At 36.4% G+C, this 254,796-nt stretch overlaps 1 protein-coding gene across 2 annotated transcripts; it reads right to left on the reverse strand.

The window, feature by feature from the left end:
• Positions 1 to 112,760: 112,760 nt before the first annotated feature.
• On the reverse strand, positions 112,761 to 243,410 carry LOC128644189 (protein Wnt-3a). 2 transcript variants are annotated; one of them, XM_053696891.1, is made up of 5 exons: positions 243,188 to 243,410; positions 198,637 to 198,732; positions 143,449 to 143,690; positions 118,615 to 118,880; positions 112,761 to 116,993 (listed from the first exon to the last, which is right to left on the reverse strand). In XM_053696891.1, exons 1-5 carry the CDS (start codon positions 243,256 to 243,258, stop codon positions 116,514 to 116,516), a joined length of 1,155 nt encoding a protein of 384 aa, XP_053552866.1. In that variant the 5' UTR covers positions 243,259 to 243,410; the 3' UTR covers positions 112,761 to 116,513. The 2 variants fall into 2 exon arrangements, with proteins under 2 accessions (XP_053552866.1, XP_053552867.1); XM_053696892.1 differs by lacking the exon at positions 198,637 to 198,732.
• Between the last annotated feature and the right edge of the window lie 11,386 nt (positions 243,411 to 254,796).

Below are 254,796 nucleotides of genomic sequence, written 5' to 3' on the forward strand. Positions count from 1 at the left end.
ATCAACATTAACAACTTGGATCAACTTGGGTCAGCATTTTCTCATGGTGTTATTTCTCTAAAGGTATACAGTAACCGCTGTTCCTTGAACTTTAAACTTGGGAACCATGGTTCCATCTCATATGTTTAAATCCTTATAACTTTTGTGTGCAATATTTTTTTTGGAATCATTTTTATTTGATGGTGTTATTATGAGTGTAAGTGTACTTTGCAGTGTATTTTTGATGTGTTTTGTACAACTTTTTTGTTTTGTGAAACAGTACAAGCAGAGCTCTGAGGACACGGTAATCATTCTAGCGTAAATTGCAATTGTGCTCAAGCGATAGCGTTTACTTTGAACCTGAAATACCAGTGGTAAACCTGACGAACCCCTGCCATAAACTCCTTATCACTTGCGGGAAACTGTTAGCGCTCCACTCATATTATGGCCCTATATAGGTAAATGTGTGTCTCATCTTAATGACAATAATCTATGAATTAACTTTTTACAATAAGGGCCAGATTACAAGTGGAGCAACAACATTTTTTGGATGAGTGATAAGGGGTTTATCGTGGGTGTTTGCGCTCGTCGGGCTTATTGCTTGTGCGCATTTGCGATTTACGCTAGAATGATTACCCCCCTCCTCAGAGCTCTACTTAACTGTTTCGCAAAACAAAAAAGTGTCACACACATCAAAAATACATTACAAAGTATAGTTACACTCATAATAACACCATCTAATAAAACATTTTTAAAAAAATATATTGCAGAAAAATGTTATGAGGGCTCAGGTGGTAGAAAAAGAAGCAGGCAAAGGGCTTGGTGTTTGGATCAGCAATTTCATTTTGATCTATCAAATAACTGAAGGACACAGTAATATTTCAGTAGTGAAATGAGGTTTATTGGATTAACAGAAAATGCGCAATATGCATCCAAACGAAATTAGACAGGTGCATACATTTGGGCACCCCAACAGAAATATCCCAATAATATTTAGTAGAGCTTCCTTTAGCAGAAATAACAGCCTCTAGACACTTCCTATAGCCTGTAATAAGTGTCTGGATTCTGGATGAAGGTATTTTGGACCATTCCTCCTTGCAAAACATCTTCAGTTCAGTTAGGTTTGATGGTTGCCGAGCATTGACAGCCCGCTTCAAATCAATCCACAGATTTTCAATGATATTCAGGTCTGGGATTGCCATTCCAGAACATTGTACTTGTTCCGCTGCATAAATGCCAGAGTAAATTTTGAGCAGTGTTTTGGGTCGTTGTCTTGTTGAAATATCCAACTTCAACTTTGTGACTGATTCCTCAACATTATTCTCAAGTATCTGCTGATATTGAGTGAAATCTATGCGACCCTCAACTTTAACAAGATTCCCAGTACCGGCACTGGCCACACAGCCCCACAGCATGATGAACATCCACCAAATTTTACTGGGGCGAGCAAGTGTTTGTCTTGGAATGCTGTGTTCTTTTGCCGCCATTCATAACTCCCCTTGTTATGACCAAATGACTCAATCTTTGTTTCATCAGCCCACAGCGCCTTCTTCCAAAATGAAACTGGCATGTCCAAATGTGTGTTTGCATACCTCAAGCAACTCTGTTTGTGGCGTGTGTGTGGTCTGTGGGCTGTTTTTGACCATTCTCACCATCCTTTGCCTTTGCCTTTGCCTCTCCTATATTTTACTTCTGACCTTAACAAGAACTGTGCCTGTGGTCTTCCATTTCCTCACTATGTTCCTAACAGTGGTTACTGACAGCTTAAATCTCTGTGATAGCTTTTTGTAGCCTTCCCCTAAACCATAATGTTCAACAATCTTTGTTTTCAGGTCATTTGAGAGTTGTTTTGAGGCCCCCATGTTGCCACTCTTCAGAGGAGAGTCAAAGTGAACACCAACTTGCAATTGGCCACCTTAAATACCTTTTCTCATGATTGGATGTGCATAACATTGGGATGTTAAATATATTTATATTTTCATGACAGGTTTGCGCGAGAGAAAGGTTTTGCTCCCCCCCCCCCACACTTTTTTTCTCAATTGACTTATATGGGGGAAATCATGAATGTGCAAGCGATATTGTAAGTTCGGCTTTTTGTCCTCGTCGAGTTAGCACAAGAGAGAAAACAGTTGTTTACTTTTATCTCATAATATGAGGGCAACCTGATGAGCGTAAAAAGCTTACTTTTAGCGCAGTTAACATTTGAATTGGAGCATTAGTTAGTGCTCTGCTTGTAATCAGGCCCTATATGAGTAAAGAACATATTGAATTCCTATACAGGCCAATGTATTATATGATAGGTTCTTAGAAAAAGGTTATCCTGAGTCCATCATTAATAGAGACTGATATATGGCGCGTAATAAGGATAGAGCTAATTATTTGAGGCCGAAGGGAGTCCAGCGGGAGCTGTTCCAGAACAATGGTCCCCCACTTTTTATTAAGGATTTAACAATAACTATCGAGCTATTAAAATGATTCTTAACAAACATTGGTCTATCTTATGTAATAACCCGGTTTTAAAACCTTTATCAGACCTAAACTATGAGTGGTATTCAGAAGAGCACTGACTTTGCACCAAATGCCAAATGAGCACCGAGCAAAGTAGTAATGAAGAAATATAAAATGAATACTAGAGTGGGTAAATCCATTAAAGGCGTATTTATATATAATAAGAAACAGTGTGGCATGTGCAAGATCATCGCACATGGCGCTAACAGTTTCAAATTTTACAGGAATTCAATATAAAAATAATAGCTGTCTAACTTGTGAAACTACTTTTGTAATTGATATGTTGCCGCGTGTTTGTGGAGTCCAGTACTTGGGACGTACGTGCCGCAAGGTTAAGAAAAGACGGAGAACATTTTTGCTTAATAAAGAAAAAATTAACATCACATAGCGCTCACACAAATGAGTCATTAATTATTCATTTGTTTTCTTTCAATTTTTCGTTCAGTTATATGTTTTGTGAAACAAGGTGAATATTCATGTTTCGTTAATGAATGAGCATTCATAACAAAACGAATGCACATGTCTAGCGTATATTGCAAAGTTGTTTACTATGCATAATTAACCATTTTGTTTTACAATCTGAAAGTGTTTGATGTCCTTTTAAAGAAGCCCACATATAACAGTCATAGTGAGATACCATAAACCTAACGCCTCATTCTCTCCTCTTTAAATAAAAACAAAACTGAATAACAATAACATTTTAGTTGCTTAAAGGGATACTAAACCCAAGTTTGTTCATTAATGATTCAGATAGAGCATGCAATTTTAATCAATATTCTAATTTACTCATATTATCAGTTTTTCTTCATTCTCATGCTATCTTTATTTAAAAAGCAGGAATGTAAAGCGTAGGAGTCGGCACATTTTTGGTTCAGAACCTGGGTTATACTTGCTTATTGGTGGCTAAATGTAGCCACCAATAAGCAAGCTCTATCCAGAGTGCTGAACCTAAAATGGTCAGGATCCTAAGCTTTATATTCTTGCTTTTTAAATAAAGATAGCACAAGAACGAAGAAAAACTGATAATATGAGTAAATTAGAATGTTGCTTAAAGGGACACTGAACCCAAATTTTTTCTTTCGTGATTCGGATAGAGCATGACATTTTAAGCAACTTTCTAATTTACTCCTATTATCAAATTTACTTCATTCTCTTGGTATCTTTATTTGAAAAGCAAGAATGTAAGTTTAGATGCCGGCCCATTTTTGGTGAACAACCTGGGTTGTTCTTGCTGATTGGTGGATACATTTATCCACCATTAAAAAAGTGCTGTCCAGAGTACTGAACCCCAAAAAAAGCTGTAAGTTTAGATGCCGGCCCATTTTTGGTGAACAACCTGGGTTGTTCTTGCTGATTGGTGGATAAATTCATCCACCAATAAAAAAGTGCTGTCCAGAGTTCTGAACCCCAAAAAAAAGCTTAGATGCCTTCTTTTTCAAATAAAGATAGCAAGTTAACGAAGAAAAATTGATAATAGTAGTAAATTAGAAAGTTGCTTAAAATTGCATGCTCTATCTGAATCACGAAAGAAAAAATTTGGCTTCAGTGTCCCTTTAAAATTGCATGCTCGATCTGCCGAATGGAGTAGAAGCATTTTGCAGAGGCTCTGTGAACAAGAGACAATTTTGCAGAGTGTAGCTGGCAGAATTTTATTAAAAAGTAGTTTAAACAGACTGGTGAGCTGAGAGAGGCAAAGAAGCAAAGAACTGAATCAGCTTTGGTGCTGTAAAGAACGCTGCCGGTCGATTTTGAGGGGGACAGAGGAGCTGCGGTGGTGAGCCGCATATCATACCCCTGTTATAGGGACCGGACCTGCTCTTTATCTACTACGAGTCCTCAGACTCCAACCCTCACAGCCTTCAGACAACTGGCAGCTGGATTGCGACTCCGGAGGGTCGGGGCTCCGCTCCGGAGCCGCCATTGCAACACTGTGAGGCTCTGCGGATATATGCAGCAGGGTAATCCTCTCCCCCAACAACATACGGCAGCCGGACTGAAACATCCTAAAGAGGTGAGCGATCAGTGGGGACAATAGGGAGCTAGAACCCCTGTTTTATTGCCGTGACTTAACAGCATAGAGGAATATTTGGGCTGTGGAAAGACTTAGCAATCTCAAGAGAGCGGGAGGAAAGTCAGTGGCGCGAAAAGACACCATTTTAAAAGCAACCCCACGCAGTGTCAGAATAAGATAAGCCTGTTTCAAGTAACTTTCATAGGGGAAAAAGGGAGAAAACAGCTTATACCGGAAGGCTCCTTACACCTTGTATGTAGCTCACACTCCACTTTTTCTTTACAATAAAATGCAGAGCAGAGAGTTGAGCTGAAAAGGAGTTATTTGATTTCTATAATCCCCTTCAACTTTTTATGTGATATACACAGAACAGGTTGCCTGTCAGCTTTACAGAACGCAGGCAGTACTAAGGAACAACTACATAATACACATTCAGACAGAGCTGCGATAAAAGGGATTTAAGGAACTGAACTGTGCACATTAACTGCAGCTTACATAATGATTGGTTGACTACACATAACTCTCACTGCGTGAGCTCAAAGTCTGTTCACGGAGATCCTAAACACTACTGAGTTTTTAACGGATTCATTCCTGATAAGGGACAGATATATATATCCAAGCTGGTCTCCTTTCCCTCCATTTCCTGCTGAACGCAGTGTCAGCAGGTCATATCCCAATATCCCTTCCCGTCTTCGTCCAGTGAGGACAATTGCCCTGGGAATAGAGACCAGTGAAGTCACACAGTCCCCAAGCTGCACGGCAGCTGGACACATGGGGACCCCCATGCACAGGAAAAAGCCATTGAGATGTAAATTGAGTTAAGGATGTAAAGATGTATTTTTGAGTGGTCCAACAACCCCACATAGATCAAGATCCATAAGCACGCATGTATATTGTATAGTGCCTTTTTGCCTCACACTATCTCCTTCTCACGACAACACCTATGTATGCCTATTGAACGTGCTCTTAAAAAAGAGGTACAAAAGATCATGGAATAACAACCTTAATGATATGGAGGGGGGGAGTTTTGGAGAGCGGATCCAGAGCTACAACCCTCAATAAATCAGAGAAAGTTCAGGAGACTCTGACGTTTGCTCTCTCCCGACCAGAACAGAATTAGAGAGTCAGGTGTATCTGAATTCCTGCAAGACTAACTAAGCCACCTAACTGACCCAAAGAGGGAAGCACTTCACAGAGATATTCACAATGTCGACCAGAAAGGGTGCCAAAGCTGATAAAGGGATGAAGCCCGCATCCATGGAGGCGTTTTTCAAAACATCCAGAATGCATAAAGTTAAAGATCTACTTTCAAATGAAGCTGAGGAAGATCTGGAATCTGAAAATGAAGTAGATCTTGAAGATATGACTCCTGTGACCAGGGCGGACCTACACACCCTAGTATCCAAGCAGGATATTGCGTCCAATTTTGATAAACTATGGGAGAAGATGGATAGCTTCCAAGAAAAAATCACTAGCAGTCTCACTGATATCAAAACTGAGATCTCAGAATTGGGGACCCGAGTGGATTCACTAGAAAATGCGACTGATGAAATGAGTGAAGAAGTGGCGGAAGTATCCCAAACACTAACAACCCAACAACAAATAATAATGGAGCTGGAAGAGAAGATTGAGGACATTGAAAATAGAAGTAGAAGATCCAACATTCGACTGAAAGGGGTCCCTGAGGCAATCGGAGCTGAAGACCTATATGACTACCTCCAACAACTATTCCGAGCAATCTTAGGAACACCAGGCGATTATGAAGTTCCAATAGAGAGAGCCCATAGGGCCCTAAGAGCAAAGCCTAAACCAGACCAACCCCCGAGAGATGTGATTCTTAAACTTCTGAGATTTCCTGATAGAGAAAAAATACTGGCAGCTGCCAGACAAAACCCCACTTTTAAATTCAAGGGTAACGTTATCCAGTTTTTCCAGGATCTCTGCATTAAGACCCTGCAAAGAAGATATGCACTCCGTCCGCTCACTCTCCTCCTCAGAAAACACCACATTCCATACAGATGGGGCTTCCCCTTTGCCCTACATGTTGTGAGAAATGGCAGAACAACCACGATCAAGTCCACAACGGAAATACCTGTTATTTGCAAACTTCTTGAGTTGGATCCACCTGAAATTATGGAGGGGGAAACGACAGCAGGCTCTTCGGAGCCTTCCCACTCCCAAGCAAAGCCTCAAAGACCAAAATGGAAGAAGATTACCAAAAAGAAAGCTAAAACTTGAGACTTAGACACATAGGGGACAATATTCCATTTGCAGGTTTCTCCTATCTGGTTGTGAAAAGTTGAGACTTAAGTAAAAGTTATTAACCTCATGAAGAAGAAAGAGGTTATAGAGGTACTAGGTCTAAAGGACTACTGTATGTTTATTAATTCTTATATGATGTTTGTTTTTGTGGTTGTTGTTGTGACTACATATAGAATACATAAAGTGTTGGTATTGACACATGTTTGCCAGCACACTGTTTTATTATAATATGTTAATAGTTATGTTAATGCTTATATTTTTGTTGTTTGGAGCCACGGGACACCTCAAGCGCACGCAATGCTCATCAATCATAGGAGGATTGGCGCAATGCTGGAAGCGGTTTTACCAGATGTTGAATAAGGTAATCTTTAAACACTTAGCTATTTGTAAGAAGTGAGTAGAGTATGGCCATATTCTCTAAGAATGTTATTACCTAGAATTACATTGCTCTCGCACAACGCGAGAGGCCTTAATACCGACATAAAACGAAGGACAGCAATGACCAACTATAGGCGACTGAGGGCTACTGTAATTTTCCTACAGGAAACACATTTTCTCCATTCCACCATTCCAAAGTACTGGGCAAGGGATTTTTCACAACAGTTCCATTCCACGCTAGAGTCTAAAAAGAGGGGAGTCTCCATCCTTATCCACTCCTCCATCCCCTTCACACATAAAGAAACTATAGCTGACAGAGAGGGCAGGTACATCTTGGTGTCGGGTAAGATAGGAGGGGTAGACATACTCTTTTGTAATGTGTATGCTCCTAATGAGCAACAGGACAAATTCTTTCAAAATATATCCAACCTGCTGACTGACTGGTCCAGGATGCGCATAGTTCTGGCAGGAGACTTCAACGTAGACATACAATCCTTAACAAGCTACACAGCCACTCCGCAATCTAAAAAGAAGCAAAGACAGGGAGGGGTAGCTAAGAACATATCGGAGATGCTTAAGCAACATACGTTGCAGGACACCTGGCAGGTAATGCATGGAAGTGCTAGGGACACTACATTTTATTCTGCAGCACATAACACCTACACGAAGATAGACTATATATATACAAGCCAGATATTGCAACCAATAATACAACAGATAGACATTCTACCCTGTGTTTGGTCGGACCACTCTATCACTAAACTCACCCTAGGGGACTTGTTAGACCTGAAAAGAATAAAATCTTGGACATATGACCCAACCTGTATTAAAAATCCGCTTATTAAAGATAAACTACTCAAAGACCTAGAGGAATACTGGCAGATTAATATAGACACCACTGACAACCCTATAATACCATGGGCGGCGCATAAGGCAGTGATCAGGGGAGTACTGATCAAAGAAAAGGCAGCAGCTAGGAAACAGAATGACCTTACTCTGAAGCAGTTATACTCAGAGATTACATCGTTAGAGAGGGCACATAAAATAACTAAATCACACATTACGCTGACAAGCCTGACAAACAAGAGGAATAGGTTGCAATCCATACTAAATGAGCAATCCATAAAGGCGGCACACAGATTGAAAACGAACTACTTTATTTTTTCGAATAAGCCAGATAAATACCTAGCGAAAAAAATTAGAGATAATTATCAGGCACTATCTATACCATGCATACAGAACTCAAAGGGCCACATAACGTCCCACCCACAGGAAATTGTAGATACATTTGCTCAGTTTTATAGTGAACTGTATGACGGGAATAAAGTACACCATTGTCCCCTGACGGACAAAATATTTGATTCTTTTCTACACAAAGCAAACCTGAAACCAATCACTGAGGAAGATAGGGAAAATCTTAATGCTAAAATTACACAGGAAGAGGTACGAGCTGCTATCAAAGATCTTAAACCAAGTAAAGCCCCAGGCCCAGACGGATTCCCAGGGGAGTACTATAAGGCTTTTAGAGATATCTTAACGCCTCACCTGGTGGTGTTTGCCAACCACATTATGGAAGGGGGAGAAATACCTATAGAACTGCTTCAGGCTAGGATAGTGGTGATACCAAAACAGGGGAGGGATCCTCACCTTTGTGCTAATTACAGACCGATCTCCCTTATCAATCAGGATCTCAAGATCGTTACAAAAATATTAGCTAACAGATTGAAACATATCTTACCCTCAGTTATACACCCTGACCAAGTCGGATTTATTAAAGATAGGGAAGCCCCAGACAATATCCGTAGAATGGTGTCAGTTATTGATTTTCTTCGGGACAGGGGGGTGCCTTCTCTAATCCTATCTTTGGATGCGGAGAAGGCATTCGACTGGGGCCAATGGAAATATATGATGAGATTGCTGTCAGAAATGGGTTTCGAAGGACGATTTATGAAAGCTATTGCGGGACTATACTCGACACCCACAGCCCAAGTCAGAGCAATTGGACATCAGTCTAGGGTTATGTGCATTCTTAATGGTACGAGGCAGGGATGTCCCCTATCACCCTTAATTTTCGCGCTATGCATAGAACCCCTAGCTGCATATATACGTAAATGCCCTGACATTTGGGGATTAGAGGTAGGGGCGACACATCATAAAATTACCCTGTTTGCCGATGATGTCTTACTCACCATTTCGAAACCCTTGATATCGCTGCTGCATATATATCACGCTATACAACTATTTTCCCAAATATCGGGTTATAAAATTAATGTAGAAAAATGTGAAGCACTTCCCTTGTCAATACCTAAACACACCATCAAGGCGATTGAGACAAATTTTGACTTCAAGTGGGTTTCAGGTGGACTAAAATATCTAGGGATAAAACTGACTACTTATTCCTCCAAATTATACGCAGCGAACTACACTCCCCTATACAAAGCAATTAGATCAGACTTGGAAAAATGGAGGAAAATGGGATTCTCCTGGTATGGGAGACTATCTGCGGTTAAGATGACGATCTTGCCCAGAATTCTTTATCTGTTTAGGGTTCTCCCAATTAAAATCAATAATTTAGATCTAGATAACTTGCAACGAGACTTACACAGATTTTTAAGGGACAATAAACACCCGAGGATCCCACATCAAATTCTGACGAGACATAGACAGTTGGGGGGGGTGGGTGCTCCCAACTTACAGGATTACTACATAGCAGCAAGACTAGCGCAGAACTCAATACTTGGTAGACGACAGAGAGACGTTCTCTGGCCCGCCTTGGAGGCAACCATGGGGGGGATGGAGGAACCTGACGATATTCTATGGGGTACGGTACAGTCCAAAGATTCGAAAGCCTATCAAAATAAAATTACACAACTGACTAAGAAACAATGGGCTAAGGCCCAGCAGACAGGGAAGCTAATTCCTAAACAACCCCTCATAATGCCACTAAAATATTTAATAAACGAGGAGTTTAGATACCATATAAAGAAATGGGAAAATAAAGGCTTATACAGGGTGGCGGATTTGCAGGCACAAGGTAAATTGCTGTCCTTCACGCAAGTTAGACAAAAACTAGAGCCTATTCAGATACACTGGTTCCTCTACCTACAGGTCATATCAGCTATACAAACATACATTACTAGAGCCATGTCACATAGGCAAAGGACGACTCTCGAAAATGTATGTACAGCGGTTAACAGACCCAAGAAAGCAATCTCTAGATTATACATATCACTACAGGAAAATAAATACTCAACTAAAAGTACACTACTACTAAATTGGGAGGGGGATATTGCAAAGGAGTACACAATCGACGAATGGAAGGATATCTTCCACTACGCTAGCAGGGGCCTTATCAGTGCAGACCTCAGAGAGAACGTACTGAAGACAACCTTTAGATGGTACCTAACACCAGTGAAAACAATTCATATGACACCAGGAGGCACTAGCCACTGTTATAGAGGGTGTAGGGTTAGGGGATCATATCTTCATATGTGGTGGGACTGCCCTAAGGTCCAGAACATATGGAGGGAATTATCTGCACTGTTGAGCACATTATTAGACGAACAGATCTCGCTTACACCGGCCCAGGCACTGTTGCACGAGACGGTTCCTAGACTAAATCCACATATCAACACTTTCATTAGAATCCTCTGTACCACCACAAGAATAGCTATAGCTAAATACTGGAAAAATGAGATACCGATGTGGACAGAGGTTTTAACTAGAATACAGATGGTCTATTCGATGTATGAGACAGCAGCATTTATACAGGACACAGGGCCTACGTTCCAGAAGATCTGGTTTTACTGGATAGTTAAAGGTAATACAAGAATAAGGTAGAAGGAAAGGTAGAGAAGTTCTAGAGGATGATAGTCGCCGATCAGACAAGAGAGGCTACTCAATATGGGGAAAATTGATGAGGAAGCTACTAATAGCTATATAGACAGGCACTAGGGCGGTGGGTACCCGTGGCTCCATTAGTTTAACATGTTGTGTTTTGAGATTTGTTGAGTTTTGTTCATTGGTTCTATTTAGATTAATAATATTGCTAAAGCTACAAGAATACCATCCCCCAAGATTAAGTGTCTCCAATATAGACTGTTGTATCCATTGACACATAAAAGGAGCAACCAAGGGGAAAAGTATGAAAATGAGAGAAACCTCCACATAATTTTGAGAGGGACCGCAGCAAATATAGCAGCTTAGATATGGACTATAATTGTGAGTAAGGTACTACATGTTTTGCTGCCTGAAGTTTTTCTTTTTTTTTTTCTTTCTCATTGTAAGTTACATGTCATCTGTCTGATGTATAAGGAGGAGGTCTGTGGTTAATAAAAAATATTTTATCTAAAATTGCATGCTCTATCTGAATCATTAACCCCTTAATGACCACAGCACTTTTCCATTTTCTGTCCGTTTGGGACCAAGGCTATTTTTACATTTCTGCTGTGTTTGTGTTTAGCTGTAATTTTCCCCTTACTCATTTAATGTACCCACACATATTATATACCGTTTTTCTCGCCATTAAATGGACTTTCAAAATACACCATTATTTTCATCATATCAAATTATAAAATATGAGGAAAAAATGGAAAAAAACACACTTTTTCTAACTTTGACCCCCAAAATCTGTTATACATCTACAACCACCAAACAAAAACCATGCTAAATAGTTTCTAAATTTTGTCCTGAGTTTAGAAACACCCAATGTTTACATGTTCTTTGCTTTTTTTTTCAAGTTATAGGGCCATAAATACAAGTAGCACTTTGCTATTTCCAAACCACTTTTTTTCAAAATTAGCGCTAGTTACGTTGGGACACTGATATCTTTCAGGAATCCCTGAATATCCATTGACATGTATATATTTATTTTTAGAAGACATCCCAAAGTATTGATCTAGGCCCATTTTGGTATATTTCATGCCACCATTTCACCGCCAAATGCGATCAAATAAAAAAAATTGTTCACTTTTTCACAATTTTTTTCACAAACTTTAGGTTTCTCACTGAAATTATTTACAAAAAACTTATGCAATTATAGCATACATGGTTGTAAATGCTTCTTTGGGATCCCCTTTGTTCATAAATAGCAGACATATATGGCTTTGGTTTTGCTTTTTACTAATTAGAAGGCTGCTAAATGAGACTGCGCACCACACGTGTATTATGCCCAGCAGTGAAGGGGTTAATTAGGGAGCATGTAGGGAGCTTCTAGGGTTAATTTTAGCTTCAGTGTAGTGTAGTAGACAACCCCAAGTATGGATCTAGGCCCATTTTGGTATATTTCATGCCACCATTTCACCGCCAAATACAATCAAATTAAAAAAAAAACGCTAAATTTTTCACAATTTTAGGTTTCTCACTGAAATTATTTACAAACAGCATGTGCAATTATGGCACAAATAGTTGTAAATGCTTCTCTGGGATCCCCTTTGTTCAGAAATAGCAGACATATATGACTTTGGCGTTGCTTTTTGGTAATTAGAAGGCCGCTAAGTGCTGCTGCGCATCACACATGTATTATGGCTAGCAGTTAAGGGGTTAATTAGGTAGTTTGTAGGGAGCTTGCGGGGTTAATTTTAGCTTTAGTGTAGAGATCAGCCTCCCACCTGACACATCAGACCCCCTGATATCTCCCAAACAGCTCCCTTCCCTCCCCCACCCCACAATTGTCCCCGCCATCTTAAGTACTGGCAGAAAGTCTGCCAGTACTAAAATGAAAGTTTTTTTTTTTTTATTTAAAAATACATCTTTAGCATATTTACATATGCTACTTTGTAGGATCCCCCTTATCATCATTACTGTAGTGTAAGCGGTTCCCACCCGCTCCCTCCCGTGCACGCGCCCGCCCGCCGATCCCCCGTGCACGCGCGCGTGTCTGTGCACGCCCCTGACTCTCCCGCCCCCGATCCCGTCCCCCTCTGTGACTCTGAATCCATCGATGGCCGCCCACCCGCCTCCCACTGCAGCTCCCACCCACCAACGATTGCGGCCATCGATGTCCGGTGTAGAGAGGGCCACAGAGTGGCTCTCTCTGCACCGGAGGGGTACAGATTGTTATTGCAGGATGCCTCGATATTGAGGCATCCTGCAATAACCGGAAAGCAGCTGGAAGCGATGAGGATCGCTTCCAGCTGCTTTCCAAACCGAGGACGTACGCCATACGTCCTCAGGCGTTAACTGCCTTTTTTCTGAGGACGTATGGCGTACGTCCTCGGTCATTAAGGGGTTAAAGAACAAACTTGGGTTTAGTATCCCTTTAAGCAACTAAAACGTTATTGTTATTCATTTTTGTTTTTATTTAAAAAGGAGAGAATGAGGCGTAGCAAGAGATCGAAGAAAAATCAGAGGCTTAATCTGAATCATGAAATAAAAAATTTGGGTTTAGTATCCCTTTAAAAAACAAGAGTCCTTATTATGTTAAATGGACATTGAACCCATTTTTTTTCTTTCATAAATCAAATAGAGACTACAATTTTAAACAACATCACAATTTACATCTATCAATTTGCTTCATTCTTCAAATATTCTTTGTTGAAGAAATAGCAATGCACATGTGTGAGCCAGTCACACAAGGCATCTATGTGCAGCCACCAATCAGCGGCTACAGAGCCTATCTAGACATGTTTTTCAACAAAAGATTTCAAGAGAATGTTCAGTGCAAAAATTGCATGATTTTTCAATATATTTGCAATATACACATCGGCCACAAGGTTGACAGCCTTTCACTGCTTGGGATTTAGTTAACCAATTTGTAGGAGTTGCCTTCTGTAATTCACTGTGCACCAACCTGTCTTTTTTACTTGGGCCCCTTTTGGCAGTCATTAATGGATATTCAGATATGTATCTAGCCACAGAGCTGTCACTGGACAATATATGCCAGTGTTTGTTAAGTATATCCCGTATTTTGTTCCAGTGGGAATTATATCTTGTGATTAATCAAATTTGATTCTTTTGAGTCTGTACTTCGCTATTTCTATACAGAAGCTGACTTCTTGGTGTATGTCTGGCCCTTGTCCAGCCTTTACGTATCTGCCTCCTTGAGTATCCCCTTTGTAAAAACCTTTTGGCCATTTCTGCTGCCTGTTCTTCAAAGTCTGCCTCAGTGGAGAAACATGTTTTTTAATCTTAAAAACTGTCCCACTGGTATCCCATTTTTAAGAGCTTCTGGATGATGACTAGATGCGTGCACCGAAGCGTGTTTATCACACTAAGAGCCCAGATTATCAAATGGACTGTTTGCTGGCCAGTTTCTATATAGATGCTAGCATTTGGAGATGTGGTTGATATCTATGTAACTGTGACGTGCTATTATCTGGTTCACATTTTATCTGGTATTTAACATTGTGAATATTGTGAAGGCAGAACTGGTGTCTTTACTACCTCTTTAATAAAAGTTTGGTTTAAAATGTGTTAGCCTGTGCAACCTTGTCTTGCTTTGGTTCATATTATTCTATATAGAACAGATAATGAAGCAGATAATAGTGTTAAATACCTATATAGGTCACCTAATTCATAAATTAATTGGAGAAATACCTATAGAACTGCTTCAGGCTAGGATAGTGGTGATACCAAAACAGGGGAGGGATCCTCACCTTTGTGCTAATTACAGACCGATCTCCCTTATCAATCAGGATCTCAAGATCGTTACAAAAATATTAGCTAACAGATTGAAACATATCTTACCCTCAGTTATACACCCTGACCAAGTCGGATTTATTAAAGATAGGGAAGCCCCAGACAATATCCGTAGAATGGTGTCAGTTATTGATTTTCTTCGGGACAGGGGGGTGCCTTCTCTAATCCTATCTTTGGATGCGGAGAAGGCATTCGACCGGGTCGACTGGAAATATATGATGAGATTGCTGTCAGAAATGGGTTTCGAAGGACGATTTATGAAAGCTATTGCGGGACTATACTCGACACCCACAGCCCAAGTCAGAGCAATTGGACATCAGTCTAGGGTTATGTGCATTCTTAATGGTACGAGGCAGGGATGTCCCCTATCACCCTTAATTTTCGCGCTATGCATAGAACCCCTAGCTGCATATATACGTAAATGCCCTGACATTTGGGGATTAGAGGTAGGGGCGACACATCATAAAATTACCCTGTTTGCCGATGATGTCTTACTCACCATTTCGAAACCCTTGATATCGCTGCTGCATATATATCACGCTATACAACTATTTTCCCAAATATCGGGTTATAAAATTAATGTAGAAAAATGTGAAGCACTTCCCTTGTCAATACCTAAACACACCATCAAGGCGATTGAGACAAATTTTGACTTCAAGTGGGTTTCAGGTGGACTAAAATATCTAGGGATAAAACTGACTACTTATTCCTCCAAAGTATACGCAGCGAACTACACTCCCCTATACAAAGCAATTAGATCAGACTTGGAAAAATGGAGGAAAATGGGATTCTCCTGGTATGGGAGACTATCTGCGGTTAAGATGACGATCTTGCCCAGAATTCTTTATCTGTTTAGGGTTCTCCCAATTAAAATCAATAATTTAGATCTAGATAACTTGCAACGAGACTTACACAGATTTTTAAGGGACAATAAACACCCGAGGATCCCACATCAAATTCTGACGAGACATAGACAGTTGGGGGGGGTGGGTGCTCCCAACTTACAGGATTACTACATAGCAGCAAGACTAGTGCAGAACTCAATACTTGGTAGACGACAGAGAGACGTTCTCTGGCCCGCCTTGGAGGCAACCATGGGGGGGATGGAGGAACCTGACGATATTCTATGGGGTACGGTACAGTCCAAAGATTCGAAAGCCTATCAAAATAAAATTACACAACTGACTAAGAAACAATGGGCTAAGGCCCAGCAGACAGGGAAACTAATTCCTAAACAACCCCTCATAATGCCACTAAAATATTTAATAAACGAGGAGTTTAGATACCATATAAAGAAATGGGAAAATAAAGGCTTATACAGGGTGGCGGATTTGCAGGCACAAGGTAAATTGCTGTCCTTCACGCAAGTTAGACAAAAACTAGAGCCTATTCAGATACACTGGTTCCTCTACCTACAGGTCATATCAGCTATACAAACATACATTACTAGAGCCATGTCACATAGGCAAAGGACGACTCTCGAAAATGTATGTACAGCGGTTAACAGACCCAAGAAAGCAATCTCTAGATTATACATATCACTACAGGAAAATAAATACTCAACTAAAAGTACACTACTACTAAATTGGGAGGGGGATATTGCAAAGGAGTACACAATCGACGAATGGAAGGATATCTTCCACTACGCTAGCAGGGGCCTTATCAGTGCAGACCTCAGAGAGAACGTACTGAAGACAACCTTTAGATGGTACCTAACACCAGTGAAAACAATTCATATGACACCAGGAGGCACTAGCCACTGTTATAGAGGGTGTAGGGTTAGGGGATCATATCTTCATATGTGGTGGGACTGCCCTAAGGTCCAGAACATATGGAGGGAATTATCTGCACTGTTGAGCACATTATTAGACGAACAGATCTCGCTTACACCGGCCCAGGCACTGTTGCACGAGACGGTTCCTAGACTAAATCCACATATCAACACTTTCATTAGAATCCTCTGTACCACCACAAGAATAGCTATAGCTAAATACTGGAAAAATGAGATACCGATGTGGACAGAGGTTTTAACTAGAATACAGATGGTCTATTCGATGTATGAGACAGCAGCATTTATACAGGACACAGGGCCTACGTTCCAGAAGATCTGGTTTTACTGGATAGTTAAAGGTAATACAAGAATAAGGTAGAAGGAAAGGTAGAGAAGTTCTAGAGGATGATAGTCGCCGATCAGACAAGAGAGGCTACTCAATATGGGGAAAATTGATGAGGAAGCTACTAATAGCTATATAGACAGGCACTAGGGCGGTGGGTACCCGTGGCTCCATTAGTTTAACATGTTGTGTTTTGAGATTTGTTGAGTTTTGTTCATTGGTTCTATTTAGATTAATAATATTGCTAAAGCTACAAGAATACCATCCCCTAAGATTAAGTGTCTCCAATATAGACTGTTGTATCCATTGACACATAAAAGGAGCAACCAAGGGGAAAAGTATGAAAATGAGAGAAACCTCCACATAATTTTGAGAGGGACCGCAGCAAATATAGCAGCTTAGATATGGACTATAATTGTGAGTAAGGTACTACATGTTTTGCTGCCTGAAGTTTTTCTTTTTTTTTTTCTTTCTCATTGTAAGTTACATGTCATCTGTCTGATGTATAAGGAGGAGGTCTGTGGTTAATAAAAAATATTTTATCTAAAATTGCATGCTCTATCTGAATCATTAACCCCTTAATGACCACAGCACTTTTCCATTTTCTGTCCGTTTGGGACCAAGGCTATTTTTACATTTCTGCTGTGTTTGTGTTTAGCTGTAATTTTCCCCTTACTCATTTAATGTACCCACACATATTATATACCGTTTTTCTCGCCATTAAATGGACTTTCAAAATACACCATTATTTTCATCATATCAAATTATAAAATATGAGGAAAAAATGGAAAAAAACACACTTTTTCTAACTTTGACCCCCAAAATCTGTTATACATCTACAACCACCAAACAAAAACCATGCTAAATAGTTTCTAAATTTTGTCCTGAGTTTAGAAACACCCAATGTTTACATGTTCTTTGCTTTTTTTTTCAAGTTATAGGGCCATAAATACAAGTAGCACTTTGCTATTTCCAAACCACTTTTTTTCAAAATTAGCGCTAGTTACGTTGGGACACTGATATCTTTCAGGAATCCCTGAATATCCATTGACATGTATATATTTATTTTTAGAAGACATCCCAAAGTATTGATCTAGGCCCATTTTGGTATATTTCATGCCACCATTTCACCGCCAAATGCGATCAAATAAAAAAAATTGTTCACTTTTTCACAATTTTTTTCACAAACTTTAGGTTTCTCACTGAAATTATTTACAAAAAACTTATGCAATTATAGCATACATGGTTGTAAATGCTTCTTTGGGATCCCCTTTGTTCATAAATAGCAGACATATATGGCTTTGGTTTTGCTTTTTACTAATTAGAAGGCTGCTAAATGAGACTGCGCACCACACGTGTATTATGCCCAGCAGTGAAGGGGTTAATTAGGGAGCATGTAGGGAGCTTCTAGGGTTAATTATAGCTTCAGTGTAGTGTAGTAGACAACCCCAAGTATGGATCTAGGCCCATTTTGGTATATTTCATGCCACCATTTCACCGCCAAATACAATCAAATTAAAAAAAAACGCTAAATTTTTCACAATTTTAGGTTTCTCACTGAAATTATTTACAAACAGCATGTGCAATTATGGCACAAATAGTTGTAAATGCTTCTCTGGGATCCCCTTTGTTCAGAAATAGCAGACATATATGACTTTGGCGTTGCTTTTTGGTAATTAGAAGGCCGCTAAGTGCTGCTGCGCATCACACATGTATTATGGCTAGCAGTTAAGGGGTTAATTAGGTAGTTTGTAGGGAGCTTGCGGGGTTAATTTTAGCTTTAGTGTAGAGATCAGCCTCCCACCTGACACATCAGACCCCCTGATATCTCCCAAACAGCTCCCTTCCCTCCCCCACCCCACAATTGTCCCCGCCATCTTAAGTACTGGCAGAAAGTCTGCCAGTACTAAAATAAAAGTTTTTTTTTTTTATTTAAAAATACATCTTTAGCATATTTACATATGCTACTTTGTAGGATCCCCCTTATCATCATTACTGTAGTGTAAGCGGTTCCCACCCGCTCCCTCCCGTGCACGCGCCCGCCCGCCGATCCCCCGTGCACGCGCGCGTGTCTGTGCACGCCCCTGACTCTCCCGCCCCCGATCCCGTCTCCCTCTGTGACTCTGAATCCATCGATGGCCGCCCACCCGCCTCCCACTGCAGCTCCCACCCACCAACGATTGCGGCCATCGATGTCCGGTGTAGAGAGGGCCACAGAGTGGCTCTCTCTGCACCGGAGGGGTACAGATTGTTATTGCAGGATGCCTCGATATTGAGGCATCCTGCAATAACCGGAAAGCAGCTGGAAGCGATGAGGATCGCTTCCAGCTGCTTTCCAAACCGAGGACGTACGCCATACGTCCTCAGGCGTTAACTGCCTTTTTTCTGAGGACGTATGGCGTACGTCCTCGGTCATTAAGGGGTTAAAGAACAAACTTGGGTTTAGTATCCCTTTAAGCAACTAAAACGTTATTGTTATTCATTTTTGTTTTTATTTAAAAAGGAGAGAATGAGGCGTAGCAAGAGATCGAAGAAAAATCAGAGGCTTAATCTGAATCATGAAATAAAAAATTTGGGTTTAGTATCCCTTTAAAAAACAAGAGTCCTTATTATGTTAAATGGACATTGAACCCATTTTTTTTCTTTCATAAATCAAATAGAGACTACAATTTTAAACAACATCACAATTTACATCTATCAATTTGCTTCATTCTTCAAATATTCTTTGTTGAAGAAATAGCAATGCACATGTGTGAGCCAGTCACACAAGGCATCTATGTGCAGCCACCAATCAGCGGCTACAGAGCCTATCTAGACATGTTTTTCAACAAAAGATTTCAAGAGAATGTTCAGTGCAAAAATTGCATGATTTTTCAATATATTTGCAATATACACATCGGCCACAAGGTTGACAGCCTTTCACTGCTTGGGATTTAGTTAACCAATTTGTAGGAGTTGCCTTCTGTAATTCACTGTGCACCAACCTGTCTTTTTTACTTGGGCCCCTTTTGGCAGTCATTAATGGATATTCAGATATGTATCTAGCCACAGAGCTGTCACTGGACAATATATGCCAGTGTTTGTTAAGTATATCCCGTATTTTGTTCCAGTGGGAATTATATCTTGTGATTAATCAAATTTGATTCTTTTGAGTCTGTACTTCGCTATTTCTATACAGAAGCTGACTTCTTGGTGTATGTCTGGCCCTTGTCCAGCCTTTACGTATCTGCCTCCTTGAGTATCCCCTTTGTAAAAACCTTTTGGCCATTTCTGCTGCCTGTTCTTCAAAGTCTGCCTCAGTGGAGAAACATGTTTTTTAATCTTAAAAACTGTCCCACTGGTATCCCATTTTTAAGAGCTTCTGGATGATGACTAGATGTGTGCACCGAAGCGTGTTTATCACACTAAGAGCCCAGATTATCAAATGGACTGTTTGCTGGCCAGTTTCTATATAGATGCTAGCATTTGGAGATGTGGTTGATATCTATGTAACTGTGACGTGCTATTATCTGGTTCACATTTTATCTGGTATTTAACATTGTGAATATTGTGAAGGCAGAACTGGTGTCTTTACTACCTCTTTAATAAAAGTTTGGTTTAAAATGTGTTAGCCTGTGCAACCTTGTCTTGCTTTGGTTCATATTATTCTATATAGAACAGATAATGAAGCAGATAATAGTGTTAAATACCTATATAGGTCACCTAATTCATAAATTAATTGGAGAATATTTAACCCCTTAACGAACGAGGACATGCCAGGTACTTCCTCCAAAAAACTACCCTTAATGACCAAGGATGTGCCTGATACATCCTCTGGGGTTTGAAGCTCTGGAAGCAATCCTGATCGCTTCCAGCAGCTTTTAAGGTATTGCCGTGATGCCTCGATATTGGGGCATCACTGCAATACCTTTTTTAGCACACCGATGCAGAGAGAGAGACACTTTGTGGCCCTCTCTGCATCGGCCAGCGATGGTGCCGATTATTGGTGGGTGGGAGCAGCTGTAGGGAGACGGGTGGGCGGCCCATAACTGGCAAACTTCCGTACGGCAGTCAGAAACGATTGTCGGGTGCACATGGGAGGTGGAGGGCATGTGCGCGCGCCCGTCCGCGATCTAGTTAGTTTAAAAATTTGAAGTGGTGGGTAGTGGTGGTGGGTGGGAGAGGAGGGGGGAATCATTTTTTAAAATAGATCTGGGTGGGGGAGGGGGTTGGATATGGAGGGGGACAGCTACACTACAAAAAAAACTGTGGTTTATTTTAAAAAAAAGCCACATTTAAATGCAAAGTGGGTACTGGCAGACAGCTGCCAGTACCCTAAATGGTGGAAAATAGTTAGTGGGGGGAGGGTTATAGAGCTCTTTAGGGGGGGATTAATGAGGTTGGGGGCTAAGGGGGGATCCTACACACCAGAATATATATATTTAAAAAAAAAATGAAAAAAAGCCTTTTATTTTAGTACTGGCAGACTTTCGGCCAGTACTTAAGATGGCGGGGACAATTGTGGGGTGGGGGAAAGATGAGAGTTGTTTGGAGGGATCAGGGGGTGGGATGTCAGGTGGTAGGCTGATCTCTACACTAAAGCTAAAATTAACCCTTCAAGCTCCCTACAAGCTACCTAATTAACCCCGTCACTGCTGGGCATAATACAAGTGTGGTGCGCAGCAGCATTTATCAGCCTTCTAATTACCAAAAAGCATTTCCAAAGCCATATATGTCTGCTTTTTCTGAACAAAGGGGATCCCAGAGAAACATTTACAACCATTTGTGCCATAATTGCACAAGCTGTTTGTAAATAATTTCAGTGAGAAACCCAAAGTTAGTTAAAAAGTTAACAATTTTTTTTATTTGATCGAATTTGGCAGTGAAATGGTGGCATAAAATATATCAAAATGGGCCTAGTTCAGTACTTTGGGTTGTCTACTACACTACACTAAAGCTAAAATGAACCCTACAACCTTTTTACAAGCTACCTAATTAATCCCTTCACTGGTGGGCCTATTACAAGTGTGGTGTGCAGCGGCATTTAGCGACCTTCTAAAAGTAATGCCACAGCCATAAATGTCTACTATTTCTGAACAAAGGGAATATCAGAGAAGCACAAGTTGTTTGTAAATAATTTCAGTGAGAAAACTTAGGCCTAGATTTAGAGTTTGGCGTTAGCCGTGAAAACCAGCGTTAGAGGCTCCTAACGCTGGTTTTAGGCTAACTCTGGTATTTGGAGTCACTCAAAAAAGGGTCTAACGCTCACTTTTCAGCCGCGACTTTTCCATACCGCAGATCCCCTTACGTAAATTGCGTATCCTATCTTTTCAATGGGATTTTTCTAACTCCGGTATTTAAAGTCGTGGCTGAAGTGAGCGTTAGAACTCTAACGACAAAACTCCAGCCGCAGGAAAAAAGTCAGTAGTTAAGAGCTTTCTGGGCTAACGCCGGTTCAAAAAGCTCTTAACTACTGTACTCTAAAGTACACTAACACCCATAAACTACCTATGTACCCCTAAACCGAGGTCCCCCCACATCGCCGCCACTCGATTAAATTTTTTTAACCCCTAATCTGCCGACCGCCAACTACGTTATCCTTATGTACCCCTAATCTGCTGCCCCTAACACCGCCAACCCCTATATTATATTTAGTAACCCCTAACCTGCCCCCCACAACATCGCCGCCACCTACCTACACTTATTAACCCCTAATCTGCCGACCGCAAAGCGCCGCCACCTACGTTATCCTTATGTACCCCTAATCTGCTGCCCCTAACACCGCCGACCCCTATATTATATTTATTAACCCCTAATCTGCCCCCCACAACGTCGCCTCCACCTGCCTACACTTATTAACCCCTAATCTGCCGAGCGGCCCGGAGCGCTACTATAATAAAGTTATTAACCCCTAATCCGCCTCACTAACCCTATAATAAATAGTATTAACCCCTAATCTGCCCTCCCTAACATCGCCGACACCTAACTTCAATTATTAACCCCTAATCTGCCGACCGGAGCTCACCACTATTCTAATAAATGTATTAACCCCTAAAGCTAAGTCTAACCCTAACACTAACACCCCCCTAAATTAAATATAATTTCAATCTAACGAAATTAATTAACTCTTATTAAATAAATTATTCCTATTTAAAGCTAAATACTTACCTGTAAAATAAATCCTAATATAGCTACAATATAAATTATAATTACATTGTAGCTATTTTAGGATTAATATTTATTTTACAGGCAACTTTGTAATTATTTTAACCAGGTACAATAGCTATTAAATAGTTAAGAACTATTTAATAGTTACCTAGTTAAAATAATTACAAAATTACCTGTAAAATAAATCCTAACCTAAGTTACAATTAAACCTAACACTACACTATCATTAAATTAATTAAATAAAATACCTACAATTACCTACAATTAAACCTAACACTACACTATCAATACATTAATTAAATACAATATCTACAAATAACTACAATGAAATAAAGTACAAAAAATAAAAAAGAACTAAGTTACAAAAAATAAAAAAATATCTACAAACATAAGAAAAATATTACAACAATTTTAAACTAATTACACCTACTCTAAGCCCCCTAATAAAACAACACAGCCCCCCAAAATAAAAATGCCCTACCCTATTCTAAATTACTAAAGTTAAAAGCTCTTTTACCTTACCAGCCCTGAACAGGGCCCTTTGCGGGGCATGCCCCAAGAAGTTCAGCTCTTTTGCCTGTAAAAAAAACATACAATAACCCCCCCCAACATTGCAACCCACCACCCACATACCCCTAATCTAACCCAAACCCCCCTTAAATAAACCTAACACTAAGCCCCTGAAGATCTTCCTACCTTGTCTTCACCATACCAGGTTCACCGATTGGTCCAGAAGAGCTCCTCCGATGTCCTGATCCAAGCCCAAGCGGGGGGCTGAAGATGTCCATGATCCGGTAGAAGTCTTCATCTAAGCGGGGCAGAAGAGGTCTTCCATCTGATTGAAGTCTTCATCCAGGCGGCATCTTCTATCGACATCCATCTGGAGCGGAGCGGCAGCATCATGAAGACCTCCGACGCGGAACATCCATCCTGGCCGACGACTGAACGACGAATGACGGTTCCTTTAAATGACGTCATCCAAGATGGCGTCCCTCGAATTCCGATTGGCTGATAGGATTCTATCAGCCAATCGGAATTAAGGTAGGAATATTCTGATTTGCTGATGGAATCAGCCAATCAGATTTAGCTCGCATTCTATTGGCTGATTGGAACAGCCAATAGAATGCAAGCTCAATCTGATTGGCTGATTGGATCAGCCAATCTGATTGAACTTGATTCTGATTGGCTGATTCCATCAGCCAATCAGAATATTCCTACCTTAATTCCGATTGGCTGATAGAATCCTATCAGCCAATCGGAATTCGAGGGACGCCATCTTGGATGCCGCTCCGTTCCAGATGGATGTCGATAGAAGATGCCGCCTGGATGAAGACTTCAATCGGATGGAAGACCTCTTCTGCCCCGCTTGGATGAAGACTTCAATCGATGGAAGACCTCTTCTGCCCCGCTTGGATGAAGACTTCTACCGGATCATGGACATCTTCAGCCCCCCGCTTGGGCTTGTATCAGGACATCGGAGGAGCTCTTCAGGACCGATCGGTGAACCTGGTATGGTGAAGACAAGGTAGGAAGATCTTCAGGGGCTTAGTGTTAGGTTTATTTAAGGGGGGTTTGGGTTAGATTAGGGGTATGTGGGTGGTGGGTTGTAATGTTGGGGGGGTATTGTATGTTTTTTTTACAGGCAAAAGAGCTGAACTTCTTGGGGCATGCCCCGCAAAGGGCCCTGTTCAGGGCTGGTAAGGTAAAAGAGCTTTTAACTTTAGTAATTTAGAATAGGGTAGGGCATTTTTTATTTTGGGGGGCTTTGTTGTTTTATTAGGGGGCTTAGAGTAGGTGTAATTAGTTTAAAATTGTTGTAATATTTTTCATATGTTTGTAGATATGTTTTTATTTTTTGTAACTTAGTTCTTTTTTATTTTTTGTACTTTAGTTAGTTTATTTCATTGTAGTTATTTGTAGGTATTGTATTTAATTAATGTATTGATAGTGTAGTGTTAGGTTTAATTGTAGGTAATTGTAGGTATTTTATTTAATTAATTTAATGATAGTATAGTGTTAGGTTTAATTGTAACTTAGGTTAGGATTTATTTTACTGGTAATTTTGTAATTATTTTAACTAGGTAACTATTAAATAGTTCTTAACTATTTAATAGCTATTGTACCTGGTTAAAATAATTACAAAGTTGCCTGTAAAATAAATATTAATCCTAAAATAGCTACAATGTAATTATAATTTATATTGTAGCTATATTAGGATTTATTTTACAGGTAAGTATTTAGCTTTAAATAGGAATAATTTATTTAATAAGAGTTAATTAATTTCGTTAGATTAAAATTATATTTAATTAAGGGGGGTGTTAGTGTTAGGGTTAGACTTAGCTTTAGGGGTTAATACATTTATTAGAATAGCGGTGAGCTCTGGTCGGCAGATTAGGGGTTAATAATTGAAGTTAGGTGTCGGCGACGTTAGGGAGGGCAGATTAGGGGTTAATACTATTTATTATAGGGTTAGTGAGGCGGATTAGGGGTTAATAACTTTATTATAGTAGCGCTCAGGTCCGCTCGGCAGATTAGGGGTTAATAAGTGTAGGCAGGTGGAGGCGACGTTGTGGGGGGCAGATTAGGGGTTAATAAATATAATATAGGGGTCGGCGATGTTAGGGCAGCAGATTAGGGGTACATAGGGATAATGTAAGTAGCGACGGTGTCCGGAGCGGTAGATTAGGGGTTAATAATAATATGCAGGGGTCAGCGATAGCGGGGGCGGCAGATTAGGGGTTAATAAGTGTAAGGTTAGGGGTGTTTAGACTCGGGGTACATGTTAGAGTGTTAGCTGCAGACGTAGGAAGTGTTTACGCATAGCAAACAATGGGGCTGCGTTAAGAGCTGAACGCGGCTTTTTTGCAGGTGTTAGGTTTTTTTTTCAGCTCAAACAGCCCCATTGTTTCCTATGGGGGAATCGTGCACAAGCACGTTTTTGAGGCTAGCCGCTTGCGTAAGCAACTCTGGTATCGAGAGTTGAAGCTGCGTTAAAAATGCTCTACGCTCCTTTTTTGGAGCCTAACGCAGCCTTTATGTGGACTCTCAATACCAGAGTTATTTTTATGGTGCGGCCAGAAAAAAGCCGGCGTTAGCTACGCGGGTCCTTACCGACAAAACTCTAAATCTAGCCGTAAGTTTGTGAAAAGGTTTGTGAAAAAGTAAATGATTTTTTTTATTTGATCGCATTTGGCAGAGAAATGGTGGCATGAAATATACCAAAATGGGCCTAGATGAATACTTTGGGTTGTCTACTAAAAAATATATATGCATGTCAAGGAATATTCAGGGATTCCTGACAGATATCAGTGTAACTAATATCCAATGTAACTATCGCTAATTTTGAAAACAAATGGTTTGGAAATAGCAAAGTGCTACTTGTACTTATTGCCCTATAACTTCAAAAAAAGCAAAGAACATGTAAACATTGGGTATTTCTAAACTCAGGAAAAAATTTAGAAACTATTTAACATGGGTGTTTCTTGGTGGTTGTAGATGTGTAACAGATTTTTTGGGGTCAAAGTTAGAAAAAGTGTTTTTTTTTTTCATTTTTCACCATATTTTATTAAAAAAAAAATTATAGTAAATTATAAGATATGATGAAAATAATGGTATATTTTTATAAAGGCAATTTAATGGCGAGAAAAATTGTATATAATATGTGTGAGTACAGTTGTGTATATCTCTGAAATGATCATAAACACCATGAGAAACATCTCCAGAGGATATATTGTTAATATGTTCATTAATTGTCCTCTTTAGGGTTCGCTTAGTTCTCCCCAAATATTGTTTTCCACAGTTGAACTCCAAGAGGTACACAACAAATTTAGATTGACAATTTAAAAAAGATTTAATTAGAAAACATTTATTGTTGGTATTTGATCTTATTTCTTTATTGTTAGGATCTGCAAAATGCATACACTACAATTCTTCCTATTGCATCTATAGAAACCTTTATGGTTGTCTGTTAACCAGGTGTTATTTGTTACTCTTGATACCCTCTTTATGTGGTATATGTGTGTATAGTGAAGTCACGTCTAGCGTTAGCCACACATAATCTTCACTCCATTCTACATCTTCCATAATATTCCATAATATTTAGAATATTATTGTCCCTAATATAGTAGTCTAAAGTTAAGACCATAGGTTTTAAGAAAAAATCTACAAATTCTGACAAATTGCAGGTCAAGGAATTAATCCCCGAAATAATAGGCCTCCCCGGTTGGTTCTCTTGGTCCTTGTGTATTTTGGGTATCCTGCAATTCTCATTATACAAATAATTTCTCTCCACAGTGGTAATTGCTCCCAAAGACTTGGTTCTATTTAATAGTTCAAACAAGGTTTTAATAAATTTGTGTGTCGGATCCCTAGGTAGTTTATTATGTTTCTTTGTCATTTAAAATATGCAAAGCTTCTTTTAAATAGTCAGTTCTATTTTGGACCACTATACTTCCCCCTTTATCCGCATCTCTTATGACTATACTATTGTCCTTAGACAGATTTTTTAAAGCTTCTAATTCAAATTTGTTTAAATTATGTTTATAATAATTATGTTTAGTATTTTTGTTATTATTTTTTTCACATAATACTGCCAATTCCTTTTCTACCAATTTTTGGAATACTGGGATATGGTTTCCTTGGGAATGAAGCGGGTAAAACACAGATTTAGGTTTAAAATTGTTTTGTATCCCATGTGTACCTTCAAATTCCAAAGTCTCTAATAAGGATAAAGTGTACTGGTCTAAACCTGTTTCCCAACTACTCTCTCCCTCTTTATTTGATTCTAATGATATTAGGTTGGTAAGGGTCTGCCAGTCATCAGGATTTAAATTCATATTCTCTTTACTTTTGAATTTAGTTTTCTCAAAATGTCTTGTTAAAGTCAGTTTTAGTTCCATATAGTTCAAAAATAATTTGGATTTTCAGAGGGGGGAAAAGAAAGACCCTTTATAAGTAGACTAAGTTTTGCTGGAGTTAGTTTTTTGCTTGAAAGATTAAATATTTTTGTACTCTCTCTATTTAGAATTACCTTCTCCTCCAATTAAATCTTTTTTTAAATTGTCAATCTAAAATTGTTGCGTACCTCTTGGAGTGCAACTGTGGGAAACAATATTTGGGGAGAACTAAGTGAAACCTAAAGAGGAGAATTAATGAACATATTAACAATATATCATCTGGAGATGTTTCTCACTGTGTTTATGATAATTTCAGAGATGTACACAAGCGGAGCATAGAGTGTCTTAAATTTAAAGCCATTCTATATGATTAATTATAAATTAGGTGACCTTTGTTGGCTCTTTGAATATATTTGCTTGTTTACATTTGATTTTATTATGCATAGAATGTATCTTCCTGTATTTTAATTATTCTCCAATGAATTTATGAATTAGGTGACCTATATAGGTATGTTAATGGATCTACTAGTTTTTATTATATATTATATTTATTACTGATTTTATTTATGGAATTATTCTTATATAAAATGTATTGTGTGTTTATATATACTTTTTGATATCACCTATTATATGAAGGTTTTTACATTTTTATAGGTTGTATAATAACCTATGTGTGCTTTTAAAATGAATTTTGGACTATACAGATTTGAATTATTAAGTTGTGTATTGTTCATTATTATGTTTTTTTTAACACATTGAATATATGAATTTCTAATTTTTTTCTTTCATTTTTAAATGTTTATACACCTTAATGATACGCCAGATACTAAATAAGCTGTTTTGACATCTAGCTGTTGAATACTTGCAATCATTTCTGACGTGTAAGTGGGCGGTCCTCATCAAATAAGATTGCATTTAAGGAAATACTCCAGTGGGCGTGGATATTCCTCTGATGAAGTGGTGACGCACCGTGAAATGAGTAAGCCCATGCCCACCTTGCGTCAGCGATCAGCTCTGTCTGTTTGTTTGCTCCGTGTGAGCTATCTCAAGAAACTTTTTTCTACAGTTAGTGCAAACTTTCATTGAAAGTAGCCCTTTTGACTCTTTGGGACAACAGCGTTACCAAGCCACAGCGGTGAACCGGATGACCGGTAAAATACCTCACCATTCTCACAAGAAGGGAACGTGACTGTTGCATTGGTTACAGTGGACTATCATGACTGCTTTAATCCTTATGTGCCTTTACATATCTCACATTGTTTGAGGTCCCATTCTGTGAGTAGACACCCTATGTTTTTTTTTTATAACACTTGTGTTTTGTGTTTGTTCAAAATAAATTGATTTGCACTATGTAGGTGCTCTTGAGCGCTTCCTATCTCCCTTGTTTATAGATTTCTTCCCTACTCCATGAGATAACGGAGTATTTCAGGACTCAGCTGCCGAGACCTACTTGTAAACCTCACCACTGCGTGGGAGCTTGACTTATCCTTTTTCTACCATTATTGTTGTGTTGAAATTGCCTTTTGTGACACAGTTTAATCACTGTCTGTATTGGCTTATATTTGTCAACTACTAGTTTATGTGGATTATTACTGATACAAACAGTTCACATTTGCATACTAACTACATTTTAGTTTATTTTTAAGCTATAAAGTGCGCAGTTCTGTGTTTTGAATACTTGCTGTATTTCAAAATATATATCTTCAGTATAAAGAATATCATTTACATGTTACTTGGAGACCTATCCTTGTGGAATGTCCTACATTGGAAAAACTACAGAGATTTTTCTACAAGTAGGTTACAATCAAACATTCTAGCTCCTGAAACTGGAAAAAAATGTTTCTTTCAATAAAACAGTAGGTCAATAATTCCTCAAAATGGACCTCACACATTACAATTTTTTGAGTTTTTAAGTAATGGACCAAACCAAACCTCGACATGAGATAGAGACAATATATTCTTATACTTTGGTGAGGAGTACAAGATTTTAAAATAGACTTTAAAATAAATTTAAGCTGTATCTTAATGTATGATACATTCTTACTGGAAATAAGAATTGTAGCATTAAATTGATTTCATGATTCACAATTAACTTAATATTGTTAACAACAGCTGAACAGTTATGAGATATTTTACTATGAAATTTAGTTAATAGTAAACAAACATATTACCAGAAAGTAAATAGAAACATACTGAATACATTAAAAAATACATGAAATGTAAATTGTTTTTGTCATTCTCTCTCTCTCTCCCTCTTTCTTTCTAATTTTTTTATCAGTTGGGTTAATTCATCTCAGGCGGTCCAACATAGGTTGCTTGACCATTTTTAATTTTCGATAATTATGAGAGAATTCCGGATATAAGAATATTTGACCATTTTCAGGAGGTATCAGAGAGTATTATCAGGTACTTCATTACATCTGCAGCACAAGAGTTTGAAGAACAGGCAGTGATAAAATCTGTCCCCCTGATCCTACAGAAAAATGGCTGTGTTGCTTGTGTCTATGATGACCAGTGGTGGTTAGGCTTAACTGATGACATCAGAGAGGAAAATTGTGATGTTTTTATAAAATTCTATCCACCTGGACCAAGAACATCTTTCAAGATATCTGCTGAGGACATGAATTCCCATGAACAATGTTCTCAGAAAACTGACAGTTGCCGAGTTGACTACTGCTACCAGATGTTCCCACAATATTTGTGAGTGAGGAAATCTCTTAGCTCCTAATCAAATATGTAGCTTGAACTTGTAGTGTGTCAAACATAAACATAATTTCATTAAAATGCTGTTCATTTTTTTAATTTGTTATGCTTATATTACATCTGTTCATTTCTCAAAATGTATTAATAAAGTAAACTTTTCCCCAGATTTCAAACTCAATTTTTTTACAGCAGAATGCTACTATAGAGGACTAATAATAAAGACCAAACGTTAAAAAGCACGAACATTCCAAAATTAAACTCCCTCCAGAATACTGCATCATAAAGACCAACATCTGGGACTACAGTTCACAAAATCCCTTGCTGCTGAATTACTATTAATCAATCATATCTTTTTAATCACATATTTTATTTATCTATTTGTCTTTATAAATCATGATTAAAATATATAAAATAAAGCAATTTTAAAACTTCACATCTCAGCAGTCAATGCTCACTTAGACCCCAATGATAAAAGGATCCATGAAAAATTGCTTTTTTTTTGTCTTGCGGATATTTTATAAAAAAGTGGGCTCTGTCCCGACGAGAGGTGATGTGCCTTCCATAAAAAAAACAATAGGGATCTCTCTCTGAGCAAAAATCCACCCAAATTGCCAGTGAATTTTGATCTCAGCAGTGAGGAAGGGCTGTGTATTCAAAGCATGTCTATCTATTTATCTCTCTATCACTCTGCCCATGTGTTTACTTGTGTCTTTGTCTGTCTGTCTGCCATATTTTTGTTTCTGAACTCTATCCTCTATCCTCTATCTAACTGTATGTTTTTCAGTCTAGATTTACGTCTATCAGTCTATCTAGAATTCTGTCTATTGTCTTCCTGTCTATCAATCAGTCTTTCCTTGTTTAAGTCTATACTCTTTTTTTTTGAGAAGGCAATGGAATCAATTATGAATTTATTACATACACGTTATCTGGCTTCACATTATTATATTGGTTAATAAAATGTATTAAAGAATGGGCATGCACAGTTGTATATATACAGTAAAAAATGTAGGGATGCAAATATACAGTATATATTTATCTTATATAATTATTATATATACACAAATTGCTCTTCACATTTTGTCTGTATGTTTCAGTCATTTCACATTCTGCACCATCTCTCCAGGTATTTCAGCATGAGAAAATTAGTCCTATTAAACTGGAACAATGTCCTTTACTTACAGAATATCCTAATAGCACATTTCCCATGCACTTCCTCATAATATGTGCAAAGCCCTTTTTAATGAATACTTCACCAAATAAAGAATGAACACCGACTTATCTCTGTGGTGTACCAAACGTAAACACAATGGCTACCTCTTTGATACAGGACTGGTATTAAGCCTGTCAGTGCTAACCATCAAAATAAATGCATTATACAATCTCATATATTTTTTCTTATTGCTTGGTTCTGTAAAATGAATATAGGCAAATACTATGTAGGATCCAATTAGAGTTAACCCCTTAGCTGCCAAAGAAATAATGAATTATATCATAAAGTAAATTACTGTGTTGTAAAATATTTTGAGTATTAGTCCTCTTTCGTACTAGCAGGGTAATATTCTGTTGTTGGTAAAAAATTGAATGAAAATAAATCTGTTGCAATTATATGTGGAAAGGCCCTGTAAATGCCAATATCCTGCATGCAAACCATTGTTACTCATGAGCGACTTTAAGGGACAGTAAACACGTTTAAGATTATAATATAACATGTGTCATTATACATAGTAAAACAACTTTGCAATATACTTTGATTATTTGTTTTACCCCCTTTTCTGTAATTTAAGTCTGACATTTTTGGATTTTCCTGTCCTGAAAATTGTAAAGCACGTGGAAAACTTCACAATCATAACACTATTTACCCCAATCAATGACAAAGTCCCACCCCTGCCATCTCCAAACACAAATCCAGATTGGTTCCTCAAAATAGGAAAATCTGTGGGTGGAGTTTGACCATTCAAAAGCAATTGCAGAAAACAAAGTGTTAATCTGTTCTAATAATGGTCTGCTGATGTGTTTATTTTTTAGCAAAAAAAAAATGAATTACAGGTTTTTTTGTCCCTTTACGTTTAGGTGCAAAAAGTCCCCAAATCCCCTAAAGTTGTAACACCAGTTCTAAGTAGTAAACTCAATGGGCAGTGCAGGTTTTAAGGAGTTTGAGGGTGAACAGTTGTGGTTCTACATGAGTCCAAACCGCCTAGTTATTTAGTTTACTTCCGTTTCATGTTGAGAAGGAGGGAGAACATAGCAGTGCCTGTTTTACATGTTCAAGAAGAGAAGTAAATAAGGAAGTTTATAGGAATATACAGTAGAGGATGAGGCCATTATTCTGTACCCTGTTTCTCTTTGTCACAGTTTGGTAGCCCTTTTTACTTGACCTCTTTATAAAAGTCCTGTTTTCTTGAGGGCTGCCCAGTAAAGTCTGATGAATGCCTTGCTCTGCCTAACCACTACAGCCAATACCTTACCAATTCTGCCCCCAATGTGTCATCCACACATACATCTTGTTAAGGTTTTTAGGGCAGTATGCAGCAGTGAATCCTCAGAATGTTTCGAGATAACAAATCATGATTGTTATGAGCTTTCAGATATGTATTGGCTGATTCTGCTTTGTTGCCCATGAGGAATAGCTGTATCTGCAAAAGAGTACGCAATTGCATAATGACCTGTGTGCACAATTATAAGTGTCACAGCTAATATCTTTTAAAATATGTGAATGTGTATGTGCTACAAACCTGCCTGGTATGCAAAGTGCACATGTCCTAGTCTCTGAGCAGGTTTTTTGCTAATAAAGCACACTATACAGTAATTAGCTTTAAATCGTATTTAGAATTGTTGAGGTAACAAGGCAGACTGGCCTATGGCAGATGTATAAAGAGTATTGTGTTGTGACGTGAGTGATGCCTCTAGTTTTTCTCTACAGTATGTGCTTACAAGATGGAGGGAGAGGCTGTGTCCTGTCACAGGTGTTCTTTGACTGCATAGATACTTCTGGTATAACTGGAAAATATAATAATACTAGTCCTAAAGCCCGTTCACACGGGCCGTGTGTTTTTTTTTTTTTTTTTCGTTTTTTTGTTGTTGTTGTTGTTTTTTTTTCTCTCTCTCTCTCTCTCTCTCTCTCTCTCTCTCTCGCCTTTTTTATGTCTTCCTTATAGGTTCTTTTATCATCTTGGAGCAGGTGGCGCACTTTAAAAATGTAATGCTACCACCAATATAAATCAAATTACACTGCTTTTTTCTGCATATTTATGTGTGAACGGTTCAATTATTAGTTTTGTAAGCTTTTTAAAATATGAATTTTATGGTGCACTTTTGTACTGTATGCATCTCCTCCCCATACTAAAATGCAGTATACGCCCCTTAGCGAGACACCCTGTTTTCAGGGTAAAAAGTGGCTTTAGATCATTCCACTAAGGAAATAGAAGTACTGGCGATCATTCTTTAGTAATCTCGCCAGCCCAGAGACCTTTAGATCATTCCACTAAGGAAATAGAAGTACTGGCGATCATTCTTTAGTAATCTCGCCAGCCCAGAGACCTTTAGATCATCTGGCCCTTTGTCCCTATTGAAGCTCCAGTAATTTACCATACAGGTAGTGGACATTAGTATGCACAGATAATGGTTCTACTGGAACTTTTCTACTGGTTTATATGTCATCTTCATATAGTTTTGCACATGTTACTGCTCAAAAGCTGATGCTTATTGTTTCATAGATTAGACCAAGAATTACCAACTGGTGGCCCAAGGGAAAGGAGACAACTTTTGCTTTATGTTTTGTGTCCCTGCACTTTACTTCTGCTAATGTAAGACAGGAACATGTTTTCTTCTTTGCTGTGTGCAGTATACTAGTACCACTACAGCTAGTGTGTTTGGCTGCTAGCTATAGGGCTCTGTATATACTACAGCTGGTTAGCATAGCAAAATAGTGAGTTGAGTGGGGAAGTAAAGCTCATCCTCAATATAATAACTTTAGATGCAACAATGCTAATTTATAATTTAATGGGACACTAAAGTCAAAATTAAACTTTAACGAGGCTTAGTACAAGTGGCACACTAATAGCACAATAGGGAAATATCGTGCCTGCGCTAACTTGAACTTGAATTACAAGTTGAAAGTAAACGTGAGGTGACCACATGAGTGCAAACTTAATTTGCACTCTTTGGGTTAGCACAACTGAAGTCCTTGCGTAAAGGGTTAGGGCTAAATAAAAAGTTGCAGCAAACACAACATAAAAACATTGAAATAAATGGTTACACTCATATATATGCTATCTAATAAAAAAAAATCATAGAATTATTAAAAACAAAAAGTTATAAGGGTTAAAAGGTATATAGTGTATGACAAGGTATTTGAATGGAAGGGCTAGAATGTATATATACATACATATACATGTCTAAATATGTGTATATGCATATTTACATATGTATATAACCTTTGGTGCCCTTTCCCCTAAAATACATTTAAACATAACTTTTTTTTTATTATTATTTAATGTTAATATTTAATAATTAGCTAGATTACGAGTATATAATCTATAATCTATAATAAACCTATTAACCACTAAACCGCAAGCCCCCCACAACGAAATATACTAAAATAAATGATTAACCCCTAAACCTCTGACCTCCCACATCACTAACTCTACATAACTATATTAACCCCTAATCCTAACTCTAACGTAACCATAAATCTAACCCTAACGTAACCCTAAGCCTAACATCCCCTAACTTAAATATAACTAAAATAAATCTAAATAAACCTTACAATTATTAACTAAATAATTCCTGTTTAAAACTAAATACAAACTTACCTGTAAAAAAAAAAACCTACGCTAGCTACAATATAACTAATAGTTATATTATAGCTATCTTAGGTTGTATTTTTATTTCACAGGCAAGTTTGTATTTATTTTAACTAGTATGTATTCACTAGCTACCTAGTTAAAATAAATACAAAGTTACCTGTAAAATAAAACCTAAGCTACCTTACACTAAAATAAAATAAAATAAAATATTAAAATACAATTTTCTAACTTACAAAAAAATAAACACTAAATTAAAAAATAAAAAATTAAATTATCAAAAATAAAAACAAATTACTCCTAATCTAATAGCCCTATCAAAATAAAAAGCCCCCCAAAATAAAAAAACCCTAGCCTACACTAAACTGCCAATGGCCCTTAAAGGGGCCTTTTGTGGGGCATTGCCCCAAAGAAGTCAGCTCTTTTACCTGTAATAAAAATACAAACACCCCCCAACAAGATCATGTCGGACAGACATATGATAAATTGGCCCCAATGCATTAAAAAGATTTTAATAATTCCTATTTAAAACTAAGTACAAACTTACCTGTGAAAAAAAACCTAAGCTAGCTACAATATACCTAATAGTTATATTATAGCTATCTTAGGTTTTATTTTTATTTCACAGGTAAATTTGTATTTATTTTAACTAGGTAGACTAGTTAGTAAATAGTTATTAACTATTTACTAGCTATCTAGTTAAAATAAATACAAAGGTACCTGTAAAATAAAACCTAAGCTACCTTACACTAAAAACTAACATTACAATAAAATAAAATAAATTATTAAAATACAATTTTCTAACTTACAAAAAAATAAACACTAAATTACAAAAAATAAAAAAATAAATTATCAAAAATAAAAACAAATTTACTCCTGATCTAATAGCCCTATCAAAATAAAAAGCCCCCCCAAATAAAAAAATACCTAGCTTACACAAAATTGCCAATGGCCCTTAAAGGGGCCTTTTGTGGGGCATTGCCCCAAAGAAATCAGCTCTTTTACCTGTAATAAAAAATACAAACAGCCCCCCAACAGTAAAACCCACCACCCACCAAAACAAACCCCTCAAATAAATCCTTTCTAAATAAACCTAAGCAAAACATTGCCCTGAAAAGGGCATTTAGCTCTTTTACATTGCCCAAAACCCTAACCTAAAAAAACCCACCCAAAAAACCCTTTAAAAACCTAACACTAACCCCCGACGATCCACTTACAGTTATCAAAGTAAGGACATCCATCCTCATCCAACCAGCGAAGTCCTCATCCAAGCGGCAAAAAGTCCAGAAGGCATCTTCTATCTTCATCCATCCGGCATTCTCTTCTTACGGTCGTCGCTGTAAACTGAAGGTTCCCTTTAAGTAACGTCATCCAAGATGGCATCCCTTATTTTCCTATTGGCTGAAAGATTTCTATTAGTCAATAGGAATTAAAGGGGAAAAAATCCAATTGGCTGTTGCAATCAGACAATAGGATTGAGCTTTCATCCTATTGGCTGATCCAATCAGGTTGATTGACAGCAGGGGGTGGAATTGCACAAGCAGGGGGTGGAATTGCACAAGCGGATCAAGTCGGACAGACATATGATAAATTGGGAAAATATACAGGTAATAAGGGAGGCGCTAAGACAAGCCAAAGGTATCAAGCACTTAAAATTTAATAAAAACACATAAGCATACAATAACATATGTATAGGGGACGTCTCCCCAAAAACGAAATACTAATAAATAAAAACTAAAATACTAAAAGATGCAATTGATAAAACTTCCACAGATTTAAAACCATACAATTTGTATAGGGCAGTCCCAATCAGTTCGTTTTAGTAGGGTCAGATAGAAATGTCTTTACTCCATATAGAATGTAACTGAGTCTGTGGTCAGCGTCTCACTAGTCAAATACCACCAAGCTGCCAAATTGATAGAGCAATAGCTGCCAAACAGTGTAAGTGGATAATAATATACATGCAATTCCAAAGTTCTCTTACTGTGTAAGATATCACTTTAGCAGAACATTCAGCCGTGTACTTTACCAGATCCTTATCCGTGAAGTAGATGTCTTTTCCCCTCGCCCGGTATTCACCTCGAGCGGGGCCGACTGAAACTTTCCGGCGTCTGACGTCACTGAAAGATGTTCCGGTTAGGAGAAGAAGCCGATTCCTGCGCTTACTTCTATGACCTGTAGTCACGGTCCTCTCAGATGAGCCCTGCACTTGCGTGCTATAAGCACTAAGTGCAGGGCTCATCTGAGAGGACCGTGACTACAGGTCATAGAAGTAAGCGCAGGAATCGGCTTCTTCTCCTAACCGGAACATCTTTCAGTGACGTCAGACGCCGGAAAGTTTCAGTCGGCCCCGCTCGAGGTGAATACCGGGCGAGGGGAAAAGACATCTACTTCACGGATAAGGATCTGGTAAAGTACACGGCTGAATGTTCTGCTAAAGTGATATCTTACACAGTAAGAGAACTTTGGAATTGCATGTATATTATTATCCACTTACACTGTTTGGCAGCTATTGCTCTATCAATTTGGCAGCTTGGTGGTATTTGACTAGTGAGACGCTGACCACAGACTCAGTTACATTCTATATGGAGTAAAGACATTTCTATCTGACCCTACTAAAACGAACTGATTGGGACTGCCCTATACAAATTGTATGGTTTTAAATCTGTGGAAGTTTTATCAATTGCATCTTTTAGTATTTTAGTTTTTATTTATTAGTATTTCGTTTTTGGGGAGACGTCCCCTATACATATGTTATTGTATGCTTATGTGTTTTTATTAAATTTTAAGTGCTTGATACCTTTGGCTTGTCTTAGCGCCTCCCTTATTACCTGTATATTTTCTCTCTTATTTTAGACAACTGTAGGGATATTTGTCTTTTTAAGGGGGTGTTTGGTTATCGATTTGGCCTAGCGCACCTTTCTCTCCCCTTTATTTTACATATGATAAATTGGCCCCAGTACATTAAAAAGATTTTAAATTAGGGGAGCGGAGCCGGCCAAGGAAAGAAATGGCCGCACAAAAGTAGAGCTCCATAAGGCTGACTCCTGACACTTATAGATTTCCAGATGCAGGAGATCAGAAATTAAGCAAACAGCACACCAAGACATCAGCGATCACATAGGCAGAAGGAACATAAAAAAATAAATAAACAGCGGGACACACGAAAACAGAAACAGGCGTCAATGAAGTGCTGATACTACAGCCCGCAGGGCACGGGGGGGCCAAACTGATTAGCGGAGCAGACACACGCCGCATCCAACATCTAATGGAGACACAGGTATGATCACAGGCGCCCCGCACACCCACCCGCCAGAAAGAAAAGCATAGCGGCGGCCACATCAAATTGAGACACCGGAGAGGGAGGAGGTGAAGGGCCAAAGGCTGCAGATGAAAGATCATGCGGTAAGCAAACCAACCATCACTATATATTACATGCCTCGCAGATTAACAGAGGCCATAGGAAACAAAGGGAAACTACCATAAACATTGGAGAGTTATTGACATCAGACTGGGCCCTAGGGGAGATTTGATACGCAACCCAGGGGTATTCAAAAACGAGTCTCATAATGAAGTAAACTGAACATCACTTAAAAACAAATCATCTGCATATCAATGTGGCCTTCTCACATAAGAAGCACCACTAACACACAGTGATGCTAAACAGCAGTTAAAACCCCAATAGGGATGATAATGAATACAAAGAGAGCCCTTAGTTCATACTGAAATTCTAGTTGCATAGACCCAACCACGTGGCCAGACAAAATATCAGGCTAGAAAAGTAACACAAATAAAGGGCCAAGCAGTGGCCTCATCACTAGGGGACACATTTTAGGCCTAAGAACTGTTATAACTCTCTGAAAAGAACACAATTTGAATCACAAGCTAGCAAAAACCACAGGCTACCACACGCAACATCTTTTACTCTGCAACATTTACTCAAAATATGGCCTCCAGAAGACAGCAAAAAACAGATAAAATTCAAAAACCATTGACCACACCACAAGCCAAGATGAACTCTTTCTTTAAGGCAGTAGGCCCCTCCGCAATATCCTCTCCCAGCTCCCCTCAGCCAGAGATGGGGGGAGAAGAGGAACATTTCAGAGAACAACAAATGGAGGAAGAATGCCCGCTGACTAGCGCAGACCTAAAAATCTTACCCTCCAAAGAGGACTTTTCAGCTTTCATGGCACAAGTTAGCCAGCTTATCAAGGATGGGTTGGCAGATGCCAAAAAAGACATCAAAGAGCTTGGAAACAGAGTGGTCCAGTTAGAAAACCATGCTGAAGAAATATCAGACTCTACAAATATAGCGAACCTACAAATACAACAACAAACTAATGAAATAATCCAGTTACAAAACCAGATAGAAGATTTGGATAATAGAGGCCGCCGACAAAATCTGAGGATTAGGGGAATCCCGGACACACGGACCTCCAGCAATAAGTCCAAAGCTTATTCAGCTCCCTAACAAACTTCGAATCGGATACAGAAATATTGTTGGACAGAGCTCACAGAGCTCTACGACCGAAGCCTTAATCCTCCGCACCACCCAGAGATGTCATAATGAGATGTCACTACTTTCAGGATAAAGAGAACATATTGGCAGCTGCAAGAAAGAAGTCACCAATTCAGTTTCAGGGAGCTACACTTCAAATCTTTGCAGATCCTAGCCCTTTAACTTTGACAAAACGCAGAGAAGTTGGATTCTTAACAACGCATCTGAGAGGGTTAGGCATCCCATACCGATGGAGGTTTCCCTTATCCCTGAGAGCAATTTAGAACAATAAAATGTTACACTCAGCTGAACATCCCCACACCAAGGCTTCCTGAAGAAGCAGGGTCGGAGCAAGACACAATTCCACCAAGATCTCACCCACCTAAGGCACAAAGGCAAAAATGGATGATGGTATCGAAGAAAACCAAATCATCAGCTTCTGGGAGACCCCAAAAGGAACCCAGTAACAAAGCTCTACCTTGAGCGATTCATATGCTGATCTAAAGTAACTTTTTTTTTTTTTTTTCCAATGACAGTCTAGTCTTTATCTGAAAACATGGTGCAGTTGGTACCACTAGAACACACTCACAATATTAGCCAATGACTCACAACAGCAGCTATAATGAGAACATCCACAGAGGAGAAGACTCTCTCATGATACCAGCAGCAGAGAGCTGGCGGACATTAGTTGTTTTTCCTGGTAAACAATATACAATCATTCAGGAGCAGCAGCAGTCAGACTGTTGCTATCCCCTACTCTTAATTTAAATATATGGTCCGGAAAGGGCCTAATAGAGTTATTAAGTTTAGTTTATTCAATGTTAGTTTTATATTGTTTATTGTTATAATGTTAATAACTTTATATTTGCTCATTCTAGCTCTTCCACAAGCTCAGTCCTCCAGTAATGGTTACTTTTTATCACTACCTTCATGTGTTGTCTGTGGTCCTGGGTGTCTGGGGTAAGGGGGGGAGAACCTCTGAAACCATGTCTCTATGCCAAGGTAAGCCTTCAAATGCACTACACTACATGACTAATCATAATGCATAGACACCTACAAGTAATTACACAGAACACTAAGGGCCAAACTTCCCCATCCAAACGATCCATAGCCTTTTGTTGGTTCGCTTGATAGAAAGGATCAATTATATTTGTACAAGAAACAAATTTCCCTAAAGCAGCAGAACCCAGATTTTCCTTGAGAGACTTCCCTACGGGAATCTTTAACTCCAATGAAAAAAAAAGAAACGGGGTGGGCATACTGATGCATCGCAATGTTCCCTTCCAGTTAATTAAATCCATAACAGATAAACAGGGCAGAGTACTTATAGTGGTAGGCATTCTATTCAATAGACCAGTGACAATGATAAACATTTATGCACCCAATTCAAACAGGTCACCTTTTTTCAAACGACTATTGGCCCTAGTGCTGGAAAATAGGAAAGGCACTTTAATATTGGGCGGGGACTTCAATGTCACTATGGACCCTATATTAGACACCTCCTCAATAAACACTGCAGCTCCACACAAACCTCCAGACTTGGTATATAAATGCTGTAGACAGTTGGGTTTGGTGGATGTATGTAGAATACAGCACCCCCAACAGAGGAATTACACATTCTATTTGCACCCTTGGGCTATGTATTCACGGATAGACTATTTGTACATAGATCAGTCCAGCCTATCTCTAATTATCTACTCAGACATCACTCCGACGACCTGGACTGACCACTCAATGATTTCTATTGAATTGACGTGGCCTGAAGCACCAGTTAATCCTTTTATATGGAGATTGGATAACTACCTACTCCATAACCCTCTGACCCTTAACTCCTTAACGAAATAAGGATACTTTATACATAACACCACCCCGGACGTAACACCCCTCACATGATGGGAAGCCCACAAGGCAGTGATAATGGTAGACTGTATTAAACATAAAGCGCACCTTAAAAAGACATAAAACCTTGCAGTAGATGCCCTGACTACTCAACTACATGGACTTGAGATAGAGCATAAGAAATTTCCTAAAGATATTACTCTTCTATCCCTAATCACCAAAACAAGGAAAAAACTCAATGACATTCTAATGAAAGAAGCACAGAGCAAAGCCTTTATCCTACGGAAAACTTTTTTTTACGAGGGGAATAGAGTGGGACTCATGTTAGCGAGAGCTTTAAAAATGAAATCCAGCCTGACTCATATACATAAACTCAAAAAAACAGACGTACATGACAGCAAAGGCATAGCGAATGGATTTAGAGATTTTTATACACAACTATATAACTTAAAGTCCCCCAATTCTCGGGCACACATCAAGGAAATGCATAAGTACGTCAGAGCGGTGGGCTTAAATACATTAGCAAAATCCCACATAGAGGAGCTAGAAGGACCAATATCTATGAAAGAAATCTTGATTGTAATCTCACATCTCCCCACAGGCAAAAGCTCTGGCCCAGAGGGGTTTAGGAATGTTTATTACAAGACATTTAAACATCTTTTAGCACCCCACCTACTGGCCCTGTTCCAGGCCATCGATGACACCACAACATTCTCCCCAGGAATGCTGTCTGCACACATTTCACTAATCCTGAAACCTGAGAAATCATCAGAACAACCCGGGAATTACAGGCCAATCTCGTTATTAAATTCAGATATAAAAATATTCGGCAAAATTCTCAGAAACCGTATCAACGTAGTTCTAAATGAACTCATACACACAGATCAGGTGGGTTTTACCCCAGGCCGGAAGGCGTGAGATAACACAATTAGAGTGCTAACCCTCACGACATACGCAAAATCCCAAAATATAAAAGCGATCGTCATGACAACCGATGCCGAAAAAGCGTTCGATAGAACAAACTGGCAATTCTTAAGATGTACACTAGAAACATTCGGATTCGGTTGTAACATGATAATATGAATATGTAGCCTATATTCCCAACCGAGCGCAAGAGTCAGTGCAAATTGTATGCTGTCAGATCCTTTCCCAATCCAAAATGGGACAGGACAGGGATGCCCCCTGTCACCCATACTATTCATCCTAACATTGGAAGTTTTTGCCTCTTACATTCGTGCGAACACAGACATAAAAGGTATCAAAATAGGCCCTAACGACTTTAAAATCGCAATGTATGCGGATGACATACTCTTCTCTATATCATCTCCTTCACACACTACCCCAGCCATAATGTCAGAGATTGATAGATTCGGCAGCTTTTCCAGTTTTCTAGTGAACAAGACTAAATCTGAAATTCTCAACATATCCCTTAATAAAACCGAGTTTCGCAACCTTTCCTTGGCGTGTCCCCTACGCCAACAGAATGAAACAAATACCTGGGTATCCATATCTCCCCATGGTACTCTGTCCTCTTTTAAAAAAATTACGAAACACTTTTACACACAATACTCAACGATCTTAGCAAATGGGCGGCTAATCCCCTATCATGGTGGGGCAGGGTCCAATCTATAAAAATGACAATTCTCCCCAGGATTCTTTACATTCTGCAGGCCTTTCCGATACACCTCCCTAATAGGTTCCTGACACGTATACAAAGCCTAATCAACTCCTACATATGAGGCAAATGTAAACCTAGGGTAAACCGAAACACCCTCTACAGACCTACGATAATGAGAGGCATGGGGCTTCCAAAAATAGAGGAATACTACCATGCGGTGACTCTCCAGAGAATATTGGATTGGCATGGTTCGGGTGCACAAAAAGCGTAGGTATCTATTGACTCCCATATCCTACAAGCCCCTTATGTGCAGGCGCTATGTTGGGTGCCTCCTGAGCTGCGGCCAAAACAGTGTGAATACTTGGACATACATAAACACCTATTCAAAAACTGGGAGAGCATTAAGAAACTCTACCCACACATCTCATCAGACAGGTCGCCACTATTCCCAATAGTACTTAACATGGAGATGGTGGGGGGCATTGATAAGGGTTATAGGAGACTCTCAGAATGGGGCTACACAATCCCTTTATGCAGGTTCACAGAGGGGGGCAAACTGAAAGATAGGAACAGATTAGAAGACATAGCAGACTGAAAGTATACGAATTGGCTCAAATACATGCAACTCCAACATTTTATACAGACATCCCAATATAGGAAAGACTTTTTGCGCCCCTTGACACCTTTTGAAAATGATGTGACAAAGGTATGGCAGTTAAGGGCCCTCTATCTATCTCTCATCAACTTTTAATAGAATATCAAAAAACCCATGTGCCCGCATATACAGCTAGATGGGAGAGAGACCTCCACACTAACATAGAACAAAAAGAATGGCATAACATATTTCAAAGAACAAAACAATCCTCTACGTCCCCCCAGATCCTTGAGTTGAACTATAAAATGCTTTCCTGTTGGTACCTGACCCCAACGAGATTGAACACTATTTACCCTGATTCCTCCCAAGCATGTTGGAGAGGCTACGGGGAACCAGGCAGCTTACTTCATATGTGGTGGGACCCAGAGACATGAACTAGCCTTTACACATTATCCTGGAGCATTCAAGCCCCTTTAAGGCCTTACCCTGGGAAAAAAAGCATTATCCCAAGTAGAAGGGATAACCAACCGAGTGTTATATAGGTATAAAATTAGGGAAGGTCGGGCAGGGGTATTACACACCTCAGGAGGACTATACAGAACTATGGAACATGATTCATATATGGTATGAGCAAAACTATGGACTATCAAGTTTGTTAATTTGTTTAAGTTAAGTAATGTCGTTATTGATGACGATGTAATGAGATGCGCATTGTAAAATGGAAAAAAATAAAAAAATAAAAAATAAAAAGATTTTAAATTATGCATTATGGTCTAGATTACAAGTGGAGTACTATAGTGTGTTAACATTGATTGTATGCAATCCAAATTGCTTCCATTTTAACACTCATGTTAAGTCCATAGTTTATTTTTTATCACTAAAATGATTGCCTTGTGCACGCTAACATCTTCATGTTGTCAGGATATCTGTGAGTGTTATTAAATAATATATAAATATATGTATAGGCACTAAGTGTGTTTAACCAGACACTGAATGTGTTGCTTGTATGTGGACATTGCTAACCTCTGTGTCTATCTATCTTTGAAAATTGGGACATATGACTTTGCATCGTGTAAGGTCTGTGAACTTGCGGTATCCCTAAAGGCTGGTGGGAAATGTCTTCCGAGTATCCAGGAGTCATCTGAGAGATGGGATCGGATTTACCCCACCAAGGCAAGTTCATTCTGAACTGAGTGCGCTGCCTAAAGTTGAGTTGGTCATACTCTGCTCTCAGTTTGCTGTTCTACCTATGTGCTATCACTATCACAGTCTCTGTTGCAGCTTGTGAGCCAGGACGGGCTCTACTGTGATTTGTGCTGAAGGATTGTGATTCCACCAATTGAAGGAGAGGAGTGCTCAGTTGCAGACACACCTTTGCTGTGATGTCACCGCTATGAGTTATGGAAGCTCCGAGGAGAGGAGCATGATGGTGGTTTGTTTGCTTGCATAGCTATATGGCATTAAACGGCTACTTTTTCACTGAGTGTTTGTCAGCTTTGAATACACAGCCCTTTCTGGAGATGCAAAAGGTTGACAGTGCTTGGGAGGTACCCCCATGTTAGGTTTATTTACGGTGTACAGCCGGCCGGCCAAATTAGCAGATTTTGTTTGCTCTTATATCTGTATGTATTTATACCGTAATAAGCTTATCGTACTTGCGAGTTAGTATCCTCCTGCATTTGCCCCAATTTTTGAATGTCTTTTATATTGTGTGCTAATATGTTTTTAACTTTTATTATTTGTATCCGTGCAAATGAAATCCAATCCTAACACCTGCAATTTGCAGTTAAATACATAAGAGGGAATCTTTTTTCTCTCTAAACATTCTTTTGTGTGCAAAATTCCCTTTCTTTTAAGTGATAGTATTGTATGTCAATTTATATCTTTCTCTATTTTCAGTGTGCATATGTATATTTATCTACACATAGATATATGATAAGACCAAGAATCCATTTTATTTGTGAAACTGTTTGTGAGGCAGCCCCCTCTTGTTCTGAAGCACAGATTTGTAGAACAAATGAAATAGACACTTGTAAAACTCAAGATGTCACTTTAAAAGAGGATCCCTCATCTATGTAATAAAAGTTATCAGGAAATGACCCCATGTGGAGATATACAGACATACTGTCTATAATAAACTTTTGAAGCCTGCGCATATGCAGAGAAAAACCAGTCTTACAGGGGAAGTGACCATTCACACTTCAATGCAAATTGGTACTTGCTGTGTTTCAATACACATAAAGAATCTGAACTCAAGTTACCTACAGACAAATGGGAATGCTGTGACTTGATATTCATATGGGATTATATTAACAATATATATATATATATATATATATATATATATATATGTGTGTGTGTATATATATATGTGTATATGTATTGATCTGAAACATACTATATTGGATAAATGTGTGCTGTATTGAATGGCTGCATTAGTGAATTTGAAATGTGTTCCTTGAAAGCATAGAAGTCTTAAAGATTTGAAGTTTGGACAAATTATCTATACAATTTTCAAACATTTAATATATGCCTCCGACTGTCCAAATAAATCGTATAAACGTATATTTGTGGATCTGAGAGAAAATGCCTAGCAGTGGCATGTTAGATAAGTATTTGCTGAATTTAGTAAGTAGCTATTCAGTCAATTTAAAATATCCAATTTATTTCAAAATAATAACATTCTATTTTTTTCCAGGCATCTGACAAGTGCATGTGTAGTTGGTGCTGTACATTGTGTATTTGTATTAATATGGGATACCAATCAAATGCAACTTTAAAGGCATCTTCTAAATTATTATGAGAAATATATCATATTTAGTTTTGAAATACCCAGGGTAAAAAGTATGACATAATCCAATACACATGGAACATGTTGTTTGTTAATACTGGAAATTAAAGTATATTTAATAAACATTTTAAGGTGAGATATTTAAACTGCAGCAATATTTGATGGTAAAACTGCATTTCTGGTTGTCTGCTGCCACCTATAGTTCAAGAATGGTATTACAACCAAAAGACATTTGGCTACTCAAGGAGGTGTGTCCCAAATAACCAATGATATGTTCAGATCCGAGGGCAAATCAGAGACAAGCATCGGTAAGGGCCTATCCAATTCTTGTGGGAATGATTAAAGAAAAGAAGGAGGGGTTATATCTTTAAATAAGAGCCCACACACACATTAGACAAAACAGACTTAAAGAAGCATAATGTTTGGAGAGAAAAATACACAGGTTTTGTGCCAAATAGATTCTCTGCCATTTTGGGACACTTTCTTAGACAAAGGAAGATAACAATTTTGAGGCCTGTATCCTTACAATAGTGGACTAAATTCTTCTTAGATGACCCACAAGAAATTCTGGAAGCTGAACACTCATTAATCAATGCAAAAATCTCAAAAAACGGGATGAACTAATACTCAAATCCTGGCCCCTTGTAAAATGCATTATTGACGAAATGTCCACATACTTTATAGAAAAGGAATTGCAAATACAGGGGCTAGAAGATGATATTCACTCATCATGCAAGTGCGAAGAGAGTTTAGAAATAGCCGAAAATTAAATTGTTACATTTAAGCAACACATGGCCACCTTAGATAAGCATAACCTAAATTTACTAGCTAAAATAGAACAGTTAAATAAACAACTCGCAGAAAGCCTTAAAGAGTTTAGTGAACTGAAAAGGCTGTATAGCAATAATACGCCCCTCTATTAGCATTGAGGATAATGCATGTATTTTAGAAACCCTAAAAAGACTTATGAGAAGTGAATTACAGAACTTTAGGGAAGAATTTAAACACAGGTCACTGATTGGCTCAGAGATAAACTTCCCACATAGACAGTCACCTCATGTTTTAAATTCAGGGAACAGCTACACTTCAGAGGGGGAGGACAGTGATCATAGTGAGTCAGAGGGCTGAGCCAGCTACCCTAATAGCCCCCATAATGCTAATATGCATAAGGATTCTCCCCCCCAGTAGAAGGGCAGATAGGGAACGCTTCAACCCTAACAAGAAGGTCCCTAGGAAGAAGACCCAAGATGCATCTAATAAGGTTTATGACACCCCTAAAATAGTTACTTTCTTAAATGGTGCAGTACCTACATTTTCAAAAAGGGAACCACTTCTATAATTGACCACTTAGAAACTTATGAAAATGCTTTATCCATAATGAATGTTAATAGTGAGCAATCAAAAATTATTTCAGTGCTAAAAAACAAAGAGATATAATCTTGCTTAATAAATCACAGGAAGAGCTTAAAAATTATCCGCTAAATATTATAGGTGGGGTAATAGATCAGGCAGAATGCTGGCTAATATCCTTAAAGAGGATAAGTCAAAAAACTATATTTATGCAATAAAAGACCAAAGTAATATTTACCAAAATACTGATAATATTATTAGATGTTTCAAGCAAAATATTATCAAAAGCTGTATGAATCCCAGGGAACTAACATTGAAAACTATCAAGCATTATGGAATCAAATCGATTTACCACAAATTAATGAGGAACAGGCGGAAATACTCAATAATAGAATAAAAACAGAAGAGATACAACAGGTTATACAAAAATTACCTCTATCTAAAGCATCTGGTCCAGATGGATTACCAGCAGAGTACTATAAGACAATGTTACCGAAAATTATAGACTCTCTAAATAAGGTATTTCAGGTAATATATTAAGGGAAAGAGGAGATATCACCTGCATATAAGATAGTGAATATGGTAGTTATACCGAAACCAGGAAAAGATCAATTGATACCACAATCATATAGACCAATATCTTTGACTAATGTCGATTATAAAATATTAATGAAAATCCTAGCAAATAAGCTCAATAAGATTACCACACATCATTTCTGAAGAACAGGTGGGATTTATGACGGGAAGAACATCAGTCAAACATATTAGAAATATCCTACATGTGGTCCAAAAATATTGGGGGAGAGGTGACCAGGATCTCCTGTCAGAGGCCATCTTATTATCCCTTGATACTGAGAAGCCTTCGACAGGATTGAATGGAATCATCTATTTTATACTTTGAAGAGACTAAATATTGGAGGTAGATTTCTTGAATATAATAGAGCAGTTTATACTCCAACAGATGCATATCTCTATATTAATGGTCACACATCCACCTCAATCCAACTAAATAGAGGGACAAGACAGGGGTGCCCCCTTTCCCCAATTCTTTTTAATTTAGCATTAGAGCCACTTATACATCTGATAAAAAAAATACACCTGGTATTCAATTAGGGGACTCGTATATAAAGATGGCATTATTTGCAGATGATTTATTACTTTTTGTATCTGAACCAGAACTATATGTAGAAAAGATTATAGAAAATATTTCTTTATTTGGGAAGATTTCAGGATACAAGATTAATATGAATAAATCGCAGATACTATGGCTCTGTAAAAAAATTAAAAGAAAAAAAAAAATTTTTTTTGAAGAAGTAGAGGAAAGTCTGACCTATTTGGGGATAAAAATATCTAACAATCCCAATAAAATATATCTTTTGAACTTTATACCCCTAATTAAAAAGATAGTTAAAGACCTAAGAATATGGCAACAACTAAATCTGAACCTGACAGGTAGAATCCATGTAATTAAAATGTCTATCCTCCCTAGACTGCTATATCCTATCCATATGTTGCCATTTAGAATTCATAACAAAGATCTTAAAATTTTAAATAATGCAATTAGAAACTTTATATGGAAGGGTCATAAATCAAGGATTAATATTTCTAAATTGCAAATGTCAGTTAATAAATTGGTATGGAGTATGCCAAATATAAAATTCTATAATTGGGTGGCATTGACAAGATTTAATATTGAATGGGTTACAGGTAAAGAAAAATACACTAATATGAAAGTGGAAAAAAATTGATTTTACCCCTTTCAATATCCTATCTATGCCATGCAGAGTCACATGAAATTCCTAAAAATATTAAGACACATATAGTATATCGCGATTGTTCAGCAAAATGGAAGATTATTAATAGATATTTTGGAGAGAACCATAAATACTCAAAATATATACCAATTACCGGGAATCCGAAATTTCCAATGTGCAATAACTATCCATTTTGTAATTGGAACATTTTTGGCATCCATAAATTAGGAGATTTATATAGTGGGAATAGCAAAGATATATACTCTAATCAGGATTTGTTTGACAAATATCAAATTAAAATTAAAAATTATTTACATTACATTCAGATTAAATCTTACCTTAAAACAGTAAATAGGGCTCTACCAATTGTGAATAAGGAAAATATTATCACAGAAATCTGTGAAAAATATATAAAAGTGAATTTTAAAATCACCAATATATACAAAAAATGTATTGATCAAATTGAAGAGGGCAATATTTTAAAAATTATAGATAAATGGAAACAGGTAACGGACTTAGTAACTACTAAACAATTATATCATAGTATTAATACTGTTAAACAAAATACTCTGGCAAGTGAATTAAGAGAATCACATCAGAGAATCTTACATAATGATTATGTTACAATAACAAAGAGGAGCAAATGGACATATAGCTCTCCCAACTTGTCCTATTATTTTTGAGAATGTCCCAAAATATATCAATATTGGTCACAGTTATCATTCTGGATATCAAAGATACTTAAAACCAAGATCCATCTAGATAAAGATGCAGTCCTTCTATTACAACTACCTAAAAGAAAAATCTTTAAATATAAATCTTTTATCATAATTGCTATACTGATAGCGAGAAAGGCTGTTACTAAACTTTGGATAGATAAAAAGAAACCCTCTATTTCTATTTAAAAAAGCGATTTGGAATCAATTATTAGTAGAGAAATATGATGTACTAAATGATATTAATAGAAGAAAGAAAACTTTTATGAATAAATGGGAAATATACATTAAATCACTGAGGGTAGAAACCTAGAATATAGGGCCCGATCCGATATGCAGCGTCGCCCGCAAAAGCCGGCGATGCTGAAATTTGCGCTGGTTTGGTATCCTATATACGGCGTAACCTAGAAGTTACGCCCGTATATTTCTGCCGTCGCCCGTAGTTTTTTGGGCCATAGGCAGGTATACCAAACCAGCGCAGTTTGGTATCCAATATACAGAGTAAGGACTTACGTGGCAAAAATGGAGAAATCTTACTCCATTTTAACCTCGCCACAAAAAGCAGCCGTAAGAAGCCTTACGCTGACTATTGGAGCCCTGTAACTACCTAAACTACCTGCAAAATAAAACCTAACACCTAACGCATGCGCAATGTCTATCTACCTGTCAACCGTGATCCCCCGCCGCAATCCCTAATAAAGTATTTAACCCCTAAACCGCCGCTCCCGGACCCCGCCACCATCTACATAAACTAACCCCCTACTGTGAGCCCCTAAAACCGTCACCATCTACCTGATCTATCCCCTAATCTGACCCCTTACACCACCGCCATCTACCTTATCTATCCCCTAATCTGACCCCTTACACCGCCGCCACCTATATAAAAATTATTAACCCCTAATCTAATCCCCCTATACCGCCGCCAGCTATATTAATATTATTAACCCCTAATCTAATATCCCTAAAGTAATAAGCTCTATTACCAGCCCTTAAAAGGGCCTTTTGCGGGGCTTTGCCCCAAAGTAAACAGCTCTTTTGCCCTATAACCTGCCCTCTTTACACCGCCGCCACCTATATTAATAGTATTAACCCCTAATGTAAGCCCCTTACACCGCCGCCATCTATATTAAAATGATTAACCCCTAATTTAATCTAACTACCCCGCCGCCAGCTATATTATCTATATTAACCCTAATTATATTATAGTTAATATAGTTATTACATTATATATATTAACTATATTAACCCTAATTATATTAGGGTTAATATAGTTAATATTGTTACTATACTATTTATATTAACTATATTAACTCTATCTAACCCTAACACCCCTAACTAAATTCTTATTAAATAAATCTAATTCATATTATAAACTAAAATATTCCTATTTAAATCTAAATACTTACCTATAAAATAAACCCTAAGATAGCTACAATATAATTAATAATGACATTGTAGCTATGTTAGGGTTTATATTTATTTTACAGGTAAATTGTTATTTATTTTAACTAGGTATAATAGCTATTAAATAGTTATTAACTATTTAATAGCTACCTAGTTAAAATAATTACCCAATTACCTGTAAAATAAATCCTAACCTAAGTTACAAATACACCTACACTATCAATAAATTAAATAAAATACAAATATCTATCTAAAAATACAATTAAATAAACTAAACTAAATTACAAAAACAAACACTAAATTACAAAAAATAAAAAAAAGATTACAAGATTTTTAAACGAATTACACCTATTCTAAGCCCCCTAATAAAATAATAAAGCCCACCAAAATAAAAAAAATTCCCTGCCCTATTATAAATTAAAAAAGTTAGCTCTTTTACCTTACCAGCCCTTAAAAGGGCCTTTTGCGGGGCATGCCCCAAAGAAAACTGCTCTTTTGCCTGAAAAAAAAAAACACAATTCCACCCCCCAACATTACAACCCACCACCCATACCCCTAAAAGAGCTAACTTTTTTAATTTAGAATAGGGCAAGGAATTTTTTTTTATTTTGGGGGGGGCTTTATTATTTTATTAGGGGGCTTAGAATAGGTGTAATTAGCTTAAAAATCTTGTAATCTTTTTTTTATTTTTTGTAATTTAGTGTTTGTTTTTTTTTTGTAATTTAGTTTAGTTTATTTAATTGTATTTTAGTTAGATATTTGTAGTTTATTTAATTTATTGATAGTGTAGGTGTATTTGTAATTTAGGTTAGGATTTATTTTACAGGTACATTGGTAATTATTTTAACTAGGTAGCTATTAAATAGTTATTAATAGCTATTGTACCTAGTTAAAATAAATACCAAGTTACCTGTAAAATAAATATAAACCCTAAAATAGCTACAATGTAATTATTAATTACATTGTAGCTATCTTAGGGTTTATTTTATAGGTAAGTATTTAGATTTAAATAGGAATAGTTTAATTAATAATATTAATTAGATTTATTTTAATAAGAATTTAGTTAGGGATGTTAGAGTTAGATAGGGTTATTATACTTAATATATATATAATATAATAACGATATTAACTATATTAACCCTAATATAATTAGGGTTAATATAGTTAATATAGGTGGTGGCGGTGTAGGGGGATTAGATTAGGGGTTAATTAATTTAAAATAGGTGGCGGCGGTATAGGGGGATTAGATTAGGGGTTAATTAATTTAAAATAGGTGGCAGCGGTATAGGGGGATTAGATTAGGGGTTAATGTGTTTAATATAGGCGGTGGCGGTGTAGGGGGATTAAATTAGGGGTTAATATTTTTAAAATAGATGGCAGCGGGGTAGGGGCTCACATTAGGGGGTTATTGATTTAATATAGCTGGCGGCGGGGTCTGGGAGTGGTGTTTTAGGGGTTAATAACTTTATTAGGTGGCGGCGGGGTCCGGGAGCGGCGGTTTAGGGGTTAATAACTTTATTAGGTGGCGACGGGGTCTGGGAGTGGCGGTTTAGGGGTTAATAACTTTATTAGGTGGCGACGGGGTCCGGGAGTGTCGGTTTAGGGGTTAATAACTTTATAAGGTGGCGACGGGGTCTGGGAGCGGCGGTTTAGGGGTTAATAAATTTATTGTTAGGATAGTGAGGGGGGATAGCGGATAGAGGGTTAGACGTGTCGGGCTATGTTAGGGAGGCGTGTTAGACAGTGCGGGTGATTTAATAACTTAGTCAGGTTTTGTAGGCGCCGGCAGTTTCTAAAGTGCCGTAAGTCACTGGCGACTCCAGAAATTTGTACTTACACAGATTTCTGGACATCGCTGGTTTGTGAGACTTACGGCACTTTAGCATCTGACGGCGCCATATATGTGATAGCTCGAGTTGCGAGCTGAAACTGCGGGCGGCGGGGGTTACCTCGCTTGCGCCGCAAACTACGATCTTTATCGAATCGCGCCCATAATCTATAGGGGGATATTGTAGGAAAATAATGTAATTAAATAAGAAGTTCTAATTGCCTATTTATAAATACAATGTTATTAAGTGATAAGTATAGGACATAAAAGTAGGATGTATATGTATAAATGTATGACATATTTGTAAACTGACAATATGAATTGGTTGTTTTAACATGTATATTTTGTGATATTTAATAAAGATAATAAGAAAAAAATAATAATAAAAAAAAAAAAAGTGCATACAGTATGGCCGAAGATTACCCCAAATTTGAGAACTCAGAATTTGTGAATTTATTTTTTGAAGCACTGCCCTCACACATCAAAATGAATCTGGCTAGAAATTTTGATGAGAACTGCTCATTAGACTGGCTAATCAAAGACAGTACAAAGTTATACTCCATTCAGCAGTCCGGTGAACAGGGGGTTAAAATGGAACCAAGGCCCAGCCCTAAAATTGTGGCAGAAACTAGGGTGTCACCTAGCCCCCTAAATTTAGAGTCTAAAAAGAAAACTTATGTGGAAGTGACCCGAGAAAACTGGCCTTCCCCACAAAGTTTTAACTCTGCCCCTCCCCCATCAAGGGCCGAGGCGCAGAGAGAATATACTCAAAATGGGCGGCATACCCAGATAAATAATTATCCCCAAAGAGATGAAAACCCACAAGGTAATTGGTACCCCTGTAAAAATAAATACCAAAAGTGGTGAAAATACTCTCAGGGTAACCAGACACCCCAAGTAAATAATGCTCCCCAAGACATTAACAAGTTGAACCCCAAAGACAACCACGTCAAAATAGAAACAATAGCTATGACTCTGAGGGATCCCAAGGGTCCAGGAATCAATACCCTGGGATATCAAAAAATTGGTCCATGGGTAAAAATAGCTTGTCCAATCAAGTGGGCCAACTCAGTACACAAGTAAGTCAATTATGTACACTATTTACTAATATGAGTCAAGCTTTAACGGCTCTGCACCCTAATAATCCTTTTTTAGGGGTACAGCCAGTGGCCAGCAGTGGGCCACAGGCACAGTCAAAAATACTCTGGAATTACCTGAGAGAGAGGGGAGAGATATACCAAACAAAATGATAAATGTCAATAATGATACTAATCATGTTTTCTCCCTACAGACCAGAAACAGACGATTTAGCTGTGATGACGAGCAACCTCAGCCTGGAAGCTCTAACTGTACAAACCTCTTCCTTTGCAGTTTTCTCCTAACCTTATTCCCACAGATGCAGTACAGACTGATAAGAATGAAAATTCTTCTGCAACAGGTAACGTGGCGGATTCAGGTAACTTGTGGCGAAGCCCACAGATGTGTAATCATGCAAATTTTATTTGTGAAATGGTAGAAACTGCAGGGAGATATTATGTATTAGCTGAGCTCCAGGATTCAGTTGCTAACCCTATTATGGGATTAATTGATACTGGATCTCAGGCAACTATTTTATCCCACAGGTACTACACACAGCTAAATGAGCTTACACCCCACAAACCTAAGATAAAAGAATTTGATGGTTAACTAATAGGTGTTGGGGGTCTCAAAGTCTATGGTACGGCATGGTTAAAACTAAGGCTGGGGAACAGGGTAATAAGACACCCTGCCATTATAGGGGATCTGCCAACTGATCGTTTAATTATTGGTAGTGATCTCCTGAAGCGATTAAGCACCATAATTGATTGCATAAATAATGTAATTTGGTCACAAGTAAAAAGGCCTATTAATTATGAGCGGTCCGGTATATCTCGCACCAGACATAACTGTCACGTGGTGGAAGAGAAGTCAGATGCTGTGGAGATTCATTTCAGGAATGACTATGTACCTGAAATCACTATCCTACAAATAGATGATCAGACTCCCTTAAGCGGCTCTGATGGTAATACTTTTAAAATTTTGCCTGAAAAGAAATCAAATACTTCCTTAGATGGTGATATATTAACCATATCTCTCCACAAGGGGATCATAAATTCCCTAAAGAGGGAGGCCACACTCAATACCTCGCAGAAACTGAGAGAGTTAAGGATGATCTATTTATCCCTATGCAAGTGCATGACCTTGGTAAAACCAAGTATGCTAAATTGAACTTAAAACATGAAGCTAGCTATATAAGCAAAGAGGGAGGCCACACTCAATACCTCGCAGAAACTGAGAGAGTTAAGGATGATCTATTTATCCCTATGCAAGTGCATGACCTTGGTAAAACCAAGTATGCTAAATTGAACTTAAAACATGAAGCTAGCTATATAAGCAAAGGCTTATTAGCGCATATGGCTGAATCTAAAGTAATGAAATATCTTTCTCCCCAAGATCACTGCCTCCATGACCTAGATGATAACTCTAAAAGCTTTAAAATGACACCTAAATGCTTATTATCTATCTCCATAGGTAATAACTCAGCGAAGCACCTGTTTTTAGTTTTAAATAATCCCCATAATCAAATTATATTAGCAATGATCTCTTACATAGATATGCCATACAAATAGATTTGATTAACCTTTGCCTCTGGAGCAGGTTAAAGGGGGACCCTGAAGTATTTCAGGATGAAAATGCAGCCCTGAAATAAAACCAGCAAATGCCATATGCTGTGAATATGCAGGTATCTAACAATGTGGTAATCCCTGATGGGGCTGATAAATTCCTCTTATCCTTACAGGTAAAAAGGTTAGAAATTACAAACTTCTGAAACACTAATATGCCTCTCCCATAGAATGAAAAATCTGGGTATAACAATGACCCATACTCCCATGGTAAATATTAGAAATATTCTGATACATGTCATCATACATAACATGACCCCACAGGATATCACCTTATCCAAGAAAACTACCATAGGGTATGCTCTAGAATCCAGTTACTACTACACTTTTGGATTCCAGAATAGTATAATTGGGCTAATACCTGAAGGATACTTAACTGAAGAACAGTTAATAGAACAATCCTTTGCATCTATGCCAGAGGGATTGTTTACAATTCAGTCTATTTATCCTTCAGCTCAGAGGAAGGCATCTGTAAAATTGAAGAAGCCTCCCTAGTATTTTATCAGCTGATCAAAGAACAAGAATAACCCAATACCCCGAATCATGGGGGCAATATAAATTATAATCAAGGTGATCTCACCTCTAGGTTGGAAGAAGCCTATGAGATAGGACAGCCTAAAACCTTTTTAGGATTTCAGCAAATAGTCGAAGAGCAAATCTCCTTAGCTAATGGCTGTTCCAGTGATGATGAACGCCAACAGCTACGAGAACTCCTGATGGAATACAAGGATATTTTTGCTAGGGATTCTTATGACTGTGAGACTACAGACCTACACATTGCAAGAATCCAAACAGATTCCAATGCACCACCTGTCTTTGTTAAACAATACAGACTTCATTTAGCCTCATATGATTCTCTTGCAGAAAACATAAGGAACCTGGAAGAACGGGTATCATCAGAGTGTACATGTCTGGCTGGCATGTGCCATATATTGACCAGTGCCTAGAGCAGATGCAGGGACTTAAAATATTCACTGCCATTGATTGTTCACAGGGATATTGGACCATAAAGGTACATGAGGAGGACCAGTATAAGCTCGCATTCTCGTTCCAAAAGGTTCAGTATGCATTCCAAAGGCTCCCGTTTGGATGCATAAATTCAGGACATGAATTTGCTGTATTCATGCATAAGGCTATGCCTGATGCACTGGAAAGGGATACCTTATCTTATTTTGATGATGTTTTAATCAAAATCACAGACTTTGAAAAACACATCACTGAACTTAAACACGTCCTCAGCCAACTTAAAAGGGCAGGTGTCAAATTATCCCTACAAAAAGCTCAATGGTGCCACACTCGTGTAAACTTCTTGGGACATGAAGTTACTTCTGAAGGGTTAAATCCTCAGGAGAAAAATGTGGAAGCTATAATAAATTCTAAGAACCCAACTAAGTTAAAGGAATTGAGATCATTACTGGGTATGACAAATTATTCTCGCAAATTTATTGACAATTATGCAGAATTAGCTAAACCACTGCTACTTCTTCTAATGAAGGATGTGAAATGGCACTGGAGTGAGACAGCCATCAAGAGAAAACATGACAATGTGAGATAGTGTGTTAAAACTAGACGTGATTCACATACCCTGCTAGCGGCCGATTGGCCGCAAATCTGCTGGGGGCAACATTGCACCAGCAGTTCACAAGAACTGCTGGTGCAATCATAAATGCAGAGAGTGTATGCTGTCTGCATTTATCAATGTGCAGCAGACATGATCCGCAATATCGAATCATGTCCGCTCGCACCTTCTTAAATATACCCCTAAATATAACTTAAATCCTTTATTTCTATAGCATTTTCATGTGTTTTGGTGCACAAACAAGCAAGTGATAATCATTTTCTCCAGGTCTTAAAGAGCGATACATTTTTAAAGAGGTATTTTGCATTGTGATGGAGATTAAATTAAAGTGATGGTAAATCCCATTTTTTTGAAAAAAATAAAAATTAAATGTGATTCCTGTTATGAAGTAAAAAAATGCAAACAGAAAGTACCTTTATTTGGCCGTGGGCGGCCGTAAGCGCACAGTTTAGGCAGAGGCATTTTTTATACTTCATGACAGAAAGTCACCTTTATTTATAGCGCTGCACTGGTAAATCCTAGCATTTTTTTAAACGCTAGGATTTACCATCAATTTAACTCACCACTTGTAATATGATCACAGTGAGCGTGCTAATAACGCTCACTGCACTAATCTTTAAAAGTATAGTGCTTTGATTAAAATCTATAACCATCCATTTGTAATAAGAGATTTGCATTATTCTTTGTGCAAGCCCAAGTATAAGATAAAGCAACCTATGCTATCGATTTCGGTGCACTTGCAATCAAATCCTTTACAGACAATGACATCTTGAGTTTAAAGGGACACTGAACCCAAATTTTTTCTTGTGTGATTCAGATAGCGCATGCAATTTTAAGCAACTTTCTAATTTACTCCTATTATCAAATTTTCTTTATTCTCTTGCTATCTTTATTTGAAAAAGAAGGCATCTAAGCATTTTTTTTGTTCAGACCCTGGACAGCAATTGTTTATTGGTCGGTTAAATTAATCCACCAATCAGCAAGAACAACCCAGATTGTTCACCAAAAATGGGCCGGCATCTAAACTTACATTCTTGCTTTTCAAATAAAGATACCAAGAGAATGAAGAAAATTTAATAACAAGAGTAATTTAGAACGTTGCTTAAAATTGCCTGCTGTATCTGAATCACGAAAGAAAAAATTTGGGTTCAGTGTCCCTTTAAGCATATGAATGTTAGGTTATGCTCATTTTTGACACATTCATTCATGTTTATTCTGAATGATATAAAGTGTACATTTAATACTAATACAAGGAGATACAAACAGAGCAAAATTTGGAATAGAAATAGTTTAAAAATCTACAATAGAGAAATCCTTCAAACAATAAATAATTTACATCTCTGCCATTATAAAATGATTTTTGGTAAAGTGTCCAAAAGACTGCACGCATAAAACGTCATTATTATACATGTTTATGTGTATAATCTCATTATTTGACTAAATCCAAAATTGAAAGTGATAACATTTACAATAATTGTGCGGTTTATCAACATATTTTAGTTTAAAGCGACCCTAAACACTAACGGCTAGATTTAGAGTTTTGTCGGTAACGACCCACGTAGCTAACCCTGGCTTTTTTCTGGCCGCACCTTTTAAATAACTCTGGTATTGAGAGTCCACAGAATGGCTGCGTTAGGCTCCAAAAAAGGAGCATAGAGCATATTTAACGCCACTGCAACTCTCGATACCAGAGTTGCTTACGGACGCGGCCAGCTTCAAAAACGTGCTCGTGCACGATTCCCCCATAGAAAACAATGGGGCTGTTTGAGCGGAAAAAAAAACTAACACCTGCAAAAAAGCGGCATTCAGCTCCTAACGCAGCCCTATTGTTTGCTATGGGGAAACACTTCCTACGTCTGCATCTAACACTCTAACAAGAACCCTGAGTCTAAAGACCCCTAACCTTACACTTATTAACCCCTAATCTGTCGCCCCCGCTATCGCTGACCCCTGCATATTATTATTAACCCCTAATCTGCCGCTCCGTAAACCGCCGCTACTTACATTATCGATATGTACCCCTAATCTGCTGTCCCTAACACCGCCGACCCCTATATTATATTTATTAACCCCTAATCTGCCCCCCACAATGTCGCCTCCACCTGCCTACACTTATTAACCCCTAATCTGCCGAGCGGGCCGCACCGCTATTATAATAAAGTTATTAACCCCTAATCCGCCTCACTAACCCTATAATAAATAGTATTAACCCCTAATCTGCCCTCCCTAACATCGCCGACACCTAACTTCAAACATTAACCCCTAATCTGCCGACTGGAGCTCACCGCTATTCTAATAAATTTATTAACCCCTAAAGCTAAGTCTAACCCTAACACTAACAACCCCCTAAGTTAAATATAATTTAAATATAACAAAATAAATTAACTCTTATTAAATAAATTATTCCTATTTAAAGCTAAATACTTACCTGTAAAATAAATCCTAATTAAGCTACAATATAAATTATATTTATATTATAGCTATTTTAGGATTTATATTTATTTTACAGGTAACTTTGTATTTATTTTAACCAGGTACAATAGCTAAAATAGTTAAAATAATTACAAAATTACCTGTAAAATAAATCCTAACCTAAGTTACAATTAAACCTAACACTACACTATCAATAAATTAATTAAATAAAATACCTACAATTACCTACAATTAAACCTAACACTACACTATCAATACATTAATTAAATACAATATCTACAAATAAATACAATGAAATAAACTAACTAAAGTACAAAAAATAAAAAAGAACTAAGTTACAAAAAATAAAAAAATATTTACAAACATCAGAAAAATATTACAACAATTTTAAACTAATTACACCTACTCTAAGCCCCCTAATAAAATAACAAAGACCCCCAAAATAAAAAAAATGCCCTACCCTATTCTAAATTACTAAAGTTCAAAGCTCTTTTATCTTACCAGCCCTGAACAGGACCCTTTGCGGGGCATGCCCCATAGAATTCAGCTCTTTTGCCTGTAAAAAAAACACATACAATACCCCCCCACCATTACAACCCACCACCCACATACCCCTAATCTAACCCAAACCCCCCTTAAATAAACCTAACACTAAGCCCCTGAAGATCTTCCTACCTTATCTTCACCATACCAGGTTCACCGATCGATCCAGAAGAGCTCCTCCGATGTCCTGATCCAAGCCCAAGCAGGGGGCTGAAGATGTCCATGATCCGCTGAAGTCATCATCCAAGCGGGAGCTGAAGAGGTCCATGATCCGGCTGATGTCATCATCCAAGCGGGAGCTGAAGAGGTCCATGATCCGGCTGAAGTCATCATCCAAGCGGGAGCTGAAGAGGTCCATGATCCGGCTGAAGTCTTCTATCAACGGCATCTTCAATCTTCTTTCTTCCGGATCCATCTTGCAGACCTCCGACGCGGAACATCCTGCTGGCCCGACGGACTACCGACGAATGAAGGCTCCTTTAAGGGACGTCATCCAAGATGTATTCACAGGATTGTATTTCCAATGTGGAAATGGCTGATCCAATCAGATTGAGCTCGCATTCTATTGGCTGTTCCGATCAGCCAATAGAATGCGAGCTCAATCTGATTGGCTGATCGGATCGGCCAATCGGATTGAACTTGATTCTGATTGGCTGATTCCATCAGCCAATCAGAATTTTCCTACCTTAATTCCGATTGGCTGATAGAATCCTATCAGCCAATCGGAATTCGAGGGACGCCATCTTGGATGACGTCCCTTAAAGGAGCCTTCATTCGTCGGTAGTCCGTCGGGCCAGCAGGATGTTCCGCGTCGGAGGTCTGCAAGATGGATCCGGAAGAAAGAAGATTGTAGATGCCGTTGATAGAAGACTTCAGCCGGATCATGGACCTCTTCAGCTCCCGCTTGGATGATGACTTCAGCCGGATCATGGACCTCTTCAGCTCCCGCTTGGATGATGACTTCAGCCAGATCATGGACATCTTCAGCCCCCTGCTTGGGCTTGGATCAGGACATCGGAGGAGCTCTTCTGGATCGATCGGTGAACCTAGTATGGTGAAGATAAGGTAGGAAGATCTTCAGGGGCTTAGTGTTAGGTTTATTTAAGGGGGGTTTGGGTTAGATTAGGGGTATGTGGGTGGTGGGTTGTAATGTTGGGGGGGGGGTATTGTATGTGTTTTTTTTACAGGCAAAAGAGCTGAATTCTTTGGGGCATGCCCCGCAAAGGGCCCTGTTCAGGGCTGGTAAGGTAAAAGAGCTTTGAACTTTAGTAATTTAGAATAGGGTAGGGCATTTTTTTTATTTTGGGGGTCTTTGTTATTTTATTAGGGGGCTTAGAGTAGGTGTAATTAGTTTAAAATTGTTGTAATATTTTTCTGATGTTTGTAAATATTTTTTTATTTTTTGTAACTTAGTTCTTTTTTATTTTTTGTACTTTAGTTAGTTTATTTCATTGTATTTATTTGTAGATATTGTATTTAATTAATGTATTGATAGTGTAGTGTTAGGTTTAATTGTAGGTAATTGTAGGTATTTTATTTAATTAATTTATTGATAGTGTAGTGTTAGGTTTAATTGTAACTTAGGTTAGGATTTATTTTACAGGTAATTTTGTAATTATTTTAACTATTTTAGCTATTAAATAGTTCTTAACTATTTAATAGCTATTGTACCTGGTTAAAATAAATACAAAGTTACCTGTAAAATAAATATAAATCCTAAAATAGCTATAATATAATTATAATTTATATTGTAGCTATATTAGGATTTATTTTACAGGTAAGTATTTAGCTTTAAATAGGAATAATTTATTTAATACGAGTTAATTAATTTCGTTAGATTTAAATTATATTTAACTTAGGGGGGTGTTAGTGTTAGGGTTAGACTTAGCTTTAGGGGTTAATAAATTTATTAGAATAGCGGTGAGCTCCAGACGGCAGATTAGGGGTTAATGTTTGAAGTTAGGTGTCGGTGATGTTAGGGAGGGCAGATTAGGGGTTAATACTATTTATTATAGGGTTAGTGAGGCGGATTAGGGGTTAATAACTTTATTATAGTAGCGGTTAATAAGTGTAGGCAGGTGGAGGGGACGTTGAGGGGGGCAGATTAGGGGTTAATAAAAATAATATAGGGGTTGGCGGTGTTAGGGGCAGCAGATTAGGGGTACATAAGTATAACGTAGGTGGCGGTCGGCAGATTAGGGGTTAAAAAATTTTAATCGAGTGGCGGCGATGTGGGGGGACCTCGGTTTAGGGGTACATAGGTAGTTTATGGGTGTTAGTGTACTTTAGAGCACAGTAGCTAAGAGCTTTATAAATCGGCGTTAGCCCATAAAGCTCTTAACTACTGACTTTTTTCTGCGGCTGGAGTTTTGTCGTTAGAATTCTAACGCTCACTTCAGACACGACTCTAAATACCGGAGTTAGATAGATCCCATTGAAAAGATAGGATACACAAATGACGTAAGGGGATCTGCGGTATGGAAAAGTCACGGCTGGAAAGTGAACGTTAGACCCTTTCCTGACTGACTCCAAATACCGGCGGTAGCCTAAAACCAGCGTTAGGAGCCTCTAACGCTGGTTTTCACGGCTACCGCCAAACTCCAAATCTAGGCCTAAATCAATTTCACGCAACTCCCTGTAATCACGGGTTCTGACATTTTAGGAACCTAAGTTACGCTAAAGGAGAGTTGCTGCAAACACATTAGCACTGGAATGTAGCAAAAGACAGATTTCAAAATGGAGGCAGGGAATAACCTCAATGCTATTCTTATGAAATGTATTTAGTTTTTAATTTCCCTTTAATAAAATATAAAGAGAACAATCACAAATTCATTTAATACAATATAAAGAAAACATACAAGTAGGGATGGGCGAATGTTTCGCAACATTCGAAAAACGGCACGAATTTTAACACATTCGTTCGTTCGAATCGAATTTCGAATGTTTACATAACATTCTAACATTCGATTTCGAATGTTCGGTTTTCGAATTTTACGATTACATTCGAAAATATTCTAATTCGAAAAATTTGAATTTAGATTGTAATAGTATTTCTAATGCTTTTTCTTTAAATGTAATATTCGAATTATGCAATTTTCGAATTCGAAAAATTCGAATTTAGATTGTAATAGTATTTCTAATGCTTTTTCTTTAAATGTAATATTCGAATTATGCAATATGTGTATTCGAATTCGAAAAATTTGAATTTAAATTGTAATAGTATTTCTAATGCTTTTTCTTTAAATGTAATATTCGAATTATGCAATATTCGAATTCGAAAAATTCGAATTTAGATTGTAATAGTATTTCTAATGCTTTTTCTTTAAATGTAATATTCGAATTATGCAATATTCGAATTCGAAAAATTCGAATTTAGATTGTAATAGTATTTTTAATGCTTTTTCTTTAAATGTAATATTCAAATTATGCAATACGTGTATTCGAATTCGAAAAATTTGAATTTAGATTGTAATAGTATTTCTAATGCTTTTAAATGTAATATTCGAATTTGCAATATTCGAATTCGAAAAATTCAAATTTATATTCGAATTCGAAAAATTCGAATTTATGTTTGTAATAGTATTTGTAATGTTTTCTTTAAATGTAATATTCAAATTATGCAATATTCTATATGGAAACATTCGAAATGATATATTTGTATCTATTATGTATCAATTTACTAAATTCCCACCCTACCACATGAACTATTGAACGTCTGAATAGTATTTGTTAAATAGAATGTTAAATTCGAAATTTCGAATGTGGACATTCGATATAATTATAAACATTCGAATTCGAAAGTGACATTCGAAAACTGTAAATAACATTCGATTTTCGAATTTTTAAGAATATTTGTTCTTATCGACATTCGAATTTAGAATTTGAATTTCGGTAATAACATTCGTTCTACATTCGAAATTCGAAAATTTACACATTCGCCCATCCCTACATACAAGCTTTTTAATGTTCTTGTATATGCTTGCAACTTTTTAATAATACTTGAATACTGTAACTGTAAATGTGTGTGTGTGTGTATATATATGTGTGTGTGTTTGGGGGGGAACTATACAGGGAGTGCAGAATTATTAGGCAAGTTGTATTTTTGAGGATTAATTTTATTATTGAACAACAACCATGTTCTCAATGAACACAAAAAACTAATTAATATCAAAGCTGAATAGTTTTGGAAGTAGTTTTTAGTTTGTTTTTAGTTATAGCTATTTTAGGGGGATATCTGTGTGTGCAGGTGACTATTACTGTGCATAATTATTAGGCAACTTAACAAAAAACAAATATATACCCATTTCAATTATTTATTTTTACCAGTGAAACCAATATAACATCTCAACATTCACAAATATACATTTCTGACATTCAAAAACAAAACAAAAACAAATCAGTGACCAATATAGCCACCTTTCTTTGCAAGGACACTCAAAAGCCTGCCATCCATGGATTCTGTCAGTGTTTTGATCTGTTCACCATCAACATTGCGTGCAGCAGCAACCACAGCCTCCCAGACACTGTTCAGAGAGGTGTACTGTTTTCCCTCCTTGTAAATCTCACATTTGATGATGGACCACAGGTTCTCAATGGGGTTCAGATCAGGTGAACAAGGAGGCCATTTCATTAGATTTTCTTCTTTTATACCCTTTCTTGCCAGCCACGCTGTGGAGTACTTGGACGCGTGTGATGGAGCATTGTCCTGCATGAAAATCATGTTTTTCTTGAAGGATGCAGACTTCTTCCTGTACCACTGCTTGAAGAATGTGTCTTCCAGAAACTGGCAGTAGGACTGGGAGTTGAGCTTGACTCCATCCTCAACCCGAAAAGGCCCCACAAGCTCATCTTTGATGATACCAGCCCAAACCAGTACTCCACCTCCACCTTGCTGGCGTCTGAGTCGGACTGGAGCTCTCTGCCCTTTACCAATCCAGCCATGGGCCCATCCATCTGGCCCATCAAGACTCACTCTCATTTCATCAGTCCATAAAACCTTAGAAAAATCAGTCTTGAGATATTTGTTGGCCCAGTCTTGACGTTTCAGCTTGTGTGTCTTGTTCAGTGGTGGTCATCTTTCAGCCTTTCTTACCTTGGCCATGTCTCTGAGTATTGCACACCTTGTGCTTTTGGGCACTCCAATGATGTTGCAGCTCTGAAATATGGCCAAACTGGTGGCAAGTGGCATCTTGGCAGCTGCACGCTTGACTTTTCTCAGTTCATGGGCAGTTATTTTGCGCCTTGGTTTTTCCACACGCTTCTTGCGACCCTGTTGACTATTTTGAATGAAACGCTTGATTGTTCGATGATCACGCTTCAGAAGCTTTGCAATTTTAAGAGTGCTGCATCCCTCTGCAAGATATCTCACTATTTTTTACTTTTCTGAGCCTGTCAAGTCCTTCTTTTGACCCATTTTGCCAAAGGAAAGGAAGTTGCCTAATAATTATGCACACCTGATATAGGGTGTTGATGTCATTAGACCACACCCCTTCTCGTTACAGAGATGCACATCACCTAATATGCTTAATTGGTAGTAGGCTTTCGAGCCTATACAGCTTGGAGTAAGACAACATGCATAAAGAGGGTGATGTGGTCAAAATACTCATTTGCCTAATAATTCTGCACTCCCTGTATATATATATATATATATATATACTGTATATATATTTTATATATATATATATATATATATATATATATGTGTGTGCGTGTGTGGCTGGGGAAACTATTATATTTCAATATCAATTAAAATGTAAAATGCTTAATGTGAAATGAAACGCTGTTATATATATATACTGTATATATATATAGAGAGATAGATAGATAGATAGATAGATAGATAGATAGATATTTATGATGAAAATTATTGCCTGATCTTAGCACTATGCACAAATTAGGATCATTCTTTAACTTTCTTTTTTTTCTCACTCATTTTAATGAATAATGAATTGGGTCACTTCAGTGAATGCTGTTAATTTCCTATGGTCCAACAGCTTTCGTCCGCAGATTTTCTTGAGTGACACAAACAGACTTGCTGTCTTTATTTCCAGCCAGCAGTCCCACTGCCTAACAAGGAGAATTAACGTTGATTATATTCTGCAGAATAAATGGAAGGTTCCTTCAGTCCATAGCTGGAGACTGAGTGCGGCGTCTGCCAATTGGCTCACTGACAGAAGCAGCTTATTATTGTCGTAAGTTTCCCTCTAAGTCAAATGAGGAAATCTGTAGTGAATTAAGTGGCTCAGCTAATTATTTCACCAGAACATAGTGACAGATTATTTGTAGAACAACACAGAGATGGTCTTTTCTCTTTGAGTAACCACAATAAAGGGCCGAGATCTTCGGTCTTCTGTTAACCCTACAACTGCTTTGTTCTTGCCTTTCACAGCTTATTCATTAAAACATCACCATTAATATTTCTCTTTAAGCATGTAATATATATTGTCCTTTATTCGCTCTTACTCTACTTGCGTGTTTTGTGTTGTGTGGCTTATAGTTTTCATACTTTCCATAAAGGGATTAGAACCTATTTAGACACATCAGCTGGGAAGAAGTCAAATTCAACTGGAATACTGGGCTCTCGTTCGAAAAGAAAATTTGAAGCCCTTAAAATATTCCAGAAGTCTGAATCATGTAAATTCCTTTCAGGTCAGTCAATGACCTACACATGCTTAATACACCTACTCATCATGAATTTTGCTATGCAGTTTGTTTCTTGCTCTGAATCTCTGTATCATTATGTGAGCATGAGAATCTTAAAATGTGGTGGAAATTATCCTTACCCTCAATACATAATAAAATACTTATTCACTTTGAAATGCGTTATAAAACCATGATTTTCCGCCATTAGATAACATTTTTTTATATTTTCTTGTCCTTTCTTAAAGTTTGGTGAAATCCAATAACAATTGGTTTTTAAATAGTAAATATTTTTTGTTTAAAAGGGACATTACATACTTTAAGATGGTAATATAAAATGCTAAACTGTATAAATAAAAAAACTCTGCTGTATAGTTTTATTATTTATTTTGTCCTCTTTTCCTGTAAGTCCATACTGGAATTGTGAGCTTTTAAGTTTCTTTCAGAAATGGAAGTGCAGAACATTTTTATATTCCACACAGCCATTGGTTGCACACTCTAGTGACCTATTTATAACCGTCCCTAATTGGGCCACAGCAGAGAAAGAAACCTAAGTTGCAACATGGCAGAGTCCATTGCTCTATAAACACTAAGGGCTAGATTACGAGTGGAACGCGAACAGCTGCGCGCAAGCAAAAAGGGTCTCATTGCATCTGTTTGCACGAGTCAGACTTTTACTCGTATTACAAGTTGAATGCACGCTTGAGTGCAATTTAAGATAACGTGCGTCGGGTAAGCACAACTTCAGAGCCCTGGTTAACTGTTTTGCGAAACAAAAAAGTCTAACAAAACACATCAAAACACACTACAAAGTACAGTTACACTCATAATAACACTAATAAAAATTATTCAAAAAAATTCATAAAGACTCAAAGATATGAGGTTTCAGGTGTTAGAAAAAAAAAACAGTTCACAGGCTTTTAGCTAGAGATACATACATATACGTCTAAAGATGGATATGTATGTGTATATGTATATATGTCTCAAAAACCGTCATGAGTCTGTAATGGATATCCTGACATGGGATCGGAAAAACTTTGGTAAACCTTTGTCAGGCAACACCATTCGCCGCTGCATCCACAGATGCAAGTTAAAGGGACAGTCAACACTAAAATTGTTATTGTTTAAAAACATAGATAAAGCCTTTACTACCCACCCCCCAGCTTTGCAAAACCAACATTGTTATATTAATATACTTTATAACATTGAAAACTCTAAATGTCTGCCTGTTTCTAATCCATTAAAGACAGCCTCTTATCACATGATTTTTATTTGCTTTTCACAACAGGAGACTGCTAGTTCATATGGGCCATATAGATAACATTGTGATCACGCCCGTGGCTTGTGGCAGACACTGCACTAATTGACTAAAATGCAAGTCAATAGATAATAACTAAAAGTCATGTGATCAGGAGGCTGTCAGAAGAGGCTTTAGATACAAGGTAATCACAGAGGTAAAAAGTATATTAATATAACTGTGTTGGTTATGCAAAACTGGGTATTGGGTAATAAAGGAATCAAACAATAAAACTTCTGGTGTAGACTGTCCCTTTAAGTATTTACTTTGCAAAGCAGAAGCCATACATTAACACTGTCCAGAGGTGCCCCCAACTTCTCTGGGCTCGGTCTCATCTGAGATGGACAGTATCACAGTGGAATGGTGTTTTGTGGTCCTACGAGTCAACATTTCAAATAGTTTTTGGAAAAAAACAGCCGTTGTGTTCTCCAGGCCAAAGAGGAAAAGGACCATACAAGCTGTTATCAGCATCAGGTCCAAAAGCCAGCATCTGTCATTGTATGGGGGTGTGCCAGTGCCAGTGCCCATAGCATTGGTAACTTGCACATCTGTGAGGGCACCATTAATGCAGAAAGATATGTAAACATTTTGAAACAACATATGCTGCCATCCAGACGTCGTCTTTACCAGGGACGTTCCGGCATTTTTCAGCAGGACAATGCCAAACCACATTCTGCCAGGATTACAAGCACATGGTTGTGAAAGCAGAGAGTGGGGATGATAGCATGGCCTGCCTGCAGTCCTGACCTGTTTCTGATTGAGAATGAGTGGCACATTATGAAGTGCAGAATAAGGCAACAAAGGCCCCGTACAGTTTGCGTAGCTGAATGGGGGAATATTCTGCTTGCTAAAATTAACCAACTAGTGTCTTCAGTGCCCAAATGCTTAATAAGTGTTATTAAAAGAAAAGGTGATGTTACACAGTGGTAAACAGTCAACTGTCCCAGCTGTGTTGCAGTCATCAGATTTGAAATGATTGTATATTTTCAAAATACATTAAATTCACAAAGTAAAACATCATATAATGTGTTAAAGGGACACTCAAGTCAAAATAACCTTTTATGATTCAGACAGAGCCTGGAGTTTTGTGACACTTTCTAATTTACTTCCATTATCAAATTTTGCACAGTCTTTTTATAGTCACACTTTCTGGGGAGAAAGATTCTACTGAGCATGTGCAGAAGCTCACAGGGTATACGTATACAAGTCTGTAATTGGCTGATGTCTGTCCCATGATACAGGGGCCCGGAAAATGGGAGAAAAAATGAATTTGTCAGAAAAAAAAATCTACTTCTTATTTGAAATTCAGAGTAGGGGGCCCATTTATCAAGCTCCGTATGCTCTGAGGAGGCGGACAGACATCACTGCATTTCAACACGATCGAATACGATTGGGTTGATTGACACCCCCTTGCTAGCGGCCGATTGCTTGCAAATCTGCAGGGGGCGGCGTTGCACCAGCAGCTCTCCGTATTCAGCAATGTATGTCGGACATGATTCGCTGATCGGATCATGTCGGACAGACACATAATAAAGAGGCCCCTAGGTGTTATTGCAATGTTTTTTTATTATGTACTTGTTTATTATGTAATTCTACTGCATTGAGTGGTCATTTAATATTTCAATATAGTACAGGGCGAACTGAATTTTCAAATGACTCTTTTTGTTAGTACAGTATATTGTGCCACAAATATTTAGCTTTTTAGTAATGAAATATTAGCTTCATTTGTTTCTCACAAATGCACAACTGCAGCAGACGTGTGGATAATAAGATTTAAGATAATATTTAGCAAGTTACTGAGTAGTAGATGGAAATGATAAAATTGTTTTCATCTGGCAGAGCTAACAAACTCTATTGTAGATGTCTGTATTCTTTGGCTTCGGTTTTTGACCATGTAAACAACGATTACAGAGCTATTATTAGCACCACATGTGTCACAGTAACAACTTGCCGCTGTCATTGTTGTAGGAATTCCATTAAAAAAAAAAGAACAGTGCATTTGAGAAGGTTATAAATGTCACAATATTGTCTTAAATGTTATTTATTTAATCATTTCCCATGGTAAAGCTATTTGGTTTTGACACATTCTGCATTTCATTTAAATGAAAGAAGTAAAAACTATACATACTGCCCTAGATTCAATAACTTTAGAGAAGTTATCAAAATATAGTCGCCAAGTGTGCATTTTGAAAGTATTTTTTTTTGATCATATAAAAACTAAATTGAACTTTTGAAATATTGTATCAAATATGTGAAAAAGCAGCAATTATGTACGATAAATAAAGGGTTAAAGCCACCCATTAGAGTAATGGCCAAACCATTAACTTACCATGAACCCAATCAAATAAAGACACAGAGCTGGGGTAAAGACCATATATGGTAATGTTATTAACAAATAACCATTATAGTCACAAAAACTCTAAACTCTTATGAAGAGATATCAGGGAGGCAGCACAAGAGAGACTAACTTAAAAACCCAAGCATTAGGAGGTCAGAGCCCAAAACATTGTATATACCCTAAAGCCCCTGCTAGCTCTGCCCTCCAAACATTTAGCAGACCAGACACCCTCTGAAGTCTTTAGCCAGCAGGGACACAGGGAGGGACAACCCACGCTCTGACTTAAGGTCCATTAGCTCTGCTTTACTCCTTCAAAACTCCAGTCAAAACCTTACCCTGACACCACCTGATAGGATGTTAGAATACCCTTCAATTCCTCTTCTAGCCATACCACGTAAGATTAACTAGTGAAGAAAAACTAAAAATGTAGACTTATAATGAGCTAGAATGATGAAACATTGTAAATAAAAAGAACAACAGAAGGGAGACAGAAGGGAAATCAGAACAAGATAAGTAGGAAACGAATAATAATAATTCCTTACCTTAGATACTTAAGGCATTCCAGTTAAAGGCCTTACACTTACATTTCATATTGAACCAATGATTGTTCTGGCTTATGAGGTAAACTCCTGCAATTCTATTGATGGACAGGAACATTAATCCTATAACAAAATATTGTTTTCATCATCACAGAAACACCTAGGGTATGCTTGTGTGTATGTAAGAAAATGTGGTCATGGGATATGTTCCAAGTCTAGTCTGAGAGTGCAGTCCCCTTCCCTGTTTTGTATATGTCTAGGGTGATTACATAAGCCTGTGCACCCTTCACTTGTTCCCATTTTGTTGGATTGAGAGCTTGCATTGTGTGGCTGTTTTAGGGTCCCAGGTTTTGGAAGGGACCTTGACATGGTACCTGGACTTGTCCCTTTTGGCCAAATGCGATAACTAACTCTTCCAGTTTTGCTTTTAATCTTAGCTGAGGTGCTTGTAAGTGAGTGCTGGACTTTCTCTGTGTGTTGTGTGTATATATATTGTATGTATATATATATATATACTGTATATATATCATACAATCACTCTATAAACCCATACCAAATACACTGCATATATAATTTGAGGAAAATATGCTAATAAAATAGTTTTTTTACCATTTGCCAATAAAAAAAAATGTCCCCGGATTTCATTTTAAAAATCTGGTCACCTTAACCTAGGGCTAAATTACAAGTGGTGCACAATCAATAGAGCAGGGTACATTATCTTTTGACAAAACTCACACAAAGAATAACACACTCTCCTATGTGTGAATGGTTAAATATTTTTAGGGCACCCTAAAACTTAAATGGATAGAGCAGGGAGTGTTATTAGTGTACTCATTGCGCTCTGATTAAAAGTGCTGAGTTAAGTGCTATACTCAAGCTCAATCCAAAATATCACTGTAAAATCATTAAGCTGTTGTGAGAAAAAAAAAAGGAAAGTTGGCAACTTTTCTTAACATTCTGGAAACCGTATTCTTGTAAGGAAGAGTATGTTTTATTGCTGTGTCTGAGCACACTACAATTCCTGTAAGTATCACTGATGCAGTACAGTTCTCTTTTCTGCAAAACCTCAATTTATGCTAACACCCGAATATGGGCTAGATTACAAGTGGAGCACTAATTTATCACGCACTGTAAACCTATAACAAGTGGCTGGTTATTGCTACCTTTCTGCAAAACCTTCATTTATGCAAACACCCGAATATGGGCTAGATTACAAGTGGAGCACTAATTTATCGTGCACCATAAACGTATAACAAGTGGCTAGTTATTGCCATTACTTCGCCCAGAAAACTGTTGCAATTGCAAATGTTTAGGCATTCTCATGTTTATTTTGTTTGTATTGGTATGACACAAAAAAGTGGAGAAAAAAAAGCCAAATCTGACATATTTCATGCAAAAATAAAATAATGAACTGAACAGCATTATTGGCACCTTCTCCAAATTTTAAGAATTAATTGTATTCCAAGTTTGTGATGCTCCTGTACTTTGTAATTAAACTCAATTAACAGGTGCTGACCATATAGAAATCACGGGTACGATTACATATACAGCGCAGGCTTCGGCACAAGTGTTGAAACCCACGCTGCCCGTAATTTCCTCTCCCACATCGGGGTATTACATATACTGCACCGTTAGATGCTAGACTGGCATAAGTAGGACAAACTTGCGATCTTCTGAAATGTGCGCAAATACACATTTTAGTAGTTGTAAGTAACTTACTCCAGTCTTGTATCCACGGAAAGTGTCAATAAAGAGTAGTTTTATGCAAATTAGGTCAACAAGCGTAAAAACAAACCCGGAATTCAAATAAAAATGCGACACGTAATTATGATATTCAAATTCAAATATAAACCCATGCGCAGCCGCCATTTTCTTCAGTGTGTTTAGATTGTTTGTTGAGCTACAACACACTACACTGGAGTGGAGGATTAGTGAGAGTAGAGAGAGAAGTGCAAACAGAGGAGTTAGTTAGGTCGCATTGTTGTTGAGTAAGCTTGTACACTTACACATATTCTTACATATTGCACACATTACATACATACATACATATACAAATACACCACACTTATTTTTCTAACACCTCACACATATTTTATTTTAGTTTTACAGTGTGATAGGCTGAGTGTTTGGTTGTGATTGTGTGTGATTGAACTTGGAGTGTGAGTGTGTGATTTAGTGTGAGGATGGCAGGGAGAGGTAGGGAGGAGGGGAGGAGGGGAGATGAATGGCAGGGAGAGGAGTATTGGAGAGGACAGGAGGAGCAGTGGGGATAATGGGAGGGAAGATGCCCGAGAGCCCCAGAGAGCAGGCACATCCAGGAGAGGGACAGAGGGTGTACATGGGGACAGAAGGGGGGAGGAGGGAGAGGATAGGGAGGAACCCACACCAGGGACATCACAGGGAGGAAGCCAAGTGGCCATGGAGGATGAGAGGCTGAGATGTCCCAACTTCTCATTTGCGGAAAATGTTGCCCTTGTCCAGGCCATAATGGACAATTACAGTGCCCTCTTCGGGCAGGAGAAGGGCAAAGGCATTGCCAAAAAGTGAAAAATGGCATGGTTGGCAGTAGAGGATGCCGTCAACAGTGTGGCCCCGCAGAGGAGGACTGTTGAGGGCCTGAAAAAGCACTGGAATGACTGAAAGAGGCGGGTCAAGGAAAAGATAGGGCAGGAAGCTATGCACCAGAAGGGAACAGGTGGTGGTCCATCCCTGGATATAGAGTATAATACCTGTAGGAGATGATACGCAGGTCCCTGGGTATCACAGCAGTCCGTGGACTTCCAGGGGCTTGTGACTCAGGGGCTGCAACCACAGCACAGCATGCTGGTGAGTAACATCCCACACAACAGTATTATATGTATTTGAGATATAACATCCTTTAATATCACACATTAATGTATACGATGAGGAGCATGGTATTTGGCATACTAACAAAAACATCTACAATTATATTGACATTACTGCTACTTAACACAATGCAATTCATGATATGAGGTGGAATAGTGCAATACTAACATGTCTCAGAGTAACACAGGCCACAAGCCACATGTAATTGTATGCCCACATGGACATATATCTAACTGTACTAATCACTCACATCCTTTGACTCCTCCACAGAACCTCCTGTGACGAGGATGCAAACATCAATGCCACCACCACCACCACCAGTCTTCAGTCAACCGGAAGAACAGTATGCTGCCAGGCATGAGCATGGCTTCAGTTGAGGACCCAGGAGTGATGCCACCCCCATTGGCATATGACCCCTGGCAAGATTCCTGGCCAGAGGAATATACTTCCTTTGAATTTGAGGGGGAGCCAAGACAGCCACAAAGGGTCCATGTATTTACCACCCCCCACAACACAATCTCATGTCAGTCATGGATTTTACCCACAGACTATGTCACAAGAAGTGCCAATTGGAGAGGCTGAGTGGTCACACACTGGTCATCAGTGGGACTATCAATCAACCATGAGAGCACCCCCATCCTCATCCATGGGACGACCTCTCCCATCCTCATCCATGGGATGACCTCCCCATCCTCATCCATTGGACAAGCTCCACCATCTGCAGGTGGAAATATATCCAAAACTACAGCTGCACCTCAAGCACCATCAGATGCAGCTGAACCTGCCCCATGAGCAACAGTAGCTGCAGGTGAACATGCCCCACAAGCACAAGTAGCTGCAGGTGAACATGCCCCACAAGCACCAATAGCTGCAGGTGAACATGCCCCACAAGTACCAGTAGCTAAAGGCGAACATGCCCCACAAGCACCAGTAGCTGCAGGTGAACATGCCCCACAAGCACCAGTAGCTGCAGGTGAACATGCCCCACAAGTACCAGTAGATGCAGGTTAACATGCCCCACAAGCACCAGTAGATTCAGGTGAACATGCCCAACAAGCACCAGTAGATGCAGGTGAACATGCCCAACAAGCACCAGTAGATGCAGGTGAACATGCCCCACATGTACCAGTAGATGCAGGTTAACATGCCCCACAAGCACCAATAGATGCAGGTGAACATGCCCAACAAGCACCAGTAGATGCAGGTGAACATGCCCAACAAGCACCAGTAGATGCAGGTGAACATGCCCCACAAGCAGATGCAGGTGAACATGCCTAACAAGCAACTAGAAGCCCTGTTGGATGCATTGTATTCTCCCCTTGGTGAGGAATACATTGCAATCCAGAGGAGGCTCATAACAAGCACTGAGAGCATACAAAGAGGCCAAGAGAGGTTCTTCAGGAGGCAAGAGAGGATACAACAACGTAGCATAGAGCTGCAGAGGGACATGGCAGCATCATTAAGTGCAAGTGTTCAGAACCAATCACAGATGATGCAAATTCTGTCTGATATGCAGATGCAGATGGACAATAGATGGAGAGAACAAAATCAACTCTTGGGTGTGTTGGTTGAGCACTTTACACACCAGCAGGACACTGCCTCCAGTCTATCATCTGTGGCCAGCACACCAGCAGAAACACCAGAATCTTCTAAAACCAGGAAAACAAGGAAATACACTACAGGCACCTCCGCTCCCTCATCCAAGAAGCCAAAAAAAAAAAAAAAATATTATTAAAGTTCACCATAAACATTGTCCTCTGTTATTTACTATGTCATTGTCATACACATTCATGTAAGGTGTGTTTTATTACACTAATATTGTTAAAACATATAATATGACCTGTGTGGAAATGGCAATAACAACAGGTAATATTATCATGTTTATGACATATTCTTGTACTTTAACTCACATCCACAATAGTTGTTTATGAAGGGTACATATAGTAATATTCACTTCTAAGATGTAAATCAATGTATCTCACATCCAATATAAATTGACACATGGGTATATATAATACTGATGTTACTGATAGTTGTGCATTATCAGTTGTTTTAAGGCTGCAGGTGAGAGGTTGTGTTGTTTGTGATTTGTTTGACACAATTGCAAAGAGGCGGCCTTCAAGGTCTTAGAAATTATCATATGAGCCATTCTAGGTCTTTCAACTAAGAATACCAAGAGAACAAAGCAAAATTGGTGTTAGAATTAAATTGGAAAGTTGTTTGAAATGACATGTCCTATTTGAAACAAGAAGGTTTTCTTTGGACTTGACTGTCCCATTATATATTGTAGCATCAATGCCAAGCTGTGTTAACAGTAGAATAAATTACACTCCCAATGGGTTCTAAAGAGATAAAGGTAATACAATTGTGATTTTCCACTGTTCTCTCCAAGTATTGGTGACTGTTTTAAGAAGAAATATAAAGTAAATAAGCAAGTATATGTACACAATGTGATAAAGTAATGAGATATGATTATACCTACAAGCTCCATGCATTTGATTAGGTTGTGGCTTCAAAATACAAAATCAGCTATTTCAAATACACAAATAAAGCTTAAAAAAACAAATCTCATGGTATACTGTCCCTTTAATTATTTGAGATGCTGCTTAAATGTATGTGTTTGTTAAGGCTTCCAGGGAGTTAGGTTGTTTTTTTAGTCAGTGCAAGGGTTGCTGCACCTGCAATGTGTGGCGAGATGAGAATGGAATAGATTTTCTGAATTCTGCATGCGTACGTCCTTACGCTGTATATTGGATATCAAATTGCGCGGCTGTTCTATGTTAATCTATGGCAGAAAAAAATACGGCAGACGGGTGAAATATACGCGCATATGTAATGGAGCCCCACACAGGCAACCAGTTAAAATGGTGAAAAATTGACTCAACCTTTCTGTTGTGTGTCTTTGTGTGCCACACTGAGCATGGAGAAGCAAAAGAGCAGCAAATAATTGTCTGAGGATTTGAGAACAAAAATTGTGGAAAAGCATGGACAATCTCAAGGTTACAAGTCCATCTCCAGAGATCTTAATGTTCCTGTGTCCACGGTGTGCAACATTGTCAAAACGTTTATTGCCCATGGCACTGTAGCTAATCGACATGGACAAAAGAGAAAAATTGATTAAGGATTGCAACAAAGGATTGTTCAAATGGTGGATATAGAACCTCGATCAACTTCCAGACAAATTCAAGCTGACCTTCAGGTACAGGCTACAAATGTGTCAGCTCGTACTATACATCACCATCTGAATGAAAAGGGACGCTATGGTAAGAGATCCAGGATGACCCCACTGCTGACACAGAAACATAAAAAAGCCAGATTGGAGTTTGCCAAAACTTACCTGAGGAAGCCAAAATACTTTTGGGAGAATGTGCTGTGGATAGACGAAACAAAATTACAGCTTTTTGGTAAAGCCCATCATTCTACTGTTTTCAGAAAAAGAAATGAGGCCTTTAATGAAAAGAATACAGACACTACAGTCAAACATGGTGAAGGTTCACTGATTTTTTTGGGATTGCTTTGCTGCTATAGGCACTGTATGTCTTGACTGTGTGCATGGCATTATGAAATCTGAAGATTACCAAAGAATTCTGCAATGTAGGGCCCAGTGTAAAAAAGTTGGGTCTCCATCAGAGGTCATGGGTCTTACAGCAGGACAATGACCCAACGCACATGTCAAAAATCACCCAGAAATGGTTTAAGACAAAGAGCTGGAGAGTACTGAACTGGCCAGCAATGAGTCCAGTTCTCAATCCCATAGAGCACATGTGAAGAGATCTCAAAACAGCAGTTGGGAAAAGGAACCCTTCCAATCTGAGAGACCTGGAGCAGTTGATAAAAGAAGAGTGGTCCAAAATTCCAGTAGAGAGATGTAAGAAACTCATTGATGGTTACAGGAAGCAATTAATTTCAGTTATTTTTTCTAAGGGGTGTGCCACCAAATATTAAATTGAGGGTGCCAATAATTTTATCCAGTCCATTTTTGGAGTTTTGCGTGGAATGTGTCAGATTTGGCTTTTTCTCTCCACTTTTTTGTGTCATACCAATACAAACAAAAGAAATATAAATGAGAATGCCTAAACATTTGTAATTGCATCAATTTTCTGGGCAAAAAGGGTGCATTATCTGACAGAAATGCAGGGGTTCCAATATTTTTGACCATGACTGTATGTTTATATATGTATAAATATGTATTTGTATGTTAATATGTGTATATACTGTATGTCTGTTAATACTTATATGCATATATACAGTATATATATATATATATATATATATATATACATGTAGACACATAAAAGCATTTATATATATATATATATATATATATATATACAGGTAGCCCTCAGTTTACGCCGGGGTTAGGTTCCAGAAGGAATGGTTGTAAATTGAAGCCCAGTTTATAATGTAAGTCAATGGGAAGTGAGGGAGTTAGGTTCCAGGCCCCTCTCAAAATTGTCATAAGTAACACCTAATACATTATTTTTAAAGCTTTGAAATGAAGACTTTAAATGATAAACAGCATTATAAACCTAAAAATATACTGTAGATTGTATCATCATCAAACTAAGTTTAATAAACAAAAACATTTGCTAAACCTCACCTAATGAAATTATCACACAAACACAGACTGTATCATCATCAATCTAAGTTTAATGAACAAAAACAAAATCACACAACAGACTGTATCATCATCAAACTAAGTTTAATGTAGAAAAACGTTTTTTTACTTGCATTTTTCTGCAGCTAAGGGAAGTGGCTGCTAGATCTTGTTCCTTTAAAAACGGCTCCATTGCTCAGGTCTGGTTATACACTTATTAGCCTGCCTGTGTTTAATCACACAACAGACTGCATCATCATCAAACTAAGTTTAATGAACAAAAACGTTTTTTACTTGCCTTTTCCTGCAAACAGTTCTCTGCATTGAGTCTGCAGCTAAGGGAAGTGGCTGCTAGATCTTGTTCCTTTGAAAGCTGATCCTTTGATCATGTCTGGCTTGCTTTTCTTTGCATGTGTTTGCTGCAACACAAGCGGACAGCTCCATCTACTGGCTATTTTAATGTATGCATGTGCTAATGCTTTTAATAGCAGTCAATGCTTTTCAATAGCAAAAAAAAGGGCGTTATTCTGAAACGGCGCAAATTGAACCGTCGTAAACCGAGGGCCACCTGTATATATATATATATATATATATATATATATATATATATATATATAAATATCTATTGATGTATATATACATATATATTTATATTTAGACGTGTATTTATGTATCTCTATTTTACAACCCTTTGCAGCCTTTTTTCTAGCACCTCAGACCTTATATCTTAGAACCCTTTTAACTTTGGATTGCAGTTTAAATTTTTTTTATTTGTTATTAGATGGTGTTCTTATGAGTGTAACTGTACTTGTACATGTATGTTTGATGTGTTTTATACAACTTTTTATTCAAGCGTAACAATTAACCAGAGCTTTGAAGTTGTGCTAACCCTATGCGCGTTAAATTCAATTGTGCTTAAGAGAACGCATTTACTTTCAAACTTGTATTATGCACAAAACCTATGACGCGCACAAACACCCGTGATAAACCCAATAAGCTTGTGCGCAACACTTAGTGCGACACTTGTAATTTGCCCCTAAGAGAACTAAATAACTTAAGAGCAATGCCCTATAAAAGGGCATTTGTTGGTGTAGGTTTTAGTGTTAGCATAGGGTTTTTAATTTTAGGGTGGGCTTTTTTTAAGGGCTCTTTAGTTTTAGGATAGCTGGTGTTTTTTTTTTAATTTTGGTAATGCTTTGTTTTTTGTTTTTTAATGTGTTTTTTTTTTTTATCTGTACTTTTAGTGTTAGGTGTCTGGGGTGGGATTAGTTGTTAGGTAGTTAAAGGGATAGTAAAGTCCAAATTAAACTTTCATGATTCAGATAGGGCATGCAATTTTAAACAACTTCCTTATTTACTTTTATCATCAAATCTGCTTTGTTCTCTTGTTATTTTTAGTTGAAAGCTAAACCTAGGTAGGCTCATATGCTAATTTCTAAGCCCTTTAAGGCCGCCTCTCATCTAAAAGCATTTAACAGTTTTTCACAGCTAGATGGCATCTGTTCATGTGTGTTGTATAGATAACATTGTGCTCATGCACATGGAGTTATTTAAGAGTCAGCACTAATTTCCTGACATTCAAGTCTGTCAAAAGATCTGAGATAAGGAGGCAGTCAGCAGAAGCTTAGATACAAGGTAATTACAGAGGTAAAAAGTATATTTCTATAACAGTGTTGGTTATGGATAACTGGGGGATGTTAAATAAAGGAATTATCTATCTTTTTAAACAATAACATACTTGGGGGCATATGTATCAAGCTCCGAAAGGAGCTTGATGCCCCGTGTTTCTGGAGAGTCATCAGACTCGCCAGAAACAGCAGTTATGAAGCAGCGGTCACAAAGACCGCTGCTCCATAACCTGTCCGCCAGCTCTGAGCAGGCAGACAGACATCGCCGCAAATCAACCCGATCGTGTACGATCGGGTTGATTGACACCTCCCTGCTGGCGGCCGATTGGCCGCGAGTCAGCAGGGCGCGGCGTTGCACCAGCAGCTCTTGTGAGTTGGGTTGGGATGGTTTTTAGGTTAATAGAATGGGGAGTTTCTTGAGGGGGGGGGTTTGAGGCGGTATAGCTGTTAAGTGATGTAGAGGTATAAAATCATGGGCTAGCGGCGGTTTAGGGGTTAACAGGTTAGGAAGTTTATTACGGTGGACTATTATAGTAAGATTGGGGAACAAAAAAGGGGGTTTGTGACATTTAAGTCAAGTGTAGAATTATACACTGAATTAATCAAATAGCAAATGGAATTAAATTACACTTTATTAACAAATATGCTTTAAACAGACGTTACTAATAGGAGATGCTGATAAGGATATCAAGTCCTGGGTCTAATAACCTCTGGATTGTAATTCCGGTAAACAAAACCAGCATTCACCCACTGGTAATAACACAAGTAAAAAATGGGTAGTATACTGGGCTAATAGAAAATGGGAAAAGTCACTTCCATATTTCTGTAATTTGCAGCCTCTGTTCTATAGCACCCAATAATTAAAAAATGTAATAAAGAAAGGGCTAGTGGACTCGGTTTGCGTGTCTGGTCTCTAAGCTTGAATTAAATCAATTGTAAGGGATTAGGCTAGTTTGCAGGAACTATGCCCTGACGAGGTCACGTTCTGTGATGGAAACGCATTGGTGGGCGTGGCCTCGGTGCAACAGCGTGTTTAACCTAAACTGGTCTATACACATACAATACCTTAAAGTTGTGATAGCGGTCTTCACGCTTAATACCGCCATAGAGTTTACAGTATATGTGGGAATGTTGATACAATGTTTTGTCCTTATTAAGTTTATATGCTATTACGCTATATCTTAAGTTACTAAGTAGCGCTATACTTTGAGTCCTAAGGACAATTTGTATCTAATATAGTCAATATATTTAGCTGACAGCTAAATTCTACCACTAGCCACTATATATACTTGCAATTATCTCTGAATGGAAGGTACTGTATGTGTGAAAAGTTCTGAACGATAGGGACTACAGCTAGAAATCGGCTGACTCTGTTAAATCAGAGCAGTACGCAGGTAGGAGGACGCCCTTGAGCGCATAGCTAGCCTTAAGCAGTGTGTGAATACGTGAGTTTAACAATAGTTATTCCTATAATTCCTGCAAACTAGCCTAATCCCTTACAATTGATTTAATTCAAGCTTAGAGACCAGACACGCAAACCGAGTCCACTAGCCCTTTCTTTATTACGTTTTTTAATTATTGGGTGCTATAGAACAAAGGCTGCAAATTACAGAAATATGGAAGTGACTTTTCCCATTTTCTATTAGCCCAGTATACTACCCATTTTTTACTTGTGTTATTACCAGTGGGTGAATGCTGGTTTTGTTAGGATTACTGGAATTACAATCCAGAGGTTATTAGACCCAGGACTTGATATCCTTATCAGCATCTCCTATTAGTACCGTCTGTTTAAAGCATATTTGTTAATAAAGTGTAATTTAATTCCATTTGCTATTTGATTACGGTGGACTATTGGCGGGAAGGGGTTAATAGGTTAGGAAGTTTATAGTGGTGGACAATTGGCGGTATAGGAGTTAATAAGTTAGGAAGTTTATTGAGGCTGGCTATTGGCGGTTTTGGGGTTAATTGGTGTAGGGTTAGTTTGTGGTGGTAGGTTATGTCTGTTTAGAGGTGGATTGGTATATTTATTAGGCTTACAGTAATGTTGGCACTTTTGGATATTTCGCCGACTTTCTCAACATTACGTTAGACCTCTTTTGAATATATTGTCTCCTCGCAGCACTTTCCATCATCAGGGCCTTAGTCTCTCAGAAATATTGTGGAAGCATCCGGCGGCAGAAGTCAACTCGGCAGGTGTCAGTTTTCTGAGAATATTGTTAATTGGAACCCATGCTTTGTGAAATTTTCTTATACCTGGAATTCTCTCACACTTATCAAACTTGTCCTTGAGTTTCAGTTCATAGATATCAGTTACTTCCTGCTTCTTTTGTTTTTGTTTTGTAGCATGTAGGACACAGTGACCTATCAGGGACAAGTTTTAGAGGATAGTTATTTTCATTTGATATGTGCTCTAGTAACATTTCTTGTAGTCCCTTTGTCAGAGTTTTTTATATATATATATTCAAAGGGATTACAACAACTGTCACCAAATAGGTGATGCTATTTCAATTGAAATTAGTTTTCATGGTACTTAAAAACATATGTAACATTACATACTGTCCTTGAACACTGTAACTCATTTTCTTCTGAGCTTTAGTCACCTACTGCTTTCATCACAGGATAAACAACATCATAGCTATGTTTATGACACTGTACATTTGTAGAAAAAACAATTGAACATTGTATTTCTGTATTTGGATAAAATCTATTTACGCATCACTTGAAACTGACACACTTTGGCTCCTAGAATGTAACTCATATGAATGCTGACAACACGACAAGCTTGGTCCACAAACTTCTAGGTTTGAGCATGCCCAAACATGTAGAGGCGAGTCTTACTGCCCTAATGTCATGTTTGTGCCTGTACCAACATGATAGATCACACTTCACTGTTGCCAATATAAAATGTAGTAACATTTTAGAGCTCATTGACAATCATAAACATAATTACTATAAAATACTTTTCATTTTTATTAGAAAAACATGCAGTGATTAAATATGTCCCCCCTGATCTTACGGAATAATGGCTCTGTGGCTTGTGTCTATGATGACCAGTAGTGATAAAACTTGATTGTTGATATGTTTTTTCTTCCACCGACCTGGACCAAGAACATAAATCAAGATATCTGCTGAGGACAAATCATGGGTTCTCATGAACAATGTTCTCACAAAATTGACACCTGCCAAGTGGACTACGACCACCTGATACTCCCACAACATTTACGAGAGACTAATCAAGCATGCAGTTTGAACTTTTGGTGTGTAAATAATAAACATAATTACTATAAAATACTTTTCATTTTTATTATTTGTTATGCATATCTTAAATTTCTAAAAATGCATGAGTAAAGTAGGCTTTTCCCCAGATTTATACTAGACCAAGTTCTGTAACCAGTGGCATCTCAAACTCAAGTTTACAGCAGAATGCTACCATAGTGGAATCTGTAAAAAGTTCACCAGAGAGACAATCAACACTATGCTGCCGATTTATGAAAGTGCAAGCGGACATCAATAAATGCAGACAGCGTACGTGGTCGGCATTTATCATTGCACAAGCAGTCTTGTGAACAGCTTATGCAATGCCGCCCCCTGCAGATTGGCCTCTAGCAGGGGGTGTCAATCAGCCCAATCGTATAGGATCGGGCGGATTGATGTCTGCAGCCTCAGAGCAGGCGGACAACTTATGGAGCAGAGGTCTTGTAATGTGCTAAAGACATCAGTTTTTGATCCAAGGAGCTAGGACCACACTGAGATGAGATATTGAGGTCTCTGTATAACCAAAATTTGCCTGCACCATGACACAAAGATGGACGACGTGGTTAAGCCAAGTCAAATAAAATTTAAAATTTGGTGGTTTTGCAATACCAATACGATCACTCAAAAAAATTAGGAAAATAAAAATTGGTCAAGAAACCAGATTGATAATTATTGGACCACTTGAGATGGATTGACCCTACAAAAATCTTTACACTTAAATTACTATTTTTTTTAACTGGGCTAAAGCTATGCATGAATATTTTACTAACATGACTCCAGAAAGAAGTGACACTGCATACATGGAGGCAATGTGTTAATTCTTTGTGGAGACTGGCATATTTGTAAATGAGTGACATTACAACAGGATGTACATTAATGAAGAAAGCAGAAAAGAGTAAGTAATGCTAACTGCAGAAGACCACTTCTCTATATCTTATGGGCACTAAAGGGGATGAAAATGTATTTATGAAGCATTGGTAAAAAAATAATAAATATCTGCTTCTACAGGTATAGGAAGATGAAATTACTGATCCGTCAATTACAAACACAGAGAGGGTTTTCTAGCACACAGAGGGTTAAAGGCATTAGTTTAAGAAAAACCAAGTATGCCAAATGCCACCTTTCCCAGGTCCCATTGGTCATCCAATAAAATTCCAGCTCCATGAGTTCAGCTTTCAAAATCTGACCACAACACACAATGTCAAATGTAGTTAGAAGGGATTTCTTTTATATAACCAAATATGTTGGTGCTCTACAAATAAATGATTATGATGATGATGCTGATGATAATAATAATTTTCCAAAGAGCTAGTTGATGTGGAGATGACATGTAATAGATAATTTTGAGAATGTCATGTTTCCAGCATTTACCCCTTCTTGAAAAATGTTTAACTGTTCCAGAGTCCTGAAACTTTTCACTTACTGTCCTGACTGATATTTTAAAACAAATATATATGTATGTTTTATATCAATTACATGACCTATGTTGGTCAAAAACCAACTGTCTTCTTTCAGTTGAAAGCTCTTTGGTTTTAACCATGATGAGGGATAAAAAGGAAATCTGCAAGTGTGTATATAATTTCCCAGTAAATCGCTACAAATGTTAATCCCTCAGGGAAATATATTATTAATAATATCCCAGTCTATTTAATATACCCACTTGCTCCATCTATGAATATAAATCAATTTCTCCCCGTGGAGTAACAATATATACAAAAAGCTAATACTGGAAAGAAAAAAAGGAAAGATATTTGAAAAGACCAAAACCTAGGATACCACAACATAGAAATGAACTTTTAATAATACCAATAAAATTAAGTAAGGATTAAAAAATGTTTAAAAAACAAAACAAAAAAAAGATTTCTTTCTTTCAGCTGTGTGTGGAGCATAGAAGTCTCATTAACATAGCCCAACCATCCTTATCTAAACTTTTTACTGTACAACCATCCAGCTGGTGAGACATTCTCTATGTCATGGGACCAGTCCAGGGCTCATCACATTACTAGGGGGTCCTCAGATCTGATAGCAGGTGTCCTCCCGGCCTTCCCGCATCCCTGACATTTTCTGGTGCACGCTGGTGCAAACGCACCTCAGCACCAATGATGTGCCACAATCTCACCCAAAAGACCAGTCCACCTCACATCACAATAGCTCTTGGCTCAACCCTGATGTGCGTTTCACCGATTAGAGTTTTCTTAAAGGCCTTTAAAGAAAGGAACGGATCTGCTAAAAGTTCAATTTATTTAAAAAAATCATTTGAAAATAACATGGCTCACATGGAATAAAGACAATAAAAACAAGCATGGACATGCCAGGTACGTCTTACGCGTTTCGGATTTAATCATAGACTGAGAAGCCATTATCACATGTGCGATATTTAAACACACACCTTCTTCTCTATTGGTTGATCAAATGTCCATGCTATGGGGCCTATCTATCAAGCTCCGTACAGAGCTTAAGGGCCCGTGTTTCTGGAGAGCCTCCAGGCTCGCCAGAAAAACCAGTTATAAAGCAGCGGTCTAAAGACCGCTGCTCCATAACCCTGTCCGCCTGCCCTGCAATTCAACCCGATCGAGTACGATCGGGTTGATTGACACCCCCTGCTGGCGAACGATTGGCCGCGAGTCTGTAGGGGGCAGCGTTGCACCAGCAGCTCTTGTGAGCTGCTGGTGCAATGCTGAATACGGAGAGCGTATTGCTCTCCACATTCAGCAATGTCTGTCGGACCTGATCCGCACTGTTGGATCAGGTCCGACAGACATTTGTTAAATAGGCCTCAATATGTCAATGCTTGAAAGCTTAAAGTGACCTACACACTAAATAACACTTATAGATTGTGTATCTTGTATTGGTTAAATATCACCATATTTGTAGCATGCATATCTCAAACGCACAATTACATCACATTGCTACATTATAAATCCCAAATCCATTGGCATCATGTTTATTGTATGAGTCCTAGTAACAGACTATTCAATATAACTGTGCTAAATTGATGATCATACAAATATCGCACAGCTTCTTCCGGTCACCAAACCGAACCGTACAGTAAAGTACAATAATCATAAATCTGTGGTCAATTTATGCACCTTCGGTAAGTGATGAAAAATCGGTGTCACTGGGTCACTTACATATAGATATTGAAGGTCACCTCATCAATAACACCTAATTCCACTCCATCATCTAGCAGACTTTTTAGTTCTCTCTGAAACTGTCAAGTGGGGTTACTAGACAGGGTTAAATAGACTTTCCGATCTGTGAGTTGTCTAAGGGCCATGCTAACATTGTCCTTGTCCATCACCACTATAGAGCCACCCTTGTCTGACTGTTTTATAATAATGTTGTCTCTATCGTTGAGCTTCTGAAGTCCTGCCTTCTCACTAGTTGTTAGGTTGCCCCTATTGTATTGCTTATTTTTACTTAGTTCCGGTAAATCCTCTTCCACTCTTTTGTGGAATGTTTCCAAAACTGATCCCCTTACATAAGTAGAGTAACAAAGAGACTTAGGTTTGAAACCATTATGGGACCCAAATTCTGAGGTGCCCTGCATGCTCTCACATTCTAGCTGATATAGATCTAGAAAACTAGATGCATCTTTAAAGTCGTCTATCCAAGAACTCTATTTCGTCCATGGAATCCAACATCTTTTCTGGCCCCCTCTTGGTTCCATCATGGAAGAAGATGTTCTTGAGAGTTAGTGTATGAATAAACAAATTCAAATCCACAATAGTATCAAAGACATTGAAATCCCTGGACAGGACAACATTAAGACCCAATTGTTGGACTCTAATCTCCTCTTTACTAAGGATAACAGAAGATAAATTAATAACTTTCAAATATTGTATTTGTTCTGCCTGGCCCTCCTCTGGGGCCTTTCGTCTTTCTGCCTTTGCAGCTGGCACCCCCCTGCCCCTCTCCCTCCTCCTCCTCCTTCTCCTGCAACTCCTTCCTAAAAAACCTGGTTACTAGGTACTTGGCCCACAATGAAGCTCTCAGATTCTAACAATCTGTTATATCTATTCCTCAGACCAGATCTAGTCGGAGGCTTTAATATGCTAAGTGCAGCCTATGGCTGGGAAGTGGATAGATTGGGGTCCCCATTAATCATACTCGGGGCAAACTCTGTATTTATAAAGCCCTCCTCCTCTGCGGAGGGGCCACTTGACATAAGTTCAAAAAAGTTCTGGACTTCACCCTTATCATTTGAGTCTGGATCAGTATCTGGAAAGGTGACTTGTTTCCTGCTGGATTGTTCCAAATGATCATCACGTTTGTTGTGGTTTCCCCTCTTGTTCTTCTTCTTGCTTCTATTCTTCCTGTTAGTTGATGCATTCCATAGATAAACTCTATTTTTTGCATAATCCTCAGTCCACAAATCTGCAAGGGGTGGTATTCCACAAGCAGTTCTGGTGAACTGCTTGTGCAATGATAAATGCCAACAGCATAAGCTCTCGGAATTTATCGATGTGCAGCGGACATGATACGCCACATTGTATCATGTCCGCTCACACTTTGATAAATATGCCCCTATCTATCATCTATCTATCTATCTATCTATCTATCTATCTATCTATCTATCTATCTATCTGTCTGTCTGTCTGTCTGTCTGTCTGTCTATCTATATCATTTGTCTATCATCTATCTAATCTGTCTGACTGCCTATCTGTCTGTCTATCATCTATTTATCTATCATCTATCTATCTATCTATCTATCTATCTATCTATCTATTTGTCTGTCTGTCTGTGACTCTTCCTGCCTGTCTGTCTGTCTGTCTGTCTGTCTATCTATCTAACTAACTATCTATCTATATCTATCTATCTATCTATCTATCTATCTATCTATCTATCTATCTATCAATCTATCTATCTATCATAATAATAATAATATATATATTGACAACTAAATTGCTTAGAATGTAATTTCAGTTGACTGCTTAGATATTATCACCAAATTTCAATGAATCTCTGCTAAGTTTGCCCTTAACTTTTTCTTTACTGCATCAATGACGTCTTAACAGGAATCTAAACATTATGAGTCACATTAGTTGTCTATGACATACCGGTGTATGTCAATGCTTGAAAGCTTAAAGTGACCTAAACACTAAATAACACTTATAGATTGTGTATCTTGTATTGGTTAAATACCACCATATTTTTAGCATGCATATCTCATAGGCACAATTACATCACATTGCTACATTATAAATCCCAAATCCATTGGCATAATGTTTATTGTATGAGTCCTAATAACAGACTATTCAATATAACTGTGCTAAATTGATGATCATACAAATATCGCACAGCTTCTTCCGGTCACCAAACCAAACCGTACAGTAAAGTGCAATAATCATAAATCTGTGGTCAATTTATGCACCTTCGGTAAGTGATGAAAAATCGATGTCACTGGGTCACTTACATATAGATATTGAAGGTCACCTCATAAATAACACCTAATTCCACTCCATCATCTAGCAGACTTTTTAGTTCTCTCTGAAACTGTCAAGTGGGGTTACTAGACAGGGTTAAATAGACTTCCTGATCTGTGAGTTGTCTAAGGGCCATGCTAACATTGTCCTTGTCCATCACCACTATAGAGCCACCCTTGTCTGACTATTTTATAATAATGTTGTCTCTATCGTTGAGCTTCTGAAGTCCTGCCTTCTCACTAGTTGTTAGGTTGCCCCTATTGTATTGCTTATTTTTACTTAGTTCCGGTAAATCCTCTTCCACTCTTTTGTGGAATGTTTCCAAAACTGATCCCCTTACATAAGTAGAGTAAAAAATATACTTAGGTTTGAAACCATTATGGGACCCAAATTCTGAGGTGCCCTGCATGCTCTCACATTCTAGCTGATATAGATCTAGAAAACTAGATGCATCTCTAAAGTCGTCTATCCAAGAACTCTATTTCGTCCATGGAATCCAACATCTTTTCTGGCCCCCTCTTGGTTCCATCATGGAAGAAGATGTTCTTGAGAGTTAGTGTATGAATAAACAAATTCAAATCCACAATAGTATCAAAGACATTGAAATCCCTGGACAGGACAAAATTAAGACCCAATTGTTGGACTCTAATCTCCTCTTTACTAAGGATAACAGAAGATAAATTAATAACTTTCAAATATTGTATTTGTTCTGCCTGGCCCTCCTCTGGGGCCTTTCAATCTTTCTGCCTTTGCAGCTGGCATCCCCCTGCCCCTCTCCCTCCTCCTCCTCCTTCTCCTGCAACTCCTTCCTAAAAAAACCTGGTTACTAGGTACTTGGCCCACAATGAAACTCTCAGATTCTAACAATCTGTTATATCTATTCCTCAGACCAGATCTAGTCGTAGGCTTTAATATGCTAAGTGCAGCCTATGGCTGGGAAGTGGATAGATTGGGGTCCCCATTAATCATACTCGGGGCAAACTCTGTATTTATAAGGCCCTCCTCCTCTGCGGAGGGGCCATTTGACATAAGTTCAACAAAGTTCTGGACTTCACCCTTATCATTTGAGTCTGGATCAGTATCTGGAAAGGTGACTTGTTTCCTGCTGGATTGTTCCAAATGATCATCATGTTTGTTGTGGTTTCCCCTCTTGTTCTTCTTCTTGCTTCTATTCTTCCTGTTAGTTGATGCATTCCATAGATAAACTCTATTTTTTGCCTAATCCTCAATCCACAAATCTGCAGGGGGCGGTATTGCACAAGCAGTTCTGGTGAACTGCTTGTGCAATGATAAATGCCAACAGCATAAGCTCTCGGAATTTATCGATGTGCAGCGGACATGATACGCCACATTGTATCATGTCCGCTCACACTTTGATAAATATGCCCCTATCTATCATCTATCTATCTATCTATCTATCTATCTATCTATCTATCTATCTGTCTGTCTGTCTGTCTGTCTATCTATTTCATTTGTCTATCATCTATCTAATCTGTCTGACTGCCTGTCTGTCTATCATCTATTTATCTATCTATCATCTATCTATCTATCTATCTATCTATCTGTCTGTCTGTCTGTCTGTGACTCTTCCTGCCTGTCTGTCTGTCTATCTATCTATCTATCTATCTATCAATCTATCTATCATAATAATAATAATAATATATATATATTGACAACTAAATTGCTTAGAATGTAATTTCAGTTGACTGCTTAGATATTATCACCAAGTTTCAATGAATCTCTGCTAAGTTGGCCCTTAACCTTTTCTTAACTGCATCAATGACGTCTTAACAGGAATCTAAACATTATGAGTCACATTAGTTGTCTATGACATACCGGTGGTAGGAGATGTGTGTCACTTTCTTGCCTCTCAACCACCTACACAAAAGCTGCCAGTTTCTTGTTTACAAAAAAAAAGAAGAAAACCTTACTGCTCTTTATCAGAAAAACTGGGTGAACCTGCTCAGTGTATCTAGGAGTAGACTCTCACTGATACTTGGTTCCCAACTGTTTTGTGCGTAAGCAGTAAATATTTCTACTTCTGGAAAACACTCAAAATACCACAAAAAGAAGAAAATGGCAAATCAATATGATATTTTCACGAACTTCACTGGCGTCATGCAATTGGTGTCTGCCTCCACTGTGACATGTCAATGTTTGGCCTCAGTTAAAATGATTAACTTATATTCCTGTAATTCTCTAAAAATAAATCTGCAAATAATATAAAAAAAAAACATTTACAGACAATTACTTATTTTTTAAAATTGCCCTATTCCTACACTCCCTAGGCAGGTCAAAAAGTAATGATTTAATCACCTAATACATCTTTCTTATTGCTTATAATAATGGGCTAATCTTTTTAACAACTAGGTCTAATACAATAAGATAAATAAGTAGTTGTTTTTTTTGTTTGTTTGTTTGTTTGTTTTTTAATATAAAAAGGTTTAAATTATTTTGAGCAAATGTATTTTGTATGTAATTAATTTACAATGATGTACATAATGGCTGAATTAATCATATGCACTTATAAAAAATAACTTTAATGTCCCAAGACAAGTTTTCTAGGGATTTGACAAATATTTTGGTGCAATCTAAATAGAGGTTTGTTTTTTTTACTTTAAATATCCAGATTCATTTTTTTTTATTTTGATTTGTTAAGATTTCCTATGTAGAGTGTTTATATTTAAATGTTAATTATGTAAAAGCAAATTTTTTAAATTTAGTTTAGATTTTTTTTCTTTACATGATTCAAAAAGAGCATACTATTTTAAACAACTTTTATATTTACTTCTTTTATCAATTATGCTTCATTCTTGTGTTGTCTTTTATTGAAGGAGCAGCAATGCACTACTGGGAGATAGCTGAACATATCAGTAAGTCAATGACAGAAGGCATATATGTGCAACTTCTAATCAGCAGCTAGCTAGGATAACAAGTGAACAAAATAAATTAGATACTAGGGGGTCAATTTATTAATGTGCAAGTGGACATGATACGATGTAGCGTACCATGTCCGACGCACATCGATAAATGCCGACAGCATACGCTGTCGGCATTTATTATTACACAAGCAGTTCTTGTGAACTGCTTGTGTAATACCACCCCCTGCAGATTCGCGGCCAATCGGCCGCTAGCAGGGGGTGTCAATCAACCCGATCGTATAGGATCAGGTGGATTGATGTCCGCAGCCTCAGAGCAGGCGGACAAGTTATGGAGTAACGGTCATTAGACCGCTGCTTCATAACTTCTGTCTAAGGCCACTAGAAGTAAAATGGAAGGTTGTTTAAAATTGTATTTTCTATCTGAATCATGAAAGACAAATGGTGGGTTTCATATCCCTTTAAGTCTATAGAAATCAACATTCCAATGATAGATACAAATCACTGTCCGGCTGGATAAATTATATGTCCGCAAAGATGGCGGCAAGGAAGCAGAATAAACAGCCACAAGGTGGAAAAGCACCTACATCTAGCATTTTCTTTAAATCCTCCAAGGATGATAGATCTGTGGATACTCAGAATACCTTGCAAGATGATAATATTGACTCTGACACTCACTCCATTTCATTACAAGACGACCTTACTCCTGTCACAAATGCAAATCTTAAGAAGTTAGTTTCGAAGCAAGATATATCAGATAACTTTGATAAATTATGGGAGAAAATGGATACAATGCAGCAAACCGAGACTAACAGCTTTGCAGATATTAAACAAGATATCCAGGAGCTAGGCACACGTTTTACCTCCTTGGAGGATAACGAAGATTCTATCAGGGAGGAGGTTAATACAGTATCTCAGCAGGTTCTCTCACACCAACAAGAGATAGAACTTATTCAAGATAAAATGGGGGATCTAGAAAACCGGATCCGCCGGTGTAACATCAGGCTAAAGGGTATACCTGAAGATATCACTGTGACTAATTTGGAGACCTATCTGACACAACTATTCCAAGCTATGACAGGAGTAGCTGAGGAGAACATGTTTCAGATGGAGAGGGCACATAGAACCCTAAGAGCGAGACCCAAAGTAGATGCCCCCCAAGGGATGTTATAGTTCATATGTTCAGATTTCGGGAAAAGGAAGCTGTTCTCTCGGCCTCCAGGAAGAACCCTACCTTCAAATTCCAGGGGACAATAATTCAATTTTACCAAGATCTTTGCTCCAGAACCTTACAGAAGAGAGGTACATTGAGGCCAGATGGGGTTTTCCTTTTGCACTGCATATACTTCACAGTGGTACAACGTACACTTTAAGAGAAGCAAAGGATATCCCAGAAATATGTGATCATCTAGGCTTGGAGGTACCCCAACCTGGAGGGAGGGAGGAGGGCCCTACCAAATCCCGTAGTACTTCACAAAGACAGAAGTGGACGAGGATCTCCAAGAAAAAGCAGAAGACTTGCGCCTCCAACTGAACTTTCATCAAGATGGAGGTCACCTGACAGATCCATGTCCAGAGACGCAGAACTTCAGATAAGTGTAACTGCTCTATGTTTACCCATATGGTGAAAAAGACTGGCTTTCAGGCCTTCGGTAACTGACTTCTTTCTGACCTTTTTTAAAAATAAAAAAACCCGCTAGGTTAAGCTGTAGCTATAACCATTGATGGGTCAAATGGTTTGATGCATACCTTTTTATATATAGCTGTAACTCGCAGCTATATTTAGAGACAGACTTATTAATGCTCCTTGGGACTGCCAATTGATTGAGATGAGAGTTTAGGAGCTTAACGTTGCTAGTGAAGTTAATGTAATTTTCTATGATCCATATACCGCCTATGCTATATTTAATGTATCAATATAAGATCACTCACTGCACAAAAGTTTTTCCACTTGTTTTGTTAAAAAGTTTTTTCTAGGATGTTTTTACAAAATGGAAGGGCGCCTGACTCATATTTTACATTTTTTCTTTGTAATCTCATGTTAAGTTTGTTTTTTATTGTTTTATGTTATAAGTTAGTGTGTACTTGTGGTATGTGGTTCTACATTGGAAGTGTGGGGGTGGTCTAAAAGATTTAGATAGTCTGGAGGGACACATATTATGGCTCAATCTATTAGGATCATCTCACATAATGTGAGAGGACTCAATACTGATGTTAAACGCAGGACAGCAATAACACAATACACTAAGGCGATAGCAGATGTTGTTATGCTACAGGAAACCCACTTTACTAATGAGGTTCTACCCAAATATTGGTCTAGACACTTTAATCTTGCATCCCATTCGACTACAGACTCAAAAAAAAGAGGGGTTCCTATCCTTCTACGCCAGTCTCTACAATTTAATACTGAAGAGGTGATAACGGACCCCATGGGTAGATATCTTATAGTTAGAGGTCGCATCCAAGATACACAAGTCACTCTCTGTAACGTATATGCCCCTAATGAAAAGCAAGATATATTTTTTCCACCATATAACACAACTATTAACACAATGGTCACAATCCCGAATTATATTAGCAGGGGATTTTAATGTATCACTGGCCCCGTATACGACTAAAACCACCAGTAAACTTTCCTACAAACAACATAGACACAACAATTTGGTAAAAATAATAAAAGATTACTTATCAATGCATAATATAATAGACTCCTGGGAAGCCAAGTATGGAATCACTATGGACTATACATTTTACTCAAATGCAAGTAAGACATATTCCAGACTGGATTATATTTTTGTAAACCAAACATTGACACCTAATATCATTTCATCATCAATAAAACCTTGCGTGTGGTCAGACCACTCCATTGTCCAATTAGAGATGACAGGCATACTAAACATTCATAGACAGCGTTCATGGATGTTTGACCCGACCATACTAAAATTTAAACCCACACAGTTAAAAATAGTCAGAGCTCTCAAAGAATACTGGCGACTGAACATGGGTACAACTAATAACACGATCAACATGTGGGCAGCTCACAAACCCTAACTTCGGGGATTACTAATTAAGGAGAAATCAATAGCTAATAAAAAGAGTAGAGTTACAACAGATAAGCTCCAAAGCGAAATAAACAAACTAGAGAAACAGCACCAACATTCTTTATCTGCCACAACATTTCAGTTTCTCCAAGCTAAAAGGAAAACCCTTGCTAAAATGTTGGAAGAAATGTCAATTAATGCTATCCAAATGCTTAAAGCCCACTACTACTTATATTCAAACAAACCAGACAAATATCTTGCTCATAAACTTATGGAGAGAACTAAGAACATTTCTATCCCGGTTTTACAAAAATCAGACGGCACACACACTTCACATCCACAAGAAATAGCAGATACTTTTGCAGACTATTACACATCCCTGTATGATGGTCGTAAAATGGAGTGGTCCCCATACACACAGGAACTGCTTCAGCGGTTCCTGAACAGAGCCAAACTAAATAAAGTGGGTCAGCAGGAGAGGGAAGGATTAAATGCTGAAATTACTGAGCAGGAAATATTGTTGGCAATAAAAGATTTGAAACCAGATAAAGCAGCGGGACCAGATGGTTATCCCGGGGAGTACTATAAATTGTTTAAGGCAGAATTAATCCCCCATCTGCAAAAATTTTGTAATGATGTCATGCAGGGTAAGGAGATACCAACAGACCTATTAAGGGCCAAAATAGTGGTAATTCCTAAAGCGGGTAAGAATCTTGAGAGGTGCCAAAGTTATAGACCGATCTCACTGATCAATCAGGACATTAAAATTTTAACCAAGGTCCTGGCCAACAGAATGAAGACAATCGTCCCGCAGCTAGTCCACCCCGACCAGGTGGGTTTTGTGACAGAAATGGAGGCTCCAGACAATGTGAGGAGAATTTTAGCTTTGGTGGATTATCTGGTGGGTACTGGGAAGCCTTCTCTGCTCCTTTCCCTGGATGCAGAGAAGGCGTTTAACAGGGTGGACAGGACATATATGGAGGCCATCTTAACTGAAATGGGTTTTAGTGGGGATTTCATGAGAGCTCTGAAGGGAATCTACTCCACCCCAACGGCCATCATCAGGGAGGCAGGCTTCCAATCGAGAACCATTAAAATCCTTAACGGTACGCGGCAGGGCTGCCCTCTTTCACCAATTTTATTTGCTCTTTGCATTGAACCACTTGCGGCAAGCATTAGGAACACCCCAGAAATAACAGGAGTTAAACTGAAAAACTTAGAACATAAACTCTCGCTCTTTGCTGATGATGTTTTATTAACTTTGACTAAGCCTTTGCTGTCCCTCCCAAATTTATACCAAATTCTGCATGATTTTTCCTTGATTTTGGGTTTTAAGATCAATTTAGATAAATGCAAAGCCTTACCCTTAGCATTGCCACAACATACCAGGAAATTAATTGAAACTAACTTTGATTTGACTAAAAAGCCATTACCTATCTTGGGGTTAAAATAGCTGACACCTATATGAACCTATATGACCTCAACTATGTCCCTTTGATTAAAGCAATTGATAAGCAAAGGATCTGAAAAAATGGAGAACATATAGATTTTCTTGGTATGGGAGGCTGTCAGCCTTTAAAATGAATGTTCTTCCCCGGATTCTATATCTTTTCAGACTTAGCCAGTTGCAGTCTCTAAGTCAGAGCTGTTTAAGATGCAATCAATCATAAATATTTATTTGAGAGGAGCTAGAAAGGTGCAAATCGCTTCGCAAACTTTAACACTGCATAAGCAGATGGGAGGGGTGTGTTTCCCAAACCTGAATGACTACTACCGAGCAGCGAGAATATCACAGGCATCCTTATTAAGTAAAAATAATAAAAACATCCTCTGGACTAGAATAGAGGCTGACTCGGGGGGGGATATGAAAACCCAGCAGATATATTATGGGACACTACACAAAAACAAGACAAACAATATTATAGTTCAATTCTCACTACTGAAACAGTGAGGTTATGGAAAGCCCTAACGGGATCTCTGGCATTACTTCACTCGAGATCACATACTATTCCTCTGAAGTTCCTCTTGCACCCAGATTCACATCAACAATTGTGGAAATGGTTCAATAAGGGGCTATATAGGGTGGCAGATTTTTTGGACGGTGGAAGGATCCAATCTTACACTCAGATACAAGACAGAATTCAACCATTGAAATTGCAATGTTTTTTTTATCTCCAGATATCCTCAGCTTTATATAAATATTATTCCCCGTGGCCATTACAAACATATACCACACTAGAACGCATATGTACTACTCCCACGAGACAAAAAAAGATGATCTCCATTATATATTTAACCTTACAGACAGCAAAGTCCATTGATAACTCATCACTTATACATAAATGGATAAGAGATACTGGATTAGTCCCTGAATGTGTCTCAAGCTCTTCTGAACCATGAGCTTATTCCTTTTGGTGTGGCAATTAACACATTTATCAAAACTCTTTGTACAGCAACTAGAATTTGTATTGCCAGACATTGGAAGGAGGGCGCTCCAGAGTGGTGGGAAGTTTTAGACAAAATTAAATATATATATAGTATGTCAGAACTATCAGCTACCATCAAGGGGACTAGAGAGCAATTTACTAAGATATGGTTCTATTGGATTATGTAGCAGGGGGAGAGAAATACACATTAGAAGGGGAATTACATCACAGTACATTTCGGACAAGACTTATAAATTTTGGTTTTGGGAACTTTGAGATAGGATACGTTATACCCCAACCACACCTAGTAAAGGAGATATTTAGCTTTAATTCGACTGCAATGTAGAATACCACAGAATAAAGACCACACCGTTGTTATAAATAGTTTTATTTGTTTTAAAAGTTATTTTTTTCTGTTACATTAAAATCACAGAAGTAAACTACAACTATAGGAGGGGATGGAGGATGAAAGTGACTTTTGATGGTTGGTATCTGTGCTGGGGGAACCCCATCCCCGAAGATGGTGACTATTCAAAGGGAGAGAGGAGAAGTGGTAAATTTGCTTCCACCTGAAATGGAGAAGGAGAATTAAGCACCAAAAAAAAAGGTTGCAAAGAGCTTTAACATAGAGATACAGTACATACATACACATAAATATACAGTATCTCACAAAAGTGAGTACACCCCTCACATTTTTGTAAATATTTTATTATATCTTTTCATGTGACAACACTGAAGAAATGATACTTTGCTACAATGTAAAGTAGTAAGTGTACAGCCTGCATAACAGTGTAAATTTGATGTCCCCTCAAAATAACTCAAAACACAGCCATTAATGTCTAAACAGTTGGCAACAAAAGTGAGTACACCCCAAGTGGAAATGTCCAAATTAGGCCCAATTGGCCATTTTCCCTCCCCAGTGTCATGTGACTCATTAGTGTTATAAGGTCTCAGGTGTGAATAGGGAGCAGGTGTTGGTGTTATCGCTCTCACACTCTCTCATACTGGTAACTGGAAGCTCAACATGACACCTCATGGCAAAGAACTCTCTGAAGATCTGAAAAAAAAAGAATTGTTGCTCTACATAAAGATGGCCTAGGCTATAAGAAGATTGCCAAGACCCTGAAACTGAGCTGCAGCATGGTGGGCAAGACCATACAGCGGTTTCACAGGACAGGTTCCACTCAGAAAAGGCCTTGCCATGGTCGACCAAAGAAGTTGAGTGCACATGCTAAGCGTCATATCCAGAGGTTGTATTTGGGAAATAGATGCATGAGTGCTGCCAGCATTGCTGTAGAGGTTGAAGGGGTGGGGGGTCAGCCTGTCAGTGCTCAGACCATACGCCGAACTCTGCATCAAATTGTTCTGCATTGCTGTTGTCCCAGAAGGAAGCCTCTTCTAAAGATGATGCCCAAGAAAGCCCGCAAACAGTTTGCTGAAGACAAGCAGACTAAGGACATGGATTACTGGAACCATGTCCTGTGGTCCGATGAGACCAAGATAAACTTATTTGATTCAGATGGTGTCAAGCGTGTGTGACAGCAACCAGGTGAGGAGTACAAAGACAAGTGTGTCTTGCCTACAGTCAAGCATGGTGTTTGGAGTGTCATGATCTGGGTCTGCATGAGTGCTGCCAGCACTGGGAAGCTACAGTTCATTGAGGGAACCATGAATGCCAACATGCACTGTGACATACTGAAGCAGAGCATGATCCCCTCCCTTCGGAGACTGGGCCGCAGGGCTGTATTCCAACATGATAACAACCCCAAACACACCTCCAAGATCACCACTGCCTTGCTAAAAAAGCTGAGGGTAAAGGTGATAGACTGGCCAAGCATGTCTCCAGACCTAAACCCTATTCAGCATCTGTGGGACATCCTCAAATGGAAGGTGGGGGAGCGCAAGGTCTCTAACATCTACCAGCTCCGTTATGTCATCATGGAGGAGTGGAAGAGGACTCCAGTGGCAACCTGTGAAGCTCTGGTGAACTTCATGCCCAAGAGGGTTAAGGCAGTGCTGGAAAATAATGGTGGCCACACAAAATATTGACACTTTGGCCCAATTTGGACATTTCCTACTACAGGGGTGTACTCACTTTTGTTGCCAACAGTTACATTAATGGCTGTGTGTTGAGTTATTTTGAGGGGACAGCAAATTTACACAGTTATACAGGCTGTGCACTCACTACTTTACATTGTAGCAAAGTGTAATTTCTTCAGTGTTGTCACATGAAAAGATATAATAAAATATTTACAAAAATGTGAGGGGTGTACTCACTTTTGTGAGATACTGTATGTATACATGTACATGTAAAATCATATTTATGTAATATTCGTATTTTATAAAGTGTTTAACTATGTAGTTACTGTAAATATTTCTCATTCCAATCTTCTTCACATAAGAGAATATGTTCTAAGTATTTTGAATAGATATTCATATATATATATATATATATATATATACCTTATATATATATATATATATATATATATATATATATATATATATATATATTTATATATATAGGTATAAATATTTATTTAAAGGGACAGACTAGTATAAATTAAACTTTCATTATTCAGATAGAATTTTAATCAACTTTTCAATTTACTTTTATCATTAAATTTGCTTTTTTTCTCTTGGTATTCTTAGTTTAAACTAAACATAGGTAGGCTCATATGCTAATTTCTAAGCCTTTGAGGGCTGCCTCTTATCACAGGCTTTTTAAATCTCTTTTCAACACAAAGAGACAGAAAGTACACATGGGCAATATAGATAACACTGTGTTCAGGCACAGGGGGTTATCTAAGATTTAGCACAAACCAATGCTAAATTTAAGACAATAGATAATAAACAGTCACAGTCATGTGATCAGGGGGCTGGAAGAAGGTAATCAGAGAGGTAAAAAGTATATTAATATAACTGTGTTGTTTATGCAAAACTGGGGAATGGGTAATAAAGGGATTATCTTATCTTCTATATAGAGAGAGAGAGAGAGAGAGAGAGAGAGAGAGAGAGAGAGGGAGAGAGAGATTTAAGTTATAAGTGAAGAACATTGAAATGTGAAATATTTATATTTCATGTTGGGTAAGCCCTCTTGAGTAAACGTGGCCGGGTTACAATGTGAATATGGGTGTTTTCTTTCAGTTTTCATGCTCCAATGAAGTCTATAGGGGAATACGCTAACGTGTTTGTGATATTCTAAGTTCAACTTTTTGCACTCGTCAAGTTAGTGCTCATGCACATACTTTTTACTTTTAACTCATAATACGAGAGCGACCCAACCCGTACAAAAAGCTTCCCTTTAGTGAAGTTAACGCACAAGAGCGGTAGCGGTAAATAGCGTGCCACCCATAAATGACCCGTCTATATTATATTTTGAGTTTAACATCCCTTTAAATGCACCGACTGTAAACTATAACTGCATGAAATAAATTATTTTATCTTTCATTTATTTTTTCTCAGTATGCATACACTTGAGAAGAATTTTAAAACTTTGCAGATATGACAGGCATATTATAAAAAAAGTTCAAACCTTGACATTAAAATTGAATCTTAACATTCAAGACAAACTTTCTTTTTATCTACAAATGTATTTTATGTTTTTTTTAGCGTTCACAGCTTACACGTTTTTCACTATATATCAACAACAAGTTGAACACATCAAATTTAACAGCAGAAGGTTGTTGGTAAAGTTAAAAAATGAAATGACATGTTTGTGAGTATAATTTGGAATGATTATTTTACCTTGTGCTTGTGCAATTCACTCTCAAATGACCACAGACACAATTTTAAATGTATATATGTATATATGGTAGACATGGGCAAATGAGTGGTAAGTCCTCTTTTACATCATTAAAAACAACCAAACCAAACAATTTAACTCCTCCCCCATTGCTGCACCTTTTTGGCTCCAAACTGTATGAAGAAATGAACAAATCGATTTTGTCAAACGATCATTAATTTTTCATCTAATAAAGTATTTGGCTGTTCGTATATCAAACAACTCAACAAATCAGCAAAATGCAAATTCATTTGTATTCGTCCAAAGCCCAAATGCACATCTCTAATGTATGGTCTAGATTCATTAAACTTTGGTTTCACATTTTACAGTATGAGAACTCTAATTATATTATTATTATTATCAATTATTTGTAGAGCACCAACAGATTCTGCTGCGCTATAAATAAAGGCATAATATGGAGGTAACATTTATAGGGAACAGGTAGGTAGAGGGCCCTGCCAAGAGTTGCATTGTTGTAGTCAACTATCATGAAGGTGATCAACAAACAGCTGGGCTCATAGGCTTATATGCTAGGGGATTTCAAGGGGATAACAAAGTAGGAGAGGAACTGAGGTTAGAAAAGTTAGAAAATTAAGTGTATGTTGTATGCATCCCTGAACAGTAGAGTATTTAAGGAGTTCTTGAAACTTTCAAAAATAGGGAATAGTCTTGTAGAGCAAGGCAGAGAGTTCCACAAAGTAGGGGACTCGAGAAGTTCTGTCAATGTGAGGAAGTAACAAGAGAGGAGAGGAAGAGGTTGTGAGCAGAGCAAAATGAACAGGAGCGAGAGTATCTAGAGACAAGGAAAAATATATAGGGGGGAGCAGTGCTATTGAGGGCCTTGTATGTCGGAGTCAGAATTTTGTGTTAAATTCTGGAGGGTAGAGAAAGCCAGTGAAGGGATTGGAAGAGAGTTGCAGCAGATAATGAACAACGTGAAAGAAAGATGAGCCTGGTTGAAGCATTCGTTATGGATTGTTATGGAGCTAGATGGCAGCTAGGGAGACCAGAGAGGATGGAGTTGCAATAGTCAAGGTGGGAAAGGATAAAAGAGTGGATTAAAATATAAGTTGTTTTTTGTTGTAGGAAATATTAAATTTTGGAGATGTTTTTAAGGTGGAAGCGGCAGGAATTTGCCAAAGACTGAATGTGAGGAGTGAAAGAAAGATCTTAGTCAAGTGTAACCCTAACATTTTTGCAGGGTTGGGGTAATGACAGAACTATCAACAGTTATAGAAAAATGGGGGGTGGAGATTTTGGAAGGGGGAACATAAGGAGCTCAGTTTTGGAGAGATTTATCTTTAGGTAGTGAGAGTACATCCAAGATGAGAAGTGAGAAAGACAGATAGTGACATGAGTAAGCAAGGAAGGGGATAGGTCTGGGTTAGAGAGGTAGATTTAGGTGCCATCTGCAAACAAATAATATTGAAACCTGTGGGAACTTATTAAGTAACCTAATGATGACCTATAGATTAAAAAGAGAAGGGGACCAAGGGCAGAGCCTTGTGGTACCCCAACAGAAAGTGGTAAAGGGGCATAGGATGCACCAGAGAAGGCTACACTAAAATATAGTTAGACAGGTAGGAAGAGAACCACCAGAGGGCTGTCACAAATGCTGAAGGATTGGAGGGTTTGGAGAAAATGAGGGTGGTTAACAGTAGCAAAGGCTGCAGACAAATCAAGGAGGATTAGCAGAGAAAAGTGGCCTTTCAATTTGCTGTAAGTAGGTTGTTGGTAAACTCATCAGTTGCTGTCTTTGTGGAATGTTGGGGTGAAATACAAATTGCAGTGGGATAAAGAGGGTGTTAAATAGACATATATATATATATATTGTCAGGATTTCCTAACTTACTTCAGTTCTGCTGTCCCTTTAACTGCAGACCTAACCTCACCAGAGGTTATTTAAACTTGCCACACCCCTATCTCCTTGCTTCAGAATTGTTTGGTGCAGGGATTGTATGCAGCAATCCTGTCCTATTGATCTATTTTTGGATTATAACCGCTACCAGCTTCATCCTAAAACTATTTTTTGCCTGCAAAGTTGTGAACTCTCTCTGTACAAGGGGCAAGCTAGCCAAAAGGGAATATTTGAAGTCTGGACAGATTCCTTTGACAACTAAGAGCTGCAGCAACAGAGTGGAACCGCCCTGACAGGCTCCCTGCTTGTTCAGCAGAGTTCAACCTGTGAATTACACTGAGCTGCCAGGGTATTCGCAGCACGCTCAGTGTAAAACACTCTCCTAACTGAACATTGCCACGTGAGTTCCACAGGAGTGATTATTAATATTCCTGACAGCCAATGCTTCCATCCACTCTGCAACATATCTCAGAGCACTCCAGTCATTGCAGCAACGGTAACTCTGACAGGCTGTTTCCTTACTCAGCATAGATATACTGAATCAGTCCTGTGAATTCTTCCTAAGCCTGTGTGGTACTACCCTATCTGACTGGATAACAAACTATCTTATTAAGCTGCCTTTACTAACGTTACTATTGCCAGCTCCATAATAACCATTGTACTTAAAGGCATACAAATCAAAATTATTCTAGGGCTGCAGTTGTGATCCACAACATTACAGGACTAATGGAACATTGCATAATTATGAAGCCAATAAATGGATCCAGCAGACCTACCCCAAATTGTGTATTCACTCTCCCAAAGAGTCGATCAGTTATCTCAAGCCTTCAGGGAATTAAAGGTACAGAATGATAACCTCACAGGTATCATAAAAGACACTATGACTACCAAATTAACCCTTACTGATCCTATACCTGAACCACAGGTTGGTCTACCAGACAAGTTTTCCGGTGACAGGTCACAATTCACACAATTTTAAAATGCTTGCAACCTTCTCTTCACTCTCAAAAGGAAGACTTACTGTACAGAACGCATAAAAAGTGTTAACAGTTATTTCATTCCTTAAAGGAGAACCCCGTAAATTGGCTGATTCTTTCTTTGAAGAAGATCATCCTATACTCTCTTCCCTAGAAGATTTCTTTAAGGAAATGGGTGTTCTTTACAAAGACACTAACAAGCAGCTCACTGCTTAATTAAAAATTGAGAGCTCTTAAGCAAGGTAAGAGACCTGTAGGGGAGTATCTCACAGAATTTAAACAGTATGCTAAGGATACTGAATGGAGTGACATTGCTCTCAGAAACCAGTATCGTTTAGGGTTGTCAGAATCTGTGAAGGATGAGCTTGCCCGATCAGAGCTCCCTAAATACCTTGAAGGGTTGATAGCTCTGAGTATACAAATAGATAGATGCCTCCGGGAACACAGTGTTGAGAGACATGGCTTAGATCCATCCTCAAAAGAATTACCCACATACCGCAGAGATCCCACTGCTCAACCTGCTGAACCAATGGATATTGGTTTTGCCAAAGGCCCACTTCAACCAGAAGAACATAACCGACGCAGACTAAACAATCTCTGCATGTACTGCGCCTCCAGCCAGCATGCTGTGAAGGATTGCCCATACTTCAAAGGCAGAAGAATCGTAAGTCCCACCTTATATCTACCTACCTAACTGCAAATGTTAACAATGTGGCTTATTGTTCTCTATCCCTTTCATTGCAGTGAGACCACCACCTTCTTCACAATGAGGCCATCATCGACTCCGGGGTGTCTATACAAGTTTCATAGACTCAGCTGTAGTGTATAAAAATAAAATACCTGTTGTTTTGAAAGCAAAACCAGTCTCCATCCGAGTTATTGATGGGTCCCTGATCAACACAGGACCCATTACACACCAGACCATACCTCTTAAGGTCACAGTCCAAACTGCTCATGTAGAATTTATTTCATTCAACATCATCCCCTCACCTCTATTTCCTGTAGTGTTAGGCCTTCAATTGCTACAAACGCATCAACCTACCATACTCTGGGATCGGCTAGAAGTCCAATTCTCATCAGATTATTGTAAGGATACTTGTCATCCACATCCTACTATCTGCCATGTGAGTGAAATTTCCATACCTCCAGAGTACCTTGATTTCAAAGATGTTTTCTCCAAAAAGGAGGCTGAAAATCTACCACCTCATCAAGACTATGATTGTCCTATAGAACTCATACCCGGATCCACCATTCCCTACGGACATATATATCCGCTTTCTCAACCAGAATTGGACCATCTGAAAATATACATCTCGGAAAACTTAAGGAAGGGTTTCATTCAAGCATCTACATCCCCTGCAGGCACGGGAATATTTTTTGTAAAAAATAAGGACCAAACGCTCAGACCCATAATAGATTATCAGGAATTAAATAAATGGACTGTAAAAAATCGTTACCCCTTACCCCTGATTCACGAACTTATCGAATGCCTAAGCACAGCTCGAATTTACACCAAATTGGACCTCAGAGGTGCGTATAACCTTGTTTGCATTAGAAAAGGGGACGAATGGCTCACGGCTTTCAGTACCCGTTATGGGTTATACGAATACACCGTGATGCCATTTGGCCTCTGCAACACGTCTGCAACCTTCCAACATCTTATTAATGATGTTTTTAGGGATTTGTTGGATATTTGTGTCGTGGTGTACCTGGACGATATCCTAGTTTATTCAAACAATTTGGAGGATCATCGAAAACATGTGAGATGGGTGTTAACACGACTAAGACAACATCAGCTGTATGCCAAACCCGAGAAATGCCATTTCCATACTACTGAAATAACTTTTTTAGGATACCACATTACCCCAAACGGTATAGAGATGGATAAAGCAAAGGTTGAAGCGATTAGGACTTGGCCAGTGCCCAGCTCAAAAAAGGAATTGCAAAGGTTATTGGGATTCGCAAACTACTATAGCAAATTCATCAAGAATTACTCAACTTTAGCGAAACCTCTGACTGGTCTCACCAGTGTCAAAATTCCTTTCCAATGGTCGGCCACAAAACAGAACATATTCAAATCCCTAAAAGAGAAATTCTGTCAAGCACCTATTTTACGGTTCCCAGATCCAAATCTTCCATACATTCTAGAAGTAGATGCCACTGACTATGCCCTAGGTTCCAACCTCTCACAACAAGAATCACCAGACAAACCAATGCATCCAGTTGCCTTCTTCTCCAGGGTGATGAGCTCTGCTGAATGCAACTACCCAGTCGGTGAGAAGGAACTACTATTAATAAAGGCATCCCTCGAACATTGGAGACACCTTCTAGAAGGAACAAAGTATCCTATCCTCATATATACAGACCATAAGAATTTGGAATACCTGCAAACTAACAGAACCCTATCTGCTCGGCAACTCAGATGGAGTCTTTTCCTTTTCAGATTTAATTTCCATATCACGTATAGGCCTGGAAGCAAGAATGGTAAGGCAGATGCCCTCTCAAGGAAGAACATGAAACCTGAATAATTTAACCAACCTGCTACTGTTATTCCATCTGACCAGATTATTGCACTGACACCAACCTTCATTGAAGAATTGAGACAGAGACAATCTGAAGATACCTCTGTTACTAAAGTTCCTCTTGATTTACATGCAGATGGTTTCCTATACCACATCAACAAACTATATATACCATCTGCCTTACGAACTGCCATACTTAAAGAACATCACGACTCCCCTATGGCTGGACCTCCAGGCATTACAAAGACCATAGAATTGATAAAAAGGTCTTATTGGTGGCCTTCCCTACATTTATCTGTAAAGGAATACGTTGAAACTTGTCCGATTTGCACCATTTGTAAAACTGATAGGAGACGTCCATTTGGCTTACTCATGTCCCTACAGATCCCAGGAAGACCATGGAAATGCATAGGAATGGATTTTATAGTGGACCTCCCAACTTCCGATAACCATAACACCATCCTAGTCGTCATAGACCTTCTCACCAAAATGGCACACTTCCTACCCTATCACAAGTTGCCCATATCTTCAGAAACCACCAGCCTATTCCTTAACATCATTGTGAAATTACATGGTTTACCACAGACCATCATCTCCGACAGGGGAACACAATTTACATCCCAGTTCTGGAAACAGCTATGTAAGAATATGCAAGTAGAACATCACTACAGCACTTCGTTTCATCCACAGACTAATGGCCAGACCGAGAGGGTGAACCAATGGATAGAGCAGTACCTTAGGTGTTACTGCTCAAACCAACAAAACCAATGGTTCCAAAGCCTCCCATTGGCAGAATTTGCCTACAATAATTCAGAAAATGCCACAACTAGTAAAACACCTTTTTTCTCGAACTATGGATTCCATCCTTCATTCCAACTAGTCCCACAAAATGACACTACCTGTCCCCAAGTGGATGATACCACCAATTCTTTCCTGGAACTTTTCCAACACTTAAGAGAGAACATAGCCGAAGCCCAAAAGACCCAGAAGCGATACTATGATATGAAAAGACGACCACCTCCCCTATATAGGGTGGGGGATAAGGTTTGGTTATCCACGAAACATATCAAGCTCAAGACACCTAGCAAGAAACTTAGCGTAAACTTCATTGGACCCTATCGGATAACCAAGATAGTGAATAAGAACGCTGTTACTTTGGACCTGCCAGCCACTTATCGCCTACACCCCACTTTTCATGTCTCATTACTTAAGCCTTATCGGACATTATGGCAAACAGAGATCAACTCAGCATCAGAGTTACAGTTTGACTCAGAAGTGGACTATGAGGTGGATTCCATCCGGGACTCAAGGGTCAGAAATGGGCAACTCCAATATTTAATACATTGGAAGGGTTACGGACCTGACGAGGACTCATGGGAACCCTCCACGAATGTCCAAGCTCCTCGTCTGGTTTCAATATTCCATAGACGACATCCAGAACATCCTAGATTTGGAGCTGGTGCGCAGCTGCGCTGAGGGAGGGGGTATGTCAGGATTTCCTAACTTACATCAGTTATGCTGTCCCTTTAACTGTAGACCTAACCTCACTAGAGGTTATTTAAACTTGCCACGCCCCTATCTCCTTGCTTCAGAATTGTTTGGTGCAGGGATTGTATGCAGCAATCCTGTCCTATTCATCTATTTTTGGATTATAACCGCTACCAGCTTCATCCTAAAACTGTTTTTTGCCAGCAAAGTTGTGAACTCTCTCTGTACAAGGAACAAGCTAGCCAAAAGGGAATATTTGAAGTCTGGACAGATTCCTTTGACAACTAAGAGCTGCAGCAACAGAGTGGAACCGCCCTGACAGGCTCCCTGCTTGTTCAGCAGAGTTCAACCTGTGAATTACACTGAGCTGCCAGGGTATTCGCAGCACGCTCAGTGTAAAACACTCTCCTAACTGAACATTGCCACGTGAGTTCCACGGGAGTGATTATTAATATTCCTGACAGCTAATGCTTCCATCCACTCTGCAACATATCTCAGAGCACTCCAGTCATTGCAGCAACGGTAACTCTGACAGGCTGTTTCCTTACTCAGCATAGATATACTGAATCAGTCCTGTGAATTCTTCCTAAGCCTGTGTGGTACTACCCTATCTGACTGGATAACAAACTATCTTATTAAGCTGCCTTTACTAACGTTACTATTGCCAGCTCCATAGTAACCATTGTACTTAAAGGCATACAAACCAAAATTATTCTAGGGCTGCAGTTGTGATCCTCAACGTTACAGGACTAACGGAACATTACATATATATATATATATATATATATATATATATATACAGTATATATATATATATATATTAGCTTTTCTAGAAGTTTTGAGGCAAGGGGGAGTAGGGAAATAGGGCAGTGGTTGGATGGGGAGGTTGGATCTTTTTTTGAGCATATGTGTGACCATTGCATGTTTAAGAGATGAGGGAAATATATACCGGTAGAGGTTGAAAATGTGTTTGAGTATAGGAGTAAGGGTAGAAGAGAGGGAGGGAAGAAGCTGTGAGGGGATGGAATCAAGGGGACAGGTAGTGAGGTTAGAGGACAGTATAAGGGCAGAAAGGTATTCCTCAATAATAGGGTCAAAAGAGCTGAATTTATGGCTTTGCACGCTTTTGAGGGAGTTGGCGACTGTTACTATGTTGAGAGAGGATTTTGTTTCTGATTAAATCAATTTTGTTGTTGAAGAGTCTGGGAAAATCTTGAACCGAGAGAGAAGTTGAAATCGGAGGTGGGGTGGGTGGAGAAGAATATTGAAAGTGTAGAACAGACATTTTGGGCTTGAAGAAAAAGTAGAGATAAGAGTAGATAAATAGTCATGTTAAAGAGGTTAAGGGCAGAATATTAGGAGTGCAATATAAACTTGTAGTGAAAAAAATTAGCTGAACACCAAAATATTCTCAAGTGTCGCTCAGCAGTGTGAAAACATTTGCATAGGTAGTGTGTCAGAGGGGTATGCCAGGGCTGAGGATGAGTGCATGACTTCTGAGCTATGGTAGGAGGAGCCAAATTGTCAAGGACTGATGTAAGGGTGGAATTGTAGTGGTAGATAGATTGGTCAGGGAAGGAAAAGCAGGAGAGGGAAGAGAGCAAAGGTTTGAGAGACTTTGATGATCTAAGTTGCAGACACTTTGTTCTTTTAGAAATTATATTTACTGCACTGTTTTTTTGTTTTAGATTAAATTCTTGACGAAACAAAAAATGAGGTTTTATAAAGACCGCTGCTCCATAACTTTTCCGCCTGCTCTGAGGCCGCGGACAGAAATCAACCCGATCGAATGCGATCGGATTGACTGACACCCCCTGCTAGCGGCGATTGGCCGCAAATCTGTAGGGGGCGGTATTGCAAAAGCAGTTCACAAGAACTTCTGGTGCAATGATAAATGCCGACAGCGTATGCTGTCGGCATTTATTGATGTGCGGTGGACATGATACGCTACTCTGTGTCATGTCCACTCGCACATTGATAAATATGACCCTATAAGTGGAGTGCAAAATATCACGCTCCACTTAGTAATACCAGCACACACAAATGTGCTCTGGTATTACAAGTTAGGTGCAATGCGAACGTGACGACACGAGAGCACGCTTACATAGGCTCCAATGGGAGACTCGTTCTCATGCCGTGAGACATGCCATGAGAACTAGTTCAGCGAATGGGATAAGTCACGCAGCAGTTTGTAAATATATATGCATATGAATATATACATATATATTTATTGTTTATATGTGTATATACTCATAGTAACATAAATATATATGTATTTAAGCATATACAAATGTAATTACAGGGAACACACATTTCACATAGAGTGCTATGTAAAGCAGTCAGTGCCACACCCACACCCGCCACATTTAACCTCTTATTGATTTTTGCAGTTTATATAAATATATATACAGTATATATATATAACAAGAATATTCTTTATTTTGGGAGCAATTTGGGGTTATTTTGAAAATTAAGCAGAGGTCTGATCTCTGGTTAATTTTCTGACCGCTTATTGCTACTGCAAACTTGTAATTTGTAATGGCTAGTTATTTATAGTGCAACGGTTAACAACGAATTTGCCTGTTTACGGGCGCATGATAAATTAGCGGTCCATGTGTAATCCAGCCCTATACCTTTAATATGCCGGGTCTTGTGATTGTGAACAAAAGGCAACTGGAGAGAAAAAAAATTACTTTTGTAGTTTATATCCTAACTAAGCTAAGATAACACATACCCATACGTAAATGTATATAATGATCAATTTAGTAAATGTTTACTAAAATAAAAATGTTGGAAATGTCCCCTTTTTTTCTGTATTTGCTCATCTTCCTAAGAAAAAGATATAGAAGTAAAGACAACTCTGAAGCTATAAGGAAGCTAAATGAATGGTGACACAGCTATAATAAAGCCATAAAACATCATTTGCAACTCCCACTGAGAGTAACAGCCTTCAGAATTAGCTGCAGATATTCTAATTGCTACCAGTATTTTACTAACTTTTAAGGCATCATTGTATGAAACAAATGATGTTGGAATTTAACAAAAGGATTGAATTTGATACCTGTTTAGTTGTTTGACGCAGGGGTATCCAACTTCATTTGCATTTTCACAAGATTTGTAACCACAATCATGAAGCTGGAATGTCGTGGAGTGAGCACTCACTATAATGAGATCTAACATATTGGGCCATATTACAAGTTGAGTGCAAAATATTGCTTCTCTGAAAGCCATATTTGCTCTAAAATGTGCGCTGGTATTACAAATGAGGTGCAATGCGAACGCGACCTTGCATTCGCATTGCACGGAATAATTGTGCTGACTAGAGTGCGCTTCCATAGGTTCCAATGGAAGCCTTGTTCCCATGCAGCAATGGGCAGCAGATCTTAAATATATATGTATATGAATATCTATATATAAGTCCAATGGTTGCATTCTGGGTTTAACACAGCAAACTTTAATGTGAATGTTTTCGGAGCATTCACTCCTTCCTCCGAAAACTTTAACATTAAAGTTTGCTGTGTTAAACCCAGAGAGTGCAACCATTGGACTTTGTTATTTGGAATTTGTTGCACCCTGGTCTTTATTTTGTAAGCGAGTGGGAGTGCGCTGTTCATCTTCAACTGATTTATATAAGCATATACATATATAATTACTGGGAACACACAGTCCCCATAGGCCGCAATGTTAAGGCACTTTTCAGTGGCGTTTTTTTTTTTTCAAACACCCCCAACTTTCAGCACTCATAACTGTTTCTTGCAGTTATTTTATTAGAAAATATAAATGCTACAATTTTTATTTTTTAATTAACTACACACCACTGTATGTTGAGGGCAATTGGGGCACATTTATAAAATTAACCAGAGATTTGATTTCTGGCTAATTTTATGAGTGCTAATTGATAACGCAAGCTCGCAGTAGCAATAACCCGACACTTGTAATGGCTGGTTATTTATTGCGCCCCCGCTGCCGGGCGAATTTGCCTGTTTGCGGGCGTGCAATAAATTAGCGCTCCATTTTTAATCTAGCCATTATGTGAATGTGTGTGAATGTCAAGGTGGACATATATAAATAAATGGTGGACATATATAAATAACACTACAAAATATAATATTCATTAGACACCAGTCAGAAATAAAATTAATACATATTTTAATTATCATTATAGCATTAACACAGCTAGCATCTTACAGGTACGAAACAGTTATAAACATATAGCCATAACTAATGTGCTGTCAATAGAAACCAGAGTAAGACTTGTGGTCTCGACAACAGTAGCAGATCAACAAAAACACTGTCCCATCAAGTTATTTCTGAAAATATATACTCTCACTAATATATACATTTATTCATAAAATAAATAATCATAAAAAAATCATTGAACGTAAGAAATACAAAAAAAAAGGTGACATCCTACTTTATACATAGCTTTGGAATTTAATATTATACATTACGTGCATTTTGTACGAGGGACGACAGGGAAAGTTAGGTTACAAGAATTGGTCTTGAGAGATAATTGAAAGTAGAAATAAACAGCAATGAGAACTATAATAGGATTTGTTGACAGGTTTCCATATACAAACCTATGTGAAGGTCTCCAGTGGTCACATAGTCCATGGCATACTCATCTCAATAAGGGTCCAATGATCTAAAGCTCTCCACTGTGGCGAGATCGTCTAAGTAATCTCGTCATTAAAGGGACACTGAACCCAAATTTTTTCTTTTGTGATTCAGATAGAGCTTGCAATTCTAAGCAACTTTCTAATTTACTCCTATTATTAAATTGTATTCATTCTCTTGGTATCTTTATTTGAAAAGCAGAAATTTAAGTTTAGAAGCCGGCCCATTTTTGGTGAACAACCAGGGTTGTTCTTGCTGATTGGTGGATAAATTCAGCTTAGATGCCTTCTTTTTCAAATAAAGATAGCAAGAGAATGAAGAAAAATTGATAATAGGAGTAAATTAGAAAGTTGCTTAAAATTGCATGCTCTATCTGAATCATGAAAGAAACAATTTGAGAAGGTCCCTCAAATAATTTTTGAAATGTAAATTTTAGCTTGAGAACTATTTATCTCACTATAAATGGTTCTTGAAGTAAATTAGAGACCCCTACATTATAATAAAAGGTCTAAAAATGTTTCATGTGATTTCTCTTCTTGCCGGTGAGTTTTTGATCATCAGTCCATTATTTATTTTATTTATTTATTAGTTGCAATGGGTGAATGTCTATGTTTTTATATTTGAATAATAGAATGAATGTTCCCTTTTGAATGTTTCGTTAGTACAATATTTATTATTCGAACATTCATGTGACAACCGAATAATAGAATAATACATTTGAACATTATATTTGAATAATGATTCCCATAGCTTTACTTTGAATTGTATGAGAATGAAAGTTTCAAATTAAACATTTTTTTGGCAAAATCAGCAAACAGTCATCATTAATTTAGTACAAACAAAAACTGCCAACATTAGTGCCAAAACATTTGCCCGTTTCTAATTGACTGTTTTGCTTACTCAGCTGATACTAGAGCACCAACTGCTAGAAAGTTTAAAGGGACAGTCTACACCTTGGTCATCTTAACGTCTTTATTTAGATTAAGCTGCAAATATTCTCCTGCACCCTTTCTATATCATGCAGCAGTAACAGTAAAAAAATTATTTTAAAATGACTATTGTTTCTGGCTACTTTGAAATGGCTGCCAAACTCCGCCCACTGATGACATCACAATCTTGGCTGCATCTATGCCCTCTGCTGAATAGCATTGACAGTCTGTTGAATCCAATTAGTGAGTCTTTTTTAACTAGTGAGCCTTTAATGCAGCCCAGATTGTGATATCATCAGTGGGTGGAGCTTGGCAGCCATTTCATAGAGACAAAAAAAATATTCATTTTAAAATGACTTTTTTACTTGTACTGCTGCATGATATAGAAAGGCTGCCGGAGGCTATTTGCAGTGTAATCTAAGGTAAAACATTAGGATGACTAAAGTGTACACTCTCCCTTTAATAATCGACTTTCTGTTAAAAAGTATAATAAACTGTTTGAATCACATTGGTTGAAAAAGTCTCTGCAGCTTGTGAATTTAGTTCTTGGCACAAGATTTTTTTATGCCAATTATAATTTTCCCTGTTGTTTTCAAATTGACAGTAATAATTAAACAGTGCTGGTGATGACATGGTCTTGGGAATGAAGACCTATAATTGTGTGGATTATGACCAATGGACCACGTTTACTGTTTGTATTTCAATAAATTTTACTTTATTCATCTTGCGTTCCAAAGAGTTTTGTTTCTGTAGAGCTTTTTATTGCTTATTTTAAAACCAATACACTCCCTGTTTACCAATATATTTTAAGACCTGCATATGGACTGTAAGTAAATATCAGAAGATGAATTAGTATAAAACTTCACATCATATTTTTCTTAAAAATCTAGCATCTAAACAATTTCTTTCATAGAAAGAAAACAATTATATTTGTAGAGTTAAAAGTTGGATAGCAGCATATAAAAAGTATGTAGAATCCATTTTGAGTAGTGCTTTCTGCATTCAGATCCAGTGTAACCTCCATATAATTTAAGCATGTGTCACAATGTTAAAGGGACTGTCAAGTCAAAATTAAATTTTCATGATTCAGATTTGATAATAGAAATGAATGTGTTGTTTAAAATGACATGTTCTATCTGAATTATGAAAGTTTAATATTTACTTTACTGTCTCTTTAAGCATATGATATACCAAGGAATTTGGGGATAATATGCAGATTGCCAATGTTGAGTGATGATACAAAAAAAGTCTCACAGAGCCTTGTCCTACATGAAATAACACAACATGTAGTTATGGTTGATGCTCTCAAAATAGATTCTATTGAGAATAGCCAAACATAAGTATAAAACACACATGAAAATTCATATTGGCTGCAAAATTTTGTAACACAACCTCCAGTGTACTAATATGCATTACGTTTTATTTTATGGTCTGTCCCATCACAAATGTCTTTCTTATTTAACAAGGAGTGGGTGATTAAGTGCAGATTCCAACTTAAATCCTTTCAAACACTATATGACTTGTGCCTATCCAAGCTATTGGATTTTACTATGGTTGTTGACAATCATTCTTTTTTTTATATCCTGGGGATTAGCAGGAGTCTTCAATGCAGATGATGGGCATTTGCGGGCGATTTTCCTTGTTTTTAATGAAATTTGTCATTTATAGAAAATGCCAATACTGGTCCATGAATCAGTCGTCTAGTCATTTTTACTATCGGTTTTCATTGACTGGAACATATTATTAAAAGTCCTACTGTTTTATGAAATCTGACAATGAATACCAAAATGGCAGTTTTTTTGGAAGAGTTTGAGCTTTTTTATTCTGTCTTCTGACTGCTGGGATTAATTTCCAGGAATACACAAAGATCATACATTTTTTTGTTGTTGTTTTGCTGCACAGCTCAGTTATATTTGAATGTACCAGCCGTGATTTTGGAAGCTCTATAAATTGTTCAGTTATGTCATGCTTTCCTTTATATTTGGAATGTAACCAAGATGTGTATGTTATTCTTTAAATATTTTTCCGCCACTTATTGGTATTACGTAATGCGGTAGTGATTGCTGAACTTTGGGATTCCTGTATTCCCTTTACACCGTCACACACTTATAACTATTGCAAGAAAAATTATTCTAATGTGTAGATCAGGGTGCAATCTTTTTACATTTTTATTCCAATTAAGTAGTGATACTTTCCTTGGACATCTTGCTGTTTCCAAGAAGCTATTAGATCTATGCTATTGAATGAGTCACAGTCTTGTTATGTCAAAGACTTTTTGAGCCTGGGCCACCAAACATAAATCTGTGGCTTGGATAAGAGTCTGGCATAGAAATAGATAGTTATTTGCATGTATGTACATCATATACCCTTATGCATTCCTGACAGCTGACATAACAACACCAGTGGAAAATGCAGTGACATTTTTCTTTTCTTTTTTCAGTCCTTGTATTATGTCCTCTTCCACAGCATAAAAGATCACACCCATCTATTCCGTGAGATGTTACATTGCATATCCTATCACGGGTTCCAAACGATCCTGTTTCAGGATTTGGCTCACAAAAGTTGGGTGAACTATCATAATAAACCAGATCTCTTTCAGTAGGCGGCTTAAAGAATGTGTATTTGGGTCTCAGGGTTTCAACCCACCCACGAGATTCTTTGTGCTTCTCTACGACCATCTCAGAAGCACTATCATATTTATCCTTGAGGTAATCACCGATCACCCTGAAGTCTGGTTGTGACCACCAGCATGTTTTGACTTCACAGCTACCAGACAGTCCATGACATTTGCACTTCAGATGTAAGTGATCGAGGACAGACTAAAGGAAAAAAAAAACAGAAAAAAAAAGATCAAGGTCAAATTCATTATACCTAATCCCTCAAAACAAAAACAATTAGCACAAAATAGAGTGTACAGATACTTGCACATATGATTCTTGTGAACTATCTGCTAGTGGCAAAAACATTTTTTGGGGGTTTTGATATTTGTTATTAATCTAGAGTGTTAATGAGTATACATAGATTTTGGAGAAAGCAAATAACCTAGGATTGGTTAAGGCCGCAATGATGTAAGAGTCGGAAAATATTGAAATCTTTAACACCCAGAATAGTTATGCATGTTATGATTCTAATGACCAGAAGTAGATTTTTAACCAGACTCCATAGAAAAACACACCAAAATATCAAGTCAAAATTGAATTTGAAAGAGATATGGAAGTCAACATTTAGTTCTCAATATTCTGAGTATGCAGTGTTTGCAACATAGTTTGTAACAGTGTTATACATTGTTGCAAACACCACTGCCATATCCAGCTCAGTAAATAACACATTTACCACTATTTGTTATTTCCAAGTTTGCAAACTCCCCCTGGAGACTTCAATCTTTTCATGATTTAGACTTTTCAAATTCAAGACTTGGCTTTTCTGAAACCTATTTTGGCCTCTTTATTCAATGTATATCTTGGGTTTTAATAAGGCTTTTTTAATTTTTAAGTTGACATTCTCATATAGCACAAATTAGACAGATTCATTCTGCAATTAATTTTTTTGTGATAGAGCAACACACAAAGATCTGTGCAAATCACAAAAAGAAATCCGGCTCCAAAAAAAGACGAATACTGATACCAGCTGCCATATTGTCGAATGCACATGCCTAGCGCATAACTTGTCAATCGATGAACATAACTTAAATACCAAAATAAGAATATTGATTTATGATTGCAGTATAGTGAAAGTTAAAAAAAATACACAAAATTATATGATATTGATGTCATGAATCGATATTATAGTGAAAAAACAAACTTCAAACACGTTAAGCAGCTGACATCAATTAGTCCATTTTAATCAATTATTACATGTAGGTGTGAATAAACCTTCATGAAAACCCAACTGAAAAGCCTGAGAAAGGCTGTTTCTTTTAGTTGTACATTATCCAAAATGGATGTTTTCTGAAGACCAGATTTTTCTGTTTAATTGTATACCAAAATTCAAGTGGCTTAACTAATTAAAGTACCATGCTTTTAATGGATTACAAAATAAAATAGGAAACCATAAAACTTCTGAGTTTAATAAAAAAATAAAACTTTTAATTCTCCCTTGCATATAAATGTAGAATATGTTTTTAAACTACAAATAAAGTTGCATTGTTTTGTATAAACAACAGCTACAGGGCCAAAGGCTTAAATACAATTCAAAACTTCTTCCATAATTTCTGCTTTTCAATGAACAGCCTTTATAAAGTGTCCAGAATTAGTTTGGAAAAAAAATCTCCCAAAAAGTATGGGGGAAAAGTTATTGGGTATTTTGGTTTTGCTAATGAAGGATCTGCTTGCAGATCTGTTGGGTAATTTGCCATTTGTCTTTATTTTATGCAAAGGATGAGAATCAGCAGCCTTTCTGACTATTATATGTCTACTAAAATAAGTAGTGAAATAATCTTACTGTTCTCCCGGCCTCATTGTTGTGCCTGTTCATCGCTGATCGAGCATCTGGTCTGTTCTCCCGGGCGTCTGCAAATTCTCGAGATACCATACTACCAAACTCTACATCTTCACTGCAGCCTCCCCATTTCCAGCCTTCTCCTGGGGGTCCTTTGTGACGATTGTCACAGCCGCAGATGGTGGCAGATCCCTCAGCACATGCTCTGGTCACGGCAAATGCTACTCCAGCTGAGGCTACAGCGTGGACAAAGGCTGACTCTCTTGTAGCTGTGAATGAAGAAATTAAATTAATTATCTGGTGTAAAAAAATTACATTTTCAACATTCACCACAAATCCTCTGTAAAAAGAAAAATGTTTTATTGAATAATCTAAATAATTCACTGATTAAACCCTTTGCTGTCAGAGAGCACCTGGTAGCCCCATTTGGCAGAAGGGGTTAAAACTACAAACATATTACATATGTTATATAACATTTGTATTATAATAGTATGTTGTTGAGGCAGTGTAATTATAACTTTTGTCCAAAGTTATAAAAAATCCATAATGCATGACTGCTTCTGAAACTTATTTGCCTGCCAGTTACCCTACAATGTGCATTCTTCATAAAGTATGCTCAACCAACAAAAGCTTATAAAAAGATAAATATATATATATATATCATAGCAGTCCATAAATATCAAATTATTCTGTTTGCCTTTTCTGCTTCTCTGCTTCTCTCACTTGTTGTCAGAAGACCAATAATAAAGCAGAGTACAATAACTTGATATATATATATATATATAACATGATATAATTTGAATTTGATATTTTTTTATACATATGCTCATCATATCAAAGACATTATTTATATATGTTAATACAAGTTACAAACTCAACTCTGTGAAGCAGTATTCAATTGTTTTAAATTTGACAAAGAATATATTTAATGTAACATTCTATTAGCCGTTTATGACATACCACCCACACTAGGTATACAAGCAGTTTGAATGAATGTGCCCAATGCGTGTGCATGGTCTCAGTGCATAGATATCAATAATGTTGTAGCATACCTAATGTGCTATTTCCCGTGCCCAATTAGTTTCACCATGGGACATAGAAAATGCTGTGAGCTTATGAGTAAAGGGGAAGCCATACCTAAATTTCGGAAATATAACTCCTTTAGAATAAAATATATTTTAAATTTGAAATAATACTCTAGAAGTTGATGAATTCAGTTCCCTCTGACAATCATAATTCAGCTTCTTGTGATGAATTAATTAATTAGCCTGTTAAACTTTTTCTCCAAATTTTACACTCTTGTTAGACTTGTTTATCTTGGGTTTTTGTTATTTTGCTAATCTCTTTCACCTCTCTTTGAAGCTCATACCAGGGATGGTTGCAAAAAGTTGACCCTAAAACTATCAAGTGCAGGGGGGTACATGTTGGGTGGGGAGCTTGTTTTCTCCCTCCAATTTCATTTTTTTTAAATCCTCCTTCCCCAGGGGCAGTTATACAGAGGTGCAAAACCACTCTAATCTTTCAACCTGCCCCATATCTTTCAGCCTAGCCATACCCCTAATCACCTAGCTACACCCATAACCCTTAGTAACGTCAAAAGCCTCACCTGCAACTCCATTCAAATTCCAAGATTGCCTGCTCTTAATTGGCAGCTAAAACAACCAATGCCCTTCTTACTTTCCTTGCTCTGTGCTCTCTGGACAAATAAGAATATAACTACCTTGGATACTCAGGGCGGTTGTGGCCCTGAGGTTTGGGGGTGCAAAGAACCCCCTTGTACCCTTGTGGAACCAACATTTCTGCAAACCCTTTCTTGCAGACACATGATTAAACTATATTTTCTAGTATCTACTCTAATATGAAAAAATCAAATTACAAAAATCTTTACCTTCATGGATAATAAATTCAGTTTTAAGAAGGAGCAATAATTAGACATTAAACTCATATGCTCTTGAATGAAAATGTTAATACATTTATAAAATGTATTTATGCTTATAAAAAACAAATTGTGATACACTTTTATCTACTTGTTTTATTTTACCTGATTTTAAAATTTTAATTGAAATATTATATTTTTTCCACTGCCCAAGAAAGGCTGGAGTGTATATAGCAGGATTCTGAACTCAGAAACCTGCACAGTGATTGTTTATTGGGTCCAAGAGCTCATTCATATATGTTTATATTTTGCTGCAGAAAAGAAGATAAGATAAACCTATCTAAGAGACTTGTCAGGGCATTTGTACTGGAATGCATAAAAAAATGCAAAAATTATATCTTCTATGCTTTTAATGCATATTTTTTTATGCAGACAATTTGTAATACGTGCACATATAATATACTTTAAGATCTCTAGTATAAAGTTATTTAAATTGACATTGACACTAAAAGGAAGTGTGGGTTTGTGCACAATTCATCACAACAAATCAATTACTTACAGGCAATTAGAGACAGCTTCCACAGATGTGTTGATGAACAAAGAAAATATTCTTTAACCACAGAAGTATTTTTTAAAAATACATTTTAAAATCTCTTTTTTTTCCCTTCAGATGTAACCAAGAATAAAAAAAAACTTTAATGTCCTTTTAATGGAACATAAAAGCGTAAACACATCACATCAGCTCCAGACGGGCAACACATTACTGAAACAAAACTGCTGCGTGTTTGTGTAGCCAGCAACCCAAAACAGTGCATTTGTGCTGAGGAGATGACTTTATAAGGGTTAAACACAGAATTATGTAATAATTCAGATAGGGCATGCAATTTTAAACAACTTTCCAATTTACTTTTATCATCAAATGTTCTTTGTTCTCTTTTTATTCTTTGTTGAAAGCTAATCCTAGGTAGACTCATATGCTAAATTCTAAGACCTTGAATGCCGCCTCTTTTCTCAGGGCATTTTGGCAGTTTTTAACAGCTAGAGGGTGTTAGTTCATGTGTGCCATATAGATAACATTGTGCTCACGCACATGGAGTTACCTAGGAGTCAGCACTGATTGGCTAAAATGCAAGTCTGTCAACAGAACTAAAATAAGGGGGCAGTCTTAGATACAAGGTAATTACAGAGGTAAAAAGAGTATTAATATAACCGTGTTGGTTATGCAAAACTAGAGAATGGGTAATAAAGGGCTTATCTATCCTTTTAAACAATAAAAATCCTGGAGTAGACTTTCCCTTTAAAGCACATTATTATTCATTCTTTACTTCCCTTTAACTGCTTATGACATGCCACCCACACTAGGTATAAACCAGTTTAATAAATGAATTCTAATTCTAATAATTACTGATTGCGTCACAATCATACCATTTATCTATTGCTTAGAGTATTACTAGCCTGAAATGAACCTAAAATGTTTCCGGCTCATCAGTATCACCGACAAATCTGAAGTCTTTAACAAAGTTATCAAGCTGATGCCAGAGAATTCATGCACTCGGAAAAGCAAATACAATTATGACAGCAAATATCTTTAAATGAAATGAGAGCGTTAGCTAGAACAAATTACAACATGCTCTCAAGAGAGAGGTTATCAGATCTCTACTTGTGTGTTGGTTGGGTGAATCACAGCTACTCTTAAAAAATAAAAAAAAATAAAAAAAAATATTCAACAGACGTGAGCACCAGCAGCACTGAAAGAGTGAACAGAGATCTGAATTGAAGCCAAATAGCTAATCTCTGTAATGCACTTAAATTTCTGGGCATATCTCCATCGATGACAAGTGTTGGAAAAAAACTCTCACTAAAGAACATCCTTCTTGAGTGTGGTGATGGATTATTCTACTGAAAATTAGTGAAGGCTAACTGTATAACATGAATCTCTAGATTCTAAAATTGTAGACATGACAGGGAATCATCTAAAAATAAACTGGAAAAAAATACATAAGTTTCAAAATTTCCAACAAATATTTCTGAATAGAAGCGTTTGTTATTGTAGGTCTGTATTTCCTCATAATATATCAATAGATTTGCATATCAATAATATATCATAATATATCAACAGATTTGCATATCAATAATATATCATAATATATCAACAGATTTGCATATCAATCCAGAAGGGTTTTATACATATAACATTTAGAAAATAAAATTCTCAAAATGCAGGTGGTTTTGGTATAGATTATAGTTTAGTGCAATCATTCTAGGGCTCTAGGTTTTACTTTGTAATTATAAACCTCATAGCATTGCAAAATAGAATATGCAGTCTATCAGTCTCGATGTCTTTGTAGCTAGTATATCTACCCAATATCAATATAATATACATAAATCTTTTTATCTATATGTTTATTTTCTGTCTGTCTCTCTGTATATCTAATTAGAACTCCCCTTCTGTTATCTGCCTTGGGAATCACAGTATATAATACAATATGGCTTTTACTAGCACTGAATAGTGTGTGATGTAGCAATATTTTTTACTGAACACTAATTTTCATACGTTCTTAGAAAACAGACTTTTAAATAATAAATTATCTTATGAACTCTGATATCTGGATGTTATTAAACATTAGAGTCATTTAGTGGCTGTCCTGGGATGCATGTGAGTCACCAGTAGATATTTTGGGCCCTCCTAGCTCACAAAGATCTATCTATTATCTATCTATCTGTCTGTCCTTCTATCAATCCACCCATCCATCATCTATCCCTCTGTCTGTTTATCTGTCTGTCTTTCCTTATATCCATTCATGATCTATGTTTCTATCTATCTATCTATCTATCTATATATCTATCTATCTATCTGCCTGTCTGTATATTTTGGATAGAATATATAAATTTAAATTAATATAGTAACAGATCTCATCTCCTGAAAGTTAAGTACTAGGTACATTAGAAGGGTTTGCCTGTTACCATGATTCAGGGACTATAAAATGCTTTAATGAGAATGGTTTAAGATGCAATTTAGTTGTAAAATAAAATATATAATTAAATTATGAATGTATAATTATGATTTATGTTAATGGAAAACTGGAAGTGAAATCTAAAATAAAAAAAAGAATATTCTAGCTACCTAGTGTTAATTAGAATGCAAAAACTAAACAAAACATTATGGATTGCAACAGTCTGAACGAGAGAGGTTATGGAGCTAAATCACAGAAGATCGAGTGTGTAAGCATTGGGAAGGAAAGGATGGATTTTGAGCCTGGGTTCTGTAGGAACTGTAAATGTAGCCAAAAAACTATCAGGAACTTGGCATGGATTGAAAGTGTGGATAAATACATCATCATATCACACATATCACAATCATTTTGTGTAATAATTCTACTTTAGCCAATTATTGGAAGCACCACATTAAAGGGATAGTCAACTCAATTTATTTTTTATTTTGTTTTAAAAGATAGATAATCCCTTTATTACTCATTCCAACAGTTTTGCACAGAAAACATGATTATATTAATACACTTTTTACCTCTGTGATTACCTTGTTTCTAAGCATCTTCTGACGGCCCCCTGATCACATGACTTTATCTATTGACTTGCATTTAAGTCAATTAGTGCTGTGTTGTTAGAATCCACGGGCGTCAGCACAATGTTATCTATATGGCTACCATGAACTAGCTTCCCCTGATGTGAAAAGCAAATACAAAAAGCATGTGATCATGGGGCTGTCCTCTTTAGGGACTTAGAAACAGGCAGAAATTTAGAGGTTAAATGTTTAAGTATATTACTATAACCATGCTGGTTGTGCAAAGCTGAGGAATGGGTAGTAAAGGCGTTATCTATCTTTTTAAACAATAACATTTTTTTTGTTGACTGTCCCTTTAATTGTATCAGCCTTGTTTTGCTTCACACTAGAATAATGTGCTTGTGTTGACACAATACACAAATATGTGGCCAATATAACCATTAAAATGCAAAACCCTAATTAACAGCCATATTGGTACAAAAAAAGAACTAAAAACAAAGTCGGCTCACAATAAATGCATCATGCAGAATATTTGGAAATGTTGCATTTAAAATTGACTTTTTTGAAAGATGGATAATACAGGGACAGTAAACACATTGAGATTTCAATATATAATACTTTATTATACAAAGCAAAACAACTTTGCATTATACTTTCATTATTTATTTTGTCCCCTTTGGCAGTAATTTAAGTCTCTAAATTGTGGATTTTTTCCAGTCCTGACAACTGAAAGAGCACCTATATGTCCTGAATTTGCAGTTCGTTATCTTAACATTTCAGCTAAAGCCATAAAATGGAGATTTTGTTAACATAATGAAAATGGTGAGCTCTATCTTCTCTTGACACAAGTCCACATTGGCTTTTCCAAATAAGCATAGTGGTAGGTGCAGTTTGAACACTGAAAAACTATTGCAGCAAACAAGTTGTTAATCTGTTCTAACATAGCTAAGATTCTGCCAATAAATTAATCTACTGGAAGATTGCAGAAAAAAAAATGTAATTACAATTTGTTCACTGTCCCTTTAAGCACAGAATTTCAAAGGGTTTGCAAACAAAATAAGTTTTAAAAGTATTTAAAAAACTGGCTAGCTGGCTTCTTGTGCTGTGATCTGTGTCAATATAGGTACCTATGAACAATTTTGTAGCATTATCCTAAATTCAGTTATGCTTTTTCACTGCCCTTTAAGGGGCATTTTACTAAAAAAAATTATTTTATACACGTGATACAGCAGCAGCAGCAGCAGCATTTAAACAAGTAAAAAATAATTTTACTTTGCCTGAAAATATATAAAAGCAAACAATGTTTAAAGGGCTAGTAAACCTAGGAAATAATGTTATATAATTCTGCACATAGTGCAGAATTATATAACATTAGTTTAGCTCCAGATTTCTAAAGTGAATAGTTAAATAGATATCACGCAAAGAAAACAGAACGCCGCTCCTGGCTCTACTGAGCGGGTCTGTTTTCTTCTGCTAAGCGCATCACGGGCACGCTGTCTATTCACAGCGCGCCCGATCGTGCTATTGAAATCAATGCTCTGGTCTGGTAGCAGGAGCGAGCTACATTGATGTTAATAGCGCGATTGGGCCGGCTGTGATTAGACAGCATGCCCAGATGCGCTTAGCAGAAGAAAACAGACCCGCTCAGTAGAGCCAGGAGCAGTGTTCTGTTTTCTTTGCGTGATATCTTTTTAACTATTCACTTTTTGAATTCTGGAGCTAATAACATTATTTCCTAGGTTTACTGGCCCTTTAAATTGGCATAATACAGTAGAATAAGTTGTGTTGGTAAGGACATATCTCACAGCATTGTTTGTGGAGAGATGCAGCACATCAGCAAGCTCCAGCTGCCCACCACAAAAATACTAGATGACCTGTAGGTGACTGTGCGCTAGTAGTAGGTGGGGTCAGACAATGACCCCTCCCCAAAGCACTACCTTAGGTGCCACCCTTGACCACGACACACATATATTTTTACAATGGAGAATTGATTTTAACCCCCTGGCTGCCAGGAATACACAAAGAGCATTGGTTTGACTGTTAGCAGCAGAACACTAAGAAGGGTTTTTACACCCCCGAGGTTCCCACTTCAGTAAAAACACAGAACATAATTTTACCCCAGTAGCCACACATAACACAAACAGAGCAGTGTTTTTATACCTTAGACATTCCCACTTCAGTAGAACATTATTTTACCCCACACATAACACAAACAGAGCAGTGTTTTTATACCTTAGACATTCCCACTTCAGTAGAACATTATTTTACCCCACACATAACACAAACAGAGCAGTGTTTTTATACCTTAGACGTTCCCACTTCAGTAGAACATTATTTTACCCCACACATAACACAAACAGAGCAGTGTTTTTATACCTTAGACGTTCCCACTTCAGTAGAACATTATTTTACCCCACACATAACACAAACAGAGCAGTGTTTTTATACCTTAGACGTTCCCACTTCAGTAGAACATTATTTTACCCCACACATAACACAAACAGAGCAGTGTTTTTATACCTTAGACGTTCCCACTTCAGTAGAACATTATTTTACCCCACACATAACACAAACAGAGCAGTGTTTTTATACCTTAGACATTCCCACTTCAGTAGAACATTATTTTACCCCACACATAACACAAACAGAGCCGTGTTTTTATACCTTAGACGTTCCCACTTCAGTAGAACATTATTTTACCCCACACATAACACAAACAGAGCAGTGTTTTTATACCTTAGACATTCCCACTTCAGTAGAACATTATTTTACCCCACACATAACACAAACAGAGCCGTGTTTTTATACCTTAGACGTTCCCACTTCAGTAGAACATTATTTTACCCCACACATAACACAAACAGAGCCGTGTTTTTATACCTTAGACGTTCCCACTTCAGTAGAACATTATTTTACCCCACACATAACACAAACAGAGCCGTGTTTTTATACCTTAGACGTTCCCACTTCAGTAGAACATTATTTTACCCCACACATAACACAAACAGAGCCGTGTTTTTATACCTTAGACGTTCCCACTTCAGTAGAACATTATTTTACCCCACACATAACACAAACAGAGCAGTGTTTTAACACCCCCCGAGTCTGCAACTAACACATAAGACAGAGATTATTTTTTATAATCCTTGGCTTCTAGTAACATGTGTAGTGCTGCTACTTACAAGGCCATATTTATAGTGCATAGAGACATGTGAGACATTACAATTTTAGCTGACACTCAGGGGACTTTGAGGTCCAGTATTTTTTTTCGATAGAATTTACTGGACAGCCCGCTAAAATACTGCACTTTCTGGTTGAAAACAGGACACATATCAACTCTATCTGCAAGCGAGACAAAAAAACAAAAAAAAAACAAAAGAACGGGTTTATATGTGGAAAAAAAACAAATGATGAAAAGATGAAACAATGTCCCTTTAATTAAAGGTTTTATAGGGGATTAAAAGGGATATGAAACCCAAATTTTTTCTTTCATGATTCAGCTAGAGCATGCGATTTTAAACAAATTTCGAATTTTCTTCTATTATCACTTGTTCTTTGTACTATTGGGGGCATATTTATGTAAGTGCGAGCGGCCATGATACGATGTAGCGTATCATGTCCAATGCACATCGATAAATGCAGACAGCATACGCTGTCGGCATTTATTATTGCACCAGCAGTTCACCAGAACTGCTTGTGCAATACCGCCCCCTGCAGATTTGTGGCCAATCGGCAGCTAGCAGGGGGTGTCAATCAAACTGATCTTATTCATAACTTCTGTTTCCGGCGAGCCTAGAGGCTCGCCGGAAACATGGGGCATCAAGCTCCATTCGGCCCCTTGATATCTCTTGTTGAAAAGCAAGGCTGTATACTTAGGAGCCAGTCTATTTCGGGAGCACTATATGGCAGCAGTTTTGCAAGAACATTTTCCAATTGCAAGAGCACTAGATCATATTAATATTTCCTGCTATGTAGTGCTCTAGATGTCTACCTAGGTATCTCTTCAACACAGAATATGTTGGGAAAGAAGCAAATTTGAAAATAGAAGTAAATTTTAAACTTTCTATAAAATGGTTTGTTCTGACTAAATCATATCCCTTTAAATTGGTGTTTAATAGGGATGGGCGAATGTTTCTAAATATTCGAAATTTAAAACTAATTTTGATACATTTGTTTGTTAGAATCGAATTTCGAATGTTTATATAACATTCTAACATTCTATTTTCGAATTTTCGTTTTCTCATTTTTCAATAAAATTCGAAAATTCAATTTCGAAATGTAATATTCAAATTCGAAATAGTATTTCTAGTCTACAACTGTTTTTAATAAATGTAATATTCGAATTTGAATGCTACATTTGAATGTCACATTCGAATTTGAAATAGTATTTCTAGTCTAATACTGTGTTTTTTTAATGTAATATTCGAATTCGAATGTGATATTCAATTCGAATGTGACATTCAAATTCGAAATAGTGTTTCTAGTCTAAAATTGTGTTTTATAAATATAATATTCAAATTCAAATGTGACATTTGAAAACTGTAAATAACATTTGAAAATCGAATTTTTAAGAATATTCGTTCTTTTCAACATTCTATTATGTAAATCGAATTTCTACAATAACATTCGCTCTAACATTCGAATTTGAATATAAACACATTCGCCCATCCCTAGTGTTTAATGTCTCTTAACTAGAATAAAAGTTTGAAACTGCACTGTTTGAAACTTTGGTTAAATCTCATGCTTATCATTAATCCCCAAGACTTTTTTTAATTGAAGATGTTTTATTTTCACTGTGTCTTCTATTATTTATTCTAAAATCTTAGCTTTTGGATGCAAAACTAATTGCTGACAGAAACTTTCAGCAAAGTAATGTCACTTCCCCTTTATGTGAACTGCTATGTTAAGTCTTGGTGCCTAAATATATTTAGTCTTTTAAGCCAACATTTATCTACCTGACTAGTGCATAAGAAATCTACACCAGAGTTTTAATTCTCACCCATAAAAGTATTGTTTTAAGAAGCTGAAATATTTTTCTTTTTCTTTCTTGCAGGTACACAAAGGAAATGAGATTTAGGATTATTGTGCTGTCCTTGTAGGCTCTAGTTAGACTCTGGGTTTTATCTGAATGAAACTTGGATTGACAGTTTTTTTTTACTAGAGGAAAAAAAATCCCTTTTTTATATATGTACATTTTGAACCAGAATAATTTGAGATATTACTAGTTAAATTTTCAATGTAAAAGTGCAAATATATCTATATTGTCTTAAAAGGATAGAAAGGTCAAAAATGAAATGTACATTGGCGCATTTCAATTTTAAATCAGGGGTCAAGAAATCTGTTTAAAATTTAGAACCCAGTAGGAAAATTTAGGAGCCAGACACACATTTAGGAGGCAGACAGTGGCATTTGTATATAGATATATGGAGAATAACCCAAAATGTTAGGAGCCAGTGGGTAAATTCCAGGGGCCAGTGGCTCCCAGGTCTCCAGGGTATGTAAAGCTTTTTTTTTGCAATAAACTTCCATTAGCAAAATGACTTCTAGTACAAGTTATTACTATTTTTCAGAGGCATACACACATATGCTGTGAGAGCACTATTATTGCATTATTGTTTGCCCATACCTATGTGTGTAGTCCTCCCCACAGGTTAAACATATTCCTCTTCTCCTGTAACAATCTGAGTATATCAGCACTAAGGAAATTAAAAATTGTATCAAACTCCAATAAAAGAGGCTTAACTGTGAAAAACTCTGATATTTAGGTTAGGATCAATAGGATATTTGTTACTGAGTATTTTGTGATTGGGTGAAAACTTCCTGGACAATAGGATTGCCCTGAGCCCACCTGAGAATGGAATGTGAGCCAGCATCTAAGTGGGCTGGTCACGTGACAGGACCCTTCACCCTGCCTGGTTGGTATGGCAAATCGTCCTTATTACCTGCTGGGTGAATGAATCTCCCTTTGTGCTAGCACTGTCACGCTGCATTAAACCCACAATAGCCCAAGATATTTTATATGAAATTCACCCTCACCAGTGATTAGCAAGAACAAACTAAGTCATAGCAACCCAGAACTATGCAATGGAAGGGCCCTGTTGTCGGCCAAAAGGGAAATCCCTATTCAAATGGTTTAATAAAACAATCTAAAGGGCGTGTGAATCGTGAAAAGCATTTTCACTTCTCTCTTTAGCTTAATCTTATGGTCTCTGAGATATTGTGTTCTGAGAAGACCTCAGTGGGGTGCGGGCTAGGGTCTCCCGTCAAGTCCTTTTACAGCCCCTTTTTCTGTGAGTTAATGATATACTGGTGTGATTGCCTCCCGCAGCAAAGAGAAACACGTATTTTATCAAAAGGATGGACCTCCTAACACATCCTAAATGGTAACTATTTCTCATTCATAGGTCACAGGTCGTAACCTAGTTTCTTGGACACCACCCAGGCTATTCAACGGCCGAGCCAAATATGAGCAGTGCTGGACTTTAAAGCATGTACCTTCAGGGAATTTTCTACGTACATTGTCATTATATCTCTCTGGTTGACTGGTTAAATAATGACTTTGCTACTTTAGTTGCAGTAAGCAGATGCTACAAATGAAGAGACCACCATTGTTTTATGAGCAGGGGTGTTCCTAGGTATTGAGAAATGAAGAATATCTGGTGTCTCATATGCGTTAAGGTGGAATGATTTTCTTCAGGGGGAATAATAAAATATGGGTACTAGAAAACAATGCATACAGGCAACTGGCCAAAACCTATTAAGCTAAATAAACAAGATTTTTTAGACAATATTTCTAAATTTTAATGGACTCAATGAAGATTTTTTTTATTTTAATTTATTTAAACCATTTTACAATTGCATGACTTTTGTGAGATTCTTTCTCTTATATTCTTCAGCATGCAGAGAAATATGTTGCCCATCGCATTGAGTGGCCCTCAAAACTAAGAATAAAGTTTGAACCTGAAAGTCCAAGCGAGTTGTGAGCTACCTCTCATAGAAAGTAATGACGCTTTGTAACGGAGAATAATGCAGTGCCAGGGAGCAAATACAAATCAATCAAAATACAGTCATTTCAGCATATTTTAACCTGTATTCATGTCTTGTTTTGCATACATATATTTTTATCACTGCAATAAGTGCAATAACGTGAATACTATGAGACCTGTGACAAAACCTCACACATTCCCAGGAACACCCAGGTTTAGCCCACTTGCCAAGGCTGCAACAATGATTTTACTATAGAAAAATAAAGTATGTTTTGAATTCTGTATGTTTTAGAAAGATATTGGTTTACAAGAACATCCCCCACTGCTCTACAGGGACACATCTCTGCAATCCTAATGAGAAAATATTAGTGTATTCAAGATGAAAACAAACAATGAAACAAACAGATAAATACATTTTAGAATTTCTTGTGTGAACCAAATAAAAATGGCTAAAAGGTCCCTTTAAGAATTCTATTATAGGTCAGTATACACAGAATGGTATATATTTTAGTTACATTATGGTTCTAGAAGCTGTTTGGTTTCTGTGACTCTAATGAAGAACAAGTTGAAACATCTGACACTCATTAAATGATAGGAAATGAATTCACACTAATACCATAACTACCTTTCCAGCAACAGCATGGCACAATCTAAAATATGTATCTAATGTTATGACTTGCAGTACTTATATGAGCAGCCTTGTGTTATTAAGCATTGGCACAAATGTCTAAACAGAGCAGATGCATGGGTAATCCAGTCTGCTCCATATTTTATTATTTTCTTTCTTGCGTTAAACACTTCTTGCTTTTGTGTAAACATTGTGCTTTTCTCACTCTCCCTAGAGACAATAAGCAAAATCAGTAACCTTCCAATGCTTTAAATCACATTATTGTTTTAGGCAATTTGCAGCATTCTGAAAACCTAGATTACAGAATTTGCTTTTTGGCCTATCTAGGGAGTGTGGCACAAAGCACAACTTTAAAAAAAAAAAAAAAAAAAAAAAAAAAAACAGTAAAAGGTGTATAATGTTGCTTTAAGGGACATAAATAGTGAGCAACTGGTGGTCTAGTGTTGTGTGGTCCCTATTGGCTACTGGTGTGGTCCCTATACTTTCCACTGGAGGACCTTTCCATTATGTTATTACACGTAACACGCAAACTAACTTTATATCAATCTCTTCTATATTCAATTACAGCTAGAGTTACCAGCTGTCCTCCATAAAAATACTGGTAACCCGTTGGTGACTGGGAATGATAGTAAGTGTGGTCATAAAATGCCCCTTTGGCTGTCAGTAACATACAGATAAATCATTTTATCTCTTTGGCTGCCAACAGCACATATAAACATAAGTGAACTGACCCCTTTGATTGCCCCTTACTCCTTTCTACTCCATATTTGTAATGTTTTTAAGCATAGAAGTCCTTTTGCTTTTAGCAAACACTTAGGGACTTAAATAAAACTTTCACAATTCAGATAGAGCACACAACAGCAAACATTTTTCCAATCACTTAGGCCATGTTTCCATTGAGGTGGTAAAGTTTGGAAACTAATGCTAGAAACATTTATCTCTATTAAAGTTTATGAAGATTTTTTATGTTACTATCAGTTTCAAAACTTTACCACCTCAATGGAAACTAGGCCATAATTATATGTAGATGACACAATAACTTTCACATGTATATAATTGTTTAAACTTCTTTATTATGGCCATGACAAAGCAGTTTCCCTGTATCTGATATGCAACTAACTTTATTTATACTGAACAAAAGTTGATGCAGTCCTGTACAAGTTTACAAATCATAAAAAAGATGTTGCTTGTGTTTCTGCATAGACGTTTTGCCTTAGATATTTTAGATGAGCACAGTAGCTCATAAGCTAATAATAAAAATGTGAACAAAACATTATTAATTGATCTCTTATATAAAAGAATATGGTAAGCATTCCTGAATATATATTTTTTTTGTTAAAATGGGTACAGTCACTAATATGTAAATTATTTTATGTAACTGTTTAATGCCTCTCTCTGGACAGCAATCCTTAACTATCCATCCTTTGGACTATCTTGTCAGACACCCTTGAGGGTACTGTACATACATGTTAGCTAACAATATACTGCTGTGGCGTTCATATTTCAAAAGGAACCAGCTATACGCAGAAGCCCTTCCTCCTAAAAAAGAGCATCCTAGCATGTAGGTTTGTCTAAGTGCAAAGATCTCTCCAATTTCCTATGTTACTACAATTCATTTTAAGTGCTGACTTTGATATTTATTAAGCCGACCAAATCAAGAATATAACAGGAAAATCTAGTTTTTGTATGTCTACATTAGTTAAATATGCCAGAGAATATAAGAAACAGGTTTACATTTTCATAATTATATCATAAATAAAGTCCAAAAATGTAATTAAGATCATTAATAAACATTCAGGTGAAAATATTTTGTTATATACGAGTTTCATAGTTTAAAAAAGTGTAATTTGAGCTTAATTTTATACAATTGTATTTATTATCTGAATCAAGAATAAGCAATAACATTTAGATTGGGGGGGGGGGGGGGAATCTGGTAAACCACTAAAATATGTTGTGGAAAAGAGGACAAATTTTAGTTTTCAAGATGCCAAGCCTGATATAGGAAAGACTAAAACTTGTGAATGATGTTTTCAAAAGCACTGGAATATTGCTGTCAAATTTTCTCAGTGCATTCTACCTAAAAATACATAATAATCAGGTTTCCTAATATATGGGTTGACCACGATAATTTAGAAACATTTATCTAATGATTTATCTGCAAAACTCCTCATAGACTTTACTGGTGGTTTTCTGTTCAAATGAAAACCATTTCATATGTTTTTCTAAAGAATCGTGACAGCCCTTATTCAAAATAAATTGTAAAATTCTCAAATCTGACACAACGATCAGATTCTATTGGATTTGAACATTCTCAAATTGGAAAACCCACACAAATTGATTTACTAATTTTCTCTAATTGACTGAAATAGACCTCAAAAGTTTGGATTTTCTGTATAAGTTCTAAACATATTAATTTATGTTCTAGTTTAATAATGTTTTAAATTTTCTTGTTAATAATAAAAATCAGACACACAAATTCTATATAACTTCTGGGGTACTAAATGACTATAATGAGAAAATCATAGTGGAAGCACCAATTGTAATTATCTAAATCTTTACTTTTTCTGTATTATAGAGGTTCAGCTTAACTTGAATTAAAGCTTGGAAGATCAGAAAACAATAAGATCTCTATGTATTTTATTTTTTTTATTAAACATATAGGAACATTTTAACCCAATATGTGAATGTGCCTTCTCGTGTGACAAAAGTATTTTATAGGGATAACTCAATGGTTTAAAAAAAGAAAATTGTAAGTACATTGTCTACTCCTCATCTCTTTTTCACTTTATGTGGGTGGGTGTATGTGTGTGTGGGTGTCTTTTTTGTTGTCGTATCCTGAGAGATCATTGGAGATAATGAATCCAACTGAACAATGAGATGCTAATTAGCTCCCCCTACTGTTAGCTTTTGTTTGGAGAATAGCTCCCACGGTAGGGTTTGGCATCACTCCTTACTTGTTTTAGGAATAAGAGATAAACACAGACTAACCACACAATTCGTCACTCATTACATTTGTTATAGGTCGTCTGCATTGTGTTACCGTGTGTCACATAGAGAACATTTAACACCAGGACAGTTTGGAGCATCATTTTTTAATTAACTGCGGTTAATGAAACTGAAGACAATACGCAGAAACAAAATGTCATTGATTTGACACTCTGTCCTAATTAAGTGTCACTAATTTTTTTTTACATAAAATGACGGAATTGTAATGTTATATAATAGTTTAAGGAAATTGTGTAATTAATGTTTTGTTTGTCATTTTAATTTTATAAAAAAGTATAGTGATTTGGTACATAGGTAAAATGTGTCCTGCTGATATGTATTGCTATACTTTTCATTGTGCTGTTTGTCTTTTTGTAAGTTGTATGGTACATATATATCTATCTATCATCTATCAATCTATCTATATATCTTTCTATCTATCATATATCTATCTATCTACCTATCCGTCTGTCTTTCTATCTATCATCTACAATGGAATGTGAAATATTCATATTTTCATGTCGGGTTAGCGCACTTGAGAATATGCGATTGGGTTAGCGCGAGAGTGAGGTGTTAGGTGTTTTTTCCCCCTCTTTTTTCTCCATTGACTTCTTTGGGGAAATAGGTTATTGCATGCGTGAAATTCTATACGGCTTTTTGCATGCATCGGGTTACTTTCAACTTGTTATACGGGGTCTACCCGATTTACGCAAAAAGATTACTTCTAGTGCAGTTATCACGTGAGCGAAAGCGCTAAATAGCGCACCACTCGTAATCTGGCCCTTTTTATTTACAATCTCATATTGTTTAATATCCATTTAACCAACCAGGAAAAGCAATCAAATACTAATAATACTGACACCGTTTACTCCAAGTTTTTCCAGGGCTCACAAAAGTGACAAATTTCAAAGAAATTTGAATTGCCAACCAAACTTGCAAGACTCTGAATAAATATGATTTAATATTTTAATATATCTATAAAAACATGAACTAATATATACTGAGAACACAAAGCATAAAGCAGATTATTATTATTATTATTTTATGTATAGATTCTCTATCATCTATCTATCTATCTATCTATCTATCTATCTATCTATCTATCTATCTATCATCATCATCTATATATCTATAATCTATCTATTTATCTATCATCTATTTATCTATGCTTGAATCCTCTCTGATAAAGAGAATTAATCCTGAAATATTATAGTTATGAAGATCTGATTTTGAGATATGTAAATGCAGGCAGACACAACTAGACACAATACAGTCCCTATAGCTTTCTTTATATACAGAGCATTACAGTTGCTTGAAATTCTGAAGAATTGTCCACCTTCTCTACCATATAATTCCAAAAAACAGCTGATCATTTGACTTAACAGCAATGTTCATTACTCTGCAAACCTAAATATTTAGTAAGGTCTGTGCTGAAAATATACTTTGCATTTTTCAGCATATTGTGTATGAAACTATAATAATCTTATACAAAAAGTTATCACAGGGTGAGTAATGAAGACTATACATGCCAATGACATACCACATCAATGAGAAAGTCTATGTGCAAATAATTAGGGTGACATACAAAGACAATTGTAATAGAATTGAGGGTTCTTGTTGAAAATTACTCCCTTTTTAATAAAGTAGATAAAATGCTATACATTCATTTATTAATAAAAGGGCTATTGTAAATTTTGAGTTGGTGTTGAGAATATGACGATTCTCTCGAAGAGGTTTAGGCAATTTATGGTCTGGATTCCCAATGTCCAATTTGACCCTCTGATTGATTTGTTGAGATCAGCAGAGGAGGTAAATAATGAGAGATATGGAGTGTGGATTTTCTTGTTGAGAAGTTCTTGAAAATGACAGCCCCTTGGCACAGGAAATTTTGTCAAGCTCAAAATGTGACAAAAGCATTGCTTCATGTGCCATATCAGCTATTCAGTTGTTTATCCATAAACCCAGCCAGGCCCTAACACCAAAAGTAACCCTAACATCAACAGTAATCTTATCCATAATCCCTGTTACAGGAGTCCCAACTCTAAAAGTAATACTAAATCAAACCATATCTGTAATCCCTAACCCTAAGAGTAACCCTAACTCCAATTTTAACTCCAATTACTAAATCTAACAGTAACACCAACAGTTACCCTAATCTCAAATCTAACCCAATCACTAACAACAACTCTAATACTAACAAATGTAATGCTGAGATCAAGATATTACAACATATTTTGCATCATGGCCTTAAAATTGTAATCATGTCTCAGAACAGTGATAGAGAAATGTGGACAAGTGAAAACATGGAAGGGAAAATAATGGTAAAGAGAGTTAGAAAACAAAGAACTACAAAACAAATTGTAGCAATTTGTAAAAATCAAAGATACAATTTACAAACATATAATTTGACAGCAGATAAGAATCAGAAGGTCCATCAAGTCTGCCCACGTTTTCTTCTGAAGTGTAAGCTTTAGCATGTCTGAGCCATTCTTGAATTCACTAAGTATTTGTACTCACTACTTCTGATGGAGGACAATCCATGACTCGTCCATTCTTTCTATAAATAAATGCTTAAAGGACCAGTAAATAGAGTAGATTTGCATAATCGACACATATATGATAAAAAGATAATGAGATAGCACTTAAGTCTGAAGTTCAAATGAGTAGAAGATTTTGTTCTGACAAATGTCAAAGTTACGTCTATTTTTACTCTCCCTGTATCATGTAACAGCCATCAGCCAATCACAAATGCATATACGTATATTCTGTGAATTCTTGTACATTCTCAGTAGGAGCAGGTGACACAAAAAGTGTAAATATAAAAAGATTGTGCACATTTTGTTAAAGGAAGTAAATTGGAAAGTTGTTTAAAATTGCATGCTCTATCTGAATCATGAAAGTCTAATTTTGACTGGAGTGTCCCTTTAAATAATAAGCTACTACTCTCCATCTTTTTTTTCTGCTATTGCTATCGTTCTGCAAAATATTTTCATTCTCAGCTTTTTTAAGTTTCCTAATATTAAGAAGAAGCAAGAATAAAGGGGCCAATAGAGGAATATAATTTGGGAGAGGATGAGAAATAGACAACTATTATTCAATACACCAAGGAAAAATAATTTTAACCATCCATCTCAAAATTTAGCAAGCTGACATTTATATTATGTGTTTAATTTTTTTTCGGCTGCTTTTTCTCTGGCACCATTACTTTTTTTCTGAGAGTCATTGCTCCAAAGTGTTAGAATATATGATTTTTATTTTCCAGTTTGCTCTTTTTCTCTTTATATATTACATTCTAAGACATGTACAAAACAAACAAAATGTTTATTTAAAACTATACAAGCACAGAAAAGGGAAATTAATGAATGTATCTGCAAGGGGCTGACTCCTTTTCAAAATGTATCATTAACAAAATAATATGGAATCAGCTTATCTTTAAAAACCTTAGCCCTTGATAAAGAAAGCAAATCCTATATTGTGTGCTAGGGATGATGGTATTGCTCAAGATATATCCTATTGCTTTAGACACTTGATAATCCTCAAAAATAAAAGACACTATTCCACTCCAAGTTTTCATGAATGCTAAATGCTAATAAACAAGATCACTTCTTCAGAGCTTTTAACAAAGCAGTTAATCCAGTTAGCTTGACCTTTGACATTATTAGGGTTGCAGTGACCCTAATCCAATCAAATTGATTAACTAAAGTTGAGCATCCATAAGACAGTCCTATACCCCCCTTCTACTCCTATTTAGGGCTACCAGATCAGTGGGGAAGACCTGTTGTATTAACAGCACAATGAAAGGGCATTGAGAACCTGATTCATTCAACAGAGACCTTAACTTCATCAAATGTATTATTCTTCAATAGTTCATTAAAAGCTACTCCCTCACAATAAGCACTGGTCATTTCTCAGTCCAGCTGTCAGGGTGAGGGCTTGTTCCAGTCCCAAGAGAAAAGAATGGGGGTTGAGAATGAGTAAACTCTAACAATACTTTATTTTTACTAAACAAGTGTTTACAGGTCCCTGATAACTGGCAACAAAGCTTTTTTTTTTTAACCGAAAGGTCACACAATACAACTATGTCTCAGCCGTTAAACACTAATAAGTGTAGGTTAACAACCCAAGAGGCGAACAAGAACATATATGTATTTACATTTTTTTTTATAAGTATTACTGAAAATCAAGGGGAAAATCGCTAGACATTTAATCCATGTATTCAGTAAATTAACTTTTGTTACACACATATATAAATATATACTGTATATATAATAGTATGTGCTTGGGATGTAGGACTAGGAAGATTATGTGGATATATGGGGAAAGTATATCCCCTGAGAAATATACAACATTTTGGGCCTCTGGGTTAAAGACAAAAGGTTTTGACCAAACCCAGATTTAAATCTCTGAGGTCCCTAAAAAAAGATAAATGTTGCCTTGAGTCAGTCATTACAGTTCATTTCACCTGTGGCTATATCACAGCACCCTGCCTACCCACAAGTGGGTAATAGGACACTGCATTTGTATAAGACAGAATGTAAGATATGTTACTACTGATAACTGTATTTGTTAATAACGACCCATCATAATACTGTTTTCTATACAAATCATTAGCATTCTTTTTGGAAGTCTGTTGTGTTTCATGTTTTTTTTTATATTCTACGTAATCACAAATCAGATAAAATACGAATGATAAATCCTTCATCTTACCCTTTTCAAACCAGTTTGTGCCATACAAATGCCCCTTATACCTTGTATAGGACATCATGATACAGCTATTTGAATTTTCTTAAAAATTCTACACATTGGATCTGTTGAAAATCCATTGTTGCCTATGTTGAATGTGCACAGTTTCTTTCACTGTTTAAGTTCTTGTGCTTGTTTAGTGCAAATGTTAAAGAGACACAAGAAAATGCCAAAAGAAAGTACTGCAATGTGTTAGAGCATTTTATTGTTGAGCTATTGATTGCATAGAATTATGTGTTTAATCCTTGCAAGGGGATTAAACACCTACTTAAAGCCATCTCCAGAACAGCAATTCATTACTGAGAGTTAGCTGGTGATTGTTAATAACACACATATGCCTTTTGTCATTGGCTCACCAAATATATTTAGCTAACTTCTAGAAGTGTATTACTGTTCTGGAGCTAATTTTAACTATTTGTTTAATCCCTTTGCAATGGTTAAACACATAATTATATATAATTACAGTATTTTATTTTTGCAATTTTATGTCCTGCTAATACCCAACACTTTTTTTTTTTTAAAAGTGAAAAATATAGCTCAAAATCACTTTTAACCCCTTAACGACCACAATGAACAATGTTTGTTAAGTTTTTGTGTGTGGTTATAATAAAGCAGGTCCCGCCGCCAGCGGCAGGTCCCGCCGCCAGCGGCAGGTCCGTGCTATTATACACTTCCTCCCTCCTGCTGGCCTCTGGAAATTGTGCAGCCTTGTGGCTTAAGGCAAGACTGCGCTATTAAAAATGCAAGCCCCACACAGGGTACATCGCTGGTCATCAAGGGGTTAAACTGTGCAACTTGTACTCAAATTAAATATGATTGTCTGTTTGGAGATTTAAATATGTTAATAATAAATTATTCAAAATACTGTACAATAATTATTTGCACACAGATCATGAAATTATATTAATGATTAAGTGAAATTAAATACTTAAAAACACTTAATACGCTCATACAGTAGTTTTGTGTGCGCAGATTTAAATTGATTGGATCAGGAACCTCTAAGACATCTGATTCAATTAAAAATCACAGTAAACATTAAGATTGTAATATAAAATGTTTAATATGCATAATAAAAAGCATTGCCATACACTTTGTTTTATTTTGTCCCTTCAAAGTTTAAAAATGGTGGTTTTCCAGTTATGAGAATTAGATGTACACATGTAAAGTTTCACAAGCCTAACACTGCTACAAATCTGGCCATAGTTGGCCTCAGCTGGGTTGTTGTGATAAGGAACAGCAAAATAATGGGGATTTTGCTAACAAAATTACAGTTGCTAGCTCTATCTATACCAGCAACAAGTCGTAGGTAAGTGGTGAATGACATTTGGTTATTGAAAAACAAATGCAGCAAACAAGGTGTTAAATATTTAAAATATTTTTTATAATGTATATATTTATTGTAAGACTACACAATAATCGTACAAGTACAAGGTGTTTACTGTCCCTTTAAGAGACAAAAAATATGATTATTTTTCTTTGTTGCTTATAAAAGAGGCCTTTGTGGGGGATAAGCACAGTATACAGTTTATTGTGTATTACAGTAAAAAAATAAAAACACACGAAAATCCTGAGTAAAAGTATGATTCTTATAGTTTTCCATGTTCAGCTGATCAACGTGCAAGAAAACTAGATTCTTTTATTACATAAAAAATATGTAATTCAAGCATTTTAGTAATATCAGAAACAATTTATGGTAACAAAAAAAAGCCACTGTTTATATTACTTTATAATGGTTAATGTTTCATATATTCTATAGCATAATATATTTACTGCTATTTATTTGTTCCAATACCTTTTGACTATAAAGTTTATTTAAAAAAAAAAAGGGAGGGGTTTGATTTAACTAGAAAGTTTTTTTAACATTATTTTTATGGTGTAACTACACTGGTGTTAGACATTGTTGAAAATAAACTTTCATTAAACTAATGCCACTGTTCTAAGGGGAACAGAAATACAACAAGCAAAACAAATTTACAAAAAGAAAATCAAACCCTGCTACATATCTTAACTTTTCACTGGCTTTAAATAATGAGAATGATAAAACAATGTGCTTTATACTAACATAATAGTGAGGGGATTTTGGCTATAGAAAAACAATTGCAAAAAACAACACAAAAAACAACACAATAATTTATTTTAAAAATGTGTAGACAATGTTATTCAAATTACTTTCCTTTTAAGCATCCTCTTAAAATCAAAATGAAGTATTATATATAGATAGAAAAATGCATAAGAAAACAAAGTACCACTTGTGGGATCAGATACAGCACAAACAACAATACCACAGGCTTCATGACAGAGGCGGAGACAGAGGCAGTGCTAATGCTAATAGATTGATAAATGGCTGATTTGTTACTGACAATAAATGTAATCTTATGTTGTCGCTCTCTTTTTTGTATATGAGCATATCATCAATTAAAGGGATAGTCTAATGCAAATATGATATGTTCTAATTCCTTACAGCAGGTCATTATTTAATTACTGACTCAAGCTTTTAATGTGCTTAAACCCATAGATAAAGTCCTGTTTGGTCAGCCAATAAGGAGTGGCAGCCACATATAGCTGCCAATCAGCTGAGGTGAAAAAGAAAGCATTTACCTATGTGTGTAATGCACAATTATTCAGATAGAACATGCAATCTTAAACAACTTTCCAATTTAAAAGTCATTAAAGGTACACTGAACCCAATTTTTTTCTTTCATGATTAGCAATTTGCTTAAAATTGCATGCTCTATCTGAATCACAAAATAAAAAAATGGGTTCAGTGTCCCTTTAAATAAGCATGTAAAGAAACTTTTTGACAAAATGATGTAAATATTTCACAATTTACAAGTGATTGTCAGGTTTAATAATCATGGTACTGAGGCCTAGGGAAAAACAAGTCAAAATTTAACTTTCATAATTCCGACAGAGCATACGGTTTTAAGAGACTATTCAGTTTACTTACTTTATGAAACTGTGCACAACTGTGCAACTAAACACACTAACAGATGTACCAGCTACTACTGAGTATGTGCAAAAGTTCAGTGTATACGCATAAGTCTGTCATTGGCTGATGGCTCTCACAGGATACAGGTGGCAGGGAAATTTAAGTAAATTTAGAAATTTGTCAGAAAAAAATCCACTGCTAATTTAAATTTCAGAGTAAATGCTATTGTATTGTATTTTTATTATGAACCCATTTATTATGCAATTATACTGTATTTAATGGTCATTTAACCATTTCTCTTGGCATCCTTTGTTGAAATTTAGCTCCTTTCCATGAGAGCATACTGTGGTAAGCACAGGAGCGTGCACGTGTATTGAGTAATATATATTTAACATTTTTGCAAACACTATGCCACGTACCATTTATTAAATGTTAGCATTTGTTAACATTTAAATATTACATATGACTAAAGAGAAACTAAACACTTTAAAGGGATATAAAACCCCATTTTTTTCTATTACAAGAAAACAAAGAAAATTTGATAATAGACGTAAAATGGAAAGTTGTTAAAGAAAATGGTATGCTCTATCTCAATCATTAAATATATTTTTTGGGTATTATGTCCCTTTAATATATTTCAAATGACTTGTTATGCCATCTGCAGAACCTTAAATATATGGCTAATTGCTTCTTTAAGATTTTTTTGTATCTGAAATAACCATTTTTAATCATTGAAACCACAACTTTAAACAGGCTGAGCTTGCAGAAAGAGCAGATATCCTTAGCTATTTCTCTACACACAAATGTCTCCTTATCTTATCTCAATACTTAGATATAGCAATTGAGCATTTTATTAACTATCTCTGCCAGCTGCTGCTACCTCTTGTTTGCATAACTTTTCTATAGAAATGACTGCAGTATTCATATTTTCAGTATAGGTGGTGACTTCAACAGAAAAAAGCCGATATTTCAAATGAAAAAAAGGTACAGGGCTAGTTGTAAACAATTTAATATTTTTCAGCTGGTAAAATAGATCATTGGGGGAACATTAAAGGGGAAAAAATTAAAGTACACTGCCCCTTTAAGTCTCTAACCTTAACCAAGATATAAAGCAATAACAGCCTGACTTTAATTACATAAAAAAATAACAAAAATGAAAGGATAAAATACCTTTGTCTAACACGGGTCCAAAAATAGCCAGGTTGTCATTGACAGTGGTGCAATTCCACCGTCTTCCTCGGAATTGGTGCTGGCACTCTTGAATTCCAATTTTGACTCCCTCAGCCACACTAGGCATGATTTCCAGGTAATTCCTACAGAAACGTAGCTGCTTTATCACCAGACCCGGAATGCTGCCACATAGGTTTGGCTGTGTTCCCAAAGAAGAATATTGATGACTAATTGCTAATGACCTAAAGAAAAAAAAAAATATATATATCAAAACAGCACTTAGCATATGCCGGTAGTACTCACCCTGCCTATAATAGAGAGGTTTGATACAGGAGCCATTAGAAAACTGTTTAAAGCATATACATATATTTTTTTTACAGGAAACAGTTCCCATAGACTGCAATGTAAAGGCACTTTACGTTGCTTTGTGCAGTTATTTTATTAAAAAAATAAAGATGCTACTCTTTTTATTTTTTAATAAACTGGAGTTTGGGAACTTTAAAAAAAAGATCTGACCTCTGGTTAATATTTTTGAGCGCTGATTGCTACCGCAAGCTTGCGGTAGCAATAACCAGCCACCCGTAACGGCTGGTTATTTATCACGCACCCATAATAATAATAATAATTTGCCCATTTGCGGGCGCATGATAAATTAGTGTTCCACTTGTAATCTGCCCCATAATATGATATATAAAGATGTCCAAACGTTGGTTAAATTTATGGGCTGACTTCTAGATTCTAAACAAATTTGTCAAGCTCTGGTGTATTAATTGCTTCCATAAAGGTCAACACCCATACAAAAAATACCCATTATAAATATGAGAAAAACAAATACCAGATACTAAATATGCAAGTAACTTCAAAGTTTTCGTACAACAAACCCAAAGAGGATATTTATATAGGTCATATTGTAAAGATTTGGTTGAGTATACTATATAAGCTACACACTAAAGATAGTCGGCTAGATTACGAGTTGTGCGTTAGGCTTAAAAAGCAGCGTTGGCCGGTCCCAACGCTGCTTTTTAACGCCCGCTGGTATTACGAGTCTTGAAATGACAGGGTCACCGCTCACTTTTTTGGCCAGACTCGGAAATACCGCAAATCCACTTACGTCAATTGCGTATCCTATATTTGCAATGGGACATGCATAGTGCCGGTATTACGAGTCTGACCAAAAGTGAGCGGTAGACCCGCCCCTGTCAAGCCTGGTACCGCATTTTAAAGTCAGTAGTTAAGAGTTTTACACTACAAAGCCGTAGCATAAAACTCTTAACTAAAGTGCTAAAAAGTACACTAACACCCATAAACTACCTATTAACCCCTAAACTGAGCCCCCCCCCCCACATCGCAAACACTAAAATAAATATTTTAACCCCTAATCTGCCGAACCGGACATCGCCGCCACTATAATAAATATATTAACCCTTAAACCGTCGCAAACACTAGTTAAATATTATTAACCCCTAATCTGCCGTCCCTAACATCGCCGCAACCTACCTACATTTATTAACCCCTAATCTGCCTCCCCCAATGTTGCCGCCACTATATTAAATGTATTAAGCTCTAAACCTAAGTCTAACCCTAACCTTAACCCCCCCTAACTTAAATATAATTTAAATAAATCTAAATAAAATTACTACAATTACCTATATAATTCCTATTTAAAACTAAATACTTACCTATAAAATAAACCCTAAGATAGCTACAATATAACTAATAGTTACATTGTAGCTATCTTAGGGTTTATTTTTATTTTACAGGCAACGTTGTATTTATTTTAACTAGGTACAATAGTTATTAAATAGTTATTAACTATTTAATAACTACCTAGTTAAAATAAAGACAAATTTACCTGTAAAATAAAACCTAACCTAAGTTACACTAACACCTAACACTACACTATAATTACATTAATTAACTAAATTAAATACAATTAATTACAATTAAATATAATTATCTAAAGTACGAAAAAAAACACTAAATTAAAGAAAATAATAAAATAATTACAACATTTTTAAACTAATTATACCTACTCTAATCCCCCTAACAAAATAAAAAAGCCCCCCCAAAATAAAAAAAGCCCTACCCTACACTAAATTACAAATAGCCCTTAAAAGGGCTTTTTGCGGGGCATTACCCCAAAGTAATCAGCTCTTTTACCTGTAAAAAAAATTACAAATACCCCCCAACATTAAAACCCACCACCCACACAACCAACCCTACTCTAAAACCCACCCAACACCCCCTTAAAAAAACCTAACACTAACCCCCTGAAGATCACACTACCGTGAGACGTCTTCACCCAACCGGGCCGAAGTCCTCAACGAAGCCGAGAGAAGTCTTCATCCAACCAGGCAGAAGTGGTCCTCCAGACGGGCAGAAGTCTTCATCCAGACGGCATCTTCTATCTTCATCCATCCGGCGCGGAGTGGGTCCATCTTCAAGACATCCGACGCGGAGCATCCTCTTCTGTCCACGGCCAACGACTGAATGAAGGTTCCTTTAAATGACATCATCCAAGATGGCGTCCCTTCAATTCAGATTGGCTAATAAAATTCTATCAGCCAATCGGAATTAAGGTAGAAAAAAATCCTATTGGCTGATGCAATCAGTCAATAGGATTGAAGTTCAATCATATTGGCTGATCCAATCAGCCAATAGGATTGAGCTGGCATTCTATTGGCTGTTCCAATCAGCCAATAGAATGCCAGTTCAATCCTATTGGCTGATTGCATCAGCCAATAGGATTTTTCTACCTTAATTCCAATTGGCTGATAGAATTCTATCAGCTAATCGGAATTGAAGGGACGCCATCTTGGATGACGTCATTTAAAGGAACCTTCATTCAGTCATCGTCCGTGGACAGGAGAGGATGCTCCGCATTGGATGTCTTGAAGATGGACCCGCTCCGTGCTGGATGGCTGAAGATAGAAGATGCCGTCTGGATGACCACTTCTGCCCGGTTGAATGAAGACTTCTCCCGGCTTCATTGAGGACTTCGGCCCGGTTGGGTGAAGACGTCTCACGGTAGGGTGATCTTCAGGGGGTTAGTGTTAGGTTTTTTTAAGGGGGGATTGGGTGGGTTTTAGAGTAGGGTTGGTTGTGTGGGTGGTGGGCTTTAATGTTGAGGGGGTATTTGTACTTTTTTTTTTACAGGTAAAAGAGCTGATTACTTTGGGGCAATGCCCCACAAAAGGCCCTTTTAAGGGCTATTTGTAATTTAGTGTAGGGTAGGGCTTTTGTTATTTTGGGGGGGCTTTTCTATTTTGTATGGGGGATTAGAGTAGGTGTAATTAGTTTAAAAATCTTGTAATTATTTTATTATTGTCTGTAATTTAGTGTTTTTTTTTTTCATGCTTTAGATAATTTTATTTAATTGTATTTAATTTAGGGAATTCATTTAATTATAGTGTAGTGTTAGGTGTTAGTGTAACTTAGGTTAGGTTTTATTTTACAGGTAAATTTGTCTTTATTTTAACTAGGTAGTTATTAAATAGTTAATAACTATTTAATAACTATTGTACCTAGTTAAAATAAATACAAAGTTGCCTGTAAAATAAAAATAAACCCTAAGATAGCTACAATGTAACTATTAGTTATATTGTAGCTATCTTAGGGTTTATTTTATAGGTAAGTATTTAGTTTTAAATAGGAATTATTTAGTTAATTGTAGTAATTTTATTTAGATTTATTGTAATTATATCTAAGTTAGGGGGGTTAGGGTTAGACTTAGGTTTAGGGGTTAATAACTTTATTATAGTGGTGGCGACATTGTGGGCGGCAGATTAGGGGTTAATAAATGTAGTTAGGTTGCAGCGACATTGGGGGCGGCAGATTAGGGGTTAATAAATATAATGTAGGTGTCGGCGATGTTGGGGGCAGCAGATTAGGGGTTCATAACTATAATGTAGGTGGCAGCAGTGTCCGGAGCGGCAGATTAGGGGTTAATAACATAATGCAGGTGTCAGCGCTGTCGGGGGCAGCAGATTAGGGGTTAATAAGTGTAAAATTAGGGGTGTTTAGACTCGGGGTTCATGTTAGGGTGTTAGGTGTAGACATAACATTTATTTCCCCATAGGAATCAATGGGGCTGCGTTAGGAGTTGAACGCTGCTTTTTTGCAGGTATTAGGTTTTTTTCAGCTGGCTCTCCCCCATTGATTCCTATTGGGAAATCGTGCACGAGCATGTTTTACCAGCTCACCGCTAACGTAAGCAGCGCTGGTATTCAGGTGAGATGTGGAGCAAAATTTTGCTCTTCGCTCACTTTTTTGTGGTTAACGCCGGGTTTGTAAAAACCCGTAATACCAGCGCTGTCTGTAAGTGAGCGGTGAGCATAAACTGGTCGTTAGCACTGCACCCCTGTTAACGCAAAACTCGTAATCTAGGTGATAGATTTTGGAAACTGATACCCTATTAAAACGCTACAACTATAATACTGTACCAGAATCCAGCTGTTAGATGCTATAGAAAATTATGTTGATTATAGTTAGACAAGGTTTGATCACCTTACTCCCAGACATTGATACGATGCACATAGTTACACTTTACCCATGTTTAACACATCCTAAACACAGCACTGTTTCAGTTCATTTACTTAGGTATGTGGCATTCAGGCTCAATAATCAATCATGATTTCTGCAAACATGCACATTTATGTGTACAATAAATATATATTGTTTTAATTATATTCAGTTTTAACAGCAATCTAGTTCTGTAATGATTCTGGTTGTACTAATGTCATCTAAAATTGTGGTCCATGATGTTAAAGGGACAGCAAAGTCAAAATTAAACTTTAATGATTCAGATAGAGCATGCAGTTTTAAATAACTTTCTATTTTACTTCTGTTATCAAATTTGCTGTGTTCTTTTGGTATCTTTTATTGAAAAGTAAAACTAGGTAGGCTCATAAGAGCTCAGAAGTGTGCACATGTCTTTAGTACTCTATGGCAGCAGTGTTTACAACATTATTTGTAGCTTTGTTATACAATGTAGCAAAACACTGCTGAGAGTACTAAAGACACGTGCACACTCCTGAGCTCTTATGAGCCTACCTCGTTTTACTCTTCAATAAAAGATACCAAGAGAACAAAGCAAATTTGACAACAGAAGTAAGGTCGAAAGTTGTTTAAAATTGCATACTCTATCCAAATCATGAAAAATGAAATTTGACCTTACTGTCCCTTTAATAAGAAGTGTGTGAAGATATCAGCAACATATGCAGTTCAATTATAATAAACAGTAATTATATAATTATCCAATATGGGGGCAGCTTTTCAAATCATTTAGCTACTTCAATTGTGCATTTTTAAGATAAATCATTTAACATTTCTAAACAACTGTGTTTGACCATGTGGTTTTAAAGAAGCATCAGCCAACATAACTGATACAGCAACTGAAGTTTTCGTCAAACATATTAATTTTAGTGGCTTGCTGCTGGTGCACGTTTGCACAGATATGTAGGTATTGCTGCATCAGTAAGTAATGTGATGCCCCCACCCCTGTAACTCAAATTCTAAATTATATGCACTATATTTAGTCCTCTACTTGCCTGAGATGCTTGAAATACAATCTCACACAATGCCTGCAGCAGCCAAGGGATTACTGAACACTTGCTCCCTGAAAGCGCTTTTAATATTGTACTGTATATATAAAAAAACAGGTTGCGGAAAATCAATTGATTAACAAAGGATCCAGCATATTGTTCAAAGAAATTTGTAGTCTTTGAAATTGTGCTACTACCAAACACTAAATAAATACTAGATAGAATGATGCATTCAAATAAAAGATTAGTCTGTGAATAACATGCAGATGTCTTTATTAAGGTTTCATTAGCTGTTTAAATATTGACAGAATAAGTGTAAAGTTTTAGTGCCTATAAAACAATGGGAGCAGCCATGTTGTAACTTAGGTTACCTTCTCTGCTGTGGCCAATTAGGGACAATTATAAATAGGTAATTAGAGTGTGCAGCCAATGGCTGTGTTGAATATAACAGTGTTCTGCACTTCCATTTCTAACAGAAACTAAAAAGCTCACAGTTTCAGAATGGAATTACAGTAAAACGGAATAAAATAAATAATACAATTATATTGCAGTGTTTATATATATATATATATATATATATATATATATATATATATATTTATATATATAAGATGTATCATTTTAAATTACCATCTCACAGTGTTTAATGTCCCATTAGCTGAAGGAAATGAAAGAAGAAATACATTCCAAAGCAGGACACGTGGAGGTCATAAAATAACTTCTATGATAAAGTATCTTCCAAAGCAGGACACGTGGAGGTCATAAAATTACTTCTATGATAAAGTATCTTAATGGAACAAAATGTGTCAGTTATTCCTTGTGTTTTGTTATGTGCTTATATGTATTACAATTATTTAAATAAAGTAGTGTAAGCTCTATCTTGCAAAAAATGTGTTCCTTTGTTGCCTTTTGGATCTCTGCAGTAAGAAACAAGGTAGGGAGCTCCCACGAATTTACAGACAGCTACTGAGGACACCGTGTCAGAGAACTGTGTGACAGCTGTGTATTTATATAAAGCTGATTGAGAGGCCTTATATTTGGTATGGTGGGGATACACTGTAGCAGCAGGCTGAAGGTTACTGCAGAGCTACCACTTACTCTGTGTAAAATTGTGTTTGAGAAGTCAGTATGTTGCTGGTAAATCATTTTGTGAAGTTTGAGAAATTATATTTGACTTAAAGGGACACTCAAGTAAAAATAAAACTTTTATGATTCAGAAAGAGCAGCAGTTTTAAGACACTTTCCAATTTACTTCCATTATCAAATTTTGCACAGTCTTTTTATATTCACACTTTCTGGGGAACAAGATCCTACTGAGCATGTGCACAAGTTCATAGGGTATACTAGTCTGTGATTGGCTGATGTGTCACATGATACAGGGGGCCTGAAAATGGGAGACAAAATATATTTGCCTGAAAAAAATCTACTGCTTATTTGAAATTCAGAGTAGGTGTTGTTGCTTTGTCTTTTTATTCTGTACTTGTTAATTATGCAGTTCTGTTTTTAGTGGTCCTTTAAAGGAACTGTAAACAGCCTGTAATTACAAGACCTTTCTGTTGTGTCGCTGTAGAATAACATATCAGCCAAGTCTGAACTTTTTAAAAACAATTTAACATTTTTTTTTACTGCAATTGTTTATCAATTGCAAAGTCCAACCATCATTTGTCTTATTTGGAGGAGCCAATCTGTGCTTTAGTCTACAGACAATAAGGCTAGTAATGGTCATACCGTTAGTATGAAATGCATTGTATTACAGTTGTTATATGATAAGCCCAATTAGTGAAATATATGTAGCAGGGTTAGCCTTGATAAGTCAGCATGTGAGAATTAAAAATTCCTTAGGCTTTAGAGATAAATTACATGAACAGAAAGCAACATTATACTGTAAAGATGTTTCATTATGCATAACTAAACATTTTATATAAAAATCTCAAGGTGCTTTCTGTCCCTTTAAGTGACTTTACACAGTTATTGAAAGTGATTACATAATTGTGGCTTAACATAAAGTAATTGTCTGTATCCAAAGTTAATATTTATATCTTATTTACAAGAAAGAAAATGACCCTGCACCAGTTGTACCATACATTGGTCTAGTTTCCATCGAGGTGGTTAAGCTTGGATACTGATGGTAACATAAAAATTCTCCATAGACTTTAATGGAGATAAAGGTTTTTAGCACCAGTTTCTGACCTTTACCTCCTCAATGGAAACTAGCCCATAGTTAGCAGTTTTAGCTTCTCCAAATTATAATCTAGAACTCTCACTGCTTTTACTGAAAAGCTGTGGGCTCATTTCCATTGAGTTGTAATTTGGTCACAAACCAATAAATATGCTGGTGGAAGCAATTTCGTTTATCAAATGCTTCAGATGGTGCGTTATACCTCCATATAGCCTGGCAAAAACATTTTTGCATCCCATAGAAAGTATTAAAAGCCGTTAAGCGATAACTTATACAAGGTTTCCAATGAAAGTGCAAACCGTTAATACACTGGCTTAGTTTCCATTGAGGTGGTAAAGTTTGGAAAATGGTGGTAAAATAAAAAATATCCATAGACTTTAATGGAGATAAATGTTTTTATCACCAGTTTCAAAACTTTACCAACTCAATGGAGACTAGGCCACTGTCGGAGGCTGCCCATAAAGTATCACACATTACAGAATGCTCAACTAGGTGTAGAAAATAGCTTTTTGCGGCCTGGTTCCCATTGAAATGTTAATGTTCTTATGGAAATATCAATATGTATGTACAGTACATACAAAAATATATGCACACAAAATATTTACATATTTCAAACTAGACCTATGCATAGGACAGCAATAATTATTACATATATCAATAAATTGGAAAATAAATAATAATAATAAAAAAAAGAAATAAGGGATGGAAATGAAAAAAGGGATGGGCTAAATATGTTAATAAAATAAGAGCAAAAAGAAAATCAAATAAACCAAAAAATAACATTGGAAAAAAACTTTAAGAGAGATAAAAATGGATATCAATCAAAAAAGGGATGGGCTAAGTGTATAAAGAAATAAAAGAGCAAAAAAAGCCAAAAAAAAAATAATTAATAGGGAAGAGTAGAAAAAGGGAGGATGGGAAGGGGGATACAGGGTAAACTAAGGGCAAAAAAAGGCAGATGGGTATACAGGTTAATGAAATGAAAGACATTTTTTTTTTAATGTGATTTGTGTTTGTATTAAAAAAATGTGTTTGTATATGTGTGAGTTTGTGTATGTGTGTGTGTGAAAACTAATGTGTGTTAATTAACAAATGTTTGTTTTCCTCATATTATCTGAGTCCCAAAATAAGAATATATTAAAAAGAATCTCCAACTCTCCAGTAACTCACAAATAACTATCCAGCCCACCAAACTCCTACAAGCGTAACGAGCTCCCGTATCTTTCTCTCAAGAGGCGATCACAGGTAAAGAGAGTGCAGAAGCAAACCATTATTTTTTTTTGAGTAAGGTTAGGTTACCCAGCATCGGCAGCACAAACTTACATTCAATCAAAAAGAGCAACTAGAAAACTGGTACTAAAACAATCAGAAAGAGCAACTAGAAAACTGGTACTAAAATGGAGCTGTCAGCTACTTTTAGATGTCGGCAACTTCTGTAGTTTACGGCTCCATTTTTAACAACTCAATGGAAGTGAGCCCTGCATGTTTAGCTATTTACTTGCTTTGTTAGCATGCTTATACACTGAGGGAGTGTTTAGTGAGGTTATGAAAGCCATTATAAACTTACTGAGTCAAACAGCTGAGTTTGATAACGTTCACAATATTTAATCTTAATTTCCCCACAACGGCACCAGTTAATACTGATAATGGCTGCAGATCATCAAAAGCTGCTCAATACACAAAACAATACAATTGCTCTCCAGGCTGCTCACATTGAATTCCATAAGGGGGGGACATCTATACCCATGGATTTTTCTTCCCATCTGGAGTACAAACTGCAGGAAAAAAACACAATTGAATGTCCTTTTTTTTTTTTTTTATTCCCCTGAAAGTAGCATCATTTTAGAGGAAGAATTACAAACCATTCTGGAATTTATAGTTCACTATTTCCATCTCAGCATTGCGCCACTGCATTGTACAGTGATTGGGAGAAAGCTTCCTGGAAGGCAGAATGTTTTGCATAAGGTCACACCCCATCCTCCGTGCTGTGAGTGTGCTATGAGCCATGTAGGAGGATTTCCACTTCCCACAACTTTTTAACAGCAGCAAAGAATAAGGTTCCTCATTAATTTAGTCCTCTTACTCACATACTGAAATAGTTTGTTAAAATTTTTTGTCAATAGCACAAATAATGTACTCTCAGTTTTAGGCTTTATATGTATAGGTTAACATATTTGTTCTTTTGTGTTTAATTTGTATTATGTTTTTCTTCTTTATAGCTGTATAATGCAACAGATCAAATAAACAAAGCACTAAATACAAAATTAAACTATATGCTTTAGAAGTTAGAAGTCTGGATAAAGACTTTCATTTTATTACACCCACATTTTTTTTTTTTTTTTTTGTAAAAGTGAATTAAGTTTAGCATATAGTGACTCCAAATTTTTTTGTGTACTAGTAAACTAGGACTATTTTTGGGATAATTATCCACCCCTGATGTTATTTTCCTGAGCATATTGTGGAATTATTTCTGCGGACACCCATGGCTGCTCAGCTTTAACCAAATGACCAGGCCACCTCATCTTTCTGATGTTGCAACTGTCAATATATTGTAGATATGCTTTGTTTGTGTGTTTACATTTAAATGATGGTGATAACATGTCCCGTATTGTTTTTTGTTGGGGGGGTTCTCCTCATTTGCATTGGCAGTGATATCTTGTTTTTGGGGTCTAAGAATGTGCACATTGGTGGTCGATATTGTTTATCCATTGTGTTTTATTGGTCGATCTGTGGGTTGTGAGCATATTTCAAGTGCCTTTGGCTGTGGTTGAAGCTGTCCATGCTTTGTATCGGTTAATTTTCCTATATACAATCTGATATTTTTTAAACATTGGAAATGGTGCTATTGAAAGCTAAAACATTGACAAAAACAGGATTGACCAGATTAAAATCCACCTCTATGTTTATCTCAATACTTCTACAGTATAATAAATATAACATTATCCTTGGAATAGCAAATGCATTGATGCTTAGTGCAGATACTTTGCTTCCTAGAAATCTCTTCACTTTTAGGGGACCTTGCAATCTAATAATTACATTTTTGATTAATTAGATCCTTTTATGATTACATTAGAGTTATGTGGTAATATATGTGTTTAACCATACCAAAGGAGTTCACTTAAAGGGACACTGAACCCACATTTTTTTTCTTTCATGATTCAGATAGAGCATGCAATTTTAAGCAACTTTTTAATTTACTCCTATTATCAATTTTTCTTTGTTCTCTTGGTATCTTTATTTAAAAAAGCAGAAATATAAGCTTACAAGCCGGCCCATCTTTGGTTCAGCACCTAGGTTGTACTTGCTGATTGGTGGCTAAATGGTATTCACCAATCAGCAAGCGCTATCCAGGGTGCTGAACCAAAAATGGGCCGGCTCGTAAGCTTTACATTCCTGCTTTTTCAAATAAAGATAGCAAGAAAACGTAGACAAATTGATAATAGGAGTAAATTAGAAAGTTGCTTAAAATTGCATGCTCTATCTGAATCATGAAAGAAAAAAAATTGGGGTTCAGTATCCCTTTAAGTCTAAATTCAACTTTCATGATTCAGATAGAGCATGCAATTGTTTGAGACTTTACAATTTACATCCATTATCAATTGTAGCATAGTCTTTTTATATGCACACTTTCTGAGGCAACTCACAGTGTATGAGTATACTAGTCTGTGATTGGCTGATGGCTGTCACATGATACAGGGGCCAGCAAATGTGTAAAAAAAAAAATTTGTTAGAAAAAAAGTAAGTGTTATTCTATTGTCTTTATATTATGCACATATTAAATATGCAATACTACTGTATTTAATGGTCCTTTAAGATAATGCACCAGATGTGCTCCTAAGCTTAAAATGGCTACTGATTAGAAGCTAGAAGCATATGCTACACCTGATAGGTCAAATGGGCGTGAACTGCTCAGCTGTGGGAAGGCACTGCAGTTAATGAGTGTGAGTAATAAGAAACATTTATGTAATAAAAGAGCATGTCCTATTAAAAATAAAAAATAAAAATTGAAGAAATTCTGTTACCCATGAACTGAATTTCTGTGGCAGCAAAAGGGCTAAGTGAATCAGACATATAGTTGTGATTGTCTGGTACTATAAGCAAGCAACTGTAAATCTTTTATTTTGCCCAGTGAAGAAGTAATACATTTCAGTGTGCATACATATAGTCATAAAAATGCCTTACTCCATATTGGGCTGTATTCCTCCCATTGTAGCAAGGCATGCTGGGTAATATATTCATGTAAATGAAAAGTTCCTGCAAATGTTTTTTTTATATGTTCTGTATTTCAGTTCTATTGCATTTCTTTAATTAACCTTTACTCATTTTAAAGGGACATAACGCGTCATTTTAAAGATATATTATATAGAGAGAATAGAAAAGAATTAATCCTCAAACACGCACCTAGCAATTAATTTGGAACACCATATCTAAACCATAAATCCTTATGGTCCCAGATGTGAGCGTGATAAAACTAAACTTTTAATCAAATTATTAAAAAACAGATTGATTAAATTGTCAAATGAAATAAAAGAGAAACACAATATGCACGTAATAGGCACTTCCTGATCTATTCTATACAATATAAACCATCAATCAGGGCAAACGCTTAAAGGGACAGTATACAGTGATTTTCATATAACTGCATGTAATAGACACTACTATAAAGAAGAATATGCACAGATGTTGATCTAAATATCCAGTATAAAAACTTTTATGAACTTACTTAGAAGCTCTCAGTTTAGCACTGATGATGAGGTTTGGCTGGGACACCCAGTGAAAGGGGCTAGGATACCATGACGAGCACTCCCCCCTCCCCCTTCCCTGCATATGAAAAGACATATGACATAAACAAGAGCCAGCAGGAGTCTATAAACATCTGACAGTGTGAGGCTCGATTTGGAGTCTGAAAAACATCACAACGTTTTTAAAAAATAAGCAAAACTATACATTTTGACAAAAACGCTCCCAGATGGGCTATATACGTGGATCATCTACAATCCATGTATGCAAAGAAAAATCTAGTTTACAATGTCCCTTTAAATTATACCAATTACCACATCAGTCACCAACCAAAAGATCCCTATGCTTCAGTATATTGTGTGACTATAATTGGACCATACAATGTCTCATAAAGGTTAGACTTATCTATTTTCATGTGTCACAATGTGGTTATTATTTAAAAAGAGCCTCTGACGAAGTAGGGGGAATCCCTATGAAACATGTAAGGCCACGCCCACCGTCTTTACGCTATCACGGTACTACGTTCAGCAGTTGTAAGTTGCCGGCACTTTATGCTTGCAAACAGCTGACTTGCTAGTTTTGTTTGGCGCTTTTTAACTGAGTAATCATACTCGTTTTAACTGGACTCTTCAAGTTGGGGATAATTTAAAGAACCTGACTCCAGCTAAAAATCGGAAGTAGCGTTATGGAACTCTGAGTGTATATGTTTGTCTTACACCTGACTTCTGAGAGCCTCTGCCATTACGGATGGAGATCTTTTGAGAGACCTATATGGTTCCCAGGTGCCTTTATCATACCTCATTTTGTTTGAGGTCATATCTTGTGAGTTTCAAATTGTTACTGTTAATAAATGTATTGTTTATTCTGATATACTGCACTCAGAGGGGTTGCGCCCTGTTTCTTCATTTTATGTTTTTTATTTAGCTTTTATCCGGTTTCCAGTACCGTGAATTTGATGAGGCAGCAACCCAGAATCTCTGAATCAGCTTTATCATTTGGAAGCAGCATATACTTTTGGTTATTTTTATACATATAGATATTATTATTATTGTACCTTAGTGTGTGGCGCTTTATTCTTTGCATTATTATTTAAAAAGTACTGGGTATTACCACGTGAGCCTATATAGGATATTAATAAATCCTTTGCATCACCCAATAAATCTACATATTACAAATCATACCTAGAACCTAGATATAAGGTGCAGATGCCTACACGCGTTTTGTCGTAACTTTGCCATATCTGGTAATATCCAGTGCATTTTAAAGAGTTTTGGTTAATTAATTTTGTACTTTTACACTGTTTACTTATTTAGTCATTTTAAATATGCATTTGCAGACTTATATACACATATAAATACATATTTATACATATATAGACATATATATATATATATATACATCCATTGGAGCCATTTAAAAACAGGGGAAAAAATTATGCAATATTAATTTTCAATTAAGTGTTATACTGTGTATTTACTGTAAATATTTGGCATTCCAATGCTCTGCACATAGCAGAATATGTTCTATGTATTTATAAATAAATATTCATATATATATATATATATATATATATCTGTATATATCTATTCCTATATATAATCATATAAACACACACATATATATATATATATAAAAATAACAAGAGTATTGCATTGAGCAATGATACTTTTTTTATTGGACGAACTATACATTTATAAGATGACAAGCTTTCGGAAGAGTTCCTTCCTTTATCAGTCTGAAGCAATACTAACCAATTCAATGGAATTTAACAGATTGTATCTTAAAACACAGAATAGCTAAGAAGACAGTGCAGGGAGAGGAGGAGGTGTCGTAAAAATCATGAGGGGGGCTTAGGTAACAGGCAGACAGTGTCCAGTGTAGGAGAACAGACAGGGGAAATATATAGCTTTACATAGAGCATATACTGACATAAAGTTATATATCAATATTGAATCAATATCTATAGAGATGTGAAATTGTATATACAGGGGGAATACAAAAGTTAAGAAAAGACAAAAGTGTGGACATAGGCTTACCTGTGTACCTATGTATAAAGAATGTGGAATATACAATGTAATTGACTAAATGAAAGTACATTACAAAAATTTTTGATAATGTGTTAAGAATCCAGAGTCCACATTTAGTCCAGAATTAAACAGGTTGAAGTGCATTATCATTTTCATTTCAAAGGTTTTTCTTTCCATGGTGTTATTGAAGTTGCCTCTGAGAATTTTGATTTTGAGGTTTTGGATGGAGTGGTCAGGTTGGGTGAAATGGTGACCAACAGGGGTTAGTATGCTTCAGACTTGATAAAGGAAGGAACTCTTCCGAAAGCTTGTCATCTTATAAATGTATAGTTCGTCCAATAAAAAAAGTATCATTGCTCAATGCAATACTCTTGTTATTTTGATATCTAAATCTCTGGACTAACATGGCTACTCCAATCAACGTATATATATATATATATATATATATATAATATATATATATAGATTCAGTTAAGTGAACTCTCACTTCATTCCAAACAACTTGAGGGTGCTTGAGTGGATATAATCTCAAAAAAATACAATGAACCCAGCACTAATAAATACACAGATGAGTGAGTGCTGGGTCCATTGTATATATATATATATATATATATATATTTTTAGCCATTCTGTGTTTCAAGATATGATCTGTAAATTCCATTGAATTGGTGAGTATTGTTTGCAGAATTGATAAAGGAAGTAATACTTCCAAAGCTTGTCAACTTATAAATGTATAGTTAGTCCAATAAAAAGTATCATTGCTCAATGCAATACTCTTGTTATATACAGTATATATATTGATTTCCTTTTGAGACATGGAGGATTTTAATCTCAAACTTTTATCTCCACCATAATTTTGATAAATTTTGATTTAACCCTGAAATGAGCTTTACCTAAGCAACAATCAGAAATCTATCTGCTACTGAAGAGTTCTAATAAGAATGAAACAGGCAAAGTAAATCAAAAGAAAGGTTGAATGACTGCCTTTAGGCCCGAGAATCCTCCTCTGTCACAGAGTCTTACCCACTTAAGGAGCAATAGTCTTATTTCTGCTGAGAAGAGCTAAATAACCCGAGAGTAAGCCACACAGAAATGTAAGTACCATGTGTTCTACACAGTGCGGGGTGATCACACAGCAGGACTGCTGACAGGCTTACAGTTAGTGTATTGTAGGAAGTGTTACTGCCCATTACTAGAGGATCTCACTTTCCCTCTAACCAGACTGTGCTCCAGCTCCTCTCACCAGCAGCAGCAGTTCCTCCTGCAAAAATAGTTCAGGAACTCCGTTCCCATGTGTTCCCGCTCGACTTGACCCCTGTATCTATCTATCTATCTATCTATCTATTATCTATCTATCTATCAATCTATCTATCTATCTATCTATTTATATATATATTTATCTGTCTATTATCTATCTATCTATCTATCTATCTATCTAATTGATATCTTTATATCAAGTATCTATCTGTCTATCTATCTATCTATCTATCTATCTATCTATAAAGTACCTATATATCTATCTATCATCTATCTAACTCATTTAAGTATCTATCTATCTATCAATCTATCATCTATCTATCATCTATCTATTATCTATCTATCTGTATATTATTATCTATCTATCTATGTATCTATCTATCTATATATCTGTCTGTCTGTCTGCCTGTCTGCCTGACTATCTATCTATCTATCTATCTATCTATCTATCTATCTATCAAGTATTTATCTATCTATCTACTATTCTATCTATCTATCTATCTATCTAACTGTCTATCAAGTATCTATCTATCTATCTATCTATCTATCTATCTATCTATCTATCTATCATCTATCTATCCCCCTTTAAAAATAGTAACATTACCTTTTTTATATAACAGCAATGTTTACAAATAGTAAAATGATTTTTCCTAGGTACAACCGGAGACAAAACACATATGGAGATGCTGCGGGTGGTTATACTTTGATTTATAGAGTGGGTTGTATTGCTACTTAAAAGTTGTACACACCCATAAGACATATTCATTATGTAGATAATTTGTGGGCTGGTCATATCCTAATTCTGTGGCAAATCATTGGAATGAATCTGCTTCAGTGTGGTAAAATATAGTTGATATTACAACACTGCTTAAAGCATTTTTAAGTAAGAAATGTAAGTTGAATCTCTTAGGGATTCATGAATTAAAACAGAGAGCATAGCATTGTGGTTAATATTTTTAAACTTCAAAGAAAGAAACGTGGTAAGTGTAATATGCTTCAGGTCTTCACGGGTCTACTAATGATAGCAGAAGTACCAATATTAACTAATGAGCAAGTCTTCCCCCGTTATTATAAAAATAATCATCAATATACTAGTAAGAGAAGGAGACACGCAGCTGTGCACATCAAAGCACCAACCTAATCTTTAACTCATATATATATAAAGTGCTAGAGTAGCATACCTGAACTATAATAATGTTAGTATAGTCAGATAACTAGCAATTAATTATATTCCATCCCTATTAAAAAAAATTAAAATCAGGGCAACGTTTTCATCAAGTTCTTGCTCAAACGGCTGGGATCTTATGATATAAGATGAAAGCATTAGACTGACATTAAGATCTTAGCATATACCAGCACTGCATTAAGCATGAGATGTACTTAAAATCATTTAACACTATCATTTTGTTAGCAATTTTTACAAGGTAGAGCATTCTGGCTATACTTTTCTTGAAAAGTCTGGTGGAATCCATGTTTCTGGCTCTTTTTTTCTGTGACTATTTAGGAGTTTGTGGCCTGAACTAAATAATCTATTTAAGAGGTATTTCCCAGTAAAAGCATGTAAAATAAATATCTGGTTTTTTTTTTCTTAAAGGGACAGTCTACTACAGAATTGTTATTGTTTAAAAAGATAAATAAATCCTTTATCACCATTTCCCCAGTTTTGCACAACCAACACAATTATATTAATACACTTTGTACCTCTGTGGTTACCTTGATTCTAAGCATCTGCAGACTGCCCCTTATCTCAGTTCTTTTTACAGACTTGCATTTTAGCCAATCAGTGCTGACTCTTAAATAGCTCCATGGGAGTGAGCACAGTGTTATCTATATGACACACATAAACTAGCACTGTCTAACTGTCAAAAACTGTCAAAATGTACTTAGATAAGAGGCAGTTCAATAACTTAGAAATTAGCACATGAGCCTATCTTGGTTTAGCTTTCCACAAAGAACACCAAGAGAGCAAAGCAAATTTAATGATACAAGTAAATTGGAAAGTTGTTTAAAATTGCATGCCCTTTCTGATTCATGAGAGTTTAATTTTGGCTAGCCTGTGCCTTTACTTAGACATTTTGGCATAGATTACAAGTGGAGCACACAAATATTATGCATGATTGTGCATTAAAATCTCTCAGGCTTAAAGGGACAGTATACTGTAAAATTGTTTTTCCCTTAATGTGTTTCCAATAACTTTTTTTACCAGCTGCAGAGAATAAAATGTATGAGATTTGCATTTTAAGGTTTATTTGTGTATATGAATTAGCTGATTTTGTGTTTTGAAGCCACAACCTAATAAATGGGTTGAGCTTGTAGGTGTAATCAGATCTCATTACTTTATCACATTGTGTACATATACTTGCTTCTTTATTTTATATCTGTCCGTAAACCAAAGACAAATACTTGGAGAGAATAATGAAAAATTTACATTTTATTACCTTATCTCTTCTATACTCTACTGGGAGTGTAATTTCTTCTGGCTGTGTTTACACAGCTTATCTAGAACTTGGACCTAAGGCCAGAAACTTTCAGAATAGGTAGGGATAACACAGGCTAAATCAACTATTTCAAATGCCAATATAAGTCTAGGGCACGCTAACATCTGGATGTTGGATAATGCAAATGGGCTAAGTCCATCAAATAATAGACTTTTATAGAGGCACACAGTAAAATGAATGTGGGATATCAGTTGATTGCTGATGGTTCTCTAGTAGAGCAGGCCTTCATCTAGTTCTGTGCAATACTATTAAAGGGACATAAAACCCACATTTTATCTTTCATGATTCAATAGAAGATAAAAAAATTAACAACTTTCCAATTCACTTTTTTTTAATCTAATTTGCTTACTTCTCTTTGTATCCTTTGTAGAAAAGCATACCTAGGAAGGCTCAGCAGCAGCAATGCACTACTGGGAACTATATACTGATTGGTATCTGCAGATAAATGCCTTTTATTATTGGCTCACCTGATGTGTTCAGCTAGCTCCCTGTAATGCATTACTGTTCCTTCAACAAAGAATACCAAGACAATGAAGCAAATTTGATAATAGAAGTAAATTGGAAGATTGTTTAATATGTTATGCGCTATCTGAATGTGAAATATAATGTTTGGGTTTCATGTTCCTTTAATAATAATGGTATATCAGGGGTGATCAATTCCAGAGGTTTTGGAACTACATTTCCCATGATGCTCAGCCAGGTGAAATGCTTGCTGAGCATCATGGGAAATGTAGTTGAAAAACCTCTGGAGGGCCAACCTTGGTCACTCCTGGAACTCAATCTTTAAAAAAAGAAAAGAAAAAAAGAACACAACATTTTAATGAGCGCACTTTTATAAGAGTGCCATAAGCATTAATAGTGCTCCCTGCGCTATCTACAGTATTATATTATAGGGCGCTCTATAAAGTTTTGTCACATTAAGATGCTTTGGGTAAAAATTGTAAGTATCCTCTTGTAATACCCCATTCTGTATTATTCTTTATGTGAGGTTGAGCAAAAGACAACACATCCTGCATTATCTATGAAGTCCCACTTGTAATCTAGCCCTTTATGAAGAGATTAAATATTGAGTTGTATGTTCCTTAAAAATATGAAACCCACATTTTTTATTTCATGATTCAGACAGAGCATGCAATTTAAAGCAACTTTCTAATTTACTCCTACTATCAATCTGTCTTCATTCTCTTGCTATCTTTATTTTCAAAGCAGGAATGTAAGCTTAAGAGCCGGCCCATTTTTGGTTCAGCACCTAGGTAGAGCTTGTTGATTGGTGGCTAAATATAAATCATAAAAAAAATAAAAAAATTGGGTTTAATATCCCTTTAATGCATATTAATATTCATTTTCTTAAAGAATTTCCTATTGTTTTTGTGTCTAATCTATAGTATAAAATGTTGTGAACTCACAACATGAAGTTCTCCCAGAAAAAAAAACAACCCAGAACAAATTGATTTCATTGGTACAGGTTGCAGCATGCAATATAATTGAAAAATAAATTGTCATGTCTCTTCAGACCGGTCTGACCCGACTGGAAACATAGCTTACAGCTGTTTATAGCTTCTAAAGATCCTTCTGTACCGTCCCTCCCTCGCAATGTTTTACTTATAGCGCTCTCGTAGCATAAAGGTGCATTTCCAATCCATACAGATATTCTACTACTAAATGCTTTAAATGACATATATTTATGTTTATATTTTGTATCCCCACATGTAAATAATATGTTAGAAAATAACATGTGAGCCCCACCTCAAATAATAAATTAAAAATAACGAAATCGGCAGTTAGCTCCCATCAGAGCAGTGCTGCTCCTGAGACTATCGTTGTGTGCTTTTCAACAAAGGATACCAAGAGAATGAAGCTAATTAAAATTAAATTGTAAAGTTGTTTTAAATTGTATGCTCTTTCTTACTCATAAAAGGAAAACTGCGGGTTCCTTTAAAAGCATGGTATTTATGTAAAAGAGGGCATTTCAAAATATTTTAGTTTCTAATTTACTTATGTTAAAGTGATGTTCCTATGGCAAAAAAATGGTTTTGGATAAACTTGTGCATTTCCACCAATAGAGCTATGGGAGGTGTCCCTATCAGCCAATCAGCATCTGGACACACATTGATTTCCTTAAATTTACCAATTAAATTTGAAAAGGTTTTAGCTTTACCTTTTTTATGCAAAAACATACTGAATACAAAGCTTTGTACAGACACTAATTCAGAGCTTGACAACTCCAGAACCCAGGTTTTGGTTATTCTCCATATATCTATATAAAAATACCACTGTCTGGCTCCTAAAAGTATGTCTGGCTCCTAAATATTCTTACTGGCTTCTAAATTTTAAACAGGTTTGGCGACCCCTGCTTTAATTACATTAGCTTATACTTGTTGTTTTTGCATTTATTTAAAGGGACATGAAACCCACATTTTTTTTCTTACATGGTTTAGAAAGAGAATGTAATTGTAAACAACTTTCTAATTTACTTCTATTATCTAGTTTGCTTCATTCTCTTGATATCCTTTGTTGAAAAACATATCTAAATAGGCTCAGTAACTGCTGATTGTGGCTGCACATATATGTCTCATGTGATTGGCTCACCCATGTGCATTGCTATTTATTCAAAAAAGGATATCTGAAAAATGAAGCAAATTAAGTATTAAATTGTATTCTCTATCTGAATCATGAAATAAACATTTTGTGTTTTATGTCCCTTTAAGTGTACCTTTTTAACTTCCATGGGTTAAAAAAATTAAATATAGAAATCATGCTATATTATTCATTACAATATAATAAATTAAAGACAAATTTCTTTAAAGACCATTAAAGGGACATGAAACCCACATTTTTTCTTTCATGATTTTGAAAGAGCATGCACTTTTAAACAACTTTCTAATTTACTTCTTTTATCTATTTTGTTTTATTATCTTGATGTTCTTTGCTGAAAAGCATATCTAGATAGGCTCAGTAGCTGCTGATTCCTGCACATAGAAGCCTGGGGTGATTGGCTCACCCATGTGCATTGCTTTTTGTACAACTTATAATATTTAAAAAATAAAGCAAAATAAATAATAGAAGTAAATTGTAATGTTGTTTAAATTTGTATTCTCTTTCTGAATAATGAAAGAATTTTTTTGGGTTTAGTGTCCCTTTAAACTTGAAATTTCAACAACATAAAATGTTTCATTATTGCAAGTGAAACATTATTGCAATATACATTAATTATTTATTTTGCTGCCTTTTACTGTGAAATACATCTAAAAATGTGCTTGTTTTACTTTCTCCCAGGGAGGTTTAGGTTAATAATTTTAGGCAATTTATGCAAGCTTTTGTTTACTTTCCCCGCCCCCTCAGATTCTCAGCAGTCACATGTTTGTAAAAGGTGGATTATCAGTTTTGCATAAACAATCATGATAGGAGAAGCATTCTTTGCAATAGTAACTAAGTTGAATCAGTGCTAAACCACCTTAAGGGAAGAGATAAGGGCAAGCTTCCACAGTCTCTCTCAACTGCACATGTGCAAACAGAGTTTGTGCTATATCTGAATATCAGTTTGTGATTGGTTAGCAGGGGTTCTTTTGTTCTGGGGGACAGGGAAATCAGTGAAATAATTAAACATAAAACAATATACTCATTTGACAAAACAAAGCTGCAGTTTTCATTGCAAAATTATTCTCAGATATGAAGGTTCAAAATCATGTAGATTACAATGTGTGTATAGTGGTCCTTTAATAGGAAGTGTATGTTCGTACCAGTGGGTCAAGGTGAAGGAAGATTGCGTTAGGAGAAATTTTCAAATAATGTAAGTGTGTCCCAGGCCTTGTCTCTTTTAGGACTGATTGCTCTCTGGTTGATAAGCAGAACTTCATGGCTTTATTGGTAGACAATGACCTACCTTCCAAGTGTTTTTTTTTTCTCAGTATTAGAACATCCATTTTAAAACAACCAACAATCAAACTGTAATGAGTGTTAAAATGCATTTTTTGTATGATGTAAAGAAAACAGATAACTTTAATGACAAATTATCGGAAACTGCAGAGAAAAGATAATTGTATTCAAAGCAGCTGCATGAACACCCTTTCAAAAGGTCTGGCTCACACCTACTGAGAGGTTCTTTGTTCTTCTGCTGTCTCTTCTTTATGGAGCTTTTCTATAGTCAATACTGTAGCATTGATATTTTCAGTTTAGGTTATGGTTTCAAACAACAAAAACAGCTATTTCCAATGACAAAATAAAGGTGAAGAAGTGACTCTAAAACAATTTAGAAAACTCCAGCAGGTAAGAAGGATCATTGGGAAAATGGCAGGTGGACATGATTCACTGTAGCTTACGCTGTCGGCATTCATCATTGCACAAGCATTTCTTGTGAAATGTGTGAGCAATGCTGCCCCTGCACATTCGCAGCCAATTGGCCGCTAGCAGTGGGTGTCAATCATATTATCGTAATGATTGCAGTCTGCCACCTCTTACGACCGCTGCTTCTTAGCTCCTGATTCCCGCATACCAAAAGGCTTGCGCAGAATGGCAGCATATGCTGCTTAATACATCGGCCCAATAATGTTAAGTCAATGGGAATAGCATTCAGAAAAGCAGCATGCACCATTATTGGCTACACCTCACAAATTTAAAGGGACTCCCTGCACTCTCTTGTGTGCGGTCAATAAAGACTGTTGTGCAAATATATAGTGCGTATACTGCACCATGGGATTTAAATCCAATCAGAAATTGCACTAGGGGATTTACAGCCAATCAGAGTCTGCAGTATGGGATTTACAGCCAATCGGAGATTATACCAGAAGATTTACAGACAACCAGGGACTGCACTATGGAATTTACAGCCAATCAGAGATTGTACCAGAAGATGTACACTGAGTCAGAGATTGTACTATGGATTTTACATCCAATAAGAGTTTGTACCAGATAATTTACACTCAATTAGAGAATGTACCAGGGGATTTACACTCAATCAGAGATTGTACCAAGGGATTTACACTCAATCAGAGATTGTACCAGGGGATTTACACTCAATCAGAGATTGTACCAGGGGATTTACACTCAATCAGAGATTGTACCAGGGGATTTACATTAAATCACAGATTGTACCCTTGGATTTTCACTCAACCAGAGACTGCACTATGGATTTTACATCCAATCAGAGATTGTACCAGGGGATTTACACTCAATCAGAGATTGTACCAGGGGATTTACAATCAACCAGAGACTGCACAATGGATTTACAGCCAATCAGAGATTATATGAGAGTATATTTTAAACAGATAACCTATTAAACATATATATATATATATATATATATATATATATATATATATATATATATATATATATATATATAGACGGAACAAATAACATAATTGGAAATATAGAGAGGTGGGTAACATCACAACCACCTCAATTTCAAACTAAACTCCAACATTAATGAAAAACAAAGAGGGGCCACGTGGCCAGGGGAGACAGCAACAAGGGTTAAAGAGTATAGGGACAATGATAATTAGCAATTATTCATACAAGTGCAGACAGTCTAAGCGCCCAAAGGCGTCCTCCTGCCTGCGTACTGCTGTGATTTAACACAGTCAGCCTATTTCTATCTCAGTCCCTAATACTGTTATCAACATTCAAGCATGCACATCTGTATCTCTGTCCCATATACGGTTAAAACACATTAATACCACTTTCCTTATTTGCTCGTGTGTGCAATTATATAGTTAATCAAAGCAAGACACCAATTTAGTTATGTAGTTAATACTGGCTGTACAAATGCAGCCTTTCTACGTGTCTATAATAAACTTAGAATCAGTAAATGCTGGTAAAGCAATACTAATGTATGCAGAATATCAACCTAAACAAGGATCGCAACAGTGTAACTGTAGAGCGATATTGTCAACCGCTAACTTCTATGTGCCCAGATGTACTCCCACTGGCCATGCCCACCGAAGCGTTTCGTCACTATTACGTGACTTTGTCAGGGCATAGGGCTGGCCCAGCAGTTACCTCCACTAGATATATTCTCAGATTGCAATAGTAACTGCATTTGTTTACGGAAGTGTATATCGTATGGCAATCAAGATATTTAATGTGATCCACACAGCGTATTCAGGGTTTAAGCCACGGTCAACTTTGTAGCTTGGCATATCTTATAGCTTATCATATTAAGCTATAATACATTACGGGGGGATATTCAGTTTGGTAACAGTTTTGATTGCAATACAATGATCAATGTGTCCAATATGATGGACCTTATTGCAAGCATTTCTTCATTATATATATATATATATATATATATATATATATATATATATATATATATATATATATATATATATATATATATATATATATATATATATATATATATATATATATATATTATATATATCTAGGTTGTTAGTCAGTTTTATATGAAGTGCCTTCAGTTTAAAAATCTCGTTAAATTTGCATTTCATATATTAATTGGTCATATACTGGGTGGACGTTAATCGCAGAGATACTTAAAACATAGATAACAAGTGTAGATGTTCCAAATTATCAATAATTTGTTGTATACAAAAGATTTGTAACACTTTAAGTGATATGTTCCAAAAAAGCGAACCTTATCAATTGTTATGGTCTAAAGTCTAGGATAATGTGTATCGTCTAGACTATACCTATATTAGGCAAAGCATATTTGTTTTGTCAAGCCATAATTACTTTTACGAGATATATTCACAGAGTCTGAATGGATACAAATGCCCCGTGTTTCTGGTGAGCCTGCAAGCTCGCCAGAAACACCAGTTATGAAGCAGCGGTCACAAAGACCGCTGCTCCATAACCTGTCCGCCTGCTCTGAGCAGGCGGACAGACTTCACCACAATACAGCCCGATAAAGTACGATCGGGTTGATTGACACCCCCATGCTGGCAGCCCATTGGCCATGAGTCTGCAGGGGGCGGCGTTGCACCAGCAGCTCTTGTGATCTGCTGGTGCAATGCTGAATATGGCGAGCGTATTGCTCGCCGCATTCAGCGAGGTCTGGCGGACCTGATCCGCAGTGTCAGATCAGGTCCGCCAGACCTTGATAAATAGGCCCCTATGTATCAATCCTGCCTTAGCCCAGGGATGTTTTCTAAAGACTATAGGTATTTTTATACAACATGATAAGAAGATTAGAGATTATACCAGGGGATTTACAATCAACCAGAGACTGCACTATGGATTTTACAGCTAATCAGAGATTATACCAGGGGATTTACAATCAACCAGAGACTGCACTATGGATTTTACAGCCAACCAGAGATTATACCAGGGGATTTACAATCAACCAGAGACTGCACTATGGATTTTACAGCTAATCAGAGATTATACCAGGGGATTTACAATCAACCAGAGACTGCACTATGGATTTTACAGCTAATCAGAGATTGTACCAGGGGATTTACAATCAACCAGAGACTGCACTATGGATTTTATAGCTGATCAGAGATTACACCAGGGGATTTACAATCAACCAGAGACTGCACTATGGATTTTACAGCTAATCAGAGATTATACCAGGGGATTTACAATCAACCAGAGACTGCACTATGGATTTTACAGCTAATCAGAGATTATACCAGGGGATTTACAATCAACCAGAGACTGCACTATGGATTTTACAGCCGATCAGAGATTATACCAGGGGACTTACAATCAACCAGAGACTGCACTATGGATTTTACAGCCACCCAGAGGTTAATCCAGAAGATTTTTCAGCCTATCAGACTCCACCAGGAGATATACAACAGAGAAAGGTTTGCTTTTATGCAATTTGATTATTGTGAGCAGATGTTTAGCTATTGGTGCTTTATATTTGTATGAAATGTGAGGCTCAACCTATGCAAACCTACAGCTGCCATCACACTGCGCCTATAAGCCCATAAAAACAATGCAGTGAACCTGTGCCACACCTGGTACTGCAGCTATTGCAGCTGTAATGATTTCTAATGTTGAATTTTAAAAGCAGGCAACTCTCCAAAAACTGATCAGTTGCCTACCGGCTTTTCATTGCTAGGTAAACACCAGCTTTGACAAGCACAGCTCCATTATCAAATATTTAGTAAAAAGAAATCAAGTAAGTCTGTTTTCCTGCCAAGGAACATGTCATGTTTAGTTTAGCAACTAGAGCATGGTAATTCATGAAGTGCTTGGTCATTTGTGCAATGGATTCAGGTTTCTCTCCTTTTGTTTGTTTAGTAACCCACAAAATGTGTTTGTGGTATTGTTTGATGATTATATAAAGACATTAGAATATTTCTGTTTTCAGAAGCCAAAGCAGCATAAAATGCTGTATTACCGCTAGGAAACTAAAAAAGAAACACCTCTTATATTGTATACAAAGAGAGACGTGCTCTGCCAGGAATGAACAACGGCTCATTAGCTTGTTCTGTGGCAAGCTACCACCTAGGAGCAGCCTCTTTTAGTCCAATTGTGCTTTTCACAGAGGAGAAGTATATCCGTCTGATTCCACCTTGTAAGGTCAGTCCAGCCCTGAAATACCAGGCAATTCTCCTCTGAACAAGAAACATGACAACCCCAGTAGATCGTTTCAGCCCTCTGTGGGCCTCTTCAGTGAGGTGCAGCTATATTCCTCTAAGCACACTGTGCAAGGAGTCCACGTCTGGTTTCCTCCATCATCCTTAGGGAGACCTGTTCTATCTTAGTAGCATTTGGCAACAAGAATCATAATGGAACCCAGAAGTAGAAGTCAAATTGTTACTTGTATACTATTCTATGCACTTGATCTCATGGTCCTAGATATCACACACATCGAGATACCAAATGTAAAAGTATTTTGTTTAAAATAATGGCTATTGATTAAACAAAAGCAAAAAACAAGCCTATGTTTAATAAAAATAAATAAATAAATAAAAAAAATATTTATATATATATATATATATATATATATATATATATTTAAAAAAAATCATGCAGTTCTGTAAAGATTCAGCAAAAAATAGATCATGAGGATGCTTTGAACCCAATATGGAAGGGCGCTCGCGGTCAAAATTGAGTTACTACACCAAGAACTAACAGAGGAATTTGAGATATCTGCGCAGAAGATAGGAAACTGCCTGTCAGAGTGTTGACTTAACACATTCAGGATCCAGGCATCAAGGTATCCAAGAGAACTGTACAGCAATAATTAGCTAGAGTATCTGTTAGCCAGAAATGCTTCTCAGAAATCACCCCCACAATCCATCTTTTTCCAAATAATCTTTACAAAACTACGTAATACACCTACAATTTCAGCAATCATGTACTGCAACATGTCTTTTGCTTTCAACAGGCCGACAATTTGATCGACTTGCTTTAAAGAGAAGACACTTTGTTTACCCATCTGTAAAATTATATACATTTGTTAATTTACCAAATATTTGAGTAATATTACATCAAATTACACCTAAACGTCTATTGCAGAATGATTCAAATAGTGCATGCAATTTTAAACAGCTTTCCAATTTAATAACATTATCTAATTTACTTTATTCTCTTGGTATCCTTTGTTGAAAAGAATACATAGGTTGGCTTAGAAGCAACAATGGATTACTTGAAGCTAGCTGTTGATTGGTGCTGCACAACTATGCCTCTTGTGTGTAGCATGAGTGTGTGTGGTATGTGTGTATTGTATGAGAGTATGTGGTATGTGTGTGTGTTGTATGAGAGTGTGTGGTATGTATGTGTGTTGTATGAGAGTATGTTGTGTATGAGAGTGTGTGGTGTGTGGGTGTTGTATGAGAGTGTGTGTGGTGTGTATGTGTTGTATGTGAGTGTGTGTGTTGTATGAGAGTGTGTGGGGTGTGTGTGTTGTATGAAAGTGTGTGTGGTGTGTGCATGTTGTATGAGTGTTTGTGGTGTGTGTGTGTGTGTGTGTGTGTGCGTGTTGTATGAGAGTGTGTGGTGTGTGTTGTATAAGAGTGTGGGTGGTGTGTGTGTTGTATGAGAGTGTGTGTGGTGTGTGCTTGTTGTATGAGAGTGTGTGTGTTGTATAAGAGTTGTGTGGTGTGTGTTGTGGAAGAGAGTGTGTATGTTGTATGGGAGTGTATGTGGCGTGTGTGTTGTATGAGAATGTGTGATGTGTGTGTTGTATGAGAGTGTGTGGTCTGAAAGTGTGTGTTGTGCGTGTGGTGTACGTGTGTTGTATGTGAATGTGTGGTGTGTGTGTGTTGTATGAGAGTGTGTGTGGTATGTGTGTTGTATGAAAGTGTGTGTGGTGTGTGCGTGTTGTATGAGAGTGTTTGTGGTGTGTGTGTTGTATGAGAGTGTGTGTGGTGTGTGTGTTATATGAAAGTGTGTGTGAAGTGTGTGTTGTATGAGAGTGTGTGTGGTGTGTGCGTGTTGTATGAGAGTGTGTGGTGTGTGCGTTGCATAAGAGTGTGTGTTGTAGAAGAGAATGTTTATGTTGTATGGGAGTGTATGTGGTGTGTGTTGTATGAGAGTGTGTGTGGTGTGTGTGTGTTCGTTGTATGAGAGTGTGTGGTGTGTGTGTTATATGAAAGTGTGTGTGTGGTGTGTGTGTTGTATGAGAATGTGTGTGCTGTGTGAGTGTGTTGTATGAGAGTATGTGTCGTGTGTGAGTGTGTAGCATGAGTGTGTGTGGTATGTGTGTGTGTTGTATGAGAGTATGTGTTGTGTGTGTGTTGTATGAGAGTGTGTGTGTTGTATGTGAGTGTGGTGTGTGTGTGTGTTGTATGAGAGTGTGTGTGGTGTGTGTGTTGTATGAAAGTATGTGGTGTGTGCGTGTTGTATGAGAGTGTTTGTGGTGTGTGTGTGTTGTATGAGAGTGTGGGTTGTGTGTGTGGTATATGAGATTGTGTGTGCTGTATGAGAGTGTGCGTGGTGTGTGTGTTGTATGAAAGTGTGTGTTGTGTATGAGAGTGTGTGGTGTATAAAAAGTGTGTGTTGTGTGTGTGGTGTATAAGTGTGTGTGTATGTGTTGTATGTGAGTGTGTGTGTGTTGTATGAGAGTGTGTGGTGTATAAGAGTGTGTGTTATATGTGTGTTGTATGAGAGTGTGTGCGGTGTGTGTGTGTTGTATGAGAGTGTGTGTTTGTTGTATAAGAGTGTGTGTGGTGTGTGTTGTGGAAGAGAATGTTTATGTTGTATGGGAGTGCATGTGGTGTGTGTTGTATGAGAGTGTGTGTGGTGTGTGTGTATTGTATGAGAGTGTGTGGTGTGTATGTTGTATGAAAGTGTGTGGTGTGTATGGTGTATGAGAGTGTGTGTGCTGTGTGAGTGTGTTGTATGAGAGTGTGTGGTATGTGTGTGTTGTATGAGAGTATTTGTTGTGTGTGAGTGTGTAGCATGAGTGTGTGTGTGGTATGTGTGTGTGTGTTGTATGAGGGTATGTGGTATGTGTGTGTTGTATGAGAGTGTGTGATATGTGTGTGTGTGTTGTATGAGAGTGTGAGGTGTGTGTGTTGTTTGAGAGTGTGTGGGGTGTGTGTGTCGTATGAGAGTGTGTGGTGTATTGTATGAGAGTTTGTGTGGTATATGAGTGTGTGGTGTGTGTGTTGTATGAAAGTGTGTGTGGTGTGTGCGTGTTGTATGAGAGTGTTTGTGGTGTGTGTGTGTTGTATGAGAGTGTGTGGTGTGTGTGTCGTATATGAATGTGTGTGGTGTGTGTGTTGTATGAGAGTGTGTGTGATGTGTGCGTATTGTATGGTGTGTGTTGTGGAAAAGAGTGTGTATGTTGTATTAGAATGTATGTGGTGTGTGTGTTGTATGAGAGTGTGTGTGGTGTGTGGGTGTGTTGTATATGAGTGTGTGTGGTGTGTGTTGTATGAGAGTGTGTGTGATGTGTGCGTGTTGCATGAGAGTGTGTGTGTGTGTGTTGTATAAGAGTGTGTGCAGTATGTGTTGCGGAAAAGAGTGTGTATGTTGTATTAGAATGTATGTGGTGCGTGTGTGTGTTGTATGAGAGCGTGTGCAGTGTGTGTGTGTTGTATGAGAGTGTGTGGTGTGTGTGTTGTACGAAAGTGTCTGTTGTGTGTGTGGTGTGTGTAGTGTATGCGAGTGTGTGTGCTGTGTGAGTGTGTAGCATGAGTGTGTGTGGTATGTGTGTGTGTTGTATGAGAGTATGTGTCGTGTGTGAGTGTGTAGCATGAGTGCGTGTGGTATGTGTGTGTTGTATGAGAGTGTGTGGTGTGAGTGTGTTGTTTGAGAGTGTGTGGTGTGTGTGTGTTGTATGAGAGTGTTTGATGTGTGTGTGTGTTGTATAAGAGTGTGTGTGGTGTGTATGTTAATACCTTTTAAAACACTTTACATTTTGACTACAATTAGTAATAAAGCACGCACACATTTTAGTCAATTTGCCAAAAATTGCAGCTATCTTGTTGTATATTAGTTCAGAAATCTTTAGACCAAGCATAAAAATAGGCCCTGGGTCTTGGAAAAAAATGTTTGAAGAACCCTGGTCTAGGATATACCTCCTGAAACAGAAATTGCACAAAATGCTGACAAGATAAATAATAAAAAAAATATTATCGTGTTTTGGTTCATTGTTTTCCCTTTTGAACAAATATTAAATGTATTATTTACATCTACATAGAAAAATAAAAACTCTTAGTCTAGTATGAAAACTCCTACATTTTGCCATATGTGATGTTAGAAAAAACATACAGTTTCCTTTCATGATTCAGAGCTGGAACAACTTTACTTCTATTATCAAATTTCCTTCATTCTCTTAGTGTCTTTTGTTGAAAGCAGGGATATAAGCTCAGGGGTGAGCATTTGTCTGGATCACTATATGGCAGCAGTTTTGCAGGAATGATACATTAGCAGGAGCAATAGAAGGCAGCACGAAGTGCACCACACAACTACCTAGGTATCTCTTGAACAAAGAATACCATAGGAACAAAGCAAATTTGATAATAGAAGTAAAAAGGACATTTTTTAAAAATCTGTATACTCCTTGAACAAATTGAACACATTTTAAGTAAAGGGACAGTAAAGTCAAAATTAAACTTTCATGATTCATGTAATTTTAAACAAGTTTCCAAATTCCTCCTATTATCTAATTTGCTTTGTTCTCTTGCTGAAAAGCAAACCTAGGTAGGCCAATGAGTAGCCAATGAGTAGCAATGTACTGCTGGGAACTAGCTGCTGATTGGTGGCTGCACATTTATGCCTTTAGTCACTAACTCTGTTCTACTAACTTACAGAAGTGCATTGCTGCTCCTTCAACAACTGATACCAAGAGAATGAACCAAATTTGCTAACAGAAGTTAACTGGAAAGTTGTTTAACATTGTATGTTCTATTCAAACATGAAAGAAGCATTTCCATATTTAAAGGGACAATCTACATGGCAACTAAGCTTACATTATTGTAATGATTAGTCTTTTAGGATATGCACAGATCTCAACATGTTTATGGCACATAAAGCAATCACTGTGCACCATGTGTGAAAGCCGGGGTCCTGATATCTACAGAATGCACTCTAGCATCTCAATGGAGCAGAGAGAAAAACTATCATTTTCAGATAGGAAACTGACAAAGCTACAAAAAAATAAGTATGCGTGGGGAATGTCTGTATTTTGACATCTCCATTGCAGAATAAATGTTCCCCTTAACATTCACTCTCTCATTCTCAAGCAACTTTAAACATTATATAAAAAGGGACTATAAGAAAAAAATACTCAACGTATTATAGCATTTCCTTATTCACTAGCTTTTTAAAAGGACCAGTAAATACATTAGATTTGCATACTGAACACATGCATGATAAAAAAGCAATGTTATAGAAATTAGTCTGAACTTCAATGAAATGAGAAGTATACTTTTTCTGACAATTTTCAAAGTTTTGTCTATTTTCACTCCTCCTGTATCATGTGACAGCCATCAGCCAATCTCAAATGCATATATTCTGTGAATTCTTGCACATGCTCAGTAGTAGCTGGTGACTCAAAAAGTGTAAATATAAAAAAAAAAAATGCACATTTTGTTAATGGACGTAAATTGGAAAGTTGTTTATTATTGCATATCCTATCTGAATCATGAAAGTTTAAATTTGACTTGAGTGTCCCTTTAATGTGTTTAACAACTATATGAGGGTGAAACAGAATGAAAATGAGAATGCACATTGCAATATATACAACTTTAATTTCTCTGTGGTTTACATTACAAAAGTTTAAAGGGATATGAAACATTGTTCTTTTAGTTAAAAAAAAAAGTTAAATCGAAATAAACATAAAAATAAACAGATTGTGTTAAAAACAGCATAACGTTTTTTTAAATTTATTTGTTTGTTTAGATTACAGAACTTAAAGGGACATGAAACCCAAAAGTTTTCTTTCATGATTCAAATACAGATAGCTGCTGATTGGTGGTAGCACACATATATGCATCTTGTTATTGGTTTACTTGTGTTTTCAGCTAGTTCCCAGTAGCGTATTGTACTCCAATAAAGGAAATCAAGAGAATGAAGCAACATTGATAATAGAAGTAAATTGGAAAATTGTTTAAAATCTCATGCTATATCTGATTTAGTTAAGAATTTTTTGGGTTTCATGACCCTTTAGGTTTTGCAGCAAAAGCCCTCTACTGAGCATGAGGAAGAAACTGACTGTCTCATAGCGACCACATTGAAGCATAAGCTTCCCCTTTGCCTTCCTGTAAAGACTACAACTCCCTTGTGGGGCTGTGACATGAAGTAATTGACCCTGTACTAATGAAATTAAAAATAAAAGTAAATAAAAGTTAAAATCCTTTTAAAATGATGAATAACACATATTACAATGATTTCTATTAAGTATAACCCACTGCTTAGTGCTTTTAATTACAATGAAACAGACTGTTTAATATCACTTTTTAAAAAAAAGCTAAAAAAAAATAAAACTACTGTGACATTAAAAAGGGGATAAAGTTAAATTTTTTCTGTGTCAATACAATATACCTGCTTAATGATAAGTATTTATCCCAGTTTGAGTCCCTAATGGACACAGTTTTATAACCCCTATTTCCGATTACCCCCCTCCTAATCCTCCACCTAGTTCCAAAAATCCTTTTTTCCATCTCTAATTTAAACCAAAATAGAAGACATACTGCCTACTGTTATACAGATTGCCTACAGCAGTGATTTTTAACCTTTTTTTTTGCCGTGGCACACTTTTATACATTAAAAAATCCTGTGGCACACCACCATCCCAAAATTTTTAAAAAATCACACATTGTAGCCTAATACAGCATATATATATACACATACACACAAACACACACATACTGTATGTATTGTGCTGTTATGTCATGCCTCCTACAAACTACCCCTGCACTGGGAGTAAAAAACAAGCAAAGTTTAAAAAATATGTCACACTGTTGTCAGTCTGCCGTGGCACACATGAGGATCTCTCACGGCACACTAGTGTGCCACGGCACACTGGTTGAAAAACACTGCCCTACATTATATAAATCCAGCTTCTACCACTATGTAAAAGCTGTATCCATATATTGCAGGTACCCACACAATGGGCTAGATTATAAGTGGAGCGTTAATTTATCGTGCGCCCGCAAAAAGGCAAATTCACCCATTTACGTTCCCACGCTATATAACCAGCCATTACAAGTCATATACATATATATTTACAATAAGCTCATGGTAGCAATTAGCGCTCAATAAATTAACCAGAGGTCAGACTCTGGTTAATTTTTAAAATGTACCCCAATTCCCCCCAACAAAATGTGTGTGGTGAGTTTAATAAATAGCAGCATTTTATTTTTTTATTTTTTTAAAACTGCACTAAGCAGTTTTTGAGGGCTAAAGTTGGTGAAAAATGCCTACATTGCGGTCAATGGGAACTGTGTGTTTCCTAAATAAATATATATGTGCTTATATACATATATATTTATGTGCTAATATGTGTATATGCACATATAAACACAAACATACTGTATATGTATATATTCATATACATATCCTATATTATAAAAGACAAGAGTTTGTCTGAAGCCGTCATGCGCAGTTCAGACAAACTCTTGCCGCTGATCGCACGCGCACCCTTGGCCAGCTGTTGATCGCACGCGCAACCCACTTAGCATGTTTGTTAGCACTTTGACCCCCCTTGCTGCGCACGCACACTCACAAAACTGATTTGAGCCAACGCGCACGCGCATGCGCACGCGAACCCTAGCCGCCTATCACACCCTCGCACTAGCCGTTGACAACCCACTTAGCCTACTAGCCTATCACACAATGCGCACGCGCACGCGAACCCACGCGCACGCAACTAGCCTAGCCGCCTATCACACCCACGCACTAGCCGTTAACAACCCACTTAGCAAATAGCCGTTGAAAGCAGCTGATCAGAGACAGGGGAGAGGGAGAGAGGGAGACAGGGGAGAGGGAGACAGGGGAGAGGGAGACAGGGGAGAGGGAGAGAGAGACAGGGGAGAGGGAGAGAGAGACAGGGGAGAGGGAGACAGGGGAGAGGGTGAGAGAGACAGGGGTGAGAGAGACAGGGGAGAGGGAGACAGGGGAGAGGGAGACAGGGGAGAGGGAGACAGGGGAGAGGGAGAGAGGGAGAGAGGGGAGAGGGAGAGAGGGGGAGAGGGAGACAGGGGAGAGGGAGACAGGGGAGAGGGAGACAGGGGAGAGGGAGACAGGGGAGAGGGAGACAGGGAGACAGGGGAGAGGGAGACAGGGGAGAGGGTGAGAGGGGAGAGGGAGACAGGGGAGAGGGAGACAGGGGAGAGGGAGACAGGGGAGAGGGAGACAGGGGAGAGGGAGAGAGAGACAGGGGAGAGGGAGACAGGGGAGAGGGAGACAGGCAGGGGAGAGGGAGACAGGCAGGGGAGAGGGAGACAGGGGAGAGGGAGACAGGGGAGAGGGAGACAGGGGAGAGGGAGACAGGGAGACAGGGGAGAGGGAGAGAGGGGAGAGGGAGAGAGGGGAGAGGGAGATAGGGGAGAGGGAGAGAGGGAGAGAGGGGAGAGGGAGACAGGGGAGAGGGAGACAGGGGAGAGGGAGAGAGGGGAGAGGGAGAGAGGGGAGAGGGAGAGAGGGGAGAGGGAGAGAGGGGAGAGGGAGACAGGGGAGAGGGAGAGAGGGGAGAGGGAGAGAGGGGAGAGGGAGAGAGGGGAGAGGGAGACAGGGGAGAGGGAGACAGGGGAGAGGGAGAGAGGGGAGAGGGAGACAGGGGAGAGGGAGACAGGGGAGAGGGAGACAGGGGGACAAGGGAGAGGGAGAGAGAGACAGGGGAGAGGGAGAGAGAGACAGGGGAGAGGGAGACAGGGGAGAGGGAGACAGGGGAGAGGGAGACAGGGGAGAGGGAGTCAGGGGAGAGGGTGAGAGAGACAGGGGAGAGGGAGACAGGGGAGAGGGAGAGAGAGACAGGGGAGAGGGAGACAGGGGAGAGGGTGAGAGAGACAGGGGAGAGGGAGACAGGGGAGAGGGTGAGAGAGACAGGGGAGAGGGAGACAGGGGAGAGGGTGAGAGAGACAGGGGGGAGAGAGAGAGACAGGGGGGGAGAGAGAGAGAGAGGGGAGAGAGAGAGACAGACAGGGGAGAGAGAGAGAGACAGGGGGGAGGAGAGAGAGGCAGGGGAGTGAGAGAGAGACAGGGGAGTGAGAGTGAGAGTGAGACAGGGGAGTGAGAGTGAGAGAGACAGGGGGGATAGAGTGAGAGAGACAGGGGGGAGAGAGTGAGAGAGACAGGGGGGAGAAAGAGGGGAGAGAGAGAGATATGGCACAGAGAGAGAGAGAATATAAAAATAAAAATAAACCACACGGCCCGTGTGAACGGGCTTTAGGACTAGTATGTTTATATTTGCTGCCCATCACTGTGTGACTGCCCCTTCGCTGCTCCAGGTTCTCATGCCGTGCCTCACGGAATGAGAAAGAGGCTCCCATTGGAGTCTCGCATTCGCATTGCTCTCAACCTGTAATACCAGCGCACATTTGAGTGCGCTGGTATTACTAAGTTTAGCACAAATATCGCTTTTGCAGAAACCTGTGAGAATGCTCTGCTACATTACTGTGGATGGGCTTTTGATTGGCTGTGTAGTTTACTTTAGAAGAAAAAAAAACAACTATGTTTGATTATGTGTGTAAGAAATCTATGTACACCCAGCAAATTATGACTGCATATGTGTGTTTAGAGGCACATTAAAGGGATGTTTAACAGTATATACATGCTATACATAGTGATGTATTCAAAACACAAATTAGCCTTAGAATAATATGTAGAAGTATTTTTTTTTTTTACAATTATATTAGTTGTTTAAATATTGAAAATATAGGTGCAAAGGTTTAGTTTCTATAAAGTAATGAAAACCACCATATTTAAACTAGTTTTCTATGTATTGTGCAAACAAGGCTGTGTGCAATGACTTTGGATAATCTTGTGTTCCACACAGCTTTATTTGGACAATCTATTTTACTGACAGTTTTATATCTGTCTTTAAAGGGACATTAATGTTTTGTAGATTATCTATTTATATAGCCCATAAAGTTTTTTGTTTTTTTTAAAATGTATAGTTTTGCTTATTTTTAAATAACATTGGTCAGATTTTAAGACTCCTAACCAAGCCCCAAAGTTTTATGAGAATACCGACGTATACCTACTCCAGCATGCTCCTGTTTGTGTAAAGGGTTTTTTCATATGCAAAAGAAGGGGGAGGGGGGTGTCTTATTTCCCACTTTCAACAGAGCTAAACTGAGAGCTTCTAAGTAAGTTGTTAAACAGTTTTATACTGGATTTTTATATCAGTGTCTGTGCATCTTATTCTTTATAGTAGTGTCCATTACATGCAGTTTTATGAAAATTAGTGTATACTGTCCCTTTAACTGTCTTAAGCAGGAAGGATAGACAAGTGGAACTTAAGTTAAAATATGGTATTGAAATATGGTGATGTCCATTACTTTATAGAAGTGGAATTCAGAAGAAAAAAAAAAAAACATTTTTCAGAGATAAATTTCCTGAAAATTTATATAATGAAAATATTTTGCAGAGTATTTTTAACTACATGTAATGAAACATTTCATATTGCAATCACATACTGTTTAATATCTATTTAAAGGGATACTAAACCCAATTTTTTTTCTTTAATGATTCCGATAAAGCATGCAATTTTAAGCAACTTTCTAATTTACTCCTACTATCAATTTTTATTCATTCTCTTGCTATCTTTATTGAAAAAGTAGCAATTTAATGCTTTGGAGCCAGCCCATTTTAGGTTCAGCACCATGGATAGCGCTTACTTATTGGTGGATACAGTTAGCAAACCAATAAGCAAGATAACCCATGTTCTCAACCAAAAATGGGCCTGCTCTTAAGTTTTACATTCCTGATTTTTAAATAAAGATAGCAAGAGAACAATGAAAAATGTATAATAGGAGTAAATTTGAAAATTGCTTATTTGCTGCTCTAGCTGAATCATTAAAGAAAAAAATGGGTTTAGTGTCCCTTTAAGATTAACATTGGATAGTACTATAGTTTTTTTTATCCTCTAAACCTGATATCTTTTTTGGAGCTTTGAAATAAGATGCTGAATACTACTCACAGCTACATATTCACCAGAATTTCAATAAATGTAACATATCAATGTCAGATATAACATTTCAAAAATCAAATGTAGCATATGAATACTCAATTGTAACATAGTACTCTATGATAGCAGTGTTTTGCAACATTGTATAACAAAGATACAAATGATGTTGCAAAACACTGCTGCCATAGATTGCTAAAGACACGTTCACACTCCTGAGCTCTTAAGAGCCTACCTAGTTTTACTCTTCATTAAAAGATACCAAAAGAATGAAGCACATTTGATAAGAAAAGTGGAAAGTTGTTTAAATAGCATGTTCTATCAGATTTTTGACTTTACTGTCCCTTTAAATTGAGTGGATAGAGCATTATATTTCACATTTTAAGCAACTTCTCAATTATGGGCTAGATTACAAGTGGAGCACAAATTTATCACGCGCCCATAAATGGGCAAATTTACCTGTTTACAGACACGTGATAAGTAACCAGCCATTGCTACTCATTTTCAAAATATGCCCTTATTGCCACTAAAATACAATGTGAAGTTGCTTATTAACCCCTTAACGACCAAGGATGTACAGGGTACGTCCTACAAAAAAATGTCAGTTAATGACCAAGGCATCCTGCAATACTGTTTTTTAAGCATCTGATGCAGAGAGAGCCACTCTGTGGCCCTCTCTGCATCGGCCAGCGATGGTGCCGACCGTTGGTGGGTGGGAGCCATTGCAGGCAGGTGGATGGGTGGCCCATTGCTGGTAAACTTCCAGCCCTTGGTGAAATTCACTTGTGGGTGTGCGCGGGAGCGCACAATAGCACGGGGGGGCATGATTGTGAACGCATGCGCGATCACTATGCGTAAAGTCGTGGGGGGAGGGTTAGAAAGCTGTTTAGGGGGGCTCAGGGAGGTTGGGGGTTATAGGGGGATCCTAAACTGCAGAAAATATATAATTTCTAAAAAAAAAAAAAAAAAAAAAACTTTTCTTTTTTTTTTTTAATACTGGCAGACTTTCTGCCAGTACTAAAGATGGCAGTGACAATTGTGAGGTGGGGGAGGCAAGAGAGCTGTTTGAGAGGGGTCGGGGAGGGATCAGGGGGTGGGATGTGTCAGGTGGGAGGCTGATCTCTACACTAAAGCTAAAATGAACCCTTCAAGCTCCCTACAAGCTACCTAATTAACCCTTTCACTGCTGGGCATAAAACAAGTGTGGTGCGCAGTGGCATTTAGCGGCCTTCTAATTACCAAAAAGTAATTGCAAAGCCATAAATGTCTGCTGTTTCTGAACAAAGGGGATCCCAGAGAAGCAATTACAACCATTTGTGCCATAATTGCGCAAGCTGTTTGTAAATAATTTCAGTGAGAAACCTAAAGTTTTTGAAAAAGTTAGTTAAAAAGTTAACATTTTTTTTATTTGATCGCATTTGGCGGTGAAATGGTGGCATGAAATATACCAAAATGGGCCTAGATCAATACTTTGGGTTGTCTACTAAAAAAATATATATACATGTCAAGGGATATTCAGGGATTCCTGACAGATATCAGTGCTACAACAAAACTATCGCTAATTTTGAAGAAAAAAAATGGTTTGGAAATAGCAAAGTGCTACTTGTACTTATTGCCCTATGACTTGCAAAAAAGCAAAGAATATGTAAACATTGGGTATTTCTAAACTCAGGACAAAATTTAAAAACTATTTAGAATGGGTGTTTTTTGGTGGTTGGAGATGTGTAACAGATTTTGGGGGTCAAAGTTAGAAAAAGTGTGTTTTTTCCATTTTTTCATCATATTTTATATTTTTTTATAGTAAATTATAAGATATGATGAAAATAATGGTATCTTTAGAAAGTCCCTTAAATGGGCGAGAAAAACCTGTATATAATATGTGTGGGTACAGTAAACGAGTAAGAGAAAAATTACAGCTAAACACAAACACCGCAAAAATGTAAAAATAGCCCTGATCCCAAACGGTCAGAAAATTGAAAAATGGTCTGGTCACTAAGGGGTTAAAATAAAAATTGTAGCATCTATATTTTATTTTTTTAATAACTGCACTAGGCAGTTTTAAGGGGTTAAAAGTTGGCATGTGTGGGGTGTTAGAAAAAAAAACGGCACTGAAAAGTGCCTTTACATTGCGGTCTATGGGGACTGTGTGTAAATATATAGGTATATGCTTATATATATTTATGTGTATTTACATTTGCTGCCCATCGCTACACAACTTACCCCTTTGCTGCGCTAGTTCTCAGGCCATTTCTCACGGCATGAAAACGAGGCTCCAATTGGAGCCTATGGAAGCTCGCTATTGTGAGTTCAAAGCTTTTACAATTGCGGGCACTGGTATTACAAATGGAGGGCAAATATTATACTATTTTGCTTAGTTTTCTTGGTATTCTTTGTGAAAGATGAATTCAAGGTGAGCTCTGGTGTGTGCACATGGCTTTAGCAGTCTATGACAGCAGTGTTTGCAAAAATCTTTTTATATATATGTTATACACAGTTGCAAACACTACTGCCATAGACTGCTAAAGACACATGCACAATTTTAAGCTTACATAATACTACCTAGGTTTTCTCTTCAACAAAGAAAAGCAAGAAAAGAAATATATATCTAATTTAAAAGATATTTAAAATTGCATGCTCTGACTGAATCTTCAACAACCTGAGAATTTGCGTCTAAATCCAGTGTGTGCAGGCTCTCCATTAATAATATCATAATATTTAATATATTTAAAATAAAAATACTGAACAGTCTGAACATGTTAATGACTTTAGGATTATGATCGTATCTGGTCGGTATTAATTTTCTATTTCATTCTGTGCCTATGGGAAATAAATGGATAATTAAAGTGCTGGGTGAGGTTTACTAATTATTTTTGTTGTGTATATATATATATATAAAATGTCTTTTTATGATCAGTTGTAGAACTATAAATGTGACCATAGTCTTAAAGGACCAGTAAATATAGTAAATTTGCATACTCAACATTTAGTTTCAACTTCAAATGAGAAGTAGTTTTTTTTCATGACAAATTTTAAAGTTATGTATTTTTCCACTCCCACTGTATCATGTGACAACCATCAGCCAATCACAAATGCATATATGTATGTTCTGTGAGTTCTTGCACATGCTCAGTAGGAGCTGATGACTCAGAAAGTGTAAATAGAAAAATACTGTGCTCATTTTGTTAATGGAGTTAAATTGGAAAGTTGTTTAAAATTCAACGCTCTATCTGAATCATGAAGTTTCATTTTGACTTGAGTGTCCTTTTTTAAGACTGTTTACAATGTATCTGGTATTCTCTGGAGCACCTCATATTACTATGAGTTTAATCCTTGCAAAGGGGTTAAACACATATTTAAAGTCAGCACCAGAGCAACAATGCACTACTGGTAGCCAATTTGGTATTGGTAGCTATGCACATATGCCTTTTGTAATTGTCTTCCTGGATGGTAGGTTACTAGCAATTTATTGCTACTCTGGAACGACTGGGGGTGGGAGGTTGCTATTTATATATATATATATATATATATATATATATATATATATATATATATATATATATATATATATATATATATATATATATATATATATATATATATATATGTATATATATATAATGCTTTTACTACCCATTCCCCATCTTTGCATAACCTACATTGTTACTCAATAAACTATAAAAATTGCCTGTTTCTAAGCCCCAACAAGGTCACCCCCTTATCTCAGTGCTTTTTTAAAAATCATTTTACAATTGTGCATGACAGCCCGACAGTGCTAGTTCATATGTGCCATATAGATAACATTGTGCTCAAATCAATGGAGAATGATAATGGTTTCACAGGAACCAGCACTGATTGGCTAAAGTGGAAGATTGCTAAAAGCTAAAAAAAAAAGCACAGAGATAAGGAGGGGTGTGATACAGGAAATCATAGCGGTAAAAAGTGTATTAATATAACAGTGTTAGTTATGCAAAACTGAGGAATGGGTAATAAAGGGCTTATCTATTTTTTTAAACAAAAAAACATTTTAAAAATAGATTGTCCCTTTAACAGCAAAGACCTATGGGTCATGAGTCACAATGCCTTGTTTAACCCCTTAGTGACCACAGCACTTTTCAGTTTTCTTACCGTTTGGGACCACGGCTAATTTTTCATTTCTGCTGTGTTTGTGTTTAGCTGTAATTTTCCTCTTACTCATTTACTGTACCCAGATATATTATATACCGTTTTTCTCGCCATTAAATTGACTTTCTAAAGATACCATTATTTTCATAATATCTTATAATTTACTCTAAAGAAATATATAAAATATGGTGAAAAAATGGAAAAAACACACTTTTTCTAACTTTGCCCCCCAAAATCTGTTACACGTCTACAACCACCAAAAAACACCCATGCTAATTAGTTTCTAAATTTTCTCTCTAATTCCAAACCCTTTTTTTTCAAAATTAGCGATAATTATATTGTAACACCGATATCTGTCAGGAATCCCTGAATAATCCTTCACACACACATATATATATATATATATATATATATATATATATATATATATATATATATATATATATATATATATATATATATATATATATATATATATATATATATATATATATATATTTTTAGTAGACAACCCAAAGTACTGATCTTGGCCCATTTTGGTATATTTCATGCCACCATTTCACCGTCAAATGCGATCAAATAAAAAAAATCGTTAACTTTTTTCACAATTTTTGGATTCTCACTGAAATAATTTACAAACAGTTAGTGTAATCATGGCACACGTGGTTGTAAATGATTCTCTGGGATCCCCTTTGTTCAGAAATAGCAGACATATATGGCTTTGGCATTGCTTTTTGGTAATTAGAAGGCAGCTAAATGCTGCTGCGCACCACACTTGTATTATACTTGAATTATGCCCAGCATTTAAGGCGTTAATTAGGTAGCTTGTAGAGTTAATATTAGCTTTAGTGTAGAGATCAGCTTCCCACCTGACACATCCCACCCCTGATCCCTCCCTGATCCCCTCAAACAGCTCTCTTCCCTCCCCCACCTCACAATTGTCAATGCCATCTTGCAGTACTTTTTTTAGAGTTATTCTGCAGTGTTGGATCCCCCTTAGCCCCCAACCTCCCTGATCCCCCCAAACAGCTCTCTAACCCTTCCCCCTCTACCTTGTTGTCACCATCATGGGTACTGGCGGCTGTCTGCCAGTAGGTTTGGGAGCAGTAATTCACTTCTGGGAAATAGCTGCTGATGCGTTCAACTATTTCCTGATAGTGCATTGCAGCTTCTCCAACAAAGGATGCCAAAAGAATGAAACTAATTTGATAATAGAAGTAAATTGGAAATATGTTTAAAATGGTAAGCTTTATCTGAATAATGAAGGGAAAAAAATAATTTAATGTCCCTTTACTTCACAATAAAATGGTTATTTATATTCTAGATATGCTTGAAGGCTTCCTGCAAGATTCAGAAGTTATCCTGCAACATTTAGCATTGTGATTGGTTGAACAAAACAGGAGCAGTAGATTTACATAATCAACAAATGCATGATAAAAAGATAATGCATTAGCACTTAGTTTGAACTTCAAATGAGTACTAGATTTTTTTCTGACACATTTCCATGTATCACGTGACAGACATTAGCCAATCACAAATGCATATATGTATATTCTGTGACCTCTTGCACATGCTCAGTAGGAGCTGGTGACTCAAAAAGTATAAATATAAAAAGACTGCACATTTTGTTAATGTAAGTCAATTAGAAAGTTGTATAAAATTGCATTCTCTATCTAAATCATGAAAGTTTAATTTTGAATTGAGTGTCCCTTTAAAATGTGCCTGGAATAAACTACATTCTGTTACACATATAGTATAAAAACTCAAGCTAATCTAACAGCTAGAACTCACAAGAAGGATGGAATAATACAAGTTGTGCATATATTTTATAATGACATGTTTACTGTATTCATAAATCACTGATATTTAATGAGGATTTTTTTTCCAACTCTAATAAAATTGGTTGACTAATACTATTTCATTTAAAATATGTTTAAAGCATTCCACTAAAACAATAGATTAGTATTAAGATCAGATTGAATTATGGCAGACATCATTTCAGATAAGATTCATAGACTTAGTCATTATCAATCAGGTTTTACGTTTGTGTAGGGAAAGTCTTCACGGCACATTCATGCATTCCTGATCTGCTCCTATATCATTAGATGTTCTGCTGCTATCAAGTTATCAGACTGCCTTTGTCTTAAGGCTATTGCTGTTTGGAACAAGACTATGTTGAAGGCAGTCCAACAATGAGTATTACTGTTACAACACGCATCAACCATAGCAAAGTTGTAGTTTAATTTGTCAGGCAAATGAATTGGAACACATAGGATTATATTTTATTAAGGGTGAACATTTTATTTAAACATGGTTTAAAGGGAAATTAAAAGTGCAAATTAAAGGGACATGAAACTCAAAAAACTTTCTTCATGATTTTTTAAAAAAGTTTCAAATTTACTTCTATTGTTCTTATGTTATTATTTGGTGAAGAGATATCTATATAGGTAGCATTCACATGTCAGGAGCAGTTCAATTGGTGTTTATGTCCCTTTAAAGGACCAGTAAATACAGTAGATTTGCATAATCAACAATTGCGTGATAACAAGACAATTAATACAATAGCACTTAGTCTGAACTTGAAATCAGTAGTAGATTTTTTTTCTGACAAATTTCAGTTATGTATATTTCCACTCCCCCTTTATCATGTGACAGCTATCAGCCAATCACAAATGCATATCAGTACAGGTATACCTCACTTTACAGCGCTTCACTTTACAGCGATTCGTTAATACAGCGCTTTGTGGAGCTGAAGTTCATCCTCCAAGGATTATGAAATAGTGCTGTAATCATTGTGAGATTGCGAGAAAAGTGACTGGCACTATTTTGCTATGCACAGTTCACTCTGTTTACAGCTTTACAGTGCAATCTGTGTCTCAGTGCTATAGTTTGGCAAATTTTAATTAGTAATTGTCACTATTTTACAAGTACAGTATTTATTGAATTCTGTGCTGTGCTAGTGTTAAATGAAACTTAGCCCTATTGCACCCCTAATATATGCTAGTTCAAACATGTTTTCAAGTTTTTAAACACACTGGCAAGTGGAAAGAAAGCTAAAACTGCCTTGTTTCACTTTAAGGCGGTTTTCACTTTACAGCGGGGCTCCGGTCCCTAACCCGCTGTATGAGTGGGGTATACCTGTATATTCTAGGAAGTCTTGCACATGCTCAGTAGGAGCAGGTGACACAAAAAGTGTACATATAAAAAGACTGTGCACATTTAGTTAATGGAAGTAAATGGGAAATTAGTTTAAAATGCAATGCTCTATCTGAATCGCGAAAGTTTTGCAAGAAAGAGAGTTAAATGTAGTCTAGTAAAGGCTTTCTGAATACAGTAGCACAAACAAGAAACTAAAGGTAGAGTTGTGCTTAGTCTGGCTACCAACACAATGTTTTTCTTTGTTTTTGTTTTTGTTATTTTTAACATAACAGCAAAGAAGTAGATCTTTCAGATGCATTGTGTGAATTTTGGGACTTAATTTTAGCACTAAAAAAGTAAGAGATATAGCATTATAGTATAGAAAATTGGCAAATCTAGGCAAGTATCCCAAAAACAATCACTGGCATACATTGTAGGCTTACCATCTCTCCTCCATCCCGCATGCGAACCAAACTAATACATGTTCATGAACTGCCTGACTCACTGCTGCAAATACAACCAATGTATCAAGCTACCCCAACCTTATGTCTCTGCACCCTAAACCTATAGACTGTGAGCTCTCCGGTGCAGGACCCTCTTCCTCCTGTGCTAGATTTGTTTAGTTTTGTTATGTTTTGTATTTTATTACAAATCTTTGTCATTGTATACCCCCATCATTGTACCCAGCGCTACGGAATTTGGCGGCGCTATACAAATAAATGATAATAATAATAATTGTAGGCCATATGTGATCTTTACTTCTTTAATTAAAAAAAAAAAATGCTGATAATATAATTTATACAAATTTATGGCAAATTACACAAAACTGTTTCCCTCTTTTATAAAAATAAAACACACACAAATTCAATGTCCTCCTAACATAACCAAGATATAAAAAATCTATACAATTTATTTAACGTGTTTAAAGGGATATAAAATTTAAAAAGTCAAATGCTCTAGTGTAAAGCCTTTTAATACTGTATCATTGCTTCCATATAACTATGTGGGATGTAACACAGCTGACAGCTAGCTGAACACATCTGGTGAGCCAATGACAAGAGGCATATGTGTGTAGCCACAAATAACCAGCTAACTCTCAGAAGTGAATTGCTGCTGCTGAGGCTATATATATATATATATATATATATATATATATATATATATATTTATATATATATATTTATATATAGACATATGGAGAATAGGAGCCAGGGTAATATTCTAGGAGTCAGTGGCTCCCGGCCTCCTGAGTTTGTCGGGCCCTGCTTTAAAAGGCCACTAAAGATAAAATTAAAGTTACATGATTCAGATAAAGCATGTAATTAAAAAAAAATAATTCTAAAATATTTCCATTATCAAAACAAGCACCATTTTTATATATACACATTCTGAGGCTCCAGTTCCTACTGAGCTTGTGCAAAATTACACAGTATATATATATATGCATTTTGTGATTGGCTGATGACTGTGACATGATATGGGGGAGGAATTGGAATAACCTCAAAATTTGGCAGAAAATATTGTACAGCTCATTTCAAATTCAAAGTGCTATTACATTTCTGTTTTTACTGTTTTTACTGTTTTTACTGTGTATTTGTCAATTATTTAATTATATTTTATTTATTGGTCCTTTAGGAGTCACTGTACACAAACAAGCACAAACAAAAATCTATCCTGCATATAAATTAGTAGCAAGAAGATATACTCATGGTTGATAGCAGAAATTAATTATTATCAATATAACAAGAAGTTAATATCCTTTTAATGGACAGCAAACACTACTGTACAAATACTGTACATGGCAGGTCTCACAATGATAACCCTGCCACATATCTGTCCCTAATTTGCCACAGCAGAGATGATAAGATAAAAACTGCCAAACGATGGAACTAACACAATAATAGTGGCTAGCTGTGTCTATTCCAGCAACAAGTACTAAATGACTCCTCTAAATAAGACACTTGGTGGGTGGAGTTTTGCTATTGTAAACAATTGAAGCAATGTGTTAATGCATTCCAAACATTTCCAAACTCATCCAGTATGTTACCTTGCAATACTACATAAATAATCTTACAATTCAAAATAATATACTGTCCCTACTTTTTGTTTACTGCATATCATATTGCAAAAAAGTGTTTTGTGAGGAGAACAAATCCCTTTAAAGGGACAGGAAACCCCCAAATTTTCTTTTGTGATTTGGATAGAACATATAATTTTAATCAACGTTCCAATTTACTTTTGCTTCATTCTCTTGTAATCCTTTGCTGAAGGGACATCGGCAGCTAGATGAACACATCTAGATAGCCAATCACAAGTGGCAAAGGTGTTCAGGCACCAATCGGCAGCTAGCTCCTACTAGTGTAAAACATATACATATTATTTTACAACAAGGAATACAAAAAGAACAAAGCACATTTGAAAATAGAAGTGGATTTAACAGTGTCTTAAAATTACACACTCTATCTGTATCATGCAAGTTTAATTTTGACTTTCCTAACCCTTTAAGTAATATTTTGTTTTAAAAAATACTGAGAGACCAGCTTTCAGTAATGTTGTATCCCTTTTACAAGCTATTCCTCTCATCCTTAACCTAATTTTGCCTTCCCAGCAAAGCCCGCTGGTATTATTGATGCATATTTTAAACATGCCCAAGCAGGGGATCTGAGACATTTCACTTTGCACATACCGCCCCAGGACACAGATTCGAATCCTTACATCCACAGCAAGTTTTTTTTTCTTCTAAAGAATGTACAGGCACTCACAGACAGCTATTTATATGCACAACTTAGTGAAAATTTAGTATTTTTAAGGGCACATTGTCTATGCTATCTTTATATGAAAATGATCATGCAGAGTGTTAGAAACATAGTATTCTGTAGTCTAACACCTTCATCATCTTTTTTTTAATACACTGTTAATACACTTAAGGGGATGGTGTACTGTGAATTTTTATTGTCTTCTTATAATCTATTTTATGTTCTGGAGTGTATAATATTGTTTACAAATAGCTCATTTAGCTTTATTTTGTCATTTGCAATACCTACATTTGCCTATTGTATTCCCACTTACACTGACAATTTCAGTACGGGTTATAGAAAAGCTGTGTAAAGAAGTTTTAGAATCAATCCATTCTTATCTCTAAATATTCATCTCACTGTGTACAGAGAGATAAGATAAGGAGGATTTTCTGTAAATATAGAGAGATAGGCTAATGAGGTCTGCTCTCACTGCAAGCTCAGTTCATTTGATTGGGTTGTGATTTATACATAAAGGAGGTATACAAATATAACTAAAGGAACAAGTTCCCATATGATGTATTCTCTGTAGCAGATATAACATGAAATTGTAAACACATAAATGGAAAACAATTCTACAGTTCACTGTGGCTTTAAAACAACATAATAGCACAATAGTGTGTACATCAATAAACATATAAATAATGCGCTCCATTTATGAACCTTGTTCGCCAAACCTGTCGGTGAGCACACTTTAGGTGGCAGAGTCTTAAGACTGTACAGTATTAAAATACTCTAGCAAGTTGCAGCATTTTCCTACATCACTGTTATGTCCGTCTAACACTGGTTTAAGTTTATATTCACAAGAATATGAGCCCATTATAAAACAAAGGTATCTCTCACATCTTATCCCTCTAACTGTCTTTAGCATGATGTTTTAATAGGCATAAAAGTCCATTATAATTTGACATGATACATTTAAATGTATTACAGTTTTGTTTTGCTGAATAAACCTATAATTTATACTCATGAATATCTAGGTATTCTCTGGTTATTGCCTTTATCTGCCAATAACCAAATATACTACTAAATGAGATCAGAACACACATTTTTATTTGCCATTTTCATTATAAATGTAATTTAAATTTGAATTATTTTTTCATGCATATTCATTATAAAAATGTCATATAAACAGTTAAATAACCAGATTATTTCAATAAATGAATGAATGAATAGTGTATCAAGAATTAAGAGTCAAAAACATGTTTTAAAGGGACATGATAATTTTAAACAACTTTCCAATTTACTTCTTTTATTTAATTTGCTTCCTTCTCTTGTTATCCTTTGCTGACAGATTTATCTAGGAAAGCTCAGGAGCAGCAAAGAACCTAGGTTCTAGCTGCTGATTGGTGGCTGCATATATATACTGATTGTCATTGGCTCAACCATGTGTTCCGTTAGAAACCAGTAGTGCATTGCTGATCCTTCAACAAATTATACCAAGACAATGAAACAAATTAGATAATAGAAGTAAATTAGAAAGTTGTTTAAAATTGTATTTTCTATCTAAATAATGAAAGAAAATGTTTTGATTTCATGTCCCTTTAAGTTGCATTTGCAGCTTTTTAGACTTTTAAGAAGCAGAAGCTGCTCCTTTCATCTTTCTGCCACCTCAGAATTGGCGAGATCAATCGACTTGGCAGTTGCTCATTCGTGGTAATTGCCATGCACTGCTCTCGCACAATTGATTGCACAAGTGCAGGGGTAACATTGAAAAAGAAAGCTCTTGTGCACTGCAAAATTTCAGTACGCAATGCAGGTTCTCTAATTACGAAGCTGTTCACCTGAAATCCTGATCGATTTTGCCCCATGTTATATTTTTCAATGTGTTAACAACACAAAATACTCTCCAACAATACATAATAAAGTACGAAATATATGTCTAACATTTAAACAGAGCATCCCCTAAATTGTATTAGTGAGTCTGGCAAGAACCAATAAATCATGCGATATAAATATATAAATTATAAAGGAAATTATTATATTTCATTGCATCAATATCATTTTCATTGATGCTTTAAGTATGTGTTTAATTACATAGAACATCACAACAAACTAGCACCTAGATTACAATTTTTTGCACCATTGAGGATGTGAAACGAACGCAACAAAAGTTGCGTAATTTCACCCTCCATAGTGCTGCCATTACAAGTTTCTAAAAAGCCTCCTTGTGCATGGGTTATGGTGGTGATGAGCTCCATACCGCACAAAATCTAAGGGCTGCTTTGACGTGCTCGTGCACGCTTTATCCATAGACATCACTGTGGAGAAAGTGTTAGAAAAAAACTAACACCTGAAGGGCAGAATGGCGATCGCCGTAACGCAACCCCATTAATGTCTATGGGGAAGAAAAAGTTACGTTTAAACCTAACACCCTAACATAAACCCTAAGTCTAAACACCCCTAATCTGCCGCTTCCAACATCGCCGCCACTAATAAAAGTTATTAACCCCTATTCCGCCACTCCCCAACATCGCCGCCACTATAATTAAGTTATTAACCGCTATTCCCCCCCGCACCCCAACATTGCCAACACTATAATAAAGCTATTAACCCCTATTCCACCACTCCCCAACATTGCCGCTACTAAATAAAGTTATTAACCCCTAAACCTCTGGCCTCCCACATCACCGCTGCTAAATAAACATATTAACCCCTAAACTGCCAGCCCCCCACATCGCAAAAATATAAATTAAACTATTAACTCCTAAACCTAACAACCCCCAAACTTTAAATTAAAATTACAATATCCCTATCTTAAAATAAATAAAAACTTACCTGTGAAATTAAAAAAAAAACTAAGTTTAAACTAACAATCAACCTAACATAACTATTATACTAAAATTAAAATAACTACCAATTAAAAAAACTAAATTACACATTAAACAAAACCTAACACTACTAAAAAAAACTAAAATGACAAAAAATAAAAAATACTAAATAACAAAAATAAAAAACACTAAATTACGAAAAATAACAAACAAAATTATCCAAAATAAAAACAATTACACCTAATCTAATAGCCCTATAAAAATAAAAAAGCCTCCCCAAAATAAAAAAACCTAGCCTACAGTAAACTACCACTAGCCTTTAAAAAGGCCTTTGTACGGCATTGCCCTAAGAAATCAGCTCTTTTACCTGTAAAAAAATACAGACCCCCAACAGTAAAACCTACCACCTAACCAACCCCCCAAAATAAAAAAACCTAACTCTAACGAAAACCTAAGCTACCCATTGCCCTGAAAAGGGCATTTGTATGGGCATTGCCTTTAAAAGGGCTTTCAGCTCTTTTAAAAAAGCCCAAACTCTAATCTAAAAAAAAAAAACCACCCAAAAAAGTAAAAACAAAAACATAACACTAACCCCCGACGATCCACTTACAGTTTCTGAAGTCTGGACATCCAGGCGGCGAGAATTTTTCATCCAAGCGGCGAGGTCTTCATCATTCCAGGCGGCGTCTTCTATCTTCATCCAGACAGCATCTTCTATCTTCATCCCGGTGGCGCGGAGCAGGTCCATTCTTCAAGACATCCGGCGCAGAGCATCCTCTTCATATGGTCGCCGCCTGAGCCACTGAAATCCTATTGGCTGTTCAAATCAGCCAATAGGATGAGAGCTACTGAAATTCTATTAGCTGATTTGAATAGCAAATAGAATTTCAGTAGCTCTCATCCTATTGGCTGATTTCAAAAGCCAATTGGATTTCAGTAGCTCTAATCCTATTGGCTGATTTGAATTTCAAAAATCAAATCAGCCAATAGGAATGCAAGGGACGCCATTTTAAAAATGCTCCCTTGCAGTGAAGATTCAGTGTACGGTGGTGACCGTTTGAAGAGGACGCTCTGCGCTGGATGTCTTGAAGGATGGTCCCGCTCCGCGCCGCCAGGATGAAGATAGAAGGCGTCACCAGTATGAAGATAGAAGACGCCACCTGGATGGATAAAGACCTCACCGCCTGGATGAAGACTTCTCGCCGCCTGGATGTCCGGAATTCAGAAACTGTAAATGGATCGTAGGGGGTTAGTGTTAGGTTTTTTTTAACTTTTTTGGGGTGGTTGTTTTTTTAGATTAGGGTTTGGGCTTTTTAAAAAGAGCTAAATGCCCTTTTAAGGGCAATGCAATAGAGCGAAATGCCCTTTTAAGGGAAATGCCCATACAAATGCCCTTTTCAGGGCAATGGGTAGCTTAGGTTTCTTTTGAGTTAGGTTTTTTATTTTGGGGTGTTGGTTGGTTGGTGGGTTTTATTGTTGGGGGGACTTTGTATTTTTTTACAGGTAAAAAAGGTGATTTCTTTAGGGCAATGCCCTACAAAAACCCTTTTGAGGGCTATTGGTAGTTTATTTGTAGGCTAAGGTTTTTTATTTTGGGGGGACTTTTTATTTTTATAGGGCTATTAGATTAGGTGTAATTGTTTTTATTTTGAATAATTTTGTTTGTTATTTTTCGTAATTTAGTGTTTGTTATTTTTTGAAATTTAGTGTTTGTAATTTATTGTAATTTAGTGTTTTTTATTTTTTGCAATTTTAGATTTAATTTTTTTTAGTTGTGTTAGTTTTTTTTTTAATGTGTAATTTAGTTTATTTAATTGGTAGTTATTTTAATTTTAGTATAATAGTTGTTAATTTATAGTTTAAATTTAGTTTTTGTTTTTTTTCACAGGTAAGTTTTTATTTATTTTAAGATAGGGATATTGTAATTTTAAAAAGGGGGTTGTTAGGTTTAGGGGTTAATAGTTTAATTTATTTTTTTGCGATGTGGGGGGCTGGCGGTTTAGGGGTTAATAGGTTCATTTAGTGGCAGTGATGTGGGAGGCCAGAGGTTTAGGGGTTAATAACTTTATCTAGGGCCGGCGATGTCGGGGAGCAGCGGAATAGGAGTTAATAGCTTTATTATAGTGTTGGCTATATTGGAGTGTGGGGGAATAGGGGTTAATAACTTTATTATAGTGGTGGAGATGACAGGGAGCGGCAGAATAGGGGTTAATAACTTTTATTAGAGGCGGCGATGACGGGAGCGGCAGACTAGGGGTTAATAACTTTATTATGGTGTTTGCGATGCAGGAGGGCGGCTAATAGGTAGTTTATGGGTGTTAGTGTACTTTGTAAAATTTTAGTTATGAGTTTTTTGTACATTTTTGTTGCACAAAACTCATAACTACTGGTCTTAGATAGCGGATGGATCGTGTCGGTATAGGCTATAACGCAAGTTTTTTAGTCTCACCGCACAACCTGCAATACAAAAACGTCTTTTTTAGTGTGGGACTGACATTGCATTACAAGCTAAAATGCTTGCGGTATAGCTATACCGACACGACTCGTAATGGCTGAGTTACTGTTTTTACGCTGAAATGGCCATTGTTTCAGCGTGTAAACCGTAACGCAAAACTCGTAATCTAGGTGTAGATTAGGAATTTGGTATGAATCCTACAAAACTACAGCTCTCCGCAGCTTCAGATCAGCTGAACAGGTCTAGCCAGTCATGGCCAATGCATTTAGGTAACTTTGGGGCTTGGTTAGGAGTCTGAAAATCAGAGCAATGTTATTTAAAAATAAGCAAAACTAAACATTTATTTAAAATAAAAACTTTATGGGCTTTATAAATAGATCATCTACAAAACATTTATGCAAAGAAAAAAATGAGTGTATAATGTCCCTTTAATATGGCGGTAACTAAAAACAAGTGGAAAAATAATAATACTTATAAGGCTAAAAGTACTGTGTAAATGCCAGTGTTCAGGTAAACTAAGGTTCTAGCTTGGTTGATAGAACAATTATGCAGAAGAAACTATAAAATTAAATATAATAAAATAGTTCAGTAATCTTTGGTGTATTAACATAGCTAGTTGCATTATGTTTGGTCTTTTTGAGAAGACAATTACTAATAGAGATAGCATTCATAATCTGAAGAGAAATAAATGACTATAATAAATAAAAGAGGTCTAGGTTGGCTTGAATTTTTTTATTATTTGAATGTAGATGTTTAAATATAAACTTAAAATGTCCTATGTTGTAAGATTGTTTTAAAGAAATATTTATTTTTCCCTATAAGCTTATCCTCTGCAAAGAAGTTAAACACATAGTTGAGACTGTGTATCTGGCAAATGTCTGTGGCATTCCGAGACAGACAAAGCTAGTGATTAGCAGATATTTATGTATGCAACCTCTGATTGGTTCACCAGCAATACTCCTCTCAGAAGTCTTAAAGGGACAGTAGACACTAATTGTCATATAACTGCATGTAATAGACACTGCTACAAAGAATAATATGCACAGATACTGATCTAAAAATCCAGTATAAAACCATGTAAAAACTTACTCAGAAGCTCCCAGTTTAGCTCTGTTAAAAAGGTTACTGGAACACCCACTGCATGTGAGAAAATCAGACACTCCCCACTCCCCCTTCCTTTGCATATGAAAAGACTCTTTACACAAACAGAAGCAAGCTGGATAAGGTATACATCAGTATTCTCTTAAAACTTTGGGGCTTGGTTAAGAGTCTGAAAATCAGAGCAATGTTATTTAAAAATAAGCAAAACGATACAATTAAAAAAAAAAAAAAAAAAAACCTGTATGGGCCATATAAATGGATCATCTACAAAACATTTATGCAAAGAAAAATCTAGTGTATAATGTCCCTTTAATGTGTTGCACCTGGAAGCTTAACCCATTTACATGTATATTTTACAATTGAATATCCCTTTGGTTCCTTTGACTGTGATATTCACAATGCATTTCAGCTCTCCCTGGCAAGCAAGTGGTTAAAATTTAAAAATGAGAGTTTCTGCATCCTATTAATGATGCATCCCTCAATCACCCATGCTCCCTAAGCTTCACCATTAAAATACATTGACTTAATCAGTAATTTGCTGCTTTTACAATTCTCTAAAATGCTTCGCTGTTAAAGGGACACAAATCCTTTTTATCTTTCATGATTCAGATAGAGCATATCATTTTAAACAACTTTCCAAATGACTTCTATTATCTCATTTATTTTGTTCTCTTGGTATTCTTTGTGGAAAAGGATACCCAGGTAGGCTTAGGAGCTGTTGATTGGTGGCTGCCCATACTTGCCTTATGTTATTGGCACATCCAATGCTTCCAGCTAGCTCATTTTAATATAGGAAATACTTTTAGCAGGACTCATCATATACACCTCAATTTATACAAATAAACCCACACTGGATTGGTGATTTTTATAGGGCACATCATTTAAAAAAAAAAAACACTCTGAATATATAAATAAATATTTGTCTATTTTTTTAATCATTTTTGTCAGATATTTCACATTCTCCTACTACAGCTATGATAGCTTTAAATTGTGGCCCCGAGCATGTACGCATATTACTGACTCTCTAATCTTAAAGAAAACACATTTCACCATGAAAGATTTACTTTTTTCCATGGAGTCCTATGCGCTCAACAACCTTATGTTCTGAGATGTTCAAGTCGTGATGTCTCTTCCTCCCCCGATCCCGAGGTGAGTCGAACCTTTAATCAAAGCAATGGAAAAAAAAAAGATATATATATAAATATATATGTATATATACACATATATACATACATAGAGCTATATATATATCTATATGTATATATGTATCTGAAAGCCAGAGAGGTAAGTAAGCACACAAGTCTTTTGCTAATTGCCAACTCATACACATGACAATGGTCGTAGAATATTTGTCTACATAATCACTGGCGTAGCAACAAAGATTGGGTTGGACGTTGAGTGGAAAGCAAGAGAATCAACATAAGACAAAGCAAGAACAGATTACAAAAAACAAAGATAAAAGTGTCAAGTGCAAAGCAATAGAAAAAGATAGAAAGAGGAAGTTAGGAGAGAGAAGAGAATATGTGAAAAAAAGGTACAAAGAGAACCTATATGCACACAAGAAAATAAAGTTTGGGGAAATAAAAGCTCAGCATTTCTCTGCTCAAGTAGTGGAACCAACATCTCAATTTTTTTTCAAGTTCATACAATAAAATGAAAGAAAATTTTAAAATGATGACTTTGTGTATACTCAAGTGACATTAGCAAGCATTATAAGCAGAAAAGCTGATCTATCAAACATAGATATAATAATGTTCAGGGAATATCCTTTATGACAGGGACTTATAACAGAGAGTTCAGATTTTTTTTTAGCCAGGATCAACTAGAAAATAGCATATTTATACAACTATCTTTCTGTTTGTTTTTAATCTATCTATCATGGTATATATATCCAGTATATATATATATATATATATATATATATATATATATATATATATATATATATATATATATATATATATATATATATATATATATATATATATATATATATATATATATATATATATATATATATATATATATATATATATATATATATATATATATATATGTATATATATATATGCAGACTCTACCCATATATTACAACCGACAAAAAGCTGTTTTTGATTTTTATAAAAATGAGACAGCTTTTTGTCAGTTGTACTATATGTTACTTTAGGAAGTAGTTTGCTGTATATTATTCTTAATAAATATTGAGAAATTTGAAAAATAGAGATTTTTCTGCATAGTTACGATCTTACTGGTCTCTGCATGCACTCACTTAATGTTATTTTTTATTGTTGGTGTTGACTGGTATTTGTGCTGGATAAGGTTGTCTGACCAGCAATGGTCTTTTACTTGTTTTGATTTTAGATTCTTTATTTTTTATATATAATTTTCTTGTTTCCTGTCTATTTTTCCAATTATTTATATCTATTTATAGCTATCATATATTTATTTTTCTACATTTATTACCAGTATCATATCTATCTATCTATCTATCTATCTATCTATCTATCTATCTATCTATCTATTAATCATATGTCCGTATCTACATCTTTGTATGTACCTATTTATGTATTTATCTATTTTTTATCTATCTATTTTTCAATTATCATCTGCATCTATATATGATATATCTATCTACATCTCTTACCTGTCTATATCTTTATCTATCTATCTAATTCTAATGAATGTATTCTTTAATAAACTGCTGGTTCAGGTTGTTGATAAGTCTGCAAATCATCCTGGGAATTATAAGTTTGCTCAATAAGGAATCCCTCAGGGGCCAAAAGGTTGAAAAACACTCATTAGGCTAAAAGGTTAAGAAAAACCCAGAAATGAAGAGGTTTAGCAATATCATAGTAACTAATTCTACAATTATATCTCTTTTCCTTTGACTGTTCTTGTTGTAAAAAAAAAGAGAGACTTTGATCTACACAAACCTACAATTCCCCCAGAACGTTTTCGATTGCTCATTCCAAAGAACTATGAAGCTGATTAATGATCATAAAGGTCTCTCAAGCGTAGGCCAAACATCCATCATTTAAAACGATATTCCTCTTAAATGTTTAACAAAGCTTTGCATTACTGTGGACTACAGGACAAAATAATACGGAATCTGATACAAAAGGGTGAATTACATACAACTTAGCTATTGCTTATCTTTTTGCTGTTAGACATTGTTTCATGGCTCTGGAGACACATATTGTATACGACTATCTTGTCAATGATTATAGGTTTCTATATCACTAGAAAAGTCTGAGGCTTTAGAGAGGATTTTATTTCTCTTCTGATTTCTTGAAAACCTTGCAGAAAACATTTTACCAAATAGTCAACAGTTTTACAATTCTATATTTCTTGCACACTCTCTGGATATGGAATTGTACCGTGATGATCAGTAGAAGGTTATCATCAAGGTATGTTTGCTAAGAATCTTCTAAAACAGGAGTTTTACTTCAGCTCCTCCCACATGACGTTAAACTTTTGGTCAGTGAGTTAAAGGGACATGAAACCTAAAATGGTTCTTTCAAGATTCAGACAGAACATACCATTTTAAACAACTATCCAGTTTACTCATATGATCAATTTTGCTTAAAGGGATATTAAACCCAATTTTTTTTAATGATTCAAATAGAGCAACAATTTTAAGCAACTTTCTAATTTACTCATCAATTTTTCTTTATTCTCTTGGTATCTTTATTTAAAAAAAGCAGGAATGTAAAGCTTAGGAGTTGGCCCATTTGTGGTCCAGAACCTGGGTTACCCTTGCTTATTGGTTGCTAAATGTAGCCACCAATAAGAAAGCGCTATCCAGGGTGCTGAACCTAAAATGGGCAGGCTCCTAAGCTTTACATTCCTAAAGATAGCAAGAGAATGAAGAAAATATTTAATAATAGGAGTAAATTAGAAAGTTGTTTAAAATTGCTCTATTTCAATCATTAAATAACAAATTTGGGTTTAGTATCCCTTTAATTCTCTTGGTATGTTCAATGCACTTCTGGGAGCTAGCTGAACACATTGGGAATAAGAGGTATCTATGTGCAGTCACCAATCAGCAACAAGCTTCCAGCTCCTAAGCCTACCAATGTACATTTTTCAATAAATGATACCAAGAGAACAAAGCAAATTAGATACTAGAAGTAAATTTAGAAGTTGTTTAAAATTGTATGTTCTGTCTGAATCATGAAAGAACAATTTTGGGTTTTGTGTCCTTTTAAATTATATAGTTTGTCAGCTACGTTTGCTTTAGGGTAATATATTTGTGTCTTTAGCTAATGACAAATGTTTTGTGTGCAGTACAAAATATCATAACACACTTAACCCATTCATATTACTACAGTTGTCATGTAGGTCCTTGTGTGTGCACAGCGCTCACTGTCTGATAAGATCTCCCACAGTGTAGGGACTAGTTTCCTAAACATGTAAATGTAAGTTTAAAGTGACAGTCAACACAAAAATTGTTATTGTTTGAAAAGATAGATAACGCCATTACTACTCATTCCCTAGCTTTGCACAACCAGCATGGTTATAGTAATATACTTTATAACATTTAAACCTTTAAATTTCTCTCTGTTTCTAAGTCACTTAAGACAGCCCCATGATCACATGCTATTTATTAGCTTCTCACAACAGGTGAGTGCTAGTTCATGTTAGCCATATAGATAACATTGTGCTCATGCAGTGGGTTCTCCACAACACAGCACTAATTGGCTTAAATGCAAGTCATTAGATAATAAATAAAAATTCATGTGATCAGGGGGCAGTCTGCAGAGGCTGAGATACAAGGTAATCACAAAGGTAAAAAGTGTATTATTATAACCGTATCGGTTATGCAAAACTGGGGAATGGGTAATAAAGGAATTACCTATCTTTTTAAACAATAAAAAAAATTGAGTTGACTGTCCCTTTAACACAGAAGCATTCTCTTTTAATAAAAAAATAGAAGTAACAGGATATATTTTGAAATATCTTTTGTTAGAGCGAAGAAAAGTAAATAGATAAATATAAAAGTCCTTTAACACCCCCCCCCCAAAAAAAAATAACATTTAAAAGGGTAAGTGAATGCTATAATAAAATGTATGGTCTCCAACGTTAAAGGGACATGAAACCCAATATTTTTCTTTTATGATTCAGAAAGAGCATACAATTTTGAATAAGTTTTTATCAAATTTTCGTCATTCTCTTGGAATCTTTTGTTGAACAGGAGGGAATTAAGCTCAGGAGCGTGCATATATGGCAGTAGTTTTACAAGAATGTTATCAATTTGCAAGAGAACTAGATGGCAGCACTAATTTTCTGCAATATAGTGTTTGAAACACCTACCTAGGTAGCTCTTCAACAATGAACAAAAACTAACATGGGGATTAAGCAAATTTGATAATAGAAGTAAATTGGAAACATTTTTTAATATTGTGTGCGTGGTTTAAAGCCCTGATGATCAAAAAAAAAATATCCTGCTTGCGGATAAATTGTAGTTCAGACTTAACAAGGGCTGAACTCACTGAATGTTCAAAAGAAAAAGGGAGATCTCTCTCATATAGTACTGTATCTGAGGGTTTTGTTACACTTACACTTTGTACATTGTATTTTATATTACTATACATTTCAGATTGGGTCCTTTCTCTTTTATATTTTAATACATTTAGATTTAGATCCAGTAGTGATTTTACTAGGATTTAGTGTAATATTTTGTAGATTTATGTGTATCTTTTACAACTGACTTTGCGCTTTGTATTTGCTCCATTATAAACTAAAACGGGCAGTTTCAGAAAGTGGTGGAGAAAGGGCAGTTCCCTGGGCTGAACAGAGATGTTCCCAGGGTATGTCTGAAGCTCTCTCACAATTCTTGTGAAATGATGTAAGCATTTTAAACAAGCTGGTGTTACTGATTTATCTCGCCAACTGCATACAGGTGAACTTTGTTTAAAATTCACAATATACTTATAACTAAAAGAAAAGTAATATATACTAAAATATAGACAAAGGTGAGTTACATTGTAGTGAAAATTTTCAGTTTAATTTGTAATTGATGCAAACAGAGCCTTTTCATCAGCCCCAGTGTTCTCCAGTTACCTTTTCTCTCCTGTGTGAAATGCATATCAGAGAGCATCATTACTTTCTATGGAAGGGATCTCTCAATGCTCTGGGACTTCCAGTTTCTGCCCTTTCCCTTAGAAAATGCAGTGAGTTCATCCCCTGTGAAGTCTGCATGATAATTTTTCTCAAAACTAGAGAATGTTTGATTATCTGGTCCATAGAAAGTAAAGAAGCTCTCTAAGAAACTCAAGCTGACAGTTTTTCGGTATTATTTTAAATAGAAGAAATGCAAAGTGCAATGTAATTTGTAAAATATACACATAAATATACAAAGTATGACACAAATTTGTTAAAGGTACATAGGAACTGTAAAAGCACAATTAGAATTAATAAAATCACAATCCTAAATACACTGCTGTATGCAAAATGAAATATAAAACAGAAAGTGCAAAGTTAAAATGTAATAAAGCTTAAGCTGAAGTATAAGTAATATAAAATACAAAATTTAAAGTGTAAATGAGGAAGAGCTCTCATGTCATGCAGTGCTATATTGCACTGGACTTGTCTCTCATTTGCATACAGAAATGTAGGGAATGCCCCTTGGAGAAGAAAAGCAAAATCTGCCTTTTGAAAATTTCACTAGGGATCTCGCAGTGCTGGAGGATAATTTTAGATCATATAACCTGAGCAGAAAGCTTTCGATCATCAGGGCCTGAATCTATTTAACTATAAGTTGAATCCTTTTGCCAGGAATTACATCACATTATTATAGCATTAACATCTACCCTTAAAGGGACATTAAAGGGACAGTAAAGAGAAAAGTAAACGTTTATGAGTCAAAGCATGCAATTTTAAATAACTTTCACATTTATTTCTATTATCAGGTTTGCTGTGTTCTCTTGGTAGGTTCAGGAGCAGTAATGCACTTCTGAAAACTAGCTGGTGAAGTGTAGCTGCACATATTTATCTCTTGTCATTGACTCACCAGATGTGTTCAGATAGCTCCCAGTTGTGCATTGCTGATCCTGAGCCTACCTAGGTTTTCTCTTCAATAGAACAAGAGATACCAACAGAACAAAGCAAACATACAAGTAAACTGTAAAGTTGTTTAAAGTAGAATACATATTGGAATCACATACATTTAATTTAGACTTTACTGTCCCTTTACAATAAATATTTTTTTAATTCTGTGGAGTTATTTAACTTGTCTATTTTAATGTAATTTAAAGGAACAGTCAACTCTATAAATGTTATTGTTTAAAAAGATAGATAATCCCTTTATTACCCATTCCCCAGTGTTGCATAACCAACAGTTATAATAGTACACTTTTTACCTCTGTGATTGCTTTGTATCTAAGCCTCTTCTGACAGCCCCTTGATCACATGACTTTTTATTTATTATCTATTGACTTGCATTTTAGCCAATTAATGCAGTGTCATCCACAATTATAGTTTTATGATTAAAAAGAAACATAAATGTTTAAACAATGTTCTAATTTACTTCTATTATCAAATTTGCTTTGTTCTTTTGATACCCATTGTTAAACCACATATGTAGGTAAGCTCAGGAGCAGCAGTGCACTACTAGGAACTAGCTGATGAGCCAATGGCAAGTGACATACATATGCAACCCCAATTAGCAGCTAGCTCCCAGTAGTGCATTGCTACTCCTCGGGCTAATTAGGTTTATTCTTCAGCAAAGCAAAACTGCTCATAGAAATAAATTGGAAAGTTGCTTACAATTGCTTACTCTTTCTGAATCACATCAGTTTCAATTTGACTTTACTATCCCTTTGAGTAAATTAATTTAAGATATTATAGATTGTTTATCTCTACAAAATATTATATTATATTAATATATTTAACTAACATTTCCTAATATGTATATAAAACATGGGATAATATGACACCTTATTTGAAAATAAAACTCTGAATATGTATAGCTACATATTAAAGGGATATGAAACCCAACATTTTTCTTTGTTTTCATTGTATTCTTTATTAAAGAGATACCTAGGATAACATTCTGGCAAAACTGTTTTCATTGAGTGCTCCAGATACGTGCACACTCCGTAAACTTATGTTCCTGCTTTTCAACAAATGATATCAAGAGAACAAAGGAAATTTGATATAGATGTAAATGAGAAAGTTGTATAAAATTGCATGCTCCATCTGAATAAACAAATGTGTGGGTTTCATGTCCCTTTAAATGGATTTTTATTGTAATATATATTATTATATAATATTATATATATATATATATATATATATATATATATATATATATATATATATATATATATAGAGAGAGAGAGAGAGAGAGAGAGAGAGAACAGTGTGGAAGAAGGGCACTCTCAGGGTTTGTATAGAGAAAAATATTTTCAGTTTTAAGATAATACCTGTCCTGATGAAGGCCCAACTGAGGGCCGAAACGTCGACCATGTATTAATGCTCTAAGAATAAAGAAAATATTTTTCTCTATACAAACCCTGAGATTGCCCTTCTTCCACACTGTTCTCTAACTATCTCTCATAAGGATTGCACCCAGGTTGTGGCTGCCACACCTGGTTGGAGTGCTGGGCTATATGCTATTTGGACTTTTGATATATATATATATATATATATATATATATATATATATATATATATATATATACAGTATATTATTATTTTTATATATTTTAATAACATATTAATTTATATAATAATACAATTTGTTTGTGGTAAAATGACAAATAGTACAGATTATGCTATGCCAACATGTTTCTCTCTATCCTTGGCATTAGATTTAAAACTTCGATTTGAGGCAGGATTTTGTGGTCCAAAAATACATTTTTCAAATTCGGAACCTTCCTAATGAGTACAATAGGCGGCTAATTCTATAACATTGCAAGTCTAGATGTGGTTTTCACGCCAAAACTCAAAGGGGCAGCCCTCGTGGAGTTCTACCCTGCGAGTAGCGAGATGTCATCCATAGAAATAATGAGACCTCTTCACAAATGGGTACGAAGTATAGAGGGAGAACTTGGCGTATGTTTAAACTTTAATATTAGGGCTAATAGAAAGCAAATGACGCTATTTCCAGTGTACTGTACTTTAAATTCATTGTTATTTTTGTAAATTTAGGTTTTCTTTTCAGAGTAATTAGTGTTTAGAGTTTACAGTATTTTGCTGGAATTTGAGACACAATTTCATATACGTCCATGTTTAGTCCATTTTTACAAAAAAACGACAATTATGCTTTGTATTTTCTTTTTAAAAGTATGAGTTTATTGCTTTTTTTGCACATCCAGTGTACTTAAAGGACCAGTCAACACAGTAGATTTGCATAATCAACAAATGTAAGATAACAAGGCAATGCAATAGCACTTAGTTTGAACTTCAAATGAGTACTACGGTAGTAGATTTTTTTCTGACAATTTTAAAAGTTATGTCTTTTTCCACTCCCCCTGTACCATGTGACAGCCATCAGCCATTCACAAATGCATACACACTTATTCTTGCACATGCTCAGTAGGAGCTGGTGACTCAAAAAGTTTAAATATAAAATGACTGTGCACATTTTGTTAATGGAAGTAAATTGGAAAGTTGTTTAAAATGGCATGCTCTATCTGAATAATGAAAGTTTAATTTTGATTGAGTGTCCCTTTAAATTACAATTTACGCTGTGCATAGTTAAAACGATTTAATTTTGTGTCATTTACATACAAATTTTATATTTTTGATAAATTAGGACTTTTGGTGAATAATTTTGTTATGATTTTTGATGCACCTTAACAATACAATTTCTATTGTGTATTTTTTGTGTGAATGGTTAACTTACTTTTGTATGATTTGTAAATTTGGATTTTCGTTGTGCATTTTTGTAATGTATGCATCTCTTTCCCATACGAAAGTACAGTATTACGCCCCTTAGCGTGTTTTCAGGGTAAAAAGTGACTTTATATAATTCCACCAGGGAAAGTACTAGTGAGCATTCTTATAGAATCTCACCAGCCCAGGGACCTTTTAGTACAGTATCAGGCCCTAAGTCACACTTTTACCAATTTTCAGAGCTGTGTTAAAACGCTATATATTTAAAGGGACAGTCTACTTCAAAATTGTTATAGTTTAAATTAAAGATAGATAATTCCTTTATTACCCATTCCCCAGTTTTGCACAACCAACACGGTTGTATTAATATACTTTTTACCTATGTAATTACTTTGTATCTAAGCCTCTGCAGACTGCCCCTTATTTCAGTGCTATTTACAGACTTGCATTTTAGACAATTAGTGCTGACTCATGATTAACTCCACGGAAATAAGCACAATTTTATCTACATGGTACACATGAACTAGCAGTGTCTATCTGTGAAAAGCCATAAAAATGCCCTGAGATAAAGGTGGCCTGCAGGGGCTTAGAAACAGGCAGACATTTAGATGTTTAAAGGCTATAAAGTATATTAATATAACAATGCTGTTTATACAAAGCTGGAGAATGGGTAGTAAAGGCGTTATCTATCTTTTTATACAATAACAATTTTGGAGTAGACTGTCCCTTTAATTACTAAAGACCCTATTCTAATTTGACACTTTTTGATTTTTAAAACATTTATAGTCTTTTCTTAGTATCAAACAGATTGAAACAGTTTATTGGACATCAGAAGTCATGATAATATGATTTTTGATCATTCTTTATTGTCATTAGAATAAACAATTTTGCATCCAGGTAGTTTAAAAGGACAAAAGAAGCATTTTCATGCTTAACTATTTAATATCTATCTATCTATCTATCTATCTATCTATCTATCTATCTATCTATCTATCTATCTATCTATCTATCTATCTATATATATATATATATATATATATATATATATATATATATATATATATATATATATATATACTGTATACAGTATATATACACACACAAGCTTTATTTGCTTGTTGTTTTCTAATGCTTAGCAAACAGACATGTTTATATACATTTTGTTATTCTCCCTTGTGCTTTGCTATAAGCTTTGTTGTCTGGATGGAGTTTAGGATTAGTTTAGGATTTTTTTCCCCAGTCTGTGACTAAATTTGCTTCTACCCTGGTAAAATAATAACAATAACAATGTATCCACACACAGCAGCACTTTTGAAGATAAAAACAACCTTTATAACCTATACAACTGGGTCATGTATAAGGCAGCCTAACCCTTAATCAATACTTTCATTTTTGTCATTGCCCCATTTCATGTCATTTAGCTCTTATAATAGTGAATTTTCTAATTCTGAGAACTGAAAATGCACACTGCAAACTTCTCAGGGCTAACCCTGCTACATTACGTCCCATACTTGACTTCAGCAGTTGACAACTACAAACAATGCACTTTATACTAACATAATGACAAAAGCAAGGACAGATTGGCTTCTCCAAATTAGGCAAGTGTTGGGGGGAATCTGGCTATTGAAAAAATAATTACTGTAAACAAGATGTTGATTTGTTTTAAAATATATATTTAAACTTGGGTGATATGTTATGTCTTGTAATTACAAGGTGTTTAGTGACATATGGCCAAAAGTCACAGTAACAACAAGCAGGCAGCAATTGGCTTGGATCTGGCTCATCTTAAATTGTATGTTTCTGATAACTGGATTCTAAATATCTGTAAATGCCTTTGAACAAGGGTTTGATACATCTGTTTGAAATGTAGGTGCCAGTAAGAATATTTAGGAGACAGGTATATTTTTAGGAGGCAGACAGTGCATTTGTATATAGATATATGGAGAATAAACCAACAAGTTGAGAGTCAGGAGTAAAATTCTAAGAGCCAGTGGCTCCCTGACTCCTGGGTTTGTTGAGCCCTGCTTTAAACTATTTTTACAGACTTCACAACAACTTTTAAACATACTTGCTAAGTAGCAAACAGCTGAACATATAGGACAGCTCAAAATAATACGTCATTTTGCACAGTAAATAAACCAGATTTAGTGTGTCTACTACAGTTACAGGGGAAGAGTAATTTTATTAAATAATTGAATTATTATTTTTAATTCCCTCTTCCAGAACAAATTAGCCTATAACAATTAACACCTGTATTTTCTGTTTCTATCTAATGTCAACACAAATTAACCTTGTTGTAGGTGAAAAATGTGATGCTTAATGGTTTTTAAAAACTGCAGTGTAAGAGGGAAAAAAAAATCAAATGATCATAATGTATGTTTAATTAATTATTTATAATTTACTTAATTTGTTTTTAAATAATAGGGTTGAAAAACCACATAACTCGTTTAAATGAAATGAGTAGGTGTAGCTAGACTACCATAAAATAGAGAAGAAAAAGTTTCATGACGCCCATGCAGTACCAAATATATATAGTGTACAACTGCAAAGGTGAAAACTTCAGTGTTCAGGTCATTGCCCAGATAATTATGTTGTTTATCTATTTAACCAGTATAAAGTGTGGACAGAAGGGTTACAGGTCTAGCCTAATCTTGACTAACAGGTTAGTTGGCTTCAACCATTAGTCTATAGGAACAGTGATTTTTAAAATAAGGATGTAAACAAATAATACTAAAACGTGACAAGGGTTTCCTTTGTTAGACCGACAAAGGAAATTAGAAAAATCTTATTGTTAAAAAAAAAACACGTTATTTTTAATAGCACCTGTAAGCAATAAAAAAATGCAACATTTGAAAATTCAGATTTATTATTTTAATATTACCTTCAAATGTTGATTCCAACAGACTAACAATGAAGTCTACGAGAATCAACATTTAAATGGTAACACAATATTTCTAAGTAAATGGTTTTTTTTTGCTACAGCCAACATTTTTTCCACAATGAATTTGAGTAAACAAGTTCTAGATAATTAATTTGAAAATGAAATAATTTAAAGGCTGTAATATTCATTTAAAGTGACATACTATTTTTTTTATAAGGATTAAATTAATAATATGTTGTTGCTAAGTCAGATTTCTAAAACTTTCTAAACTGACTATCACAAAGTAGTTTATTACGTTCCTATTTCTGCAAGCAATGGAATTAGTCCTGATGTAAACCATGTCCAGTCTCACTGATGTGCACAGAGTTACTTGCCAACACCAGTAAGTTTGGATCAATGTGGCTTGATCAGTCACACACACAGCACAGTTGTGAGTGATAATACTATTAATATGCATATGTACATGATCTGCTTATAGCTGTATGTCTGCCTGATTGGCTGATGAAGATGTTTAAAAAAAGGGGAGGGCAAATGCAGGTTTTCATTACTACACTTTAGTAGGGAAAATGTTATATATATATATATATATATATATATATATATATATATATATATATATATATATATATTAGAAAAGTCTTCAAAAAAGCAGGATTTATAACTTTAAAAAACAAAATGAAATGCCCCTTTAAAAAGATATACAGTGCCATTTCAAAACAGTGATTTCCTATGATTCAACAATAAAAGCGGCACAACCTTTTTTACGTGGTTAAATTGTCTGAGATCCTATAAAGGGTGTAGATTTGAGTATTTAATAAAATTTGAGCAATTAGATCAAAGTATAAAAAGGTCCCTCACTTCAGATGTAGGTGGGTGGCTCAGTCTGGACCCTATTAGATATTGTTCACAAAAGAAATGTTAAAGGAAACACAATTAGATCTTGAAATAGACACATAATATCTGTGAAGAAAATTTGGTTCCATCAGGTCAAGTTTAGACATAATAATTTTATAATCTGCAGGATGTTGTCAATTATTTTAATATAATCCATACAGCACAAACTATATTTGAACTTTTTGGCTGCCCTGGGGCCTTGACGTGTACTCAACTGCAATGCTACGCAGGACCCTCCAGCAATAAAAGGATTAATAGATCCCACTTCCCAACCTAGCTGCGAGCGAAGCAAAAACACCAAACACAGTGCTAATGTACTGAGGCAAACAACACTTTCCTAACATAATGTCATTAAAACACTCAGAAATTTGAACCATCAATCACATTATTTCATTGGCTGATAATTCGTCTTTTGAGCAAGCCGCAACATGGCAGAGAAAAGGTGAAAATACTCAGATGCTAACTGAGGAACTAAGAACCTTATAAAATTAATTTTGCACATAGAAATTACCCTAACATCATAAAAAATGCGTACTTTATGGATTCTCAGAATGACACGCTCAGATACAGCTTGAAACAGAGAGTAATTGCCAAGATTTGAAACAAAAATTCCATGTACGTTTTTAGCAGGTTACAGGACTATTGAGCATGCTAACTAATGGTTTCCACCACAAACGTACAATGTACATCTCACACAATATGCATAAAATAATAAAACTTGTAATATACAATGTAATCTGTCACCTGCAGGAGACTGTAATGAAAAGTGCAGGTGTCTTAGATGTCACAATATGCAAAGAGATATGTATGACCAAAAAAGACCTCATATGTAATAGCCACATTCAGGCATCTATCCCAAGCCCTTACCTGCAAATTTTTACAATGTGGGACAGATTCCTGGGACTTTTATACCATTTAACTATTAGGGGTGATGCTCTATACCTAGCCAATTTACAGTCCTATTATTTTTTTCATATATAAGTACAGCATATATAATTGTTTATTTTAGTAATATTTAAAAAGACATAAAACTCAAAATATTTTTTCACTGCTCTTAGGATATACAATTTTAAACAACTTTCCAATTTACTTATATTATCAAAGTATTTGTTTTGTTTTCTTGTTATTCTTTGTTGATAATCAGAAAGGTAAGTTTACGAGTGTGCACGTGTCTGCACCACTGTATTGCAGCAGTTTTCCACAGTTATTTATCAGCAAGAGTGCTGCCGAAATGTACAAGCTACCTATCTATATATCTCTTCAACAAAGAATAACATGAGAACAAAGCAAATTAGATAATATAAGTAAATTGGAAACTTTTTTAAAATTGTATTCTCTATCTGAAAAACTAAACTAAAAAAGGAAAAAATGTAGTTTCATGTCCCTTTAAAAAAAATCAAATTGAAAGATAAAAGGATACTACATTACTAAACAACATGAATACAATAAGCATTTTATTATTAATGTTTATGTATAGAGCATCCTATGAATATAGAGAAGGGTAACATTACAGAAGTTTAGGTCCAGTAGAGTGCATGCCATACAAATACAAATAATGTTACTTGCCACTAGCAATAACACTTATATATAAGAAAACAACATCTTAAACCATGAAGGGGGTGGTCTTACAGGGACACTGAACCCAAATGTATTCTTTCATGATTCCGATACAGCAGCAATTTTAAGCAACTTTCTAATTTATTCCTATTATGAATTTTTATTCATTCAATTGAAATCTTTATTTCAAAAAGCAGGAATGTAAGCTTAAGAGTCGGCCCATTTTTGGTTCAGCACCCTGGATAGCGCTTGCTACATTTAGACACCAATCAGCAAGCGATACCCAGGTGCTGAACCAAAGATGGGCCAGCTCTTAAGCTTACATTCCTGATTTTTCAAATAAAGACACCAAGAGAACAAAGACAATATTGGTATTGTATATACAATTATAAAAAACGTTTATTAGTAGATATTTATCAGTGACCGGTCACTTATTTATTTATTTAACTTATAGAGTTATGACTATATATGTTAACATTATTATAATTAGAAATACATTTACACTCTTTTTACTTACTGATTGATCTTTCTTGCTGTAGTAGCGCTGTTCCATATTTTTTCATTTTTGTATATTTATCTTGTTACAACCATTAGGGAGAGTTGTATTTTGGAATAGCCTGAAGTATCTTTAGGGTTGCGCTGTGGGGTACCTCCTCTTTTGAATAAATTAGAAAGTTGCTTAAAATTGTGGCTCTATCTGAATTATGAAAGGAAAAAATGTGGGATCACTATCCCTTTAAACAGTGCATTTCAAAGTATATTTTACTATGTATGCTGTTCATAATAATACCAACCTTTAATATAGGGCCTTTGCAAGAGTGTTTTATGTATGTAAATGAAGACAGAACATTTATGTTTAGAAGCAATATTCCCTGTTGTTTTGTGTGGGAGAATGTATGTGAAACACTTTATTTCAGATCAAAATATGATGTACTGTATAATGTATACCCTTGCCTACATAATTAAAATTACTTGTTCAACAAAAATGTGCTTGATTCCATCTATTTGATGTAAATCTGTGCTACTATGAATTGTTTGAGTTAAAATGCACAACTCATTTAATTTATTTTCTACGTTCTATGGTTAGATATATACAGTATACCTATAGTTACCTGAGTCTATGAGATTACTGTCTTGGTTAAAAGAGTATTTTCCACTCCAGGACTCATTTTCTCTAATAATTAATAAATAAATAAATAGAAGTACAGCTATACTGATAGTGTATCTCACATGTGCAGTAAACTTGTTTCACTAATTTAGTCATAAATTTGTTTGGCTTTCAGCATCTTATACTCACATCAAATAATATATCAAGAAATATCTAAGGTAGGTGAAAGGAACATTATATTATTTTCCTATATGCATCAGAAAATAATTACTGCATTTCAAAAATAAATTTCTTAAAAGCATTAAAAAAAAAAGTGCATTGTTTTGCAGCTCTGAGACACACCCCTTGAAAAGACTCTTGAGTGTTGTGTATCATATCTTATTTACTGTAACCAATTAGGGAATTATATAAATGAGCACCTGCACTGATCAAACAATTGCTGTGCAGCATTGAGAAGGGTCAGAATTCTTTCACTATGCATAATTAAACATTTTGGGCTAGGTTACGAGTGGGGCGCTAACTGTTACGAAAAGTGAAAAGTGGTTTACCACAGGTGTTTGCAACCCTCTGGAAGCAGCACGCGTAAAACATGTTGAAATTAAACGGGCTCGCTCAAGCGATTTAAAAAAATCTTAAAGGGACAGTATACACCAATTTTCATATAACTGCATGTAATAGACACTACTATAAAGACGCTTTACACAAACAGAAGCAAGCTGGAGTAGGTATACATCAGTATTCTCCTAAAACTTTGGGGCTTGGTTAGGAGTCTGAATATCAGAGCAATGTTATTTAAAAATAAGCAAAACTATCCATTTAAAAAACAAAACAAAAAAAAAAACCCATGTATAGGCTTAATAAATGGATCATCTACAAGACATTTATGCCAAGAAAAATGAGTGTATAATGTCCCTTTAATGAGATCGGGTTAGTGCACATGTAAAAAGACGCATTATTGAAATATTACATATGAAATATTAAAAAAATGAATATAAATGATTATTAATGAATACACATACTGTAAAATATTTTAAATAATCTGTAGAATACATCTATTTGTGTCTTGATTTAGTCTCTTTCTGTCCTACTCTGCAGAATTCTTCATATAAAACTGAGTTGCTCCCCAACAGAGCCATCAGGCATTTCAGCTAGCAACTCCCTGGATCTATGACCAGTGTGCATTACGCACATATGCAAAAGTAGTGAAAGCACTACAAGATTTGTTTTCTTAGTTTTAAGAATTTTAGCTGCAAAATATGTAATAGATCTATATTACAAAGTTTACCTACAGTTCATACTATAGGGCATATTTATCAAGTCTAAAGACCGCTGCTCCATAACCTGTCCGCCTGATCTGAGGCGGCGGACATACATCGCCAGAAATCAACCCGATCGAGCGGCCAATCTGCAGGGGGCGGCCTTGCACCAGCAATGATAAATGCCTACACCGAATGCTGTTGGAATTTACCTATGTGCAGCAGACATGATCCGCAATATCGGATCATGTCCGCTCGCACAATGATAATTTGGCCCAAATATTTAAAAGGGACGCTTGTTTTTGATAATAAGAAAAAGATAAAAGATAAGCAAATGATATATTAATCCTTGCTAAAGCATGGCAACCATTCTTCACATTATTTTTTTTTCAATTTTGTTTTTGACTATACTGTCCCTTTATAGAAAAAGCAGCACAACATAAACTGTCCATTTAAGAAAAAGCAAAATAGTTGTCGAAGATTAATCCCAAAAATATATGTGAGTTAAAAGACCATTAATTACAGTAGATTTCTTTCTGACAAATGTATCTCCCCCATTAGCTGGCCCCTTGTATCATGTGACAGCCATCAGCCAATCACAGACTAGTATAATATACCCAGCAACCACGTGCACATGCACAGTAGAAACTGATGCATCAAAAAGTGTGCATATAAAAAGACTATGTAAAATTAGGAAGTAGATTGGAAAATCACTTAAAATACAGGTTCTATCTGAATCATAAAAGTTTATTTGTGACTTTAGTGTCTGTTAATTTCCAGTTTTTACTTTTACAGTATTTCTGACAAACATTTTTTAAACAATAAGATCAAGTTCAATTGATACAAATTTGGATTCAGTCTGAAACGAAAGGGATTTGAGGTGCCAGTCAGAATTTAACAGTTCATGAAACATTAAACTAAACCCCTCATAAAATAATCACCTTTGCTGTGTTCAATTATGAGCAAATATAAATAACCTCTTGCCCTGATCAATCACTGCAAACAATGTTGAAGGGACAGGATTTTAATCATACAGTAGTCACTGCAGGCTTCACAACAGCACAAAAAAAGCCCATATTTTTTAGAGGTGAATTACAGAGAAAACAAGCAAAATAAATACTTAGGGTTAGATTACAAGTGGAGTGCAAAATATAACTTTCGTAAAATAGCGCAAAATAATAAAAATAAAACAGCTGTCATAATATACCAGCGTTAGCAGTCATTCATTAGTCATTTTATTGATGTGTACATTATTTTTAAAGTTACACTACTAAAGTGAAAATTAAACTTTCATGCTTTAGATAGAGTACAGAATTTAATAAGAAAATTCCAGTTTACTTCTGTTCTTACTTCTGTTCTTACGCAACCTTTTATATGGACACTTTCTGAGGTACCAATTCCTACTGAGCATGGACAAGAGTGCACAGTATGGGCTCGATTATCAAACCCTTCTCTCTCCTTTGACTGCAGGTTCACACAAGCAAACCGGCAGTCAGGATTAATCATTGTTACTCAATGATTCCTAAGCATTTGTCTTTCTGGATTTAGAGGGTTAAGGGTGTGTGGAAGTCTTAATAAAACTTCAGAAAGACCGTAACATTTTGATAAACTTATCAGTTAACTTAACTTATCAAATTTGTATTTTCTCTTGGTGTAAACTTCTTCACATGAAAGCATTCTGAGGTAGGCTAAGAAGATAATGAGTAATACACCTGCATGCTCCTGAGCATACCTAGAAATGCTCTGATGGAAAGGAGCAGTGTTTCAACAAAGGAGACTAAGACATGATAATAACTAAATATTATAATAGAAGTAAATAGTAAGTTTCTATACTTAAAGTGATGGTAAACTTTCCCCTTGGTATAAACAGATCTGGAATGTTAGCAATATTTTAGACCAAGTTTAATTCATCAGTTGTAATGAAGATTCGCTATAACTTACTTTTTAATTTAGATATGAAATTCAAATACCCTGTGATCCAGCCGCCCACTTCAAAAACTTTTTTTACTAAGCTAACAGTTTGGACTGTATTCCAATCAACGCTCTAGCCGAATGGCACACACACTTTTTCTTTTGTCTCTAGTGTGCTAATTGGAGAATAGTAGTTAGCTCACAAAAAAATTACTTCAGAAGTGGGCGCGCGGGAGCGCAGGGTATTTAAAATTTCAGTGCTATATTAAAAATAATATTTGTACAGCAACATATTACTAAATAAGTAGTATGTTATATTTATACAAACATATATAGTAGACATGTGCGATTCATTTCGGATCGATTCAAAAATTCGGCCGAATTTGTAATTGTGGAATATAAATGTGCAGTGTCCCAAACCAGTGAATGCACTCAACAGTGTATGTTCCATTTAAACAACTGTTTGACATACTCAACATTTCATCCCTAAGTCCAACATCTATTACATGAAACAATATACAGGTATACCTCGTTTTATTGCGCTTCGCAGACATTGCATTTTTTTACAAATTGAAGGTTTCTGGCAACTCTGCGTCGAGCAAGTCTATCAGCACCATTTTTCCAAGATATATACACATATAAACATATAAATACACATATATGCACATATAAACATATAAATACACATGCATACACATGTATACACATATATACACATATAAACATATAAATACACATATATGCACATATAAACATATAAATACACATGCATACACATGTATACACATATATACACATATAAACATATAAATACATATGCATACACATGTATATACATATATACACATATAAACATATAAATACACATATATGCACATATAAACATATAAATACACATGCATACACATGTATACACATATATACACATATAAACATATAAATACATATGCATACACATGTATATACATATATATACATATAAACATATAAATACACATGCATTCACATATATACACATTTAACCCCTTAGTGACCAGCGCCTGCGCTTCTCTTTGCCACAATCTCGCTCAAAATTGTGAAATTGTGCTATTTCTGCATGCCCCACGAGTTGCAGAGTTACCGAAGCAGAGAGGGCCACTCTGTGGACCTCTCTGAATCGGACAGCAGTGGTACCGATCGTTGATGAGTGGGAGCGTAAGGAGGAAGGCGGGTGGACGGCCTACCGCTGGAGGAGGCAGGAGGAGGGCAGAAGTGGGCAGGACCACTACGCCACACTACATGGAAAAAAACTCCAGCTGCATGATTGAGGAGGAAGGAGGGAGGAGGGGCAATGAGGGGGATCATATGTGGGATAATTTGAAGAAAAGGGATCTGGGAGGGGGGTTTGGGTACTGAGGGGGAGGGTATTAAAAATGGGTGTTATATATATATATATATATATATATATATATATATTTTTTTTTTTTTTTTTTAAATTGCCTATTTATTTTTATACTGGCAGACTTTCTGTCAGTACTTAAGATGGGAGTGAACTTTGGGGGGTGGGGGAGAGAAGAGAGCTGTTTGAGAGGGGTCAGATAGGGATCAGGGGTGGGAGGCTGATCTCTACACTAAAGTTAAAATTAACCCTACAAGCTACCTAATTAACCCCTTCACTGCTGGGCATAATACAAGTGTGGTGCACAGCAGCATTTAGTGACATTCTAATTACCTAAAAGCAATGCCAAAGCCATATATGTCTGCTATTTCTGAACAAAGGGGATCCCAGAGAAGCATTTACAACCATTTCTGCCATGATTGCACAAGCTGTTTGTAAATCATTTCAGTGAGAAACCTAAAATCATGAAAAAGTTAACAATTTTGTTTTATTTGATCGCATTTGGTGGTGAAATGGTGGCATGAAATATACCAAAAATGGGCCTAGATCAATACTTTGGGTTGTCTACTAAAAAAAATATAAAGTTTTGATAGGTAAAAAAAAATGAAAAAGGCTCTATTTCTGTTTAAATGTTTTTGTCTGAAGTGCCCGGTCCTTAAGGTCCTTAAGAGGATAAATACTTATATATATATACACATATCTACACACACACACACATATATATATATATATATATATATATATATATAGAATTAAGTAGAATGTTACCACTCAGTGTCAGTGAGTGGAAACAAGCGTTACTCAAGTAAATGCGCTAGTCAGAGGTATGAAAATCTCATAGAGCAGCTATGAAGGTACAAATATTGTATGATAGACAAAGTCTATACAATATAGGAAAAATAGGAGTAAAAGGGTAAACAGCGCTTATGGAGATTCTTAAAAACTGAATAATATTAAAGTCTCGGCAGTGTTGGTGGATAAAGAAAAGAGTCTTTGATAGGATATTGGAATCCTAGTGTAATGAAGGCGTAATAGATACCCTTACCAAAAGTTACCTCAATCCTATGAGGTAAGTTTGCCGCATTGGAGGATGTATCTAGTGGTTGAATGAATCCTGGATGTTCTGGTCTGTATAAAATCGCTGCCTCTTGGAGTAGAATGGGATGTGGGTACCCTTTGTGCTGGTTTCTTTAGGAAACTTCCTGTATTTATTGCCTCTTGGAGCTTGGTTTTCTTGTCTTGGTATGAACCCCTAGTGCTGTAATTTTTGATGCGGTGGCTCCATTCGTCCTCACGGAGAAGAAGTGCTTCAGACGCCTCTCGCGTCCGCAGTAAGCTCCCGGCAGTAGCGTAGCCACTCCAAACTCCTAGGCCCCCAACAAACCAGGGACCACGTGATCGAATCCTCCAATCGGATACGTCCTCAGTAGGCAGAGTAATCAGTCCGAACAAATAGCAGGCTAAATGAAAACAGCAGCAGGCAGTAATCCCAGGGTTATAGTGCGGTACTGTGTGTCTCTGTTGTTCATGATCACAACTTCAATGTTGAGGTAACTTTTGGTAAGGGTATCTATTACGCCTTCATTACACTAGGATTCCAATATCCTATCAAAGACTCTTTTCTTTATCCACCAACACTGCCGAGACTTTAATATTATTCAGTTTTTAAGAATCTCCATAAGCGCTGTTTACCCTTTTACTCCCATATATATATATATATATATATATATATACATATATATATATATATATATATATATATATATATATATATATATATATACAGGTGGCCCTCGTTTTACAACGGTTCAATTGACACCGTTTCAGAATAACAACCTTTTTTTCCAGTCATGTGACTGCTTTTGAAAAGCATTGAGAAGCAGTGCATTTATTAAAATAGCCAGTAGGTGGAGCTGTCCACTTGTGTTGCAGCAAAGCCAAGCAAGCTGAAATTAATCAGTTTAACCAGACCTGAGCTATCGAGCAGATTTTAAAGGAACAAGATCTTCCTGTCTATAACTCAGTCCAGATTGGAATGCATAGAAAGAACTGTTTGTAGAAAAATGTAAGTGAAGTCTGTTTTGTGTGATTATTTTATTAGGTTTATAATGCTGTTCAGCAAATGTTTTTGTTCATTTAACTTAGTTCAATTATATATTCTGTGTCATGTGATTATTTTATTAGGTTTATAATGCTGTCTAGCATGTAAAGTCTTCATTTCAAAGCTTTTAAAATAATGTATTAGGTGTTACTAATGACAATTTTGAGAGGGGCCTGGAACCTATCTCCCTCACTTCCCATTGACTTACATTATAAACTGGGTTTCAATTTACAATCTAATATAATTACTAACCCCGGCGTAAACTGAGGGCTACCTGTATATATATATATATATATATATATATATATATATATATATATATATATATATATATATATACACACACACCAGCAAAAATATTATGACTTGCTAAAGGCTCAGATGATGATTAGAATTTTTAAGCAATAAAGTATTTATTTAAGGTATATATATATTTATTTTTATTTTATTGCACACTTAATAGACTACAGTATAGTTATTTGAGGCTAGGCAGGCAACAGAGCAGTTTATTGATAATCTGACATAATATTCTGGATTTAAGGATTTATATATATATAAATTCCAAAAAGAGAAAAGCACTCACTGTACTATGGACATCAGTGTAAATAAAGTATTTATTGTGACGTTTCGGGACTGGCAGCGTCCCTTCCTCTGACAAATAACAAGTGCAAAAAACAAAACATTTATAGGCCTACAAAACACTCCCACGTGTGGGCTACTAATCAAAATGAGCCGTGTGCAAAACCATCTTCAAGATGTGTAATTAGTGAATAACTGGTCAAAACATAGTAAAATATGTGTAATATGAATAATGATAGTGTGTTTAAATATAGTCATTTAACTGATTGAATAAAAGTAGAACTGATGGCCACCAACTTAGGACCAGATCGATTTTATAGCCCAAAATCATAACATTCATTCATGCACATATGTGTCAACAAAGATCGTGATAGGCTGACCCTCTGCCCGCCTCTAAATCCTCATTGGGTGCTACAACGCCTCCTAGCATAACCCGTATGTCAACACTTATATCATGCGGCACTGTAGCCAAACTAAACAGATCGAACACTATATTAACTCAAAACACATATCGCAAAAAACTCAGCAACTTAGGTATGTCACATCATATGGGTCTTGATGTAATTTATGATTTTGGGCTATAAAATCGATCTGGTCCTAAGTTGGTGGCCATCAGTTCTACTTTTATTCAATCAGTTAAATGACTATATTTAAACACACTATCATTATTCATATTACACATATTTTACTATGTTTTGACCAGTTATTCACTAATTACACATCTTGAAGATGGTTTTGCACACGGCTCATTTTGATTAGTAGCCCACACGTGAGAGTGTTTTGTAGGCTTATAAATGTTTTGTTTTTTGCACTTGTTATTTGTCAGAGGAAGGGACGCTGCCAGTCCCGAAACGTCACAATAAATACTTTATTTACACTGATGTCCATAGTCCAGTGAGTGCTTTTCTCTTTTTGGAATTTGTATAATTGGCTACAGCACCCTGGCAAGTTGCAGTTTGTTGGTGAGAGTGCACATACAATACAACCTTGATATATATATATATATATATATATATATATATATATATATATATATATATATATATATATATATATATATGTATATATATATATATATATATATATATATATATATATGATTTAAAATAAGATATGTGTCAGATCTGACACTAAGATGATATGCATTGGACAAAGTGTATGTTAATAAGAAAAACATATTTTATTTTGGGTGCTATTGTGGTTTTATATAAGGGCTGATTTTACTAATCAAGAGATATTGAGGCTTGTTCGTTTTTTTTTTTCTCCCCCCTCTCTCCTCCTCTTTTTTTTTTTGGGGGGGGGGTTACAGGATGTTGTGCCCCACATGTTTTGCAAAACACCCTAAATGACTAAAATAGGTCTGTAAATTGTATCCTGGAACGTGGGGGGTATAACATCATAGATTAAGAGGAAAAAAAAATTGTGAACTGGGTGTAATGCTGGCTTAAGGACAGAAAACAAAGTGTCTTAGTAAATGGAGTTCATTCAGCAGAGGGGGCTGTTACTAGTTGTGTTCCTCAGGGGTCGGTTCTGGGGCCTGTTTTGTTTAACATATTTATCTGCGATATCAGCAAAGGGCTACAGGGGAAAGTATGTCTCTATGCAGATGATACAAAAATTTGCAACAGAGTGGATGTTCCAGGGGGGGTAGACAAAATGAGAAGTGATATACAACAATTGGAGGATTGGACAAACGACTGGGATCTAAAGTTTAACACAGCAAAGTGTAAAATAATGCATTTAGGGAAGAAAAATCCAAATGTTAATTACAGACTCAATGACACTTTACTGACTGTTACAGACAAGGAACAGGACTTGGGAATTATTATTTCAGATGATTTAAAACTTAGTAAACAATGTAGTAATGCAGCGAGTAAGGCTAGCAGAATGCTTGGATGTATTGGTAGAGGTATTTGCAGCAGAAATAGTAAGGTTCTTATGCCACTTTATAGATCATTAGTTAGGCCTCATCTTGAGTATTGTGTGCAGTTCTGGAGGCCATATCTTCAGAAGGATATTAACAAACTTGAATCTGTGCAAAGGAGGGCTACCAAAATGGTACATGGTCTAAAAAATAAAACTTACCAGGATAGGCTCAATGACCTAAATATGTATAGCTTAGAGGAGAGAAGGGAAAGAGGTGATATGATAGCAACTTTCAAGTACATTAAAGGGTTTAGTAAAACTGAGGCTGTGGGTATTTTACATAAAATGGAAAATTCAAGAACAAGGGGTCATGAGCTCAAGCTAAAGGGTAGTAGATTCAGGAGTAATTTGAGGAAGCACTTCTTTACAGAAAGAGTGATTGATTTATGGAATAAACTTCCTCAAGAGGTAGTAGCAACAAACACTGTGGGGAACTTTAAAAATGCATGGGACAAGCATAAGGCTATCCTACGAACTAGATAAGTTTATACTGTTAGGTAAGGTCGGGCAGACTTGCTGGGCCTATGGCTCTTATCTGCCGTCAATATCTATGTTTCTATGTTTCTATGAAACGGATTATAAACTATCTTCATAAAGATTCACTAGATATCGCTATTATCCAAGAAAGACATCTAAGAAATAGTGAAGTAAATACATTAACAATGAAATGGGTGGGGGCTGGGGAGGTAATTGCCACTCCATGCAAGGGAAGGAAAAAAGGAGTAGCCTGTCTCTTCAATAAGAATCTTGAATACAAAATCCTCTCCCAAGAGCTAGACTGGGAAGAAAGATTTATTATTTTACATTTAGAGATTACAGGAATAAGATATACTATATGTAATATATATGGTCCAAACTAATTAGACGAGAAATTTTGTAGTAAGTTAGTACTAAAATTGACAACGTATTCCGAGTCTTACTTAATCTTAGCAGAAGATTATAATATGACGATGGATCTAAAACTAGACAGAATAAATAAAAGATATAGCAGGCAATACAATAAAGAAGCTAAAATACTTTCTAACATATGCAAAACCCTAAGGGTAAAGGATATCTGGGGGATCCAAAATCCCGATCAAAAACTGTACACTTGTGAGTCCAAAATGCATAAGACCTTCTCCAGATTAGATTTTTTTTTAGTCAGCAAGAAATTATTACATATGGAATTAAATACAAGAATAAATGACGTATGCATATCCGACCACGCTAGCATCTCTCTTTTTATACACAATAAGCTACAAGGAAGATCCCTGAATAGCTGTTTCTTCTTCCCAAGATACTTGTTAAATAACATAGATTTTCAAAACTGGATGAGAAGTAAATGGAATGAGTTTATTAACTTTAATAGAAAAACCAGAAATACTATGGGAAACAGCGAAGGCATATTTTAGAGGGGAAATAAAAGCATGGCTTATTATAAAAAATAAAAAGTCTAAAGCAAGAGAATTACAATTTTCGAACACGCTAAGAAATAGCTTTAAAAGATATATTGAAAACCCCAATTATGGAAAAAATATAAAAAAAAAAAAAAAAATAGAAAGGAATAATTTTCTTAATCACAAATTGTATCAGCCAGACTTAAAAAAAAGGCAATCTTCCGTAGCTTTAATGGGAAAACTATGAGATGGCTAGAACTTTTAGAAAATGCCCATAAGAAAAAAAAAACATGCATAAATGCTGTTATAAATAACGGGCAAAGATATTAAAATACCGCAGAAATTACAGAGATTTTCTTTAACTATTTCAAGAATATTTATGCAGTACAAGAAATAAACAATAGTAACAAATATATATTTTGGAAGAGCAAACAAGTCCCAAAATTGACCAAGGAAAACTTAGAAATTCCCAATGCCCCCATAGAACAAGAGGAAATTTTAAAATCAATTGAAGTATCTAGCTCACGGAAAGCCCCAGGGCCAAATCAATTACCACTAGAATTCTATAAAATTCTCAAAGAACAAATAGCTCCCACGTTAAAAGATATATTTAATAATTATTATATACAAAACAGTATGGTATCCCCTTATTTTTCAGCATCAGTTATAAATGTAATCCTTAAAAAAGATAAGGACCCAGAGAAAGTCGATTCATATAGGCCAATATCCCTGTTAAACAACGACTACAAGTTGCTAATGGCAATATTAGCAAATAGGCTTAAAAAAATGATCGACCCAATAATCCACCAAGATCAAACAGGCTTTATGCAAGGTAGAAACATGGCTAGGAACATGAGGAGATTAATGGTACTGATTGAAAACATTTGGCTCAAGGTGCAGAAACAAAGCGATAAAAGTAAAAGTGCCATGGACACGGCACTTATAGCAAGTGACGCAGAAAAGGCCTTTGATTCTATCATATGCAATCACTTATTAACATCACTAGTAAACTTTGGAATCACTGGCCAATTTAATAGGTTTATTGATTTAATATATAAAAATGCCACTTCTACCTTATTAATAAATGGATCTCTCTCTAATAAAATAACCATAGCCAAGGGCACCAGACAGGGTTGCCCACTTTTGCCACTATATTTTAACTTATCTATAGAACCATTAGCAATCTGTCTCAGGAAGGATTTAGTAGGCATAAGGGTGGGAAAATCTAGAGTCATCCTATCTCTATATGCAGATGATCTACTGGTATTCATTAGTAATTCAAAAAAGAATATCCCTTGTTTATTGGAAATTATAAATATGAACAGTTCTTTTTAGGGATATAAAATAAATACATCCAAGTCAGAAATTCTCTGGTTAAATAAGGATAGGGGGAGTTTAGACTCCCATCCATTTAAAGAGGCAGAGAATGTCATTAAATACCTGGTATATATGTAAGTAGAGATCCGTCAGACTGGTACAAGATAAATTATAACAAACTCTGGAAATCAATTATAGATAAGCTTGAAAGATGGAAATATATTCCACTTGCACTTTCAGCCAAAATACATCTGATTAAAATGATTATTTTTCCGAAGATATTATTTATTCTTCAAAATCTTCCTTTACTTATAAAAGAAGAAGATTACGGAGGTTTAGGAATGCCTAATATCAAATTCTATAACTGGGCATCTATGCTTAAAATAGCATTTAATTGGATCACAGAAAAAAATGTAATTACACATTTACAAATCGAAAAGGAGGTGATTACTCCACTCTCCTTGCCAGGGCTACTGCATTTACCAGAGAAACATATCGCCAAGAATATTAAAGTTAGAAAAACCTTTTTCAATGTAATCAAAGCCTGGAAAAAATATAGTCAAACATTGAAGATAGATACACATATGTCCAAATATCTACCAATATGGGGGAACCCAGAATTTGCACCTAGTCTAGTGACTAGCACTTAAAAAAATGGCATAAAAAAGGCTTAGAGTTCGTATATCAACTAGAGGATCAAGAGTTTGTTCAATTAAATCATTTGAGACTTTAAGGCAAGAATATCTACTACCTGCTCAAGAATGTTTTGCTTACTTACAGATTAGACAATATTATTTTCATTTGATAGAGAAGTATGGAAGGGACTGGTCTCTAGGGGGATTAGAACAAGGTATTACTTTATATAAAGCTGGACAGCTATCAATTGCCATCTGGTATAAGATTCTAACACAAGACAGAGATGGGACATAAAAACTTAGAGATTATCTATTTTAAATGGAGGACAGATCTTACTGATTTTACAGCAGACAGAGTTTCTAAGAGTTTGCAGATCTTATATAAATGTAGCAAGCTACAAACATGGAGAGAAGTGCATATGCAGCTGATCAACAACACGTATCTAACTCCAGATAGAATATCTAAATAGTCACATCAGCCAATGTGTTGTTCTAGATGCTCATACCCATCAGCGGATATAAAACATTGCTTTTGGACATGTCCTAAGGTTAGAGAATTTTGGCTTAAAGTTACATACTGGCTAAACAAATTTTTAGAAAGACCACTGACCCTAGATTTACTAGATATAATATTAATGCATGAAAAATCATATAGGGAAGAAAATAGTAACTTAATCAATACAGCAATACTGATTGGTAGAAATATGATCCTAAGCTCATGGAAATCCAAACACAGCCCAAGTATAAAAGAATGTATTAGTAGAGTCTTATTACAGATTGGTATGGAACAATACGACTTAGATCCCGCTCAGGATACAGTTGTCAAGAGATTTTTCTCCAAATGGTTCAAGGTAATATGCTCCTTTCCGGAAGGCATCCAGAAAAAATCAATAGCAATGTTTAAGAAATCAGATTTTTTCTGTATGGCGGCACTTACAGGAGATTTTCCAGAGTTTTGGTTGGATTGATAGTCTTTGAAATAAATAACAAGGGGGAGATGGGGGCAGGGGAGTAGGAGTTCTCTCCTGTGTTTTTTTATGCCTCATTAAAACTGACCTTGTTTGAGTTCAAGTTAACCTAAATTATAAAGGGTCTCCATATTTTTTCTTACAGCGTGATACCTCTTCTTATGAGAGAGAGTACTCATTTTAGTTCTATTTTGTTTCTGTTTATAGATGTGTAGTTTAGTTGCTTTAGCTTATAAAATAATAAAACCCCAACATTGAGGTACATATGCATATATTCTAGACGGTTTTCTTATCTGTTGAAGATTCTTGTTGCCTTCACTGTAACTGTGAACATTGAACTCTTAAAGGGACAGTATACACTAATATGCATATAACTGCATGTAATAGACACTACTATAAAGAATAAGATGCGCAGGTACTGATATAAAAATCCAGTATAAAACTGTTTAAAAACTTACTTAGAAGCTCTCAGTTTAGCTCTGTTGAAAAGGTAGCTGGAAAGCCCATTGCAAGTGGCAAATAAGACACTCCCCCCCCTTCTTTTGCACATGAAAAGACCCTTTACACAAACAGGAGCAAGCTGCTGTAGGTAGCTGACGGTATTCACATAAAACTTTGGGGCTTGGTTAGGAGTCTGAAAATCAGAGCAATGTTATTTAAAAATAAGCAAAACTATACATTTTAAAAAAGGACAAATTTATGGGCTATATAAATAGATCATCTACAAAACATTTATGCAAAGAAAAAAATAGTGTATAATGTCCCTTTAATGTATTTGATATTGAAGATTGTTGCATTTGACCATATTGCTTTATCAATTTTGTAATCTCTTTTTACACCCTGCGTGGTGTATCACAGATACAAAGTTTACTCTTGTACCCTATGTTGGTTATAAATAAAATAAAAGAAATAAAAAATAGACTACAGTATAGTGTAAATATAACTTTTATGTGCAGTAGGAAACCAAAAAAGGGGTATGACTGTACATGCATTTGGTAGACTATACATCAAAGTCAAAGTATTGCAGAAAAAAAAACTGTTAGATACTTTGTTTTTTCAGTTTAGCAGCCACTAATTATAATTAATTATTAGTGATATTTTTTAAATAGTAAACTTCCATATTTCAAGGGAATGTACAATCACGGAGCTATCCATGGTCCCTCAAGCCTTGGTATCTTTAGAGTTTTCTGCATATAAATATGCTTCATGTTTACTGTCTTTATTTTGTTTCAAGAAAACTATCCCATTTATGCATATATTAGTATTTGCAAATAAGGTTCTGCTCTTCATTACGCAGATTAATTATGCGCCAACCTACTGGGGTGTCATGCTGAGAAGATGAGAACGCCAGCAGCTACATTATACCCATGTGGGAACAAGCGATATCAGGAGGCCCTGACAGGGAAATCCTCAAAATAATATTTCTTTTTGTCTATAGACTGCTTGAGATATAGACACAGTCTAAGTCAGACATTTTGAACACATTCCTCTAAGATATATTTATAAAATGTTTTTTGGAAATATACTTTAATTTAGGGGTTAAAGGAAGAATATTTCTAGATGATTTGGGAATGTTTCAGTGAGAAATATCCCTCCATATCAATGTTGTCAATACAATGTCCCATTAAGGTTATTTTTTTTTTTTATATGACCTAAAATCTACAACATTCAATATTCGCAGCCTTTCAACTGAACAGTTAAAATGTTTCTGCCTTTACTACATTTGAATATTAAACATGATGATAAACATTTGGCTTATAGAACAATTTGTCTTTAACTGGTAAAACAAAGCTGCAATAGGAAATAATAATTTTAATAATTACATACATGGCATGCTTAAAAGCTGGATGAAAAGATCAATTTTTTACTTAGGCCTAAATGTCGCTCAACACAATGACACTAAAATATAGATAGTACAGTAGTAAGTGACTAAAATATACTTAAGAGGGGTTCAATACATTTATATAAAACCATAGGATCCAGCCACACAATTTTTGGAGCCAGGTAAGGATTTTACAAAGAGACCACATGTAGAAAACCCCAAAATGTCAGGAGTCAGAGTTAAAATTCTCCAAGCTCCTGGGATTTGTCTAACCCTGTTTTATGCAATCTGTCTATGCTACATATATTCCTAGAACCTATGCTACATATATTCCTAGAACTCCATTAGTAAGCTAATTAGCTAATTATTTGGTATTTTTAAATGATGTCACTGATGATGTCATGTGTGCACTGTGTAGGGATGAGGATTGTGTTCTGAATTTACTTTTGTGTATTTGACGGAACACATAAACTCTCACATTTCATGAAGTTTAAAGGGACATTCAGGTCAAAATTTAAATGCACATAGATGAATTACATCTTTCAATAGAAACACATTTGCAATATACATGTATTGGCAAAAATGCTTCTAGTAAAAGTTATCAGTGTTTTAGTGTTAAAGTTTTTCTCTACACGTGCATGTGCAGCATAACTAGATATTCTCAGTGCACCAGCATTTTAAATACTACAGCTGCTCAGAGAGTAAGTGGGGCTTATATCATGTCAGCAATTTACAAATTTAGTTATTACGAAATGATTCAAGCATCTTAGACACTCTGAGCAAGTGCTGTGTTTAAAATGCTGGTGCACGGCGCATACTTAAATACACTTTTGAAACAGCTATAACTTTTATTAGAAGCATTATTGCTAATACATATATATTATATAAATGCTTCTATTCAACACTGAAATGCATCCATGTGGATTTAAATTTAGGCTGGATTGTCCCTTTAAGCTGAGATTTAAACACTGATTTATTTTGCCACAATATGTATTTTTACTATATTCCATAACACTAAGTAATTACAATATGTACATACATATGTATGTGTGTGTGTGCATGCTCTCAAATACTGCTCAGCCCCAACGCCTCCCATATGTATTTGCCCCTAGATGAACAGTGATTTGAACCCTTCAATGACACTAATGCACAAAGATCAATTATTAAGCCCCCTTGAGTGCAGGACATTTATTAACCGAGCTTTGTGTTATAACTTATATAGAAACTATTCAATCCATTTATGCCAAGGTAGCATAGAGCAACAGCTTAACCCTTTTGTAGCAGTACTATATAGGGCAACAATTTAATCATTACTGTGCCAATAATATGGAACAGTGGTTTAATCCCACTGCAGCAACATATTTTTGTAAAAAGGGGCAAACTTTGTTTTCCCTCTGTCACTCAGGGCCCATGGTACAAAATGCCTTAAGATATAGTCGTGGTTTAACTGACAGCAGTTGGGCAATAGGGTAAATAATCCCATTGTCATTCATTTTACCTTTCAGGTTTTACTACAAAACAAATGTAAACATTTTAATATTGCATTAGAGCATCTGAAGATGGAATGTAGCATTCAGTTGCTGAAACCACATTTGAATATTATATTTGAATGATGATCACTATAGACATATAGACAAGTCAACATTTGAATGATAACATTGGAATATTCAAATGTTTAATTTGATATTCATATATTAAATTTAACATCCAAGTGAAGCATTTAATATAATAATATTACATTCCATATAAAGAAAGATACATTGAAATAAATAAAATGAAAATGTGTCGAATGTTCAGAAAATATTCAGTATTCTTTAATAATGAATGAGAACTGTCAACATTTATATAATATCCTGAGACATTCACCCATCCCAACTCAGGATCTTACCGGTTAAAACAACGATTATATAAACAAATAAATCTGGAAAATAATATTCACACATTTTGCTAGCCATGAGTAGTGTATATAAACCCCTTGGCTGCTGAGTCTTCCAATGTAAATTCCCTGTACAAATGTATCCGCAAGAAACAAAAGCTCTTAGTGAGCAGTACAACTGCCCTTCATTGACAGACAAAACATAAATCACAAACAACTTGTGTTTCATGCACCTCACATTGGTACATTTGCATATCAAAAGCCGAGAAGCTCTCTGGTGAGCAAATGTATTCCCTTCCAATGAAGAGGTTAAACAATTATTAATGCTGTTTTTTCTGGATTATGCTGTTCTATATACTCTTTTCTAACTTTTCTGCTCAAACGATATGCAGTTTATTAGCTGGAATTATTCTTCAGATTAATAAAAAAACTAACTAATCAACCCTGATATATATATATATATATATACTTGCAGAGATAGGTGCACTCTCACAAACAGATGTATCATTGCCAGGGGTGTTGAATGCAGGTTATGATATAGGTAATAGAAGACAGCACTCACTGGTCTTGAAAGAAGCAAAAGCAGCTTTAATTAAGTGATGTTTAGGGACAGCTCCCTCCCTTGGGGTCTGATGAAGGGGAGCTGTCCCCGAAACATCACTTAATTAAAGATACTTTTGCTTCTTTCAAGACCAGTGAGTGCTGCCTTCTATTACATATATATATATAAGAAAGCACACTCCGAGATTAAACAGAGATTGAGTGGCTGCAATCAAAAAACACATATAATACAGGTATGCCAAAAATACCAATTTATTGAGAATAAAATGTAGTGCAAATTGCCTCATGGTGAAACTAGCTATACAATACCACTTTTAAATCATAAAAAGAAAAAACAAATATATATACATATATATATATACATGTGTATGAATAAAGTGTAACGCAAATATAAAACATAAAAACCTTATATATATATATATATATATATATATATATATATATATATATATATATATATACAGTATATATATTTATATATATTAAATATGTTATATTATATACGGGTGTTATATAAATATATATATATATATAGAAGTGTGTGTATATGTGTGTCCGTCTGCAAGTTTGTATTATATGTGTGTCCTGTCCATGGGTGTGTGTTGGTGTGTCTATAACCTTTCTTATGTCACTGTGCACATGTACAAGTGTGTGAGTGTGCCCATGAGTATGTGTCTGTGGTTCTGTATGTCAGTATTTGTGTGTGCACCACACATCTGAGTTCTCAGTATATCCATGTGGCTTTCCTTTTAACTCAGAGCTCTGTTTATTTAAAATAGATGTTAAGGCTGTGGTTGTCGTGTCAGGTCCTCTTGTATGTGAACAAAAAAAAGAAGAGAATGAGGAATTCAATTGTATTTTAATGGAATTTCAACCTAAAGAGGATGGCAGGTCTACTCAACGCCCCTTTTATTCTGAAGTGATATATAGTCTATTTTGAGACAGGTTGAACAAGACATATTTGGGTAGCGCAACCTTTCTGAAAGGCACTGAATTAATAATTAACACATAGATAAAAAAGGAACCAATTTTGTTACTTTTACTAGTTGATAATTACCCCTAGTGAAAGACAATAGATACCTTTAGAAGATGTGTGCCTGTTTAAACATTATGTAGTGAAGCAAATCTACAACACTCCGAAAGTTATTTCAGAGCGTATTATTCCAAACCACAGACCGGCATCTGGAATGTAGCCATTTTTTATACTATCTGCAATATTTGTTTTCATACAGTTTAAAAATAATAAAAAGATCATCTTCAAAAAACAGTATACAATATACTGATCCAGAGATTTGTTTTTATTTTCTTAATTGCATTGTTTTTATTTTGCTTTTCCCTTAAATATTTAAGAAAAGTGGGGGATTTGTTTCAAATTCATATATATATATATATATATATATATATATATATATATATATATATATATATATATATATATATATATATATATATATATATATATATATATATATATATATATATATATATATACTGTATATGTGTGTATATATATATATATATATATATATATATATATATATATATATACTGTATATGTGTGTATATATATATATATATATATATATATATATATACTGTATATGTGTGTATATATATATATATATATATATATATATATATATATTTCCTTTCTAGGACCCAATAAAATACTGTAGCCAATACAAATAATGGACTCTGTTTTCACTGTATAGCATCTTACAATTGCTTTTTGTATGCATGTGTTTTTTTATGATGGTAATAAGCGTTTTCAGTATTTTGACACAATCTTACCACCTTTCAGTTTGCGAGAAAAAACCCCAGAGATCTACAAGGGGAAAATATTTAGAGAATACGCAGAGACCTGGAAGAGAAATTTCAGCTACGCCCAATGAACGCCCCTGTTCCCTGTTCCCTCTAGCAGAGGTGGGGAAACTTATTTTACAGTAAGGAAAATAATACTCATATGTACGAATTTCACAGGATTTTTTGGCATTTGCACTGTAGTTTAACTACATTTTTTACTGCGTACCTTAAATAATTCGTTTCCTGCTTAATTTCAATAGGATTTTTAATTATATCCATTAAATACGAGTTTTGCAAAACCACTTTGTTATAATGTTTAATGTGATTAAACAATAGTTTGTTTTTTACTGCACATTTTTATTTCAATATTATATGTATTCATTATATGATTTTAAATTACATTTTTGAATAAGCCCTTCTGTATTGTACTTACATATACTGTACTTAAAGGGACACTTAAGTCAAAATAAACTTTTATGAATCAGAAGGAACAGAAGTTTTAAGACACTTTTCAGTTTACTTCCATCATGAAATTTTGCACAATCTTTTTATATTCACACTTGTGTACAAGCTCACAGGGTATACGTATTCTAGTCTGTGATTGGCTGATGTCTGTCACATGATACAGAGGGCCGGGGAAAAAGGGAGAAAAAAAATAAATTTGGCAATAAAAAATCTACTGCTTCTTTGAAATTTAGAGTAGATGTTATTGCCTTATCTTATTATGCACTTGTCAATTATGCAATTATACTACATTGAGTGGTCCTTTAAAAGCAGGGAACACCCCTTTATGAGTCACACTGTTCGCAAGATAAAAACTTACTTCAGAGAATTATGACAGTTGTTTCATAGTACTAGCGAGGGTTTTTAGAAGTAGGATTGCTGTTTATAGAACTGACTCTTATCTAATATATAATAATTCTTTAAATGTGCAACTACAATGGTTTCAATTAGTGATTGGATTTATCTTTTTGTGCATCTACTAAAAATTTGGGAAAATTCCACACAGTATTCAGGCTGATGAAGGCTGTGGGATTAGGTGCTCAGACTCAGATGATATAATTCTGGCAAGTGATGACATCCAAAAATATCTCTGTAAGTGTTAGATATCAGATGAGCAAGATCCTTGCAAATAGCTACCGCTGTGCTGAAATTATATAAATTTTACTGTCACTGTCACCAGTAAATCCTAAAAATTAAGCCTCTGAGGATATATAAGGCCAACAAGGTTTTGCTAATGCAAACCCTGCACTCATCAAAGTAAAAATATCCCAAAGGGATTTGTTTTCCTTTTTTTCTACCTATGAAGCACAGTTGTAAAAAAAAAATGCATCCTTTTGTTTTCTTCCCCTTGAAATGCATTTGCCGGATACGCAAAGGAGAGAGCTCATTTTTGTTCCACAGGGGTAATGAAAGTGTTAAAGCCTTTTTAACTCCTGAGCTGCCAGACACGTTATAAAGTTTATTGTTATACAAAGCAGCAAAGTCCCAAACGAATAAATCAATTCTCTGCATTAATTATTTAACCCTTTTGGCTACCATCGAGAAATGTAGCCTCTTTCTAGTAGTCAATGTTTTAACTCTTTTATAAACTGATAGGAGCTGAATGACAGAGATTTACATGAGTGTGGAAGATAAAGGGTTAAGTCATGAACCTGCTGCATTACCTAAAATCTCCACATTTGCATTGCTCTAAACTCCCTAAGATTATTTCCTTCCAGAAAGAGTCATGAGATGTACAGATATTGAAACTATATAGAAAGATAAATATTAACATTATCAGACGGACATGGTTTGTTTAATGAAAGACAATGGTGTTTAAAAGGTAAACCATGGCATTCTAAAAACTTTACAGAATTATCCAGAAACACTTTCTTTAGAAAAAAAAAATCACTTTATGCAATTAGCACAGTGTCTATTTTTGGTACCTAAGACACAGTATATGCAGCTAAGTTATTCATTATGGACAAAGCCTGGGATATGATTTCCTTTATTGCTAAAGAGATCAAATCAGTGGCATTTGTGAAATAATATTTACATTTTCCTTGCATAATAATAATTAAGAAAGCACAATTACCTTTTAAAAGTTAATTACAAACATTCTCATTATTTTAGCCCAGACATTTTTTTTTATTATTTGCTCTGTAGCAACTAAATTAGTGTACTTTCTATAAATAATATATTTTCTGCATTATATCTTTAAACATATTCAGTAGAAATTGGACCTCTATACATTTAATATCTCAATAAGAGTTTAAATGATAGTGCCAAAATATGTTTTGAAAAAAAATCTGAATGTTTTTTTTTCTCTCCAATATTCATATAATTGATTGGTTCATTAAATATGTAGTTGTTACATTTGATATTCTAATTAATATTTTAAATATACAGAAACTATGAAGCTTTGAGTAAGGATTCAACTCAAAAATAGATATTGCTATGGCAACCCAAATATTGAGAAATGTGTTTTATTACCCACTCTATAATAAATGAACAGTAAAGTCATAGTTACACTTTTATGACTCAGATAGAGCAGCAATTTTAAACAACTTTCCAATTTACTTCTCTTACCAAGTGTGCTTTGTTCTCTTGGTATCTTTTATTGAAGAGTAAAACTAGGTAGGCTCAGAAGAGCTCAGGGGTGTGCATGTCTCTTTAGTACTCTATGACAGCAGTGTTCACAACATTATTTGTAGCTTTGTTATACAATGTTACAAAACACTGCTGTCATAGAGTACTAAAGACACTTCTAAGCTCATATGAACCCTACTTAGTTTTACTCTTCAATAAAAGATACTAAGAGAAAAAAGCAAATTTGATAACAGAAGTAAATTGGAAAGTTGTTTAAAATTGCATGATCTATCCATAGTAACATAGCAGATGAGGTTTAAAAGAGACAGAAGTGCATTGAGTTCAACCAATACAAATCTTAAAGGGACAGTATACACCAATTTTCATATAACTGCATGTAATAGACACTACTATAAAGAATAAGATGCACAGATACTGATCTAAAAATCCAGTATAAAACTGTTTAAAAACTTACTTAGAAGCTTCCAGTTTAGCTCTGCTAAAAAGGTTACTGGAACACCCACAGCAAGTTGGAAAAAGCAGACACTCCCCCCTCCCCCTTCCTCTGCATATGAAAAGATTCTTTACACAAACAGGAGCAAGCTGGTGTAGGTATACATCGATATTCTCCTAAAACTTTGGGGCTTGGTTAGGAGTCTGAAAATCAGAGCAATGTTATTTAAAAATAAGCAAAACTATCCATTTTAAAAAACAAAAACTGTATGGGCTATAAAAATAGATCATCGACAAAACATTTATGCAAAGAAAAATCTAGTGTATAATGTCCCTTTAATATACTTATAAAAAAGCTCCAGTTGAGCTTAAATTAATCCCAATAAAAAAGGTGACCCATTTAACACAAGCAATCCTATCCCTGAATTCTGTTTCTAGCCAGAAATGTATCTAAACCATTTTTAAAGGTAGCTAAGGTGTTGGGATTCACTACCTCCTCAGTTAATGAGTTTCACAATCATAAAAGTTTAAATTTGACTTTACTGTCCCTTTAATGGGGGGGGGGAAGAAAAATGGTTGCTTAATAATAAATTAAAGGAAAGTATGATTACATTATTTTAAAAAGTAAAATATAAATATATACAGTACAAATATTTGGGGAATATTTAAAGAGTACACAGGCAGAAATGGACTAAAACTGTGTCCATACAGTCAAATATTGCTCAATGTATCATAATAGTTGTCTAAACTTTTAATATCTTGCATATATGTCTAATTATATAACCAGTAAATGTTATAGAAAGCTGTTTTTATGTTGTATATATAACCAAAGTAAATGAAGGATAATTCAGGAAAGCTAAAATTTACAGCCTATCTCCTATTGTAAATTATTCTACACCGTATAATCAGAAAATCACTTCCTCACAAACAATATGTCAGAATACCTTAGAACAAGGGTGTCACCCATACCTAATGTGGCACTTAAAAATAAATGATGACTTCTGTGTGACCACCATACTACTTAGATTTACTGTCTGCAAGTTTAATAATGCATTTACCTTTCTTATGGATCTTTGTTATAGATAAGCAATTAAGATGTATTTACTGATATATGTATTATGGATTTATATTTAAAAAAGTACTTTAATGATTTATGTCTCTTTAAAAAAATATTCTGGGTACTTGAGAGGATTTTACTTATAAGATTATTGGTAGATTGGGCACACAGTCTCATATAGGTTTGTCATCCCTTCCCTAGAATGTCACAACCCGGTGACCAAGGTGAGGGAGTCACACAGTTATGTTTCAAATAAAATTTATTATGGTTATTTTTTTTAATTGTCCTAATTTGGAAATGCATATGAAGTAACTTTTTTACTTTCTTGTTATCTACATCCATCAGGTGTCACAGGCATATATACTTACATAGATATATGAGAGAGAGAGAGAGAGAGAGAGAGAGAGAGAGAGAGAGAGAGAGAGAGAGAGAGAGAGAGAGAGAAAATGAGAGAAAGAGAGAGATAACAATGTGGAAAAAAAAATGTAATCTTCTGTATAAACCTCATTACCCCCCTTCCTCCATTAATGGTTAAGTTCTTTTGAATAGTATACAAAGGGCTAGATTTATCACAGCTGAGGCGTACAGGGGCCCGTATACGTGCCCATGTACGCCTCAGCTCGTCTGTGGCGGGGCGAAATTACCAGCAGGTAATTAACATTGCACACGAGCGCAATTTTGCGCTCGCGTGCAATCCCGCCCCCTGCCTGCGCACAGCTAATCACGCGCGGGCAGGAGCTGTCAATCTCCTCGGTCGGACTCGACTCACCAGACCGCTGCTTCCCTAAGTTCTTCGCCACCTTTAAGGTGGTGAAGAACTTAGGGAAGCAGCGGTCTGGTGACCGCTGCTTGATAAATCACGGCAAGCAAGTTCTTGTGATTGATAAATCGAGCCCAAAGTTGTGAGACTGTGCTGTTAATGTGTCTAGGGGACTGTACCTCTTGGGTGTATATAATACATTTTAAAACCATTTACTATACTCTGGTATCAATAACCACAAAAAAAATGTGGTCTATTGAGCCATAATTAATTGCTGATTTTTAAATGATTAAATCCTTGACTTCTGACCTTTTTTTTTAGCACTTTAAAGGTGTTTGGTTTTCAAGAGAGTTTATTAAAACCCTGATTAAAGGAGAAATAATAATAATAATAATAATAATAATAAAATATATATCTATCTAAATGTGTGTTTTCATAGTGTATATTGACAATTAAACAATACAAAATAAATGTTTAAAAGCATTTAAATTAGTGTTTTGTTAGCAAATGTTGTATTGTTTTCAGTGCATCTGCACACCCCTTAGAGGTTCTTGATTATCTCCTCTACTATACTACAGATATATATTAGGTCCTGTACATATCAAACAACTGTTCAGATAGGGCATGCAATTTTAAACAACATTCTAATTTGCTTTGTTATCTTTGTATTCTTTGTTGAAAAGTAAACCTAGGTAGGCTCATGAACAGATTTCTAAGACATTGAAGGCCACCTCTTATCACAGTGCATTTGGACGGTGTTTCACAGTTAGATGTGCTAGATCATGTGTGCCACATAGAAAACATTGTGCTCACTCCTGTGGCTAAAATGCAATTCTGTTAAAAGAACTGAAATAAGGGGGATGTCTGTAGAGGCTTAGATACAAGGTAATCACAGAGGTAAAAAGTATATTATTATAACAGTGTTGGTTATGCAAAACTGGGGAATGGGTAATAAATTGATTATCTTTTTAAACAATAAAAAAAAAAGTATACTGTCCCTTCAAATCAATACCAATAACAATGCAATTGTATTTCAGTTTATGTAAATGCTTTACATAAAAAACTACTACTACTACTACTAATAATAATATTGATAGCAATTTGCTTATAAATCTTGTAAAATAAAATAATATAGGTGCACTATAGATGTGATGTGCTCCATATTCTTTATTTAGTTTGACTCCTTTTTCTGATCCTGGCTTTATATGAGATGTAAGGACTTGTATTTTACTCTGTAGGTGACAAGGAGAGTATTTATGGAGGCTCTGAGGAATGAATTTCCTTCTCAGATAGAGGAATGCAGCAGTGCTTTGTAATTATAACTTGTATAATAACTGTGAATTAAAGATAGGTTTTTATTGATTGCAGTCCAGGTGTCCCCTGTGCCTGTCTTTTCAAGAGAGCATTTGCATTTTATTACCTTGTCATTGAAATAAATACGCCCCCTCACAAATACCTAAGATGTTTGGTGGACACCCATCCCACTATCCTGTCCCCCTGTCCAACAACAACATGCAAGTGCAACTTTTGCTTTGGTTCCTATATTTCTGTAATATGGAAACACTTCACTGCAGTTTAGCAAACAAGGGAAAACTTGTTAGTAATCAGGACAAAAGGTGCTTAGTCCACTCAATAAGAAAGTACTAGTTAATTCCATTTTCTAAGTCCATTTAAACAAGCAATATTTCATAGTTTCCTAAATGTAAATGGATTTATACAATAAATGGATCTATACAATATTCTAGTAAAAAAAAAGAAATAAAACTGTTTTTAGTACTTCAGCCTTTCATTTTATTTCCATAATTTTCAGATGATAGATAGCTAATTAGATAGATAGATGATAGATAATTATAATTAGTAAATATCAAATTCACAGACATAGATGAGAGAGAAAGAGAGAGAGAGAGAGAGAGAGAGAGAGAGAGAGAGAGAGAGAGAGAGAGAGAGAGAGAGATGGATAATATAATTAATAATGATCAAACATACATAGACATAGATAAGAAAGAGAGAGATAGAAAGAGAGCAGAGAAAGATTATAGATATATAGATAATTATAATTAGTAATGATCAAATTCACAGACATAGATGAGAGAGAGAGAGAGAGAGAGAGAGAGAGAGAGAGAGAGAGAGAGATAATATAATTAATAATGATCAAACATACATAGACATAGATAAGAACAGAGAGAGCAGAGAAAGATGATAGATAGATAGATAGATAGATAGATAGATAGATAGATAGATAGATAGATAGATAGATAGATAATTATAATTAGTAATGATCACATTCACAGACATAGATGAGAGAGAGAGAGAGAGAGAGAGAGAGAGAGAGAGAGAGAGAGAGAGAGAGAGAGAGAGAGAGAGAGAGAGAGAGAGAGAGAGAGGGAGAGGGAGAGGGAGATAGATAGATAATATAATTAATAATGATCAAACATACATAGACATAGATAAGAACAGAGAGAGCAGAGAAAGATTATAGATAAATTATAATTAGTAATGATCAAATTTACAGACATAGTTGAGAGAGAGAGATAGATAATATAATTATACTGTATCATACGCAATGATCTGCTTTGCTCGTGTCATGTGCAGAATATTTGTCAAGAAAATGACAGAGATTGTCACTTGCTAAATGGAGCTACAACTTTTATTGTTATACAAACTATTTCACAGATCCCACTACACTGAATACTATGTTCTCTCTACAACACAAGCTATATATGTGTAGATACATGTTTTGTTTCAGCTCCATTTACTTGATGCTCTCTGCGGTGAGCTTTATAATTATAGATATGATTCTCAGAACAGTCTCCCCTGTACAAACAGGTTGTTACTGCAGAGCTGGCTCTCAGTGCTGTGATATAGGTAATCACTTTAGCAAGACAACAACATGCCCTGCTCAGCCTATCCCTGTGTTAGCTCCTCAGGCTGGTTGCTCACTCAGGCAGAGAAATGCCCCACTGCACACCTGGCCTGCTGCTGGGGATTAAGTCACTTGTTGTTGTACCATTATATCCCCTATAGAATCAGCCCCTGAACCCCATGCAAGTAGATTATAATTTACCTTCTGTCCCTCATTCTGATCTTTTTCACCCCTCTCTCTACATTACTGTTCATTTCTATCGATCTCTAACCATATCCCCTTCTGCCCATCTGATTATCTGCACCCTCTCTGCCCAGACTCTTAAAATATCCCTCAGTCCATCTGTTAATCTGCACCTCTCTGTTCTTCAAATAACTCTCTGCCATTCAGTTAATCTGCCCCTCTCTGCCCAGGCTCTACAAAAATCAACGTCCATCTGTTAATCTGCCCATTCTCTGATCAGGTTCTCCAAAAATCTCTGTCCATCTGATAATTTGTCCCTTTTTGCCCATCTGTAAATCTGCCCTTCTCTCTATTCTATACCTTCATTTTACCATCTGTAAATCTGTCCTTCTCTGTGTCCCTCTATCTATTCTATACCTTCATTTTACCATCTGTAAATCTGTCCTTCTCTGTGTCCCTCTATCAATACCTCAATTTTACCATCTGTAAATCTGCCCTTCTCTCTGCCTCTCTATCCATACTTCCATCTGACCTCTCTTTGTTGACCACAAATACCTACCAGTAACCTTCCCTGCCTTTCTCTGTTCCTGCCATTATCGACCTCTGCCCATCAATCTGAACCTCTCTGTGCCACTGTTTGCCAGTATTTCCCAGTCTACACCTGTAAATCTGACCCTCGCTCTGCCCATACCCGCTCATACCATTCAGTTAATCTGCCCCAGTATGTTCATAAATCTCACATCCATACCAATGTACCCCTCTCAGCTCATTATTCCATCTGCCCATCTCAGTCCCACTAAACAACCAGCACAGCCACCCATCAACCGGACTTAAAAGCTGTAATTCTGCTGTTAAGACAACACATTAGCCATTGTGCAATATACTACATTCTCAGACTTGCATTTACAAATCTAATTTTAAAACAAACATTTAACACAAATATTTCCTTTTTTCTTAAACACGTATATCAAGCACCGGATAAATATTTCTCCTGATATTTATCACTTAAATCTTTTTTTAAAAAAACGTAAAATTGACACTAAGGACCTTACAAATCTCTCACATAAAAAAAAAACCCCAACTAAATTCACTTGCATAAATGTATAGATAAAGGGGTCTGCTACTTTCATTAATACAGGTTTACAGAAACCAAAAAAACACATAATATTCCCTTTAAAAACAAAAAAATGCACAATTAACCTACAAATGTATCAATATATTTTAATTATGTAGAAAATGTCGATAAACTGGAATACAAATATGTCACTGAGTAACTCAGCCCAGTGGGAAAAAAAGAACCACAACGACCCATAAAACCCATAGCAGATTTATAGTATTACCAGGCAGTTTTTGTGCCAGGGAGGCACCTCAATAGTTTGGGTGACCCCTAACAACAGTCCCCAGATTTTTTTGTATCTGCAGTAGCCTATTCCACAGCAGCTTAAACAGAAGCTTCTGGTGGCTGTCAGCATTTGCAAGCTGTTGAGTCTTGTCTTACCTGATTTAATGTGAATCCCTTACAGCAAGAAAAAAAAAAAAAAATCCCTTGCTCCATTTCTCTTATATTCTTCAAGTCGACTGACTCAAAACCACCTTGAAGTAATCGTGTAAGTTTGTAGCATTATCTTTCTAATTCAATCAAACGCTTTTGTTCTAACCAAAGGATCAAAGAACACTGTGGCTTACAAACGCAATCTGATAGCACTGTACTGTACTCCAACTTAGTATCAGGTAACAATGCAAAAAAACAAAACTGCAATGTCTATGCCACATGTGTAAACACACATATACCTATGTTTATACAGTGATATTTACTTTAGGATAAATGCACCATTTGCACTAAGAAAGACAAAATCCTGACTCTAATAAAGCAGTTTAGCAATTGCAAATACATAACATATTTTTATAGGAATTAAAAAAAACAAAGAATGAATCTTACCACCAAATTGGGTAAGTTGACAGGACCTGATTCAGCCCACAAAAGAAGAGGACATATCCAAAATAGCCCATGTTTTTTTGTCCAGTAAAAGTTTGAAGGAAAAGATATTCTTTGCAATCTTCTTTTATATATATATATATATATGAAAAAATAAAAATATATAATAATGTAATGAGATATGTACAGTGATGTATAAGCCAAGCTGTATAAATGTTGCAGTCCTTTTAAGACAGCTGAGAGAAGTGACTGTTTCCAGTATAGACAGGAGAACTCAGGAGCCAAATATTAAAAAAAAAAAAAAGTTTGAAGAAGCTCACTTTGAGGATCCAATCAGCACTTATTGCCAAGGGGAAAATTCTGATGATACTGCTTTTTCTCTGTCAATCAGGAAAGCCAAGTCAGGAGTGAGCTAATTGCAAGGAGATAGTGTTTAATACTCATTAGGTTGGCCCACAAGCAACGATAAAATAGTGTTTAAAGGGGAGAAGATTTAAAGGGTTTAAATACACAAGAGGTCTCCTGTGGAGGACATGAACAAACCTACTTGATCACTCCCAGGACAGAGATCACTAAAAATAAAAAATAGGATTTTTTTCTTCTTTTTCTTTTCTTTTTTTCTTTTTTGTAACAAAATATATTTCATTTTTTTTGCATCAATATTTTAAATTTCATTTTTTTTTTCATATGGATATTTGACTTTAGATTAATTTGTTATGCAGTTGTGGACATATTGTTTGAAGGCATTAAACTAAAATATAATTTGATATTATATTTTTCACGCATTGTTTAAACATTTTTAAAAACAACTACTGATAAAATAAGGTCTTAACCGAGCTTTAGAATAAAAAAAAAACTAATTTCCCGGGAAACAGGTATGCACATACATTTTATATTTTTGATAATTGTTATTTTTTACTACTTAGCAATTTGCTATTTTTTATTGCATCTAGTATTTAATGTTATAGGGTTTTTATATATATATTTTTTCTTGCAAATTAAATATATTTACTTTTCAGTCTCTTTATTTTGATCTCTTTGTTCGTTGATATTTTTTCATTTTACTTTTCTTACTTATATGTATATTTTCAGAATCCTCCTTTTACTGTTTTCAATATTTTTCAAATATTAATTCATTTTATTAAATACATTTTAGGTTCCAATCCTCAAATAATTAAATTGTATACATGTATGGTAAATGGAAGAACACATGCCCAAGCTGATACATTTAATTAAAATGTTAATATCACTGTTCTATTATTATATTATTATTTATTTTGCCTGTTTTTATAATTTTATAATTTACTTTTTTATTATTTTTTTCCCTCTATTTCCATGTCACACAAATTAACCATTGGTTGCCGGTGACTCCTGCAATTAAATTACAAGTGAAATCTTGCAATTTACTGAGAACCTGATAAGATTTAGAATTTAGTAATCTCTTGAACACATTTACCCCAGAGATTTAAAGCAACGTATTGTACTTTCCTTAGGGCTATGAAGATGTTAACTATTTATATTCCGTTATGATTGGATATCCATATAATAATAATATCTACAATTTGCTTCATACATATGTATTACAGAGAAACATATATATTCACCCCACGTTATTTTCCTCACCCCCAATTTTCTCCCATTCTTGCAAGGTTTTATATTTCTGTCTCTCATTACTTTTTTTTTAGTTTTTCCATTTCTCTTCTAGTGAAAATCCCTTTCAATTATAGCATTAATGTTAAGAGTCTGGATTTAGGACTTTCAAGGATTTCAGGATTTCCTTCCTTTCAAGATAAATTGATCACATTTTAAGTTTAAGAGGTTGTCTTACACACACATATTGATAGACATATGTGCAGAGTGAAAGTGTTTTTTTTTAAGACTTTGAAGCTTTAGACTTACAATTTGTAAATATAAAAGAATCCTGGATATTTTTAGATTTAAAAAAGATTTGCTACTGTGTGAAACTAAAAATAAAATACAAATGAAAACTCTTATAATTAAATTACCCTTTATCACAACGTAAAATAATACAGATTCAAATTATTTGCCATAGTGCATTAAATTGTCATTAATATAATTATTCATTCCCCCAGTAATATTTTGAAATATTAACTATGAATTTTATATTAATTATTTCTGTCCTTTTATATATTCTTACACAACATATTTTTCAGAGTAAGTTAAAAGTACTGCAATGTGTTATATATATATATATATATATATATATATATATATATATATATATATATATATATATATATATATATATATATATATATATATATATACCACATAATATCCTTCATCCCAGTGCAGCAGCATTGCTGTATATCCAAGGTGATCTAAGGAACATGTGTCAGAACACTTTGCATATGCATTGACTGCACTGGCTTCCCCATCTGCCAGCATATGATTTAGGGAATGTCAGTGGGAGGGAACTCAGTATATTACACTATGTGCCAACTGGAGGACTTAAGAATCTCTTACATAATACACAATGCATAATTTAGGATCCCAAGTCTGGTTATTAAAGAGGCATTGTAAGAGGCAAAAAGTGATGTTATACACATGAAGGACTTGCAATTACCCATATTAATCTATTTCTGTATATAAAGTTATAACTAATAGCGAATGTTTGCTGTATCCCCAGATATTTATTCTCATTGTTTGATAATGACCACACAAAAGCTTAATTATAAATATTTTGATTCAAACTCCCCAAATAAAAAAATCAAGAAACAAAAACACCTTTCAAATTTGCTCCTGTTATCAATTTTATGTATTTTTCTTGGTATTAATTTTCAAATTTAATAGGTTTCTGTGAGAGTATTCAGAGGTGGGCTCAGGAGAGTGCATGTATTGTAAGCTTTATATGTATAACATTTTTACAAACATTGTTGCAAACAGCCCTTCCATATAGTGCTCAAGACGACTTTCTGAAAATCTGAAAAGGAAATAGAATGTTTAAAGTTTTTTAATTTAAAAAAAATATTAAAATATATATATATATATATATATATATATATATATATATATATATATATATGTATTATAAATAATTGTATGTTTTAATTTATTGTTACATATATAAGGTTATACTGCTTATATTTGATATTATATGTAAAATGTAATCTTGAATTTGAATACACTCTTATTGTACTTTGTTTAAACAAATGTATTAGGCTTTTAATACATTGTAATACATGTTTTAAGATACATTGTTTAAAGCAATTGCAGGAAAAGAACTTAGTTAGAAATGATATTGTCTTTAAAGCAACAGTAATGTAAACATCAAGCTTTAATTCAAATAGAGAATGTAAATTTAAGCAATTTTCCAAATGATTTTTGTTATAAAAATTGCTTCATTCTCTTGGTATCCTTTGTTAAAAAGCATACTTAGGTAGACTTTGAAGCAGCAATACAATACTAGAAGCTAGCCGCTGATTGGTGGCTGCAAATAAATGCCTTTTGTCAATAGCTCATCCACTGTGTGCAGCTAGTTCCCAGTAGAGCGTATTTTATTTTTACACTATAATATTCCTTTAAAAAATATGTATTAGTTGCTGTCCAATGTAAAAAAATAACATATTGGCTAACATAATTAGTTCAATAGTCGTAGTTCTCTCTCTGAAACCAGAGTCTGAAGTTGCTTAAATACTAATTGTGCCTTGTGACATATTACAGTTTAAAGGGACTAAAGTCAAAATTAAACTTTCATGGATCAGACAAAGATCACAGTTTTAAGAGACTTTCCAATTTACTTTGATTAGCAAATTTGTTCTCTTGGTATCTTTTGTTGAAAAGCAAACATAAGAAGGCTCAGGAGCAGCAGTGCAATTCTGGGAGCTTGTTGGTGATTGGTAAATAAACACATACGCTTCATGTTATTGGCGGCTCATTATATTTGTTCAGCTAGCTCTGTGTTTAATCCCTTTGTAATTTTATGTCCAGAGTCTAGTGTAAATCTCTGACCAACTCTACTTGCAGGAAATATTAGTGCATAAAAGTGTGGATTGTAAATCGGATCAGAGGGCCATCAGGCAGGAGCCTATTTGAGTTACTGTGTCTATTGGCAACTGTCTTCTTTGCCTAATGACAAATTCCAGACAGATACTGGATTATCCAAAAAATTCAAAGAACTCCAGCCACCATCTTCAATAAAAGACCTTTATTCTTTCATATGTAGGGTCCCAACAACACATACAACATTTCAAGCCTGCACTAGGCTCTTAGTAATATAAGAGCCTAGTGCAGGCTTGAAACGTTGTATGTGTTGTTGGATATTGAGGAGACTTGGCAGGTCTGTTACTCCGTGCCCCATTGAAAAAGATACAGGTGTGCTGTTTCCATTATTTTAGATACTGGATTATACAGAGCTTCACATAAGGACCTGCTGGAGAAAATAGAGATGAAACTTCAACCTGTATATACTGTATGTAGCACTGATCTGTTTCATTATCTTTTAAATTCACATCTAGGTAACTCAACTCAAATTAATACTTATCCTAATACATGTCAATCAAAGGGCAAATTTGCTCTAGCGTACTATATTTTCAACAGCATGTGCAGAAACACCTTTGATAAAACACCAAACAAACTATCCTCTAACCAGGAAGAATGATGTATCAGGAAAAGGGACATTTAAAGGGACATTAAACTAAAACAATATCTGTCATACATATGAAAAAGCAAATTTTAAACATACTAAAATATTTGTTTTTCACAAGTTAAATCCTGAAACCAGGAAGAAGTTGTTGTGCAACTTATCCATAGGGATTTTTTTGCCCACAGCTTGTTAAAGGGACACTGAACCCAATATTTTTTTCTTTTGGGATTCAAATAGAGCATTAAATTTTAAGCAACTTTCTAATTTACTCCTATTATCAATTTTTCTTTATTCTCTTGGTATCTTTATTTGAAATGCCAGAATGTAAGTTTAGATGCCGGCCCATTTTTAGTGAACAACCTGGGTTGTCCTTGCTGATTGGTGGATACATTCATCCACCAATAAAAAGTGCTGTCCAGAGTTCTGAACAAAAAAAGCTTAGATACCTTCTTTTTCAAATAAAGATAGCAAGAGAACAAAGAAAATTGATTATAGGAGTAAATTAGAAAGTTGATTAAATTCTAGTATGGACAACTTTCACAGCCCAGTAAGGACAACTTTCACTCCCCTGTAAGGACAACTTTCCTTTTCTAGTATGGACAACTTTCCCAGCCCGGTAAGGACAACTTTCCCAGCCCCAGCAAGGACAACTTTCCCAGCCATGTAACGACAACTTTAGCAGCCAGGTAAGGACAACTTTAGCAGCCAGGTAAGGACAACTTACCCAGCCCGGTAAGGACAACTTTAACAGTCTGGTAAGGACAACTTTAGCAGCCAGGTAAGGACAACTTTCACAGCCCGGTAAGGACAACTTTAGCAGCCCGGTAAGGAAAACTTTCCCAGCCAGGTAAGGACAACTTTCACAGCCAGGTAAGGACAACTTTAACAGCCCGGTAAGGACAACTTTCACAGTCTGCTAAGGACAACTTTCCCAGCCAGGTAAGGACAACTTCAACAGTCCAGTAAGGACAATATTCCAAGCCAGGTAAGGACAACTTTAACAGTCCGGTAAGGACAACTTTCCCAGCCCGATAAGGACAACTTTAACAGTCCGGTAAGGACAACTTCAACAGTCCGGTAAGGACAACTTTAACAGTCCAGTAAGGACAACTTTCCCAGCCAGGTAAGGACAACTTTCCCAGCCCGGTAAGGACAACTTTCACAGTCCGGTAAGGACAACTTTCCCAGCCCGGTAAGGACAACTTTCCCAGCCCGGTAAGGACAACTTTCACAGTCCGGTAAGGACAACTTTCCCAGCCCGGTAAGGACAACTTTCACAGTCCGGTAAGGATAACTTTCCCAGCCAGGTAAGGACAACTTAAACAGTGCGGTGAGGACAACTTTCCCAGCCCGGTAAAGACAACTTTCTCAGCCAGGTAAGGACAACTTTCACAGTCCGGTAAGGACAACTTTCAGAGCCAGTTAAGGACAACTTTCACAGCCAGGTCAGGACAACTTTAACAGCCCGATAAGGACAACTTTCACAGTCCAGTAAGGACAGCTTTCCCAGCCAGGTAAGGACAACTTTAACAGTCCGGTAAGGACAACTTTCCCAGCCCAGTAAGGACAACTTTAACAGTCCGGTAAGGACAACTATAACAGTCCGGTAAGGACAACTTTAACAGTCCGGTAAGGACAACTTTAACAGTCCGGTAAGGACAACTTTAACAGACCAGTAAGGACAACTTTCCCAGCCAGGTAAGGACAACTTTCCCAGCCCGGTAAGGACAACTTTCACAGTCCGGTAAGGACAACTTTCCCAGCCCGGTAAGGACAACTTTCCCAGCCCAGTAAGGACAACTTTCACAGTCCGGTAAGGACAACTTTCCCAGCCCGGTAAGGACAACTTTCACAGTCCGGTAAGGATAACTTTCCCAGCCAGGTAAGGACAACTTAAACAGTGCAGTGAGGACAACTTTCCCAGCCCGGTAAAGACAACTTTCCCAGCCAGGTAAGGACAACTTTCACAGCCAGGTAAGGACAACTTTCACAGTCCGGTAAGGACAACTTTCAGAGCCAGTTAAGGACAACTTTCACAGCCAGGTCAGGACAACTTTAACAGCCCGATAAGGACAACTTTCACAGTCCGGTAAGGACAGCTTTCCCAGCCAGGTAAGGACAACTTTAACAGTCCGGTAAGGACAACTTTCCCAGCCCGGTAAGGACAACTTTAACAGTCCGGTAAGGACAACTTTAACAGTCCGGTAAGGACAACTATAACAGTCCAGTAAGGACAACTTTCCCAGCCCGGTAAGGACAACTTTCCCAGCCAGGTAAGAACAACTTTCCCATCCCGGTAAGGACAACTTTCACAGTCTGGTAAGGACAACTTTCCCAGCCCAGTAAGAACAACTTTCCCAGCCCGGTAAGAACAACTTTCCCAGCCCGGTAAGGACAACTTTCTAAGCCCGGTAAGGACAACTTTAACAGTCTGGTAAGGACAACTTTAACAGTCCAGTAAGGACAACTTTCCCAGCTAGGTAAGGACAACTTTCCCAGCCCGGTAAGGACAACTTTCACAGTCCAGTAAGGACAACTTTCCCAGCCCGGTAAGGACAACTTTCACAGTCTGGTAAGGACAACTTTCTAAGCCCGGTAAGGACAACTTTAACAGACCGGTAAGGACAATTTTAACAGTCTGGTAAGGACAACTTTAACAGTCCAGTAAGGACAACTTTCCCAGCTAGGTAAGGACAACTTTCCCAGCCTGGTAAGGACAACTTTCACAGTCCGGTAAGGACAACTTTCCCAGCCAGGTAAGGACAACTTTAACAGTCCTGTAAGGGCAACTTTCCCAGCCTGGTAAGGACAACTTTCCCAGCCAGGTAAGGACAACTTTCACAGCCAGGTAAGGACAACTTTCAGAGCCCGGTAAGGACAACTTTCACAGCCAGGTAAGGACAACTTTAACAGCCCGATAAGGACAACTTTCACAGTCCGGTAAGGACAACTTTAACAGTCCAGTAAGGACAACTTTCCCAGCCAGGTAAGGACAACTTTAACAGTCCGGTAAGGACAACTCTCCCAGCCCGATAAGGACAACTTTAACAGTCCGGTAAGGACAACTTTAACAGTCCAGTAAGGACAACTTTGCCAGCCAGGTAAGGACAACTTTCACAGTCCGGTAAGGACAACTTTCCCAGCCAGGTAAGAACAACTTTCCCAGCCGGTAAGGACAACTTTCACAGTCCGGTAAGGACAACTTTCCCAGCCCGGTAAGGACCACTTTCACAGTCCGGTAAGGACAACTTTCCCAGCCCGGTAAGGACAACTTTAACAGTCCGGTAAGGACAACTTTAACAGTCCGGTAAGGACAACTTTCCCAGCCCAGTAAGGACAACTTTAACAGTCCAGTATGGACAACTTTCACAGTCCAGTAAGGACAACTTTCACAGCCTGGTAAGGACAACTTTCACAGCCCGTTAGGACAATTTTAACAACCAGGTAAGGACAACTTTCACAGCCAGGTAAGAACAACTTTCACAGCCCGGTAAGGACAATTTTAGCAGAGAGGTAAGGACAACTTTAGCAGCCAGGTAAGGACAACTTTCACAGTCCAGTAAGGACAACTTTCACAGTCCGGTAAGGACAACTTTCACAGTCCGGTAAGGACAACTTTCACAGTCCGGTAAGGACAACTTTCACAGTCCGGTAAGGACAACTTTAGTATCCAGGTAAGGGCAACTTTCCCAGCCAAGTAAGGACAACTTTAACAGTCCGATAAGGACAACTTTCACAGTCCGGTAAGGACAACTTTAGCAGCCAGGTAACGACAACTTTCACAGTCCGGTAAGGACAACTTTCCCAGCCAGGTAAGGAAAATTTTCACAGTCCAGTATGGACAACTTTCAGAGTCCGGTAAGGACAACTTTAACAGCCCGATAAGGACAACATTCACAGTCCGGTAAGGACAACTTTAACAGTCCAGTAAGGACAACTTTCCCAGCCAGGTAAGGACAACTTTAACAGTCCGGTAAGGACAACTCTCCCAGCCCGATAAGGACAACTTTAACAGTCTGATAAGGACAACTTTAACAGTCCAGTAAGGACAACTTTCCCAGCCAGGTAAGGACAACTTTAACAGTCCTGTAAGGACAACTCTCCCAGCCCGATAAGGACAACTTTAACAGTCCGATAAGGACAACTTTAACAGTCCAGTAAGGACAACTTTCCTAGCCCTGTAAGGACAACTTTAACAGTCCGGTAAGGACAACTTTCCCAGCCAGGTAAGAACAACTTTCCCAGCTGGTAAGGACAACTTTCCCAGTCCGGTAAGACAACTTTCCCAGCCCGGTAAGGACCACTTTCACAGTCCGGTAAGGACAACTTTCCCAGCCCGGTAAGGACAACTTTAACAGTCCGGTAAGGACAACTTTAACAGTCCGGTAAGGACAACTTTAACAGTCCGGTAAGGACAATTTTCCCAGCCCAGTAAGGACAACTTTAACAGTCCAGTATGGACAACTTTCACAGCCCGGTAAGGACAACTTTCCCAGCCCGGTAAGGACAACTTTCACAGCCCGTTAGGACAATTTTAACAACCAGGTAAGGACAACTTTCACAGCCAGGTAAGAACAACTTTCACAGCCCGGTAAGGACAACTTTAGCAGAGAGGTAAGGACAACTTTAGCAGCCAGGTAAGGACAACTTTCACAGTCCAGTAAGGACAACTTTCACAGTCCGGTAAGGACAACTTTCACAGTCCGGTAAGGACAACTTTAGTATCCAGGTAAGGACAACTTTCCCAGCCAAGTAAGGACAACTTTAGCAGTCCAGTAAGGACAACTTTCACAGTCCGGTAAGGACAACTTTAGCAGCCAGGTAAGGACAACTTTAGCAGCCAGGTAACGACAACTTTCACAGTCCGGTAAGGACAACTTTCCCAGCCAGGTAAGGAAAACTTTCACAGTCCAGTATGGACAACTTTTACAGTCCAGTAAGGACAACTTTCCCAGCCCGGTAAGGACAACTTTCACAGTCCGGTAAGGACAACTTTCCCAGTCAGGTAAGGACAACTTTCACAGTCCGGTAAGGACAACTTTCTCAGCCAGGTAAGGACAGCTTTCACAGTCCAGTAAGGACAACTTTAACAGTCCAGTATGGACAACTTTCACAGTCTGGTAAGGACAACTTTCCCAGCCCGGTAAGGACAACTTTCCCAGTCCGGTAAGGACAACTTTCCCAGCCCGGTAAGGACAACTTTCCCAGCCCGGTAAGGACAACTTTCACAGTCCGGTAAGGACAACTTTCACAGTCCGGTAAGGACAACTTTCACAGTCCAGTAACGACAACTTTCACAGTCCGGTAAGGAAAACTTTCCCAACCCGGTAAGGACAACTTTCACAGTCCGATAAGGACAAATTTCCCAGCCCGGGAAGGACAACTTTCACAGTCCGGTAAGGACAACTTTCACAGTCCAGTAAGGACAACTTTCTCAGTCCAGTAAGGACAACTTTCCCAGCCCGGTAAGGACAATTCTCACAGTCCGGTAAGGACAACTTTCCCAGCCCAGTAAGGACAACTTTCACAGTCAGGTAAGGACAACTTTCACAGTCCAGAAAGGTCAACTTTCCCAGCCCCGGTAAGGACAACTTTCACAGCCAGGTTAGGACAACTTTCCCAGCATGGTAAGGACAACTTTCACAGTTTGGTAAGGACAACTTTAACAGTCCAGTAAGGACAACTTTCACAGTCCGTTAAGGACAACTTTCACAGTCCAGTAAGGACAACTTTCCCAGCCCGGTAAGGACAACTTTCCCAGCCCGGTAAGGACAACTTTCCCTTCCCGGTAAGGACAACTTTCACAGTTCGGTAAGGACAACTTTCACAGTCCGGTAAGAACAACTTTCACAGTCCAGTAAGGACAACTTTAACAGTCCAGTATGGACAACTTTCACAGTTCGGTAAGGACAACTTTCCCAGCCCAGTAAGGACAACTTTCACATTCCGGTAAGGACAACTTTCCCAGCCCAGTAAGGACAACTTTCACAGTCCAGTATGGACAACTTTCACAGTTCGGTAAGGACAACTTTCCCAGCCCGGTAAGGACAACTTTCACAGTCCGGTAAGGACAACTTTCCCAGTCCGGTAAGGACAACTTTCCCAGCCCGGTAAGGACAACTTTCACAGTCCGGTAAGGACAACTTTCACAGTCCGGTAAGGACAACTTTCAAAGTCCAGTAACGACAACTTTCACAGTCCGGTAAGGACAACTTTCCCAGCCCGGTAAGGACAACTTTCACAGTCCGGTAAGGACAAATTTCCCAGCCCGGGAAGGACAACTTTCACAGTCCGGTAAGGACAACTTTCACAGTCCGGTAAGGACAACTTTCTCAGTCCAGTAAGGACAACTTTCCCAGCCCGGTAAGGACAATTTTCACAGTCCGGTAAGGACAACTTTCCCAGCCCAGTAAGGACAACTTTCACAGCCAGGTAAGGACAACTTTCACAGTCCAGAAAGGACAACTTTCCCAGCCCGGTAAGGACAACTTTCACAGCCAGGTTAGGACAACTTTCCCAGCATGGTAAGGACAACTTTCACAGTTTGGTAAGGACAACTTTAACAGTCCAGTAAGGACAACTTTCACAGTCCGTTAAGGACAACTTTCACAGTCCAGCAAGGACAACTTTCCCAGCCCGGTAAGGACAACTTTCCCAATCCAGTAAGGAAAACTTTCCCATCCCGGTAAGGACAACTTTCACAGTCCGTTAAGGACAACTTTCACAGTCCAGCAAGGACAACTTTCCCAGCCCGGTAAGGACAACTTTCCCAATCCAGTAAGGAAAACTTTCCCATCCCGGTAAGGACAACTTTCACAGTCAGGTAAGAACAACTTTCACAGTCCAGTAAGGACAACTTTAACAGTCCAGTATGGACAACTTTCACAGTTCGGTAAGGACAACTTTCCCAGCCCAGTAAGGACAACTTTCACATTCCGGTAAGGACAACTTTCCCAGCCCAGTAAGGACAACTTTCACAGTCCGGTAAGGACAACTTTAACAGTCC

This window comes from Bombina bombina, unplaced genomic scaffold, assembly GCF_027579735.1.
Source record: "Bombina bombina isolate aBomBom1 unplaced genomic scaffold, aBomBom1.pri scaffold_592, whole genome shotgun sequence".
Taxonomy (NCBI): domain Eukaryota; kingdom Metazoa; phylum Chordata; class Amphibia; order Anura; family Bombinatoridae; genus Bombina; species Bombina bombina.

Excerpts from the sequence above, each read along its gene's own strand:
- LOC128644189 (XM_053696891.1), bottom strand. The coding sequence starts at position 243,258 with ATGGGCTATTTTGGATATGTCCTCTTCTTTTGTGGGCTGAATCAGGTC. Across the intron at positions 143,691-198,636 it reads ATAGGACTCCATGGAAAAAA|GTCATTAGCAATTAGTCATC; the intron begins GTAAATCTTTCA and ends TTTTTTCTTTAG. Across the intron at positions 116,994-118,614 it reads ACAATGAGGCCGGGAGAACA|TCTGTCCTCGATCACTTACA; the intron begins GTAAGATTATTT and ends TTTTTCCTTTAG.